The following is a 224,265-nucleotide window of genomic DNA, read 5'->3' as shown; positions in this document are numbered from 1 at the left end:
GCAGCAAGCAGGCCAACAATCTCCCTTTCCTCAGGGGCCAGGCTGAGGGTGACACCCGTCAGAGGCTGAGGGCCAGGTCACCAGCGTTATGAGGAGCTCTAGGTGGCCTCTCTCAGGCCCAAGAGCTGGGCCTTGATCCCACCCGGCGGAAAGCATAAATATGTTGCCACCTCCTGAGTCTGCCCTGGGGGAGCGGGCTGGGGGAGGGGAGCCCACAGAGCATTGTTGGGGTTTGTGAGGTGGAAGCCGAGGCTGTGTGAACCTCAGCTGCGCGGAGGAAAGGGGGAGACAGGAAATGGGTGGGGGGAAGAGGAAGCCTGAGCTGGAAACTCAGACAAAGAGGGTAACGCAGAAACAAAAGCCGAGAAATACAAAAAACAAAACAACAAAAACCTACCGAATGACACAGAGCCCAGGGTCCCAGCTGCGGGCCCCAGCTCCTCTTGCTGTGAACCTGAGCACTTCACAGTTCGTCTCTGGGCCTCAGCACAACAGCAAGAACACCACTGGGGCTGGTAATAATACATAATAATGCACATTTATTGAGGGCTTACAGTGCATTATCTCACTTCAGATGTATCCAACTACTTGTGGAGTGAGAATTAGCATTTCCATTTTAAAGATAAAGAAACAGATGCAGGGGTTAAGGGACCTCCTCAGAGTCTAATATCAATAGAAATCAGTGGTGGAGCTGGCAATGAACCCAGGTCTACCAGATCCTGCGTTCTTCAGCTGCCCATTTACCTAAGTCACCTTCCATGGGGGTGATTTAGAATTTTAAGTTCTTTTCCAGTTCTGATCTTGATAAGATAGAGCAACAGAAGTGGAGCTGTGGGGAAGACGGGGATCCATATGTCCATCTCCACCCCCAAGGCCAGCCTTCTCTCCGGCAATAGAATCCCTGGTCCCAGCAACAAGTGACATACAGCCACCTTGGGACTGAATAAATGACTGCAGAGACCTTGATGGGAAGCAGAGGTTTATTGAGGAGCCTGGGAGTCTGTGAACTCCTCCCCTTCCTCCACACCGTCCCCCCTCCCCCATCTGGGGCAGCAGGGGCAACAGGATGCAGGGGCTTTAAGCTCCCGGAGCTCTGAGCATCTCCCGGACTCTCTCCCCACCGCTCTCCAGGTGCTGGCTCCTCTGGGGCACCCCTCCTTTCCTTCTTCCCAGCTGGGCTGGGGAATGGGTAGCGGGTGGCGAGGCAGGCACGCGGGTGCCCCTCAGCAGAGGGTGAAGCGCCGGGCGCTGATGTTCATGCGCGTGAGGCCCAGGTGCCGCAGTGGCGGGGCCAGGGCCAGGCCGGCTCCCGGCTCCAGCTCCAGCTCCATCTCGGCCTCGTTCAGCAGCTCTTGGTGCAGGTGACAGACTTGGTCCACCTTCAGCCGGTGCAGCTGGGCCCGCAGCCGAAGCAGCTGCCCTGCCAGCTGCCGGTCCTGTGCCTGCATCTCCCGCTGCGGCCGAGAGGGGGCGTGAGCCTGCTGAACCTCCCATTTTTCCCTCCTGGTCAACACCCTGGGTCTCTGCACTGGCTATGTCCTCCCCACACCCTCACACCCCAGCTCTATCCATCCCATCTCATAGATCTTGCTCTAAAACCAAGCTAAACAAATACAGGTACCTGGGGCCCAATCCTAGATCAACTGAATGGAATCTCCAATTTGGAGGCTGGACATTTTTATATTTGCACATATTGGATTGAACCACCTATTCAACACTGGCCTCTTGTACAGCGTCGTCAGTACCTCCTTTGTATCTTTGGGGTATAGCAATTCCCAGAGTATGGGAGGCCATGCCTTCCCCAGCTATAACGGGTTGTCCCACAAGGGCAGACTCTGTCCCCTGAGCCACAGGACCACAAGGTCAGTAGATTGGATGGACTCCTTCTTCAGCAAGGCTCCCTGAATAAAACACTGGACAAGTCCATTCCTGGCTCCTCAGCCCTGGGACAAAGCCACAGGAGTGGGCATTTGCTAGAGGCAGGGTCATTCTCATCCCCTCCCCATACCCAGTGTCTTGGGCCCTAAGGACTGCCCTCAAGGCCCTCTGCAAGGCTGCCCTCCCCACCAGACTCACCAGCTCCCGTCGGAGCCACTCAAGGGCAGAGTCCATTGAGTCGAAGCCGCAAATGGTCCCAGGTCCCCCGGGCTCGGGTCTGGCTTGGGCCCTGCGCCAGGCCTGGCTCTGGACCTGGGCTGTCCACTCCACATATGAGGGCCGCCGTGTCTGCAGCTGCAGCTTGGCCGTCAGCGCCTTTACAGAGTCCAGGCTCTCTTCTTCTTCATCCTCCTCATCTTCTTCACCCACTGCCTGGAATTTCAGTGGCTCCAGGGACATGGTTGGGGATGAGGGACAGGGCAAGTCTGCAGCTCTGGGATTAGGGAGAGGCTGGCAATATTACCCAGGAAGAGGTGGCAGAAGCTGAGGGTGAAAGAAATGTGCAGGGAGTGTGCGCTGGTGAATGTTCAAGGTGGGCCAGGGAGGCTTGAGTGTGTCAGAGTGGGTAGGTAGGTGAGTGTGGGAGGCTGAGTGTGCAAGGGCTGGGATTTTCCTGCACTGCTAACCCGAGAGCCACGTGATGCCTGTTCGGGTGGGGGCAGGAGAAGCCCTGCTCCTCTGGCCCCTTGGATAAAATTTATTGTCTTTGCCCAGAAGGAGACACCCAGTTCCCAGAAAGGAAGTTGCTCCAGGATAAGAAAAGCATCATCCACACCAGAGTCTTGGCCCTCTTCCCAAGACCCAAGTTAAGGGATTGGGGAGGGGATAGGAGGCTGACAAGCTGCCCCCTGTCCTCACTCGAGACGCTGGCCCTTCAGCAAAGGAATAGGGTCCAGATCCCTGGCTCAGGAGTCAGGAGAACTGGGTTCTGGTGCTAGATCTGTGGGACCTTGGACAAGTCACTGACTCTCTGTTGGGACAGATCAATGATTTCGAGATATATTCTAAGGAACTTTTGGTTCCCTTGGAAATCCCTCAAGGACTATGTGCAGGGTAAGGGCACAGCTGTGGATGGGCTGCTAGACCTTCCTCTCCCTGCCCCGCCCAGGGCTTCAACCAGAACAGTTCCCTTTTTAAAACTTTGTATTGAAATATAACACACACAGAAAAATTTACATGTCGTAAATACATGGCTTGATGAATTCTCCCAAACTGAACACACTTATGTAAGTGGTACCTAGATCAAGCAAAGGAGTATTACTATCATCCAGGAAGCCTCTTTTGTGCTCCTGGCCTATCACAACTCTCCTAAGGGTAATGTAACCAAGCATAGGGCTCGCCCATGTGCCTGCAGTGCAAAAAGCCAAGCTCTGACAGGGTGTTTGCAGCAAAGTAAGGGTTTATTGCAGGGAGCCAAGCAGGGGAGTAAGAGCCAAGCCTCAGCTCCACTCCAACTTGGTCTTTGAATGTTGGGGTTTTTTTTAAAAAAGGGGAAGACAAAAAAATTTTAAATAAATAAAAAATAAAGTAAAAAAATAAAAAAGGGGAAGAACCGGACTTCCCTGGTGGTCCAGTGGTTAAGACTCCACATTTCCACTGCAGCAGGCACAGGTTCAATCCCTGGTGGGGGAAGTTCTGCATGCTGTGTGGTGTGACCAAAAAAAAAAAACCAAAAACAAAAAAAAAAAAACCAGGGGAAGAACAAAGAGGCTGAGATTAACCATCATCTTGTGACGTTTCTGTGACATTTCATAATCGTTTCTGTGACATTTCTTAATCATAGTTTCAGGAGTCAGAATGTCTCTGGTTTATGATTATCTGGCCAGGTGGTCCACAGCTAGGGGCTGATGAGCTGTTACCTCATCTTGTCTTAGAGAAACAACTTGAATTTGTATGTTAATGATGATATCTAGAATGGCAGTTTCAGTACATTAATGATGTTATTGACAGCAGCAATTTTAGACTTCTGACTCTGTGTTTGTTTGCTTTTGTCTTTTTGGCCATGCCACAAGGCATGTGGGATTTTAGTTCCCTACCAGTGATGGAACCCGTGCTTCCTACAGTGGAAGTGCGGAGTCTTTTTTCTTTTATTCTATTGATTTTATTTTCGGCTGTGTTGGGTCTTCGTTGCTGCGCACGCGGGCTTTCTCTAGTTGTTGTGGTGTGCAGGCTTCTCATTGCAGTGGCTTCTCTTTGTTGTGGAGCATGGACACTAGGCACGCGGGCTTCAGTAGTTGTGGCTAGCGGGCTCTAGAGTGCAGGCTCAGCAGTTGTGGCGCACAGGCTTAGTTGCTCTGCAGCATGTGGGATCTTCCCAGACCAGGGCTCGAACCCGTGTCCCCTGAATTGGCAGGCAGATTCTTAACCACTGCGCCACCAGGGAAACCTGGAAGCACAGAGTCTTAACCACTGGACCTCCAGGGAAGTCCCTGATTCTGGTTGATTAGTGTTCATTTAGCACAGGATTGAGGTCAGAGGGGACATAAAAGAGAGTAAAGTTTTGGACAGAGAGATTAATCATAAACTCAGTAAGGAATCTTGGTTTTAGGGGGACTTGGTTTCAGTAATACTACCCTAATTTGACAGCATAGATTAGTTTTGCCTTTTTGTATACTTTCTAGTGGTTCTCAATCTTTAGCATGGATCAGAATCATCTGGAAAACTTGTTAAAATAGATTGCCTCGTTCCCAGAGCTTCAGATTCAGTATGTTTGGGGTAGGGCCCAATAATTTGCATTTCTAACGAATTCCCATCCCAGCTGACGCTGTTGGACTGGAATTTTATAATTTATACTCTTTTATGTCTGGTTCCTTTCATAGAGCAGTTCCAACTTTATGTTATATTATCGGGGGGGCACCCATGATTTCATTATTTGATGGAAGGCTTTTGCACACACATAGAAGCCTGGAACCTAGTAGACCAGAAGGCTCTTTAAAGGCAGGAGTACATCTTATTTTTCTTAGTAATCAGCACTTAACACAGTGTAGGCATCAGTGTTTAAGAAATAAAAGAATACTTGGATGGATGGGTCCTCCAGCAAATAGACTTAAACTCTAGTAATTTACCAGCTTAAGTGTGTCTCTTGCCAGACTGAAAACCCTGTGAACAGAACCTTCCTCAGCCATTCTTGGGTCCCAACACCCAGTGGAGGGCCCAGCTCAGTGTACAGCAATTCATGTTTGGGCAAAGGATGGAGTGATGAGGGATGGAGCTCCTGAGGGCAGCACTATACCAGAAGTGGCCCCCATAGAGGGCGCCCTCAGGCAGGGACTTCCAGCTGTGGTGGGGGAGGGGTGCCTGCTACACAGCTGCTTGCATTTAAGGTGGACCAAGGGATTTCCCCCACCCAGCCTCCGATGTAGGGGAGGATGCAGACAGTTCCCAGTTTCACACCCACCCTTTCCACCCCTTCCACCAGGGTACAGGAGAAGAGACGGTATTTTTCTTTATTTTTTTTAATCGGTGAGAGTGCCAGCACCCCACAGTTAAAAAAAACCAAAAATGTGAGTGCCTCCTGCGACCCAGGCAGGAGGTAAAGGGCTTTAACAAGAATATTCTCCCCATTTCACAGATGATGAAATTGAGGTTTCCTTAACAGGTTCTAGCCCCGGGGTCTTCACTAAGAAGTGCTGGCAATAGGAGGGGGAAATTCCTGTGAAACTGTGCGATCCCTTCCTCCAAGGGGCCTCCTTAACAGCTGTCCTGCCGGTGTCGCCAGCTGCCCAGACAGTTCCTGTCCCTTTCGGAGCCCGCGCTCACCCCGCCTGACGCTCCTAGAGTCTGTCCTTCTGCCGGGCCCCAGGCCCAGCGCTGGAGGAATGGAGTTCTCGGAGCTGATCCGTACGGGCCAGGCCCAAGCCGAGCTCCTGCGGGGCCCGGAGATGCCCCCGCTGCGCGGCACGCTTTGCGTCACCGGCCACCACCTGCTGCTGTCGCCAGGGCCCCAGGCGACTCCAGACCTGTGGCTGCTGCTGTTGCGTAGTGTCGACTCCATCGAGAAGCGGTGAGACGTGGCGGGGACATCCCCGTAGTCTGGGAGCGCGTGGCTCCGCAGGGAGAGGGGGAAGGGCAAGCGCAGTTGGAGCTAGTGCCCCCCCTGCATAACGTACAATCCTAAGAAACTCCTTTCTCCTCCCCTCTGGTAGAGGTCAGGGGACATTAAGCCTAAGTTTATCCATCCCCAGGGTCGCGGGTGACGCCGGCACCATCACGCTGCGCTGTAAGGACCTGCGAGTGCTGCAGCTGGACATAGAGGGCGTGGAAGCGACGCTGGACATCGCCCGCTCCATTGAGGTACGCCAGGGGTGCACCAGGGGCACTTAAGCTACCCTATCCCGTAACAAGGGGACTCAGCATCCAGTGTTATCCCGGAGCATAGCTAATGGCAAGGGGATGCAGGGTGGTCTAGAGTGCGTGGAGAGGCGGGAGCTGCGGAGTGGAGGGCTGGATTCCGACCTTTCCCAGATCCCTTGCCTTCGTTCCCCAGGCGCTGTCCTCCCTGGAATCGGTCATCACCTCCTTTCCGTTCTTCTACCGTCCCAAGGGCTTGAGATTGGGCGAATCCTGGCACTTCCACCCACCCGAACGCTACTACAAGCGAGTAGCTCGCGAGGTCGGCGCGGTCGTGGGGGCCTGGGGATGTGGGAGAGCCGGGTCTGGAAGGGGCGCGGGGACAGGGCACTCATTGGCCCCTCCCTGTGCCGCAGACCAGAGCGTGGCGGCTGAGCGAGGCGAACGAGGACTTCAGCTTGTGCCCCAGTTACCCCCGCGCGGTGATCGTGCCTCGCACCGTGGACGACGATGCCCTGGCGCGCAGCGCCCGCTTCCGCCAGGGAGGCCGCTTCCCTGTGCTCAGCTACTACCACGCTCCCAGCGGAACCGTGAGCCCCACCCCTCCCCAGAGCCCGCCGCTAGGACCCTCTGCGTCTCTTCTTGGCTCTTCTCTGCACTGGCCGGCCTGTTGGTTGCCGGGATGCGGCCCGGGCTCCGGCCCTATTCTGGCCTCGCCCACTCGGCTCAACCCTGCCTTCATCGATTCTGACCCCGCCCCTCTCCCTGGTTTCCGAGTCTCGCCAATCTCTGGCCCCACCTCCGGCTGGTCTGGGCCCCCTGAAGCCCTGTCCCTCTTTTATCAACCCATGACCCGCCCACGTTCTACCCAGCGGGTCCCTCCCCCCTCTGTCCACAACCCACCCAGACCCGGTCCGACGCCCCCAGGGCTCCTGAGCTACCCCCCCCCCTCACCCCGCCCCAGACAACTCTAGACCCGCTCCAGTGTGTAAACCCGGCCTAGGGATCCCCTGAGCGAAGTCCCTGAACCGGGGCCGGGTGGGTACAGTTTCCGAGCTGAGTCCCTGTCCGCAGGTGCTGCTACGTTCCAGCCAGCCCCTGACCGGGCCCCAGAAGCGGCGTTGCGCTGAGGACGAGGAGCTGCTGCAAGCTGTGCTGGCGGGGGCTCGCCCGGGGGCCCGGGGCTTCATCGTGGACACGCGCTCGGCCCAGGCCGCCAAACAGGCCCGCATGACTGGCGGCGGCACCGAGGCCAAGTCCGCCTACCCGGGCTGGAAACGGCTGCACCGGCCCCTGGAGAGGTAAGGGGTCTTCCCATCCTCTCCTAGGTTCTTTCGTGCAGGACTCTTCATGGATGGGGGCAGGGGGAGGGCTGTCTTCTAGGAACGTCCAGGACTGTTAGGTCTTTCCTGGTAGCCATCCTGCCAGGTGGGCATGCCCCCACTGACAGAGCTCATTCCTCTCTAGGCACCCCAACTCTGCCTGGGTAGAAAAAGCACTTCTTTACATTGAACTGAAATTTCTCTTCCAGGAACAACCTCACCACACACACACACACACACACACACACACACACACACACACACACACACACACACACACACACTGCACTGGTCCCAGCCCTGCCCTTGAGGGCTGTACCCGCACAGTCGTTATCTGCTCCCTCTGTCTCCAGGTGCTGGTAGAACCAAGAGAAAGTCCTGAGGGACTTTTGTGCTTTGAGAGTGGACTGCTCCCCTATCCAGAATACAAAACTCTGTTTATTCATTGATTCGGCCAACACTGACCCAGCACAGAGGCTGAGACGGTGGCCAGCCCAGACACGGTTGGAAGATCAGCAGTAAATGGGCAATTAGAATTCAGTGTGATAAGTAGCAGCACAGAAGAGGCGCGCCCCTCTCTTAGAATAGGTCATCCTAAGAAAGCTTCCCTGAGAACAGGATGCTTTAGCTGAGACCTGAAAGAGAGGAGGAGTAAGTCAGAGGATGAGAAGACATTCCAGGTGAAGGCACTGCAGGTGTGCAGGAGCAGGGAGCCTAGTCACTTGTTGTTTTGGAACTGCAAGCATTTCAGTGAGGTGGGAGTGAGGAGTGTGAGGTGGAGGCAGGGAAAGAGAGATGGAGGTAGAGAGGCTAAAGGGGTGACAGGGGCCAGAGCAAAGGTCTTGAATGCCATGATTATGAGCTCAGAGCTTATCCTAAAGGCAGTGAGGAGCCACTGAAGGCTTTTAAACAAGCCTGGAAAAGTCTCAGTTAGATTTTCTGGCAGGAGGTTACTGGTGATCTAGAGCAGAACAGTTCCTGGGAAGTAGGAGCAGATACCAGAATCTCAGAGGCTTGTCAGACTGGTTCTCCCCAGGGGGTACTGTGTTGCTCCCATCAGACTAGGGTACATCAAGGGTACTGTGACACCTTCATCAAATTGGGGTTTCCCAGGGCATTCTGTTTCTCCAGGGGGCTATGTGACCCCTCCCCAGGCATTGCTATGCTTCCCCAACAGACTAGGTCTCCCCAGAGGGTCTCGGGTCTCCTCCACCAGATTGGGGAATCCTCAAGATTGGGGAGACATTTCCATCAGATTAGGTGGGCTCTCCGAAGGGCCCTGTGTCCCTCTTGTCAGATGGGCTCCTCTGAGGGCTCTATGTCTCCCTCACTGGTCTGGAGCATTTGTTCCTAGGCTATGCTCACCAGAGCTTGGGCTGGAGAAGGTATGACCAGACTCCCACTTGTGCAGGGGGCGGCCCCTGCAGGAGAGCTTCGTGCACCTGGTGGAAGCCTGTGGGGACCTGGAGCAGAGCATGGACCGCTGGCTTAGTCGACTAGATGGCTGCCACTGGCTGTCACATGTGAAGGCGGCACTAAGCACAGCCTGCCTAGCAGCCCAGGGCATGGAGTGGTAAGGCCCCCCCCACACCCTACAAGACAGAGAAGAGAGCAGGGTGGGCAGGGCTCTCAATGTCTGGGCACGAAACCACATCTCAGTAAGCAAATACAGGTTTCAAATGGGCCCTTTCTATTCCTGGCCTGGCCACCCCAGGCAGGGAAGGACAGGCCACTGTTGATAAGCCCTGGGCCCACAGGGAAGGGGCCTGCATCCTGGTGCATGGAGCTGAAGGCACGGACAGCACCCTGCTAGTGACTTCACTGGCCCAACTCATCCTAGACCCCTTGAGCCGAACCATGGCTGGATTCCAGGAACTGATAGAGCGAGAGTGGATCCAGGTAAGTGGCTGCCCAGCCCAGCCCTAGCCCTCCATCCAGAATCCCCACTTCCTTGTGCCCATCGCTCTGCCCCCTTCCCAGGCCGGCCACCCCTTCCAGCTGCGCTGTGCTCACTCGGCCTTCTCCCACACCCGCCCCAAGCACGAGGCACCCATCTTTCTCCTCTTCCTGGACTGCGTGTGGCAGCTGGGCCGCCAGTTCCCGCTGTCGCTGGAGTTTGGGGAGGGGATGCTGTTGGCGCTGTTTGATCACTCCTATGCCTCCCCTTTCGGCACCTTCCTCTGCAACAGTGAAAAGGAGAGGTGAGCTAAGGGGGTGTCAAGGTGGGTCAGAGGGCAGGCACAGGACAGGGGCGGGTACCTGCTGCATTGGCAGCCTACTTTCTTAGAAGACATCTTCGGGAATTTGCTGGTGGACCGTGGTTAGGACTCAGCGCTTTCACTGCTGGGGCCCGGTTTGATCCCTGGTCGGGGAACTAAGATCCCGCAAGCCGCAAGGCGCAGCCAAAAAAAAAAAAAAAAAGACATCTTTCCCTTTCAAACGAGTTTCTCTCTTAGAAAAACTCGGAGTGTCCTCTCCTCTCCTACCTCCAGAGCTCACACTTCCCCCTAACTTCTGCAAAGCCAGAAATAAATGGGTCCATGGCCAATCCTTTAGACCTACCCCCACTCTGTCCATAGCCAAGAACAAGTGCTCTCCTAGCTTAAAAACAAGGACTGAAGGGGAAAGTTGCTGCCAAAATCGTTTCTGGGGCTCTCTACCACTTTGCAGGGCTGATTCTAGTGAAGCAATAGAGTAGAGGTTGAATGCTGAGTCAAATTGTTTGGGCTCAAGTTCTGGCTTCACCACTCACCTGCTGGGTGATCAAAAGCAACCCTGAATATGTTTCATCAGTAGCAAGCAAAGGATCATAATAGTCACCATAGCCTAGAGGTGAGGTGGGGGCATGTGTGAGGATTAGCTGAGTTAAAGCATAGAAAGTGCTTAGCACAGTGACTGGCACACAGTGGGCACACGAGTGGTAGTTATTTTTATTATTTGGTTGGCTTGTTGCATATGCCTCCAATGAGCTCCCATTAGCCATCTTTCTCTCATCAGACTGAGATGAGGGGAGGGAGGGTTCACTCCTAAGAAGGTAGAGCTCATATTTAGTTATCTTTTGTTGCCCAGTGGCCTCCTCTCCACCATGTTGTTTTCACTAACTCTGCTTATCATCCAGGTTAGAAACTTATTTTTACCCCCCTCTCCCCCATCCTTCATATTTAGCTTTCCTTCTAAGAATTAATTTTTAAAAAATATTTATTTATTTGGTTGTGCCAGGTCTTAGTTGCGGCTCACCGGCTCCTTAGTTGTGGCATGCAAACCCTTAGTTGTAGCATGTATGTGGGATCTAGTTCCCTGACCAGGGATCAAACCTGGGCCCCCTGCATTGAGAGCACGGAGTCCTAACCATTGTGCCACCAGGGAAGTCCCTCTACTAAGAATTTCTTAGCTTAGTCCTTTCCTGTCCAAGGCCCCTCCTACTACCCTAATCCAGACTTTCCTTTCCATGTGGACCACTGGAACAGCTTCCTCACTGCTCTTATTATCTCCACTTTCATCTTTTTTTTTTTTTTTAACCCATCAGTCTAGACCTATCAATATTCACCTTGGGCTCTTTCCCACTTTCTTGCTTTTGCTCCTGCAGTTCCCCCTCCTAAGTATTTCCATGTTTTTGCACACCTGAACTTCTGATGCTAGACCCAGCTCAAATGGCACACTCTTAATTAGCCTTCCCTGATCCTTTCAAAGCAAAGCTAAGCAGAACTCCTTAAGAACTAGGACTTTGTCTTGTTCCTGCTTTATTGTAGTGCCCAGTTCAGGATCTGACTCGCAGTAACATCTGCGGGAGAGGGTATCACTGCCCTGGGGGAGCTGTCACCCTACTAACCAGGGCCCTCACGCGGAGTCCCAGAGGGCATAGCTGAGCCTGGAAGCTCACTCTCTCACCCCCTCCAGATGCCTGTGTGAAGTGAGGACGCGAACACACTCCTTGTGGTCTGGGCTCAATCAGCCAAAAGAGCAACGAAAACTCCGGAACCCGCTCTACGCCCCCAATCCCTTGGCCATCTGGCCCTCTGTGGAGCCCCAGAGCCTGCGACTGTGGCAAGGTGACCCCCTCTCCCTCCTCCTCCCTGGGGGAGTTCTCCCCTCTGCTCAGCTTCCTTAGCTGTCCTCCTCCTCTTCCTCAGGCCTGTTTCTGCGCTGGACCCATCCACCTGAGCCTTCAGAGGTAGCATGGGAGAAGGTGTGGCAAATAGCAACAGATCAGGAGAAGACAGAAGGCTCTCAGCCAACAGATTCAGCCTCTGAGCCCCAACCCTAAGTACTGGTCCTTGGATGGTGGTTGAGATGTTCCTGAAACTTCTCCAGGCCCCTCAGCACCGCTGGACCTTGAATGACAGTGCCTGCAACCCAGCCTAGCCCATAATACTGAAGTTCCAGGTTTGAAGTGTCCAAAGTGTAGGGAGAAGGTCCAAATAATAAAGGTATCCATGATTGGTATGAGCTTGCTGGGGCATCACTGAGAAGGGAAAGTAATGAAACTGATGAAATTTCTGACCAGAAACCATTTATTTCCAAACTAATTTATTTCTCAGAGTCCAAAGCCTTCTGTGAACCTGGCCCATATGGAGATCCGGCTTCTTTTTGTGGTGTGTGTGTGTGTGTGCGTGTGTCCACGCCGTGTGGCATGTGGGATCTTACTTCCCCAACCAGGGATGGAACCCATGCCCCCTGCAGTGGAAGCTCGGAGTCCTAATCACTGGATAGCCAGGGAATTCCCAGAGATCCGGCTTCTTAAGCCTCAAACTCAAATTCAAAGTACTGCGGGTCGAAGTAGTGGATGCGGACATAACCATCTTCTCCGCCGCTGCTGTAGCTGGAAAGAGACAGGCAGGGCCCAGTCAGAGGCCTGCCCTGGGGGAGGCAGGCCTAGGGGGCAGGGCACGGGAAAGGGGCAGAGGCGGGCACACCAGGGCTGAGCTCAGCTCCCTTCACTGGGCCCTACCTCTTGCCATCAGGATGGAAGGCAACACTGTTGATAGGTCCAAAGTGACCCTTGACTCTTCCAAACTCTTCTTCAATGGCCAAGTGGAAGAACCTGGAGGAGAGAGCGGGGTGGGAAGTGACAGTTCATTCATTTTCCATCTCCTTCCAAAACATGTCGAGAGGTACCACTCCCCAAACACAAACTGTAAAGTGGGGAAACTGGGAAAAGGGGAAATGAATGTGAACAGAACAAGACAAAGCGGGGGGAAGATTGGACCCAAACGTCTTCCTTACTGTGTGCTGCGCAGTGCTCTAAGAGCTTAACAACTATTAAGTCATTTATTTAATCTGCACAGTTTTATGAGGTAAGTATATTACCATTGTCCTCATTATACAGTCAAGGGCAATTGGGCACAGAGAACTACAGTGATGTGTAGAGCTTCAGAGCGAGCCCAAGAGTTCATGCCCTTGACTGCTGTATTATACACTTGTCACAGGAGGGCCACAGATCTGGCTGCACTTCCTAGCAGCCAATGAATTAAGGGAAATCTCTTCAGTTATATGGTTTGTGTCCATCATGAAAGACATTTCATGAAGTTTCAGTTTGGAAGAGCTCCTTCCCCCTTTACCTGGCCTCAAACTTGCCAATCCTGGTGGAAGTGGTGGTTACATCCATTGCTTCCTGACCACCGCCCAGCACCACCTGAAGGGAAGAAGAAATTCTAGACAGGCCCAAAGGGCGGGCAAATCCATTTTCTGTTTTTTCCCCCCACCCCATAAGCCTTTAGTTATCTCCCACGTCAGACTAGGAATATATTAAGGGTAAGGAACAAACATCCTTCAGCCACCGCCTACCCTGTCCCCTGGGGCTTCCCAATCATTCAGCCTTGTTGCTGCTCTGAGAATCTCCTCTCTGCCTGACACCATTTTCCCCCAGAGATCTTTTCTTAATTGCTAGACAAACAACTAGATCCTGGAAACATTCTGAGGCTTTAGCAAGAAGCTCGGGTGGGGTCCCTTACATGGTCATAGTTGGGAGAGAGGGCAGCTGAGTTGACGGGACGTTCTGTCCGGAAAGTCTTCTGGTGTTCAAGGGTTGTGGAGTCAAAGAGCTAGAGAGAGAAGGCAGGGGAGAAATCGTAAAAGGAGCCTTCTTGAGGGGAAATCGAGAGCCAGGCTGGAGGGTGGGATCAGCCCCACCAGACCCCTTGCCCGGGCTCACCTTGGCTGTGTTGTCCTTGGATGCAGTGACAAACATGGTCATGTCCCTGGATAACTGGATGTCATTGATCTGCCGGGAGTGCTCCTTAACAGTCACCAATACCTCCCCAGACTGCAAAAGGAAGAAGAGTGAGGCTCTGACCAACCCGATCCTCACTACCCCGCTGCTCAGCCAGCGTTCTGGACTGTTTCTTGTCCCATGAAGGGGAGGGGTCTGGGTTGGGCCTGCCTCAGTGTCCCCTGAATCAACATTTACTCCCACTCCCAAGCCCAACCCGGCCCAAGTGTGCAGGTTTCATAAACACTGCTAGCCTACCTAGGAAAACACACACTTATGGTGACAAATCTACAGACCTATTAATTAATCATCATGTAACAGTAGAGAAGTTTCCGTTTAATCCTTCCAACAAATATTTATTGAATGGCTACTATTTGCCAAGCATTGTGCTAAGCACTTAACAACACCTATTTCCTTTAATCCTCACAACAATCCTATGAAGTAGGTATTTTAACAGAAATTTTAAAAGGAAGAAACTAAGGTTCAGAGAGGTGGTGTGACTGGAGATCCTAAAATCAGTAAGAGGCAGAATCCGCTCCCATCTCCTTCCCTCGTAGGGTCTTGGTCACAGGTCATGAGGATCACTGCTCGTCCATCCTTTTCTTAGGTCTTTTCAAAAGGCCGTCTCATCTCCTGATTTCCCTTCCCACTAAAAGAACCTGCTAGACTATGTAGTACAGAGTTTTAGAGTCTGCCCTTAAAAGTACCTCTCTGTGGGAGTTCCCTGGCAGTCCAGTGGTTAGGATTCTGCGCTTTCACTGCCAAGGGCCCGGGTTCAATCCCTGGGCAGGGAACTAAGATCCTGCAAGCCAAGCAGCATGGCCAAAAACAAACAAACAAAACTTCTCTGTGCCTCAATTTCTCTATCTAGAAAACAAGATTATTAAAAGCCCTGAGGGGGGACTTCCCTGGTGGCCCAGTGGTTAAGAATCTGCCTGCCAATGCAGGGGACACGGGTTCAAGCCCTAGTCCAGGAAGATCCCACATGCCGTGGAACAACTAAGCCCGTGCACCACAACTACTGAGCCTGCGCTGTAGAGCCCGTGAGCCACAACTAATGAGCCCACGTGCCACAACTACTGAAGCCCAAGCGCCTAGAGCCTCTGCTCCACAACAAAGAGAAGCCACCGCAACAAGAAGCCCGCGCACCACAACGAAGAGGAGCCCCCGCTCTCCACAGCTAGAGAAAGCCCATGTGCAGCAACGAAGACCCGACGCAGCCAAAAATAAATAAATAAAATAAATTAATCTTAAAAAAAAGCCCCCAGGGGTAATTCCCTGGCGGTCCAGTGGTTAGGACTTGGCCTCTCACTGGCATTCTCACTGCAGATCCCTGGTCCGGGAACTAAGATTCCACAAGCTGCATGGCGTGGCCAAAAAAAAAAAAGCCCTCAGGGTCACTGTAAGGATACTGGGACTGGGTCTTACTTGACTTTGAATGACAGGCACCTGGCCTGTGCTCTGTAAACATTTGTTAGATGACTAAAAGGCCTCAAGCATTGGGCCTCAAACAGAGACCCTCAGAAGACTGTCATTTCCTTTCCTGAGTTACTTTCACCTATTCTGAGGGAAGAATGTATTTCTGTCTCCTCCATTAACTTGGACACATGGTAGGGATGTATCTGGCTCTTACATTTCAGGGAACAAGTACCAGCTTTCCAGTCAGGCCTACCTGGGGGCACAGATCAGCTCACTGTTTGCTATCATCAAGCGTTATTTACGTCTTTGCCCTTGGTTCCCATTCCCTTCCTGCAGGTAGGCCTGGTACTTTAGTGGACCATAGTCAGTGCTTGTTGAGTGACTGACTAACCTTTATGGTATTATAGTCCAGTATTCTTCAGAAACCCAGGCACCCACATCTGAAATCTGAGACAGCCTGGACTTTACCCTTTTCCTAACCCTCCATCTCATCAGTCACCTCTGAATGTCTCCTGACTGTCAGGTAGTCCACATCCCCATGACTACTGCCTAGTTTATGTCCATTCTCCAAACTAGCCTGCAAGAGTTTTCTAAAGAGAAAACCTGATCATCCATAACCATTTGAAGATTCCCTCCTGCCTAAGGGAAAATTACAACTCCTTTGTCTCCTGACCCGAAAACTATCTAGTCCTGGTCCACCTCCCCCAACACCACACTCCAATGATAAGAAACTCTCTTCCTGAAGAATCTGCCTATTCCCTTAACTCTGTGCCTTTGCACACGCTGCTCCATTTGTCTGTGGAACGTCCCTCTCTTCCGGCTTGAAGCTCCATTTATTCTTCACAGATTAATGTACATGCCACCTCCTCTGCGACAGAGGGCACTTTCTGTACTTGGCTGAGACCTCTGTGGTGGCAAAACTCACAATCTGACCCATGTGCTAGCTGTTTGCCAGTCTGTCTCCCCCGGGGCAGGGCCCATGTCTGATTCACTTCTTTGTCCTCAGAGGCTAGCAGGGGGCCTGGCACTCAGTAGTGGCAGGAGAATGCTTAATTGTGATCATTAGTAACATATCCTGAGTACTCTATGACAAGTTTTTCAAACACCTGATGTCATCTGATCCTTGAAACATCTTACAGATAAATAGGCTCCGTGAAGTTATGTAATACGCCCAAGATCACATAATGAGAAAGGGGTGAAATCTGTATGTGAATCCAGCCCTCTTAACCACTGGGCTTATCCTGCCTCTCATAGAGAATCATTCTGATGGGCTTAGGCCTCACCCACCCCCTTACCTTGGCGCTATACTGGTTGAGCTCTCCACCCTCGTGGCCTGCAATGATGCACTCGCCAAGGGGTCCCCAAACAGCACTGGTGATCTTGGAGTCGTTGCAAGGGATCTTCATGTAGGGCTCGTTGTTGTCTGTGTGGGGCAGCAGATGTCAGGCCCTGGGCTCTGGAGTCGAGCCCTTCACCTCAACCCTAGCCCTGAGCCCCAGCACCGGCTCACCAATCTGGCTCGGATCCCGCAGGTCGAAGAAGCTCACGAAGCACTGGTAGCCCATCTGCTTGTCCGTGGAGAACATGATGATGTTGCCCCCGAAGTCAAAGCCACAGGTCCGGACTGCTGAATTGGTGTTGAGTAGGGCCAGCTGCTTCCCTGGAGACAGGCAGAGTGTGGGCTAGCCCTTGCCCACTGCAAGGAGGACTCTCTCTACACTTGCCTATTGGGACTTCCCTCATGGCACAGTGGATAAGACTCCGCGCTCCCAATGCAGGGGGCCCGGGTTCGATCCCTGGTCTGGGAACTAGATCCCACATGCATGCTGCAACTAAGAGTTCGTATGCCACAACTAAGGAGCCCGTGTGCTGCAACTAAGGAGCTGGTGCAACCAAATAAATAAATAAATATTTTTAAAAAGCAAAACAAACAAACAAAAAAATACACTTGCCTATCATCACGTTGCACTGTTTCTCCTGCACTACTGACTCTAGTGCCCTCCCCCCCCCTTTTTCCTCACTGCTGTGCTTTGGCTCAAGTCTTTTAACTTCTCCCCACAGTCCCTCCTCAGACACCTGCCACTGTGGCATTCACAGTGGACTGCATTCTATCTGTCTCTGCCTCAGAATGCACTCTTCCACAGCAAAGTCCTGCTCTAATTTCTCTGTGTGTCCCCAGTACCCAGCAAAGACCTGGGAGAGATCTGGATTACCAGTAAGTATTTACTAAATGGAGCAGCTTAATAGGATCCCCTGTCTTCTGTCTGTTCCTCCAGTGCTCCCCACTGCTATCTGGGCTTGCTAAAGCTAAACACGCTCTTCCCTGCTCAGGGACCTCCACGGCATGCCAAATCCTACAGAACAAAGCCATGCTCCTGAGTTTGCATTCAAGGCCTGTTCTGGCCCTAGCCTGCCTCAGCTTCCCCACTGCTGTCTATTTCATCTCCCAAGAAGCAGGAACTCCCGCCAGATCAGATGGCTTGGATATGATACTCGTCCTGCTTTCATTCCTGCATGTTCCAGAGCGACGACCTCTTTCTCATCCTTCAAGCCCCAGCTCATATGACATTTACTTTGGGAAACCTTCCCAGGCTGTTCCCACCCCCATTCCAGGCATTCAGTTGCCCCCCTCTGGCCTTCCACAGTGCTCTTTGCTTCCTCTAACATGGCTTAGGTCTCACTGTATGCCTCTTTTCTCCTCTGTCTTCTTTATTTTCTTGTCTGTCTCTTTTTCCCTAGACTAAGAACCATCTCTGGATTTATCTCTATTTCCCCAGAGCCTGTTCACCTCAACAAGGTGAACAGGTTCTGGGGAAACCTGTAGGTCCTCACTGTTTGCTGTAAAAGTGAAGGATCCAGGCTTACCTGTTTCACAGTCCCAGAGACGACAGCTGTTGTCAGCTGAGCCGGTGAGGACATGCTTGGTGTCCCCTGAAGAAGGTGTTAAGAAGCATGACAGAGTTCACCTGAGCCCTTGTCCTCTTGGAAGTCCAACTGAATCACCTCCCTGTTCAGCACCAGAGAGCCTTCCTTCTTCTCTCATCCTAACCTCCTCATCCAGAACTGGAACTTGTCCTAAATGCTCCCCCAACCAATGAACAGACCAAGGAGGTAGGTAGCATCATTCTCTAGACCCACATGCGCATCCCAAACTCCCAACTCCAAGTCAGCAGCTTCTCCATTGCTGGCAGACCCTGGGAGCACAGACTCAGAGCAAAGACAAGGATACAGTCAGCGTCCACACACCACACAGCTCCGGTATGGCCCATATAGGTGCCCAGCCTCTCACCATTCACCGAGTACCATACATTGACAATCTGGAGGAGTCAATGACAATATGACAGGATGATAGGCATCTCAGGCAGAGCAATGGCCTCCTATTTTGCCCCAGGAGCCCCCAGCAGCTTCTACCCAGGCCAGATTCTGCCCTCTCCTGCTCATCTCTTGGGAAACAGCAGGTTGCTGGTAAAAAGACCAACTCCTGGATTCTCCTCCTTCCAGCAGGTAAGCAGTAAGGGAGTCAGGAGGCTTGCAAAAAGTCTCCATTTGCCACTATACCGGCCCTTTCCCAGACTCCTAAACCCTCAGAAAAATAAAAGGTCAAGTCGGGTGCCAGCCTAGCAAAACAGCAGCTTTGGTGTTCTGTCCAAATGGGAGCAGTTGGTAGTAGGGAAGCCTGGGTTCCCATCCCTGCTCTGCTACTATCTCACTGTATTATCCCAAAATTAGTGCTTCTCCCCTCTGAACTTCAGTTCTCCCATCTGTAAAATGGTCAAGACAGTAACGCCTTCTTCAAAGGGTAGCTCCAATAAAATACTGTCTAAGGAATTTAAAATATAAGTGACTAACATTAATTAGGCACTCACACACACTAAGCTCCTTACTTGAATAATCTCATTAATCTTAAAGACAACCCCAGAAAGAAGCACTATTACTACCCATATTTTGTAAAAAGGGACACTTTAAGTTTATAAAGGTTAAACGACATGCTCAAAGTCACACTGCTAGTGAACGCAGCACTCAGGATTCAAATCAGGTCTGTTTGGTTTCAGAGCCCTCACTTTTAGCCACTCGAGTTAACTTCCTCCATATGGAGGTGCCTCAAAAGGCAGTACTGTGAGGGGCTGTTTGCAGTCAGTGAGCGGCAGGAAAGGGCTGACTGAAATGATACCAGGGACATCTTCATTAAGGCCTCTGTGTCCCTCGCCACCCAAGGCTCAACTTTCCCTTTCTTCAGGTAGTCTGTTCCCCTATCCTTGTAGAATAGTTTTGTTCTTCCCCAGAATGGTCTCCTCTCCGCTCCCTGAGCAAGCTGACCCTCGTCCCCCTTCCCCTTCCACAAGCTCCCTTGCTTTTCTTCTCCCCGGCTAGTCCTTTCTTCTACCAACAACTGAGTCCTTTCCCACCTCTCCAGGTTTAATGTTCTCGCCCTCCTAATCCCGGGATGGTCTCTCCCTACTTCTCAGAATGGGGCGCTCTTTGGGTTTTCTCTCGCGGCAAAACTGGCCTGTCCACCCTTCGCCCCGGCAGAATGAACTCGCCCCCTCCCGGGCCCCCTCCGCACTGTCCCGGCGGCCCGCCCTCCGGCCGACGCTCACAGGGTCCTTGGCCACCGTGAAGAGGAGGTCTCCCTCGCGGTTGTACTTAATCTGCGTAATGGACCGCTCATGGCCCTGCAGCAGGATCGGCTTCTGTGGGGACAGGACGGGAGTGTCAGCGCCCAGAATCGGCCCCGGCCCGGACGCCCAGGGCAACAACTCTAACTCAGCGGAACTCACCATGCCGGCTGTGATGCGAGGAAAACGCGAGCAGAACCGGAAGAGGCTTTGGCACCACTTCCGGATTACGGGTATCCGCCCCTTCGTTCCCGGAAGTGGAGAGGAGCGGCGTTGCCATGGCGGTGACCCTGGGTAGGCGGGCCCCGCCCATCCCCGGGCTTCCAGACTCCCACCCGGAATTCGTTTCTACTCCACCTCCACCACCTAACCCCATCACTGCTGCAACCCCGAACCTGGGCTCCTGGATCCACCTCCCCGGCCTCCCGGGGTCTGTCCTACCCGCCAATCACACCCGGGGCGTTGGAGAGCAAAGAAGGGCTGTGGGGGCGGCGGGCTGGGGATGGGAGGCCGGAGGAGGGCTGGGGCCGTGCGGTGGGGCGGCGGGGGGCGGGGGGGAGGCGTCACTCGCATCTCCATCCAGGGCAGGTGCTGGCTCTAGTGCTGGTGGCCGCTCTGTGGGGTGGCACACAGCCGCTGCTGAAGCGGGCCTCCTCGCACCTGCAGCAGGTTCATGAGCGGACCTGGGCCCGGCAGTTGCTGCAGGAGACAAAGACCCTCTTCTTGAATACTGAGGTGCGTCGGTGAATGACCCCTTTCTCGGGGGTAGCCGCTAAGAATTTGGTCTCTGGAGTCAAACAGGTCAGGGTCAGAATCTGCGCTCCACCACTTACTCGCTAGAAGCTCTTGGATGAGTCCCTTGTCTGCCTTGAGCCTCAGTTTCCTCATCTATAAAATGGGAATAATGTAACCATCTCATGGGGCAGTTGTGAGGATTAAGTGAGGTGAGGCACATAAAGCACTTAGCATTGGGCCTAGTACATAATTAGGGCTCAAATCTATGCTGTTTTGAGCTGCTATTATTAATATTTTATTATGGTGATCCCTCCAACAAACCTTTCCGGAGGGAGGGCTTAGGGCTCAAATTGGCCCTGGGGAGGCAGGATATGGAGAACTACCTGTGACCCCAACGCTGCCAGTCTAGGCTAGTGGGAAAGACAAGACATAGACACAACCGCCTCTTAGGGCTAAGGGCTTTGAGAGAGGTACAGATAAGTGCTGCGTGAGTTCACAGGAGGGAGGCTGGAGCTAGGGGACTGGGGGAAGGCTTCTTGGAGAGAGTAACACTGGCATTCAGGGACTTGCAGGATGGGGAGGATAGGAACCAGCAGGGCTGAGGGGGAGGGCATTCAGGGCAAAGGCATGGAATTCAGTCAGTGACGTTCCCTCTGCCCCGGAAGGGTTCTTTTCAGAGGGCTTAGGCCCTAGGCCCTTATAGCTACCCCTCCCTCCGAGGAAAGGCATATCTCAAAGCTCAAAGAAGGCAGCACTGCTCAGTTAAGCAATCACACTGACTGCAGTTTTCTTCTGTTTCCAGTACCTGATGCCCTTTTCCCTCAACCAGTGTGGCTCCCTTCTCTACTACCTCACCTTGGCATCAACAGGTGGGTCTCTGGGTTAGAACTGCTATGCTTAGTGGTGGAGGCCACCCGGAGAGTCACTGTGGGGAGGGTGTCTAAAACACCTTGTTGCCATGAGTGAGGGAGAGCCCACTGTCTCTGGTTCCTGAGTTGCACCCTCTTCTCTGGGCAGTAGGGCATGGTGGGCTGGTTATGAGTATGCTGCCAGGCACGAGAGTTGGTTTGAAGCCTAGCAGTCTCATGCAGTGGCAGAGGAAGAAAGAAGGTTCATTTTGCTGTGCCAAGGGCTGGCTTTGACACTCTTGCTTCCACTGCTTGCTACCTGCCTAACCTTGAGCAAGTCCCTTATTTGAACCTTGATTTTTTACAACTGGCTTCATAGCACTGAGAGCATTAAATTCAGTGTATGAAAAGCATTTGGCAGAGTACCTGGTGCACACTGTACCAGGAGGAGCTCAATAAATATAAATTGCCTTTCCCCCACTATTGTTAACTGCCCTCTACTGTGTCAGATACTGTTCTAGTTCTACACATTTTAAAAAATTCTCATCTCGATCCTATGAAGTAAGCATGATTGTCTCCACCTAGGAGATGAAGTTACAGAACTTTGGGCAACTTATTGCATCTCTCTTTAAGTCCCATTGCATGTCCATGCAGAAGGATTTGAAGCCATATATTACTAAAGTTTATGCTCTTGAACTTTGCTATGAGAATTTCACCTTTCCTGGAGTCTCACCTAGACACCCCAGGGACTTGACGGGAGTTTGGGTCCCACATAGCCCTGGGAAACCCCTCAGAGGCCATAGGAGGGTGAGCGGATAGGCCGACCTCCAGACCTGCCACGTCAGCTTCAGCTAGAGTCACTCCGCTTTCATCTGTCCTACATTTTGGGCTTCTCATAAGACTTCATTTAAAAGAAAGTTTGAAAGCCTCTGGCACTCCCTGCTGCCCAGAATGCTGAGCCCTCTGGTCAGCTGACTGCAGTTAGCCATCTACCAAGTTTTGAGCAAATTGGAATTTTAGGATCCTATTATCTCACCACCTACTCTGTATCCTTTAACGCCCACCCATTCTAATAATCAGAACAGTGGTCTCTATTTATTAAGGATATATTCAGCCAAGGATATACACACGTTATCATATTTCATCTTACAACCCTGTTGTAAGGTGATGTTGTTATCTTGCGATCACGGTTTTTCATGTAGGGCACAGGCTCAGAGTGTTTGAATGACCTAACCAAGGTGACATAGGGAAACCTGGGTCAGCCTCACTCCAGTGCCCTCGCTCTTCCCTTGTACCATGCTGCTTCCCTCCCCAATCTACTGTTGCAAACCAGACTTCAGCAGCCACTGCACTCTACGTAAAGTGTGAAAGCTTAAGGAAGGAGCTCTGAGTAGGTAGCAGTTGTGTCAGTTTCTTGGATGGCTAATGCCAGCCTTGGTGGGGCCTCGCAGGGGATGAGGAGCTGCACAGTTCTCTCCTCCGCCACCTGAAGCAGGTGAGGCCTGGGAGGGCTGGGAAGGAGTATGCTGAGAAGCCAACATGCACGGTCTGCCTGGCAGTTACGAGTCTTGTAAACTAGTAACTCAGCTTCCGATTTCGTTTTTTGTTTTGTTTTTTTGTATGTGTTTAAGAACACTTAACGTAAAATCTATCTTCTTAAAAAGCTTTAGGTGTACAAAATTTAAGTGTAATAAATTTTAAGTTAACGGTGTTCTTAACTCCATTAGTCTTTTTGAAGCTTGTTTCTTGCAAGTCAGTCCCTTGGGGCTTCAAAACTAAGGAACAGGCTTCCCTGGTGGCGCAGTGGTTGAGAATCTGCCTGCCAATGCAGGGGACACGGGTTTGAGCCCCGGTCTGGGAAGATCCCACATGCCGTGGAGCAACTAGGCCCGTGAGCCACAATTACTGAGCCTGCACGTCTGGAGCCTGTGCTCCACAACAAAGAGAGGCCACGATAGTGAGAGGTCCGTGCTTGCCGCAACTAGAGAAAGCCCTCGCACAGAAACGAAGACCCAACACAGCCAAAAATAAATAAATAAATAAATTTTAAAAACAAAACAAAACAAAAAAAACGTGTTCTTAAAAAAAAACAAAAACCAAAAAACTAAGGAACAGACCCTGGACTGTGGTGACCTCTACTTAAGGCCCAGCCTTGTGGGGCCTGTCCTGTACCTGGCTTCCTATCGCTGACATTTTTTCTCTTCTGTAATTCCGTAAGGCCCAAGTCTGAGCTGAAACAGAAACAAAATGTGCTTCACCTGCAGTTTTGGTTTGTCCTTATCCATCTAAATAGATTCAATAAGGGCACAGGCTTTGGAGTCAGGCAGTCCTTGGTTTAAATCCTCAATTTGCCTCAATTTATGTGATGTCTTTGAGCCTTAGATTCTTTTATTTATGCAGAATGATGCTAATGCTCTTCCTGCAGTGTTTTTGTGAAGATTAATGAGATGTGTGCACAAAGCACCCGGCACATAATGTATACTTGATAAATGTGTTTGGTGTTAATAGCTACTGCATCCTTTGGGTTTCGGGTACTTGTCTGTCCAGATGTCCTTGAGATCTCAGAAGTTCTCCTTGAGAGCAAAGATCTCATCCTTACCAGCAAACCAAGGTGGTCCCAGACCTTGTAGTTCAGGTCTTCATGCTGGAATCCTGAGGGAGCACTGAATTTAGAGTCAGGAGACCTGAGTTTGAATCCTGAGCTTTGCTGTGACTTCATCTGGAAAACGGGGTCATGAGATACCCTTTTTAAAAGACTGTCTTGATGATGTAATGAAAGTGTTTTGTGCCTAGAAAGACATTTTTTTTTTTGCATCTCAGAGATTCTTTTCATTCTGATCACTCAGATCTGACCCTAGCTGTGCCCATCAGTAACTCTCTGGCCATCATCTTTACACTGATTGTTGGGAAGGTCCTTGGAGAAGATATTGGTGGAAAACGTAAGTCTGGCCACTGCAAGTTTGGGGAGCCACTACTTGGGCTTTGACACCCCTGGGTTAGTTTTTTCCAGAGCCATCTCCCTTGGCCCGGTGAGGAGAGGATCTTCCCCGATCCTGCCCCTTTCCTCTGCAGCTCCACTGCTTCCTTGTGGCCATCAGAGTTTCCTTCCCCTGGGTAGTCTGGGGACAGACCCTGTCTGAGCCCTTCCCTCAGCCCTGCAGCAGCTCCTCCTGGCATGGCTGGTCTCAGAGCCTCTCAATTTTTGCCCATTATCCCAGGAGCATTCGCAGGCATGGTGCTCACCGTGGCAGGAATTACACTCTGCATCACAAGCTCAGTGACCAAGACCCAGGGGCAACCATCTACGCCTTGAGTGGACCAAGGCCACCCTCCGGCTCTGCTGTCTCCAGGAAGCCCCTGGGCCATGAGGTAGAGGCAGTGAGCATGCGGACTTAGCCCTCCCACCCCCCTCCACCCCCCAGCCTCAGCTTCCTCATCTCTTGGGATAATAGCTACCTCATGGATCGTAGTAAGAGAACAAAAGTGAAAGGGTTTTGTAACTTCCACGTGCTGTTCACCTGCTCAGATTTAGCACAAGAGACTTCACACTCACCCTCACCCTCAGCAACCTTTCTGCCCCAGCAGCACTCTTTCTGCTGTCATGTCAGGCCCCAGGCCCCCAGGCCTGCCACTGTTCCTGTGCCTGACCCAGAGTATCCCAGCAGCTGGTTGGTGGACCGCAGAACTCCAGCTGCAAGAAGAGAGCCAGCTACAGTCTTTGAGCCAGAAATGCAAACAGGAGGGCTCCAGGGCTCAGCCTTGGCTGGCTGAGGAGGGAACTGAGGGGAAGGTGCATAAGAACAGCAGACGTTAGGGAGAGGAGTTTGCTGTTAGCCTTGCCTGTCCCTCCTGTGAGGTGGGTGCCGGCCCCTCTCAAACAGATCGACATCTATGGGCCCCCGCACTGCCAGACCCCAACGTATGGAGCAATGCCAGGCGAGCAGTAGTCTGTAATAAATGTGTAGTAAACAGATGGAGGTTAGTAAGTATTCTTTTATTGGGATGACCCGCTCCCCAGTTTGTGTTCTTTCCCTGAAGCTCCGTTGGCTACTCATCTCTCTGGCCGGAGAACCTCATAAGGAAATGGCCTCTGTGGCTGGGCTGCTCTGCTCGGAGCGGAAAGGAGGCTGGGCTGTGGGTTTAGGGGCAGAAGAGGGACTGAGGGGCTGCAGCGCACCCTGTGAGCCCAGGGGAGGCCCTGGCTCCTCCAGAACCGGCCGCTGGAGGCTGAGGATAAATGGTGGCCGCAGAGTGGCGGTCCCCAGTTCCTGGCTGCAGCTACTGGCTCTCAAGATGGCGGAGCAGGGGCCGAGGCCGAGGCCGAGAGAGCTGCCCCAGCTCCGGCCGGCTTTCCAGGATCAGGGCCTCTTCCACTACCTGTGCTGCCCTCTGGAGGAGGCAGAAGGCCACACAGAACAGAGCCATTAGCACCCCATGTCCAGCCTCCAGTCCTTAGCCTGGGGTTTGCCCACCCGAGGAAAGGAAGAGACCAGAAATTAGCATCTGCCCTCTCATTCAACAAGGTAGGAAGTCGGGCTCTGAGAGGTTAGGAGATTTGCTCACAGTCACAAGGGAGAAGAACCGTTTCTGGGACCCAGAGCTGCCCGTTTCCAGCTCAGAACTCCTATCCCTAACAAAAATAAACAAATGGGACCTAATGAAACTTCAAAGCTTTTGCACAGCAAAGGAAACCATAAACAAGACCAAAAGACAACCCTCAGAATGGGAGAAAATATTTGCAAATGAAACAACTGACAAAGGATTAATCTCCAAAATTTACAAGCAGCTCATGCAGCTCAACAACAACAAAAAACCCAATCCAAAAATGGGCAGAAGACCTAAATAGACATTTCTCCAAAGAAGATATACAGATTGCCAACAAACACATGAAAGAATGCTCAACATCATTAATCATTAGAGAAATGCAAATCAAAACTACACTGAGATATCATCTCACACCGGTCAGAATGGCCATCATCAAAAAATCTAGAAACAATAAATGCTGGAGAGGGTGTGGAGAAAAGGGAACACTCTTGCACTGTTGGTGGGAATGTAAATTGATACAGCCACTATGGAGAACAGTATGGAGGTTCCTTAAAAAACTAAAAATAGAACTACCATACGACCCAGCAATCCCACTACTGGGCATATACCCTGAGAAATCAAAAAGAGTCATGTACCAAAATGTTCATTGCAGCTCTATTTACAATAGCCAGGACATGGAAGCAACCTAAGTGTCCATCATCGGATGAATGGATAAAGAAGATGTGGCACATATATACATGGAATATTACTCAGCCATAAAAAGAAAAGAAATGGAGTTATTTGTAGTGAGGTGGATGGAGCTAGAGTCTGTCATACAGAGTGAAGTAAGTCAGAAAGAGAAAAACAAATATAGTATGCTAACACATATATATGGAATCTAAGGAAAAAAAAAAAAAAGGTCATTTAGAACCTAGTGGCAAGACGGGAATAAAGACACAGACCTACTAGAGAATGGACTTGAGGATATGGGGAGGGGGAAGGGTAAGCTGTGACAAAGTGAGAGAGTGGCATGGACATATATACACTACCAAACGTAAAGTAGATAGCTAGTGGGAAGCAACCGCATAGCACAGGGAGATTAGCTCGGTGCTTTGTGACCACCTAGAGGGGTTGGATAGGGAGGGTGGGAGGGAGGGAGATGCAAGAGGGAAGAGATATGGGAACATATGTATATGTATAACTGATTCACTTTGTTATAAAGTAGAAACTAACACACCATTGTAAAGCAATTATACTCCAATAAAGATGTTAAAAAAAAAAAAAGAACTCCTGTCCCAACATATGGCTTCCGGCCCCAGCCCACCTGATCCAGGGGCTCCTCTGTCCAGGTGGCTTCATCATGTGCTACTCCCTGGGCCCCTGCTGTCTCCGTCCTTGCATGGGGAGCCCCATACACTCCCTTGACTCCTGATGTGGGAAGTAACAGGCCGATGCCCAGGCTGAGGAGCCCTCACATTCTTTCCCTTGACCCTCTCTACCAGCCCCCTCCCCTCCCCTCCCCCTCCCCCTCGCCCAGGACCTCAGAGGATGGCAGGTTAGCTCAGAGGCAGGCCTTTGGCCCCACCCCCACCCCTTCCAAATGCCACCCCTGAAATGTCATGGCTTTGAGTTTCCATGTGCTTCTTTTCATAAACCAGGTCCCTGTGAAGAGGCAGGGACTGGCCGTGCACATGGGGGAGTAGGAGACAGTTGTGCTGAAGTCAGGACCAGCTCTGAACCTGGGCATTCTGCCCCCATGGAACTCCCTCAGCCTAGCAGGCACCATCCTATGTCACTGTTAGAGGCTGGCAGAGAAGGCCTTGGATTCTTGGATCCCCTCAAGAGAGTGGGGAGCATGCTGAAAAGCTTGCTGGGGGCTGGCATAAAAAGCAGGTGGCTCAATTTGCCTGGCTTCCTTTGGAGAGGACTGGGTTGCCTGCGCTCTGCGGCCATGGCCTGCGGAGGGAACACTGGGCTTGAGCCGTGGGTGCAGGCTGTCCTTACCTTCTCCACTCCCAGTCCAGGTTTGAATGCTTCTGGTGGGAGCTTGGAAGAGGAGATGCCGTCCATCTTCATAGCCTGCCTCCTCCCTCCCTGCTCCCTCTTCCATCAGGCTGCCTTATCCAGGGACACGGCAGATGGTGCCTGGTATTCTAGATGCCCAGTGAAACCAGGCCGCATCCCCCTACCCCCACTCGATGCCCACTGGCTCATCTCTTGGGAGGGCTCAGGCTTGGGATAAGATGGGGAGCTGATAAGCATCTTTGGACCCTGTTATGCCAGATATGCTGATTCCCTCTCCCAGCATCCAACCTGGCATTAGGTCCAGCGACTCAGAGTCCTGAAGATCTTCACAGAGCCCAGATAAGCTGGCTTTCAGACCCGTTTCTGGTCTGGCCCCTGTCAATAACTGTGTTACCCTGAACGAGTCACTTCACTCCTCTGAACTTCAGCTTCTCCTCTGGAAAACGGGAATAATAATCTCTGTTTCACAAGATTATTGAGAGGATGCAGTGAGATAAGTTCAGAGGCTGAGCTGGAAGAGGACTCAGCTTGTCACCCCTTTTCTTTCCCACCCCCCATGACCCCCTGCCTCACCTACCTCCGGCTTGTGGAGCCTGGACTTTGGGTCTGGGGGTTGCCTGCAGCGAGAAAAGAGAAGGCTTGTAGGAGGCAGAGCAGGACATGGCGTCAGGGCGGCTTCCTCTGCTCTAACCTGCTACCCCTCCACCTCACACACACATACCAGCAGCCCCTGGGCAGTGAGGGGCGAGGCACCGGATAGGGGAGGGCCTTGAACCATCCTCTCCAACAGCCACATAGTAATGGCCGCTCACCAGAGCCTCCCTTGCTGACAGTGGGAGCCCATCCAGGGTGCAGAGTCTGGGAGAGAGAGGTGAGTACATAAGGGCCGGTGAACAAGATGGATCTTCATATTCAGCAGACTACAAGGGGGTGGGTACAGCTATTTCAAGGTGCCCTTTGGCTGCTGGCCCTCTGGGCACCAGGGCCAGTCACCCAGACTCTGCCCTGGCTCCGAGGGCTGGGCTGGAGGGGCCTCTCCCTGAGGCACAGAAAGAAGTCCCATTTGGGGAAACATGCTTTCCTTTTGCCTTTTCATCCTCAAGGGCAGCGAAAAGCAGTAGGGAGGCTCCCTTTGGGGACATTCAGGTCTCCGCAGTCCCCAAACTCACTTGCGCGCAGCCCTGGTCTGTAATTTCACCTTCTCAGTCAGGAGTTTCAACACTGCTTCCCAGTCCTTGCTGGCAGCCTGGGACAGCTTCAGGCTAAATGGGGGGCTTAACAGATCCCCATTCCTGAACACACTGGGACAAAGAGCAGCCTGGTAAGGGGAAGGGTCCCCAGAACTACCTACGTGTGAGAGGAAGAAGGATGGCACAGTGGCCAGAAGATGGTCCAAGAACCAGTGCGTTGGTTTTCACCCATTAAGCATGTTGGACTTTTTATATCTCAGTCACCAGGGGCTCCTGGAACAAATCCACCCACTTTTCCTTGGTCTCACTGAAACAAAAATCTCTGCCCCTGCTCCCCAACAAGGGCACTCACTGGATATAGCAGGGGGAACCTGCAGGTAGCCGCTGTCCAAGGGCCCCATCACGTGGCTGCTGAATCACAGGAGGGCCCTGAAACCCATCAGGCCCCCAGATCAGGAGCGAGTTGAGGCCTTTTGTCAGGGATAGGTCAGGCCAAAGTGGGTAGGGTGAGGGAAAGAAACCAGACTGGGGCAGAAGAGGGGGCAAGGAGGGATGGGACTGGTCACACCTTTTACCAAAGGGTACTTCTACCTCCCCTAGGTCACATTCTTAACCCCCTCCCATCTCTCTGTTTTATAGCTTCCTCTTTCCTCTGAGGACCATAGCCTGGAGCTAAAGTAAAGTAAAAGTTTGGGAACGGTGCAAGGAACAGTGTCTTGAAATCCTGCACCCCGGGAAGGCTAGCAGCCGGCTCCAGGGTAGGTGTGGAGAGTGGCAGATCCTGCTGCTTCCAGGGCTCCGGACTTCCCAGACCAAGTTGGGGGCAGCCCCAGGGGGATGGGAGAACAGAGGGCTGGGGGCTGGTCGGCCCCAGGACTTACTGGTAGGCTGCTGCTCTTCCCACCTGGATCCTCCCCTCTGGGGTGTAAAGAGCTGAAAGGACAGATAGGTCACTGGTCATCTTGGGGAGCCTGGGTCCTCAACAGCCCGGCAGCTGCCAGAGTGTGGGGCTGGGGCCCAGTTCACCAAGTCTTCCTTCCCACTGGAATAGCCTCAGTCATCTCGGTCCGGAAACAGATGCTGACACTTGAACCTGCCTTAGGTTATGTATCAGGCTGAACATCCAGTCTGGGGTCTCAGACACAAACCACAAGATTAAAGGTTGAGATCCTCCTGTATCTCAGAAATTTTCTCATTCATGAGGTGTGCGGTTTCATCTCATTTTGTATGAGACTGAGGGCAAGTTAAGTGACTCACCTAAGCAACATGGAAGTGACAGAGCCCAGACTCTAAGTCTGTCTAGCTCCCAACTCCTGGCTCCTTAATGTTACAGCGAGCAACCTCAGCTGAGAGCGGAGGAGGACCTGGAAGCCAGATCTGAGCTGGAAGCTCAGACACTCAAACTATTTATTCTCCCATCTTGGAAAGCATAGCCCCACCCTGTAAAGGATAATCCCAGCCTAATGGAGAGCACGGGATGCCTAAACACAGCAGGGAGGAAGTGATGGATGGATTTAGAGTGTTTAGTGGTGGTGGTGATGGTCATGGTGGTGGTAAGGACCCAATCAGGAAGAGCCTTTGGAAAAAGGGGCTCAACCAGCAGGAGAATGTTCTTCTTCCCACTGGTTGGTCCTGGCTGGATGGGCATGAACATCAGTGTGAGACTTTGACTTGAACTGTGGCTCCACTTGTGTTATTTATGTACTCTTAGGCAGGTTATTTCACTATCTTGATTTCCCCTTCCAAAGAATGGGGATAAGACCACCCCCTTCATAGGATTGCTGTATTCCGTGAGATACATAGGAAGTACTGAACACATGCTGTTGCTATTGCTATTACCTCCCTCCCCAGGCTCTTTGACCAGCCCCAGCCCACTCACGGGAGCTTGCAGAATCGTTCAAAGCCAGCAGCCACATACTGCCCTCCGTTCTGCAGGTCTGCCAGGTCGGTGACAGGGTGGCCATGACAAGACATGGAGAGAGCATGCACGGCCAATGGGGCCTGCACAGCCGATGTCACCTCACAGAGGAAGGTCTCCAGGGTGGGGAAGCAGCGTTGAGTCACCACCAGCTGGTGGCCTGGGGAGAAAGGGTCCCCATTCCGGTACACCACTACCCTCTTGGCTTTTGGACTGCCACCTGCCATAGCGTGTCCCCGGCTAGAGACGCAGAGCTGTTGCCAGGCAACTAAGGCAGGGCTGGGAGCAGTGCCAATCAGAGGTGGAGTCCTGCCCTCTCACCCAGAAAGGCAGGGAGAGCCTCCATAGGAGCATCTGTCTGCATTCAGGGTCTCACCCAATCTGCTCTTGGTGGGGCCTCACAAGAGTACGGTGGGTCTGATCACTATATATGAAGAAAGAGCCTGGGGCTCAGTGAGAGAGGCAGTGGCAGAGATCACACTGAAACACAGATGTTCCAGTACTGGGTGGAGGGAGGGATTCTCAGCCTCCTTGCCACTCTGCAGCCCAAGGGCTGAGCTTAAAGGAAGATCAGCTTTGGGGGCTGTTCCCCAAGGACGGCTAGTCTGCTCCTGGGCTGTGGCTCCCAGCCAGCTCTGGGGAAGATGCCCCATGTCAGCAGGAAGTGAACAGGAGGTCCCAGAGTCTGTCCTGACCAGAGGCAGAAGACAAATACAACCAGGCTCAGAATCTAAGGAAAACCTTTATTCTCCATCAGCCCCCCAACTTTACTCACCCCAGGTGGCGCCCTATCCCAAAATTTGGGTTGAGCCACAGGCAGAGGATGAAAGTATCCTCCTGCCTCTACTGGTGCCAGCTCTGTGCTCCAGCTTCTCTTGGCCTCATTAGCCACCAGTACCCACGGGCAGGGGCAGGAGGTAGAGCTGGTACCAGGGAGCTACAATGAGGTCCTGTCTCCCTCATTGCCCTTTCATAGAATCCCCCTTTGGAACCTGGTCTTCCCTGGTTCCCCAGGGTCTAGCCCGGTGGTCCTGTTTTCCACAGTCACCCCCTCCAGTGATCCTCTCCTGTGTGGTCTGACCCTGTGGAAGACAGTTTCTCAGGTGGCCTTGATCTCCATGGTACAGTCCTCTGGTTTTTCCATCCTTCATGGCTAGATTCATTGGAGGTTCTACCTGTGGAGCTTTTATCAATGGGAGTCTGGCCCTTGGGTGGTTTAGTCTTCCGGAGATCCAGGCCACCATGCTCTGCCAAAGTCCCATCACAGATGACATGGTCCTCCGAGAGGCCCAACTCTCGTGGCCCAGCTCTTTGGCAATCAGGATCTTTTTGGCCTGGCCCTCTGGGAGAGTTGTCTTCAATGTCTGGGTCCTCACGGAGTGTGCGCAGCTGTGTCCTGGCCTTTCCAGAACAGTAGCCCCTAGATTTGAGGCCTTTGTGGGTCTCGTCCTCTAGTAGTTTTGTCAGCTGCAGGCAGGTCCCTCCAAAGGTCTGTTCTCCACACTCTGGCTCTTTGGTGAGCCTTTTCCCTATGGCCTCATTATCCGATGGTGTGGGCAGCTGTGGTCCTGCCTGTCTGTAGCATAGGTCCCTGTACTTAGCCCCAGCAGTGGTTTTGTCTGTAGTGGCCAGTATTTCTGGGGTTTTATGGGGTTGTGACCTGAGTCTCCAGCAGGAGTCATCCACGTGGTCTGGCTCTCTAGTAGTTCTGTAGGACTGGTCTTCCAGTGGTGGGCCTGGTCGTGACCCAGCTTTCTCACAGCCCTGTCCCCCATGGTCTGGGCACAAGCTGGGCTCGTCTCTGGCCTGGTTCGCCTCTGGGGATCTCAGTGTTTGTTTGAGAATTAGGTACTGTTGGAGAAGAGAACACTGTACCAGACAGGCCTGCTTGGGCATGGCAGGAGGCTTTTCCCTAACCCCCACCCTTGGCCCTAAATGTGCAGAGAGGGCTCCAAATTAGTGCCTACCTCCTTACGGCTATTGATGGCCTGTTGTAGCCACAGCAGCTCCATAGCCAAGTGGCTGCGGTGGTACTGGAGCTCCTGGAGCTCAGTCTGGCTGTGGGGCAGTCCTGGACCTGCAGCTTCTGTGAAGGAGGGAAGAACGAAGGGAGAAAGCCTTGAGGGGGCAGACAGTGGGCACTGGCCTAGCATTAGACCCTGGCACCCTCCCCCTACCCACCCATGAGTTGCCCCCAACCAAGCAGAGGGAAGAAGGAAAGGGATGCAGCTTATCTAGCAGAAGCCTTTCACTTTTCAGATGGGAAAGCTGACGCCCAGAGAGGGTCAGGGGCTTGCCCTGATCTAGGCAGAGAGGTACCTGGGTTCTCCATCTTTGACATGTCTCTGGTCACCGCTTGGCTCGGTTTCCTGGTCCTCCTGCTCTGCTCATCCTGAAGCCATAGGCTATCGTCTCTGCAGGGAAGACTGCCTGAGTTTGCTGAGCTCTCTCCTGACTTCTTCAGTATCATCTCCTCCCAGATGGCCTCTTTCTCAGGCTCTTTACATGGGAAGCAGCTCCATAGTTCCTGCTCTGGATTTGGTACCCTCTCTCCGGCTTTCCAGGTCTGATGGGATTTTGCCTTCTGAGAAATCAGTCAGAAAGGTATGAGAGCCCCAAGTCTAAACCCTCCAAGTGTCTGGGTGCCATGATTTAGCATACAAGTTGATAAGGATTAAGGACTGGGGTGTGAGGAGGTTGAGTCTGCTGCCTTTTCCAATGAGAATAGCTTGTCAGCATGAAGGGTGGAATCCCTTGCCCAGGTCCCTCTTCCCCCTCTCTTCTACCTCTAGGGTGTGTAGTACCTTTGGGAGAAATCGGGGCCTGGGAATCCAGCCCTCAGTCCACTGAAGCGTGCCCAGATCACCCTCGATCTCTCGTACAATAGCCTCATATTCAGCTCGAAGACTCTGGAACTGGCGTCGGACCAAGAAGCCCCGGACGCAGGCCTGGTGTGGAGAACGACGGGAAAGAAAACCCTTATCACTGCAACATGGGGGCATCTTGGGGGATTCTCCTGGAGAGGTCTGCAAGAGAGGACTCTGCCCCGGGGAGAGGACAGGTGACGCTGTGTGTTGGCGCTCTGGGGGTTCGAGGGAGCGTGCTGGACTGGATCCACCTCTTCGATTGAAGGCCCTTCCCTTCATTTCCCTGATCCCGTAGGAGTGTGTGGTGGGAGTGGGGGGCGCGTGAGGGTCCGTGGGGTCCCCGCATTCTTCAGGCCAGTGAGGCTGGGTCGGTAGGTTCAGAGGTGGGCACGCGGGCAGGTTACTAGACGTGACAGCCTCATCTTGTCCAAAGGTCCCAGTCCGAGATCCCGTGGGGGGGAGGAATCATGCGCACCCCCGCCCGCCCCGCACCACACCTGCAGCGCCGTCACCTTCCGATCCAACCGTTCCCGCTCCATCCGGGCGCAAACTGACCCGCCCGGCGCCTGCGCAGTGCGTTACCAGTCTGCGCCGCGCTGGCCTGCTCAGGCCCCGCCCCGCAGTCTCCACGGCAACCTTTCGGCTCCTGCCCGGGGCTGGGGGCGAACTGGCACCTGTCCCCAGCTCCCACTCCCAGAGCAGCACAGGGGAATCCAGCCCCCCGAGCGGGACCTCCCAAACCAGAAGTTTGTTGCAAAGGGGCGTCCCCGCGAGAGCTGGGGCCCGGGCGCCCCTGCCGAGTAAAGGCGCGAGGAGGGGAGGGAGGACACAGAGCCGCTTTCTTTCATTATGGTTTAATTCCATCCAATGCCCCCCTCCCCCATAGCACCTGGGGGGGCCGCGGAACACCCAATCGAGTCCGTAAAAAGTCACAGTTTGAAGGGAATGAGAAGGGGCAGTCTGAGCCTGGGTCCGACACCTACACAGCTGACGGCTCCTCAGGCTCGGCGTTCTCAGCCAGGTGCAGCTTCTGTCTGTGCCGGTCAAGGATTGTGATGCTCTGGACCCGGGTCCTTGCAGCCCTATTTTCCCAACCTGCACAGGCTCAGTTTCCCCGACTGCGCAAAGGGGTGGGGGCCAGGGACTCTGGAGTGCTCCGTGATCTGGGGTTGCAGTCCTCGCCTGCCCTTCTTGCTAGGTGCCTTACCCCCTTCGCTTTCGGTTTAGATCATGCAGGAGCGTGCACCCGCACTACTTCTGATAGAACTAGATGCGGAGATAATTTAAGTCAGTAAAAAGAATTGTTCAGTGCTGAAAGAATAGGAAGACATCAGACAAGCTTTGCCATGGATTGGTGTCAGCTAAAGTACTTGCAAAGATTTTGATAAGCAAGTAAAACATATTCCCTGCAACCACCTTTCTTTCTCCTAATATTTGGGGAATTCTTTCTGCACCCTCTACCTGGGTAGGGGGAGTTCGTGGCTAATTCTGTAGGACTGAGAGGGGTGAGGATGTTGGTTATCTGTAAAGATTCCTGCAGGGTGGTGGGGAGGCCGAAGCTGATTTTATCTCTGGGAGGCGTGCACACACTCACACACTGTCAAGTCCCCTAGAAAGGATACATAGAATTACTAAGATCTTCCAGCTGTCAACAGAGAGAGAAAGGGAAGTTTTTGTAAGGAGGGGCACCAGGTCAAACTCCAGATGCTCTGGGGCTCATCTTCTGGTGGGGGGTTGAGAGGCCCAGAGCTTTTGGCTCCATGCACCCCCAGCTTTTCACCCAGGGGCCAGGAATGGTCTTAGAAGCATGTACCCCTCCACACACCCTCTGGTGCCCCCAGGAACTGAAGCACCCAGCCCTGACCCACATTGCTGAGCAGCTGGTCCAGGTTGCGGTCAGCCATCGTCTTCTTCTGCTCCTCAGGTAGCCCCTCAGTGACCCCGTCCTCCTCCTCCTCCTCCTCCTCCTCCTCCTCTCCACACACGTCCAGGCTGAAGTGCAGCCGGGCCAGCTTCTCCTGCATCTCCCGCACGTGTTCCAACTGCTCAAAGGAGCATTCTTTCCCTGGACAGCACCTGTCAGCTCTGGGAGCAAGCTTGGGACCCTGGTCCCAGCCACGCCCCAGAGACCCAGCCATGCCCCAGAGACCCAGCCCTCCAGTCCCACCTACATGCCCTCTAAGCCCCGCCCCCTGGACTCACCGAAGGCCTGCAGCCGGCCTGAGTGGAAATCATTGAGCAGGTTCAGCAGCCCGCCTTCCATCTCATAGACGTCGGTCACCTCCGTCAGGAACGAGTGCTGCAGGGGGGTGCCTGCAGAGCCACCCCCACCTCCTGCCAGCACTGGGCGGCATTTCTCCTTGCCGACCCTGGGTGGGGGGGCATGGCCATGGTCACAGGGTGAGTGGCAGCCAGGTAACCCTGGGTCTTCTGTGCCATTTGTCTATGCACTAATTCACCCTTCTATCCACCCACCAACGTAAATGGATGTTTCGCCCTGTTCTGGGCACCGGGATGGGTAAAGGGAAGGGAGTGGATGAAGAAGGGTGAGGGTGAGAGGTCAAAAGAAGTCTTTTTCTGCCAGTGATACATCCAGAACCATGCCTGGAATGGGGCTCCTGGGTTCCAGTCTGAGCACCTCACTAATTCTTCCTGTGACCCCGGGTGAATCACTTGTCCTCAGCGGTCCTCAGTGAACTCAGGGACAGTTACTCCCTTATTACCATGAAAGCCATCTTACCTCTTCCAAAAATATCTTTCTGCCCCTCTTGTTTGTAAAAACCTTTTTTTTGAATTTTCCATTGCCCTCGGGATAACACTGAATGATCTTTCCAGCTTGGCCCCCCTGCCTCTCCAGTTGCGTCTCCTACTATCCCTGCCCCAGCCCTGAGCTTCAGCTACCCCCACTTGGCCATCTCCAAACATGCCTCTCAGGCAGGTGGTGCCAAAGGCACAGGGAAACACAGTAATCAGAGAAAGAGCGCATGGGTAGTGGAAACAAACACAGACACTATAGGGTAGGAGGCAAATTTTCAATCATTAAAAAAATTAACCGGAGAATTCAAATTGCTCACCCGAGTATCCCCTCACCATTTCCTACCCCATGACACTCCAGGACCACCAAATCACCTGTGGTTCCTGGAACCTTCCAGGCAATATTTTTCTACCATACTTCTGCCAGGCAAGCCCCTCAGCTTAGAACATTCTCCCTCTCCAGTGTGCCCAACAGCCTTCTCTGACTCACTTCCTGGAAGTTTGCTCACTCCCTGCTCTGAGGTGCATCATCACACTGTGTGATCCCAGTGACCCACCTGGCCTTTTCCCAACACGCTTGAGAGTAGGAACTGGGTCTGAGTTCTCAGGGGCCAGTGGGGGTGGGAGGAGCCCCAGAGAAGGCATGGATTACAGCTTAGTAACTGTAGGCTAAGGCCCCCTTTACCTTCCTACCCACAGGGCTCAGCCCAGAGTTAGGGTCCCTCCCTCCTTGCCCTGCTTCCCTTCTGTACCCACCTCTTGAACTTGGCCCGCTGCTTAGGGGATGGCAGATGAGGGAGTCCCAGGGCCAAGGAGCCGCTGTGGCTGGTGGGCACTGGGACCCTGCGTAGTGTGCCTGGGGGCTGGGCTGGCTGGGTCAGGCAGGGCTTGGGACTCCTTTTCTTCTTCTTGTCCTCCATTGGATGCTGGCTAGGCCTCAGGCCCTGAGAGGGAGGCAGTCCCACTGAGATAGTGAGGGGCAAAGCCATCCCTCCACCCAGCCATCCCTGAGAGCTGCAAAGGATGGCCCCCAGACCTTCCTAACTCTCCCCTCAGCTTGCCCAGTATGGGCAAGGCCAGGTGCCAGCACCTACTGCTGGGGTCATAGATGTGTATTTGAAGGACCTTCTGTGGCCCACCCCAGGTCCTCCTTGCCTTCCAGTTTTAGCCTGAAAACCTAGGCCCTGCCTCAAAGGGCTGGACCAGACACTCTTTTCCTGCTGCTGCTGCTCCTGGGGTTTCCTGTCCCTGTAGCTGAGGGGGCGGAGCTGGCAGAGGAAATGCAGGGGGAGACAGGGTGGATGTGAGTTGGCAGGGGCCCGGCTGAGGATTACGAGTGTCTTAACTAGGCTCCGTTCTGTTTATCAACTGCCTGGACAGACGCTGACAAACCTCAGCATGGAAGGTGACAGAGATGTGGATGGCATCACCTGGGAAGACCCCAGTGTCAGGCAGTAACCCCCTGAGGATGGGCAACAATGGCAGAAGCCGTGGCACGCTGGCAGGGCTCAGTGTGGTTTCCCCGCACTGGCATCCCTCCTCTTCCACCCCACCCCCAATGGCAAACACCAGGAGACTCCCAGAAGTTCCCTGGGACAGACTTCCAGCCGCTTCACCCTCCCCAGTCAGGAAGTTCCCGCTTGGCTTCAGCTGCAGCCAGAGAGGGCCGGGTGGTCGGGCACGTAGCAGGCAGCCTGGGCCTCCAACAAAGGCTGCGCCCGAGGCTGGCACCGCTGGATCTCCCGCCCGGCCCCACCCCTTCAGCCCCAGGTCCGCGGAGGCCCCCCCAGATGGAGGTCTGAAGGCCCTTTACGGGGTTTCCTCAAGCTCCTTACTCCCAGCTTCCACCACCAAGCCCGACTCCGCACTCTGGGATGGCGGTGGCGCTGGGGGCATAAGCATTTAAGTTGGTACCGGGCTGGCTGGCACTGGTGTGGGAGGGCGGTGGTGGAGGGGAGACAGGAGCGCGTCAAATGCCTGGCCCAGCAGCGGCTTGGTTCAATTAGGGACTCGATAGAAAAACTGCAGCGGGAGCCCCGGCTCCCCAGGAATGGCTGGGGGCGACCTGGGATCTATTTCCCACAATCTCCAAAGCCGTGTGCCAAATGGATCGCTCAGCTCGGGAGCCAGGGTCCGAAATGGAGCATCAGACCCGCGTCACTGCGCCTCTGCACCCACCCCCGAAGTGGGTAACTGACCTGGAGGTTTGGGGTCTGGAGTGATGCTTCCGTGGGGGGTTCCCTCCGCCCTCCGCAGCACTCTTCCAACTCGGGAACGGAAAGGGTGGAAGCTGAGCTCGCAGGAGGTAATTTGCATTTAAAGAGAAAGTGACCTTTTTTAGAGTGTGATGGAGTAAGATGGGAGGAACATCCCCACATTTATTAAGCTGTCCCTTTCACTCGACTTTACCTCCCCAGCTGAGCTAAGGTGATGACATTGGGTGTGATGGCAATCTAAAAAAAACCCTTTCACTTTCCTATCAGTTTTGGAGAGAAGTTACAGTCCCTTACCAAATGGTGGCAGCTTTGTCAGAAATGGAGGGGAGGAGGAGGTGAGGGGTAGAGAATGAATGAATATATATATATATATATATATATATATATATATGGCATATAAGAAGCACAAGAAGCAGCAGCAGCAGGAAGAAACTGCAAGAGAAGACAACCATCTTTCAAGTGAGTCCCAGTCCCCTATTAAGCATTTTACGTACATTTAATCCTCATAAACAACCCTGAAGGAAGGTAGTCGTTTTACTGAAAGTCAACAATAGTCTTTTTTAAAAAAATATTTATTTATTTATTTATTTGGCTGCACCCGGTCTTCATTGCGACATGCGGGATCTTCAGTTGCGGTATGCAAACTCTAGTTGTGTCATGTGGGATCTAGTTCCCTGATTACAGATCAAACCCGGGACCCCCCTGCGCTGGGAGCCGCTGAACCACCACGGAAGTCCCAACAGTAGTCTTCTAACACCATTGCCCCACAGCACCCAGACACTCTTTGCTGGTCGGTGGTGAGGGCTGTATTCAGTCACTCATGAAATGACAAGACCAAACCGACCCTCTCCCCACACCCAGGCCTAGGGGACACGTGTGGGGAGCATCAGGTCAGAGCAAAACCAGTGTGATTACCCAGCACTTGACACCGACCCCCAGGAGGGAAACTTGCGTGCCTAATGGGAGGCTGACCCAGCGCTGCTGGTGCCGCCCCAGGAGGCCAGACCAATGGGGCAGCTAACAAAAGACCTGGCAGAGGCTCCCAGCTCAGGTCCCCAGAGAAGCATCTGATGCAACAGGAGGCTGCCCTGCAGTCTCAGATGACTGCCCCGGGGGCCAGCACACAGTGACCCTACCTACCTTCCCCTCCCACTGGGCAGGAGCAGAGCTTCCCTGGGCCTGGGCCTCCCCGAGTTCCAGAGGGCTGGGCACTCTTTCCAAAGGCACCTGAACAGGGCTCTTTCCCAGATGCTTCCAACACCTAGACTGCTCCAGAAGGGGAGACATTACTTTGCGACTTCCACAACCAGGGGTCTGAGGGAGGGGTCTGCATAGGTAGGCAGAGGGGACAGCTGGGAAGTCCCTCTCCTCCCCTACCAGGGCTGCTAGAGAGTGGCACAAAGGCTCCTCCAGGAAAGTGGCAGAGAGTCCAGGAGCACCTCTAGGGTGAAGTTATTCTCAGAGCTGCTTTCATCTGGAGCTCCAAGAATTGTGGCAGTCTCCCCGGACCTCCTCCAAAGGATATTTAACTGGAACCAACCCATGTGGCCGGCACAGAAACATATCAACCCATTAGGATCCTGGCCTGAAGGGGCAGAGGTTTTGTGGGGATTGTCACAGCCAGCGTGGACATATCTGCCTGTGGAGGCCTGGAGGGAAAGGCAGTTTGTCTCTGCCATTTGGGGGTCATTCATATATAATCCTTTGTGCCAGATCAGCCCAGGGAGGACAGAGAACAGGGTGCTGGGTGAGGCCACCAGTAGGATGTCTCCCTTAAAGGAGTCTCAACTTTTACACCTAGCCTTGGGGTGGGTGAGCAGGAGTTAGAAACAGCCCATTCTTAAGGACTACGTGCAGTTTGGGTCTTGTCATGGAATGACAAGGAAAGGAATCAAAGGAACCTGGAGGTTCCTGTGTATTCCCTTGGGTGGGCCAGTGCCAAAAGGATGCTATGCATGGCAGACAGCCCCCAGTGGCAGTGATGACAGTGTCCCCTCATCTTAATTTGGGCCCCCATTGGCCTATGCCCAACTCTCTGGTCTCCTTGCTTTTTGCCTTCCTCATGGACTCGACCGATTTCCTATTTAAACAACTTATGCGGTTCCCCGTGTCCCCTGATCTAGCCTGAATTCTTAACCTGGCACACAGGCTCGTGGTGATTTGGCCCCTGCCTCATCTCCCACCACCCTCCTGTGTACCTGCATTAAGTCAACCACTTCCTCACTAAATGTCAAACTTCCACTTGCCCTTTGGGTCCTAAGGCCCTTCCAGGATCCAATTCTATCCCCTTGCTGAAGGGAACAGGACCTCTCCCATGCTCCCATAGCACAACCAACCTTTCTGTATCTAAAAGCACCTTTCCCCCTCACTAGCCTGTAAACCCTCAGGGAACAAGGACAATTTTTTGTTTTTGACAGGGAACTTTCGATTGAGAAAAATCATATATATATGATGAGCATCACACCAACTTTGCCAAAGGCTCCACTCAGGCAGCTGAAGTGGATTTGCTAGTGTCCTGAGCCTGCGGTGACTGCTGGAAGGCAGAGCCAGAGACTTCGCAGCAGATGTAGACACATCAGTGTGGCTGGACGGATCCAGAAGCAGCAAATGACCACAAAGTTCAGGAGAGAAAAAAGTTAAGGCAACAGACTCTTTATTTAATGTGGTTTTAAAATACATCAAAATCAAGTCCCTGGCTGTTGTGAATACCAAACGGAGACAAAAAAAGCTGTCAGCACAGCTTCAAACAAATCTGGACAGCCAGGTTGGGCCATAAGGGAAGCAGTTGCAGGGACAGAAGGCAGCACCCTTCCCCCAGGCGGGTGCCTGGATGTCCCTAGGATGACCTCCTCTGTGCTGTGCAAGGTGGGAGGGCTGGAGCAGCAGCTGGAGAAACAACTCAGCAGGCCTCGGCCCTCCCCCACAGACACCAGGGCAGCTCCACTGGCCTTTTGGTCAGCCCTCCGAAGGGCCACCAGGGTGGGGGTGGAGGAGGGGAAATAACCATTTTTACAGACATAACATTCTCTTATAGAAAGTGCCTGAGCGCAGCCCATGGTCCAAAAACCTCACGGAAAACAAAATTTTTTAAAAGTGCTGCTGACACCTCTCAGAATCTGGTGTACATGAAGCTCTCAGCTGGACAAGACCCTGAGCACAAATTACTGTCAGCAGAGCCTCACCTGCTGTGGTCCCCTGGAGGAAAAGCTAGCAATCTAAGAAACCAACACAGCTCTTGGTCCTAAAACTGAGGTCATGGGCATGAGACCTGCTCCAGGGAGGAAGGAACTGGTCTTCACTCATGGATAGGCCACCTCTTCATCTGGCCCAGGACCCTGGCCGGTGTGGGCAGCACCAAGGAACCTGGGCTGACTTTGGAAAGCAGAGCAAGCAAAGCAGCTGTAGTGATCGGTTAAGATTTGGTCAACAGACAGGAAGAAGAATGGGATCCCCAGTTATAGCCTAGCCTGGATGCCTAGAGACAGGCAGCTGGAGGTGAGAGCAGAGGTTCTACCCTGCACAGCTGGGGCCACCTTGCTCACTGTAGATCCTCAGCAGCTAGACTTGGTTTCTGAGGGCTATAATTTCCCACACCACACTGGGCTCCAACAGTCCCCTCCCCACCAACACTGTGGGCTTCACGAGGTAGCTGAAGGGGGGCAGGCAATCATGTGGGTCACTGCAGGCCTTCCTGCTCATTTTGAAGGGGGCAGGCAGAAACTTCCATCTCTTCCCTGTACTTCCTTAGCCCAGCAAACCCCGTATGGGGTTGGCAGCTCTTATGTTCCTCAGCATAGCATCTCAGCCAGGTATGGCAAATAGGTCTCAACACTTATACTGGTTGCTGGGGGAATCTTGAGAAATGAGGATATACCAGGGATTTAGCAGGAAATACTCCAAAGCAGATTAGTGGTACCTACCATGGGGGGAAGAGGGGAAATGCTGTGCCATTCATTTGCCATCTCTGGTCTAAGTCCTAACATAATTCAGGAGTACTTAACACTCTTCATGAACCTAATTATCCGAGGGATTTAAGTTAAGGGCTGAAAAGAGCGGGCTATTTGTGGAAGATGAAGGGACTTATAAGATAATGAATTAACTTCAAGGAAATACAGCAAGAAGCAAAAACTCAACCCTCCGATCCATCTTGGTCTGTGGCTCCCTCAGCTACACTGAAGCTGAGGCCCAGCTGGAGATGGGGTTATAGGACCCCAAACGCAGCATAGCCCTGCTTCCTGACCCAAGACTCATTCTGCTGTTCCAGAACATTGTTCTGTACAAAGACTAATACACTGGCAAGTCTGCCACCAGCAGGACTTTCAGAGTATAGAGTAGCATGTATGAGGAGTGGGAGTGGGGGTAGAGAAGAAAACAGAGACAACTATCTGCAGCCATTCTGTGGACTTCTGGGGCTCAGTCAATGGCTGAGTCTCATTCTTATCCATTAGCTGTCAGACAAGAGCTGGGGGCTCCCACACAGGAAGAAGTGGGATGCCAAGGGGGACATATCACAGCTCTTACTACTTGGGCAACAAAATCACGGCAAACCTCAAAAGAATGCACATTGGTGGTGTGGGTGCAGGAAGCAGAAACAGACTCATGAAGCCAAAGGGACAGTTGGACCCGGGGCCCAGCAACTGCTGCATGGAGACAGTGGTGGTGGCATCAGCAGTGGCCTCCCAGGATTGTAAGCTTGTGACAAAGCCATCAGAAGCCCTTTCCTTTCTCTTACTATAAACAAACAATCTGACTTCATCAAGCAGGAAACCTGAGCACCAACATGGCAAAGGTGCCAGGTGGGGTGGTGGGGCACTGGAGGCCAGGGACCCAGGCACCACCACCATAGCACCCCTTCTTCCTCAGAAGATCCTCAAAACAAACACTGTCATGTGCAAAACCAAAACAAAAACAAAGGAAACAGAACAAGACCCAAAAACCTTCAGAAAGAATCCTTTTGGTGATCTCTTGTCAATCATTTGTGCAGGCTAGAGAGGCACCTGTGAATGATAAGGCTACTGCGAAGCATCATTGGCCTGGTCCTGGCACTACCGGAGCGCAGGGGAAGCTGAGGGGCTCCCTACCAGCACATCATCCCGCACAGAACATGCTCCAGGTCCCTTGTCCTAGGTAGGGAAGCAGTCTGATCGCTGGCTCTGAGTGCCTTGTCAATGCTCTGCCTGGCGACCCCTCTTCCAGGTTAAGAGAAGCAAAGGAGTTTCCAGGAGAGCTAGGAGAGCCACAGCTGCCCAAGTCCCGCTAACAGGAGAACACAGTCATGGCCTGGGCGTGTCACCTGTCATGAGCCCTGAAGGTAACAGGGAGGGAGGGGCTGAGCCTCAAATTGGGCAGGGAAACGCTCAAATCACTTCTCCTGCCAGCTTACTGTGACGGCAGCCACAGACGACAACTCCGCTTTAAGACTCTTCAGCTCACAGAAGAGCCACTGACTTCATCTGTACACACCCCCACCTCCGATGCAAGCCCGTTTTACACTTACAGATATAAATGTATGAGGCCCTGCACATATGCCATATGTACGTAAAACTGACCCACAAAATCCAAAACTGCAAAGAGTCAGATGCCAGCCAGGTCACAGCACCCTGGGCCTCAGTGGCGGGAGCCTCACGTGGGCCAGGCCTGGCTGTGCTGCTCGCTCCCTTCCCAGCTCCCTAGGCAGTGATGGAGGCGGGTTCCTGGGGCCCCGTTTGGCCTGATGCTTCCATGCTCGGTGCTCCGGGGCAGCAAGGAGCTTCTGTGACCCTTGGGGAGCTAGGTGCTTGGACCCTGGGCCCCTCGCCACCCTGTTCCTTGGAGGTATTGGCAGCCTCTGGCCTTCGCTCAGGGCCGCTGTCAGTGAGGGGAGCCTGGCCTCCAGCACTTAGGTCCTGCACCCTCTTGTTCAGGTCATTGCGCTCTGACTGCAGTGCCCGACACAGCTTCTCCAGCCGCTGTATTTTCACCTGCAGGCCCTCCAGCTCTTTGTCCCTGAGTGTTTTCTAGGGAGAGAAATAGGGCCTTCAGTTCCATGTCATCAACGCCCCACCCAACACTCCCACTTGGTAGAAAACATTCACACTTTAACAACGCTGGGCACCGACCAGAGTAAAAAAGCTGGCCCCTTTCAAGTAAACAGCCCTGGTTTATGCTGAGACTTGGCTGTCGGTTGGGGGCAGTGTGGTGTAGAGAAGGGGCATGGCTTGGAGACAATGGATTTCTCTGTTTATCCACCAGATGGCCTTAGCAAAGTACTTGGCTTTTGAGCCTACTGCCTTATCTGTTAAACTGGACTACTAATGTCACCCTCACAGATCTCAAGAGAGCTCAATGAACTGGCACATCTAAACACTCAGCAGGGTCTGGCACACAGCAGCCTCTCCATCAATTAGTTATTTTCTCCTCCTACATCTCAAGCCACAAAATCAAATTATCTGGGCGGCTCTGCATCTGCATGCAAGCTATGCGCATCACTGGCACCCCTTGTTTTTTCTGCTCCTTTCCTCCTTTCTTCCATCTGCTCTCTTTGCTTCCCCTACAGACCTATCACTAAGCTCACCACCTCCCTTGGGGAGACAGCCGACAGTGCCTTTGGACTTGGATGGACGTGTACGTGAATCCCAGCTCCACCTCATGGCAGCTGCATCACTTCTCAGTAGAACGTACAGGAGAGGGCCCAGTACTCAACAGCCGCACACCCCCACCCCAGATGCAGGTCACACTCAGCGCACCTCCTCGGCCATCTCAAGCAAGGCCTTGTTGCTGCTCTCCCACCGGGACCGGTACATGGTGGTTTCTTTTTCCAGCTTCTTGATCTTCTTAGTCATCTGGGTTACGTGACACATAAAAGGAAATGGTCAGGGGGCCAGGCTGTCTGTGCATCTGTGTCTCCAAAGTGGGGAACGATCCCAAGGGGGCAAGGTATTACTGGGCGTGGTCAGTGCCTTCTGTGCCACCCCAGGGTGTCTCCAGTTAAATACAGCCCACCCAGACCCTACTTATGGTCTCAATCATACTATTACTGTAAACAGCACCCCGTGAAGCACTCCAGGGAGGGGGCTTCCTGAAGGCAGGCCCAGTGTTCAACTCTGAATGAAGCTGCTTATGCCCCTGCAGCCACACCCAGTCTGGACCACTGTTACCTTTTCCATCTCCTGTTTGAATGTGGTGAACACCTCACTGCTTTTGGAAAGAGTGTTCTGGAACTCTTCAAACTTCTCCGTGTACAGGGCAAGCTGGGTGAGAAAGAAGCCCACAAGTAAGATTGGGTTTCTCTGGAGGGCACTTCTGGTCAACACACTCACACTCACCTTTGGCCCTTTGACCCAACTCTGCTGAGATACCAGTTTTCTTTAAAACAAAACAAAAACCATATATTTGGAAGGATATAATCTAAGATGTTAAGACTAAAAAGTAGGATTTGGGGGTGACTTGTATTTCCTTTTATGTTTGTTTTCAAACTTTTCTTCCAGAATGAAGTCTAACTTATGTAATTGAAATCACCCATTCATTCCCCACCTCCTCAAAAGCATCACAACAATTCTGACTAGGAGCCGAGTACTTCGAGCTCACCTAGCCACCTGGTCACCACCACACAGGTGCTGGGCGGGTCCAGAGAGAACAAAGGCTTAGGAAGGTCACACAGGAGTCAAGGTGGTCCTAGAATGAGGGTTCCATCTCCCTCCCCACAGGATGGGGCTCAGCGTGGGGATCACGAAGGCACAGGGGGAGGCTACACAGTCTCACCTGCTGTTTCAGGTGGGTCTCCTGCTGCTTCATCAGCTCGCACATCCTCTGGGACTCCACAGCCTCTTTGAGGAGCTAGTTCCGAGACAGGACCCCAGATCCCATCAGAAGCCCCCAGAGGCTACATCTGGATTTTCTTCGCCACACGCACCATAACCCATCGAGGCTTCCTGCTCTCAGACTGGTGTCTGAGGAAGCAGTGCCCTGGTCTGACCAGACCGCAACCTCTCCCGTACAAACTTGACTATAAGCTGAGCCAGAACCCAACCTGCCTCCTCCCAGCCCCCCACCCCTGGGGCCTGAGCCTCACAAAATCCTTCTCCCGCTGGTGCCTCTCCTCTGCCTCCTTCAGCATCTCCTGGGCCTGCTGGAGCTTGGCGTCCACCAGCTGCTGCTGTAGGTCCTTGTGTTTGAAGACTTTGTCAATGTGCTGCAGGAAAGCATCATGGGAGGGGTCCATCTGTCAGGAGCTCCCTTTCTCAGGGAGGCCCAGTGGCTGCAGGGATGCCCCATGTGCAGAGACCAGGGCACTGCCAGCCTGCCACCTGAGTCTGACATGCTGGACTCCCACGTGTCCCATAGGATGTGGGCCCCAAGTCCCTGGAAGGTCTACTGCCCAACCTCACCTTGTGTCTTTCCCATTGAGTCAGTCTAGAGTGAGCACAGGGGTTTAAGGATGAGATCAGCTCCCAGGAAGCCAAGTAATAAATACACTCAAATCTCTAGCCTTAAGAAAGATTACGTACTCCATTGGACTGAGAACCCTTACTTCTGGAGCCCAACTCCCTTGTAAATGAGAAGAAAGGGCAAACACGACATCTCTACCAACGTAACAGCTTAGTTCAGTTGGCAGAAATCTGCTGTATCTGTAGGTGAAGATTAGATGTGTGGATCCCGAGGAATGGCTGTCCTGACTGCTGGAGGAGCCCCGGGAACTGAGACCAGGTGACAAAACAGTGACGGAGAGAAGGTGATGAACGTGAGTGCTACTTCAAAGGTCAAAGCAATTGAAAACAGGGAGGTGGAGAATGGGATGTATTTTTTGGATGGGGGAAGAGAAGGTGGCTTCGAGACACGTCTAGTTTGAGACACGATGAATTTCAGTCACCTGTGATCTACGGTCAGGAGGCTTGTGGGGCAGGATGGGAGTGCCTGAATCTGACTGGGGACGGGGTGCACCTCCAGTCCCACAGGGAGAACCAGGGGGAAAGGAGAGGGAAGAGGAAGAGGGGCCTCAGCTTCTTGAAGTAGGTGCCTCACTCTGGTGGCTCAGGAAGCCTCCATGTCTCTCAGCGCTGAGGGACAAGAACCAAACCAACTCCTCTCAAACCAGCCTTCATCCCAGAGGATGAAGCACAGGAGAAGAGGTGGGTTGGGGAAGGCCCCTCCAGGCCCTGCACACAGGATCACTACACTGGACGGTGAGCCCAAGAGGGCAGCGTCTTGCCCATCCCACCCACCACCACACCCCAGGGTCTAGGAAGGGTCCTGGTCCAGCCCTGTAAGGTAGCTGCCAATCTCCCTGTTCACAACAAAGAAACAGAAGCCCAGAACATCAAGTGACTGGTGTGTGGGGACCCAAAGAGAGGGATCTGAGCGCCTGGGGCAGCAACCAACACCAGCCAAGGGAGTGATATCCTGCCCTTTCAGGTGGCAGGGGCAGCAGAGCAGCAAGTAACCAGAGGACACAGCCCCTAGAGTCGATCACTGAACACAGTTCCAGCTCCTCAAATTCTAAAATACTCTGAAAACTGAAATTGCCCTAAGCAAGCAGATAAACTTGTAAGGCTAATAAGCATTGTAAGGTTAATTATAAACCTAGGCGAGAATACTCAGAAGTTTAATTGCATAAGCATTAACGTGTCTGATTTGGGGGTGCTGCCACAAGGCCCTGCTGGGGGCGCTACGTAATACCCAGTCCATGAACATAACGCTAGTCTAAAACGTGGACAGTTCTAATTCCAAAAGACACCTGGCCCTACCGTTTAGGACGAGGCGCTGTGGACCCACGATTGTGTGGCCACAGGCGAGTCTCTTCTCAACACCTCAGCCCTCATCTACATGAGGATGTACAACATCACTCCCCTCCCGAGGAAAGGAGGGAGAATGGGTGAAGGGATGAAGCCTAGAAAGCGCTGCCTGGCACTGGCACCCACCCAGAACCCACAGTCCCCTGGCGACCCCTCACCTCCTCCCGTAGCTCATACTGCTCAATCAGCTTCTTGAGCCTCTCAGCCAGCTCCACATTCTCCTGGCGCAGCTTGGAATTGCGCTCATTGTGCTGTTCCATCTGCAGCTGGATGTCATTCAGAGTCACCTGGAAGTGCGAGGTCACCTCCTTGCGTTTCTCCTCCTCCTCCCGGGCCCGCTGCACGCCTTCTTCCTGGGCAGAGAAGTCAGCCCCAGCTCCATCATCCACTGTCCCCTGGCCAGACTCACAAGGCTCCCCCACCAGTTCAGGGATGTTCTCTCCCAGTAGCCCTCCCTGCTCTCCAAGTGAGGAGTAGCCAGGATCCAAGATGTCATGCAATGGGGGCTCCTAATGGACCCCTCTGTATATCAGGTGACATCGAGCCAGAGACTCCCTAGAAAAATGCAGGCATACATGTAAGTGCCTTTCTAAAGAAATCAGGATTTCCTGAGGCCTACTCTTCCAGGCCTCAGAATAGGACTTGGAAGACCTATTAGTCTCAGTTTAATGTGCTTCTATCTCTGACCCACACCCCCTCCCCGACCAAGTAGTTAAAATTCAGTAATTCCCACGGTTGGCAGGGTTGCGCAGAATTAGGCACTCAGACACTGTTGGTGGGAAGGCGATCTGGCAACATCTATTTTTTTTTTTTTTTTAATTTTATTTATTTGTTTATTTATTTATGGCTGTGTTGGGTCTTCGTTTCTGTGCAAGGGCTTTCTCTAGTTGCGGCAAGTGGGGGCCACTCTTCATCGCGGTGCGCGGGCCTCTCACTGTCGCGGCCTCTCTTGTTGCGGAGCACAAGCTCCAGACGCGCAGGCTCAGTAGTTGTGGCTCACGGGCCTAGTTGCTCCGCGGCATGTGGGATCTTCCCAGACCAGGGCTCGAACCCGTGTCCCCTGCATCGGCAGGCAGACTCTCAACCACTGCGCCACCAGGGAAGCCCTGGCAACATCTATTAAAATTTGCATATTCTTCGACCCAGACATTTCACTTCTAAGATTTATCCTATGGATAAATTCCATGTAATTAGCCAGGGATATATATAACAAGAATTTTCGGGCTTCCCTGGTGGCACAGTGGTTAAGAATCCGCCTGCCAATGCATGGGACACGGGTTCGAGCCCTGGTCCAGGAAGATCCCACATGCCACAGAGCAACTAAGCCCGTGCGCCACAACTACTGAGCCTGCGCTCTAGAGCCCGTGCGCCACAACTACTGAGCCCACGTGCCACAACTAATGAAGCCCGCGTGCCTAGAGCCCGGGCTCCGCAGCAAGAGAAGCCACCGCAATGAGAGGCCTGCGCACCGCAAGGAAGAGTAGCCCCCGCTCGCCGCAACTAGAGAAAGCCCGCACACAGCAATGAAGACCCAACGCAGCCAAAAATAAATAAATTAATTAATTAAAAAAAAAAAAAAAGAATTTTCACTGTAGCTCTCTATACATGTAACAGTGAAAAATTGGAAACGACACAAAACACATTAACTAGGGTACTGATCAGATGCAGTATATCCATACAATGACGCTGTTAAAAAGAATAAGATAGGCTTATATAAACTGACAGAGAAAGATAAGGCATTGTGTAAAGTTAGAAAATGGAATAGGCTATGAAACAATACATGTATAATAATTTCATTAAAAAAACTTTATGTAAGCTTTTATATGTAGACAGGAAAGTTAGAAGGCTGCACTTAAACTTACATATAAGTAGGTTTACTTCCCATTAGTTTCTGCTGTGACCGGGGTAAGGAGGGTGGGCAACAATTACCTTTGATTTGTTAGACTTTTGTCACCTCTGTATCTCTTACATCACATTTATATTAAATTTATAATGTTTAAAAAAATAAAATACAATTGAGCAAAACAAGTTGCAAAATATCTTATATTTACTGATGCAAATTTTTAAAGAAATATAAAGGATATGTATACAAAAGCTATCTGGAGATCACAGTAATGACCAGGCCTTAACCAGACTGACCCCACCCTAGGAGAAGCAGAGGTCGGAGAAAGGCCCCGGCACTCCTGACTGATGGGCCCCCGCCCTCCAGCTGCTCACCTGGGACTGCTATGGGATGGAGAAACCTGAAGCCTTGCATCCAGGTTCCTTCAGCACCTTAGCCTTTACCTCATCTAATACAAGTGCATGTCAAGTGGTTACAAGTAGCTCTCTAAAGTACAGCATCATTGGGGAAATCTCTTTCTATGCTGAAAGCCTGTGCTGGTTTTAGGGGGAAAGCCACCAAAGACAAGTGAGGTCAGGGAAAGCGGCTGGCCCACCTTGAGGGAGCGGTTGTGGCGCTGCAGCTCTCGGCACAGGCTCTCGAGCTTGCTGCGGGCCAGGACAGCCTTGCTGTGCTCGCCACGCAGGTGGTCCTTCTCCTGCACCAGCTGGCTCTGCTTCTTCTGCAGGAGCTTCATCTGCTTCTGGGAGTTCCGGTGCTCCTCCAGCTGGGGATGGGGATGGGGATGGCAGGTAAGAGCGCCGTGGGGACCCAGGGTCTCCTGAGCTGACCCGACTCTAGCCACCACAGCTCAGGCTGGACACTATGAGGGTGCTTCACACACTGCCCCCAATAACCCCAAGGGCCCCAGCTCAAGGATATAGAAATGGACGCTAAGGGCAAGCAAAGGTGCACAGCCAGCAGATGCCAGTTTCTCTCTGAGCTTTGACTCCAGATTCAAAGCTCGCTAGACTCTCAGACCATGACATTCCCCGAACTCTCGGGACACCCATGCCCTCAGATGAGCCCACCTGCTACCCCCCTCCTTATACTCAGCAACAGACCCTCGTTCACCATTTCTCTCAACATGATTCCTAGAATCAAGCTGGCCTTTTCATTATCGACAGATAATCCTTCTGGCTCCCTGGCCTCACAGACCCTCACCTCTTCCTCAGACCCTGTCCTCTCCCAGCTCAGGTCCCCTCCCATGAGCCTATTCAGCACTGTACAGGAGAAATACAATGTGACTCAGAGTAATTAAAAATGTGCTGGGCCTCCCTGGTGGCGCAGTGGTTAAGAATCCGCCTGCCAATGCAGGGGACACGGGTTCAAGCCCTGGGCCAGGAAGATCCCACATGCCACGGAGCAACTAAGCCCGTGTGCCACAACTACTGAGCCTGCGAGCCACAACTACTGAGCCCGTGTGCCACAACTACTGAAGCCCGCACACCTACAGCCCAAGCTCCGCAACAAGAGAAGCCACTGCAATGAGAAGCCTGCGCACCGCAATGAAGAGTAGCCCCCGCTCGCTGCAACTAGAGAAAGCCGCACGCAGCAACAAAGACCCAATGCAGCCAAAAATAAATAATAAATAAATAAATAAATAAATTTATTAAAAAAAAAAAAATGTGCTGACCTCCCAGGGCAGGGAGGGTACGAGGAGAAGGGGGAGAACTGACCAGCTCAGCATACTTCTTGCACAGAGCCGCGAGCTTCTCCTCTGGGGTACTCAGTGTGTTCAACGTCTGCATCAGTAACGTGATCTCCTTTCCTGCAAAGCACAGGGAGCAAAGGCATGTACCCCCTTCTCTGGGGGCCCCCCTTCAGGTCTGGGCCCACTCTTCTGCCTTGAGGTAGCCCTCCCCTATTCTCCAGTACCCATCACAGAGGACATGCTCAATAAATACTAATTAAATGAATGACTGAGTCTCTGTCAAATCCCCGTGGTGAGCACCACGAGTGGGAGAAAGAAAACTGCCTACTCTACCTACAGGTGAAAGAAAGGTGTTCCACCTGCGAAGTCAGTGCTGTTTCAATGCAAGGAAGGCCCTTCTGAAAGAGGAAGGATGCAAAAGAAACAGGTCTCCTTAAGAACACTGCACTCCAGTCAACAGAGGCAGCCAAGAGTGCACTTTAAAATGACTATCCTCCCCAATTAATAAATATACCTTTCAATATTTGATCCTAAGATTAAAATAACTAAAAAACAACCCCTTTAAATTAGGACAACAGGTAGAGGGTGGGAGAGTAGCGACTAAGACGTGGGGATAATACCACCTTTGATTCTCTGACACACACTAACCCTCCATCCCCACCCAAGTGACTCCCCCATGCCTGTGCCTGAGTCAAAGAGAGGGCCACCATACATAGCACTGTGCCAGGCTCCTTAAGTGTCAACCCTGGGAGGCTGTGAGAGATCAATGCAGAGAATGCAAATCATGGGCACACAGGCCAAATCCAACCCACAGATGGGTTCTGTTTGGCTCCTATCGTATTAGTTGCCAACTATTAAAATCTAGAGATTTCACATAGTAACTCTAGATTTCTGGCTAAAAAAAAAAAAAAAAAAAAAAAAAGGCAGCTACAGTTTTTACATGCTATCAACTCACTGGGACCAGGTGGCAGTCAAGCTTTTGGATAAAGGAGGCATTCTCTTGGTCTCATGGGGCCCTCTGGCTAGCTTGGCTTATTTGAATTTTCAACCCCAGTCTAGTCCAATTCTCTTACTGTGCAGAGGAGTGAAAACTAAGGACCAGAGAGGAGAAAGGTCTTGCCCAAGGTCACACAGCAAATTAGAAATGGTGCTGGCCGGCACAGGACTGCCTACTCAAGACTCCTGCTTTCCATCTCTCAAAGAGAGCAGGTTGGACTTCGGTTCCTGCTTGCTCCCAAGGCCAGAAACCCTTGTGCAGTGAACAACCTGTACACCTCTATCTATGGCACCACTGTCCCGGCTTTGATTAAACGACGTAGTTTGACAGTTCTGGAAGTAGGGTTTCCTCTGAATCCTGGCAGAGCAGGCTAGCCCATGATGTCAGGTCCAAACTCCCTCCCCTCACCAGCCTCACAAGTAGCTGCCCTCTGCTCACCCAGACCCTTGGCTTTCTTCTTCTCCTGTGGCCTTCGGTGGTCTCGGTCTACGACCTCGTCACTTGCCCGGCTCTCGTCTGTGCCCGGCTCCCCCTTGGAAGTCTCTTTCTCACCATTGACTACTGGGGTCTCTGGCTCGGGCTCCCCATTCCTCGAGGCGTAGGTCCGGGACTTCTCTGCATCTTCGGGTTCAGCAGGCTCACCCTGTGCCCCATCCTCGCCTGGGCCCCCCTGATTGTTGTCAACACAGTATGTACTGAGGATGTCTTCCAACTGGCGGCTCAGCTCCTCAGAGACATCCCGGAGGGCCCCAGACTGAGCAGTTTTGGCTTGTGCTCCTTCAGCAGGAGAGGATGAGGGGCAGAGAGAGAAATAAGATGTTATGCCACTGGTTGGGAGTTTTCAGACCCAAACGTACTGGTTTGGGTTGTCTAACTTCTCTAAGCCTCAGTTTATTTCCCTGTAAAACGATGTAACTATTTCTCACTACTGCCCAACCACGCTTGTTGTGAGTATAAAAGAAATCAAGTAAGTAGACCATCCAACACACAGGGGTGGCACCATGTAGCAGGAACTCTACATCCAGTCCATCCCCTTCTCCTCCCAGCCAATGTCACCTCTTGCCATTAAAAAAGTTTCAGGGAATTCCCTGGCGGTCCAGTGGTTAGGACTCCATGCTTCCATTGCAGGAGGCATGAGTTCCTGGTTGGGGAACTAGGATCCCGCAAGCTGCTGGTGCCGCCAAAAAAAAAAAAAAAAGTTCCAGAGGAGACACTGCTTTGGGAAAGCAAGCGTTCTCCTTACTTGCTGCAAGTAATAAATCCTTCCTTCTCTGGTGGGGGGAAAAAAACGTCCCAGAAATGCCTCAAATATAAACAGCAGTTACCCACTGGTGAACGACGTGTTTGTAACCTGGATTTGCTGGTTGGGTGTCTCATTTGACTGCCAACCTGACTTGATCCTGTCAGAGCCTTCTCTCAAGAGAGTTCTGTCCCTGTGCTTAGAGTGGGAGCCTCTATCAACTCCCCAGCAGCCGGTGGGGACTGCACAGACTCAGCGCTGTCCTCCTCTCATTCTACATTTCCTCCTTGCTGGGTAAACAGTGGCCTTGGCCTCTAACTCCAGAAGCTGGACCGGCGCACCACAAACTCCTCCCCCTGCCCGCTGGAAAAGCAGAGCTGGCACACACCCTCAGCCTTCCCTGGAGCCTGGATGGTGGAACCTTCAGCTTCTGTTGCAGGAGCCGACTGGCTGGGCCGCCCCTGGGCTCCCTCGGGTCCAGCTTCCGGTTGCCCCGGGGTGTTTTTTGGGTTGGAAGTGTTGCCTGATTGCTTGGCAGACCCATTCTTTTTGTCTTGGTTCTTCATTGTGGTTTGCAATGTTAGGTTAGGAGCAGATCCTATAGAAGCAAACACACTTGCTATTTTCCAGACTTTAAAATTCTTCGCAGCCTGGATCAGAAATCCCAACACCGGGCGCGCAAAGCTTCTTGAAACAAACCGGCCGGCCTTCCACGGAGGGAGCCAGCGGTTCTCCCAGTTTCTGGTCGGTCACGGGCGCCTGGTGTGCCCAGGAGCGAGGGAGGAGAGGCCTCCTTTTTCCTGAAGCCACTTCCCGGCACAACACGACCCTCTCACCACAGGCCGCGCGCGGGATAGGTTCAGGGCCCGGGACTGACGTGGCGGGACGCTGGATTCCCGGTCCCTCCCCGCCCCCCATGCCCCACGTGCCGCTCCCCCCCCCACCCCGCGCGCAGCCTCCCACGCCTCGCGCGCCCTCCAGCCGCGCGCGCACCCCCCGCGCATGCGCACAGGCCTCAGCCCTGCCCCCCGGCCCGAGCCCTAACACGGAATCCGCGCGATTCCTCGCACCGGCCAGAAGCGTCTGGGACCACAGACCCTCTGCTCGCTTCGTACCCCTAGCCGATGCAGTACGCACCTCACCGCCGACGCCCCAACGGCTTCGCCCGCTCTGCCCTCGTACCGGAAACCCTGGATAACTGCTGCCGGCAGAGCCTCCTGCTAGCGCCGCAGCCAATCAATAGCCGGCGCTCGCGCGGGGCTTGCTGGGAAAGATGAAGCGAAGGCGGCCTCCGAGGCGGGTGAGTTGGGAAGGCAGGGGAGGGAAAGGACTACGCTTCCCTCCATGCACCGGGGCTGACCCCAACTCCCAAGATGCAGTAGGGTTTTAGTCCTCGGAGCCGCAGACCCAGGAGGTCCGAAAGGAGCTAGTCATTCTGCACAAATACTCACGTCAGCCTCGTTTCTGTCTCGAAGGAGCTATGATTCAGCTCCCAGAGCCTTGCGCCTGGCTGCTTTTTCCGGTACGCCTCCACCACCCCTTCCCTCCTGCTGTGAACATCTATGACTATCTAGGAACCCTGAGGACGAGGGAGAGAATACACTGGGCTGGGCATCAGCCCTGTATTCCAGTCCCAACTTCATCACTAATTTGCTATGTGACGGCCTTCTTTTCCCTCCCAGGGCTTCAATTTCCGTATGCAAATAGAAGGTTTTAATAGTAGTTTCTTGAACACTAGCTTTCCCGGTATCCTCGTAAATACTGGACTATTTGTTATTCCCAATTTACAGCTGTGGACTGTAAGACAAAGGTTAGGTAACTTGTCCAAGGTCACATCGCTGTTGACTGATTAGAGCAGGTTCAAAGCTAGGAAGTCTGGCACCCATCTTAACTACTGGACTACCCTGTCTCTTACTCAGAAGAAACAACCACCACCGTAGGCTTTCCTTGAGGATGAATCAAAATAACTTGGGAAAGTATTTTTCCATCTTCATTACCAGCTTGAGCCCCTCTTTGGAAGGTGCTGAGGGGGCCCTGCAAGGGGGACTTTGGCCTCAACAGATTCCTGAGCCTTTTCTGACTGGCCCACCCTCTACAAAGTCCCAATTGCACTGGGGCTAAAGGGGAAAAAAAGCCAAGCTTTTCTCCAGATGTAAGATCACAATTCTTTATCTATTTGTCTATAGATAATGGAATAAAACCCAGCAAACCATGTGCCCGGAATTTAATGCCTAAATGGTTTGTTTGGCTTCTGTTTCCAGCCAATCCTGCCCAACCCCTCTGCCTTTTTTGTTACATCTCTACTTTTACTATCTCCAGGACTTCCCAGGTGTTTGCAGGTGCTTTTCTACCTTCCAAAATTCCCTTCTTGGTAAAACAATCTTTTGAGGCCCACTGAGCTCAAAGTTCACTTCAGAACCTTTTCAGTACTCTGCAGTCTGTCCTAGCTCCCTGGGTCTAGACAGAGTTCTATTACAGCATTAGCGATGAGGTGTTGAAATTATTTACTTACAACTCACTGAACGTTCAAGAACTGTTGGCTAGGGCTTCCCTGGTGGCGCAGTGGTTGAGAATCCGCCTGCCAATGCAGGGGACACGGGTTCGAGCCCTGGTCTGGGAAGATCCCACATGCCACGGAGCGACTAGACCCGTGAGCCACAACTACTGAGCCTGCGCGTCTGGAGCCTGTGCTCCGCAACAAGAGAGGCCGCGACAGTGAGAGGCCCGTGCACCGCGATGAAGAGTGGCCCCCACTTGCCACAACTAGAGAAAGCCCTCGCACAGAAATTAAGACCCAACACAGCGATAAATAAATAAATTAAAAAAAAAAAAAAAACAACTCTCTCTAAAAAAAAAAAAAAAAAAAAAAAAAAAGAACTGTTGGCTAAATACTCTAGTCCTAAAGCCTAGCAACAGTCTGGGGGCTGAGAAGGCAGAGAATGTTTTAAATTGTTGTGCAAATTGGGCATCGTTTTAGGGCTCGTAAGATGTTAAATATTTCCCCTAGTTGAAGAGACTTCAGCGCAGTGCTCTTTCCCGCCACTTAGGCCGTGTCTACCAGGTGACACTGAGAGGCAATATTGGTGTAACAGTATAAAGGTGGAACTCAAGCTCAGAAAGCATTGGAGTTCAAGTCTCTCAAAACCAAGGCCCTCATTATTTCCAGAAAAGCATGTGGGAAATCTCTTGAGGAGGTAACATATGAATCAGGCCTTGATGGATTTCCATAGGAAGAGGGTGTTCTAGGCAGAGATAAAGAACATAATATAACAAGGTACACATGGGGTGAGAGGTGGAGTGGTGCACCAGGAAGGGTCAACGGTGGTCTCCAGGGGCCAGCTGGGTAATGAGAAGAACAGACAGGCAAGGAATAAGAAAATTTGATAGAAACATGGGTTAAAAAAGTTACTTACTTCTTTGCTGTAAGAGAAAATGGCAACAATATTAGTGCCTGCCAGAGTCAGTTAGGGAGCCCTCTGGGAGTGGTGGTTGGGAATGGTGGTGATGGTGACCGGTAATAGAGCTCTTGCAGATTGTTTTCATGCAGAAACTCAGGCCCAGGAGTGCCAGATATTTTTAAAATATAGACACATCTTTTAATGTTGGCAACGAATTAAAACTTAAAACGTACTCTGTCAGCCAACCAAAACTCTCCTTTTGGGTTGTATCAACTTTTTGGCTGCTAGTCTGTAATCGCCGCTTTAGGAATTGATCTAAACCAAAGTGAGGAGTTTGTGAACTACTTTGGGCTCAAAGGGCTGTGGAGTGGTGATGAAATGTGAAAATCTTACAGAAACTCTAGAAAATGCAAATTAAACCATAGTGAGAGACAGAGCTTCCATCAGTGGTTGCTGGGGGTTAGGCAGAAAGGAGGGATTCCCAAGGGGCATGTGGAAACTTCTAGAGGTGATGGACATGTTCATTTTCTTGACTGTGGTAATGGTTTCATGGATGCAAATATGTCAACACTTAACAAGTTGTTCATTTTAAATATGTGCCATTTACTGTACGTCAATTATATTTCAATAAAGCTGATTTCAAAAATTCTTCATAGCAGAAGCAGGCTGTAACAATTCTTAATTCCACTGTTAGGTCAAAAGTTTAAACACCCTCACTTCATTGACTTCCAAAAAATCCAGTCTAGGATCACTCCAAAGAACACGATTTAGAACTTTGCAACAGGTTTTTATTTTTGCTTTATATCTATTACAGTGTTTGAAACCTAAAGAAATACATTTTCTCTTCAAATTTGGATGTGTATATAAATATCATTTGTCTGGACTCAGCACACTCAATGCCATGGTTTCTTGGCCTGTATCTGCTCTGAAATCATCAAGCTTTGTCTGTCTACCCAGGGGCCCTGAGAACATGGAAAACAATAGCCAGAGTTTATAGTTCTTAAAAGCAAATAAATTTGGAAAGAAAAACTAGTGAGGGAAAAGGTCTGATTCACCTTCCTAAGGTCTATAGCTGGGAACCCAAGCTGTTTTTGAGGGACATCTGGTCTGTCTTGGGTAACTGGGACCTCATACCCCTTTGCTTCTTTAGTGGTTCAATCAAAGACAATTCCCACAAATCTGGCTAAAAGAGCCAATACCCAACTCCAGGGCCTGAGGATTGTCGCCATGGCAGAGTTTTCTCTTCCCAAACCCAGAGGCCGAACATCTGACCTACATAGGGGAGCAGGGCTAGAGTTTAGCGGAGGGGTTCAGGTATGTGCTAATGTGGACATCAGCAGTCAGGCTGGCCCAGAAGTAGTGAGGTGCGCCCAAATGCACTGCAGACCTTTATGACACACTACACAAACCTTTCTCCTGGGGTGTTCTGGGCCCCAAATTTAATGGTGCCTCTTCTAACTCACAGCCAGGTTTGATTCTGCATGTAGCCCAGGCCTGATGCAAAATGCCCTCGCAGAGGAAAACTAACAGCTTTAATTAACAGACTTACTTGGTTTGTACTGACCTCAAAATTCTTCCCTTACCATGGTCTTCATCTGGGGGTGGGGCTAGGGAACAGCCAATGGGATGACTGAATCCTTTATGAAGGCCTTGGCCAAAGAGCAGCTATTGCCTACCACATGGATCCCCGCAGGGCCAAATTCTCAGCTTGTTGGCTTAACAAAAAATACAAAAGTTAAGACAGAAAAAACACTGGACAAGATTGGTCTAAAATGTGCAATCCTAAAACAGCTATGGAAAAAACCTACTCTGAGCAATTTCTCAGTCTCACATGCACTTATTTCTAGGATAGTCCTACCTGGAAGATGTTGCTACTGGTTGTGAGGCTTTCCTATGGTTCAGTGCACCGAGCCTTGCACCCTTCCTCAGCCTGCCAGGGAGGCAGACAGGCACACACAATCCTGAGGTCCCCAGCCAGCCTCTTCTCCCTATGGGTCCCTGTAGTGCCTGCAAGGACCTGGAGAATCTGGCTCCTTGCCTTCAACTGAGAATCCAGAAGCCAAGCCCACAAGATGAATCTACTGAGGAATATTCAAGATGATGGCTATCAAGCTGAGTGAGTCTTGGAGAGAAGAGACATGGCCTGAACAAATAAGCTGAGGCCTTCAAAGAAGGGCATGTGGGAGAAGGAGGGAAGTATTGCTAGGCGTTCATCTCCTTCCCTTCTATTTTGCTGGAAACGGGTAATTGTACAGTGTAGGGGGAGGGTAGGCAGACATGAGAAAATGGAAATCTAGTTCATTCTGCTAGAGTTTTCATATTAAACTGGTTTGGCTTAAGAGAAAATGAAGGTCAGTGCCTGAAAGCCTTCTTTCGCTCTTCCTTAAGTGTGGTAGCAGCTATAATCTGTGCAGTTCAGCTCTAAATAGGGCTCTTGGAAAGAGGCTTCCCGGGAAAAGAAAACAGGAGTAGATCTAAAGGTTCTAGGTAAGGAGGAACACAAAGGGTCCCTGAAAGCTGAAGTCATCAACACCTGTTACTTGGAAGGGTCTTTTGTACCCACTGCCTCAAGTAACTAGGCTAGCCAGGTAAGGGTGGAACCTATGTGGTTCTAACAAGGTTGCAGCCAATACCATGGCCAGTCAGTCACTGGGGATAGCTCAGACCTGAAGGCAGGCTTCTAAGACCAGAGAGCCTGTTAATACTAGAGAAGAAGACATGGGTGTGGGATGCCCAGAAGGGCTGGCAATAAAGAATAGCTGACATGGTTCAAAACAGTATTTGAACACTTTAGCTAAGAAAAAGGCTCCTTGTCCCCTTAATCCACACCTAAGTATCTCCAACCCACCAGAGATCTTAAAATGGACATAGCTATGTGCCAAAGTATTAAGATTGCAAACACAAGTCTTCTCAGGCTACTCCCTACAGCAGGTTGGGGAGCCCCTCCATCCCTGTAACATCCATTCAGAAATCTGTCAGAAAGCTCTGACTTCACCTAGGCCAGGGTCTGGAGTCCAGATAGGGACTGCCCACGAAGAGTGGCTGTCAAGCCTGGGCTAAAAAGAAATAGTATTTTGCTTCCCAAGATGGCCAGAGGAGAGAAGGAGACACAAAAGATGATGTTACTGCCTCTGTGGGCTGGAAGAACTTCACCTGTTGACTGAAGAGGGGGTCAGAGGAATACAATGGGAAAGCACGGTCTGAGGAAGACACTAACAAAGGAAAGCTCCTAGAGGCCATGTTTATCTGAAGAGAAATTTGTCCTCATGTGCCCTGGGAGACTTCAGCCTTTGGAGTCCTTGTAGAAAACAGGCTTCGAGCAGTAGCCGACGATCAATAGAGTCTTCTCTTTGGTGCATGGCCCAGGATCTGAAGCAAAAGTAGATTTGGGAGGAACAGCTGGGGAAGGCAGGATGTGTATGTCTCACAATAAGAATTTGGCCCCAGTGTCAGGGACTTAATTATTGCTAGAGATGTACAAAGTAGATCTTACTAAAATAAAATGCTCTGCCCTTTGGACAAGGACAAGGGGTGGGGGGTGGCTTTCTTTTCATCTGTAGGAAAATGGTTTTGTAATGGAGTCGGCAGGCCAAGTGAAGAGGGTCCTGCGCCTTGCCTACCTGGGGGAGTGGGGTTGGTAGTTACCATACCTAACCTGCAGAGCAGCATCTGACTCACTTAGGCAGTACAGCACTGGTGTCACTTTTCAGTGATAGCCACCAGCCCCAACCACCTTTCTCAGAAAATGCCTCTGGAGTTGGATCTCAACACTGGAAACAGAGGGCAAATTCAAGACCAGTGGCCAAAAACAACTGAACGTTTTATCTGTAAGCAGAGTGGCATGGATTTCACCTGAGCCAGAGGGGGATGTGTAGGAATGGGAGCAAGAATGGCATTGTTTCTGGGGAAGGGAAAATACAGTTTGGAGTAGGGCACCTCTGCCCAACCTCTGTGAGGAAGCAGGGACAGGGCAGATTGTGCCTTCAGCTCCACCACTGGCCTACACTTAGCCAACAACTTCCTCCACCCCACCCCCAACACCTGGGCTTTACTACCACATGTAATCCATTGAAGCACACAGGCAAGCCATTGAGGCACTGCAGTAGCTCTACTCAAAGGGGAAAGAAAAGCCATTAGGATTATATTTGTCACAGGAAGGGTAAAATCCAAACCATGTACAAGGATCCCGATCAGGGAAGACATCAATCACTCAAAAAAAGTCCTGAGGCTGCTAAATTTCTCGGATAGGAGACACGGCAGCCATCTGTGATAACTTATGTGGACAAGGGCGTTTGAGACTGAATCTGAGGAGGCAGACTGCTTTCTGGGTTTCCTGATGTAAGCAGGATGCTCAGTGGTAAGGACTAGAGTGGTAGACTTCACCGGGCCCTGGGGCCATCCTTGCTCCATTCAGGTACTAGGACAATCAGACCAGGCTGCCCTGCTATATAAAGGTTCCAGAGCTAAGGGTTGGCCCCTGGTGGTGGCCCGGAACCCAAGCAGAGAGGAGAAGGATCAAGGTCAGGCTTCCTGAGCAAAAGAGCTTCCACATCTCTTTTTGGTCTTCCTCACAGTATCCTACTCACAGAAATTACAGAGACAGTTCTTCCTCTTGAGACCAATTAAGGTTGACCTACGTAATATATAGAATATAAAAAAATACAGAACTTTTTGACATTCTCTCCTTTGGAAGTAAAATATACATGATCCAACTACGGAAGAGGAAGAATAAGAAGAAAGGCCAAAGGCAGGGATCCACTGGCTATCCCAATACATGACACTCTCACTCCAAGCTCCTCTGCAACTTATGGGTCACCAGAGCAAGGACTTTCTCCTCAGGAGAAAGGAAGGACCACAGCCCTCTGTCACGTGCTTAGGAGAAAATACAGCTACCCCAGAGGTTCAACTCAACTCTGAGGGGAATTTTCAAGTAAACAAATGAAGTTGGGTCGCACCATTGGAAGGTGGGTAGGAAACATGGGATCAGTAGCGACACATGGGAAGCCCCGTCTGAAGGCCTGTGTTCCTCTCCCCTCACTCCCACTGGTGTACATGCCCCAAGAGAGTGAAGGGGATCTCCCAAACTTAAGAGGTCTGGGCAAGGGGTTAAAGGGAGGGAGGGGCCTTTGTCTCATGGTGACCTCCCCCTCAGCCTCTAGTCCCAGACAATGGTGGCAGCTGGGATTCCTAAAACCAGGAACTCATGGCTCTGGGAAAGCGCAATCGTAATACAAGAAAAATGTGCAAAAGAAAAAAAAATTAAATAACGCAATCCAAGCATACAAGATTAATATTCTGTCAGAGCAAGAACACTTTGTTTTGGATTTCTCCCCTCCCCTCCCACCCCCGACCTGTGGAATATTCCATCTGCTCAAGTACCCAAGATAAGAGTTACAGAGATCAGGGCAGAGGACTGGGAAGGATGAAGGAAGATAAAAGGGAAGGAAGTCACCACTAAAGAAAAAAAATAAAAAATAAAAAAGGTGCAAAATTGATTACCTCAGTCCTCCTTTGTCTACCCCTGGGCTCCTGGGTTAAAGACATATGTGCAGCCAAAATCTAGTGTAAGGAAGAAAAACCCAACACGTCCCCTTCTTGTCACAAAACCCAAATGTGAGCCTCAGATGGTTCTGTCTGTCCAGAGGGTGCTCCCTCCAGGGAAGGGGGCGGAACAGGTCAAGAGCACAGTTTCCAGGGCAGCAGAGGTGTGTGGTGGCTGATGGTGGGGGGGCTGGCTTCCCGCCCACCAGAGGGCTGCTTTTCCGCTGGTTGGTGGTGCTTCCCATCCCCTCCCCTCCCCGGAGGCAGACATTATAGCTGGAAGCCCTCCATGGGGGCCTCAGGCTGCTGGAAGATAAACTGCTGTTGCGTTTCATCCACTTGGGGAGCCAGGCTGCTATCATCATCTTCTACGCCAAAGTAGTGCTCAATGAGGTCAAAGGCCTTCTGGTAGATCTCCTGGTTCTCATGGCTCTGGAGAAACTCAATTTTATCCAAGCCTATGGTGGCAAGAAGAAAGGAGGGAGAAGAGTAAACTTTGAGTGCTTTTCTATGGGTCCATGAAACAATCTATTTTTTCCTTCCCTGAGTTATGTTAGCATTTATAAACACAAGTAATATGATCAGATCTCTCTTTGATCTGAAAGAGGAGAGCCGAGATCTTTACCTAAAATGACATAACCCCAAAGGAAAAAGACCAAAATGTCAGTTATAAACCGGACAGTCTAGTCCCGATTCTGCTTTTAACCTCGGCAAACCGTTAACTGTTCCGAATCTCTTGGAGATGAGTGGTGAGTCAATCCAGCACTAACAGACCTTGCTAAGGAAACCATAAACAAAACGAAAAGACAATCTGCAAAATGGGAGAAAATGTTTGCAACCGATGAGACCGATGAGGGCTTAATTTCCAAAATATACAAACAGCTTGTATAGGTCAATAACAAAAAAACAAACAACCCAATAAAAAAATGGGCAGAAGGGACTTCTCTGGTGGTCCAGTGGGTGAGACTCCGTGCTCCCAATGCAGGGGGCCAGGGTTCGACTCCTGGTCAGGGAACTAGTTCCTGCATATATGCCACAACTAAGAGTCTGCATGCCGCAACTAAGACCCGGCGCAGCCAAAAATAAATAATAATAAATAAATAAATATTTTTAAAAAATGTGTGTGTTGTAGGTGTACAGAATCTTAAAAAAAGGGCAGAAAACTAAATAGACATTTCTCTAAAGAAGACATATAGATGGCCAATAGGCATGTGAAAAGATGCTCAACATCACTAATTATTAGAGAAATGCAAATCAAAACTACAATGAGGTATCACCTTATACCAGTCAGAATGGCCATCATCAAAAAGTCTACAAGGGAATTCCCTGGTGGTCCAGTGGTTAGGACTCAGCGTTCTCACTACCGGGGCCCTGGGTTCGATCCCTGGTCAGGGAACTAAGATCCTGCAAGCCATGCGGTGCAGCCAAAAAAATAAAAAAGTCTACAAATAATAAATGCTGGAGAGGGTGTGGAGAAAAGGGAACCCTCCTATACTGTTGGTGGGAATGTAAACTGGTGCAGCCACTATGGAGATTTCTTAAAAAACTAAAAATAGAGATACCATATGATCCAGCGAGCCTACTCCTGGGCATATATCTGGAGAAGACTGTAATTCGAAAAGATACATACACCCCAGTGTTCATAGCAGCACTATTTACAATAGCCAAGACACGGAAGCAACTGGAGTATCCATCAACAGATGAATGGATAAAGATGTGGTGCATATATATAATGGAATATTACTCAGCCATAAGTAAGAATAAAATAATGCCATTTGCAGCAACATGGATGGACCTAGACATTATCATACTAAGCGAAGTAAGTCAGACAGAGAAAGACAAGTATCATATGATATCACTTACGTGGAATCTAAAAAATGATACAAATGAACTTATTTACAAAACAAAAAAAAGACTCACAGACATAGAAAACAAACTTATGGTTACCAAAGGCAAAAGGGTGGGGAGGGATAAATTAGGAGTTTAGGATTAGCAGATACAAACTACTATTAACAAAACAGATAAACAACAAGGACCTCCTGTATGGCACAGGGAACTATATTTAATATCTTGTAATAAACTGTAATGGGAAAACAAAACAAAAGAAAGGAAAGAACTTGCTGCTAGAAACTCAGCTGAAAACATGCCTTCCAGCTCCTGATTCTATTATCAATTCTGGAGCTTTATTTTTGCATCTGTACCATAACCTACTTACTAGGTAGAGCCTATCAGAAACAGAACTCATCTACTGCTCCTCAGAGGAAATGGAACTGGTGGGATAAAACCTTGCATTCAATGATGACCCCCTCAAAACACACACCCTCACATATGTATACTATTTCAGAGTTTCTCTCTACTTACAGCAGACATGAGGTTGGGGAGAGGGCACCTACCATAGGCTTCCTCGATGAGGCCACAGTAGGGATTGACCCCTGAGCCACTGCGCTTGCCCTCTTGCTCTCCGAGCCGAAGGATGTTCTCCAGTCCATTGAGGGCGACTTGCACAATCTTTGAATCCATCACAGTCAGCAAGTCGCACAGGGGTTTGATGCAGCCCAGGGAGACCAGGTACCTGAGGGGCAGAGACCAGGTAAGTTCTAAATTAAGACAAGGCAAGGGAGGTGCCAGGCAGGTGCTACGGGGTCTCTGGGTCTCCCTCACACACATCAATGCTCTCAGCAATTCACTCTGACTGAGCTTTCATAACCACCCATCCTTTATCTCAATCTCATCACCCTCCCAATGCTACTGGTTTAGTTCATTTCCATGTAGAAGGCTGCCATGGATTCCTCCTCCTTGTCTCTAATGTCTCCTTGCTGCAGTATTACCTACTCTGAGCACATCATTTCCCTGCCTAAAATTTCTGTAGTCCCAGCTCTACAGTCATAACAATACAATCTGGCTCCTAACCTTTTCTAGCTTCCCCTCTCATTATTCCCTTCCGAGAATATCACATTCCAGTCAAACAGTAAAGGTCTCCAGGTTTCTGATTTTTGTACCTTTACTTACTTATGCTTTTTCCTGTCCAAAATGCCATTTACAACTCTGTATCCTCAAAAGCTTCACTCAGTGGCTATCCTTTTCTCCTAAGGTTTTATTTATACTGAATATATTCCCCTTCCTAAGCTACAAGCTGAAGGCAAGGCACTTCTCCAGTTCCCACCACTCCTACTCAAGTTGATAATGGAACCCAGAATCAAAGAGCATCCTCACACAAAATAGCTTTCCTATTTGCTTCTCCCAAGTATCACTGCCAAAAATGATTTCCCAAAGAAGCTGCTCTGAAAGAGCCATAGCATGGTTCTCTTTCATTTGTATGGATAATTGAGAATTACATAGATTTAAATTCTCTTGAGGGTAGAAAGAGGCAGAGGAGAGAGATGTCTGTGTCATAAGTTTCCATTCTCCAGGAGGGAAAAGAGGTACATGGTTTATAGGAATCTACTTCAGATTCCCATGCTACACTCTAGCAGCTTACCAGTTAAACACTACTGGACAGGGGCAGACCTATCCCAGAAAAGGCAGTTTAGAGGTCACATGTAAACTGTGAGCCAAGAGGTAGAGTACACATAGCACTCAAGACAATGGGAAAGGACTGTGATACCTGATTTGTTCAGGGGTTCCTCCTGATGTGGCATTGGTGATGGCCCAGGCTGCCTCTTTCCTTGTACGGAACTCTGCTTTCTGAAGGATTTCAATCAACACAGGGAAGATATTTGCATCTATGACAGCCTGAGAAGAATTGGGGGGTGGAGGGTGGGGTGCGGGGGAGGAAAGAAAGTCACTTCAAGAAGAATAAGCAAATCCAGACCCCAAATCAGCTAAAAGATTAAGACATCTTCCCCTTCCTGAAAGTTCTTTTCACATAGGTAAGACGCTACAGAGGAACCTGGCTTCTGTTACACAGAATCTTTGACTGATAGCATCCATTGACCCCAATTTCAAAAGGGAAATAAATTTTTTCTTCTAGAGGGCAATATCCCACAATGTCTCATGTTCCCAGGCCTTTCTACCTGCTGCCCACCCCAACTTCCCTCCTGCTTGTTCTACCTGTATCTGAGCCCTGTTGCCAGCAGTGATATTTGAAATGGTCCAACAAGCTTCCTTTCGGATTGACTCCTTGGAGCTGCTCAGCAAGTGGAGGAGGCAAGGGAGGGCTGAACAGTTAAGAATGACCTAGAACACCAAAAGCACAGGCAACAAAAGAAAAATTAGATAAACTGGACTTAATCAAAATTTAAAACTTTTGGGTACCAAAAGACACCATCAACATAGTGAATTACACAAATCACAGAATGGGAGAAAGTATATACATATCGTATATCTGATAAGGATTAATATCCAGAATATACAAAAAAAAATTTTTTTAAATGCAGGTGGCCAATAGGCACATGAAAAGATGCCAAACATCACTAATCATTAGGGAAATGCAAATCAAAACCTCAGTGAGATACAACTTCACGCTTATTAGAATAGTTATCCTTAAAAAATCCAGGCAATGCAAGTGTTGGTAAAGATGCGGAGAAATGGGAACCCGGTACACTTCTGGTGAGAATGTAAAATGGCACAGCCATTGCACTGTTTTGTGTGCAAAACAGTATGGTGGTTCCTCAAAATCGTAAACATAAAATTACCATATGATCCAATAATTCCACCTCTGGATATATACCCAGAAGAACTGAAAGCAGGGACTCAAACAGATACTTGTATGCCAATACTCAATGCAGCATTATTCATACTAGCCAAAAGGTGGAAGCAACCCAAGTGTCTACCAATAGATGAATAAATAAACCAAATGTGGCACATGCACACTTGGAATATTATCCAGCCACAGAAAGGAATGAAGGTGTGACGTGCTAAAATATGGATGAACCTTGAAAACATTATGCTAAGTGAAATAAGCTGAAACAAAAGGACAAATATATATGGTTCGGCTTATACGAGGTACCTAGAGTAGTCAAACTCCTAAGAGACAGAAAATAGTATGGTGGTTACCAAAGGATGAGGGGAGGGGGAAATGGGAAGTTATTATTTAAAGGGTACAGAGTTTCAGTTTGGAATGATGCAAAAGTGGTGGAGATGGATGGCGGTGATGGTTGAATAACAATATGAATGTACTTAATGCCAGTGAACTATACTTAAAAATTGTAAAAACAGAAAAAGTTATGAATATCTGTACACAGGCACACGCGTGCACACACACACACACAAAGAATGACCGAATGACCTAGAAAATGAGTGTGGGCTTGAGTGAGACTGCTCACCTGTAAGAAATTTGTGAAGAATCCCACAGAATTATGCAAACTACTCAAGACGCAAAGAATACTCAGATCTCTAGCCTTTGAACAGAGAAACACTGTATACTGTGCTCTCAGTGGGAGTGTTACTAACAGGAGACTAACACGAGACATGGGATCCTAAAGGTCTAGGAAGTAGGGGTGAGGTTCCATAGCTTTTAGTATTTCAAAGGTACCGTAACTCAAAATCTGTTAACAATTACTTTACAATGTCCCAGGTAGTGAGTCAGGTTATTCCATTTAGTTTTTCTTCAATAGCACCCAATGGATGATGACTTGCTTCCAATTTATAGAAAAAAATGAAGGCAACCAAGTTGCCCCCAAATAATATAGAAAGTGGCAGAGCTGGAATTTTTCACTCAAGCCTATGCTTTCTCTCCTAGATCATGTTGCCTTCTACCAGGACCAAAGTCTGTGGCAGAGAAGGATTTTGTCCATAGACAGCCCTCCTCCTCCTCCTTACCTGGGTCTGGATGTCATCCCCGGTGACGATGTTACCCACAGCTCTCAGAGCAGGAGAAGCCACTTTGTTATCGTTGTGCCTACAGAGGAGGGCGATCTGATCAGTAGAGGGCCAGCACATGGCATTCAACTCGGCTGACCACCAAGGCCAGCAGCACTCATGGCTCCAGACCTTTGGATAGGGCAGCAGACTGCTGACTGCAGTTCTGAGCTTGGAGAAGCTTAGGGAATCTGTACCCTTTCTAACTGAGATCACTCACATTAGAAGCTCGACCAATCTCCGGCAGACTCCAGAGTCTATGACTGCCTGGATCTTCTCGTTGGGGCCATCAGACAGATAAGAAAGGGCCCAGCAAGCATCTGCCAGCAAGTCTGAGTCGCTGCTGAAGAGTAGGCGAGACAGCACAGGCAAACAGGGGGAGACCTGTTGGAAGCAGAGAGAGAGGGACTCAGGCGGACACGGTTACATCATCTCTACCACTAACCCTGACATCGCTGAGCCCTCCTCTACTAAGTCAGTCTAAAACCTGGAGATTTCTACTACATTAAACCATCAGGCCCACATTTTCACTTTACCATCCAGGCATATGAGATCACCTACTTCATTGACGACTGCCTTTTTCAGTTTCCCAAGGATGAGACTCTGAGGGTTCCCCAAAGACTTGAAAACTCCCATATCAAAATTCCTCCATATTGGGGCTTCCCTGGTGGCGCAGTGGTTGAGAATCTGCCTGCCAATGCAGGGGACACGGGTTCGAGCCCTGGTCTGGGAAGATCCCATATGCCATGGAGCAACTGGGCCCGTGAGCCACAACTACTGAGCCTGCGCGTCTGGAGCCTGTGCTCCGCAACAAGAGAGGCCGCGATAGTGAGAGGCCCGCGCACCGCGATGAAGAGTGGCCCCCGCTTGCCACAACTAGAGAAAGCCCTCGCACAGAAATGAAGACCCAACACAGCCATAAATAAATAAATTTAAAAAAAAAAAAAAATTAAAAAAAAAAAAAAAATTCCTCCATATGAAGGAACCTGCTTTCACTCAGGAATTGGTAAGAAGCTCTCTTGGGACTTCCCTGGTGGCGCAGTGAATAAGACTCCATGCTCCCAATGCAGGGGGGCCAGGTTCAATCCCTGGTCAGGGCACTAGATCCCACATGCATGCCACAACTAAGGAGCCCACCTGCCGCAACTAAGACCCAGTGCAACCAGATAAATAAATAAATAAGTATTAAAAAAAAAAAAAAAGAGAAGCTGTCTTACCTTTGCAAACTCTGGGGGTGGGTTCTTGCCTCGGCACAGGTTTGACAGGGCCCAGACTGCATTCCGTGTCATTGTCAGTCGTGTGGACTTGGTAAGCAGCCTGAAGGGGACAGCAAAGCCAGATCCTGAGCAATGATGCTCTTTGCATAGAGCTGTTGCCTACGACCCCCAGGAGCAAATCCAATCAGACCCCTAAGACTCTAGCAGCCTGTTTCGTCCTACCCATAGATTTAAGTTAAGTGAGCCTGTTTGGCCCAGGAGGCCGACCTACATCTTCACAGAGGATTAGGACCAGCTGTGGCTTATTAAGACCATAGCTAATAAGGACAAACAGAGGGCTGGACCGTGAGTAAGCATGCTAAACGTTTAAGATAGGACATACTGTGCCCCTAACTGTGGCCACAAGTTCTAAACAAGAGTATTGTTGTGTTTGGAAATAAAAGCTGAAGGTTTAGTGTGAGGGCTTTAGCCATGCAGTATGGAATGATTTTCTGTGACAGGCCCAAGGAGGAGTTATAATAGTAGCCTATGAGATTGTGGCCTCTCAAGAAAAGCTCCTCCCTCTGTTTTGGTTTAGATGTAGCTCTACTATAAGGGTACAGAGGAAGGGATGGGAGCATCCAGATGACTCTGCATGGGGTCTTAGATCTGTGGCTTACAACAGAGCTCTCCAATGTACTAGGCATAAACCCATAGCAAATTAATGCATTCCGTAGAGAAGGTTAGATTCTTCCAGATGGGCTAGTCCTTCCTCTCTCCTCTGGCTCAACAATGACAGGTATGACCAACATGAGATTCTACAGTGCTACAAAGTGAGGAAGCACAAGACACAGACCAGTGACACAATCTTCTTACTCTCAAAAGATACTATCTTTTACTCTGGCAATGAGAATGCACTTTTATCATTTTTGTATTCACTCATCGTCTTAAGGTAAACTGCTCCCCAAAGATCTGCCACATGGCTGCCGGAAAGATACCCCAGGTGCAGATGATAATAATTACTCACGTTAGCAAAGGATTAAGAATGGAACAGTTCAAGACGTAATCTCGGCAAACGGAGCTGTCTCCAGCTATGTTTCCCAGTGCCCAGACTGCCTAAAAAAGGGATGATGGAACTGTCACCCACAGAGCCTAGCGGCTTCTGTGAGTACTTTATACTCACAACTACAGAGTGACACCCACCAGTAACCAGGACAAACACCCCATCAAGACCTGAAACACACTAAATAAGCTCAGGTACGCTCCTTGTTAACATCCTTATTGAGCACTTGCTCTATGAGGACTTTTCCTCTGAGAGTTCCTGGTTCATTGGGGAAGGCAGGCTGACATTGTACTGCAGCCAGAGAAGCCAAACCAAGACCTTCTTATCCCCCCCAGAAAAGGAGAAAATGATGGGAAAACTGCATTCTTGTAGCCTCACAGGACCAACCCTATATGTAGTAATATAGGAAAAAACCCTAGTACCACTCTCCACTTCTATCCAACCAGTGGAAGAAATGGAAGTTGGGTTTTTATGATCTGTAGGTGCTGAGAAATGGGTATTGTGGTGTCTTTTTTCCAGCACCACCTCCGATGCCCAATGTGTGGAGTTTTTTCTACACCAACAACCAATTCTCTGATACCAACTGTGTCAATTCAGTTAAATTCTGACACTAACTCGGAGTTAGGGCAGATCCCACAGGCTAGGGGCTCAGTCCCACAAGACTGCCCTCAATTTAGATACTAGCTGCAATTCCCAGGCGCTACCCATACTTCTTACCAACTGGCTATAAATTCAGGAGTTCCACAATCTCCTCCTCAGGTTCAATAATTCACTAGAATGATTCACAGAACTCAGAACACTTTACTTACGTTTACCAGTTTACCGTAATACATACAACTCAGGAAGAGCTAAATGGAAGAGATGCACAGGGCAAGGTGGGGGTTGAGGAGTGGGGTTGCACAGAACTTCCAAGCCCTCTCCAGGCACATCACCTTCCCAGCACACTGAGTGTTAACCAACCCAGAAGCTCTCTGAATCTCACTGTTCAAGCCTTTTTATAACCCAATCCCTAGCCCCTCTAACCTCCCTGGGGAGGGTGGGGTGGAGGGGTGGGAAGAGTGGGGGTGGGGTGGGGCTGAGGGTTCCTATCCTCTAATCCTAAATTTGGTCTTTCTGATGACTAGACCTCCCTTCCTGAAGCTATCTATCTCGGTCACCGCATTAGCACAGACTCAGGTGTGTCCCAAAGGGGCTCTTTAGGAATAACAAAAGACACTTCTATCACTAAGAAAATCCCAATGTTTTCAGGAGCTCTTTGCTCTTAACCTCTTAACTGGGGATAAGTACCACTGGTACCATCAAGAATTAAGTCAAATTTGGGCATTACCTGTTCCTGTACATCCTCAAAGTCCGAGTTAAGCAGCTCTATAAAAATGGGGACAGCCCCTGCTTCAATGACAATTTTGGTCTGCTGAGAGGTTCCAGAGGCAATGTTCGTTAGAGCCCAGGCAGCTTCAAACTGAAAGTGAGATTAAAGCCATGAGTGAGAGGTCATTCCAGTTGAGCAGCCGTGCCTACTAGCTGGCTCAGAGCAATAAGCCTCCTGCCCCTGACTTAAAAACAAAAACGAAAACCACACAAGCCTTTCCCTCTCCACCTTTAAATGATAGGAAGAGGTGCTGGCAGTGATATAACATAATGGGAAGACAGAATTGGGCTTCCATGGTCCCAGGTCTAGTCCTGCACTACCACAGCACCCACGAGTCCTTTGGCAAGTCACATTTTTATTTCCCAAGCTTCACTTTATTCATCTCTGAAACCAGGATAAGAGTGAGATGGGTCTCTAAAAGTCCCTTTCAGCCAAGTTTCTAATAAGTTCTAATGGATTACTCATTACCCATTTGTGAGAAGAGAGACCCAGAGAAGCAAAATGGTTCATCTCAGGGTTAGAAGTGGACTAGAACCTCTAGAGTTGGCCAAAAAGTTCGTTCGGGGGCTTCCCTGGTGGCGCAGTGGTTAAGAATCCGCCTGCCAATGCAGGGGACACGGGTTCAAGCCCTGGTCCGGGAAGATCCCACATGCCGCGGAGCAACTAAGCCCATGCGCCACAACTCCTGAGACTGTGCTCTAGAGCCCACGAGCCACAACTACTGAGCCCGCGTGCCACAACTACTGAAGCTCGTGTGCCTAGAGCCCGTGCTCCACAACGAGAGAAGCCACCGCAATGAGAAGCCCGCGCACCGCAACGAAGAGTAGCCCCCTCTCGCCACAACTAGAAAAAGCCCGCGCGCAGCAACGGAGACCCAATACAGCCAAAAATATATAAATAAAATAAATAAATTTATAAAAAAAAAAGAAAAAAAAAACCAAAAAGTTCGTTCGGGATTTTCTGTAACATCTTACAGAAAAACCCGAACGAACTTTTTGGCTAACCCAATATATTTATATTTATAATTTATAATATAACCTCTGAATAATCAGTCTGTCATATTCTGGTATCTTTCCTTTGAGATTGTTTTAGGGAAGAGTTTGTGGGCCTCTTATTTGATTGAGGTCAAGACCTCTGAGGTAACAGCATCTCTTAAACATTCCCTCAATATCTTGTCTATATCCTAAGAGATGTGTCTGTAGAAACATGCCACTACAATTTCTTGGCAAAAGGGCTTTCATCTGGTAACTCTCCACCCCAGGCCTCACCTGTAATGTACAATTCTCATTCCTCTTCAGAAACTCCACAAACCGATCCACCACTCCTGGAGTATTGATAACTTCATCTATTGGAGGACTAGGTTCTGGAAGAGGGAGAGGAAAAGTCAGGAGAGGCTTTGGCTAATGCTTTAATGGGGGTAAGTCCACCATCCTTCCTAGATACTCCTGACAATCCTTCTAAACATTCCCAAACTCCCTTTTGGTGAGGTAGTTTTAACAATAGCTGGTCATGGGGCTTCCCTGGTGGCGCAGTGGTTGAGAATCCGCCTGCCAATGCAGGGGACACGGGTTCCATCCCTGGTCCGGGAAGATCCCACATGCCGTGGAGCAACTAAGCCCCTGCGCCACAACTACTGAGCCCGCGTGCTGCAACTACTGAAGCCTGCGCACCGCAACTACTGAAGCCTGCGCACCTAGAGCCTGTGCTCCACGAGAGATGCCACCGCAATGAGAAGCCCGCGCACCGCAACGAAGAGCAGCCCCTGCTCACTGCAACTAGAGAAAGCCCACATGCAGCAACGAAGACCCAACACAGCCAAAAATAAATAAATAAATAAATATATATATATATATATATATATATATATATATTAAAAAAAACAATAGCTGGTCATTTTTGAACTGTATAAAATAGCTGAGATGCCAAAGAGTAAAGCCAATCCTAACTTAACTATGCTCACCTTTGGCTTCCTAAACCTAAGCAAGTAACTAACCTTACTTACCTAAGCAAGTAAAGAATTAAGGGAGAGAAGACCAAGGGAGGAGCAACCCTTGTCTAAACACTTCCCTTCCAAGACCAGCATTCTTTTCTTGGGAGGAAGAAAAGTCAGGGAATATTTTTCCCATCATACATCAAATTTTTACTAGGCACAAACTATGTGCCAGACATGTTTCTGGGTACTGAGGATACAGTAGTGAACAAAACCAAAAGTTTCTGCCCTCGTAGAGCTTATATCCTCGTGATGAGAAATATCCTGTTATGTTAGAAGGCAGTAAGTGTAATAGGAAAAAAAAAGAATAGGTAGGGTGGGGTAAGGAGACTAAAAATGCTGCAGGGGTGGGGGGAACTGCAATTTCTGATAGCGTGTCAGGGTAGGCTTTACTGAGAAGGTAGGATCTGATCATAGAAATGCAGCAGCTGTCACACAGTTATCTGCAAGTAAAGGATATCAGGCAGAGGAAATAGACAGTGCAAAGGTACGAATGTGCCTGGCTTGTCCAAGGACACCAAAGCCAGTAGGGCTACAGCAGAATGAGTGAAAGGGAGTAGTTGATGAGGTCAGTGAGAAGAAACAAGATGCTAAAGTCATGCAGGGCCCCCTGGGGAAGACTAGGCTTTGTACCTTTGGAGAGCAGTTTCCGGAATTTCTGTGTGGTTGCTAACTGCAGGTCAGAATCGTCAGAAAAGAGCATCTCTACCATCTCTCTTGTGATCACGCTCTCCTAGAACATAAAACAGGTTCACGACTTTGCAAACCAATACTAGAGCCAGATATGAGCCCATAATCCTGTTTGGAATCCTGCTTTCTAAAGACTTCAGGGCAAGAGGAAGGCGTAACAGCAGGCTCAGAAGGTGTTTAATCCACAGCTGCTTCAAGTTGGAACATTTGGAAGTGATTCTTAACCTCTGAGGCAACTGACAGCTTCCCTTAAATGTTTCCTCTGGTGTTTCCATCAGAGATGAATCCTTATTGACTCCTTAAGCTGACCAGCTACAAAAGGGACCATGGAATAAAGAGCTTAGCATGGTTGTTGGTAAAGCTAACTAGATGATGTGAACTGACCAATTTCTGTTCTGCAGAAGCAGGTACTTCCCAAGCTTGCCTGGGAAGCTTGCAAGGGTCTTACCCCAGTGGTAGAGCTCACATAGGAGTCCATGAGGAGACTATCGAACATGGCGGCTTCTTCATTAATCAGCTCCACATTTCTCCGTTTAAAAAGCTGAAAGTAAAGAGAAGAGATGGTGGTAAGACTTCTTACCGAAACAAAGAAAACAAAGTATGACCCAATATTAAATTATGGCATAACTGTCAAGGAAATGCTACTGTATGAGGAAATGCCAAGCTTAATATACTGATATGGAAAGATATTCAAGGGCTTTACTTTCTATGTTATAGATTGTTTACATTTTTGGAGAACATTTTTATAAGCAAAAAAAATCTTTTAAAATTCCTGTGCCCTTTGTATAAAAGGTGATGCATATAAAAGGCTGTGAAGGAAAGAAATAATGGTAAAGCAAAAGGGTGGGCAAAAGCAGGTTAGCATCTAGACCTGGGCAAGGAACCAATTTGGTGGTGGCGTGTGGTGCATGGTGCATGGCAGAGTGTAGACGATGAGGCATTAATACAGTCTCAGTTCTAGGGAGACTTACAAAGAATGGACTCAAGAAATAGAAGTAAGGCAGCCCAGATGGCTGACAAAATTCTTAAAGGGCCAGGCTTGGGGCTGGGCCTTGACGGCCAGTCCTAACAGTGACTACTGGGTAAAAACAAGGGGTTAGCACTAGAATGTTATATTGAAGACATAAATGATGTCCAAGTTGTTCTAAATTATGGAAAAGGAATAAGGGACAGTTCTTTCTCAAAGCTTCCAAAATTTCTTTACAACAAAGGAAGCTGGATGAGCGGCCCACAGAGATAAGCTACTTTCCCAAGAGGAAAGTGAGAGTGCAAGGTGGAGGTCACCCGTGGTGGCTGGCCTGCCTCCCTGAAGAGCACGTTTGAGAATACTTGGGCTAACCCACTTGTTGCTCCCGTTTCTGCTTCCGGAGCTGAATGCCCTCCTCCTCTCTTCTTCGCCTCATTTCCTCAGGGTTTAGGGCATTGTTCTTATAGCTCTTCATTCGATAATTGTCTTTCCCTGGGCTCGCCATGGTCTCTGGAAGAAGGGAAGATACAAACATACTGGCAAAGGCTCTTAGGAGGACAGCATTTCCTTCTCAATGGCTTCTTTCCCTACCCACCCTCCCCTTCTCAGGGGGACTCACAGGTTCCCAAGGAGGCCTAATAATCTCAGTAACTGCACCTGACATCTCTAGTACCACCCCCACACAAACAACACAGTCTCCTTTAATCATAACAAACTTATTAAGTAAGTGCTTTTATAGCAATTGATATAAGCAGAGGAGTTAAAAGGTGTAGGCCCTGGAGGCAGATTGTGTGGGTTCATATACCGGCTCTTCTACTTGTTAGCTGTGCAACTTTCAACAAGTTGCTTTAACCTCTATGCCTCAGGAGCTCATCTTTAAAACAGGGATATAATAATTCCTATTTCATAGAGCTGTTAGAAGGATTATATAGCTTAATACATGAGCACGGAGTTGTTAGAAGGACTATATAGCTTAATACATGCAAAGTACTATTTAGAACAACAGGCATATGGTAAATGCTCACAAGCTATGATCACTTCTATGACAAGACAGAAAAGTTATATGACTTGCCCAATAAACTCAAATATATTTAACCTACCCAGGTGATATACGTTATAGTGTACCCAATTCAGTGGAATACCATGTATTTTTTTTTAATAACTCATGTGGCCACCCATCTATATTTTAAATTAAAGAAATTTAAAATTTTATTCTGTAATATTTGATACATACAAAAAGATGAAACATAATGTAAAGTTACCAAGCAAAATAATACAATGAGCATCTGTCAACTCACCACTAAACCTAAGAACTAGATTATTAATATGCCTGAATCTAGTAGTAGGGTCTTTCCCTATCCCAGGCCCCTCCATCCCCACTCCAATTCCAGCCAAAAGAAAACTGCTATGATGAATTGTCATTATCTTCGTTTTTGTTTTTATTAATCACATATATGTTTACTCCTAAATATTGTATCATACTATGTTTAGCCTACTGAGAATTGTCGCCCCTCCACTGGGTTTTTAAGATTCACCCATGTTTGGGCTTCCCTGGTGGCGCAGTGGTTGAGAATCTGCCTGCTAATGCAGGGGACACGGGTTCGAGCCCTGGTCTGGGAGGATCCCACATGCCGCGGAGCAATTAGGCCCGTGAGCCACAAATACTGAGCCTGCGCGTCTGGAGCCTGTGCTCCGCAACAAGAGAGGCCACGATAGTGAGAGGCCCGCGCACCGCGATGAAGAGTGGCCCCCGCTTGCCGTAACTAGAGGAAGCCCTCGCACAGAAACGAAGACCCAACACAGCCAAAAAATAAATAAATAAATAAATAATAATTAAAGGTGCTAATAATTAAAAAAAAAAAAAAGATTCACCCATGTTTTTGCATGGAGCTGTATTTCTTTAATTTTTCCTATGTCATATTATTTTACTGTATAAACACATCATAACTTATTTGCATTTCCCTGATGATTAGTGATGTTGAGCATCTTTTTCATGAACCTGTTGGCCATTTATACGTTTGCTTTGTAAAAGTGTCTATTCAGGTTCTTTGCCTATTTTTAAATGCATTATTTGGTTTTTTTTTTGCTGTTGAATTGTGTGAGTTCCTTACATATTTTGGATATTAATCCCTTATCAGATATATGGTTAGCAAATATTTTCTCCCATAGGCTGCCTTTTCATTTTGTCGACCATTTCTTTTGCTGTGCAGAAGCTTTTAAGTTTTCTAGTTCAAGCTTTCTCGTTTATGTGATCCCACTTATTTATTTTTGCTTTTGTTGCTTGTGCTTTTGGTGTCATATCCAAAAAAATCATTGCCAAGACTAAGGTCTTTTTTCCTGTGTTTTCTTCTAGGAGTTTTAACAGTTTCAGGTCTTACAATTAAGTCTTTAATCTATTTTGAGTTGGCAAATAACATCTTAGTCTTCACTTCCCAGACCCTCTGAAATAGTCTGCAGATCACACTTTGAGAACCCCTGCTCTAAGGAATGAATTGCTGGGTTTAGGCAAGTAAATGTTAAACTTCACCAGATACCACGTTGCCTTCCAATGGGATGCCAATTCACATTAGCTCAGCAATATGTACCAGGTTCCCACTGATGTATATCCTATTACTCAGAATTATCACTTCTGCCAATCTACTGAGTATGAGGTACTTCACTGGGGTAATGATTTGCATTACTAATAGGGTTAGATTTTATGTTTATTAGCCATGTTTCCCTTTCTGTGAAAAATGTCTGTTTACTGTACTTCGAATATTTTTCTATTGAATTACTTGTCCTTTTCTTATGGATTTATAGTTCTTTAGATATTCTAGTTATTAACCATTTGTTAGTTATTTGTACTACAAATATCTTTTAGGAGTTTGTATCTTTTCATTTTTTGCAATTTTCACTTTATGGAGTTCTTTAACAAGTTCTTAATTATAATGTAGTTAAATTTTTCTTTAATACTTAGCTTTTTCTGTGTGTCTTGTTTAATAAATCCTTTCACGCTCCCAAGGTCAGAAAGAGACCCTCTCATGTTTTCTGAAAGTTTTAAAGCTTGCCCTTTACATGCCAGTGTTTCATATACCTGAAATTTAATTATTTGTGTATAAGCTTTAGGAAGTTAACACAAAGTCTGAACATTAATGACTTAGGTACACAGGTTAGGAAAAAAAAAGACAGGAGAGAGAAATCATACAGCAGAGAGAATCAACAAGGCAAAACTTGGAACTTTCAAAAGATGAAAAATAGTCAAGTCTCTGGTGAGATTTCTCAAGAACAAAAGAGGACACAAATAATGTTAGGTAACTAAAGAGATTGAAAAGCAAATATGAACAACTTTATGCTAGCTAACATGTTTGAAAAGACAAATTCCTAGAATAATATAACTTGCCAAAAGTGACTCAAACAGAATGTGACTAGCCTTACAACCATTAAATATACTGAATCAGCACTAAAGAATATTCCCACAAAGAAAATGCCAGGTTTAAATGGTTTTACAAATGAGGTTTTTTTTTTGTTTGTTTTGTTTTGTTTTTGCCAGAGAAAGACAAAGTGAATATTTAATGGAAAAGGGGTTATTTAAGTAACAATGTTGGTAAAATTCCCTGATTCTCAGTGTCTTAACAGAAAATATATGACTCCACAAAGCATCCATGGGAATGGATTGGCCCCTAGACATCAACTCCCTGACCTGAAGAGAAGAACTTCCAGAGAAGATCTTATTTGGAATATTTAGCTAAAACCCTTGTCAGTGCTACTAGAAGTCCCCAGAGGGATCAACACTGCAATTTCTGTTTTTAAGTTCAATTTTAAGTTTTAATTTTAAAGAAAACTTTGAAACATGAGAGAAATCTGAACATAACTTTTATAACTCTTATTCCTCTTATTGAAACAATTTCTGGATAGGCGTTGATATTTCACTAGTCCCTTTAGTGAACTCAATGTTTAAATGCATCTTATTCTTTGATTACTTTCTTTTTTTTTTTTTTTATAAATTTATTTATTTATTTATTTATTTACTTATTTTTGGCTGTGTTGGGTCTTCGTTTCTGTGCGAGGGCTTTCTCTAGTTGCGGCGAGCGGGGGCCACTCTTCATTGCAGTGCGCGGGCCTCTCACTGTCGCGGCCTCTCTTGTTGTGAAGCACAGGCTTCAGACGCGCAGGCTCAGTAGTTGTGGCTCATGGGCCCAGTTGCTCCGCGGCATGTGGGATCTTCCCAGACCAGGGCTCAAACCCGTGTCCCCTGCATTGGCAGGCAGATTCTCAACCACTGCGCCACCAGGGAAGCCCTCTTTGATTACTTTCTAATTCATGATTTGATTTTGTTTGATTATTGTGATAATAAAATAATGGTAATAATGATAGACTCACCTGGAGTTTTAAAAATAGTAGTGGTCTCATGTATCACAATGATAATATTCTACATAATTACAGTGCAATATCAAAACAAAGAAATCGACATTGGTACAATCTACAGACCTCATTCAGATTTCACATGTTCTCATTTGTGTATGTGTTCTTCTGCGTGTACTCACTTGAGTGTTTGTGCATACGTGTGTAATTCCATGCAATTTTACCACGTCTGTGGATTTGTGAACCCACCACAACTATAAGATACAAAACTTTTCCTTCATCACAAAGAACTCCCTCCAGCTGCTACCTGTTCATAGTTGCATTCATAGTTGTTTTTTAAAAATAAAAATAAAAAAAAAATGAATAAATTTATTTATTTATTTTTGGCTGCACTGGGTCTTCGTTGCTGTGTGCGGGCGTTCTCTAGTTGCGGCGAGAGGGGGCTACTCTTCATCGCGGTGCGCGGGCTTCTCATTGCAGTGGCTTCTCTTGTTGCGCAGCACGGGCTGTAGGCGCGTGGGCTTTAGTAGTTGTGGCTCGCAGGCTCTAGAGCTCAGGCTCAGTAGTTGTGGTGCATGGGCTTAGGTGCTCCGTGGCATGTGGGATCTTCCCGGACCAGGGACCAGGGCTGAAACCTGTGTCCCCTGCATTGGCAGGCAGATTATTTTTTTTTAATTAATTAATTAATTAATCAATTAATTTTTGGCAGTGTTGGGTCTTCGTTGCTGCACATGGGCTTTCCCTAGTTGTGGTGAATGGGGGCTACTCTTTGTTGCGGTGTGCAGGCTTCTCATTGCACTGGCTTCTCTTGTTGCGGAGCATGGGCTCTAGGTGCGCGGGCTTCAGTGGTTGTAGCACGTGGGCTCAGTAGTTGTGGCTCACACGCTCTAGAGCGCAGGCTCAGTAGTTGTGGCACACAGGCTTAGTTGCTCCGCGGCATGTGGGATCTTCCTGGATCAGGGATCGAACCTGTATCCCCTGCACTGGCAGGCATATTCTTAACCACTGTGCCACCAGGGAAGTACTGGAAGGGACATTCTTTTGATAACAATACCAAAGAAGGATAATATGAGAAGGTCCTATACTTTTCCTGTATCACTTATGAACAAGGATACAAAAATTCTAGATAATATTAGAGGGAGGTAGGGGAGAGATAAATGAGGAGTTTGGGATTAACATATACATACTACTATATATAAAGTAGGTACACAACAAAGACCTGTAGTTCACTGTATAGCGCAGTGAACTACACTCAGTACTTTGTAGTAACCTATAATGGAAAACAATCTGAGAAAAAATATACATATATATATATGTATAACTGAATCACTTTGCTGTACACTTGAAACTAACACAACATTGTAAATTAACTATACTTCAATAAAAAATAAAATAAAATTTAAAAAGATAATGAAATAACATCATTAACTGTACTGAAAAAAACTGCCAAACTAGAACTCTATGCCCAGTGAAAACACTTTCAAAAATGAAAGTGAAATAGACTTTTTCAGACAAAAGCTGAGACTCTGTCTCTAGCAGACCTGCACTAAAGAAATGCTAAAGTTGTTCAAGCAGAAAGGAAATGATACCAGAAGGTAACTCAGATCTTCACAAAAGGAAGAATACTAGAAATGGTAAGAAGTAGGTACATATACAATAACTTTCCCATTTAAAAAATTTCCTTAAACCTAAGAAGATAAAATGAGAATCATAAAAAATAATCCAAAAGAAAGCAGGTAAAGAGGGAAAAAAGAACCAAGAACATACGACAAATAGAAAACAAACTGATTTCCAGAGTTACAACATTATAATATTCAAATGTCCAGTTTTTAATTTTTAAAAAATTACAAGGCATACAAGGAAAGAAGGAAGTATGGTCCATTCAAAGGCACAAAATAAATGGACAGAAACTTTTCCTGAGGAAGCCCAGACACTGGACAAACTAAGACAAAGACTTTCAAACAACTGTCTTAAATACACTCCAAGAGCTAAGGGGAAAATTTGGACAAACAACTAAAGGAAATCAGGAAAACAATGCTGAACAAAATGAGAATATCAACAAATAGAAAAGGAACCAAAGAGAAGTTCTAGAGTTGAAAAGTATAATAACTGAAATGAAGAATTCACTAGAGGGGTTCAACAGCAGATCTGAGCAGGCAACAGACAGAAGTAGCAGGCTGGAAGACAAGAAAATTGAAATTATGCAGTCTGAGCAGAAAGGGAAAAAGAATGAAGAAAAGTGAACAGAACCTAGGGATCCATGGAACTCCAACAAGCAAATCACAGTATATACATTTAGGGAGTCAAAGAAATGGGAGGGAAAGGGAAAAAGAATTCTGAAGAAATAATGGCAGAAAATTTCCCAAATTTAATGTAAGACATGAATGTACACATAAAGATACCCAATTAATCATAAGGAGAAAAATTCAGACCCACATCTAGATACATAATCAAACTGTTGAGAGCCAAAGACAAAAAGAAAATCTTGAAAGCAGTAAGGAAGAAGTGACTCATCACATACAAGCCAACTTCTCATCAGAAACCATGAAGTCCAGAAGGCACTGAGATTTTTAAAGTGCTAAAAGAAAAAACTGTCAAAGAATCCTGTATCTGACAAAACTGTCCTTCAAAAACAAGGGAGGAACTAAGACATTCTCAGATGAAAGCTGAGGGAGTTTGTTAACCACTAGACTTGCTCTATAAGAAATGCTAAAAGGGAGTCCTTCAAGTTGAAAATGAAAGGAAATGAAAGGACACTACACAGTAACTTGAAGCCAGTAAAGGTTAACTACATGGGGAAATACGAAAGCCAGTATTATAGGATTTTTGGTTTGTAATGCCACTTTTTATTTCCTACATGATTTAAAAGAAAAACATATAAAATAATTATAAACAAATGCTATTGGGCATACAATATATAAAGATACAATCTGTGACAGCAACAACATAAAGAGGGGATTGGAGCTGTACAGGAACAAAGTTTTTGTATGCTACTGAAGTTAAGTTGGTATCAATCCAAACTACATTGTTATAAATTTGGGATGTTAAATGTTATCTCCATGGTAACCACAATCTCTCTATACATATACATATACACACACAAAATAAAAATTAAAAACATTAGGAAATGTTTAGGAAAATGTTTAGGAATTAGGAAAAATTAAAAACAAAGGAAATGAGAAGGGAATGAAAACAATTCACTACAAGAAACCAACTAAATACAAAAGGCAGTAATAGAGGAAGAAAGGGACTAAAAAAGCATAAGACATATAGAAAAAAAGAACAAAATGGCAGAAGTCCTTCCTTACCAGTAATTACATTATACTTTTTTTTTTTGGCTGCGCCACACGGTTCAGGAGTCTTAGTTCCTCGACCAGGAATCAAACCTGGGCCCCCAGCAGTGGAAGTACAGAGTCCTAACCCACCAGGGAATTCCCGAGTAATTACATTATACTTAAATGGATTAAACTCTCCAGTCAAAAGGCAGAGATTGGCAGAGGATTAAAAAAACATGATCCAACTATATGCTGCCTGCAAAGACTTACTGTATATCCCAACATGCAAACAAGTTGAAAGTAAATGGATGAAAACAGATATTTATGCAAATGGTAACCAAAAGAGAGCTGGGATGGCTATACTAATACCAGATAAAAAATTTTAAGTCAAAAACTGTTACAAGAGTCAAAGGAGGACATTACATACTGATAAAAGTGTCAATTCATCAAGAAGATATAACAATTATAAATGCACCAACTAGAGCCCCAAAATATATAAAGCAAACACTGACAGAAGTGAAGGGAAAAATAGTTCTACAGTAACATTTGGAGACTTCAGTACACCACTTTCAATAATGAATAGAACCTAGACAGAAGATTAATAAGGAAATAGAGGACTTTAACATTATAAATCAGGTAGACCCAAAAGACATATAGAACACTCCCACCCAACAACAGTAGAAAACGTCTTCTCAAGTGTGCATGGAACGTTCTCCAAGACAGACCACGTTAAGCCATAAAGAGTCTCAACAGATTCTAAAAGATTGAAATCAGACAAATTATCTTCCTTCACCACATGGAATGAAGCTAGAAATAAATAACAGAAGGAAACTAGAAAATTCACAAGTATGTGGAAACTACAGATTCTTAAATAATAAAGTTGGAGAACTCACACTTCCTGATTTCATAACTCACTACAAAGCTACAGTAATCAAAACAGTGTGGTACTGGCATAAGGATAAACATATAGATCAATGGAATAGAACTGATAGAAAAGAAAAAAAAAAAAAAAAAAAAAGAACTGACAGAACAGAACAGAGTCCAGAAATAAACTCACACATCCACAGCCAGCCAACTGATCTTTGACAAGTTGTCAAGTCCATTCAATGGAGTAAGAACAGTCTCTTCAACAAAAGGTGCTGGGACAACTAAATGTTCAGATCCAAAAGAATGAAGTTGGATCCCTAGCTTACACCATACATAAAACTCAAAATAGGTCAACAACCTAAATATACAAGCTAAGACCGTAAAACTCTTAGAATAAAACATAGGGGTGGGACTTCCCTGGTGGCGCAGTGGTTAAGAATCCACCTGCCAATGCAGGGAACACAGATTCAAGCTCTGGTCCGGGAAGATCTCACATGCCACGGAGCAACTGGGCCCGTGAGCCACAACTACTGAGCCTGCGCTCTAGAGCTCGCGAGCCACAACCACTGAGCCTGCGTGCCACAGCTACTGAAGCCTGCATGCCTAGAGTCCGTGCTCCACAACGAGAGAAGCCACAGCAATGAGAAGCCTACACACCGCAAGGAAGAGTAGCCCCTGCTCACCACAACTAGAGAAAGGCCGTGCACAGCAACGAAGACCCAATGCAGCCAAAAATAAATAAATAAATAAATTTATATATATATAAAAAATATAATAATAATAATGGTCAAAATGGTGAATTATATTTTACCACAAAAAATTTTTTAATTGCAGCATATCTCCTCCATTTAAATCTAACATACAATCCCAGTTTTAACTTTAAAAATTTTTTTTAACATTCTGTATTTGTTTATTTGCATCCATTCATCTCAGGGCCAATTATATTAACTATATTTTCTTATTTCTGCGTTCCTGATGTTCTGGCACTTGGGGGCCTTACAAACCCAGGAGAGACTGCCACTCCCATGGCTAGCTAATTCCCACAGATAACAATCGTGCCTAAGAGCATGCCTTTGCAAAGGAACCAATCCAGAGCCATATCTACTTTATCTTGCCTGTACACCCAGGAGGCAATATTCCTGTGCTTCAACCATCCCAGGGCCCAAAAAGTAGTAGGCAACTAGAGACTACTCTCATAGCCCAAAGCCCTCCAGAATTATTCAAATTAACGAATCCTAAACTGTTTACTCTGCCCTGCCTTCACTTTCCCTCTGAAACTCCAGGCTCTGGCCAAAACCTTCTGCTTGCTCCTGCCCCTTCTGCCTCCTGACCACCCTGGTGTCTTCCTCTGTGACCCTGTGTGGCCAGTGGTGACCCACTTCCCACCCCCTGACCACCCCGCCCCAGCCAGACCTGTGAGTATAATAAACTTCTTCCTTACAAACCTCATTCTTGTTTCCTCCTGTGGCCTCAGTGACTTTATCATACCTTACTCAATATTTACATTTTAAAAACAATCTCATTATTTTAAAAAACTGATAAAAGTGAAGGTGATAATGTTGAAGTATGAGTAGAGGAAGCATTACCAACTTGTTTCTTTCTCCCTTTATAGGCATTTCTCATCCTCTAAATTTCTCATCTGAAACAGTTAATAAAAGTATTGCAAAAGGGATGAAAAATAAGTTTTATAGGCACACAGAAAGGGATAATTAACTCTAATATTGCCTCTTTTCTGGAGTGGTTGGGGTGATCATGATGAAGAGTTTAAAAAGAAAGCTCCCAAAGGCAAGATTAGGGCTGGTTCTTTAAGCAGGAGATCACCTTGAGGACACAAATGGAATAAGAAAGTACATAAATGTGAGGGGGAAAAGTAGTCTATTAAGAGAATCTGAGTGAAGAAGAGATATAGAATGGAAGTTGAGGAGACAGCTGAAATAAGGAAATGAAACTTCAGAGTAGGTGCCTCTGTTCATTCTGGAAAGTAGCTAGGCAAACCAATAGTAGCAGCAGAGTCTTACAAGGTGCAAGTCTCCACATCCACTTGGCAAAGTCCAAGTCCATTTACTGTTAAAAGTTCTAGGGGGTTGCAGTGGCCTCTCTCTGGGGTCCCTGATTACCCCTATGCCTGGAAACTAATAGGCACAGGACAAATTTCTAAAGGCAGCACTGTGGACTGCTCTCCCCCATTACCTGACACATGGTTTTTCATAACTCTGAGCCTGGGCTCTCCCAGAGGGCTCTCTTCCTTCAAGCAGAGCTGACAGTGAAGCTGGAAGGAGAACCAGGCTGTACTTTTTTAGTCACCATGGTGACAAGAAACTATCACAAATATTTGCTTATGACTTCACTGGAGAAGCCAAGCAGGAGGTTAGACTGGAAGGAGAAACATTTGCAGAAGCACATCTGGAATCAGCAACCAAAGGAATGCTGGACTCTCATTCAGGGACTATCAGGCAGAGGGGCTTTTTTCATCATGTTCTCCCTTACTTGCTGAGCCCAGATCAAGAAATCCACAATACAAATATATCAATACCTTTTCAAGCATCTGACTGTCTCAGGTAGCATTTGAGTTTTCTTAGTCAAGGAACTCTCTCAAAGTGAATAGGTCCCTGAAGTTGTACCTCTCATTTCTAGGAAATAACTGGCTAATGTTGCCATGCATTTTCTAAGCTTTGAGAACCAAGGGACTAGCAATAAAAATACAAAATAAGTACGGACGCTGTTATGGCCTGAATTGTACTCCATCCCCCACCGATTCATATGTTGAAGTCTTAAACCCTAATACCCCAAAATGTGACTGTATTTGGAGATAGCGTCTTTAAAAAGATGATTACAGTTAAATGAGGATACTGGAGTAAGGTGTAATCCAATATGACGAGTGCCCATATGAGAGAAGATTAAGATACAGATGCACTTAGAGGGAGAACACCATGTGAACGTGAAAACAGCCATTTGTAAACCAAAGAGAGAGGTCTCAGAAGAAGCCAACCCTGCTAAAATCTTGATCTTGGATTTCTAGCCTCCAGAACTATGAGAGAATAAATTTTTGTTGTTTAAGCCACCCAGTCAGTGGTACCTTGTTATGCAGTCTTAGCAAATTAATACAGGCCCTGATCGATAGATGAATAACCTGAGTCTCAAGTCACACACTAAGGGAATAGCCAGATTATTGCAGTATTCCATTTAATCAATGGTATGTTTAAAATTTTAAGATTCATAAAATCTTAAAAATTATGCACATTTTCTTAGAAAAAGGCATACTACATATAGCCAGCTTTCCTATGTATGGGGATGGGAATGATATTACGACAGCTGCTGGCTCTAGGACTTTGCAAACCAAAGTCTTACATTCATGGTCTGTATTTAACACTATGAAGCAGTCAGTCAGCCTTTTAAAATTATTTCTCAGGGGAATCCCCTGGCAGTCCACTGGTTAGGACTCCATGCTTTCACTGCCAAGGGCCCAGGTTCAATCTCTGGTCCGGGAACTAAGATCCCACAAGCCGCACGATGTGGCAAATAAATAAACAAACAAACAAACAAACAAACAAATTCTCTTGTCCTGGTGCTAAACTGAGTGGGGGCTCCTCTTTGCAGACGGCAAGTTTCTAATAAAATGTACCTTCCCAGGCACAGAAAATGAGCTAAACTTAATGCCTCTTCCTTCAGGAATGTAAGAAACCTGATTCCTCCCAGAGTGAAATGGCTTTTTTCAGCCGGCCTCTCTTGCTTCTCACTAAGAATTCTCTACCAAATATGCATCAGTGTAAGATTCCTGAGTTAAAACACTGGCCACATGCCAGTTAATTAAAAAGGAAGAGCTAAGAGTATACTGGGATATAGAGCTTATAGCCTTAGTAAGCTAGTAAGGTTTGATAATGTGCCATACTCTGTGTAGATATAATCTCCAGTCTTCACAACAATCCTGAGAATCCATTTTACAGACGAGAAGAAAGAGACTCAGGGGTTAAGTGACAAACCAGAAGCTAATAAGTCAACCCTGATCTAGTTGGTCCCAAACTCCAGGTTCTTTTCATTTCCTGAAAAGGGAAGCAATTGGTAACAGCAAATCCATCAATATATGTGCTGCCAAAGGGAGCACAACAGCAAATCCATCAGAATTCTGGGTTGGGGCCTGCTCTGTTACCAATAAACAAATCTGCTCCCATTCCAGAATTTCAGTTAACCACAAACTCAAAATGCCTTAAAAGGTAAAGAGGTTAAAAAAAAAAAAGGTAAAGAGGTTAATGTTTTTTTTTTGTTTTGGCTGTGCTTCACTGCTTGTGAGATCCTAGTTCCCCAACCAGGGATTGAACCCGGGCCACGGGAATGAAAGCGCTGGGTCCTAACCACTGGACCGCCAGGGAATTCCCAAGAAGTTAATGATTTTTTTTTTTTTAAGATTTATTATTTATTTATTTAATTTATTTTGGGCTGCATCGGGTCTTAGCTGCAGCACGTGGGATCTTCATTGTGGTGCGCGGGCTTCCTCTTCTCTAGTTGTGGCGCGCAGGCTCCAGGGCACGCGGGCTCTCTAGTTGAGGTGCTCGAGCTCAGTAGTTGTGGCGTGCAGGCTTAGTTGCCCTGCAGCACGTGGAATCTTAGTTCCCTGACCAGGGATTGAACCCGTGTCCCCTGCATTGTAACGTGGATTCTTTACCACTGGACCACCAGGGAAGTCCTGAAGTTAATGATTTTTAATGGGACAGTTATAATAGGACAACAGGGATTGCGCTCACACTCAATTTTCATAACATTGCGCCAGCCAAACAAAATTTAATTTTAACAAGGGCTAGGGTGAAATCAGCTGTTAAACAGCCCTTGGTTTGAGGACAATTAAATAATTACATAAACCCCAGCACCATGCCTCTCTTTTTAAAAAATGTATTCATACACAAGATCTAGCTGACCTCTACAACAACCAATGAGAAAGATTAGTCAATTAGGAGCATATCCACTTAACAGCTAGGGAACCAGGTTCAGAGGTGCTGTGACTTGCACAAGATCATTTAGCTATCAAGTTGTGAAGCTGGGACTGAGATCTAGACCCTGTAATTCCACAGGCCTTCTCTTTTCATCCAACCTTGGAGAACTACTTCTTTTCATCCTCTGATAAGACACATAATTCTATTCAATTTGGCTCCTGCCCTCAGACTAGGTTCTATCCATCTTGATCTATTTACTCACGGTCATTTTAACTTAAGAATTACTGACCACTGACTAATTTTCATTAAATTTTTATCTTGTTAAAAAAAATGAAATAGGGGCTTCCCTGGTGGCGCAGTGGTTGAGAGTCTGCCTGCCAATGCAGGGGATACGGGTTCGAGCCCTGGTCTGGGAAGATCCCACATGCTGCGGAGCAACTAGGCCCGTGAGCCACAACTACTGAGCCTGCGCGTCTGGAGCCTGTGCTCCGCAACAAGAGAGGCCGCGATAGTGAGAGGCCCGCGCACCGCGATGAAGAGTGGCCCCCGCTTGCCACAACTAGAGAAAGCCCTCGCACAGAAACGAAGACCCAACACAGCCAAAAATAATAAATAAATAAATAAATAAATTAAAAAAAAAAAAAAAAAAAAAAATGAAATAACATAAAAAAACCAAACAGTTACTGGCAATCAATTTTCTAATTAGTGCATAAGAACTGGGAGCAACTGAAAACTAGTACTGGGACTTCCCTGGTGGTCCAGCGGTAAAGAATCCGCCTTGCAATGCAAGGGACTTGGGTTCGATCCCTGGTCAGGGAACTACGATCCCACATACCGCGGGGCAACTAAGCCCGCGCGTCACACCACTGAGCTCGTGCGCCTCAACTAGAGCCCGCGTGCTGCAAACTACAGAGCCCAGGCCCTCCGGAGCCTGCGTACCACAACTAGAGAGAGAAAACCCGCATGCCACTACTAGAGAGAAGCCCGTGCACCACAACGAAGAGCCCATGAGCCGCAATGAAAGATCCCGCATGCCTCAACGAAGATCCCGCATGCCACAACTAAGACCTGACGCAGCCAAAAATCAATAAAATCAATAAATCAATAAATAATAAATAAATCTTAAAAAAAACCAAAAACTAGTACCAAAGACGTTTGCCTAAGAGATTTCCCCCTCCACCCACCATATCTGACTTTTTAGGAATTCAACCTCATAATACAGGTTTTTCTTTTGCAGTGAGTTCTCTCCCTAGACCACAAATCCAACCAACCACAAAACTGAAGTATATCTGACCCTCTGTGAACACCTATACCATCAGAATTAATTAAATCAAAATTCCTCCAAAGTGGACGAAACCAGCTATGACGCTCGGATTGGAAGGGTAGGAAGATAACACACAATATACAAGTGACAGATACAGAGACTAATAAATGCAATCATTTTCAATGATGTTCTTCTAAAACTTACATGGCCGAGTTTCTTATCAAAGATGACAACAAAGACTGGCTTAAATTTTGCCTGTCTTCTTGCTGGTCTACCTGGTAGATAACTACTGTGAATGCATACAAAGTTGATGGCAAAATTTTGGTACATTTTAAAATTTTTTAAATTGAGTTATAGTTGATATACAATATTATAAAAGTTTCAGGTATACAACAGATTTGACACTATTGATTTATAACTTTGTTAGCTAAAATCAGCACTGTAGGACTAGTTCCAGGAATCTCACCACCTACCAATTCTTCGTACTGAGAATCAGCCAGACACTGAATCTTTTCACTGACTACCTGCCCTCCCAAGCTACTGCCCTATTTTTCTGTTCTAATGAATAGGAAAACTATTTTTTCAGCAGAAAAATAGTTTTTTTTATTAAAGTGGACTACCTACCCTCTTTATTATGAATTATTTAAACACTTAAAGTTGCAAATGTCATGACTTGGCACTGCACCCTAATTACTTTAGTAATTGTCTCATAAGGACCTTCTTATATAACTACAATACCATTTCAAACCTAAGAAAATTAACAAAACATCTATTATCTAGTCCATATGCAAATTTCCTTACTTCAAAATGGCTTTTATAGCTAGTTTTTTCGCCCAAATCAGAATCTAGTCAAGTTTCACCCACTGTATTTAACCTTCTATTTAACATTTTATTATGAAAAATGTCAAATATATACAAAAGTAGACAGAATAGTAAATAAAATGAAACTCAATGCAACAATCATTCAGATTCAATGATCAACTAGCTGCCATTCATCTATGCTTCCACAGACCCTGTATTATTTAAGCAAATTCCTGGCATATCATTCCAACAACATATATTTTTCAGTATGTAACTCCAAACAATAAAAACGTTTTTTAAAATTACATCATTATTCCAACATTTGGTCACTTTTAATCTACAATGTCCTTGTCCTCCTTTCCCCCAACCCTGTTACTTACTTGTGATATTGACTCTCTGAAGAATGCCTTAATGTCTTAAAGAATGCCCCACGTTCTAGTTTTGTGCCGTTAATTTATACCCCTATCCTGTGTGTTTCCTGCAAAACGGAAGTTGGGTCTAGAGACTAGAACAGATTCAGGTTAAAAATACACTTTTGGCAAGAATACATATAGGTGATGTTCTGTGCTTCATACTACATCACATCAGGAGGCATCTAATGGCAGGCTGCCCAGATGATACTAAATCTGATGGTAATCAGATCTCTCTTCTTGAAAGTCATCTATGTACCCTAAGTCTCCATTCACATAAAGTTAATGTGACATGTTTCTTGACTATTACACATTTTATGTGTAAGATATAATAACATAATGAAATAACCAACTTTAAAAAATAGGCATTGCTAATATTGTTGAATCTCTGTGTGCTCTGTTTCACTCTAACTCTTCAAATCTGACTTCCATTCCTTCTACTCCAAAGAAACTGCTTTTATCAAGGTCACCGATAACCTCCACATTGCCTTATCTAATGGATAGAAATTTCTGTCCTCTTTCTTAACCCCTCGATAGTAGTTACTAATCCCTTCTCTCGAAACACTCAGTTTTCTTGGCACCACTGCCAACCTCATCCAGTCTTCTCAGTCTCTCTTGATGGCTCCTCCTCCCTATATCTACATACTGGTTTCTATCTTCACTCTCTCGAGGTGATTTCATCCATTCCCATAACTCCCAAATTTATGTCCCCAGCCCAGTCCTTTCTCTTGAGTTCCAAACTCATATATTCAACTACCTATGGAAATCTTCACTTTCTTATCCAAAACTAACTTAATTTCTTACACCCTCCCCCCGCCCCCCACCCCAGCAATACCAAGAGCAACAGCATTTACAAGTTACTTAATCCAAATCCTAGGTTAAAAAAAAAATCATCCTTTGACATGATACTATACATAGAGAATCCTAAAACTGCCACCAGAAAACTGCTAGAGCTAATTAATGAATATGCTAAAGTTGCAGGATACAAAATTAATGCACAGAAATCTCTTGCATTCCTATACACTAATGATGAAAAATCTGAAAGAGAAATTATGGAAACACTCCCATTTACCATTGCAACAAAAAGAATAAAATACCTAGGAATAAACCTACCTAGGGAGACAAAACACCTGTATGCAGAAAATTATAAGACACTGATGAAAGAAATTAAAGATGATACCAACAGATGGAGAGATATACCATGTTCTTGGATTGGAAGAATCAACATTGTGAAAATGAGTATACTACCCAAAGCAATCTACAGATTCAATGCAATACCTATCAAATTACCAATGGCATTTTTTACGGAACTAGAACAAATCATCTTAAAATTTGTATGGAGACAAAAAAGACCCCGAATAGCCAAAGCAGTCTTGAGGCAAAAAAATGGAGCTGGAGGAATCAGACTCCCTGACTTCAGACTCTACTACAAAGCTACAGTAATCAAGACAATATGGTACTGGCACAAAAACAGAAACATAGATCAATGGAACAAGATAGAAAGCCCAGAGATTAACCCACGCACCTATGGTCAACTAATCTATGACAAAGGAGGCAAGGATATACAATGGAGAAAAGACAGTCTCTTCAATAAGTGGTGCTGGGAAAAATGGACAGCTACATGTAAAAGAATGAAATTAGAATACTCCCTAACACCATACACAAAAATAAACTCAAAATGGATTAGAGACCTAAATATAAGACTGGACACTATAAAACTCTTAGAGGAAAACATAGGAAGAACACTCTTTGACATAAATCACAGCAAGATCTTTTTTGATCCACCTCCTAGAGTAATGGAAATAAAAACAAAAATAAACAAATGGGACCTAATGAAACTTCAAAGCTTTTGCACAGCAAAGGAAACCATAAACAAGACGAAAAGACAACCCTCAGAATGGGAGAAAATATTTGCAAACGAATCAACGGACAAAGGATTAATCTCCAAAATATATAAACAGCTCATTCAGCTCAATATTAAAGAAACAAACACCCCAATCCAAAAATGGGCAGAAGACCTAAATAGACATTTCTCCAAAGAAGACATACAGACGGCCACGAAGCACATGAAAAGATGCTCAACATCACTAATTATTAGAGAAAAGCAAATCAAAACTACAATGAGGTATCTCCTCACTCCTGTTAGAATGGGCATCATCAGAAAATCTACAAACAACAAATGCTGGAGAGGGTGTGGAGAAAAGGGAACCCTCTTGCACTGTTGGTGGGAATGTAAATTGATACAGCCACTATGGAGAACAATATGGAGGTTCCTTAAAAAACTAAAAATAGAATTACCATATGACCCAGCAATCCCACTACTGGGCATATACCCAGAGAAAACCGTAATTCAAAAAGACACATGCACCCCAATGTTCATTGCAGCACTATTTACAATAGCCAGGTCATGGAAGCAACCTAAATGCCCATCAACAGATGAATGGATAAAGAAGATGTGGTACATATATACAATGGAATATTACTCAGCCATAAAAAGGAACGAAATTGAGTCATTTGTTGAGACGTGGATGGATCTAGAGACTGTCATACAGAGTGAAGTAAGTCAGAAAGAGAAAAACAAATATCGTATATTAATGCATGTATGTGGAACCTAGAAAAATGGTACAGATGAGCCGGTTTGCAGGGCAGAAGTTGAGACACAGATGTAGAGAATGGACATATGGACACCAAGGGGGGAAAACTGCGGTGGGGTGGGGATGGTGGTGTGCTGAATTGGGCAATTGGGATTGACATGTATACACTGATGTGTATAAAATTGATGCCTAATAAGAACCGGCAGTATAAAAAAACAAACAAACAAAACAACTAATACTAAACTTTCATTGGGTCGTTTGTATGGAAATATGTTAATATAAATGTTTCAGACATTACATGAAATTTCTAAAAATCTTATATTTGTATTTGTATGGAAATATGTATGGAAATATGTTAATATAAATGTTTCAGACATTATATGAAAAAAAAAAAATCATCCTTGACTCCTTCCCTACTCACACCTTTTTAATCTAACCTACTGACAAATCCGGAATGTATCTTGAATGTATTTACCTCTCTCTCACCCCATCCAAGTCACTATCACCTCTTGCCTGGTTACTACGACAACTCACCCCCAATCCATCACCACACAACAAAATCAGAGCATAGCACTGCTTCCATGTAGAAGTAAAATCTTCTTCACAATTTAAGGCGCTGCCTATATCTTCATCTCACCTCATTCAACTTTTTACCCTCAGTCATCATATGCTCCTGTCACAATGGCTCTCTCAGTATTTGGAAACTATCAAGCTGTTTCCGGATACAGTCTTCACATTTCCTGTTTTCTTTCTGTCCACAATGCTCTTCCCTAGCTCTTAGAATTGCTAGGTCCTTCCTCTGTCACACTAACCCAAAGTAAGCTACTCCATTTTTGTCAGAACACCCGTTTTATTTCCTTCGTTACACTATTTACAGTCTGTATCTGTTCTCCTCCTGTGTAAGTTCTACAAAAACTTTTGTTGTGGGAAGAGATATGGGAACATATGTATATGTATAACTGATTCACTTTGTTATAAAGCAGAAACTAACACACCATTGTAAAGCAATTATACTACAATAAAGATGTTAAAAAAAACAAACAAAAAAACTTTTGTTGTATCCCCAGCATCTATGATATATACAAATATTTGTTGACTGAATCACTGTTCAAATATCTAGTCAATACTTACTGAGCACCTACACTGTCCCAGACACAAGGTGTAGCTGTAAAAGTTGCTTAACAAGTGTTTGCCAGTAAGTGTAGGGTAAGGGAAGAAATGTACAGCAAAGGAATCTTCCTTGTGACTGGAGTGGAGCAGAACTTCCAAAAGCAGATTTTAGAAAGATTTCTTCCTAGAAACCCAGAAAGCACAGGTTTCCTCCAGAATTGGTATGAAAACTGAATAGACGCTCTGTTGTGAGGACACACACACACAAATAAAAAACTTAAAAAAAAAAAAGACTGCAGGACACAAATGGCTCAGAAAAAGACATTTTAGACAGCTAAATCCAGTGACCTTGTCAGTATTCATTCTATTTGACTTTCTAATTTGCCACTGATGATCACTTTTGCCTTCTTGAAACTCTACCCATGATTCTGAAGGCACCACCCTCTCCCAGTTCTCTCACCTTTCTAACCACTCCTTCTCAGGTTTCATACTGTGTTCCTCTCCCAACGCCAATCTCTCAATGTCAGTGTGTATCAAAATTCTACCTTTCTGGTCCTCAGCAGAAGCAGCCCCCTTTCCCAAGTGACCTCCCTTAGCTTCAACCTCCACTTTTACACTAAGTACCAAATCTCTGTTGTCACAACCTCTGCCTGTGTGTTTTTCCAAATGCATACTGGCTATCTCCACCTCACTTTCTCTCTCCTTAAACCAGTTTCTTCTCCTAGGTTCCCTAGTTAGGAGTTAATGCCATTACCATTCACCTGGTCTTAGAGTAAGCCATGAACTTTCTATTCCCCAAAGACAACAGGTTGGCAAACTGATCTTCACCTATACCAAAGATTCTCTCCTTAACCAAACTCTATCCAGGCTCCTCTGAGCCCTTTCTCAACTAGGTTCAACCTTGGCCTATCAAGATTTGAACAAAGAACACTAACATAGTTTCTAACAGCTCAAGGTCACATCACTAGATGACCCTAGCCCCCCTTAAAGTGCCTGACTGAGAAAATCTCAAGGCTGCCAAGTGAATTTACTGTTTCAGCCAACACCTGAATATAGGGTTCCTGTTTCCCAGGATCTGTGGGAGGGTAGGAGACTACCTTCAATAAGCCCCAGTAGCAAACCCAGTTGGGTTTCATGTGGCCCACCTCCTCCTTCCTTGCATTTTGTAATTTTTCATTTCCCTGACTTTACTGAGCTCTCTCTCACCCCCACCTCCATTCCCTCATCCTTCCTTTAAAACACCCAGTTACCTCTGCACAAAGTTGAAATCAGTTCACACTTTTCCCTATTGCAATAGTATATTACTGATTAAAATCTGTCCTTACCACTTTGGTGTCCAACTTTATCTGTGTTTATCTTTGTTTACCTGTTACTACAAACTGGTTCCCACTGACAACCTCCAATGGCCCTGTTTTAGTTCACAACTCATCACCTCACTTCTAGATCATTAACTCTTTGAGAGCAAGAATGTGTAGCACAGTGCACAGCACATACATACCCTCAAATGTACTATTCAACATTTTTAAACTTCAGTTTTCCAAAAGATCTGAAGTGGCTTACAATAAATTCAACAAAATAAAAAATATCAAACCCAAAAATCTGGAAAAGGAATATACACATTTGTATAGAAAATGGGGAAAGATGAATGCAGATCAGCAGAACCCAAGAGTCATTTAATTATTGAAACTGACTTGCATTTTGACATGTCAGCTACCTGTCAGCCAAAATAAAGCAATATGAGTGAGCTCTTACATAATTCTCAATATCCACGATGGTGTCCTTTGAAGCACAAAAGTTTTAAATTTTCACTAAGTCCAATTTATCTCTTTTTGGGGTGTGGGAGGCTGCTTGTGCTTTTGGTGTCATATCTAAGAAACTGTTGTCTAATCCAAGGTCATGAAGATTTACTCCTATGTTTTCTTAAAAGAATTTTATAGGGGCTTCCCTAGTGGCACAGTGGTTAAGAATCCTCCTGCCAATGCAGGGGACAAGGGTTCGAGCCCTGGTCTGGGAAGATCCCACATGCCGCGGAGCAACTAAGCCCGTGCGCCACAGCTACTGAGCCTGTGCTCTAGAGCCTGCGAGCCACAACTACTGAGCCCACGTGCCACAGCAACTGAAGCCCACGCGCCTAGAGCCCGTGCTCCGCAGAGGGAGAGGACACCGCAATGAGAAGCCCGCACACCGCAACGAAGACCCAACACAGCCAAAAATAAATAAATAAATAAATTTATTAAAAAAAAAAAAAGTTTTATAGTTTTAGCTCCTTACATTTAAGTTTTTGATCTAAGTTAATTTTTTTAATTTTATTTTTACTGTTTTATTTTATTTATTTTTTGGTTGTACCGCGCGGCATGCAGAACTTCCCCAACCAGGGATCGAACCTGCACCCCCTGCAGTGGAAGCAAGGAGTCTTAACCACTGGACCACCAGGGAAGTCCCTAAGTTAATTTTTATATATGATGTAAGACAGGAGTCCAACTTCATTCTTCTGCATATGCATACTTATTCTTTTTAGGCAATATATATATCAATAGCACATTAGGATAATCAAAATAAACCAGTGATTCACACAAGTCCTTTCTTAATGAATTTAGCATTAATTGAGATGACTTCAAAGTTTTTATGATAGAACCAATCTACTAAACTAACAAACTCTTGTGGTATATAAGTTCCTTTCCTGTGTCAAGTTACTTATTTCCATGTCCTGCTAGGAGACCTCCGTCAGGCACCAAGGCAGGCAAGGATCATGATGCTCCTGCCAAAAAAATCACACATCTGTGTCCTTGCCGCTAGATGTGAAAAGAAGCAGTCTTCTCAAGTCCAGTCCAGAATGCTTTCCAAAGTCTCTGGCCGTGGTGGAAAGTTTTTATCTACTAAAAGCCTTTTGAAAGCTCTTTCAAAAATGCCAGTCAGGGTCTTCCCTGGTGGTCCAGTGGTTAAGACTCCACACTCCCAAAGCAGGGGCATGGGTTTAATCCCTGGTTGGGGAACTAAGATCCCGAATGCCACAGGGTGCGGCCTAAAAAAACAAAACAAACAAAAAATGCCAAAGTCAATCTCTAATCTCTGCAGAGGGTATGTTCCCAGGGAAAATTCAAATTTGATTGGTAATGATTTAGAAACAATTTGCTTAGCTTTTAAGTCTAAGCTCATACAGAACCCCCATTTTATTTATTTTTTAAAATTCTTTTTTGTAAATATTTATTTGTTTGTTTATGGCTGCATTGGGTCTTTGTTGCCGTGCGCGGGCTTTCTCTAGTTGCGGCGAGTGGGGGCTACTCTTCATTGCAGTGCACGGACTTCTCACTGCGGTGGTTTCTCTTTGTTGCGGAGCACAGGCTCTAGGCACACGGGCTCAGTAGTTGTGGAGCACGGGCTTAATCACTCTGCAGCATGGGGGATCTTCCCGGACCAGGACTGGAACCCGTGTCCCCTGCACTGGCAGGCGGATTCTTAACCACCGCACCACCAGGGAAGTCCCTAGAACCCCCATTTTAGAGGTGAGAAAATTGAGGCATAACTTGCAGAAGGACCCAGCTAATAAGTGGAAGACTCTAATCCAGATCTTTGAAGACTCTAATCCAGATCCTTCTGACTAAAGCCAAAGCTCTCTCTATTACATATACTCTACTCAACAGCATACTAGCCGCAGGGGACTCCTTTGTTATTTCTTGGAAGAAGTGTGTCAATGTTTCTTCTTGGATTCTACCACCCTAACCATTGCCTGACTCAATCTGTCAATGACATGTGGTCCAGTTCTTGCCAAGAATAGGGAATACAAATATCAGAAGATACCAACACAGGAACTTCCCTGGTGGTACAGTGGGTAAGACTCTGCACTCCCAATGCAGGGGGCCTGGGTTCAATCCCTGGTCGGGGAACTAGATCCCGCATGCTGCAACTAAGATCCCGCGTGCCGCAACTATGACCCGGCAGAGCCTAAATGAATGAATGAATGAATGAATAAAAGAAGGTATCAACACAAATATGAATGGAAGTAGAATTCTGTAGGGACTGGCAGTAGTTAGGTAGTCATTTGAAGGCTATTTGCCACTTCAAAGGAAAAACAAAAACAACCATTTGAGTTAATCCTCCCTGTTCTGGTGTAGGGTTTGAAAATCTTTTTAAAAAGTTTAACACTGGGACTTCCCTGGGGGTGCAGTGGTTAAGAATTCGCCTGCCAATGCAGGGGACACGGGTTCAATCCCACATGTCGCGGAGCAACTAAGCCCGTGCGCCAAGACTCCTGAGCCTGCGCTCTAGAGCCCGCGAGCCACAACTACTGAGCCCGTGTGCCACAACTACTGAAGCCCGTGCGCCTAGAGTCCGTGCTCCGCAACAAGAGAAGCCAGCGCTATGAAGAGTAGCCCCTGCTCGCCACAACTAGAGGAAGCCTGCGCGCAACAACAAAGACCTAACACAGCCAGAAATAAATAAATTAATTAATTTTTTAAAAAAAGGAAATACTTAGGCTGAGCGAAGGCACTGTGCTGGATAGAATATCAACAGGCACACTGGAATAGTGTGGTATCAGTGAAAGGAGCTACAAAGCCAGACAATCTGATTTCTGGTCTGCTACTTAACAAGTGTACAGCCTTGGGTGTCACTTATCTGTATCTCAATTTTCCTACCCTTGCCCTGTCTACCTCAGAGTTACAGTGAAGATCAAATGAGAATACACATGAAAGCACTTTGTAAATAGTAAAATGCTGTGCTAGTAAGGTAGGATTCGGTTTGGTAATAGTTTTTCAAACTTCTGGAATTTCTCTCAGAGCTTTTTATGACCAAGAAATACTGCAAACAAGGAAACAATATGAAACAGTTCTGACGGCATGAGGTTCTCAGGGTGTTATTTGTAAGCCTGTCAGAACTGTCAATAACCAAGACAATGGGAGAGACCTCTCTATGGACAACTGGATTAGTCCATAATGGGGCCATAATAAGGCTGCTCATATTCTGGCAGATCCTCACAGGACTGGGCTGAAGAATGATCACTCCAGGAAACAAAGCTGAATCTATAAATCAGGAGGTCTGGCTAAAAGATCATGTGGGAAAAACAATCTTCTGTACACACAACTATATATTCAAAGCTCAAGGCCTAAGTGAAGCATGGCACACTGAGGTACTGCATCAACCAGATAGCTGATAGTCCAAGTTCTCTAATCCTAATTCTCTCCTAGGATTTACTAGTCCTTTTGGCCCTTGAATCTATATATAAATGCAATGCTCAGACCTAGGAATGGGGAAGTAAGGGGTGGTGAGAGACATAGGAGAGGCCCAGGATAGCTACAGTCCAATTTCTCCAAAAGAAAAATTCCAAATATCCCTTGTAGACTGTGCAGAATCTGGAGGCTCTTACCTTCCTAGGGACACCCCATTGCCACTACCACTAGGTGCTACCAGGAACTAAAATGAATCACTTAAAGTAGGAAAACCAAAGCGCTTACCTTCCACTTCAGTCAATGCAAAAACATTCACTGAATATCTCCCAAGCACTCACACTGCTCAAGGAATCAAGGGGAAAAGAAAAATCCAAATTGTTATCTCCAAACTGACTCAAATAGACAAGTGATTTATTATTCATTTAATAAAATGTATGTGCCAGGCACTGTGCAGAAGCTTCTGCCTTCAGGAAGCTTTACAACCTAGTTTAGTCTCGCAGCATCAAGAACAAAAAAGGTAATGAATCTAAGTGTGCAGTGATGTCAGAGAGTGGAAGTGAGAACTATTTTTACTGTGTGGTGAGCTCTGGAGTGGTCTTTGAAGGCTAGATGGTTAATATTTCTAAAGGTAATGGTGTAAGGAGGGACAGCAGTTTACCAGGAGCAAAGATTAGAGTCAGAAAGCCCAAGGTTGGTTTGAGGAACAAGATCAGTTTGGTTAGAGAGGTATAAATACAAAGGCCCACAAGCAAAATGTCTCTGAGATGTAACAGTGAACTGCTGGCCCCTACTGTGCAGCACTATGCCCCTCAATCCCCAGTCTTCGGGCAAGGAGGGTTCTGCATGGCCTGTAGGCGAATTACACAAATCTCTCTGACTGGCTCTTCATTTCAACCTTTGGTAATAGGAGAAAGGGTTTTTCTAACAGCCCTTGTGACAAATTAAAAGCAGGATTTCTCTAACCTGTACATATTAATTCAAAAAGAAGGAGCTAGATTTGGGATGCAATCTTCTGAGGAGCCCAGGACAATATGGGGAAGAAGAGCCAGACTGAGAGGCCACACAAAGGGAACCCTCTCTGTCCTCATTAGACATGCTATGGACAGACACTCAATGTTGCCCCTCAAACCTTGTCAGCTCCTTCCAATATGATGTAGTGAGAAAGAGCACTGATTTGGGAGTCAGGTGAGTTGGTTCCAATCCCAACTGAATAACCATGGGCAAATTACCCACTATTTTGAGTCTCTGCTTCCATTACCTATAAAATGAGAATAATAAACTTTATAGCCCAGTATGATTGATGAGGTAACGTGAAAGTGTCTAGGGTCTAAATGCTGAATCAATGGTATTTCCTTGTTCTTCTCAGCACCTACTTTGAAAGGCTTCAGTTCCCCATGAGGGCAATTTCCCAGAAGTCAGAGTCAAAGAGGATGACTATATTTCCTTGCTCTCCATTAGCAGGTGGTTTTTCCTCTTCCTTCCTCCTAACACTGTAGCTCCTTTCTCTTAACCTTTATCCTTCTATTCCATCTTCATTCCCTCCAAAGCTAGGCTGTAAGAACCAATAAGCCAGAGTTTTTTGTTTTGTTTTTTTTTTTAGGCCACACCGTGTGGCATGCAGGATATTAGTTCCCCAAACAGGGATCAAACCTGTGCCCCCTGCAGTGGAAACATGGAGTCTTAACCACTGGACCGCCAGGGAAGTCCCAAGCCAGAGTTTTAAGAAAGGACCTGTTCTCTACCATTTACCTCACCCCAAGATAAGCAATTCTAACCACGTCTCATTACAATTATTGCTTCTTTGGAAGATTTAAAAGCTGATGACTTTCACATCTACATCTGCAGTGCATATCTAATACTCAAGGGGTTCCTTCTATCTATGTTCCATAAGCACCTCAAATGGTTAAAAAAAAAATTTTTTTTAAGTCATCATCTCCATAAACCTGCTCCTCATACATTCCTTACACATTTCATTATCCACAAACCCATATCTGGAATTCTGAAATCAAAAGAGCTCTGAAAATAAGAAGGTTTTTAGTATTTACAACACAAAATACATTTAGCAACAAAACCTGAACAAAATTAACATGAGACTCTTTATAGCCCTTATTAATCCCACTCAATTAATATTCAAATGATTTGCCGGAAAATATTAGTATTATTTGACTATACAGGGCTCTATCCCAGACCCTGCTGGAGGTGTTATGCACTCAAAAGGGTGAAACTGGTTCATGGGGGAGGGGGAGAACTTAGATATTACAATGGTATGTGGCCCTCCAAAGCTCAACCTTATCAATAAAGACTTATTCCCTAGTATCTAATTTTTCTTGCTGGATTTTCTTGAGTATTACATGAGCAGCATTGACACTGACTTCATAAAAGGCAGACAAAAAGTATGCAAGAACTGTACTACAAAGCTATGGCAAATAGACAGCTATGACTGGGGGACTTTCTCTTGACTGATGGCTGAATCTTGAAGTCATATGACAAGAGGTGGCCTGAGCATGCCTGTTTTGCCCTGTGGATGTTATTTATGTTTGATCCTCAGTGCTTTTGTGTGTGACATGGGTTTTGATAAATTTAAAATTTACATTTTATTATTTAATTCTACAAATTAAAATGTGTCCCAATTAATTATGCCAAGTGCTAAAAGAAAAATGTTAACAATATCTGAACAGCTATCTAGCAGCTAAAGTTATTTTCTAGTATCAGGCAAAAGTTAAAAAGTTTACTAAAAATAATTTTAAGAAACTGATTTTTTTCTATTGTTTTGTTTTTGCTGGAAAATGAACAACTTTAAATGATTTTTAAAAATCTGATTACACTGTTTCTGTATTTATAAATACTAATTTGCATATGCAATTTGATACATTACAATTTATATAAGTAAATAAAAGTTACTCAGCAAATACAGCTATAAAACTTAGTTAAATGTAAATAGCTTTTTAATTTAACTTTTAACCTAAAAATCTTGTTTAGTCACTCTTAATCTTGCACTGAATAAAAAGCAAGCTTTATGCTTACTCATTTTATGTATAAAGCACAGACATACTTACTGTACATAAAAAGATATAGAGTATATCTGCATGTTAAAATTTCATGGGAGGGATGCATTAGGGAAAAAAGATGTCTAAAAAGGTTTCTTAGGAAGGTGATAATGAATGGAAAGGTTGAGGAAACAACGATATAAGGGATTAGGGCTCTGTACAAGTCAGAAACTTGGGCGTCACCCTTGACAATTCCTTTCCCCTTATCCCCATATCCAATCACTAGTAATGGTCAGCTTTATTTCCTATTTCTGGACTGTCTCTGTCTCTTCTTCTCCATTCCTACTGCCATTACCCTAACTCAGATCTTCATGATCTCTTGCCTAGACTTTATAAGAGCCTCATTAACCTGTTCCTTTTCTCTTTATTCCAAACTTCTTGAAACAGTTTGTCTCGCCTCTCTTATTTCTTAGCCCACTCCAATCTGCTTCCATGCTATCAAAACTGTTTTTGTAAGACACTGATCAAGTGCAAGATGCTAAATTCAATAGACCTTTTCAGTCCTTATTTTGCTGGTCCTCTTGGCAGCACTCAATCCTGACAGCCATGTCCTTCTTCTTGAAATACTCTTTTCCGTTGCTTTATGAGACATCAATCACTCCTTGTTTTCTTCAAATTGTGGCTGCTGATCCCCTTCTTCCTGCACATTAAAGCTAATGAAACTTGAGGTTCTCTTTTCAGCCCATCTCCCATGATATACATTTTTCACAGGCACTATCAGTGATTCCCAAGGTCTTAGTTACCATATATAAACAGATGATCAATTCTCTATCTCCATCCCCAGACCCCACGCTTGAGCCCCAGACTTCTCTATCCAGTTGTTTTTTGGACACCTTCCCTTGGAGGTCACAGAGATACCTCAAAATGTCCAAATTTAAACTCAACTCAGTTAAAAGCATCACTATCCACTCTGCTGCTCAAGGCAAGAAGAGGCCTAGGAGTCATGCTTAATTCCACCCTGCCCCAACCACTTTCAGCCTCCAGATGAAACCAATAACCAAGCCCTGCTAATTCAAATTCCTAACTCTTATTCCCCACTGTTACTACCTCAATCTCCATCAACATCTCTTGCTAGGACTACCACACTACTTAAGAACCAACTACTTCAAGAACCTCCTGGTTGGGACTTCCCTGGTGGCGCAGTGGTTAAGAATCCGCCTGCCAATGCAGGGGACATGGGTTCAAGCCCTGGTCTGGGAAGATCCCACATGCTGCAGGGCAACTAAGCCCGTGCACCACAACTACTGAGCCTGTGCTCTAGAGCCCGCGAGCCACAACTAATGAGCCCACGTGCCACAACTACTGAAGCCCGTGCGCCTAGGGCCCGTGTTCTGCAACAAGTGAAACCACTGCAACGAGAAGCCCGCGCACCACAACGAAGAGTAGCCCCCACTCGCTGCAACTAGAGAAACCCGCGCACAGCAACAAAGACCCAACACAGCAAAAAAAAAAAAAATAAATAATAAAAAAAATAAATAAAAAAAAAAAAAAAGAACTTCCTGGTTGGAATGTTATCGCAGTCTAATTCATTCTCCCCAGAGCAGTCAAGTAATATAAATAAATAAATTTGATCATGTCACTTCTGAGATTAAAACCTTTCAATGACATTTCACTGTTATCAGGATAAGGTCCAAATATCATTCCCCCCATGCTACCAACCCACCTAGCCTACCAATCTTTTGCTTGTGAAATAATCATTTCACCCTGCCACTGACAACTATCCATAGATCAGCTCTCATTAGCTTAAAGGCCTTCCCTGATGCCCCTACGCTGGGGTGGACCCCCTTATTATATAAATCCATAGTACTGCGGACTGCCCCACTCAAAATATTTATCATTTTATAATGGTCTCCGAAGTATGCGGTACAAAATCAACTGGGACATAGGAAGAAAAACATATACATATGTTGTAACTAACACACATATATATGTATATAAATAACACATACAAACGTTACATATATATATAAATAATACATACGAATGTTACATATATATATAAGTAAGGTTTACCTTTATTATGCATTAGCCTATTAATACTGGCAACTTTTATCTGTTGGTCAGGTGGCCAAGTTTTCCTGAAGGAAGACTGGGAGTTATACCAATCAGGTGAAGACATTAGTTCATTCACATTTATCATACTGCACAACACTGTAGTTTGTGTGCCTAGTTAAGTGGATTTACAAGACAGCTAGTTTTAACTAAATTAACATTCACAAAATAAATAAACAGCTTAGAGTCCTATCAAGAAACTGAATGGAAGATAATGTTAATAATGCAGGAAGAGGAACAAAGAAACAGCAGAGCTGATGTCTCTGGAAGTAAAAGCTCCTAAGTACCAGAATTTCACCTGCCACATCACAATAAAACAAAACAAAATAACATAATGACCAGCTAATCAGATCTAAGTCAGCCAAAGATTTAAAATTATCTAGAAGATTATTTAAATTATGGACTTACACTCTCTCATGCACCTTACTCTGAATGTATAGTATGCTTAAAAATAATACTTACTGAATACACAAGGCTATCATGATCAGCAAGACATTTAAAAACACTTGTCTTCATCCTTTTACAATATATACGGTGTATATATTTTTTGGCCTTGCCTCACGGCTTGTGGGATCTTAGTTCCCCAACCAGGGATCGCACCCGTGCCCCCTGCAATGGAAGCACAGAGTCCTAACCACTGGACTGCCAAGGAATTCCCAAAATGTGTTTAGATTTTAAAAGTTAACTTGTAACATCTAAAAATTTTTAATCTGTTATGAAATCATATGAAAATTCAGATTTCCAACCTCAAGGGGGAGAGGGATTGTGGAAAGGGATGCGAAATTATGCAGTAAGGCAACACTAGACCTACATTCTGTCCTGGCAACAACTGGCTGGACCTCATCAGATTGCATGGGACTCTAGTTGGCCCGCCAGTCTCCATTTGGTTGATTTTACTCGATTACCCATTAGAATTTAAGCTCTAGGATTTCACTAAAAAAAAAAATATTTTTGTCTGTTTTGTTCACTGCTGTATTTTCAGGGCCTAGAACAGCAGCTGGCACACAGTAGGCATTCAATAAACAGTTGCTGAAATTAACAAATAACAGTTGCCTGCCTAATCCCTAAAAATGTTTCTGACAAGTATTCATAATATGTTTCTGCCTTCCCCTAAAAGACAAATTGATTTATCTTTTATATTTAGCACAGGGCCTGACACATACTAAGTACTTTATTTGCTCACCGTATGACTAATAGCAATTAGTTATCACTTACTGAGTACTCACTGTGTGCTAAACACCATGCTAAATCGCTTTACAAGCATTAGCTCATTTAATCACCTTAACACTCCTATGAGGCAGATGCTATCACCCCTGTCTTAAGAGATAAGGAGGGGCTTCCCTAGTGGCGCAGTGGTTGAGAGTCTGCCTGCCAATGCAGGGGACACGGGTTCGAGCCCTGGTCTGGGAAGATCCCACATGCCGCGGAGCGACTAGGCCCATGAGCCACAACTACTGAGCCTGCGCGTCTGGAGCTTGTGCTCCGCAACAAGAGAGGCCGCGATAGTGAGAGGCCCGCGCACCGTGATGAAGAGTGGCCCCCGCTTGCTGCAACTAGAGAAAGCCCTCGCACAGAAACGAAGACCCAACACAGCCCAAAAAAAAAAAAAAAAAAAAAAAAGATTAAAAAAAGTATTAAAAAAAAAAAGAGATAAGGAAAATGAATCTCTGGAGATTAAGCAATTGGTCAAAGCTCTAATTGTATTACAGAATGAAATAACTGTAACACAAGATAAAATATGAAAAGAGCTATATGAAAGGCAAGAACAAAGTGCTACAGAATTCAGAAGGACAGTTCACTTCCAGTTTGGAAGGCATAACATACATATTTGGGAAAGGTCCCTGAGGGAGGTAGCATTTAAACTAAATCTTGTAAAAGAGGCAAGATTTTCATAGGAAAAGACGGGTGGGGAAGGGATTGCTTTTGTCACTTTCTCTACCAGGAAAGGTGAAGTACATACCAAGGAGGTAGTCTGAGTGGAATGCAGGATATATGGATAAATATTAAATCGAATAAGACTAGTAAAGTCAACAGGAAGGCCTTGAATACCATACCCTATGGGTTATGATTTTATCCTGTAGACAATAAGGAGTCCATGAAGGTTCCTAAACTAAGGAGAAGAGTGACAAGACCAGAAGGGTGTTTTAGCAACATTGCTGCAGCAGAATTGGTCGTGGTAAGGAGGCTATAGAACAGATTTAGAAGGCTCCTGAAATAACAACACCTTTACAATTTACAATATTTTCTGACATCTAGTACTTCACTGACACTTCACTAACAACATTAATAAATAGTATTATCATATTTTCACATCAAGGAGCCTGAGACTCAGCAAGTTTAAAGACCACACAATTAACAGTCTTTGTGGGACTATGCTGTGAGAAAAACATACACAAAACAATTTAGGGAAGACATCAGTAACAGGATCACAGTATCCAACAACTGCCAATATAGGAAGGGAAGAAAAGAGTAAGGAACCAAAGATAGGTAAGATTTCTATCTTATGCCCTAGTGTCTGGGCCAATGGTCCCACCATTAACAAAAATGTAGGAAAGGTACACCAGGAAGGGGGAGTGAGTTTGATGCTTGTGGGACACTTAGTTTAGTAGTTCTCTAAGTTGCTGTTATGAACTGTGGGGTGGGTGGGCAAGGCTGGAGGGAAACTAAGAAATGGGCTAAATTACTTCCTGACCTGGAGGCATTATCAGAAAGGTTTTGTTGCTTGCAGCAAACCAGAAGCAGCTTTTAGTATCCTAGAGCCCAGTGACAGGACAGTTCCAAAAACATCATGAAGAGATCAGATTCTTTCCGTCTTCTCGACCCTCACCCTTAGAACTGCCTGCTCTTATTTATAAATTCTGCCTCATGATCCCAGCATTGCTAATGGCAATTTCAGAGTCAGAAAAGGGATCTTTCCTTTCCAGAGGCAGAACACTGCCCTTAATAGCCCATATTTTGGTTAGAACCATACTACCTGAGTATTTCCTCTATTTACTAGCTCTGACCTTGCTTAAGTTACTGAACCTCTCTGTGCTTCAGTTTTCTCAACTAGAATGTGAGAATCTGAGAAATAAACGAATTAGTATTACAGTACTTACTGCCTAGCACATAGCAAGTTCTATATAAGTGTTCGCTATTATTATAGCTTTCCCATCTCTCTTTTTTTGAAGCTCTCACACTTTGGTGATACCTGGGTTAAAATATAAACCGGCAAAAAACAACAGAATAAAACTTGGCAAATAAGGAAGGCTTTTTCAGAAGTCCTCCAGGCTTCCCTTCACATTCATTAGCCAAAATCTGCATCACATGCCCATACCTAAATCAATCACTGCCTAGGGAGATAGAATTACAATGATTGGTTTAGTTTATATCAATCAAGATGCCCCCTGGGGCTGGGAAGGTGCTGCCAGATTCCTGGTTAGCAGGATGGCAGGAACAGTGATAAAAACAACCGATGTCTGCCAAGACTTAGTCTTGAGAGGCTGTGGTCTCTGCTAGGGAGGGTTAGAAAAAGTAAGTTCCAGAGCTGCAAGCCTCACCCCCACAGGGTTCCTAAGAGCAATGAAATCACTGCAAAGGTCTGTTAAGGCTAGTGAAGTCTGGCACAGGAGAAATAGTATAGGATATAGGCCAGAGCTCGACGAGCGTACTCTTGAGAGGCAGTGAAACACAGCAGGTTCTAGATTCACGGAGGTGTGATGCAGGCCATGTTAGTGTCCCCAGCCCTAGGGCCTAGATCACCAGCCTTGGACTTAATCACCTAATCTTCTCAAAGCCTGTTTACTCATTTATAAATGGGGATAACCCAAATTATCTCGGATTTGATGTTAGGATTAAATGTAAGGATACATTTCACCCCTGTAGTATAAGGATCAGAGAAAAAAACAAAAAATAACCAACCCACACACAAAACCCCCACAGAACAAAAACCCCAATGGCCGAGGGTTCAGAAAGACAAGGTGCAAGGTGGGATGGGGGTGGCGGGGAGGTACCTGAAATGGAGTTGCAGAGAAGAGGGGAGGCTGCCTGACTCTAGACTAAAACTCCCCTTCAGGACCCTGGTCAGGTTCTGTTGCTCTATTGAAGTACTTTCATTTCAAAGTTTACCAGAAAAGGACTAAATTTAATCACATCTGAAGTCTTCTTAGAGGTTTATGTGCAGCAAAATGGGTAAGAATCTGACTTCTGGCTTTGCTGTAACTAACTGTGTTATATTCTCTGAGGCAGCTTCCCCATCTGTAAAAACTGAGTAAATCGCTGCCAAATTTATTTCACTGGGCTTAATAAACTAAATATTAGCCCCTTCCCTTTGAGGCAGCAGTGTTCCTGAAATTGAAGGCCAATACAAAATCTATAACATAAAAGCCCCTAAAATTTTTAATTGATACATAAAGTTGCAGCTACAAAGACAAACCTACCAGTCTTAATGGAGGATTCTGGAAACCAGAGTGCTTAAAGGAAAGGAACAAACATTACTGAAAACACTATTGAAGGTGGAAAAGAATCTGTTCTGATATTTATAGAGCTCTTACTAGTCTCCAAACACTGTGGTATCTTATTTAATTCTCAAACACCTCGATAACTCTGCCCCATCCCCTCTTTCTAGAGATGAGGAAAGGAAGGCTCAGAAAGGAAGGAAAATAACATTTATCGTGGACTGTGCTGGATGTTTTCCATATGCATCACTGCATCTGACATTTAAGTGACTTCTCTGGATGAGAGCTAGGAAGTAGCAGGCAGGATTATAATACCAGATCTGATTCTAAAGTCATTGCCGTGCAGCTCAAAGGAGTAATTTATGTTTCCTCAGGATCAGGTTTCTTACAAAACTCAGTCCCAGAATCTCAATCCCCACCCCCAACACACCCACAATAGTTGGGGTTAGCAATTCACTTTGGAGTTTTCCAGTTTCTTTCAGATTAAAGATTTCAAAGTGGGCCCACGAGCAAAAATACAAAACACCTTTACAACTCTGCCTAGGATTAAAAGCTTTCTTTCCCCCTTTTCCAGCCCAATCACTTGGGGCCAGGCCATAAAGAACAACAGCTATAAACTAGGGCTCTGGAGCGATCAACCTGGTTTAAGTCACTGACTGTGCGACCTTGGGTAAGTTACTTTACCTCCCTAAGCTTCAGTTTCCTTATCTGTAAAATAGGGATAACAGCAGTATCTATCTCAATAAATAGGTTGTGCATATTAAATAAAACGTGACATGTAAAGCAATCAGAGCGATGCCTGCACACAGGAAGAGCTTAGCAAATTTAATAGTTCTCATTGCTGGAGAAGAAGTACCACTGATGGTTCTGTCCCTAAGTCCAAAGACTTCGCCATCGTATTCTCTCTGAGCACAGGCCTTGCTACCTGGAGTCCCTTTAGAAAGAGCAACAGGTCGCTCCTTTTCTCCTAACCAGGGCCAGGCCCAGAAACCTAAAGCCCCCGACCTATATATGACTACGAGATCTTGGCACTGGTTTTCTACCACTGCGAAGGCTGTCACTCTGAACCCAACCGAACCACCCCATTTCCGCCGCGGCTCGGGAAGTTCTCCCGGCCTTCAGCGGCCCAGGCTGCCTTCGGCATGGCTGCCCCTGGTTACAGGCCTGGAGCTGGCTCGCCAGGCGTCCCTTCGCCAGAGAACTCTCTCTGCGACGTAGGGAGGATTTCCCTGAGTTCAGGGGAACCAGTGAATCCAGTTAAGAGGCGCGTCGGTCAGACACACGCCTGGAGAGGGTTGCCTTAAACGCCTCCCGGGCCTGCCACTGGGAGCCCGGCCCCCGGGCCTGCCCCCGGGAGCCCGGCCCAGACCGGAGGGTCAGCCCCTTTCTAACCTCCGGGAACGCGTGCGATCCGGCCCAGGGCCACCACGTGGGGGCTCCAGAAGTGGCAAGGTGTTCCCGGAACCAGCCCCCAAAGACTGCTCCCCGCTTGGGCCCTAACCTGGCCCCAAACTGGCCTGAGCGGCGCTCCCGGCCTGGCTTCTCCCCTCAAACCTATCTGGAGGCGATTCAGACATCCTCTGCAGACTGCAGACAGGCTCTCGCCAGACTCCAAGCCCCGAGACTGCCCAGCCCGAGTCCCCAGTTGCCTGGTTTCCTTACTCACCCATCGCGGCTCCGCTCGCTCCTACTTGGCGGCGGCAGCGGCGGCAGCTTCGGCGGCAGCTTCAGCAGACAATATGGCGGATCTGCAGGACGGCAGCCCGAAACGGACAAACAACTTAACATTCAATCCCGGGAAGAAACGCGCTTTCGGCCCCACCGCCTAGTTCACAGCGACGACCGCATTTAAAGAGACCGCAGCTACTAAAGGCGGGGAATAGGGATGGAATATGAAAGGAGTGGGTGGAGAAAAACTGGGAGGGATACCTACTAAAGAAAGTTAAGTGTGCTTAGGATTTCTCAGCTTTTTCTGCTATTTCCTTTTTGTAGTGAGGTCTCCTCCCCTAGAAACTTTTTCTTCCAGAAAGGTATTCCTTCCTTTTGTAGTTAAAGCCACCCATAGACCCTGAGCTGGATATGAATAAGGAGTCATCTGGAAAGGTGAAGTGACTTGCTCAAGGATATAGCGATAAGGAAATGAAGAAGTCTAGAGTAAACCCGATTACAATCTTATTGGGAGATAAAAAGTAGAAAAATAATGAGACCGGTGCAGTGCTTTATAGTTGACAGAGCTATTTCATTTATCCTTACTGCAAGCTCTCTGAGGGCACAAGTCGGTTCTATAGTGTTCATCACTGATCTCCAGCACCTAGCACAGCATCTGGCACGTGGTATGTGCTCCATGAATAATTGTTGAATGAATAAACAAACGAATGAACAGATCTGTGAGTTACACAAAAAAAGGGATATGATCTCCCTTTTTGGAGATGAGGAAATTGAGGCTCTGAGGTTCATGCGTCTTTTTTTTTTTTTTTAATATTTATTTATTTTGGCTGTGCCAGGTCCTTAATTGCGGCACGCGGGATCTTTAGTTGGGGCATGTGGGTTTCTTAGTTGCAGCATGTGGACTTCTTAGTTGCGGCATGCAAGATCTAGTTCCCCAACCAGGGATCGAACCCACGTCCCCTGCATTGGAAGGCGGATTCTTAACTATTGGACCACCAGGGAAGTCCCGTCATGTGTCTTTTGAATCATGGAACTTATGGCTGGTACACATTAGACCTCCCTTTTTGCATAATAGGATTCCGATCCTACTGTCCCCCACCTCAACACACAGAGGAAGGCTATGTCTTCAAGTCACTGGTCCCAAGAGGGAGCTATCTTTTGGAAGCCCAGGTCCTGTCATAACAAATTGCCACCTCTAGTTGTGTACCTGGCCCACTGAGGGAAACAACTCAAAAAGCCAATTCTAGGACTCAGGGTCAGGAAACGGAGTGTTATCTTTCTCTTCCTACTGCCGCTGCTCAAGGTCAGACCTCTTCATTCTCCGTTGGTCTATTTTACCTGCCTCCTCACTGGTGTGCCTCCAGGTTCTCCCACTTGCACCCATTATCTCTTTAAAAGCAGAGACCTTATCATGTCCCTCCTCTGCTTAGTGATTTCCTACTAACGGCCTTAGGTAATGACCAAACATTTCAATCTGACAGTTAGGCTGGTCCTTACTGGCTTCTTGGGCTACTCCCTACCAGGCAACCCAGGCTCCATCCATATTTGGGGAACCACATTCCCCCAAATATGCTCCTATCTTCTTTCGTGCCTTTGCATATGCTCTTTCCTCTGCTTGGAATGCAATGCCCTCCCTTCCCCCTTGACTAGAAGTGAACTACTCACTTTCGAGACCGAATGCAATTTTCACCTTCTTGAAAAAGCCTGTCTTTCCAGACAGAGTCAGACTATCTGTCCTCTCTGCTCCCCAGTGCCCTGGACACACATTTTCCTCAGCACTTGGCAATCTAAGTTGTTCACAAGGTGTCTCTCTCTCCTGGTTGTCTATGAAGGGACAGTATCTTCCTCATCTTTCTGTCCCAGTGCCTGGCACAATGCCTGCCTCAGCAGAGGTACCACAAACATTTGCTGCAGTGTCTGCCTCCTGTACACCACCATTGGAGCATCTGCATAACTTGTAGCCAAACAAGGGCTCAGGGGACACGGGCAGACTAGATGAATGGCTATGACCATGTCTCCTCTCCTGCCAGCCCCTGAGCCCTCCATCCTATGCTCCACAGGAGCCAGGTGGCCTTCCAAGCGGCTTTGTTTCCATTCAAGCCCTTGGCCTTGCTCACACACCCTCTCTAGCCTAGAGCCATGGGTCCTCCCTGATCCAGTCCCTGCAGACCTTTCCAGATCCAGCCCATCTCCCCCCAACTTTCCTTATCTTTCTTGCTCTAGGAACCACTTTCTGCTTACCTTCCCCAAATACCCCAGAATGCTACTGCTCGGCTTGAAGCGCCTTTACCCCCTCTTGTCCACCTAGGAAGTGGCCGATACATCTCAGACTATCCCCTCCTCCAAGAAGTCCAGAGAGCATTAAATGTTCTCTCCCCTGTGCTATTCTGTACCTTGTAACTGTTATACCCCTCCCAGTGTAGTGACTTGTTTGTTTCTGTGTCTTGGCATCTTCACCATCTACCACGGCATCTGACACAGAGCAGGGTCTCAGTGACTGCGTGCTGGGAATCAGTACATCACATTCTGCTGGGATAGTAGTGTCATCTTTCAGAGGGTTTTGGGACCCAGCGCTACCACTTCCTAGCTGTGTTACCTTGGGCAAGTCATGATAGATAGCTCCCTGAGCTCCTGTTTTCATCTATAGGAGTGACAGCACCTACCTCCTAGGGTTGTCATAAAAACTGGATTAAGACAAGGCCTGTAATACACGTAGAGCAGCCTCTGGCACACAGCGAGCATTCAGCCAGCAGCAGCTACCATGCTCCGGTGACCTCGGGGGTCTCATCTTTTCTCCACCGGAGAAGGCAGAGCTCACAGGGGCCCCAGAAGCCACGCATGGGGTGTCCTGGCCAAGAATCCCACACCTCTGCTCTCTGCCTGACAGGCAAGAAAAGGAGAAAGAAATACAGGACACAGGCTTATTGGGAGTATAAAAATAGGACTTTTTTTTTCTCCTCATAATCACATCAATTATCAAAGAAAGAAACAGTATGTAACAAAAATACAAAGCTCTGGTGGATTTTTTTTTGTCTGTTTTTGTTTTTTTTTTGCCCCTCACCCATCCCTCTCCCACAGCCGCTTCCCAGGGAGCCCCTGGCTGAAGCCTGGATGCTGTCCCTGGGTCGCCCTGGGGCTCAGGAGAACCGGTGGTCTAGGTCCCTCTGGGGGTTGACCGAGTACGAGTAGGCCTTGCCCAATACCAGGCGGTCTCGCAGCAGCTTGAAGAAGGCGTAGTAGTTGCTGAAGAGGATGAGTGCCAGTGAGATGGTCTGGTGCCACTTATCAGAGGACATTAAGGAGTAGAGCTGGTAGACGATGACAGCGCCCTCCAGCAGCAAAAGGATGTTGAGGATCCGCAGGGGTTTGCTGAAAAAGAACTGCCCAGGAAAGAGTAGGCATGGACTGGAAAGTGGGCTCCAGAAACCTGCCTCTTGGAAGGGGGTTCTGGGTAGGCCAGTGAAGGGGTCAAGCTCTTGGGCCCCATGCAGACTTGGGTGGGGAGGAAGACTTTGTAGGGTTGGGCGTGGACCTTGCCATCTCTCTGCCTTTGTTTGTGGTGTTCCTTCTGTCAAGACTACTGCTTCCCACAGAAGCTGTTTAAGATCCGGATCAAAAAAAAAAAAAAAAAAGATCCGGATCAACTTCCACCTCCTCCCAGAAGCTTTTCTTGAGAGGTCCTGCTTGTTCTCTCAAACTTTTGCTGGTCGAAAACCAACACCTTATTATATGTGACTTCCTGGGTACTGTCAGGCCTGAACAAAGTAGAATCTTATGACAGAGGCATGGAAAGTTATTATAGACTCTACAGCCTGAGTCATTTACTACTTCATGTGTAGCATCCCCTGCTAGGCCGGAAGCTTCCAGGGGACACGGAGACACATCACTCTTACCTGGTGTCTACAGGGCAAGGTAGAGTGTAGAGACTAAGAAAAATTTTCTGGTCAGTTTAAAAGAATGATCGATGTCCAGGGATCTTGATTCTGCAGGGGCCAAAGTACCTAAACCTCAAGAGCTGATTGTAGGATGGCAGGACAAGTGCCAGGAAACAGGAGTCCGAGAGACCAGCACACCAGGCTCAGCTCTGCACCTGACAGGCTGCAGGACCTTGGGCAAGTCCCTTCCCTGTCTGAACCTCAGGTTTCTCTACTGGGAAAAGAAGAGGTTAGCCCAGATCAGTGATTTCTCAAACTGTGCTCCTCAGAGCCCCAGGTTCCAGGAGGTCTTTTAGGGGCTACCGTAGTGGTAAGCAGGAAGTGAGGGGAGTTCCAACCCTTTCAAACAGACCAGCGCCATGAGGTCCTATATACTGAACTTTAGTTTGACTGAGTTGGAAAAAAGGATTTTGACAGTAAAATAAGTAAATAAAATGGAGACCACCAGCCCAGATGATTTTGAGCAGCCCTTTCCGTAGTACTGAGTCCATGAGCCATTACCATTAGTTCCCAAGTTTCCCAGTAAGGCACCCTTGGAACAAGTTAAACTCTCTAAGCTGATTTCAGTACCTGAAAACCAGGACAGCCCTGGTATTGCTTTCATACACAAGGTTCTGGTGAAGACTGAATGGGAGGGTGCATGGGAAGTGTTTACCACAGTGCCTGGCACACAATAAGGAATGACGAGTGTAATTATTTTCACCACCAAGAACCCCTCCTTCTGTTGTATCATCTTTTCTACCTCCACCCAATGTTTTCAAAGATCTGGTACCAAGTGAGCTACAGTTATGAAGGGATCATTTGTATGGCTGTCCTTGGGCTGCACATGTGCATTGTCTTCTTTTGGATTTGGGAAACATTGAAAATAGCCGCCTCTTGCTATGACATCACCTTCCTGCCCAGCTGATCCTCCTGCCCTCTAGATCAGGCCCCACCCCTCCTTCCCAGGGGAGGAGACTCACGTGGAACCGGAAGTGGGAGACGTCGGAGGGGATGGCCACATTGTAGTGGCCCACTGCTTTGTAGACGTTCTTGCTGTGCTTCACCAGCACACCCTGTGGCCACATGCATTCTTCAGTCCACCTGGAGGCACAGCCCGACAGAACCCCCTTATGCCCAGCTCACCCACACAAGGGGATGCGAGAAGACTGGGCATGGGGTGACCACCAGGGCTCTACTCCCATTTCTATCACTTAGACACAGTGACTTTCCTTTTCTGGGTCTTAGTTGCCTTTTGTGTAAAATGGGTAAGAACTGTAAGAAATTCACTGCACTGGGAGTCGGAAGGTTTAGGGCTGACATTCATGTCTCTGAGGGATTTGGAGAAAACCCTTTTCCCTCCCAGGGGGTCATTTTCTTCATCTGGGCTCCCATCAGTCTCACCTCTAGCCTCCCAGCAGTCCACCACACAGCTGCCCGAGTGGTCTTTGTAAAACACCAAGCCGAGCCTGACTAGTCTCTCCTCAAAACCCTTTGAAGGCTTTCCGGTGCCCCTGGAGTCAAGTCCCCAACGATGTGTTACGGCCTCCGAGTCCCAGTGTGGCCTTCCATGACCCCCACCGCACAGCGCCTGCCCAAGCCACCCAGAACTGCCTCTAGTTCCTCCAGCACACCTGACTGCTCCTGTCTCTGCATAAGATGCTCGCTCCAGCTGGACTGCTCTTCCAGATGCCTTATCCCACAGAGTTCGGCATCTTTTAAATGCTCCCTGAATCTCCTGCTACTGGTCCACTTTCCCCAATGTGTTGTCACTTATTTATTTCCCTGTATCCCTCACTAGTCTGGGAGCACTGAAGGGGAAGGGATGGTGTCCAGTTCATTTCTGTGTCCTCGGAGCATGCCACAAGGCCTGGCACAGAGACGCCCCAGAGAGCACGTGAATAAGGTTGTGGGACCAGTGAATTTTCTCCCATTGTTCTCTGAGATCTCCCAGGAACTCTAAGGGTCCTGGGCCAGAGGACTGAGAATCACTGTCCGCAAGAAGCTCAATCTCATGCTCCTGTCCTGTTGATTCCTTCATTTAAGAAACAGTTACCATGTCATATGCAACAACATGGATGAACCTCACAAACAATATGCTGAATGAAAGAAGCTGGACCCAAGAAGAATGTCTACTGTATGATTTAATTTACATGAAGCTGTAGAATAGGCAAAACTAACCTATGGTGAAATGAAATGAAAAGATGGTTGCCAGGGGGAGGGGGTCACTGGGAAGGGCCATAAGGAAATTTTCTGAGGGGCTGGAAATGTTCTGTATCTTGATGGGGGAAGATCTGTTAATTTCACTGTATGGAAATTTCAAGATCTGTTAATTTCACCGTATGGAAATTTTACCTTAAAAAAAGCTTACATACAAAAAACACAAAAAATTTGCTGTTGGACCCATCACAAGCCAGGCATTTTGCCAGGAGTGAGGAGATGGCCGAGTGCTCGACAGACAAGGACCCTGACCTCCAGGAGCTTTAGTCTTGGAATGACAGGCAAGTAACTAAGCAAACACAGCAGAGGGGGAGTACAGGCAGGGCAGGGACACTGAACCTATCCTGGGTGGTCAGGAAAGTGTTCCTGGAGGACGCAAAGTGCTAAAGGATGAATAGGAATTAAACAGGAAAAGAAAGTTGGAAAGGTCATTCCATGCAAAACATGCATCATAGGCAAAAACCTAGATACAGAAGTACATACAGGGACGTCCTGGTGGCGCAGTGGTTAAGAATCCGCCTGTCAATGCAGGGGACTCGGGTTCAATCCCTGGGCAGGGAAGATCCCACATGCCGCGGAGCAGCTAAGCCCGTGCGCCACGACTACTGAGCCCATGCGCCACAACTACTGAGCCTGCGCTCTAGAGCCCGCGAGCCACAACTACTGAAGCCCGTGCGCTTAAAGCCTATGCTCCGCAACAAGAGAAACCACTGTAATGGGAAGCCCACGCACCGCAACAAAGAGCAGCCCCCACTCGCCACAACTAGAGAAAGCCCGTGCACAGCAACGAAGACCCAATGCAGCCAAAAAAAAAAAAGAACATACAGAATTGGAGGATCCGAAGAGGCTGGGTCTGGCTAGAGCAGAGAATGAGTTGGGGCATGGGAAGAGACGGAGCAGAAAGGCTGGTAGGAGCCAGTTCATCATGGGAAGCCACGTGAAGGAGCCTGGATCTTACCTGCGGACCATGGTGAGCCATGGGCAGGTTTATCCTCATATTCAGCCATGTACTCTCTTTCTACTCCCCCCTCCCCTCAGAGCCTTAGGCTAAGCCAAGCCCCACTTCAGCCCATTTGGCAATATCCATCCCCTCTCTGGACCACCTGGACAGAGCCTGAGAGGGACCCTGACTGGCATGGAGGGCCAACATCAGGAGGCTTGGCCTCTGCGGCCTCCCTTTGCATCTCTGTGGGCCTACCTCTACAAACCTGTCCTAGGGGCCTCTTCTCGGCTGGGCCTTGTGCTGGGCCCAACACTCAGATGTGATTCAGAGATGGTCCCAGCCTTGAGGAGCTTCCAGTCTAATGGGGGAATACAGGCAGGAAATTAGCATAACCGGGGTAAAAAGACGGTGATGAAGGGCTGTAGAAATGCTAGGCACCAAGAAGGATGGGTCAGGCTGAGGGGAGGACAGCCCAGTCCCTCAGGGCTCCTGAGCAGGGTGACTTCTGCCTCTGCTCTGAGTGCAGTGCCATCCTGCAGCTGGGCCTCTTTCACCCCACTCATCCTAACTCTTTGTGTACGTGGCTATCACCCGCACCGGACTGTGAACTCCTCAAGGGGTCTCGTCTTAGCCATTTCCTCCCTGTGGCTTTTCTTCCCTGGCCAGGGTATGTTATCAACTAACACAGTACCATACCCTGTTACCAGACTGATGTTTCTAAGGCACACCTTGGAATGGATCCCTCCACTGTTCAAAACCCTCCATAGCTCCCCTCTGCCTATAGGTCAAAGTCCAAGCTCCTTTGTCCAATACACAGCACCAGGCCTGGGACAGCTTAGGTAGAAGTAAATGCTTTCTGAAAGAGCAGATGAGCCAATGACTGGATGGATGAGTGAGTGGAAGGAGGGAAGCAATGAGTGAATGCATGAGCAAATCAGCCAATGAGCAAGTAACTAAGTCAGTGAATGAGAAAGTCAATGAGTCTATGAATTTACCACTTGCCTTCCTCCCATCTTCAAGACACTGCAAGTTACCCAAGGACAGGAGACATGTCCTTCCTGGGCCCTGCCATATCCCACTCTGGCCACAAGGCCTAGCATATAAGACATTGCTCAATAACTATTTGCTGACTGAATGAATGAGTTGATGAGCAGGGAGGTGAGTGACTCCAGACACTGACCGGGGGGGGCTGGGGTCGAGCAGAGAAGGGCAGACTCACGGGTGCTGCAGTACGTTGGAGCACAGTGCTGGGTCCACCTTCTGCCAGCAGCCCAGGTGGGCAGCGGCCTTATGCAGCAGGTCGCAGTAGCTGGCAGGCAGCAGGTGCTGCATGAGGATCACCGAGGTGCTGATGGACACCAGCAGGAAGAGCTCGCAGGACCAGCGCTTGTCATAGTAATGTGTGTTCTGGGGGCAGCGGGAGGTGGGTGAGACCTTGGACACCCACAATGGCCTCACTCCCTCCCCCATCCCTAATCCCACCTGTCTCGGAGATCAAGACAGCCCTAGAGAGACCTCGGGGTGGCCTGAGATGAAGGACTGAACACCTAACAAAGGTGGCTTAACCATGGGCTTAAACCCTATACCCACTACTCAGTTTTCTACAAAGAAAAATTGTTCCCACTCTGAGCCAGAGAACAGGCTCTGGGGTTCAACGGAAATGAGTTCAAATCTTGGCTCTGCTGCTTAGTCACTATGTGACCTCGGGCAAGTCATTTCACTTCTCTGGGCTAGCTTCCTCATCTGTTAAATGAGGATAAGAGTAACCACCTCTGAGAGGCATGAGGAGGATTATAATACTCATCAAAGCTCTAGCAGGTTGTAGGTGCCCAACGGACATGAAGTCCTCTCAACCCCCAATCATTCAGTGCAGCCCATCCTCAGAGAAATGTGTCAAGCCAGCTGGGGAGGTACCCTCCCACATGGCCATACAAGCCAAAGAAAGAGCACAGGCCTTTGGAGTCACTCAGATCTGGATGAGTCCTGCCTTTCGAACTTAATGACAAAGCAGGACATTGTGACGTGCCTGTGCCAAAACCACCACACTGAAACACCAAGTCACTGCCTTCCGTTACCGAGTATTACAAACAACAACGCCAGTCCCCCTTGCTGGCTGGGTGACCTCGTGCAGGCCACATCCATTCAGTGAGCCTTGTTTTTTCCACTCTAAAATGAAGGCAGTAGTCACTCTGGCCCTCAAGAGCACATATGGGAATCTCATCAAGAGCAGCAGAGTTATTTATGCGAGCAAGAGGGCTCCTGGGGGGCAGGCAGCAGGGTGAGGCCCCTTCCCTCCCTGGGTCAAGCTACGCACCTTCACGAACCAAACAGGCACAAAGGCCACGTAATAGGCGCTCAGCATGGAGCTGACCAGCACCTCCTTCATGCGCCAGTTGAAGTCCATCTTGAGGAACTCCACCTCACTGCGGATGAGGCTGGGCGACAGGCAGCAGGCGTGGGTGGGCATGGCGTCCGGGCCGTACAGCTGCCGCGTGTGCTGCTTCCACGTCTCCCGCAGTGTCAGCAGGTAGTCCCGGCTCCGTGCCAGGCCACTGACCGCCTCCCGGGGACCCATGGAGGCCATGTGGCTGAAGAGGTTTGTCTTGCGGAGGTCACAGTTCAGCTGCAGGAACGGAATGTACATCCCAAACCTGCTGGGGAAGACAGTGGTGAGGGCAGGCCTGCCCAAGGGCCAGGATCCCAACTCTTAACCACCAAGGGAATCTTCTTTCCTCCTGGGCTTTAGCTCTCCTGGCTGTTCAGAGGGGAGACTCTACCGGTCCCTCTAGCCATCCAGCCTCCCAGCCAATGATCAGTCATTTAAACCATGTATTAGCACTAAGTGCATGCCAAGCATTGTGCTGAGCGGCAGGTATACAGTAGGAAGCAAGACACGAGTCCCGGCCCTCACAGACTATTGCTGCCCAGCAGTAATCATAACAGTCCACATTCACTGGGCACAACCTGTGCTCCAGATACTGTACTAAGTGCTTTACATGCCTTCTCTTCTTTTGTTTCTCCTAACTCTGTGTTAGGTAGTTAGTTTGTGCCCTTTTCAGCTGAGGAAGCTTTGACTCACACAGGTGGAGTGGATTCCGAAAGGTCACACAACTAGTAAGGAGGTAATAGAGCTGGGATTAAAATCCAGAACTGTCTAGTACCGGTGATCACGACAGATACTCCACAAATACTACAAGTAATTCATTAATTGAAAATATACATGGTACCACAAAGGAGAGGTAGACATTGTCATGGGTGCACACGGAGGCAGCTCTTTAGCTTGCAGAGGAGGACAGTTCAGGAACAATATTTCTTGTGTGTCTATTATGTGCCAGGCACTGAAATGGGCCCTTGAACAGTACAAACCACTTCCCCTGAGGAGTACCCCTAGGTCAGGGCTAGAGCTAATTAGTTAAGAGATGGAGTGTGTGGCTGATATCATTTAAGGAGAAAACTAGACAGACCCATAGCCCAGAAGAGTAGATCATTAAAGTGGGTAAGTGGGCTTCCCTGGTGGCGCAGTGGTTGAGAATCTGCCTGCCAATGCAGGGGACACGGGTTCGAGCCCTGGTCTGGGAGGATCCCACGGATCCTAGTTGCCGTGGAGCAACTAGGCCCGTGAGCCACAACTACTGAGCCTGCGCGACTGAAGCCTGTGCTCCGCAACAAGAGAGGCTGCGACAGTGAGAGGCCCGCGCACCGCGATGAAGAGTGGCCCCCGCTTGCCGCAACTAGAGAAAGCCCTCGCACAGAAGCGAAGACCCAACACAGCCAAAAATAAATAAATAAATTAATTAATTAAAAAAAAAAAACACAAAACCTTCTAAAGTGGGTAAGTGCCAAGCACAGTACACGGAACGTCATGATAGGTGCTCTTGACAGGCATTCCTTGTTTAGCTTAGGGCCTCTCAATTTCCCCAGGCCCTCAGACATAACTGCAGAAGAGTCCCTGGGCTGCTGCCAGGAGCCAGAGCCAGTGAGAATGCTACATTTTCTTATCTATAGTAATGTTCTCTTTCTTTATTCTGAACTTCCAGGAAGGGATATATGAGTGTTCTTGGGCACTCATATAATTAGCCTCTTTGGGTTTTTGCTTTCTGGCCTATAAAATGGGAATGCTTCCACTTCTCCTAGGGTAAGGTTCAAGTAAGATAACTTAGAGAATTCTGGTCAAGAGCATAAACTTTGGGGTCAAAGAGGCTAGGATTAAAATCCCAGCTCTGCCACTTACTAATGCTGTGATTTAGGGCAAGTTATATAATCTCTAAGAGCCTCAGTTTCCTTAATTTGCCTTAAGTTACCTAGCTTGTACTGATTCTCTATGCTCAGTCAGGCATTATGCTAGTGTTTTTATAAATACTCTCTTTTAATCTTTGCAACAATGCCCAGCATGGTGTCTGGCCCAAAGTAGAAGATCAATACAATTTTGTTTAGAAAGGAAAGAGGTCAATGATTCTGTGGGACAGAAAAGAACACTGAAATGGGATTCCCAAAACACTCTTCAGGGCACTCGGTGGGAATGAGGGCGTGGGGCACCTACATGAACATACAAGGGCTTCAGACTCAACCTTAAGGACAAGTACTCAAGAATCTTCTTGGCTTTGCCACTAAGAAGGACTGCCGATACAATTAAATTATTTGGTAACAGTAAGTAGCTGCTCTGACAGGTCATCAGTTAGAAACAACTTCACATGGAAGATGGCAGATCCTCTTTCATCCTCTCCATCCTAGATGTGACAGTATCAATGTAGAAAGTAAATAAATAAAAGTAGAAAATAAATCCATATCAGCAAAGAGAATGGGAGTGGGGGTTATCAGTACATAAGTGATTCTGACAAATTTAGATAGCAGATGGAAACATGTTGACAGATGAGGAGGTCATCATCTAGAGCAGCGCTAATAGAAAGATGAGAGTCACACAGGTAATTTAAAATTTTCTGGTAGCCGCATTAAAAAAAAGAAAAAATTAATTTTAATACTCTATTTTACTTAACCCAATATAAGCACAATATTATCGTTTCAATATATAATCATTATTTATGAATGAGATATTTTACTTTCTTTTTTTGTACTAAGTCTTTAGAATCCAGTGTACGTTTTACACTAACAGCACATTTCAGTTAAAACTAGCCTATTTCAAATGTTCAATAACAATAGGCAGCTAGAAGTTACTAAACTGTATAGCGTAGGTCTACAATGTGCCATGAGAGGGTTACAATGCGGGTAGGAGCTTATCTGCCCAGACTGACCCAAGAGAGACTGGCTTGAAGTGGGCACATTTGATAGAGGGTAGAAGTGAGAAGCAGGGCTGAACAAATGGGATTAAACACAGATCTGTATTCATTTATGAGTCACTCCCTTTATTCTCCTACAAACCTGACACAATCTGCCCTGAAAGATTCTTCTCTAAAGAAACTGAATAAACTGAGGAGAACTGAGGTCTCTAATGGGGGCACCCTAGAGTAATACCCCCCTCCCCTTTCTGGTCTATGGGTGCCCACAGCCTGACAATTAGCACCTCACTCACTCTTCCTAAAGCAAAGTCTACCAGTCAGTGTGCCCTGCCCACATACTTAGACTTCCCAGTCAAAACTCCCATTCACGTATACAATGGCAGAGGGAGAGAAAATGCATTACAAGCCACTCAGTCCTCCACTCTTAAATGTAAACAGACAACCAAAGAAACTAACTACACTTAGAAAACTAGCAGCATGAAACAGAAAAACTGACCCGGTGGAAAGACAACACTGAGGGAACATAAGAGATTTTTAAAACAAGAACAGAATGCTATGAGAAAAGAACAATCAGAAATCAAGAAAGAGGACTTAGAGATGAAAAATATGATTGCTGAAAAAAATCTCAATAAAAAAGCTGGAAGATGAAGTTGAGAAAATCCCCCTAAAGACAAAGTAAAAAGAAAGAGAGAGAAAAAGAGAGAGAAAGAGAGAGACAGAGTCAGAGAGAGAAAGAAAGAGGGGAGGGAGGGAGGGAGGGAGGGATGGAGAGGAAGAAAGGGAGAAAGATGAAAAGTATGAGGAAAAATATAAGAGAAACAGAAGACCAATCTATGAGGTCTACCATCCGATGCAGAGAAGTCCCAGAGAGAACAGAAAAAATGAAAGGGAAGATATTATCAAAGAAATAATAGAAGAAAATTGCCCTGACCTGAAGAAATACACAAATCTCCAGGTTAAAAAAGTCCTAGAGTACTGATAAGATGAATGACAAAAGTTCCATATCAGACACATTCTTGTGAAATTTCAAATAATCAAAAGATAAACAGAATACTCCCAAAAGCTTTCAGAAAGGAAAGAACAAGTCATCTACAAAGTAACTGGAATCAAACTAGCATCAGACTTCTCATTAGAAACATTGGATGCTAGAGACAATGGAGCAACATCTTCAAAATTCTGAGAGAATATGAACTTGAACTTAGAAATCGACATTTGGCCAAACCATCAATCAAGTATGAGGGCAGAATAAAGACATTTTCAGACACGCAAGGACTAAGACTGTATATACCTCCCACATACCCCTTGTTAAGAAAGTTACCTCATAATGCACTCCAGCAAAATAGGGAAGAAAACCAAGAAAGAGGAAGACATGGGATCCAAGAAACAGTGGATCCAACCCAGGAGGGCAGTGAAAGGAAGCCCCAGGCTGAGAGCTGTATAGCAGGCTTAAAGAGCAACCACTCCAGACTGGAGCAGGAGGATGGAGGGCTCCAGGAGGGATGTCTTTGGGGGGAAACTGGACTCCAGGCAACAGGTAGTATGATTGACAGGCTGGATAAACTTGAGGATATGTTGAAGGCCCATCATTCTTTTGTCAACAAGAAAAAAGAAAGGCAATTAGAAACTCCAAGAAAAATAAAAAGCTATATAAGAAAGTTACAATCTAAATATGAAGCAAACTAAAATGTGGCATGGTTTTAAGCAACTGATGGAATATAAGAAAAGAGAAACCATTTGACCTTGACACTAGGAACATTCTTTTTTTAAGAGGCCCAAGATTATAATTCGGTAAATATAGAGAAGGAATATCATCTATGCACACTACTCAGTCCTGCAGTGAATAATATTTTCACACTCATAATAATATCAAGGCCACTTATGGGTTTTTAATTTTTAGAATTAGCCTTTGACAAAGAATGGAAGACTTAAATGTGGCTATATAGGAGAATGTGAATGTCAAGCATGACAATATAAGAGTACAGCTGCCAGGAAGTGATAGGAGGAAGAGGGGAGGAAAAGCCGATGGATAGGGCTCCTAATATTATGTTCTTACATAAAAGGGATTAAGACACTGACTATTGCTGATGCAAAAAAAAAACATAGGCATACTCATATTATTGAAAAAGAGGCCCAACAGAAAACTAAAAATAATAACAATTATCAAATACTAGGAACAGTACAGGTGGAAGGTGAAGTAAATCTTCATCTGTCAATGCAGGGAATCAATGTACATGTGCATGTGTGCATGTGTGCGTGTGTGCGTGTGTGTGTGTGGTATGCTTGTATATGCACAGAACATTCATTTCCAGGATATACAAGAAACCAGAAACATGGTGGTTACCTCTTGTGGTGGTTAGGTTCCCTTCCTTCTAAGAGTGGAAGGGAAACTGGGTAGCTGGGAGACAGGAGTCAAGGGAAGAATTTTTCATTCTACATTCTTTTATCTGTTTTTCAGTTTTAACGATGTGAACCTATTACCCAATTATAAAATCAATAAATAAATGTGTAAAGAAATAAACAAAAGCATAAGGATATTAGAATTATGGAGGTAACTCAGAGAACACTTAAAACCAGAAACAGTAAAAGAGGTTGCTTTTGAGAAGTGGCACTAAAAATCTGGAGGGTGGGGTTAAAGGCTGTTTCTCATCATAAGCTTTTTTTTTTTTCTTTTGGCCACACCACACCTTGTGGGATCTTAGATCCCTGACTAGGGCTCGAACCTGCACCCTCAGCAGTGAAAGCACGGAGTCCTAACCATTGGACCACCAGAGAATTCCCATCATCAAGTTTTTTAGCACTATTGAATTTGATTTTTTTATGATATACTTGTCTTATATTAATAAAAATTTAAAGATTAAATAATATAAAATAAAGCAAAATATGAACATTGAGTGATGTCTGAGTAGTAACCAGAAAGTGTCAAATTAAGGCAACTGCTGACATTTCTAATCAGTACAATCTTGGAGGGCCATTTGTTAATATCTATCAAAAATGTAAAACATACCTTTTGGTGCAATAATTCTACTTCTGGGAATCTGTTGTACAGAAATATTGGACAAGTGTGCAAAGATGTATGCAAAAGAATGTTCCCTGCCTCATTGTTTCCGATAGGGAAAAGCTAGAAACAACTCAAAAGTCCACCAACAGAAGACAAACAAAACAAATTGTGAAAAGTCTATTCAATGGAATACTATGAGGCCATTTAAACAACTGAGGCAGACCCATATATACTGCCATGGGAAAATATCCAAGTTATATGACTATGTGAACATGTAATAAATTATACATTGTCATGCATAGAGATTAACCCTATTTCTGTTGGTTTTTTTTTTAAATTTATTTATTTATTTATTTTTGGCTGTGTTGGGTCTTCGTTTCTGTGCGAGGGCTTTCTCTAATTGTGGCAAGCGGGGGCCACTCTTCGTTGTGGTGCGCGGGCATCTCACTATCCTCTCTTGTTACGGAGCACAGGCTCCAGACACGCAGGCTCAGTAGTTGTGGCTCATGGGCCCAGTTGCTCCACGGCATGTGGGATCTTCCCAGACCTGGGCTCGAACCCGTGTCCCCCGCATTAGCAGGCAGATTCTCAACCACTGCGCCACCAGGGAAGCCCCCCTATTTCTGTTTTTAAAAAATGTATATGTGTGGGTACTTGCACAGAAAAAATTTAGAAGGACATGCTGCAAGATAATGGTTTTCTGGAGAACTGAGATTATGTGGGACTTCCATTTTCTATGTTAAAAGCTTCTGTAAAGTTTAATATCGTTACATGACACATGTATCACTCTTATAATTAAAAACTAGTTATAACTAAAGCAAGTGTGATTGGGATCCTACCATGACAGCGACCTTTTGATCACACAGGGGAGAGACGAGTGCCCAGCTCTGAAGCTTCCCAGGGAACAGATGTGACCCAGACTGAGGAAGTTCATGACTCAGAAAGCCCAGGGGTTGGGAAATGACTGTTAATGCCCAGGCAGCCAGCAGCCTGCCCCAGAAACAGCCAGAGTGGACATCTTGCCAAAGCTCTCCCCAATTCTAGTCCAGAAAGGGGCAGGCCTGTGCTCCTCCCAGACACTGTCTTTCCATCCTCAACAATCTGGGTTCTGGCAAGATGGAGGATGTGAGTGAGCAAAGCAGACACACAGACAGACATACAGATATGCATGTGAAGATACACACACACACACACACACACACACACACACACATACGCTTCATGCACAGACACCACACAGAAACATGCACGCACCCAGGTGCTTGCAAGCATACAGACCTGGGGGAGGCACCGAGAGACTACATAAACACTAAGATATACAAAGAGACAGAGAAAGAGAAAGAACCAGAGATAGAGGAAAGGAAGAGAGAGGAAGACGAAGCCCGTGCATCCCCCCTCAGGAGCTGTGGGATATACACTCAGATCTGAGTCCCCTTCTGACCTCCCCCTTGATGGCACCTTGGGGAAATTATGCCTGCCGTCTCAGTTTCTGCTCCTGCAAAAGAAAGCTAATCGTCCTGATCTCAGGACGATATTGTCAGACAATGTGAGAGGGTACTGTTGCTGCCTGCCTGTGAGTCTACTGGGTAGGGGGGGCCCGGTGCCCAGCCACACTCCAGGGCAGAGGGGTCAGGAAACAGGTGCTGGGCAGTGAGGGGGTGGAGTGAGGGGTACTCACGGATAGCAGAGAACAGGAGGTTCAGGAAGGAGTAGGTCCTGAAGAGGTGGATGAGGGGAGCGGCACAGACTCCAGCCTGTTGCCGTGAGAACGGTGAAGCGGGTGAGGAACAGCATGATGGAGCGAAAGAGGGAGACCTTCCCCCTCTGAGAAGCCTGGGTCAGGGCGAGATACGACAGGATGGGGCCTTGGATGGAGGTCATGGGGGCTGTGCCCAAATCCCACCCAGCATGGCCCGTGATCCCGCCCGGGGAAACGTGGGGCAGCAGGCTGGGCAGAACCTGGCAAGGCGAATCCTTTCCCTCGACGCCCAGGAAACTCCAAGAGCCGATGGGATGTAATACTCTTCAACCAAGTTCAAAGGGAGCCCCAAGGAAATGCCTCAGGGTTGAAGGGCTGGGTACACCTCCTTGGTACCCCCATGGGTAAAGGGGAGTCCCAGAGTTCCCCGGCCAGCCTCTGGGACCCAATCACCTCCTTCACGATGGACCCAATGAAGCGGCGGCCCAGAACAATGGTGGTCACCATCAGCAAGTTGAAGTCGATCAGGTGGAAATTCTGGCAGGGGGCAGAGGCTGGGGGTCACGTGGGCCCCCTGCCCATGTACGGGCTTTTCGCATACCCACCTCCCCCTTCCAGTCCTTTTCCATCAGGACTGTCCCCACTCTCTGACCTTCATAGGCCTCCAGCTTGAGTCAGACCAGGAAAATACCTAGAGGAGTAGAACAGGACCCAGAGGAGGAAAGTGGGACAGTCCTGGAGACAAGAGAGTGGTGTGTGAGCCCTCTTGCTCTGATCACCCATGCCCCTGCCCCTGCACCTCTCCTTCTGCACAGAGCTCTTCCTCTCCTTGAAATAGCCATGTATGCCTGTGGCTCACCTCCCCCACAGGACTTAAGACTCTGCTCCTTTTAGACAAAAATCTGAGTCAGATTCATCTCTGCTACCATTACACTGTGTAGTGCGGTGCTGAGCACACTAGGGTGAGCGTTCAGGAATCATCAGTTTCCTGTTCTTTTTATACCTCCCATGCCCAGCAATGAGGCCAAAACACACAGGGTTCTGGGTAAGCTATGCTAACTAAAACCAAATATGTCACTCACACACACACACACACACACACACACACACACACAGCAGGTCCTAGCTGGGCACCTACCAGGGAGGTGTGGGAGGGCGGGTGGGAGGGCGGATACCACCACACTGTCTTGTAGATGTTGATGTAGTGGACGAAGAGGGCTATGAGCTGGCAGAAGAAGAGCTGCAACTCAAACAGAATGCTGGCCTGGACGGGCAGCTCGGGGATCTTGCAGTGCTGCAGGGGCACGACCGTCTGGGTGGCCAGTGGGGGGCTGGAGAGGCCCGTCCCAGAACTGCTCCTGGGGGTGGGAGGGAACACATCAGGAGCTGACCTGAGAACCCTACCAAAGAAGCGCTTCTGGGGCACAGGATTGCGGAGCAGGACCAGAAAAGCAGCTCAGGGCAAGGATGGAGTCCTCCTAATCCGGCCTGTCACACAAAGGAGCTGACAGAGCCTCTTCCTATTCATAAGTTTATTCAGGCTTTCCAACATTCCCCAGGAGGAAAGAAATTGTTAGGTCCATTTTACAGATGAGAAAAGGAGGCCAGAGAGGGGAGACAACTTGTCCAAGCCACCAGCAAATCAGAAGCAGAACTGTAACTGGAATCCAGGCCTTCGGTTTATTACACTATGTCCCACTGCATCTGTCCCACTGCCCACCCTCTGGGACTTTTCTGCCACTCCCCACCCTTTAAGCCCCCATCTGGCATCTGGGGTATCACACCCTAGAGCCCAGTCAGGGAGAGCTTTGTCCAGATTGCTCCTGAGAGCCCACAGTGAGGCACAAGAGACAGAAAGTAGTTTACCTGGTGCGGGAACGGACACTGGTGACTGATGCGCTGGAAGTGTGGCCCCCACCTGAGCCCCCAGAGGATCCTGGCTCACAGAGTGGATTTCGACAGTAGGATGTCCTGTTGGGACCTCTTCGTCCTCCTGCAGGGCTCGACACAAGGTAGATCCTCAAGCCAGAGGGCATATATCAAGGATAACAGCAATGATACTGGCTACCAGTTCTCACTTTGTCACTCAGTTACAGAGACCCATAATCTGGCCCCTGCCCACCTCTTCCAACTTATCTCCTACCATTCTCTGCCTCGCCCCCATGCTTCAGCCAGCCTGGCCTTTCTCTCTTTGAGCAAACCAAGCTTATTGCTACCTTCTGCACTTGCTGTACTCTCTGGAGAGCCATTCCCTGCCATTTTGTGAGTATCTGCCCCCATAACTCTCTATCTTATTTCTATTTTTTTTCACAATTCACTCTTCATCTTACTCATTTGTTAACATATTTACTATCTATCTTTCCCACTGGAATGGAAGGCCAGTGAGGTCACTCTCCTGATATGTCCTTTTCACTGTTGTATCCCCTCCTCCTACCACAGTGCCCAGCATGAAGTAAGTGCTCAATAACTGTTGATGAGGTAATGAATCCGGACAGGTTCCACAGATTGGTAAACTCAGTTTACATTGTGTCACAGGTAGTCTGGGGGTCTGGGTCCTGCGCTCTTAGCGCTGGTGTACACTGCTCCTTTCAGATACTACAACTCCCTGTAGGTTTACAATTATGGGCACCCGTGAAGTTTTTTCTCCAGGACCCAAGATCCAGCTCAGTGGGCATCCTGGACTCTCACAGTCAGGACCCAGGGCCTGAGCACCGTGTCAAGGGAGAATGGTGTGGTTGTGAACCCAAAACTTGGACCTGCAACCTCTTTTTCTAGGCTTAGCAGTCTAGCCCAAGCTCCCAGGCACCACCTTGCACAAAAGTCCTGCAACAAAGCTCCAAGGCACCACCCCAGTCCCAGTCAAAGTTATAGCCTTGTTCATACCTCCTCATGGCAGCAGAGCAGCCTCCACACACACACACACACACCCCTTGCCCTAGCTTCTCAGCCTGGAAGCTTTTCCCACACGTCTCGGAAAAGTTCTTGTCCGGGAGCTCTGCCCCAAACAGCTCCCAGCCCCAAAGCTCTGTTCATGCACTACTGTACCTGGCTTAAAAAACCCCACACAGGCACCCTCAGTCCAGATGCTCTGCCCACACCCACTCTCCTCTGTTTAGAAGCTCTGCACCCACATAAAGCCCCTCAGCCCAGAAGCCCCGCCTACACACAATTGTCAGCTCATAAAACCCGCCCACAAGCCAATAAAAGCTCTCTCTGCCCAGAAGCCCGGCTCCAGAGTGGGCTCCCTTCGTCTGGAGGGTCTCCTTCCCGGCCCACCTCGCCAGTACAAAGCCCCTACTGCCCAGAAAGTTTGCCCCTGCACCGGGGCCTACAGATCAGGAGCTCGGCCCTTAGCGCTAAGGCCACGCCCGCCGCTAAGCCTCGGCCCACTCTAGCCCAGAAGAGTGGGTCCTCACCAAAGCCCCCAGGAGCCACCGCATTTGGAAGCCCCTCCCACCGCTCCGATGTCCCGCCCCCACAACAGAAGCCCCACCCGCAAAACGACAGGAGGGGGCGGGGTCCCTCTACGCCCACATCCCCTCCCCCTCCCCTCGCCGGGATCCTGTCCGCGTGGGGGAGCAATTAGCAGCTTGGCCGTCCTAACCCCCGAGCCCGCCCGTTCCCGGGCCGAGCTGGACCCGCGCCGCTCACCCATCTCCTCCCCCCGGCGCTCTCCGCTTCGCCGCCGCAGCTCCAGCGGGCAATATGTCGGAGGCGACGGCGGCCGGGAGAGGACTAACCGCCGCAGCCCAGTCCCCTGGTATCAGCTGCGCGCTCCCGCCTCGCCGCCAAATTTGCATACAAGGCGGGCTAGAAGCTGGGGGCGCGCTTCTTAAAGGGGCCGCTCGGACCAAAGCAGTCCCGCGCGCTCTTTGTCTCGCGGTCCCCCACGCCTTTCCTGCAGCTGCTGCTGAAAAACCCGAGAGGGAAGAGAACCCACCTTCTGCTCTTACCTTGCGTGCCTTCTCACAGCACCTCTTCAGGGCCGAGGGAGGGGGCCGGAATAGCCTCTCGGTTCCTGCATCCATGAGTGGTCTTCTGGCGCCTCAACCTCAGCGCGTCCCAAGTTGGGCTTTCATCTTTTCTCTTTGGCCTTATTGCTCTTAGGTCCACTCCAATCAAAACCTGGGAGTTATTTCCCCATTTCCTTCTACCCCCACATCCAATCTTCCACCTAGTATTGCTGACCCTAAGTCCTAATTATTTATCACATCTGACCCGATCCTTCTTCCACCACCTTAGTTCAATTTCTGATTCTGCCAGTTCCAAGACTTGAAATCCTGTTTCTTGCTCTTTACTGGTAATATTCACCTTATAGGCCTTGGTGGCCTATAAGGTGAAATAATGCATGTAGAACAGAGTCTGTTTTTGTTTTTTTCAGAGTCTGTTTTAATTAATGTTCGCTGTCATTACTATTATGATATATGGCAAGCACTTAACACAGAGGAAGCACTCGATAAATGAACTGCTACTAGTAACCGTTACGATTTCTTCCCTCATAAGACCTATAAGATGTCTCAATCATCTGGTACCTCCGTTACTTAGCACAGTCTTTGGCACATAATAGACAACAGTAGTCGGTTAATTAAATGATTTAGTAGATATTTAATTAATAGATACAGAGCTTACAGTTAAATGGGAGGAGATGGATGAAAAAAAAATAGTAAATTCTGCAGTGTTAGAAGGGAATGATTACTGTGGAGGAAAACAGGAAAGGGGGATGGGAGGTTGCAATTTTAAACAGGGTAGTCAGTAGGCTTCATTGAGAAGGTGACTTTTGAACAAACACTTGAAGGAAATGAGTGAGTCAGTCATGCAGATATCTGGAGAAAGGGGGCAGTCCAGGCAGAGGGGAAAAGTCATTGGAAGGGCCCTCAGGTACAAGCATGCCTGGTGTGTTTAAGAAACAGCAAGGAGGCCAGTGTGGCTTGGAATGGAACAGACATGAGAAGGAATGGACCTGTGGCTTTTACTCTGAATGAGGTGGGAGCTACTGGAGGGTTTGTACGTCCATTTTTTAAAATAATTAATTAATTAATTAATTATTGGCTGCATTGGGTCTTCATTGCTGTGTGCGGGCTTCTCATTGCGGTGGCTTCTCTTGTCGTGGAGCACAGGCTCTAGGCGCACAGGCTTAGTTGCTCCGTGGCATGTGGGAACTTCCCGGTCCAGGGCTCGAACCAGTGTCTTCTGCATTGGCAGGCGGATTCTTAACCACTATACCACCAGGAAAGCCACCTGAACTTCCATTTTTAAAGAATCACTCCAGCTGCCCTGTGAGAATAGACTGTAGTGGCACAAGGGTGGAATCAGGGAGACCAGGACGCTATGGCAGTGATCTCAGCAAGAGATATTGATGGTTTGTACCAGACTGGGTGAGGTGATGAGACATGGTTGAGTCTGGATTTGAAGATAAAGTCAACAAGATTTGTTGACAAATTTGCATAGGTGTGTGGAAGAAAGAGAAGATCAGGATTACTCCAAGGTTTTTAGCCTAGGCAAATGGAAATATGGAGTTTAATTTAACACATATACATCTATTATAGATTTTATACCAAGTCAGGCCTTTCTTTCTGGGGAAAAAGAGGCCCAGGGAGGGAGAATGACTGGGTCACAAAGCAGGTCACAAAGCCTGCTTTTTCTTTTTCCAGCCAAGGAAATTCTGGTTAGAAGAGCTGGTTCTGACCGCTTTGGAGTACTGAATTTGAAGTGTATCTTGTTAATTACTGAATCCCCAAAGCCTAACACCACCTGGCACGAGATAGGCATTCACCTAGGATTAGTTCAGTTGAATTGAAGTAGTGGCAAACTGGCTCTTGAAAAGGCCAGTTGGGAAGGGAAGCTAAAGGGTTTCAGGAATATTCCATAGAAGACTGAGGCTGGGCCATTCCTGGGAACTCATTTTAACTCAGGTCAGTAAACATTTCTGAGCACCTATTATATCTTGGGCACTGGGGGATACAGAGATGCCACTCATCAGTGGGAGAGACAGAGAGGAGAATCAATAAATTATGACAGTGTGATAACAATAGCAGTATATACCAAGTTCAGAGGTGGACGGAAGACGACTAACCCTGACAGGGGAGGTAGTCAAGAGAAGGCTTCATGGGAGATGACATCAGAGCTGGTTTCTGAGAGACGAATAGGAGTTTGCCTGTTATACTCCTCAGGGAGAAAGCAGTAGCTTGAGTCTGGTAATTGCCTTACTGGGGCTGGTGGCAGGGGACTGTCTAGCTGTGTGCATCTATTATATGGAAGGTACTGGACCTTGTACATGGCAAATACTCAGGAGACGTTTGCTGAATTGATTTGAGGGCATTCGTACAACCCAGGGTAAGAGGGTAAGGCCACTCAAATGGACCACCATGCATGTAACCCATGACCCGTGGCTCCTGCCCACCTTCTACAGGTTGACTACTGATTTTACCTGCCCAGCATCCATTCCTCTTTCTTCTGGTAAGAATACCAATTTTCCCTTGGGAATCTACCCTTCCTCCCACTCTCTCAGGCCATGTGGTTTAGTGTGGCTGCCTTACTCTGCAGTTTCAGTGTATGCAGATAACCCTGGCCTGACAAATCAAAGCATTCCATCCCTGCCACGTCAGGCTACACTGACTGGTTGGGGTGAGGATGGAGGTGTGTTAGTGACCCAAATTAGGCCAAATGAGATGCAATCCTAGGATCTTTGCTAGAACTATTGGGAAATAAATATTCCCCCCTCTGGGATGGCTAAGGAAATAAAATATAAACTTGAAGTTCTTGGTGGTTATCTTGCCACCTTTTGGGGGGAACTAGCTGACAATGAAAGAAACACAGAAAAGTCAAGAAGTCAGGAGACAATTTCTTGATGGCATCATTTGATCCAGTTATACCTGAAGCCTTTATGGACTTTTCTGTTAACAAAAAGCCAGTTTGTGTTTAGTGTCTGACAACTGCTACTGCAAGAATCTAGAACAATATACACTTCTCAGTATCTATCAGAAACGTCTAGGGCCTTAATCCTTTTACATCTGCCGCCTACAGGCTCCCTGGGAAAATAATCATAAGATGGCAGGATGTTGGTTAGGTTCTCGTCCTCCAGATCTGTGGCCACACATCTCAGCTGTTTTGTGACCTTGAAGCCCTCACTTCCCTCCTGTATGTCTTCATTTCCTGATTAACTTGCTCTCTATTGGCTCTTCCAGGAGTCTTGAGTTTTTGAGGAAATGCCACTGGCTCTAGGCCAGTCATGTGTCATTGGATATCAGGAATTGGGATCTCTTCCTTGGTCCTGTCATTCTGGGGCCAAGGCTGGCAAGTCTGATCAGTTTTCACCCTGGATTATGCAGACCTCTGGTGGTACACAGTGGGGGTCCTGAAACCGCAGGATAAAACACAATACTGCTTCCTGGAGTGTCAGTTTTATTCATGGCAATGTTAGGCAATATTTTCAATATTAAAGTGTAGTTATCCAGAGCACCTTCTCTGAGCCAGACTTATATGGAATCAAATCCCGGCTTTACCACTTACTGGGTGCACGACCTTAGGAAATTACTTAGCCTCTCTATGCCTCAGTTTCCTCAGTGTAAAGTGAGGATAGTATAGCTCACAGGTGTAGAGAACAAGCTAGTGGTTACCAGTGGGGAGAGGGAAGAGGAGAGTGGCAAGATAGGGGTAGGGGATTAAGAGGTACAAACTACTATGTATAAAATAAACAAGCTACAAGAATATATTGTACAGAACGGGGAATATAGCCAATATAAAGTTATAATAACTTTAAATGGAGTATAGTCTATAAAAATTTCGAACCACTATGCTGTACACCTGAAACTAATATTGTAAACCAACTATACCTCAATTGAAAAAAAACCAGTGAGGGTAGTATTAGTACCTATCTTATGAGATTATGGTGAAGATTAAGTTAGCCTGTGTACTTAGAACATACCCGGTGCCTGGGAAGTGCTATTTAAGTATCACCTGTTATTGTTATTAAAACATGGATATATTATGAAGTAACAAGGAAACTAACGTGAATTTAAGATTGGTGACTTTTGAAGAAATGTCACCTGAATCTCTGCCTCAGCTTCCCAGAGATTTGCTCTTTTGCCAGCAAGAATACTTACATCGAATTTTCACTACAAGAACCTACCAGAGAATCCAGATGTCTTCATGTTCTTTTAATTTCCTGGGCAATTCTCACTTCCATGTACATGTTAGTCTCCCCATCCAACCTTCCACATCTCAGGGACACTCACCCACCTGTTTTCTCATCCAGACATTTGTTCTCATCCATGTCTTATAATATTTGGTTATTACAAAGATAATATATGCAAGCTTGAGAAAATGCTGCATTTCTTTAGTTTTTCAAAAATGTATGGATTTTGGTATGTAATGTACTGGGTGGGGGTGGGGGCAATGAAGATAGAGAAAACAGCATGAGTAAAGGTCCAGAGGCAAGCTATGTTCCAGAAGAGTAAGTCATTTTGGCTTGGGAAAATGGAATATGGGGCTGGAAAAACAGGTTAAGTTCCTATCACTTGAGGATCTTGAATGCTACAGGCTACATAGAGTGAAGAGTTTGGATTTGATTTCACCTCTCTAATCCTGTTTCATCTGTAAAATTAGGGTAATTCTCATGTCATTGAATTGTTGTGAGGATTAATGACCTAGAGAAGCAAACATATGGCAGCGTTATCCTATATAGGAAATGGAATGGCTGTCATCAGGAGTTGGGGTCGAGGATTTTTCTTGGTATAGAGCAAACAATCCCATCCCTCAGGGCGGCCTGCAATTTAGTCTCGCTTGAGGTATTATTTTGTGCAATGCACAACTATGCCACCAGAGGGAGCTCGACACAAAGGAAGCACAGCTCCCAGCTCCACAGGAAAACTGGTGGGCAGGGCTAGGCAGGGGATGTGGAATTCTGGACCCAATCCAGAGCTTCTCGATGGTAGGGGTAGGGAATGGATCCAGGCGCCCCCTCTCTGGCCCTCTTTTGTTTCTTAGACCCATCCCAAGGAGAGGAGTGGGCATGCTGCTGCAAGCTAGAGTTCAGCAGCTATTCAGATTGAAGAGCTCTAGGATGGGGGGGGTAGAAGAGAGTGAGGGCCAGATCCAGTTTGGGGGCCTGAGTTTCTGTATCTTAATCAAAAAAGGCTTTCATCAACTCTACTCATAAGGGCCAAACTCCTTAGAACACCCTGGGCCAGGCCAGGTCGTCTAGCCAGGACTGGGAACTTCAGAAAAGGAGCTGGGGTTACAGCATGAGGAATGGGGGGCGGGGAGAATGGGAGGCAGTGCCATATCTGACTATGAGCCTTTAGAGTGGCATCTACATTGCCCTGGGACCCCAGCATGCAGGTCTATCAGAAAGGGCTGTGGGACCTAGCTTCTCCAATCATGACTTACTAACCAAACTTGTTTCATCGGATTTTTACAAAACCTCCTTTACCTTACCTTCCCCACTTACAGTGATTTAAACAGGGACTTTTCTGTTACAGATGTTAAAATCAAGGCCCAGAGATATTTAGCAATTAACCCAAGATCAAGTGGCACTCAAGGGTAGAGCTGGGCCTGGAAAGCAGTAAGAACGGCTCTGAGAGGCCCAGGAAAGGGATGGCAGGCAGACAGAGCAACAGCCTTCAGAATTGCTGCGGCAAGCGCTGGCTCTTGGCCAGACTTCAAACCCGCCCCTCAAGGGCCAGCTCTGCTTCTAGGCCCCAGGCTGCCGAGCCCCGCCTCCACACTCCCACCCCAGTCCCCTGAGAGTCCATCACCCTGGCAACAGCCAGAGAAAGGCCCAGCTAAAATATTTATGGCTCAAAACAGTCCAGAGGCTTTGGATGGGGGAGGGGGGAAAGGTGACGTCATCCCTTCTCCACTTGCAGGCGAGGTGACTGACTTGCAGGGCAGCTGGGTGGGTGGGCCAGGCCCACTAGGTCAGGGGTCTCAAAGGAAAATCCCTAGGGCTGCAAGTGGTAATGGGAGGAGGGAGTATGTGATAGACTTGACAGGTGACAGGGCTGGGTAAGAAACACAAGCCGGAAAAGAGGAGGAAGGACACCTAAGTATTGAGCAGTATTATGCATAGACTGTGTGTGAAGTATTTCACACACATTTCAGTTGCTTCTCAGATCCCATTCAGTGGATTGGGATGATTATCCTACTTTTACAGAGTAAACAGGCCCAGAAAAATACACATAAGTGAGGAGCTAGGATTTGAATCTAGATGTTTAGCTTTGGCCCTTGTGGACTTTGCTGTAATTCCATGGATCCCAAGTAGATATCCTGCATCTGGGGGTTGAAGGTAAGGCTGCCTAGAATCTAGCGCTGGCTTCTCAAATAGTGACCCAGGTTCTGCACCTCCATTTTTCCATGACCAGGATGCCATCTGATTCCCTAACTGCCCCCCACCCTAAATTCCTCTCCTGCCTGCTGGACTGAAGCAGGTCCTCAAATGCTAAAGAAACTGGCCACAAGATGAGGCGTAGGTGACTAAGAAGTCAGGGAAAATGAAGCCTCAGTGGCCAACTCTGGACTGAGAGTCTCAGTGCAAACACAGACTGACAAACTCATCTCAGTTTGCCTGGGACTTATCCTGGTTTTAGGACTGAAGTTCAATATCTCAGGAATCTTCTCAGTCATGTAAAACCTGGATGGTTTGTCACCCTAAATAAATCTCTCAAACACAATGCTTTACTGTTTCAAAGTACTTGTGGCTGTAAGAGGTACAAACAGGTCAAAAGCAGGGGCTATGGAGTCTGATAGCACCTTTCTTTAACCTTAGGCAAGTTATTTATCCTCTTTGAGCCTCTGTTTCCTCATCTGTAAAATGAGTATAGTGGATTGGAGGATTAAGTCAAATAGTACATATAAATGCTTGACACAGTGCCTGGTACAACTAAGCATTCAATAAATTATTAGCTATTATATATTTTAATCAATAATGAAGATAAAAATGGGCTTAGAGGTTAAACAACTTGCCCAAACAACAACTGATTTCAAGGTCCCTTTACTACTAAGAACAGAATCCAAAGCTCATTAGAATGCCTCAGGCACAGTCTGGATAGGTCTCTCCAAACTCAGCCCTTCCCCTGGTTCCCTTGTTAGGATAAATAACCAGGAGGCATTGAAGGAAGAGTGTAGTACTTGAGAGGTCCCTAACCTCTCTGGGTGCTCAGTGTAAAACCAGCCTATGGCATTGGCCACAGGAAACCAGAAGTCTAGGAAACGCTGACTTTCCAATCCTTTAAGAGAAAATGTTAGGATAAATGGCTAGCCCAATATAGCTGGATAGACAGTGGGAGTTAGACAGGGGACCTCCTTTGGCTCTCTCCCAAAGCTGATAAAAGCTACCGGAGTGGGACTCTTCATCACTTGACTGAACCTTTACTGAGCTCCTCAGTGCCAGATGTTTGCTGGGGAAGGGACATAGTCCAGAGGTGAAGTGGGAAAAGCCCTACCCTATCCTTCAGGAGATTTTTGGACGTTAGTAATCAACAATGAAGAGAAAAACAGGCTCCGAGGTTAAATAACTTGCCTAAAGTACCCGAACCTTCTCACTTGGCTTTCCTCAGCCTGTTACAGAGTTGGTGACCAGCCACTCTCTGGGAGCCCTCTGCAAGAGTTCAAGGCTGGCATCCACAACGCATGTGTGGCAGGTGGGAAACAGGAGGTGGTGGTAGGGTGTTCCAGCCAGTGCTGCTGGAGACTAAGGGGAAGCAGGCAAACTGGGAATGACACAGTAAGAGTTGCCAGTTTATTCACATCTAGGAGGCCATGCTGAGGATACTGTTAATCCCCTTCAATTCTTTGAAGTCCTGAGCAGGTTTAACTGTTGGCATCACAGCCCCCTGTAGCCCTAAGGACTCCATTCTGGGCCTAGGGACTCTTAGGGGATTCTGGGTGGCTTTCTGTGGGTAAATCAGACAGATCAAGAGGTGGGTGGGAAAAGACTGTTGATCTCCTCTCCTGGGTCTCTCTGTGCTCAGCAAATGCCCTCAGGCCAGCCTTGACACAGCAGGCGGTTCTCCTGGTTTCCGGGAGTCCTCTGATGCTGCAAAGACATAGGCAGAAAATTAAGAAGCGTGAAGTTGCTGTATCGGGGGCTTCCCAGCCTCCCATTTGGCTGGTTTGCCTCCCTCACAACCTCCCCACCCCACAGCACAACCCCCGTTGCTGCATTCAGGACAAGGTTTTTAGGTACACAGGTGGGTAGAAAACAGAAGTCCACAGCCTATGAGCTCTCTTTTTGCTATCAGTCAGGCAATGAAAATGGAGACTCACACCTCACACCTCCCATCCTTGGCCATGCCTGAGCTGAGTGATCCGGGGCAGAATCAACTAGATCTTCGGGGCCTTTAACTATACAAGCTTTGGGGCCTCCAGCTATATAAAGGGGAAAATCATCTCTGCTCTCTCAGAGATGTGAAAAAGATAACGATTAACAAAGAGCTTTAAATCTTTTGGAAGAAAGGGAATGGGGAACAGGAATCTTCTCGTAGCTATTATTAGTACCTCAATCCTAGGCTCAGGGGTCCACTTCTTCTGGCCTTATGAGGGGTTCTTCCTAGCCCCCAATTCTCAGCGTTATCCACAGGAGAGACACATCCTAAGCCTGGGGCACAGGTCAGAGCCCTAATCTTATGCCAACGCCTGTAGCTGTGCTCTTCATCTTAAAAAAAAAAATGCCCCAGTTTTTCAAGCCGGTAACTTGGGGGCCCTCATTAGTACGTCCCTCTTCTCCCACATCTAATCAATCATTCTATCTCTGAAGTTCTTGAATCCATTCATTTCTCCAGTGTAGGTCTTTCTCATGTCTTTCCTCATAGGTCCCCATAACCCATTCTCCACTCAGGAGCAAGTGAAGCTTAAAAAGCAGAAATCTAATTGCGTCACCCCTCACTACTGGAATTCAGTGGTCTTCAGTGATGACCACAGCGTAAGGCCCAGATTTCCACCTCACCTTAAACCTGCCTCAGTCCTACACTCTGCCTAGAATGTGTTTTCATGCCTTTCCCCAAACCATCTCCCAAACTCTCTGCTTAGTTAACTCTGCCTTTAGATGTCAGCTTAAACATCATTTCTTCAAGGAAAACCCCAGAGCTAGGTTACCTCCTGTTGTATACCCTCATAGCACCCGTTCCTTTCTTTCACAGCATGTATCACAACTGAGATGATTTATGCTATTTATGAGATTAATACGTTTAGTGTCTGTGTCCCCAAATACACTATAAGCTCCACGAGGTCAGGGACCAATTTTACCTTGTTCACTTGCCACTGACTCTCCATTGCCTAGCACATAGATGTTCCAATTTATAATAGTGAATGTATTTTAAAAAAAACGGAATGAAAGGGGTCATTCATACTGCTCTCTGGAGAGAAGCTTATGAAGAATCATATCAGAGCACAAGGTATTTCTATTTCTCAAAGGCAGATGCAGAGCTTGTTTCCTACATTCCAACCCTGGAAAGCCTGAGAGATGGGGAGCACCCAATTTTATACCTAAATCTGGGCCGTAAGTAGGAAGCACGAAGGCTGCAGGAGCCAGAGGAAAGTAGAGAAAAATTAGCTCTGTATCTAAACCCAAACTCTTCCATCTCAAATTCCTTATGTGCCTGGTGAAGAGACTGGCTATCCTGAGGTGGGCCAAGGTAGGCTCCCAAGGTTGACAAGGGAATAGCTAATTCAGGCATCTTAATGCAGTATTAAGAACGTAGACAGTCCCCAATTTTCCAGCAATGTGTTCTACTTCGGTGATTAATCTGGGCTGACAGCCTGGCTGTACCTCACTCTCTGCCTGGAAACACGTCAAACGCGCTGTCTTTCTTCAGGAGTCCCCACAACCTCTCCCAATCTGACCTGGAAATGACAAGGCCTCCTTGAAGCAAAAAGTTCCCTGGTCTAGTGGGGGGAAGCACTGTGACAGCTTGTGTACCTGTCTGAGAACTCCTACCTGCCCACTGCTGCCTGAGATGCAGCCAAAGACAACCAGCACAGCTTAGGCTAGGAGAGAGAAGTACACCTACTGCTGAGAAGCTGCTGGATTTGTAGTCAAGGCATGTCAAGAAACTAACCTCCAGCAGCACGGTTATGAAATTCAAATCCCTTTCAGATACAAGGCTCCCTCCTTTTGGAAGAGAGAGCTAGTGTTCTCTTCCACATCCTCAGCCCCAGAGCCATAACAGGCTATTGAGCAGAAGACCTCCAGCCTGGGGGTTAGAAAATTGATTTTTAGAGGTCAGTGAACATATCTGCTCATTACCTCAAACAAAAGGGTTTGGTCTACTGCTTGAATGCAGCCTCATTGGGAGCCCAGGGGAGCTATCAGGCCACAATAGGGCTAGGGTGCAGTGCCCACCAAACGTCTTTGCTCCCAAGGGCTTAGGCCAGGGAACAAAAGAATGCACAGTTAGGCAGTGCACTGTGCTCCCTCCCCTTCCCCCCAGCAGCTGCTGTCTCAGACAACTGTATGCAGCCTGTCTGCTCAAGGCTATTAAATATTCATCAGATACTTGCTAGCTTTAAACATGCAATGACAATTAATCCAGAGAGCAAGAGGTACATGAGGGTCCAGAGAGAGAGAAAAAGGGAGGGCAAAGAAGGATCCACTTCTTTTAACTTCAGGAATCTGGAAACCAAGCTAGGGGCACCACGCATCCTGTATATCAAAGCCGGGAACTACTTTCAGTGTAAGCTAATCTTCTGGTGGCCACTGTAGGTACAGAGGAAAGACCAGGAGGCAGCCAAGTAGTAGCAGAAAGACTAGGGTCTGAACTCTAGTTCTTGGACCCTGTGGTCATCCTAACCTGTGCATGTCAGTTTCCCAGGATAATCCTCACTTCACAGAGTTGTGAGAATTCCACGGGATGCTGCAATATGATACTCCCCGGAGAGTTAGTACAGAATTAAGAGCTAAAATGGAGGCAGAGACTTCATTCATTCAAGACTTAAAAGTGGTGAAGCAAAGCCTTGCTTAATAATTCCTTAAGAGTGAAGTTTCCATCAGTGGAGACTCACAGAGTTTTGCTCTCTAATTCATAGGGTGGGTGAAAGGGATAGGATACAGGATGATGCCCTCAACATATGGTGAAGGCCTAACATCCCACCCTCAAAGAGCCCAAATATCTGAGAGGAGAGAAGGTTATTCTTTCTGAAAAAGGTAAGAACCAAAAGGCTTTTAGGTAAGAGGGAGCAGAAGTCAGGCATGGGGAGGGGAGAACACCTCCTTTGCTCTCCCACAAAGGAGTGGTGCACTTTATGGAAGATGATTCCCTTCTGCTTCCCTTACTTCCCCAACTCGCCAGCACAAGGGCAAACACGAGTGTGTTCAAGTCACTCCCCTACTTAAGGCCTTAAAATAGCTCCCTAAGCTTTAGAATAGTGTCCAAATCCCTTGACTAAAATTTAGCTTTTCAAAATCGGCACTAACTTACTCTCCTAGCCTCTGTTTATAGCTAACATGTACTGACTGGGTGCTTATTACATGTCATGTTGAATGTTTTACATGCATTAATTCACCCAATCTTCACAACGTTATAAAATAAATGATATTATCCTCCAATTTTATAGACGATGAAACTGAGACTTGGAGGGGAAAACCCATCTAAGGTTCCAAAGCTAGTTACACTATGTAAAAATGTGTGTTAAACTGTGTAAAAGTGGGATAATAATAGCTACTTTACAGGTGGAGAAGATAGTGCATGGTACACAGTAAAGAATAAATGTTAGAATTGACAAAAACGCAATAGTAGCTAAGTAACCTTTTATCAGATTTTAACATTTCTGAAATCAGGACGCATGTTACACTTATATGAAAACAAACCACTGTGTCAGTTTAACTGGCAGTATTTTTTATTTCTTTGCAGTATTTAATGATGCATCTTATAATACATGGCCTCATTGTCAATGAAATATGGTGTTCATCTTATAGAAGCAGCATGCTTTCAGCATAAAGAATGGGCTTTGGTACACAAAAATGCTGATGTGGACCTCCTCCACAACTTGCAATGCAACTGTGGTAAATTACTTCACCTCTCCTAGTAACAGCTGGTTCATTTACAAAAACAGAGACACAGTAGACATTCAAATTAAATTTTCTTCTCCCTTAGCCAGGTAAAGCTGCCTATTTTCTCTACATCACTTTCTCCTTTTCCCTGGTGGCGCAGCTGTTGAGAATCCGCCTGCCAATGCAGGGGACAAGGGTTCGAGCCCTGGTCTGGGAAGATCCCACATGCCGCGGAGCAACTAGGCCCGTGAGCCACAACTGCTGAGCCTGCGCGTCTGGAGCTTGTGCTCCGCAACAAGAGAGCCCGCGATAGTGAAGAGGCCCGCGCACCGCGATGAAGAGTGGCCCCCGCTTGCCGCAACTGGAGAAGGCCCTCGCACAGAAACGAAGACCCAACACAGCCAAAAATAAATATAAATAAATAAATAAATAAATGAGGTCAAGACCAATTAATGGGAATAGACAGAAAAGTAATAAAATGAGGGAAAATTAAAATGACTACTTAATAGTAACTCTGCCAGCTAACAGCAGCCTGTATAGGCTAACACAAAGCACGAGAACATATCAAGAAAAAGGGAGCCCACATGCTGCCTTATGCATTCTAACTCAAATGATCTTTGGGCGACATACAGCCTCAGAGGTTCGAAGCCAGGGAGGGATTAGTTAAGCTTCAAATATCTGAGCAAAATATCCACCATCACTACCTTTATCCCCTTAGTTCACTTGGTTCGGAAGCACTCTGCACGTGTGTAGGCAAGAAGCCTTATGGGTCCTAACTCTCAGGCTGCTGTTCCTGAAACAAAACACAGTCTGAGTCTGCTTCATCCTTGGTGGCCAGAAAGCCCTAGCAGTTGCTGATGCATCTTCACCTACATTCTTAGCCTGGGACAGGAGGTGGGAAGTGGTGGGAGAGAAAGCAAGAGTGGACAAACCCTAAGGCTATCTGAATACTGTCATATCCCTAGGTAAGGAAGGGTGAGAGAGTTCCCTTAGCAGCAAGTGTCATCTATAAGAGTACCCTGGAAACCCTGGAGGGAGATGGGGGGAGGAGCAAGGGAGGCTGATGGTGGGGGAAGGGCATGTGGGGCCTCAGCCTCTGAGCCTCTGGAGAATTACATATGGCCAGGCATGGCAGCTAGAACAGCCTCATTTCCACTTTAGCAGCCTGCAGTATTACAGACATGATTTGGGGTCACCCATACCTGGGATCAAATCCTAGCCCCACCACTTACTAGCTCTTAATGATGCCAAAATAGTCCAATCAGCTATTATTTATTATTGAGTAGCTACTATATGCCAAAAATTATATTAATCACTTTAAGTAATACTTCAAAGGGGAATAGACCTATACCTCTATGGTCAATTGATTTCCAACCAGGATGCCAAGATCATTCAATGGGGAAAGAGCAGTCTTTTCAATAAATGGTGCTGAGACAACTGGATATCCACATGCAAACGAATATGAACCCCCTACCTCTCATTCCATATACAAAAATTAACGCAAAATGAATGGATCATAGACCTAAATGTAAGAATTAAAACTATAAAACTCTTGGAAGGAAAAAGGTATAAAATTTCAGGACCATGAATTAGACAATGGCTTCTTACCTACGACACCAAAAGCACAAGCAATGAAAGAAAATAACAGATAAATTGGACTTCATCAAAATGAAAAACTTCTGTGTTTCAAAGAAAATAAAAAGAGAACTCACAGAATAGGAGAAAATACTTGCAAATCTCATATATGATAAGGGTCCATCATCCAACTATATAATGAACTTACAATTCAATAATAAAAAGACAAATCGTCCAATTTAAAAATCGACAGAAGATTTAAATAAACATTTCTCTAAAGAAGATAAACAAAATGGTGGATAAGTACATGAAAAGATGCTCAACGACATTATTCGTCAGGGAAATGCAAATCAAAACCACAATGAGATACCAATTCACACCCAGCAGGATAGCTGTAATAAACAAAAAGAAAATAGCAAGTGTTGGTAAGGATGTGGAGAAATTAGAAACCTCACACATTGCTGGTAGGAATGGTGCAGTCTCTGTATAAAACAGATGGGCAGCTCCTCAAAAAGTTAAACAAAGAGTTACCATATGACCTAGCAATTCCTCTCCTAGGTATACATCCAAGAAATTGAAAACATATGTCCACACAAAAACCTGTACATGAATGTTCATAGGAGCATTATTCATATTAGCCAAAAAGTGGTAAATGGATAAATAAAATGTGGTATATACATATAATAAAATAGTATTTGACAATAAAAGGAAGTACTGACAACATGCTACAACATGGATGAGGCTTGAAAACGTTATGCTAAGTGAAAGAAACCAGTCATAAAAGATTATATGTTGTATAATTCCACTTTATGAAGTGTCCAGAATAGACAAGTTGATAGAGACAGAAAGTGGATTAATGGTTGCTTAGAGCTAGAAAGGATAAGCTGATTGTGGGGAAATGGCTTAATGGGCACGGGATTTCTTTTTTGGGGTGAGAAAGACGTTCTAAAATTGATTGTGTTGATGACTGTACAACTCTTGTATATACTGAAAACCACCGAAATGTACACTTTAAATGAGTGAATAGTTTGGTATATGAATTATATCTCAATAATCCTAATATGCCTTTTAATCTGTATTAACAGAAGCTAACCAGAAGCTGCAACTGGCAGGTGATGGGCAGAACTTGGCTTGCAGCATATGTTTTACAGGGACTGACACAAATCTAAGCAAACATTAAACAACCGGCAGTATATAAAATCTAAATTTCTAGTTTTTCTTGAAAATCAGATCTAACAAGTCTTAACAAATAACTTTTAGAGCTGGGAAAGAAACATGAGTGAAAATGATCTTCAAATACATGATAGGAATCCCTTCAGAAGTCCAAAATAGAATCAGTATAAGCTACTAGAGTGACTCATTCAAAATGAGGGAAAACTTCTAATACTTGGAGCTGTCTTAAATGAAATGGGCTGCTTTGGGAAGTAATATTGTTTCCTATCACTATATGAAGTACTGATATGTACTATAACATGCATGAACCTTGAAAACATTATGCAAAGTCAAAGAAGCCAATCACAAAAAGCACATATAATATGATTCCATTTATATGAAATGTCCAGAATAGGGAAATCCATAGAAACAGAAAGTAGCTTAGTGGGAGAGAGGGGAAATTAGGAGTGACTGCTAACACGTGTGAGATTCTTTTGGGGTAATGGAAATTTTCTGGAATTAAATAGTGATAATGCTCATACAGCACTGTGAATATTCTAATAACCACTGAACTGTGCATTTTAAAATGATTAAAATGGTAAATTTTATGTTATGTGAATTTTATCTCAATTAAAAAAGAAAAAGGTAGAGAGGACCAAATGAGATAGTTTTTTATTAACTGCTTAGGATATTATGATGCACATAGTGATACATGTTAGCTATTATTATCAACTCCATTTAATGATAAAGAAATGAGACACAGACCTGCTATATATAAAAAAAAAATAATAACTAAAATAAAATTCAAATCAAAAAAAGAAATAAGACACAGGGAATTCCCTGGTGGTCCAGTGGTTGGGACTCGGTGCTTTCACAGCCGTGGCCCAGGTTCAATCCCTGGTTGGGGAACTAGGATCCTGCAAGTCGTGTGACACAGCGAAAAAAAAAAAAATGTTCACTATGCTTAAGAAAAAAAAAAAAAGAAATGAGACAGGGGGTAAGGGTTTTTTTTTTGGTTGTTAAAACAAAGACAAGGGCTATGATGAGGCAGAGCCAGGACAGGTCCCCAGTCTTCCCTGGCTCTAAAACTTACAGATGTAATAAAGTTCACAGGTAGTGATAAAAAACACTGGAACTGAAACTGCATACCCAGAATAGGCAGACCACTGGCAGGCCTGGGTCTGCCAACAATGGAACCTGCCTTTCCAAGCACAAATTACAGGCCAAATGAAGAAAGAAGTTTCCCCAAAATTCTGCTCTTAAGACTACCTTAGGAAGAGTTGAGACTAAATTCTCTGCATTCAGGGACTTTCCCCTAAAATGTCCTAACCATTCATGTGACCAGTATCAAACTTAGGACTTCTGGATGCACAGAACCATGCTCAGTACACATGGCCCTCCTTAAAGCCTCCGTATCGCAGAGGCTCCTGGTTGAGAGGCGGGTTTGGAAGAAATGATCTCCAAGAAGGCAAATTTCACTGTCAAAGGACACAATATCTTTGGCCTACCTAGTTGGATCCTTTCTCCTCAGTGCCCTCATAACCCTAACAACTTACTCAGGGGCAGAGGAAAATTCAATAGGAAGGCTCACTCAGTTGTCAGAGCCCCCAGCTACCCAACCAGGGAGTTAAACTTTTTTAGGGAAAGAACACTAATATTTACTATGTATAGGGCACGGAATTGGTTGGCCTTTTATATATTTGAACTCCTTCAGTTTGCCAACCACTGTAAAGTGTACATTATCCCTGTCTTCCTTCTCAGGTGTGGAAATAAGTGATGTGTTTTAGGTCACCAAACAAAAGAGAGCTCATAGATTCAACTCCAGGTTTCTCAGGTTCCACGTCCTTTCTACTCCACCACAATGTCTCTAACCAGGGGTCTCTTCTGTGTGAGAAATACCCCTTTCTTAGATTGAAAGTGGTATAGTATGAGAGGTAAGATGTTAGGTTCTGGCAACACATAAACTTGGGCTTGATTACTACCCACACTAATTATGTGACCCTGGGAAGTCACTTACCCTCATTAAGTCTCAGTTACTTCTGTAAAATACGGTTATTACTGAATAACTGTCGTTTGGCTGCTCAGTATCTATTTCTCTTTCCTAATAACACCCTGACTTCCTTTTGAGGAATTAGTTTTTTCTTACTGCATACTGGTAAAGTATGGGCATGTGACTCAAGCTAATCCAGTCTGACACTTTGCCTCCCTAGAACTTGAACCTTGAAACCAAACATGGCTAAGAGTGTACTTATTCCAGCAGTAGTGTCCAAGGAGCTAATCCCAGCTTTAGAACCACTCCTGTGGTCTACCACTGCTGTCCCAGTTCGCTGTAGCCACTCTGGTTCCCAAGCCAGATTTTCTAGCCTTCACATTAAATCTGTGGACCCCTAATATCCTTCCAATAAATCCAATAAATGTAAATTCATTTACATGAGCCAGTCACTTTGTTGCTTATAACCAATGAACTCCAAATGAAACACCACCTTATCAGGTTATTGACAAAATATAGTGGGAGTCAAAAGATGTAAGCTGACAGTCTGGTCATTACAAGTAAATTCAACATGGACTGTAAACCAATGTAAAAGCATGGTCATGTTGTAAATATGGTACAAATTACATACAAGCAAGATTTGCCCACTGATTACCTCCCAGGCTACCACCTGGCAAAACTGTTTTAGTTAGGATAAAAGTCCAATATCCTTAATAGAAAGCCACCTTAACATACCTGACATGGGTCTTCACTACCCATTCTACTCCAAGAAATGCCTCAGGAGTTTTCAATCACCTGAAAATGGAGAAGTAAAAGATAAGTCTTTTAAAGAGGAAGTTCTAAAGACATACAAAATAAAAGATAGAGATCCTGCATGCAGTTTACACATTACAGGAGAGAAACATGCAACTTTAAAGAAATTTTAACTAACGTTTCATTGTGAATATCAATACGGGGACCTATAGGGGCTTCCACATCCTTGTACATTTTAAAATAGCTGAGCAGAAAGCTTTACTTTGGGGAGCAGCAGGTCTAAACTACAGTCATTGAAATTTTACAATGTGTCATTTAAGATGTCAGACTTTGTGCCCAGGTTACATTACAGTTCACTTGTGATGGGCAGGATTATTAAGAGTTATGGCTAATTTATGCGGCAGCATATGGTTTTTCTTTTTACAGCTATTTTTATTAAACAAGTTTTGCAAAGTTTTAACATTAAAATTAACAGCTAAAGAATTGTTTATGCAAGTTGCTGTCACAGTTTATGTAAAAGAGAAATATGTGCTATTAAAATCAGACATTTAGGTTACCTTTGGTTTTTTGCGATGCATGTTAGCTTTACACATCCTGATTCTCTTGCGATAATTTTCCTTTAAAAAGGGGGGTATAGAGTGATCTCTTTTCATCAAAACAAGACATAATGCCCTGAAAGCTGACTTCAAACCATGGTTGAAAATTCAGTTATTTACACTTTATCACAATCTACAAATACATTTTTTTGTTGGTGTGTTTTAAAAAGAAAAAAAAATGTCCATCATGCACTGCTGCAGGCAGCTTGGCACTTCATACAAGAGGATTTTTCACCCCCGAGCAGTTTAGGTGGCTCCCTTAGGGAAGGCATGAAGAACCCCTGAGAATTAATGTAGAGGAGTGGAAACAGGGTCAAACCAATTCCATCATTTCCTCCTTGGTCTCTCAGGAGGGAGGGTTCAGAGCCAGGCTATCATGCCAGATCCTGCCCCAGCCCAGTTGATTTTATTAACAGCATTTCTGGGATTGGAAGGGAAAACCCCTTAAGGGCAACCCAGGGTTTGCTGAATTGTCATTATCTAAAGGCAAGTGCTATCCCTTTCCAAGCTCACAGAGATTATTTGGTGTCACTCTTAGGGCCACCTACGGGCTCTACAGAAGGTGCAAAACTAGGATGGCTGGAAACTTTAAGTACTGAGGCCTATGTATGGAAACCAATCCAAGTTTCAACTTAGTTGGATTTTTCTCTCCAAAAAATTAGAGCTTGTGATAAGGATTGGGTAAAACTGCTTTCAACAACTTCCAGGGGGTGAAAAAGCTTGGTTATTTTTAACTAAAACTTAACAACTCATAAACTTTTTTTTGGTAAACTTAAAATAAAATCCCCCCCCACCACTTTTAAGAATGTCTCCAACTTTTAACAAGCCCATTAACTTTAGAGTTAATTTAAGTTTATTTGAAAGAGAAAACTATTTTATTGTCCACCCAAAAAAATGACAATTCATCACATTTACTTTGATTAAAAAAGGACTAAACTTTATTGACAAACTGCTGCAGACATTTTGACATAAGTTTAAGCTACCTATTTAGGCAGACTTACACATGTAGCATTTAATCTTCCAAGAACAAAATGGGAGGACGGTACAAATCCAATTAGGACTTTAACTTATGTACAAAGTGGATTTTGATTCCTTTTTCATTCAGCTGCAGTGTCCCTTTTTATATCATGCTAGTGTTGAGACATACTTGACTAACTACCTTGGTAACAGTTCAATATTGACAACCGTCAACTTAAGAAAATCATCAGCTTTTGGCCCCAGTGTCCAAGTGAGCTTTTCATGGAGTGCAGAATCTCAGATGGACAAAACACTTTGCTTTTTAAAATACTGAAATGTTAATTATTAGTACTATTACTGAAAGGTTGTTCGTGACTAAAAAGCTCTGCATCAAATTCAAGTGGCCAGCCCCTCTCCCCAAATCAACCTCTTCGAAACCTACTTCCCACTAAGTATCTCTCAACACTGTATGTCTGGGGCTAGATTTCAAAACCCACATAATGAAAAAGTCAGTTTTACGAACCTAATTTTGTTGTTGTTGTTTTTAAATCAATTAACGTTAAAAATTGCATCAACTATTTAATTCATGAGGATCTTTCGTATTAAAATTTAACCTTAAGATTCAACCGCCATGTGCTTTTAAAGGAAACGTTTTTAGAGACGTCTGAGCTCACTTTTACATGGTGGCACCTACTGCCGTTAACGTTTGTGATTTTAAATCTTAAACAGCCCTGAATTTTGAAATGTAGCCTAGTTTGGGATTCTGCAACTACAACTTTACGGGATGCCTCAAGTCAAAACTAAGAGAAAGTTAACAAGCCTTAACTTCAGAACCTTTAAGCAAGCAATGTCACTTTTGAAACTAACAGGTTTGTGGTTTTTTTTTTTTTACTCAACTTCTGTTTTATTAGAAAAGGTACATTTCTGTTTATATTTAAACAACAAAGAAAAAAAGCATCTACACACTTAAAAAATTAATTCGATATTCCTAAATCTATTTTAACTCATTTTAAAATACTACATACAGAAGCCAGAATGCAGAGTTAAGAATGGAGTAAGGTGGGGGAGAAGAAGGGGACCACGAAGAAAAACACTTAGACAATTACTTGTCTGTTGTGGGTAAAGCAACAGGAATCCTGGGAGATACAAGAAATCAGTAACAACTTTGCTCATAACTGATATTTTCCCCTCATGTTTGTTTTTAATAACGTCCATATGGGTGCTCTCTGTATGCTCCCTTCACCGGCCTAGCTGGAGGGGCCTTCAGCGATGGCCTGGTCCCATTCCAGTCATCTTGGCCTGTGGGGAAAAAGCAAGAACAGTTTATAACCCATGTGCCAATGGCATTTCCAGATAGGCAGGCGTAGGTCACCTGGTAAAGATCACCAAAAACACTGCTTTGCTTCCAATGTCTTGCCACCTCCTGGGTGGTCCTTACTTTTATACTCTGCTTGGCCCTCCTGAGCAGCTTAGGCAATTTTCCAACTGTAGGACAATTTTGAGTGGACGGACAGAGGAAACAGTTCAGGAAGGACTTGGAGTGACATCCAGGAAAGCAGCTGACCATAGGCAACATAATCTATACTCCAGCCCCCAAACCTGAATAAACCCAACACCTTGCTTGGGACAATGAGGAAATCGACCTCAGTGGATCTGCAATGCTCTTTCCTGTTTCCAAAGCAATTTGGCACAGAGCCACAGGTAAGGTGACAATTTCTGGAAGTCTTTCAGATTGGAAGCAGCAGGTAGCTCCCTTTCCATGCAACAGCAAGTCTGATTTCCCCGTGGAGAAATGTCCTCTGGCTCCCTGGGAAGAGCAAGCAATGGCCACGTTTCAAGAGCCCTCCACCAGCAGAGCTGGTCCACTGCTCTGGCAGTGGGAAGTACAATCAAATGTGTTAACAGCACTCATTAGGAGAATTCATTATCTCCTTTTTTGTGCCAGTAGTCCAGAGAAGCCAGACAGCATGACTGACATCCTCAAATGGTTTTCCTTTGTGACAGGGAAAAGCCTATAGGAGAGATGATCACTTACTAGAGCTGATCTCTTATGAACACGAATTGTGTTTATAAGCTTATTCTTCTCACTCACCCCCAGATGTTACCCAGGCCTGTTATTTCTCTAGCTGCTTGCATTCACAAACATCTGCTTCCATCACTACAGGTCTACAACTCCTTTATGGATGTTGCACAAAGTCCTACGCTATCTAAGCCTGTTTATACCTTTAGTAAAACAGATATGTCCATCATTTTCCAAGTGGCTTCTGGGTACCAACAAGACAGTTTATTTTTCTAACTCTGCTTATAAAGGCAGAAATCAGAACAGATTAACGGTGGCAACATCATACCAGGAGAACAAGGAGCAGCCTGCCTATTTTAGTGCAGTCTTTTCTCCAGCAAAACAGAAATGTAATTTAGTCAAACACATACAGAGGCCCCATTGTGCTGCCTCACCGATGAAGGGAAATACCCTGGAGCAATCATACCACCCTTCTAAATACTGGCATATGAGCAGAGAGCAGTGCAGTGTTACGGATGGCAGCTGTCCAGTACCATTTAGCTAGAACTGGTAAAAAACTGTTTCCCTGGGCAAGCAGCTGACTGGTTACTACATACTGTGCTGAGGAGTTGAGGAGTTTGTCTGTGGGAACCCTAAGAGGCTCTCTCTTTTCAGTTAGGGGTAAGGGAGACTGTCAACTAGTAACTTAAATGGTCAACTGCTGACCCCCTTGCCAAAGTCTCTGGACTTCCCTTGGGTATGCCGGAAACACCTCACATTTAAAAGGCTGCTCTCTCTGCATCTACTGCCACATGGTACTCCCTCTGGGACCCATTAATACGGGGCCATGACTGGCTCTTGAGGATACTCTTGAGCAATGTGTTTTCAACCAAGCCTCAGGAAAGGCAGTTTGGTCCTGCTGCCATTCCAGCATCTATAGCTCTCTTAGGATTATAGGACTGAACTGAGATGTCTCCAAGACAGTAAGGAGCTTGGTGCCAGTACTGCCCTGAATTGGCTTCAGCCCCCAGTTTCTAATCTAACGGGCACTGTTCTTGTCCCCAACCTGCTCTTGCTGTTTAGGTTTCTTTCAGCTAGCATTTCCTCTACACTGAGATTCTTTATGATGAGATCCAAAATTGTTTTTAAGAATGAGGTGGGGCAGAAGAATTGGATATGATTAAATTCTTATTATCCACCACTGTGGCCTAGGTATCAGCAGCAAAGGCCCAGCAACATAACCCAGGCCTAGCCATCTCCCAGCCTAAAGTAGAAAAAGAATCAACATCAGCTGAAAAGCCTGCTGCTCCAACCAGGCCAACCTAGACCTGAGCCCTAGTTTAGGACATCTGCTTAGCCGTCCAAGAGTAATAGCACACCTATCTCATTTCAGTAAGTCCTTCTTTCTACCGCACACCACACAATTTAAGAGCACGACTCCTACTGCCACATCTATCAACATGTTGGCCTTCTATTACAGATTTCTCCTTAGATGCATGACTGATCCCCAATAATCTGGTCACCAGCATTCTCCAGTGCACTTACTTGCACATTTTGTCCCACCAAAGAAATAAAGACATACCATATGCTTCATAAGAATCTTGAACCTCCCCATGTCCATAGTCATAATATTCTGAGTCCCTGAAAGCCAAAGACAGAGTGTTAGAGCTATATAGTAACCATGTTTCAGTTTTACCTTTCTCCCAAATATTTCCATATTTCAGTCATTTTACTGTGGGTATAAAACAAAAAGATGCTCATTTTACCCCATCTCCAAACCACAAAATATTTCCAAAGCATGTATACACTAGGTACTCATTTAAAAACTGTGACAACTATAGCAAAGAAAAATGAATAGCAACAATTTAAAGTGAAAAAGCTCAATCTTAACCAGTGTACACACACATGTATTCACAGGGCTAACTGGAAGAGATTAAAGAAACATGAAAAGAACTGTTCTGTCCCCATTATAGAATTATGAGAGACCTTTTCAATCACAGTTAAGATACATATATACACATACACAAAAAATGTTTTTTAAAAAAAGAGCAGAAAAGAACCTGAGTTACAATAGTGGGATTCTAGTATCCTTTTAAACTTTATGCAACTTGAATGTGGCTGTGACATTTTTTAATAATAAATCAAACTAATTTTAAGGCCTTTTCCCTTTGTTTCCATGTAGTCACAGCTCAGGAATTTTTCATCTGCTAACCCCAGATTCTACACTATAATTTAAGATTCACAGTTATCCAAATTTGCAGATCCAAGTGTGTGCCTTACAGATGTCAAAAGCAGAGAAGACACCCTGAAGAGAGGTGAGCCACCCTGCTCCTTAGATTTGTGCTGCCTAAATCTCTCAGTTCCTCCAACTCCCTCTTATCCATCCCGAGGACATGAAACAGCACTTCTACTGCCTGACTCACCCTTGGCTTTGGCTGTAATAGCCTTCGTAGCCTTCATAACTCTGTTCTGCATATGTATCATCATATCCCTAGAACAAATAAAATGAAACAGAAAGTCAGAATCACAGAAAGTAGGTAAGGTAATTATATCCCATGGGAGTATGGCGGGCTTCTGGATTAACAAAACATGGAATTTCCCTCCAAAATGTTAACAACTGTTGTGGAATAGTCAAGAAAGAAAGGATTAAAGAAAAAAAAAAAAGAAACAAAACAATCAACCAAATTTATAAAACCCTTCCAGTGTGGGCAGGAAATAAGGTACAAGGTTGAACTTCAGCATTATCAGCAGTAGTAGTGTGAGTTCCTTTAGTAACACACTAAACATCAAGGGACAGCTTATTTCCTGTTTAATCTACATACATACAGTAAACCATGCTTAAAAATGGAAAACTCTTCTCATAGTTTAACATTCACTGCAAGAGAAGAGGGCAGATTCCATATCTTACAGGCAGTCCCTGCCACCTACATCAAGGGCCAAGGCCCTGTCATTCAACTTCCTTTGGCAACCTGTTAGGTATTAGGAAATGGCATTGTCCGAATGTCTTACATATTCTTCATAAGTTTCTGGTGCAGGTGGTGGAGGCAAAGGTATTCTCTGGATGCCTGCTGTCCGTGCTCTTGGTGCTGGAGCACCCCTCACAGTAGGTGGGGGTGGCACTCCTCGAGTCACAGTGGCACCTCTGGTGATGGCTCCTCTCACTGGTGTACCACGCACTAAAGCCCCCCGAGGTGGTCCAACACCACGGCCCCTGCAAAAAAGAAAGTTTATTTCAAATGGAGATTTTTATAAATAGGCTACGTTCATGTTCAGATTTGTTTGCAAATTCTGGAGCTAGATAGGAGATTTTACAATGCCTTAAATAGACTATTATCAAAACACAGAGGAATGGGGAGTTCCCTGGTGGTCCAGTGCTTAGGACTTGGCGATTTCACTGCCGTGGCAAGGGTTCAATCCCTGGTCAGGGAACTAAGATCCCACAAGCCACGCAGCGCAGCCAAAACAAAACAACACAGATGAATGTGTAGGTGGGTAAAGGACCCATATTGGAAGGCTCCCCAGGTCCCATGGTGGACCTGTTAATGTCTCATTAGTGGAGCGTCTGCCTTGGAGAGTCTGAACAGTCCATAAAGGTCAATCACCAAAGGTAAAATTCTAAAGTCAAAGACCATTTAAAAATGCTAAAACGGTCCAAAAGTTAAAAAAGCTTTTTTAAAAAGCTTTAGTCCTGAAGTCCTAAAGCTTCAGGACTGCTGTACCTGACTATGGTCAAAGTGACCAAGATCTAGAACTCCACTCTTTTTTTTTTTTTTTTGGCTGTGCCATGCAGCTTGCAGGATCTCAGTTTCCTGACCAAGTATTGAACCCGGACCACAGCACTGAAAGCGCCGAATCCTAACCACTAGACCACCAAGGAACTCCCTAGAACTCCACTCCTGATGCAACATACAAATCCTGAGACCCCTTCTAAGCTGGAGATACGAGCACCAGTAAAACAGAGATGGTACCAGCAGTCAAATTCACATCCCATTTCTAGTTGTCTCCATTATTTATACCTGGGAACAGGTGGAGGAGGAGGTGCAGCTCCCCGGCCTCTCACTGGCACCCCACGTCCACGAGAGGGCTCTGGTACTCCATTCAAGTAGGAGAGCTCTAGGAACTGCTCCTGGCAGATATCATCCATCATATCCTGTGGATAAAAGATAATGAGTGTTATTCTCTACCTTCTGCTGAGAAGGCATCTAGCCCATAGGAGCCTTGGATGCTAAGAACAACTTTGAAAGTCCAGATGAAGTCTCAGGTCATTCATTCTCTGAAGTCAAATGGCACTCTACCTGTCACCTCTTTGAGGAAAGTCTTGACGGTAGACCCCTCATTATTCAGATGAAGTTCTTCATGATGTGGTCCCTGCCTAGCTCTCCAGATCACTTCCATCCTCTCTCCATGTATAACTTCCTTTCAAGCCATGCTGAACAACTTGCAGTTCAGAACATGGCATACACTTACACATCCATTCTTGCAAATAGTTTCCTCTTTCTAGAATAATAAAAGCCGCTACCATTAATGAAGTTCTATGGCTGGGTACCATATAATAAGCTTTACATAGGATTTTCAGTTTAATCTTCAAATTAACCCTGAAGTAGGCAGATCTTCCCATTTTACATCTGGGAAAACAGATTCGGGAAGTATAAAGCAATCAATCTAAGGACATAGAGCTAGTTAAGTGGCAGATTCTACATGTAAATTCAGAATTACCTGTCTCCAAAATCTAGGCTTTGAATCATCAGACTATATTATTGCCTTTTTTTGTCCACCTGAGGGACTCTCTTACAAGATTTAATCTAAAATATTACCTCACTTCTTTTGAAAAACTTTCTCTTGATGCCAACCCTTCACTCCCTCCTCTTTTCCCACAGCACCATGTAATTTTCTCTAAGCACTTACCACATCATTTTAGAATTGTTTGTATGTCTTTCTCACTAGGTTGTGAGCTCTTCAAGAGCCATTTTTGTAACTTCAGACCCAAGCACAGTATTAGGCACCTACCAGATACTTAACAAATGTTTGGGATGAACAAGGAACCTGAGGCTCAGAAAAGTGATATAATAACTTGTCCAAGATGATGCAGATAAAGCTCCCAGTCCAGTGCTCTTCCTACTGTACCAGGTTCTAAGGGGAAAACGGAGGGCTCTGGTCATGGACGCAAAAATAGGCTCACTTTTTTTCTTCACGGGGAAGAACTGAGCCAAATGCCATTTGCAAATCTTTTCACGTATTTCCTGATGAGAATCATTCAGTCTTAATACTTCATGCATTTTTATATATCCCAGGTGTATACAGCTTCTAGAAGATTCTAGTCACCACAGAGATGCCCCCCCACTCAACTCTTCACCTCCTCCTACCGTACACATTTCTGCTGCTTGAGACTCACACTGGAGAATCAAGTGACCAATGATGGGCCATTTGCTCATATTCCTCTAACTGCCACAGCAACACTGAGGAAACCCAGATCTCCCTGGCAGGCTTCTCTTTTGAAGATCCACTTACATGGAAGCCTTGTAAACCTAGCCCTTTTGAGAAATATGCTGAGACTAATGATAAAGAGGAGATGGGCATTCCCCTGCAGTCCTTCAGGAAACGGATGGCTCAGGATGCTTCAACATATACCTCAAAGAGTAAAAAGCATATCCTCAAGGGAAAATTTACGAGCTCTGAGTTTTTCCTAGGATATTTTAAATTGGCTGTTTCATGTTGAACACTCTAATGATGACGAGATACTTAGAAGCAAAGCAGCTGCTGAGACATTTGAGACAGTGTTGGAATCCTTGGAGCTCAGCATTACAGGTACACACACCCTATAAATTTTTGCTCTACCAATTCTCACATGCTCTGATACAGTTCCAACTCCCTCATTTTACATATACAAGAAAACCAAGAACTATATATCACCTCCTCTCAGTGATGAAACTATGATGCTTACTCAATTCTACCTGAATAGTACTCCAAATGCTTCTTAAGGTTCCAGATTCATACTTGGTTATTAAATATTCAACAGTAAGTAGTTTTCAGAGTAACTCTGAAAACTAACAGGTCTTACCAAATGGCAAAAATTCATCATTTTCTACTTACTCAAAGAATGAAATCTCTGACCAGGTAATAATAAGCAACACAGGTAACCTGGTTTGTCCCAATTCTTCCAGGGCCTTAGTTACATTCTGAAAGGAGCTGTACACCAATCTGTCTAATATCATCAACAGTTAAGCCTACAACCATCATGCCTCTTTCAAATCAACTCTACTTGAGTAAACTCCTCCAGGAGAGAAAGCCCTGAATGCACTCAGGTCGGAATTCAATCCATTAACACTGGAGGCTAGAGGCTTCTTGCTGTTATCATCTAGACTCTCTAGAGTCTAGAATAAAACCCCCCTAAGTGCAGGGGATTATGACCACCTTAGTCATTTTCCTATCATAACCTTCTGGTTCCACTCTAGCACCAAAATACACAATTTAGTGAAGACCTCGTTAAATCTCTGTTAACCAGATGTTAAAATGCCAGACACACTGTGGATCCAAAATATTGACAAAAGATACTGGTATACAACTAAAACCACATTAGACATGGAGTGGGAGAGTGGCCGTGGGGCACACTAGTTTGAAAACCAGATACAAATAATGGACAACCTCAGAAAAATGAACATAAATGCAGAATTTGGTATATAATTTCAGGTTATGCAGAGACCCTGGATAAGAAACCCTGCCTTAGCAATAAGCACAAGATCCCAGTTTTCTCTTGCTCAAAAGATACAGGATATAGATTTCCTTACTGGTACTAGAAACTTCTTGACTTCCTCCATAGCATGGGCCATAAGAGCATAAGCCTCACACGGGGGTCCAAAGACTTCAATGAAGACGTGCAGATCCATATTCAAGTGGGCATATTTGGGGTCTCCACCTTTGCGCAGCTCTTCCTCCTGGGGAAAGATGCACAAAAACATCGCATCACTTGGACTAGGGAGAAAATGACACCTTTACCTCTAGGCCAAAGAGACACTGAGAAATGACCCCAACACCTAAAAAAATAGAAAAGTGTAAGAAAAAAGCAAAACAAATTCTGGAGAATAATAATTTACACAGTCTGCTAAACCTGCAATTAGTCTGCTGCTCTACTGTTTTGAATCATTGGTGTATTCATTGGAGCTCTTATTAGAAGGTATACAAGAGACAAACTTATTTCCAGCTTCCATTCAGATAACAGCTGTTTGCCAAGCATTCATCCATTCATTCATTTATTGCCAAGCATTTGCTTTTAAATCCCAGGTAGAGCTCTTAATCACCAGCTCTTCTTATCTGCTTATATGGTCTGGGAAGTTCTAGGGAAGGAAAAAAGTCAGGACAGAGAGAAGAAAATCTCATGTAAATCTCATTAGCTAGAATAACATACTTCAGCCCTAACTGTATTCATCTAGTGAGAAATGTGAGTGGACAAAAGAGGGTCTGAGAAAACATGTTTGTCAATTAGGCTGCATAAAAGGAGGCCTGAAAGAGTAAGTTCTTAGGCTGTGGCAGGTATGTCTCATCTAAAAAGCTGACCCTAGAAGGCTAAGACTATTCTGTTTCAGTGGTAAGTTTCTCCACACTTACAAAGAGCATGAAGAGTATGGGGCTATGGCATGGAAAAAAAAAAAAAAGCATTAGGTTCTGTTGTCAGGATTACTCATGGTTCCTTTTGTAATATCTTCTTTTTGAGGGCCTCACATTCCAGCTGGCTATGAAACAAACCAGCCAACTAATCCTCTGACTCACTTGCACTCACAACACTAGTGCTCTCACTTTTCCACATTACTGGAAAGGGAATGTGCTGTTCACATTTTAGTGTCTTTAGTCTCAGTAAGTTTCAGTACATCCAGCTCCCCTTCCAAGTTTTCATAGATAAGCTTACTAATGCCAAAGTTGCTACTGCTGTTTCCATTACTATGCAGTCAAAGTCAGAAAGAAAACAATTACCAGGGCACACCTATGTTCTTCCAGCGTTGTCAGAGAAGTGAATTAACTGCTCTATAATCTCTTACATCCAATGCAAATTTAAGGGAATCACATTCTGTACATATGCAAGTGCTAGCTTCCATAAGGAATCTATACTGGACTCTGGGCTACTGGAAGGCATTAGGGTGTCTTCTTGCCTCATTAATGTGAGCTTACCTTGGCCTTGTCTCTCATTGAGCCCTTTCCCAACACAGAAATCTTTGCACCAGTCTCTTCTTGCAGTCTTTTGATTGTATTCCCTTGTGGTCCAAGGATCTTCCCCACAAAATTGAACTGACAGAAAATAAAGACAGATTTCTAAACACATATGTTCCTATAAAATATTTCCACACGTATTATTTATCTTCAATAATCCTGTAAAATAGGTAGAGTATTATCACTCCCATTTTACTGAAGGATATACTGAGGCTGTACGGATAAAGTGATTAGCCTATGGTTATACAACTGGAAAGTGGCAGTTCTTAGACTTGAATTTCCTGATGTAGTTTGGCACTCTTTCCATAATATCACACTGCAACCCTTCGTACTTTTACATAAACATTTTAAAGCCAGTTACTTCAGAACAGAACAGACATATGGTACCCTTTGGCAGTACTGGTTTGATAAACTAAATATAACTAGTTGCCTTCCAAAAAAGAAACTTTGAGAAAAAAAAATTTTTTTTTTTGATAATAAAAAGATGATTATATTTCCATCCTGGCTATAGCTATGCTATTAGTGACGGACCTGTATGTTTCAACTGCCAGATACATATATGAGACAGAACCTTCACCAGCTTAAGTTTCTGACACATCACAATCTCTGTAAGTCTTCTGCTACAGCCCATGTTACAAGACATACTACATACTCTCATACTACAAAGACAACTCAAAGTGAGGCACTCTTTCCCTTACCTTGGGATACTGCTTGACAGGTATCAGAACCCTCTCCTTCAGCTTCATGTTCTTGTGAGAAAATAAATCCAAGTAATTCTCCTCATCGTCCTTTTTTGAATCCCCTTTCTGAATCTTCTCAATTTCTGAATAGGATAAACAGAATTTAATTTAGTTTTTTCTTTTAAATAAAGGCAAAATTCTGAGTCTGCTTAGCTTAAAGCAATAACACAAAGTACTGTGTAATGAGAAAGTGCTAATTTCAAATGGAGACTGGGTGAAAGCACCAAAGCTAGATGAAGGTGACTAGGAAACCCAAAGCCTGCTTCTAATAAGAGCAGTTTGCTCTTCCACTTCTAGTGGAAACCTCTACAGAGACATTCAAATGTTCTTAACACAAAATGGATTTAGCAGTGAATTGGGGAAAAGGGGATAAACGAACTAAAAAAATTAAAATCTGCATCAAGAAAAAAGTACAAAGTCATATCTTAATGAAGAGACAAAGTCAGGGCTTCCCTGGTGGCGCAGTGGTTGAGAGTCTGCCTGCCAATGCAGGGGACGCGGGTTCGAGCCCTGGTCTGGGAAGATCCCACATGCCACGGAGCAACTGGGCCCGTGAGCCACAACTACTGAGCCTGCGCGTCTGGAGCCTGTGCTCCACAACAAGAGAGGCCGCGATAATGGGAGGCCCGCGCACCGCGATGAAGAGTGGCCCCCGCTTGCCACAACTGGAGAAAGCCCTCGCACAGAAACGAAGACCCAACACAGCCAAAAATAAAATAATAAAATAAAAAAAAAGAGACAAAGTCAATAATTTAAATACACAACCGAGAGTCCCATTAAAATTCTGTAACAGTAGTGCTTTGGACAGTAGTAGTCCTTAAGAGTCTGAAAGACCTGGTTTTTACTCTGCCGCTCACCAGTTGTGTGAACTCTGAAAAGTTTTTTAATTGCTCTGAATTTTGGTTTCCTCATTGTAAAATGGAGGCAATATCTACCTCATGAGGTTGCTATAAAAACAGAATAAAATAACATATGTAAACATGCTAATTAAAGCCCATTTCTTTCTTTCTTTTTTTTCTTTTTGGCAGGTGGGATCTTAGTTCCCTGACCAGCAATCAAATCCGAGCCCCCTGCAGTGGAAGCGTGGAGTCTTAACCATGGGACCACCAGGGAAGTCTCAAAAGCCCATTTCTCAGGAAGTGTGTTTTTTTTTTTTTTAAACTTTTTTTAACCTAGTACATAACTAGTGCAAATAGAACTTTTTTTTTTTTTTTTTTTTATTATTTATGACTGTGTTGGGTCTTTGTTTCTGTGCGAGGGCTTTCTCCAGTTGTGGCAAGTGGGGACCACTCTTCATCGCGGTGCGCAGGCCTCTCACCATCGCGGCCTCTCTTGTTGCGGAGCACAGGCCCCAGACTTGCAGGCTCAGCAGTTGTGGCTCACGGGCCCAGTTGCTCCGCGGCATGTGGGATCCTCCCAGACCAGGGCTCGAACCCGTGTCCCCTGCACCGGCAGGCAGACTCTCAACCACTGCGCCACCAGGGAAGCCCTCAGGAAGTGTTTTAATATATACTCAACACTATCTAGCCCAAATTCTCTCAGTGTCCTAATGGAAAAAATGCACCAAGGTAATTTCAATTCACGGGTTAAGACAGTTTCATCAGCTAGAACCTTAGCAACCAAAAAGATTTCCTATCATCAGGGAACTTCATTCACCCATCCATCCATTCATTCAGTGACTGCAAGTGTTTGAGTGCTTCCTATGGAGAGGCACATGAAGGGACAGATACAGGTATGATCACTAACCACTATGGAAGACTTACTAAGAGCCAGGCACCTTGTCCTGTAAAGTATATGAGAATCAACAGAACAAGTCAAACATGGTCCCAATCTCCACTATGTCTATATACTAGAGTTCCCAGTCTATGAAGTCAGCAATGAAGTATAGTTAAATGCTACAACAGGAGTACTAACAGAGATGGGGGCCGAGTATGGAGGCAATGAACAGCAGCAACTAAAAGGTTATACTATGATCCACTGAGAACAACAACAACCAAAAAAATTATACTCCCTAAAACTAGTGGAACATTCTAACTAACACAGAATGTTCTCCTTATATAACATTTCCACAGTGTTTCTTCTATAATTTTAAGGCAAGGGTTCTCAAACTTCATCGCAGCAGAATCACCTGGAGGGTTTGTTAAACTAGATTGCTGGGCTCCAATCCCAGTCTGGGATTGTGTCAGGAATTTGCATTTGTAACAAGTTAGCAGGTGATGCTGATATTGCTGCTCTAGGGATCACACTTTGAAAACCACCGGTTCTGTATAAAGACATACGACTTCAAACACATACTGCAAATCTAAACCTTTAACAATTAAAAAAAAAAAACAACTGTTTAGACTAAGTCCAGCTGTAAAGTACACGGATGAAGGAAAGTTACTGAGACTGACAGACTACACAGAGTTCAGAATTTCAAACTGAAGGCTTCTGTTTATTAAAAAGCCTAATTTCAAATGTTACACTCTTATAAGAACGGTAAATGACAGTGCTCTTTGCACTCCTATTTTTCATTGCTTGGAATAGAAAACAAATTTGACCTTACAATCAACAGACTAAATGCTTCCTTCATTCAACACCCTATTTGTTTACTGTTTCACTGGTAGTGTATCCTGACCCCACCCCTTCCCACTTACTGCTAATATTAACTTTTTGTAGTCTCTAGTTTTGAGCCTACCACCTCTGAACACACCTCTTGAGTTTCTGGGCTGGGAAACTGGGCACTCAATCTTCCAAAGTCCACAGGAACAAAGATGCCACATTTCTAATCTGAAAACATCACTGAGGAGCTTCTAAATATGTGGAACAAATTATAAACTTCATCTTACCGATGTCTCTCCGTGTGTCCTAATTGCTGCCATCTAGTTAGGCCCTTCAGCTGTACTTTATACCACTTTCCAGAAACTTTAATTGGTTAGAACAAGAAGATAAGACTCAAAGTCTGTTAATCTGTACTTCCATAGGAAGCAGGGATGCAAAAATTGAACCCAGTAGAAAGGTTTGTTTAATATCAATGTAATGTGCCCTGTGAATTTAAGACCTTTCTATAACATGGATCCTTCTGCTATATTTTGAGCTAGGCAGATCTTAATTAGGATCCCCTTGTCCACTTACCTCACAATTTAAAAAATGTTAAAGCATTTTTAGAGAATTCAGAGAACAATGATTTAAGTAAAACAGAACTAAAAAGATAAAACAATCAGGGGGTTAGCCTAGAAAGCAAAAGAATAAGAAGCACCTTGAGCCTTCAAGAAGGGTAGTCTTCCATGTTTGGAAGGGGAAGGACCAAATATTTATTAAATGCCTACAATGTATCAAACTCTATACAAATATTACCTCATTTATCCTAAAAAATAACTCAGTGAAGTAGCTGGTACTATCCCCATTTTATAACTGAGGAAACAAAATCAGAGAAGTTAAATCTCTAAGTCACAAAGCTGTTAAAGCAGTAAGAAAGTAAGGATTAAAACCCAGGCTTTCTCTAACTTCAAACCTCATGCTTTTATTATTGCCTTTCAGTGGGGAGTTGTGGGGAGCACTTTAAGCAAAAAAGAGCTGATTTTGTAAAGTTTTGGGAAGTACTGCTTATACCCCCAGACACTGTCATGCAGCTAAAGACAACAAGAGGGCTCTGCATGTGCCTCAGATGTTCAGCTGCCTGATCTTTCTTTTCTTTTTCAATTCTTTTTTTTCTTTTTCAATTTCTCTTCTTGGCCTCACTTCTTGTGGAGGGCTAAGGAGCAGGCTGTAATGGGAAGAAAAAAAAATCAAAGAGTAGCTTCCTAAAAATGCCTCACCCTTCGAGCCCTGGTCTGGGAAGATCCCACATGCCGCGGAGCAACTAGGCCCGTGAGCCACAATTACTGAGCTTGCGCGTCTGGAGCCCGTGCTCCGCAACAAGAGAGGCCACGATAGTGAGAGGCCCGCGCACCGCGATGAAGGGTGGCCCCCGCTTGCCGCAACTGGAGAAAGCCCTCGCACAGAAACGAAGACCCAACACAGCCATAAATAAATAAATTTAAAAAAAAAAAAAAGCCTCACCCTCAGGCAAAAGTACTTTCTAGACAATCTTTCTGAAACTGACGCCTTTAAAAGATCTTTGCTCGGGCCTCCGGAGACCCTGGACATCCCAAGAGTCAAAGAAAAGCTAAGGTGTAAACAACACAGAGAGGTGACCCATTTGCTTCAAAGTCAGATGCTGACAATAATCATATCTTACCGAATGCCTTTTATGTGTCAGGAATTTTGTATTTATTGTTTCCCTTCATCTTTATAACCAGAATTATCCCCACTTAACTAGTGAATAAATCTTGTCCAAGATCACAAAATTAGTGACAGAGCAGGTATTTAAACCCAGGTTATTCCTTACGTTGGTCAGAGCAAATTCAACAAATCTCGTGGCTTTTCTTCTACTCTTTTACTATAACTTAATCCTTCCTTTTTTTGGTAGGTGTTATCACAACCAGACTGGTAGCTCCAAAGGATGAGAACTGTTTCTTAAATGTATGACTCAGAGGAAAGAACCTGAGTTTTGAAGCTAAACAGAATTGGGTTTGACTCCCAGCTCTGCTACATGCTTGCTGTGTGACCTTGGGCAAGTCATTAAACCTCATTTAGTCTTCCTTCTTACTTTTAAAAAGGATTTTTTTTTTAATGGAAGATTTTAGGAACACAAAACTGTTAATACAAGAGGAGTTTGAAAAAAATTATATACAGATTTTATCAACTGGACTGGCTTAACTAAAAAAGGCTATCGTGTATATTCCATTAACTGAACATGTGATAGGAGCAAGACAAGCAAGATTTTCTGACTAAGGCATCCAGAGATAGTACTTCTAGGAGGGCAAGATTCATAGGATATCTGCTCCAAAAGGTCAGCTGTCATGCCCTCCTCCAGACTATCAATGTATTTGGTTCATACATCTAACGACAGCACACCTTCCCCTGCTATGAACAATTTCTGGACCCTTGCCATTACTAAACTATCTGCCATTTATAGTACAGTGTCTAATAGACAACAGGCATCTATAAACATTTACCAAATTAAAGAAATGTACCATTAACACCCCCTAACTTCCCTTAACAACTCATATAACTTCATCATTCCCAAATTTATAGTTCTTTGCCCTGTATCTTTTCTGTTGGTAAATCCTTTTGGAATCACAAATCCAGTAAGTTCATTAATTTTGTATAAAACCACTCCATTCTTTTCATTTTTCAAATTATTTATTATTTAAAGCAAGAGCACCGAGCTATAGGTTCTTAATCTGGTTTGGGGTCATGAGCCCCTACAGACTAGCTCCCCAGAAAAAGATACCAACACAGTATTTCACATACAATGTTGACTAAGGGTGGGTACTGGCTCAAAAAAATCCCTCAAAGCCTCAGTTAAGAGCCCTCTAAGGGGCTCAATTCCCACATTCCAGGATAGCGGCAAACTCTATTATAGCATATTGACCATAGTCTCCCAAATCTCTTTCTTAGGGCACAACTTAAGAGTTTAAGGCTTTTTTTCTCTTAAAAACAAAACAACAAACCATTTTATTTTGAGATAATTGTAGATTTATATGCAGTTGTCAGAAATATGAGATCTCGTATATCCTTCACCCACTATTCTCCATAACATTTTGCATATCTGTAATATCATAACCAGAAAATTCACATTAATACAATCTTACTGACTTTACTCAGATCTCACCAGTTTTGCATGTACTTATGGGTGTGCGTGTATGTCTGCTTAGTTCTATGCAATTTAATCATGTGACCACCACACTGTTCTGTTCTCAGTACAGAACAGTTCCACCGCAAAGATCCCTCATGCTACCCTTTTATAGCCACAGTCACCTCCTTTCCTCTCTCCCCAACTTTGGCAACCACTAATGTTCTCCATATTATTATTTTATCTTTTCAAGAATGTTAAACTAATGGAATTGTACAGTGTGTAACCTTTTGAGATTGGGTTTTTCATTCAGCATAATTCTCTTGAGGGAGTTCCCTGGTGGTCCAGTGGTTAGGATCTGGCACTTTCACTGCCAGGGCCCGGGTTCAATCCCTGGCCAGGGAACTAAGACCCTGCAAGCCGTGCGGCCTGACTGAAAAAAAAAAAAAAAAAAAAAAAATCCCTTGAGATCCATCCAAATTGCTGCATTTATCAACAGTTCATTTCTTTTTCTTGTTGAGTAGTATTCCATGGTATAGATGTACCACAGCTAAACTATTTATCAATTGGAGGCATATGGGTTATTTCCAGTTTTTTGGCTATTATGAATAAAGCTGCTATGAACATTCACGTACAGGTTTCATATGAACATAAGCTTTAATTTTTCTGGGATAAATGCCCAAGAGTACAACCGCTGAGTCATATGGTAAACACATGTTTAGTTTTGTTAAAAACTGCTTTATCACAGACCTATACATGCTAACAATATTTTACTTAATTTTGTTAGTATTATGCTCCATAAAAAGAGTATTGTAGGGTTTCCCTGCTGGCACAGTGGTTAAGAATCCGCCTGGAATGCAGGGGACACGGGTTCAAGCCCTGGTCCAGGAAGATCCCACATGCCGCGGAGCAACTAAGCCCGTGTGCCACAACTACTGAGCCTGCGCTGTAGAGCCCACATGCCACAACTACGGAAGCCCACAAGCTGCAACTACTGAGCCTGCGTGCTGCAACTACCGAAGCCTGCGTGCCTAGAGCCCATGCTCCACAACAAGAGAAGCCACCACAATGAGAAGCCTGCGCACTGCAATTAAGAGGGGCTCCCGCTCGCCGCAACTAGAGAAAGCCCACGTGCAGCCACAAAGACCCAACACAGCCAAAAATAAAAAATAAATTAAAAAAAAAAACACAACAGTATTGTACCATATGTATGTAGCCTTATGGGATTGACTTTTTCACCTAACATTAGATTTCCAAGATTTCTCCATGTTGTGGCATTCAGCTATAGTTTTCATTTTCACTACTGTATTAAGTATTTCATTTTGAAAATCTCACAGTATCCAATCAATGGCGAAACAAGGTGCACTATTTTATGAGTGAGACATTCACGGGCAAAAGTTTCTTTGAGTATATTCCTGGGAATAATCTTGCTCAATTTAAAGAATTTGAATGTTCAGCTTTCAAAGGAAATGCCAAACTGTTATCCAAAGTGGTTGTACCAATTCACACTTCTACCAGCACTGTTCCTTCTAATCCACATCCCCTCAAGCACTAAGTCTTGTTTGACTTCATTTCTGTCAATGTAACAGGTTTTCATTATTTTCCTGTCTCCAAAAATTTTTTTTCTCATTTATCTTCATTTACTCTTTTAGCTACTTAAAAAATTTTATTGAAGTATAGTACATTTACAAAGTTGTGTTTCATTTCTGCTGTATAGCAAAGTGACTCAGTTATACACATGTATATATTCTTTTCCATTATGGCTTATCACAGGATATTGAATATAGTTCCCAGTGCTATACAGTACAACCCCTTGTTGTCTCTCTCTTTTAGCTACTTTATATTCAACATGTCAAGTTGAAAAAAATAAATCCAGTTTGGAATTAGTTTGAAAAATGCAAAAAACCAACATGTTAATTTAAAAGTTGTCATCTTTATAAGACTAGTTCCTCCTCCCACCAGGACATGGCAAATATTTTTTTTTTAAATAATCTTAATTACTGTAGCTTTTTTTAAAAAAATTAATTAATTTATTTATTTTTATTTTTGGCTGTATTGGGTCTTTGTTTCTGCGCGAGGGCTTTCTCTAGTTGCGGCGAGCGGGGGGCCACTCTTCATCGCGGTGCGCAGGCCTCTCACTGTCGCGGCCTCTCTTGTTGCGGAGCACAGGCCCCAGACGTGCAGGCTCAGTAGTTGTGGCTCACGGGCCCAGCTGCTCCGCGGCACATGGGATCTTCCCAGACCAGGGCTTGAACCCACGTCCCCTGCATTGGCAGGCAGATTCTCAACCACTGCGCCACCAGGGAAGCCTGGCATATTTCTTTTTATTCACATCTTTGTTTACCACTTTCAATAAAATTTTAAGTCGACAATATGTGATCACAATATTCCTCATCTGTAATATTGAGATAAAAATTCTTCCTGCCTCACAGAATGGCCATGAAGATGGAATTAATGAGTACCACAGGTCATGGCACATGTTATATGCTCTACAAAGGTTAAATATTGTTATTGTTTGTTATGAATATTCACATACATTTTGAATTGATTTTTATTGCCTATCCCAAAGTTTTTGCTATTCTAAAAAATGAGATCATTTTGTCAATTCTTTTCTAATTGGCTACTGCTTCTACATCAGAAAAGTACTGACTTATACATCTTTACCTTGTAATCAGCCACATCACTCACCATTTTCCTAGGTAAACCACCATGAAGTTGTTGCAAATAATGATAAATTCTGCCTCTTTCTTTCCTAATATTTATACTTATACCTACACAGTCATCCCGTGGTGTCCCAGGACCAAACTCCCATACCAAAATCCGAGGCTGTTCAAGTCCCTTATATAAAATGACACAGTACTTGCATATAACCTACGCACATCCTCTTGTATACTTTAAATCATCTCTAGATTACTTATAATGTCTAATACAATGTAAATGCTATGTAAACAGTTGTAAATACAATGTAAACCAGCGCAAAGCCAATTCAAGTTTTGCTTTTAGGAAATTTTGGAATCCCTCCCACCCCCGAGTATTTCTGATTCATTGTTGGTTGAATCCACATATATGGAGAACCCGTGGATATGAAGAGCCATACTTGGTCTATAGTTCCTTTGCAATTCCACTTTCTGGTTTTAATAGGTCTTGCTAGCTCTGTAGAATGAAATGGGGACATCTAAGTGTATTTCCATAGTATACTGTAAATAAAATAAAGAAATGTACTATTTTGAAATTTCAATAGATTTTTGTCTGGAAATATTCTGCACTGAGGGTTTTTTTTTTTGGCTGCTCCACCGCATGCGGGATCTTAGCCTTGACCAGGGATTGAACCCATGCCCCCTGCAGTGGAAACGTGGAGTCTTAACCACTGGACTGCCAGGGAAGTCCCTGCACTGAATGCTTTTGGAAGATGAATTTCTGCGTATCTTTTCAAGATCATCTGGGGATTGTTAATCTACTGAAAATGTTTACTTATTCCTGAGTCATTTACACTAACTTGTATTTTCCTAGTTATAAAAAGTAGAAAAAGAACACTGATATATGTAAAAACATCTTATGTTTATTATGTAAATATTTAACACAAATAATATGATAAATTATTTTGGTTTCAGAAAACAAGCATGGGTACCCTGAGAGTCTTTGTATGTCTGCAAATGCATTTAATTGTCATCGTGGTTGAAGATCAATTCGGCTAATATAGAAATCTATATTCAAAATCGAAATCCCTCAGAATTGCGTTATTTTTCCATCATGCAATGAGGATGAATATTCATTTATCAAATATTTAGTAAGAGGCCACTCTGTGCAGCACTCTTAAAGGAAAAGAAGATACAGCCATGAACAAAGCAGACAAAAGATCCCTGCCCTGGTAGAGCTGACATTCTAGTCATAAAGAAGGGGCAGCCAACAAGCAAACACATTAACTACAACATATGGTGCATCAGATGCTGCTAAGTGCAAAATAAGTTAAAGCTGGGAAAAGGTACAGGGAGGGCTATGTGGCTGGTAAAGAAGAGTGGTCTGGGTCTTGTAGCACCTCCTGGGAAACAGGCAGAGTTACCTGGAGGAGTCACAGTCCTAAGTGCTAGGCTCTGCTCTCTGGTTTCCTCCTCCTTCTTTGTCTTGCCTTGTGATCTTCACTGCCCTGTTGGCTAGGACTTTGATGTGTTCAGAAAATCTGATGAAACAGATTTTCTTTTAATATTTTAGCAGAAATTTTATTTTTATTTTTTTGAGTACAATTTGTTGCAGGTACTATAGTGGGGGATGGGGGGGGGCAAAGAGGGTTAGGTGTGAGGATCCAGACTCAGACTGACTTCAAATCCTCCATATGCTGCTTACTAATTTTGTTACCTTAGGCAAATGATTTAATCTGTTTGCCTTGGTTTCCTCATGTGTAGAAGTAAAAATAATAAGAGTAACTTCCTCATAGTATTGTTATGAAAACTAAACATTTGATGTAAAGTGCTCAGGCCAGTGTCCAGCATCCAGTATAGTGTTAGCTGTATTTTTCTTACCTGTATCCTTATCAGAGCTTAAATACTACTATTCCGTCTTCCCAATCTCACTTTCTCACAATTGGTTGACTTTACTACAACCACTTTTCCAAATCATTCAAAAATATCTTAAAATAAGTCAACTGTATTTCAATTAAAAAAAAAATCTTCAAAGCCAGGTCCAACATATATCAAGACTTATCCATGCTAAGAAATATTCACATATCCCAAGTTAGTTTTCTCAATGAGCCAGCATTACCTCAATCCCGTTTCTCCAATTAAAATTCAATTTGGTTAAAGGAAAAAGACATCAAAAAAGCCCAAGTTTAGAAGATGTGGCACATATATACAATGGAATATTACTCAGCCATAAAAAGAAATGAAATTGAGTTGTATGTAGTGAGGTGGATGGACCTAGAATCTGTCGTACAGAGTGAAGTAAGTCAGAAAAACAAATACCGTATGCTAACACATATACATGGAATCTAAATTAAAAAAACTGGTCCTGAAGAACCTAGGGGTAGGACAGGAATAAAGACGCAGACGTAGACAGTGGACTTAAGGACACGGGGAGGGGGAAGGGTAAGCTGGGACAACGTGAGAGGATGGCACTGACATATACACACTACCAAATGTGAAACAGATAGCTACTGGGAAGCAGCCGAATAGCACAGGGAGATCAGCTCGGTGCTTTGTGACCACCTAGAGGGGTGGGATAGGGAGGGTGGGAGGCAGATGCAAGAGGGAGCGGACATGGGGATATAGGTATATGTACAGCTGATTCACTTTGTTATACAGCAGCAACTAACACAACAATGTAAAGCAATTATACTCCAATAAAGATGTTAAAAATAATAATAAAATAAAAGGTGCGAAGAGTGGGAGAAAAAAAAGCGCCCAAGTTTAAAAAATGAAAGAAGGGTGAAAATCGGAAGTAACTTTTAAGGATCAGTAGTTTTTGATGGCTATCCTAAGAAACCATCTTTTACTAAAAAGACGAGCACCATACTGGACACTTGATGTGCTCAGAAAGGCAAAAAAAGCTTGCATTTTCATACCTTACTCAGTACCACGAATTTACAACTAGGAGAAAACTGGTGACATGTTATTATCTAATGATTACAAGTCAAAGGGAACTGTGCTGGTGCTTTTTACACAACATTTAATCCTCACAACTCACCATCCCACTTTACAGATGAGGTTACTGAGGTTCAGAAAGTTTCCCGAGAGTAGGTGACTAGTCAAGAGTTAGAATTTCAAACCGAAGCCAACACCTTAAAGTTCTAAAGTTTGTTATTTTATTCTCATTTAATATGGACTGATTAAAGACACGAGGAAATAAAAGTAAGACCCAGTCAACCTTTACCATTTAGTCTGACGTTCCTGAATCTGCATGTACTTGCTTTCAAACACCTGGTGTTTGCTATATACAAGACAATATGAAAAATATAAAGATTAAAAAGCATTCCTTGCCCTCAAAGAGCTTGACAGAAGAACACAATGAACAGTAATGTTTCAAACAATCTGACTGTGTTATAGAACAGCAAAGCACAGAATTGAAAATGTAAGCAGTTTATCTAAATGTTCTTATTCTTGACCGCCTCAGGCTTTGTTTACTGTGTTTAAAAGTAAGGACCTCTAACCAACGGTGGGAGACAGAGAACAAAGGGAGGGAAATGATATTTTCATAACGGACGTGTCCATTATATCAACCCTGCCAAAGAGTCCAACTACTCATTCAGTGTTGGAATGCTGTGAATTTTTATTTGCTTAATAAAATTTAGGTATCATAAGATACACGTATTAAAATGTTTTAACTAGAAGAGAGAGCAAAACAGACGGCTTTAGGGAGAAATCAAGGCGACTAGGTGATGGCCAGTTTTGAGCAAAAAAGGAGCGCTAGTCTACACACAGAGAACAAAGACTACTATTCCTAATCTATTTCAGGACTGAAGCAAAAAAGGGAGGGGGGAGACCATGCAACTTCTTTCAATTTTTTCCCATCTTATTGGGAATGTCATGCAAACCATCCTTAATCTCCCTGTATCACCCCCTTTCACTGTCTCTAGATTTGTTTTTCCCTTCTCCAACGACGAACACGCGTTGTAAAATAAAGGGGTCCCACCGTCTGGCTCTGCAGCAATGACCATCTTATCGGCCGAAGTCGGAAATCTGATTCGGAAAACCTCAAGCTCCGATTCCCACAGGTTGCTCCTGCCTCCGAGCAACTCAAGCTCCAGTTACCGCGAAGTCCGACCCGGCCCCGGCTGCCGCGGCGCGCTGGACAGGACACCCCAGCCTCACCCCATCTCACCTCGGCCCTCCCTCCCTCCCTCCCTCCCGGCTCAGGCTGACTTCACCTCCTACACCCTCAGTTGAGGCGCCGACCGCCACCCGCGATCAAAAAAGCTTCCCCTTTTGGGGAAGCGGGAGATGAAGGTTCATTTCTGGAAGAATCTGAGCACTCGGAGCGCGGGGCAGCTGCAAGAGGTGGGAGGGGGAAGGGTCGGCAAGGGGGCGGGGAGCGCGGCACTATCCATCAAAATCTTTGCGCTAAGAGATCGCCAAGTCCCCTTCAGGCCTCCACTGCAGCCTAGAAATTCTCCCTCGCACCCTGGGCCGGGATGGGAATTATAGAATCTAGGGTCCCGACGACGAGGACGAGAGAAGGGGAGTCCACGACTGCCTGGGTCCCCAGGGGGCGGTAAGGGAGAGGAACAAAGCCGCTACCACCCATGCCCCCGGGTGGCCGGGCGACCCACAGGGACCCCGGAGGCCCCCTTACCTGCCGTCAGCAACTGCATGGCGTGAGTGAAGGACGGGTCGAGCGAGTCCTTCTCGGCCATGAGTTCGGGCAGGTACTTGTTCTCCGGCTCCATCTTGACCGAGGCAGTGGCTGAGGGGGGCAGCAGCGGGGTCGGCGCTGGACCGCCCACAGTCGCGTCGGGACCCGTGGCCGAGGGCGGCAGCAGCGGCGGCGGCTGCGTGGCGGGCGAGGCCCGGGCGCCCCCCCGGGACCCCCCTCCGCCTCCCCGGGACCGGTGAGGCAGCGGCGGCTGCCGAGACGGCGCCTGACGCACCGAGGGGTGGGCACCTGAGGGGTCCATGGAGCCGCTGCGGCCCGAGGACCGGCTCATGCGCGCGGCGGGGTCGTCCCGGCGCTGCATTGGGGAGGATGTGCGATCGAGGGATCGAGGAAGCGACGCGGCAGCGGCAGAGGCCCGAGCAACGGTTGGCGAACGTGGGAGAGCGGGAGCGACGGCGACCGAAGCCGACCCGAGCGACCCAGCGAAAGAGAGCACCGGAAATGAGGCGGCGCGCGTGCGCAGCTAGTACCGGCACCGCCCTTGGGTTTCTCCGCGGAGAACAAAGTCCCCGGTCAGGCCACGGCGCCTGCGCACCGCCGCGGAGCCCGAAGAAGTCGCCTCCCCGCTCCCCTTTTTCCTCCGAGCCCGCCAGGCCGGAGCCTTGTGCGCGTGCGCGGGTGCCCGCGGGCCCCGTTCGTTTCTTTTCCACGTGACTCGGCGCTAGAGGGACACGTGTCTCCTCCCACTTCTGGCCGAGAGCGCGGAGGGGGCGGGGGCTGTGGAATGTCTTTGTCTGCGCGCGGGCCCGCGGCTTGTGGGGCGGGAGCCCTGATGCTCGCGGGGCCACGCCTCCTCCAACGGCTGAGCTGTGGAACTCAATGGGGTGGGGGAGGGGGAGGGGTCACTGAAGTATGGAAATGAAAGGAGACCCGCCTGGGGGACGCGGGAGGGGAAAGAGAGAGAATTGGGGCTGTCTGGGCAGAAAGAGAGGAGGGAGAGATTAGCGTGAAGAAGGGACGACTAAGGGAGAGTCTGACTCAGAGTTGAGGGGTGGAGAAGGGAAGCTTGGAGGGGGACATTGAGGAAGGACGGGTCAATGGAAAGACTGAAGGCTATTGGTGGAGTTAAACTAAGAGGGAGGGTTCAGATCGGAGACCTGATATCTAGCCAGGAAAAGGGCCCCAGACAAAGCAGGGAATCCAAGAAGTACGTATCCCATGGTTTCCAATATAGTAGGTTCTTAAACGTTAGCCGTTGTTGATCAGAGAAGTCGTCTTAAAAGGCGAAGCATTTTAGTTCTCTACATATAGTACTGCTTTCTGCAGACGTGTTTCTTCCACAAAAACATGGGGTAGAGGCCAGCTGCGTAATCATTAGGGTGGCGCCTTATACGGATGTGAGTGCTAATCCTCCTGCCCTTCACGATGAATAAATCATTCCACACTTGCTCAAAGAGACAGGCCCTTACCACTGCTCTCAAGGCCAAGGTATAGTGGACAGTCTCCCACAGCGTCCTCCTCATCCTGGGGTGCTATATGCAAATGAAAGCTAGGTCTTTACTTTCCCGTAAACTCTCAAACACCTGGTACCTTTTCTAACCCTTTCCTTCCCTCCACAGATTTTTGCTTCCCCCATTGAAAGCACTCGCTCCCATCCCTTCTCCTTCTGGATCAGTTCTTCTAATAAGCCCACACTTTTCAAAAGCATTTCTGGAAATTGTCTTCTGGGTGCCTGGAAACTGCTGATATTTAGATATGAAACTTAGAAGCCTTCAGCTAGGGAACATTAGGGCCTGGCTACCTTCTTGGGGGTAGGGAGACAAATCACCAGCAGAAATGAGAACAAAACACAATCTCTCCGTAAATTATCACATATATGTTATACATATTTATCTCCAGTGTCTAGGGCAGTACTTTACTTTGAGGTCACATAGGTAGTTTATAGTCAAGTAGGAGGGGGAAAAAAAGAATGGTTTTGAATAATTGTAATGAAGAATGTAAGGTGACAGGTGCCCAAAGATAAATTAGGTGGGATTGGAGTTCAAAGTGGAAGATAGATTTCGGCCAGGAGAGAATGAGTTCCAGGCAAAGGGAAGTGTGAATAAATGAGCAGAGATGAGAATGTCACAGATAGTTTAAGAAATGGGAGTAATCCAGTTGTGGACTGTGAAGAAATAGGTGAATTGAGAGAGCAAATGCATGGAGGAGGGGAAAGGGGATGAGGAGGATTTATAGCTCCCTTGCAACACATTTCTGCTGCTGTCCTTGAAACCCCTGCTTGGGTGGTGGTGTTACAAATGGCTGAAGTGTCCTTGCTCTGTAATGAGATGCCTAGATGGAGGTACCTTGAGCTGAGGCTAATAAAACTTTGATAAAGAAGTGTCTGAAAAGGCAGTGGGTAGTGGTATGTGTGGGTTTCTAGCCTAGACTCAACATTCTTTCCAGGAGGCTGCCAAATCTTTACGTACTTTGTCTAAAGGTGGGGTTGAGGCGAAGTTTGAGCTCTTCTTCCTAGTGAGAGACACAAAAGATAATCTCTGAGGTGGTAGGTTGTGAGGCTGCAGTGTAGTTACCAAGAAGGTGAAGCAACAGCCTTCTGTTTGGGGACGGGGGCCTTCCCTGGGGTCAGGGAAGAGTAATTCCTGTCCTGAAAGCCTAGAGGTCTGGATTTCATTTTGTGTTGACCACGATATGCTGCCTCAGGTTCACCTGAAGCTATTAACAGCATGGCCTTGTGAAAAAACTGATTTTGGAGTGAGGCAGACAAATTCATAAGCCAGTGACGCCTTGTCCTCACTGTGTGTCATTAGGAGAACTACAACCTGTCTGAGCCTTCGTTCCCTCCTATATAAAGTGGAGATGATGACATCTACCTTGCAGAACTGTTGTGAACATTAACAAATACCAGTGTAAACCTCCTGGACTTATAAGCAGAATAATAATAATTATTATTCCATTTAGTGCCTAATGAAGATTTTTGGATGTTTCATGTTAGCTGTGGATCTGAAAGGCCTGTTCTCTAATCTGTCTCGTTTTCACTGACTATAGCTAGACTTTGTTTTGGGGTGGAGGAGGGAGAAGTTCCTTCTACCCTATTTTCTCCCTTAATTGAATTACTGTGGTGTAGGATGCAGGAGCAATTGAGAGCATTGTGATTCAGATGGAGTTAGGTCCAAATCGGGCTCTTCCTCTTACCTGCTGGATGATTGAGCACATTACTTAAACTTGCTCAGCCTCTGCTTTCTCCTGCTTGATAAAAAAGGGGTCATAACAATCCTACCTTGGGGCTGTTAGGATTAAAAGTGATAGTATTTGTAAAGCACTCAGCACAGGAGCTGACAGTTAGTAGGTGCTTGATAAGTGATAGCGGCCATTGTTATTACTACACACTTTATTGAGTACCTTATTGCATACTTTCACTTTCATGTGAGTCCCTAACTGAGGGGCTGGAAGGATTTTTTTTTTTTTTTTTTTTGCCTGTAGCTGCTTGACCCGTGCTTGACCCAGCAATGGAGGATCTGTAGCCCTGTCTGCCTCCGCTGCTTCAAAGACAGTTTCCAGGAGAAGAAGGGCTCCAGCCCTGGGCAGTTTCTCTTCTTGGAAGAAAGTGCCAAATATGTGGAGGGTGTGGAAGGAGAAAGCAAGACTGAGAATATTTAATTTTTTTATTAAGATTTTTTTAAATTATAAAAATATACGCTTTGATTATTTGACATCTCTATGCTTCATTTCTTCTTCTCTAAAATAGGGATAAACTACTACCTGGGAATTCCCTGGTGGTCCAGTGGTTAGGACTCTGCACTTCCACTGTAGAGTGCACGGATTTGATCCCTGGTCGGGGAACTAAGATCCCGCATGCCGCAGGTTGCAGCCAGAAACAGAAAACAAACAAAAAACTACTACCTACTTCATAGGGCTCTTATGCGGGCTCAAAGAGTGCATTTATATAAAGTAATTAGAGTAATGCCCAGCAGATTATAAATATCAAATAGTACATTTTATTATAAAAGATACATGCTTCTAGTTTTAAGAAAAATCTAACTATAAAAAAGGCATAAAGTGAAAAGTAAAATTCCCCTTAAATCCTGACCCATTCACTTGACTGCCCTTCTCTAAAGACACTATTCAATGGTTGCTTGTGTAGCCTTCCAGACATTTTTATTGCATCTATTGTATATGCAAGTCTATCTTTTTTTGTTTTAAACACAAACTGCAGCATACTCTACAAACAGGTTTTGACTTTTTTAAAAAAATTTATTTATTTTGGCTGCGTCAGGTCTTAGTTGCGGCACGCGGGATCTTCGTTGAGGCATGCGGGGCTTCTCTCTAGCTGTGGCACGTGGGCTCAGTAGTTGCCAGGCGCGGACTTAGTTGACCCGAGGCATGTGGGATCTTAGTTCCCCGACCAGGGATTGAAACCGCGTCCTCTTCATTGGAAGGCGGATTCTTAACCACTGGATCACCAGTTTTTTGGGTTTATTTATTTATTTATTTATTTATTTATTTTTGGCTGCATTGGGTCTTTGTTGCTGCTTGCGGGCTTTCTCTAGTTGCGGCGAGCAGGGGCTACTCTTCGTTGTGGTGCGCGGGCTTCTCACTGCGTTGGCTTCTCTTGTTGCAGAGCATGGGTTCTAGGTGTGCAGGCTTCAGTAGCTGTGGCACATGGGCTCTAGAGCGCAGGCTCAGTAGTTGCGGCGCACGGGCTTAGTTGCTCCATGGCATGTGGGATCTTCCCGAACCAGGGCTTGAACCTGTGTCCCCTGCATTGGCAGGCGGATTCTTAACCACTGCGCCACCAGGGAAGCCCCGGATCACCAGTTTTTAAATGAAATATTCTGGTGACCTTCCCTTGTCGTTATTTATAAATCCACTACATTAAAATATGTATATATATTTTCGGGCTTCCCTGGTGGCGCAGTGGTTAGGAATCCGCCTGCTAATGCAGGGGACACGGGTTCGAGCCCTGGTCTGGGAAGATCCCACATGCCGCGGAGCAACTAAGCCCATGCGCCACAACTACTGAGCCTGCGCTCTAGAGCCTGTGCTCTGCAACAAGAGAAGCCACCGCAATGAGAAGCCGGCCATGGCAACAGAGTAGCCCCTGCTCACTGCAACTAGAGAAAGACCCCGCGCAACAACGAAGACCCAATGCAACCAAAAATAAATAACATTAAAAAAAATAAGTCAAATAGAGACATGGAAAATATGTTTTTAAATTTATTTATTTAATTTATTTACTTTTGGCTGCGTTGGGTCTCCATTGCTGGGAGCAGGCTTTCTCTAGTTGTGGAGAGCAGGGGCTACTCTTCGTTGCGGTGCGCGGGCTTCTCATTGTGGTGCCTTCTCTTGTTGCGGAGCACGGGTTCTTGGCGCACGGGCTTCAGTAGTTGTGGCACGTGGGCTCAGTAGTTATGGCTCGCAAGCTCTAGAGCGCAGGCTCAGTAGTTGAGGCGCATGGGCTTAGTTGCTCCGCGACATGTGGGCTCTTCCCCGACCAGGGGTCGAACCCATGTTCCCTGCATTGGCAGGGGGATCCTTAACCACTGTGCCACCAGGGAAGTCCTCTCTACTTCATTTTTCATGGTAGCATATTATTCCACCAAGTACTTCTCAATCCGTTCCCTTCCGATAGAAATATAGGTTGATTCCAGCTTTTCAGTATTGCAAATGATGCTGCAATGAGCCTCACCCTACAGGACATCTTTGTGCATTAATATCAATATATCTATGGGATAAATTCCTAGAAATGACACAGAAAGACTGTGCCAAGCAGCAGGATAAGCAGCATCCTCTTCTCGTACCTCCTCAATCAATTCTGGGTACTCTCTTCCCATAGTTTTTTTTTTTTAACCTGATTTTATTTTATTTTTTCATGGAAAGGCATTTTATTTTAAATACAGCAGTGTGTGCATTTGAATCCCAAACTCCCAGTCTATCCCTTCCCCATACCTCCCTTCCCCCCAAACCCCCTCCCACCCCCCCCATCCCCCCCCCCCGTAACTGGTAACCAAAATTCGTTCTCTAAGTCTGTTGAGTCTGTTTCTGTTTTGTAAATAAGTTCATTTGTATCATTCCATTGTGTACGTGTACCACATCTTCTTTATTCCCTGCCCATAGTTTTAGTCTTTGCCAGTGTGGTAGATGAAAATGGCATGAGGGTCAACATTGAATAAGAGAGTCCATGCCCTCACGGAGCTCACTGTAGAGTGAAGGGAACAAATATATAAATCAAGAGTTAGTAGTGTGAAAAGTGTTATCACAGGGGACTGTACAAAGAGCTGAAGGAATGCACCAGAAGGAGTGACTGGTCAACTGCCAACATAAATGAGGGAAGTTGGATTTTGGGGGAAGATGCCAGGTGGAGTGGGGGCAGGGCATTTAAATGTTGGGAGTTCAACAGAGCTAGGTCCCGTGCCTGTTCTCCCTCCTCCATGATCTGGAATGTAGATCTCTAACCCAAACTTCTGAGTTCCAAATCCAGATAGCCAATTGCAGCCCTGTTACATCCCCATTTCAATGTCTCAGAGACCCATCAAACTCAACATGTCCCCAGTAGAACTCCAACTTCTGCCACGAGCAGTGCTGCTTCAGGGCTCAGATGACTTGAGAAATTAAATCCTTCAGTTAGACCCAGTCCTGCTCCAGCACCTCGAGACCATCAGGGCCAGCAACACTTAAGGAGGCATCCACTTTCAGGGCCATCTCCTTGCTTGCCTCACTCTAGTCCAGGGGTGTTCTTAGCGTTCCCACAGAAGGCACCCTCGGTAGGGGCAGTGGGCAGAGACAAAGGGGGTCAGAGCAGCGCTGATGTGCCCAATGACTTGGCCCCACTGCTTAGTCACACAGTCACATGTGAAAAGTCTCTAGAAATGTCCCAAAAATACTTGAAGGGAAATTTGCAGGGGCAACAACAGGAACTTGGGATGATTAGTGCTCATGTGGCTTTGTTTGAGTCCACAGGGTTATGAGGCCTGCATGGTATTTGGATTATAATAACTTTTTTTCTTCCTGACCTGCCAACCAGGGCAGCTTGTGTGCCGGAACCACTTCTGTCTTTATATAGACAGAGGCTGGCACAAAGCAGGCATTTGATAAATGTGTGTTGACCAAGTAAATACCTGCTAAATAATTAAACTCTCATTCTCCCCGTTGCCTTCACCACCGACCTGCTTCTCCTCCACTGTTCCCTGTTTTAGGGAACAACACCCCCAACTTACCACACAGCCAGAAATCTGGGAGTCATCCTTAACCTCTTTCTGCTGCCTCACCGCTCTATGCCTACCCTATACAATCCATGCCTGAATCCTATTGTTGTTTACTTCATAAATGGTGTCCATCGGTGTTTCTCTGTCTCCACTACCTGTGCCTCCATCTGAGGTGCCATAATGCCTCACCTGAACTTCTGCAACCTCTGAAGTGGTCCCCAACTTCTTCTCCTGCTCCTGCCCCTCTTCTCTATTCTCCACCCAGAAGCCAGCATAATGTTTTCAAAATGCAAATCTGATCATGTCTGTGTGTCTGTCTCTCTCTCTCACTGCACACATACCCTTAAACCTCTTCAGTGGCTTCATATTGCTCTTAGGATAAAAACCAAAACCCTTACCATGTCTGACCCAGCCCTGCCCGCATGGAGAGCCCTGCGTGGCTTTCCTGCTTCATCTCATGCCATTCTCCTCAGTTCTTTTGCTTGGCAACCCTGGCCTTTTTCATTTCCTCAAACAAGCGAGACTCCTGCCTCCCCCGGACTGCACGCTGTCTGGTTTCTTCTCCTAAAACTCCAATCATGGCTCCCCTCCCCCCACTCCAGTCCCTCCCTGCTCCACCTCTTTTCCATAGATGCTGTAATTCCTACACATCCTTCAGACTTCTAAAAATGACATTTCTTCAGGGAAGGCTTCCCAGATCCCCAGGGCAAGTCAGCTTAGCTCTCATTGTGATATGTTCTCAGGGCTCATTCCTAACACTTACCACATTTGAAGTTTACTTCTTCACGTGATTATTCGAGTAACATCTACCTCTGCCACTTGAATGTAAGCCCCATGAGGGCAGGAACTTGGCCTGCGGTGCTGATGGTTATGTCCCCAGCAACCAGCACATATTAGATTGGCTGGATTGGCTGATCAACAAAGAGTTGTTGGCTCAGTGAATAGAAATAGGAACAACATATGCAGAGACATGAAAGCATTACAAAGCTTGGCATGGTGCCCTGGAATGGCAAGTCACATGCTATGATCTAGACTGGGGGTGGAGGGAGGTGCATGGAAAATGGCAGGAGATTTTTCAGGCCCCAAAGGTAGTCCATGTCTTGATGGTCGAGTAAGGAGATAGAATGCCCAGGGGGAGCATCAAGATCACAGGGTCAGAGATGTAGAGCAGAGAAGGAAACCAGTGGCTCACAGCCCATATCTGGCCTGTGCATATGTTTTAATTGGCTTGCCTAATTAAAAAAAAATTGAAAGAGTTGCCAGTACTTATACATTGGGAGATTTCACATATTTTTTTTAAATTCTGCATTTCTAGTTTTTCTCAAAACATCAGCTGTTCTAGAACACTGGGTTTGTACTCCTGCAAACAATAATTAGCTTCCACCTTTAGAAGGCACTGCCTCTAACTTCCCAGGCATTTTTTTCTACCAGCCTGACTCTCTAAGCATTTGAGTTAGTGACCCAGCTCTAGAGGGATCATTCTGGTGGGGGGAATGGAAGAAGAGATTGGAGAGGGTTGAGCGGGTGGGGGAAGGGCAATGGCAGTGGGAGGAACTCAGGGAACAAAGGGAGTTCATATTCAACTTGGAGACACCTAGGCCCAAGGGACCCTACATCTGGACTCAGTCAGCTGAGCTCAGGCTTGGGGTGGGGGAGGGGAATAAGCTTCAGATCCTAGGGCCCTTCTTCCACCATCAGAAACTTTGTTTGGACCAAAGAGAAGATAAAAACAAAACAGGAAATCCACTGTGATCCTGGCTGGTCTGAGAGTAAATGAATGGAAACTTTAGAGGTTTAGCAAGATAAAAGCTACCTTCTTCTGGGCCCGCCCTTGTCCTCTCCATGTCTCAGAGAGATATAAAATAGATAAGACCATGGTCCTTAGTACAGAGGAAATTGACAGTCTTGTGGAGGAAGACATTTAAATAACTAAATAGTGCTATATAATAGAAAGCATTCATTGATTCAGCAAATATATTTTGAGCCCCTACCATGTGCCAGATAACGTGCTAGGTGCTCGGAATATAGTCATGAAGAAAACAGACACGGCCTCTGCCCTCATACAGTTTACACCTAGGTGGTTTGGGAGATCAGTGGATGATGGAATTAATTCTGAAGGATGGGAGCTCTTAAGGGAAACATTTGGGCTGGGCCTGGAAGGAATAATAAAATTTTGCTTGGACTTGGGGGTTGGAGCATAGAAAGTCCATTCTAGTCAGAAGGAAGAACAGGAAGAACTGGTGAGAATGCATGAGATGTGTGAGGAATAGAGAAGTGTTGGGTCGAAATGATTTTTATAGAAGAGAAGAGAGCAAACTGTTTAGACCCCTAAGTTTTTTTTTTGTTTTTTTTTAAATTTATTTATTTTATCTTTGGCTGTGTTGGGTCTTTGTTGCTGTGCGCGGGCCTTCTCTAGTTGCAGTGAGCGGGGGCTACTCTTCATTGCTGGGCGTGGGCTTCTCATTGCGGTGGCTTCTCTGGTTGCGGAGCACCGGCTCTAGGCGCGCGGGCTTCAGTAGTTGTGGCTCGCAGGCTCTAGAGCGCAGGCTCAGTAGTTTTGGTGCACCGGCTTAGTTACTCCGCAGCATGTGGGATCTTCCTAGACCAGGGCTTGAACCCGTGTCCCCTGCACTGGCAGGCAGATTCTTAACCACTGCGCCACCAGGGAAGCCCCCCCAAGTTGTTTTTTAATCTAAATACCATTGGGTTGTTGTCTAGAAATTGAATTCTTTAAAAATGGAACTATTTCAAAATAACTAAAACAAGAAACAAATCCAGAGCTGAAAACACCATTGTACCACTGTATGAGGTTTCACCATAAAATAAGGTAATCATTTTAAATCAGCATAACACTCCAGAAATTACATGTTGAAATCAGAGGTTCTGCTTTTCAAGCTGCTTTCAGAGCCTAAAGCCCATTCTTCTGACTATTATCAAAGCTGACAATTTGTTGTCGTTGTGTTCCTGAATTTATAGTTGACTCTTTGAATTAACACATATGCAATTTATGCAGTAGCATGAATAGCATTTAACATTAAAGCTGACAAGTTTTTATTTTTTATTTTTGAACTTTAAAAAAAATTATTTATTTATTTGGCTGTGTCGGGTCTTAGCTGCAGCATGAGGGATCTTCATTGCAGCATGTGGGATCTTTCACTGCGGTGTGTGGGCTCTTCGTTGCGGCACGAGGGCTTCTCTCTAGTTGTGGCGCGCAGGCTCCAGAGTGTGCGAGCTCAGTAGTTGCAGCGCACAGGCTTAGTTGCCCCGCAGCCTGCGGGATCTTAGTTCCTTGACCAGGGATCGAACCCGTGTCCCCTGCATTGGAAGGCGGATTCTTAAGCACTGGACCACCAGGGAAGTCCCCAAATTTTTATTCTTGAGGGTGAATTTAATTTGGGGAAACAGGTAATTCAGAGCCAAAGTTAGTAAATAAGGTAGTAATCAAATTGGGAGAAAAATTTCAAGTAAAGAATTGAGTGTGACTACAGAGTAGTGAATCTGATTTATTTGTGTAACTTTTAAAGTGATCCTCAAATACTTTTGACGGATGATGGCACTGTCAGAACACACCCACCCAAAGCATCTACTTCAAGAACAGCACTTGTCTTATTCACGCATGCATGCATTCATTCAATAAGTATTCATTAAATACCTACTTAACAGATGCCAAGTGTTGTTCTGAGTGTCGAGGTAAGTGGTGAGCAAGATAGACAGGGTCCCCACTTTTGTGCCGTTTTCGAAATACGGGAGATGAATAATCACCAAGCAAACTAACAGGGTTGAAAGAAGTTTCAGAAAGACAGTAAAGCAAGATACTGTGATAGAGTGACTGGGGGTTGTATACTTTAGGTGGGATAGTCCCGGAAGGTCTCTCTGTGGGAGTCCTGATGAGGGAGAAGGAGCCAGTCATGGCCCATGCTGAAGGAAACTTGCTCTGGAAAAAAAGGAACAGCAAGTGCAGGGGCCCTGAGGCAGGAACTGGTTGAGTGAATTCTAGGAATAGAACAAGGGCCAAATCGTTGGAGAATAAGTGAGCACAGGGGGTAGCTATAGGAGTGAAGTGGGTGGGGTAGGGAGGATCAGAATCCAGTATGGCCATGTAGGTTGCAGTAAGGAGTTTTCTCTGGCTTCTGTTCTCTGGAAGAACAGAAGCACAAAGACCAATGAAAAGGCTATTACAGTAAATACTCAACAAATATTTGTTTATTTAGTACAGAAATTAACCTGTGTTTTATTGTTGTTACTTTTTCTTCCAGTTTTATTGAGACAAAATTGACATATGGCACTGTATAAGTTTAAGGTATATAACATAATGATTTGACTTATATACATCAGGAAGTGATTATCACAGAAGTTTAGTGAACATCATCTCATATAGATACAAAATTAAAGAAATAGAAAAAAATTTTTCCTTGTGATGAGAACTTCTAGGATTTACTCTCTTAAGAACTTTCATATGTAACATACAGCAGTGTTAATTATATTTATCATGTTGTACATTACATCCCTAGTACTTCTTTATCTTATAACTGGAAGTTTGTACCTTTTGACTGCCATCGTTCAATTCCCTCTGCCCCCACTCCCCACCTCTGGTAACCACAAATCTGATCTCTTTTTCTATGAGTTTGTTTGCTTTTGAAGTATAATTGACCTACAACACTATGTCAGTTCCTGTTACACAACATAGTGATTTGAGTTTTTCTTTTTGGCTGCACCATGTGGCTTGCAGGATCCTAGTTCCCCAACCAGGCATTGAACCCAGGCCATGTCAGTGAATACGCTGAGTCCTAACCACTGGACCGCCAGGGAACTCCCCTGATATTTCTATACACTTCAAAATGATCACCATAAGTCTAGTTATGATATGTCACCATATAAAGATATTATATAGTTATTGACTATATTCCCCACACTATACATTTCATAACCATGACTCATTTATTTTGCAACTGGAAGTTTGTACCTCTTAATCTCCCTCACCTATTTCTTTCCTCCCTCTATCCCCCTTCCCCTCTGGCAACCACCCATTTGTACTCTGTGTCTCTTACTCTGTTTCTGTTTTGTTATGTTTGTTCATTTGTTTTGTTTTTTAGATTCCACATATATGTGAAATCATACAGTATTTGTCTTTCTCTGTCTGACTTATTTCACTTAGCATAATATCCTCTAGGTCCATCCATGTTGTTGAAGTGGCAAGACTTCATTCTCTTTTATGGCTGAGTAATATTCCATTATATATATATATATATATATATATATATATATATATATGGCACATCTTCTTTATCCATTCATTTATCCATTCACCTATTGATGGGCACCTAGGCTGCTTCCATATCTTGGCTATTGTAAAGAATGCTGCAATGAACATAGGGGTGCATATTTCTCTTCTAATTAGTGTTTTTGTATTCATCAGATAAATACCCAGGAGTGCAATTGCTGGATTATATGGTCGTTCTATTTTTAATTTTTTTGAGGAATCTCCAAACTGTTTCCATAGTGGCTGCACCAATTTACATTCCTACCAACAGTGCATGAGCGTTCCCTTTTTTTCACATCCTCGCCAACACTTATTATGTGTTGTCTTTTTTTTTTTGGCTGCGCCGTGAGGCTTACTGGATCTTAGTTCCCCGACCAGCGATTGAACCTGGGCCCTGGCAGTGAAAGTGCCGAGTCCTAACCACTGGACAGCCAGGGAATTCCCTATATGTTGTCTTTTGGGTAATAGCCATTGTGACAGGTGTGAGGTGATATCTCATTACGGTTTTGATTTGCATTTCCCTGATGATTAGTGATGTTGAGCATCTTTTCATATGCTTGTTGACCATCTGTATGTTTTCTTTGGAAACAGGTCTTCTGACCATTTTTAAATTGGGTTATTTGTTTCTTTGATGTTGAGTTGTATGAATTATTTGTATATTTTGGATATTAACCCCTTATCAGATACATCATTTGCAAATATCTTTTCCCATTCAGTAGGTGGCCTTTTCATTTTGTTGATAGTTTCCTTTGCTGTGCAAAAGCCTTTCAGTTTGATGTAGTCCCATTTGTTTATTTTTGCTGTTGTTTTCCTTGCCTGAGGAGACATATCCAAAAAAATATTACTAAGACTGATGTCAAACAACTTACTGCCTATGTTCTCTTCCAGAAGTTTTATGGTTTCATGTCTTACATTTAAGTCTTTAATCCATTTTGAATTTATTTTTGTGTATGGTATGAGAGAGTAGACCACTTTGATTCTTTTGCATATAGCTGTCCAGTTCTCCCAACACCACTTATTGAAGAGGCTATCTTTTCCCCATTGTATATTCTTGCTTCCTTTCTCATAAATTAATTGCCCATATAAGTGTGGGTTCATTTCTTGACTCTCTATTCTGTTCCACTGATCTATGTGTCTGTTTTTGTGCCAGTACCATACTGTTTTGATTACTGTAGCTTTGTAGTATTGTTTGAAGTCAGGGTCAATGAATAATTCTTGACCATCTCCTATGTGCCAGGAATTGTGCATGTTGCTAGGGATATAATAGTGAATAAGATGTGGGTTCCTGTTCTTGGGTTGCTGACAACAGTGGGAGATACAGACAAGTAAACTGGCAGTTGCTTATCGGTATAGTAAATGTTAGAATAGGAGTAAGGTACAAGGTGCTGTGAAAGTACAGAGGAGGGTCACCAATCTGAGGGCTTAAAAAATGCTTCCTGGAGGAGGTGCCATTTATGCTGAACTTGAAGGGCCTCAGGAATTGGTCATGGGAAGGGCTGGAGAAGAGCATCCCAGGCCTTAAGGGGGCTTAGAGGGGAGCAAGAACTTGGTGAAATTGAGGACCCACAAGGAGTTCAGCATGGCTGGGTCTTAGAGGTATACATCCTGTAAAAAAAGAAATCAGCCTTAAGTTTTGTGTTTTTTAAAATGTAAACCTTTTGAGTTTGCATAGGAAAGACTTTCAAAGGTTTTCCAGCAGCAGAATGACATGGTTCAGGGGACTGTCCAACCCTCAATTGCTTCTCTTCCTGATATCATCAGTCTTAATAATAATCTGTTGAGCTGTAACTTTGAACCTGATATACTCAGTGTTGAAAAACACAAAGCATTCTTGTTGAACACCACTGGTTATCCCTAACTAGATGAAAAGGAACAGAGGAGGGAAAAATCATTACTCTCTGAGTAATGGAAAAGACCTAGCCAGGAAACTGCCTGAGACCACTTAAATCCTATCATCTGTGAGGCCGTAGCCTTGGGGTGTGCAGTGTGGCAAAGAGACTTAGGGCCTGCTTAAAGCTTTTTACAGGACACTTGACAAATCCAGCTTATCAAAGGATGGGACCAGTCAGTTGATTCTGTGCTCCAATAAACTGACTCATTAGGTTTGTCCCTAACCTCTAGGGTAGTTGTGCATAAAATGATTCCTTATTGGCACAGTTGGTCTGCATTTCTTGGGATAATGGTTCACTGCCTGTATAATCAGACTTTTTTTCTGAGACAAGCTCACTAGGGCACTTTCAGATACCTTTTTTGATAGAACGGGCTGTTCTTTACTAGGACCTAGGAACTTGGAATCACAGAAATAATAATAGCCAACATCTACATGTGTTCAGTTTATTTCTCACAATAGTCCTATGACACTGGTACTGTCATTCCTATTTTGTTGTTGAAAGAATAAAAGTGCAGGGAAGTTAAGTCACTTGCTCAAGGTCACCAGGGATTTGAACCCAGGCAGTCTGACTCGAGAGCCCAAATTCTTTTAAAATGAATTAATCTGGGCTTCCTGGGTGGCGCAGTGGTTGGGAATCTGCCTGCCAATGCAGGAGACACGGGTTTGTGGTCCGGGAGGATCTCACATGCCGCGGAGCAACTAAGCCACATGTGCCACAACTACTGAGCCTGCACTCTAGAGACCGTGAGTCACAACTACTGAGCCCACGCACCACAACTACTGAAACCCACGGGCCTAGAGCCCGTGCTCTGCAACAAGAGAAGCGACCGCGCTGAGAAGCCTGTGCACCACAGCAAAGAGTAGCCCCTGCTCACCACAACTAGAGAAAGCCCACGCGCAGCAACAAAGACCCAACGCAACCAAAGATAAATAAATAAATTTATTTATTTTTAAAAATAAATTTATTTTTAAAAAGAATTAAAAAATAAAATTAATTAATCTATTTTTTATTGAAGTATAGTTGCTGTACAATATTATATGTTACAAGTGTACAATATAGTGATTCACAATTTTTATTTTTAATTAATTAATTATTTATTTATTTTGGCCATGCTGTACGGCTTGTGGGATCTTAGTTCTCTGACCAGGAATTGAAGCCATGCCCTCGGCAGTGAAAGTGTGGAGTCCTAACCACTGGACCACCAGGGAATTCCCTACAATTTTTCTTTTTCTTTTGTTCTCTTTTTTCTTTTTGGCCGCGCAGAGCAGCTTGGACAATTTTTAAATGTTATACTCCATTTATAGTTATTATAGAATGTTGGCTAAATTCCTTGTGTTGAACAATATATCCTTGTAGCTTATATTTTTTCTTAACATCTTTATTGGAGTATAATTGCTTTACAATGTTGTGTTAGTTTCTGCTGTATAACAAAGTGAACCAGCTATATGTATACATATATCCCCATATCACTTACCTCTTGCGTCTCCCTCCCTCCCTCCCTATCCCACCCCTCTAGGTGGTCACAAAGGCCCGAGCTGATCTCCCTGTGCTATGCAGCTGCTTCCCACTAGCTATCTATTTTGCATTTGGTAGTGTATATATGTCAATGCTACTTTCTCACTTTGTCCCAACTTACCCTTCCCCTCCCTATGTCCTCAAGTCCAGTCTCTTATCCTTGTAGCTTATTTATTTTATACATAACAGTTTGTACATCTTAATCCCCTACCCCTATCTTGCCCCTCCTCCTTTTCCTCTTCCCACTGGTAACCACTAGTTTATTCTCTACATCTGTGAGTCTGTTTCTGTTTTGTTATATTCATTTGTTTGTTTTATTTTTAAATCCACATATGAGTGAAACATACAGTATTTGTCTTTCTCTGTCTGACTTATTTTACTAAGTATACTACCCTCGAGGTCCACCCATGTGGTTGAAATTGGCAAGATTTTACTTTTTTATGGCAGAGTAATATTCTGTATATCTATATCTATATATCTTCTTTATCCATTCATCTGTTGATGGACACTTAGATTACTTCCATATCTTGGCAATTGTAAATAATGCTGCTATGAACAGTGGGGTACATATATCTTTTTGAGTTAGTGTTTTTGTTTTTTACAGATATATACCCAGGAGTGGAATTCCTGGGTCATATGGTAGTTCTATTTTTAGTTTTTTGAGAAACCTCCATACTGTTTTCCACAGTGGCTACACCAATTTACATTCCTACCAACAGTGTGTGAGGGTTCCCTTTCTCCAAATCCTCGCCAACATTTTATTTGTAGGCTTTTTGATGATAGGCCATTCTGACAGGTGTGAGGTGACATCTCATTGTGGTTTTGATTTACTTTTCCTTGATGATTAGCCATGTTAAGCATTTTTTCATGTGCCTGTTGGCCATCTGTATTTCATCTTTGAAATAATGGCTATTCAGGTCTTCTGCCTATTTTTTTTTTTTTTTTTTTTTTTTTAAAGAAAGCTGCGTTTTATAGCTACTTTATTTATTTATTTATTTATTTATTTATTTTTGGCTGTGTTGGGTCTTCGGTTCGTGCGAGGGCTTTCTCCAGTTGCGGCAAGCGGGGGCCACTCTTCATCGCGGTGCGGGGACCGCTCTTCATCGCGGTGCGCGGGCCTTTCACTATCGCGGCCCCTCCCGTTGCGGGGCACAGGCTCCAGACGCGCAGGCTCAGTAGTTGTGGCTCACGGGCCCAGCCACTCCGTGGCATGTGGGATCTTCCCAGACCAGGGCTCGAACCCGTGTCCCCTGCATTAGCAGGCAGATTCTCAACCACTGCGCCACTGGGGAAGCCCTCTGCCTATTTTTTAATCAGGTTGGTTTTTTTTTTTGATGTTGACTTATGTGAGCTGTTTATATATGTTGGATATTAACCACTTATCAGTCATATCATTTGCAAATATTTTCTCCCATTTAGTAGGTTGTCTTTTAGTTTTGTTGATGATCTCCTTTGCTACGCAAAAGCTTTTCACTTTAATTAGGTCCTATTTGTTTATTTTTGCTTTTATTTCCTTTGCTTTTAGGAGATAGATCAAAAAAATATTGCTATGATTTATGTCAAAGAGAGTTCTGCCTATGTTTTCCTCTAGGAGTTTTACGGTTTCCAGTCTTATATTTAGGTCTTTAATCCATTTTGAGTTTATTTTTATATATGGTGTTAGAGAATGTTCTAATTTCATTCTTTTCATGTAGCTCTCCAGTTTTCCCAGCACCACTTATTGAAGAGACTGTCTTTTCTCCATTGTATATTCTTGCCTCCTTTGTCATAGATTAATTGACCATAAGTGCGTGGGTTTATTTCTGGGCTCTTTATTCTGTTCCACTGATCTATGTGTCTGTTTTTGTGCCAGTACCATACTGTTTTGATTACTGTAGATTTGTAGTATACTCTCAAGCTAGGGAGTGTGATTCCTCCAGTTCTGTTCTTTTGAGAGCCCAAGTTTTTAAGCACTACACCATAGATGTGACCAATTTAGGAATTTAAAGAAAATGATACAACCATAAACTCCTAAAATTATGTAAATTGGTAAATTTTGGCCTCTAGTTCTATAAAACTAAGTGTAATTATACTGAATTTGGTGATTCTACAATGGCGTCAATACAATGCCTACCAAAAAACATTTACAACACATAAAAACAGAATTTCTTTGTACCATTAAGTTGACCTAAACGAATTAATTTGTTCTCAAACTATTATAATATTAAGTTGCTATGATAAAGCTCATGTTAAGCAATTGCGTTTTCTTTCTTAAAGTTTTAAAAATATTTATTTATCTATCTATCTATTTTGGCTGCGCTGGGTCTTAGTTGTGGCACGCAGATCTTCCTTGCAGCATGCGAACTCTTAGTTGTGGCCTGCATGTGGGATCTAGCTCCCTGACCAGGGATCGAACCTGGGTCCCCTGCATTGGGAGCACAGAGTCTTACCCACTGGACCACCAGGGAAGTCCCTAAGTCATTCTTTACTAAACATTTATTGAGTACTTACTATGTGCAAATTAGGTGTTGGGAATGTAAAAAAAATTTTTTTTAATAAATTTATTTATTTTTGGCTGTGTTGGGTCTTCATCGCTGCGTGCTGGCTTTCTCAGTTGCGGCGAGCGGGGGCTACTCTTCGTTGCGGTGCGCGGGCTTCTCATCGTGGTGGCTTCTCTTGTTGTGGAGCACCAGCTCTAGGTGTGCGGGCTCAGTAGTTGTGGCACACAGGCTTTGTTGCACCGCGGCATGTGGGATCTTCCCGGACCAGGGCTCGAACCTGTGTCCCCTGCACTGGCAGGCGGATTCTTAACCACTGTACCACCAGGGAAGTCCAGGGAATATCAAAATTAATGTCAGTTGCTGCTCTAGTATACAAGCTAGCTGGGAGGCAGAGGTGTTCACAAACTACAGTGTGATAGGTACTCTCTAAGAGAGGTGTCAAAGTGCTATGGAACAGATTTGAAGTTTACTCATTTATTTCACAACTTGGATTTATTTTAATCTCCCTCCCCCTGGCCTAGAAAATGGCCATTTGGGGGCATGTAAAATCTCAGAGAAATAAAATTATTTTTAAAATTTTATTTTGCATTCTGTCATAGTATAGGGTATCAATTCCCAATACAACAGAAAAAGATCTGGAGGGATACCCACCAATTTCCAATTGTTACCTTTGAGAAGTGGAACAAAGAGAAAAAAACTTCATCATCACTTTACACCTTTCTATATCGTTTTCAGGTTTTTATTTTTTTTCTGGCCACGCCGCGTGGCTTGCAGGATCTTTGTTCCCTGACCATGGATTGAGCTTGGGCCATGGCAGTGAAAGCGCCGAGTCCTAACCACTGGACTGCCAGGGAACTCCAGTGTTTTCAATTTTTAATTTAAAAATTGGTTAAAACTCTATGCAATTAAATAAGTATTATAAGTGAAAGAAAGAAAGGAAATAATGTTTATGGCCAATCTCAGCAAGGAGGATATTGATTTGGGCTTAAAGAATGAGTAGGAGGAATTCATGGAGTAGAGAACGGGGAGAGGATAAAATATAATTACAAAATATCTGATCCTTGTTTCAGATTGGCGTAGTACCTCCTTCACACCTGCCCCTGTAAATTAATTTGTTATAGCATCTTGTCAGAAAACAAATATATATTGAGTTCCTGCTCTATGCCAGTGTAATAGGTACCAAGGCAGTATAAGTCAGAGTTCCTGCTCTCAAAGCATTTACAGTCCCACTGGGGAATTAAGACAGTCTCAGAGCAGTTAGCGACAGCCCATGGTTAAGTGCCAACGGGTTTGGCCCATGAAAGAGTAGGAAAAGCCGAGTACACTGCCAAGGTTTGAGCCTGGGAGCATTGGAACAGTGGTGCCATTTATAAAAATGGAAAGTTGGAAAAGAGAGCTATTTTGAAAGCAGATATACCTATAGTAAAATATCACAGTCTATGTAAATGACTATTTGACTATGCAAATGAGCAGGGATGCATAACTAATGCTTAGGCTGAAGGGTGCCAGGAACTATAATAATCTCTACCTTTTGAATTAGACTCGGTGCCAGGCACTGTGCAGGGTTATTTGCATACATTATCATTTAATCTTCACAACAAATCTATGAGGCCATTATGACTGCTGTTATTCAGATGAGGAAGTGAGACTGGGAGAGGTTGGTCTTGCAACCAGTGGGAAAGTGACGTGTTAGGATTTGAACACGCCTGTCCAACTCCAAATCACTATGACACTATGCTGTGCCATCCAGGAGGATGTTCGAGATACCAACTCTGCCCTCCGGTGTAAGTTGAAGGCATAGACAGGTGTCTCAGCAGGCATCGACCAACTCCTCAGACAGGTAGCTCTCCGTCACCACCACCACACCAACATCAGAGGAAACTCTGAGAAAATGATAACTGCGGAGAATGTGGAGACGAAAGGTCAGAAGAATAAGGAGTAAGCCAAAGAGGTTAAAGAGCCTGGGAAGAAGGAGAGAGAGGGAGAGAGAAAGAGAGAGGGATCAGGGGATCAGAGTCAAGAAAACCATGGGGGACAGGGAGGCGGTCTCAAAAAATTCAGAAGTGATCACCAGGGTCAAATAGTATAGAGATGGCTAGAAGAATCAACAGGGGATTTCCCTGGTGGCGCAGTGCTTGGGAATCCACCTGACAATGCAGGGGACATGGGTTCGATCCCTGGTCCGGGAGGATCCCACATGCCACGGAGCAACTAAGCCTGTGCGCCACAACTACTGAGCCTGCGATCTAGAGCCTGCGTGCCACAACTACTGAAACCTGAGTGCCTAGAGCCTGTGCTCTGCAATAAGAGAAGCCACCGCAACGAGAACCCCGTGCACCGCAATGAAGAGTAGCCTCTGCTCACCGCAACTAGAGAAAGCCCACGCACAGCAACGAAGACCCAACGCAGCCAAAAAAAAAAAAAGAATCAACAGGAAAGAGACCACTGGCTTTGATAAAATCAATATGCTGCCACAAAGTAAATCACTTCGAGCAGGCTTTTGTCTCTCAGTAAAAACTACCAAACAGACTATGTGGAGGATGCTGGAAAGAGGGTGATGATTCTTCTGTACCCATGCAGCTAACATTCCCTAAGCACCTTCTAGGTGCTCAGGCTCAGGTGATGGCTGGGCTCTATCCATCCCATTGACAAGGTCGGTATTATTAATGTTTTCTTAGAGAGGGAGAGTGAAGTTCAAAGAAGTGAATTAACTCTCTCAAGGCCACACAATAGAAGTAATGGAACTAGGATCTCAAACCAGGTCTGCATGGTCCTAAAGGCGTCCCCACTTTCCACCTCACCAATGTCTGTGCTGGAGTGTGCACTGATGGCTCCACGACAATAATGTGAACATCTACCATTTAGTGAGCACTTTTTGGGCACTAAATACTGTGCTAGATAGTTTATGTATATTATTTTGTGACACCCTTTGAAGTAGGTGTTATTAATTCTATTTTACAGGTGGGGAAATTGAAACTCAGAGAGGTTAAGTGGCATGACCAAAGTCACACAGCTAGAAAGCGGTTGAAGTGGCCTATATATGAAGCTGTGGGCTTCTATTGCCTCTCAAGAATTTCTTTTTTTTTTAAAGTTATTTATTTATTTATTTTTGGCTGTATCGGGTCTTCGTCACTGGGTCTTTGTTGCTGCGCGCAGGCTTTCTCTAGTTGCAGCGAGCTGGGGCTACTCTTCCCTTGTGGTGTGTGGGCTTCTCATTGCGGTGGCTTCTCTTGTTGCGGAGCAGGGACTCTAGGCGTGTGGGCTTCAGTAGTTGTGGCACGCGGGCTCTAGAGCGCAGGCTCAGTAGTTGTGGTGCACGGGCTTAGTTGCTCTGCAGCATGTGGGATCTTCCCGGACCAGGGCTCAAACCCGTGTCCCCTGCATTGGCAGGCGGATTCCTAACCACTGCGCCACCAGGGAAGTCCTCAAGAATTTCTTAAAGGAAATTTCTACTCGGGACCCAATAGGTGACCAGCTAGTTCGCTTAAGTTTTATGTCATTAATCGTATCACATACAGTATCACATACTTCCTGGGTGATTTTCAGTGGCTCGAATGCTGAACTTCTGGTGGCAGTTTCCCTGTATAGCATCAGTATAACTTCAAGACTGCTCTACTGAGTTGCAGTGCTTTCTCTTTATCACATTCCTTGCTTCAACCCAGGGGTTGAGGACAGTGTGTGGCTTTTGAATTTGCCTTTCATCAGGGATGGAGAAAGCCTTGAGAGTTCATCCTTTGCTTTAATTGTTAGAAGTGTTCCAGCAGAATCAGGCATTTGTGGCTGGCCAGTGCCACTCCCTGGCTGTTGCAGCAGCCGACATCACTTTTCCTGTCTGAACTTGGTGGGAAGAGGCTGGCTGGGTCGATAGAGGCGTCCGCTCGGCAGTCAGGGCCTGTGAGACAGCTAAATTCTCTCCCAGAACCTTCGCTCTGGCCTGGGCAAAACCTAGTGAAGGCACCAACTTAGTGACAGCAGCCTGCGGTGCGAGGAGGCAGGCATGGAGATTTCCCTGTGGGGTTCTGGGCAGAAAGAAAGCTGGAGATGGGCTGACGTGATTGGTGGACCCGAGCAAGGAGGAAGCAGTAGGCCCAGTACATACATCTCTTCCCCTTAGTCATTAGTGAGGGCCTCAGGGAAAATGTCAGCCTTCCTGATCTGACATCATCTCTAGCCCCTGCTGTATAACTTGAGCGATTCTCTCTGTGCACATGGTCAGCAGCAGATTTTTCTCAAGGTGAAAGCAATTAGGCCTTCGTCTCCTCCTCCCCCTGCTGCTGGAAAGAAAAGGAAGATGCAAGGGAAGCCGTCTCTGCTCCTGCCGAGGTCAGCCAGGCTGCCCTGGTTCGTTCTGGTAATTGGCTCCCCCACCTGCTCACACCTCTCACAGGTTGTCCTGGTCTCAGGCATTTCGGTGTCCCTCAGGGCTGACGCACTGAAGAGGGCAGAGCTGCTGCCTTTACGCTTCTCTCCAGAACAAGAAAGAGGGCATCTCACCCCGCCCGGGGCAGAGAATTGGCTGGAACACTGTGAGCCGGGCCTGAGCAGCACACACAGGTGGGGCTGCCTCTCTCTGGAAGATTCAAAGCCAGGCAGGAGAAAACTCTTTGGAAGGTGGAAGAATTTATTCATTTGGTTAACAGCTATGCCAAGCACTCTGCTAGGAGTTCCTGGTCCCTGTCATCTTGGAGCTGAGGAGAGCACTGTGGGTACAGGAGGTAGAGGGGTGGGAGAGGTAGGGAGCAGGAATTACAAAGGTCTGAATGTCGCAACAGAGGAGGGCAGGATACCACGGGGACCTGATCTACCATAGACATCAGGGAGGGCTGCTTGGAGGAAGAGACTTTTGAAAAAGGGATAAAATCTCATGATAAAATATTTAAAGGTAAAAAGGGGAAAAATTGAAAATAGAAGCTTCTGATTATCCGCCCCTCCGCTCCCTAGTAGTAACAGCTGTTAATACAGTACTTTTTCAGGAATTTTGCTTATGTAGCCAGGTGTAAATACATATATATGGCACTCCTTTTAAAAAATGGGATTCTATTAAGCACCTACTCTGCTGCTTACTTTTCCTTACTTCACAATGTATGCTGTGCCTTTTTCCACGTCAGGACAAGCTTTGCCTCATTCCTTTTGAAGGCTGTGTGTGGTACGAGGAAGTGATTTTTGAAAAGGCAAAACCTGAAGAACGAGTGACGTTAGGAAGGCAAAGGGGGTGGTGCTCTAAGGAACAGAATGTCGGAAAACAAAAACAACATAGATCTCCCGAACCACACCTCCTAACGTCTCCCCTCCTCAGGTTTTCAGACCTCCCTCCCTCTCCCTAGGGCCACACTTCCCAACTCTAATTTGCAAAGCGATTCAGCTCTTTTGTCTTGCCTAGCCCTGGGGAGCTTCATTCTTCATTCCAAAGCAGCTTATTAAGTATTTTCCTAAACAAAGATCCCTATACCCAGAGAAAAATTATGCCACTCCCCTAACAGACAAAAGTATCTGCAGGCAGTTGTGGTTTTAAATAGCAGTTAAGGGGAAAAAATCTGTTACATAAAGCACCTGGCAGTTTTTAAATGGTGGCTGTTTGTTACTATTATTATTTTACATGTGCTGATGGATGAGTTTGCTGCTGCAAGAACCCTTCCTTCATCCTGGAGCACCGACCTCTTGGTTGGCAGCTTTTAAGTGCAGGGATGGTGTTTTATTTGTCTTCATACTCCTAGCTCTCAGCACAGGGCCTGGCACAGAGCAGACATGCCAGAAATAAGTGCTGAGTTGAACACTCAGAGGCTGGAGTGTGCTGCTCTGAGCAGACGCTGAGTCCTGAATGCTGTGGGCCTGCTGAGATCTGAACCCCAATATAGATGCTTTGGAACAATAGAGATCAGAATCAAAAAAAGACTTCTGGCCCTGGGGGACTTCACCATCAAGCTGGGCCCGGGGAACTGTCATCTCATATCACAGACTGTAAAATATTGTTAGTCCCTGGGTCAGCGCTATCATAATTTCTTTTGTCTTTTGGAGGAGGGGCTAAGCTTCCCTCCTGGATTTTAGGTATAAAATAGATACAGTAATGTGCACAAATCTTTTTTTTAACTCTTCTAAGTACTTTATTTTTATTGAACTATAGTTGCTGTACAATATTATGTAAGTTACAAGTGTACAATATAGTGATTCACAATTTTTAAAGGTTATACTCCATTTATAGTTATTATAAAATATTGGCTATGTTCCCCATGTTGTACAAATGCACAAATCTTAAATGAACAGCTGGATAAATTTTTATACTGTAAGCACCTTTATAATCACCATCCAGATCAAGATACAAAACATTTTCAGCACCCTGGCAAGCCTCCTGTGGCTCCCTTTCAGGTGCATCCCCTCCCACAATAGAAACTACTGTTTCTGGCCTCTATCACCATCAACTAGTTATACCTGTTTTTGAGCTTTTTATAAATGAAATCACAGTCTGGCTTCCTTCATTCAACATTGTAACTGTTAAGATTCATCCATGTCAGTACTTAGTTCTTTTTTTTTTTTTTTTAATGTGCACTTCTCTGATGTCTAGTGAATTTGAATATTTCTAGAATCTGGGCTCCTAACGGTTAATTTGCTTCTTTTTTTAAAAAATTATTTGCTTTATTTTTATTTTATTTATTTTTTAAATTTTATTTATTTATTTATTTATTTATGGCTGTGTTGGGTCTTCGTTTCTGTGCGAGGGCTTTCTCTAGTTGTGGCAAGCGGGGGCCACTCTTCATGGCGGTGCGCGGGCCTCTCACTATCGCGGCCTCTCTTGTTGCGGAGCACAGGCTCCAGACGCGCAGGCTCAGCAATTGTGGCTCACGGGCCTAGTCGCTCCGCGGCATGTGGGATCCTCCCAGACCAGGACTCGAACCCGTGTCCCCTGCATTGGCAGGCAGATTCTCAACCACTGCGCCACCAGGGAAGCCCAGTACTTAGTTCTTTTTTAATGTGTATGGTGTAGTATTGTATTGAATGAACAGATAACAAAGGACATTTGGTTTGTTTGCAGCTTTTGGCTCTTCTTTTTTTTAAAATTTATTTATTTTATTTATTTTTGGCTGCGTTGGGTCTTCGTTGCTGCACACGGGCTCTCTCTAGTTGCAGCGAGCAGGGGCTACTCTTCGGTGCAGTGCGCGGGCTTCTCATTGTGGTGGCTTCTCTTGTGGAGCACGGGCTCTAGGCGCACGGGCTTCAGTAGCTGTGGCACGCGGACTCAGTAGTTGTGGCTCGTGGGCTCTAGAGCGCAGGCTCAGTAGTTGTGGTGCACAGGCTTAGTTGCTCCGTGGCATGTGGGATCTTCCTGGACCAGGGCTTGAACCTGTGTCCCCTGCATTGGCAGGCGGATTCTCAACCATTGCGCCACCAGGGAAGCCCCTTGGCTCTTCTGAATAATGCTGTTATGAACATTCTTTTACGCATCTTTTGGCGGACTTAAGCACTTATTTCTCTTGGCTATATATATATGTGAGTAGAATTGCTAGGTCATAGTGGATACATATGTTTTGCTTTAATAAATAACGCCATTTTCCCAAAGTGGTTATGCCAATTTACACTCCTATTAGTAGTGTATGGGAGTTCTGTTTGTTCGGCATCCTTGCTAATACCCGATATTTTCATTCCTTTTAATTTCAGCCATTCTGGTAGATGTGTAGTGGTACCTCATTGTTTTCATGTGTTTTCCCTAATGAGTAATGATGTTGTTTTCATATGCTTATTATTGGCCATTTGGTTGTTCTTTTCAAAGAGTCTGATCAACCTTGATCCTCTCACCCAGAAGTGTCTCACCCACACTTCAATGACCATCCTTGTGCTGCCTCCAGAGGTTCTGCTCCTAAACTCTCCACCCACATATCCAGCTGGCTCTTTGATATCTCTAACAGGATGACCCTCTTGCTCCTCAAAAACAACATCCCAAATTGAAATCTTTTTTTTTTTTTTTACATATATCCACTCTTTTTTTTTAGATTCTTTTCCCATATAGGCCATTACAGAGTATTAAGTAGAATTCCCTGTGCTTATCAATTATCCATTTTATATATAGTAGTGTGTATATGTCAATCCCAGTCTCCCAGTTTATCCCTCCCCCCCCATCCCCTGGTAACCATAAGTTTGTTTTCTACATCCGCAACTCTACTTCCAAACTGAAATCTTCATCTCCTCTTAACTCCAAATCCGTTTTCCTTCCCTTCTGCTCAGGCGCAGTTCATAATCTGGCCCATCATCTTCATTCTCACTGTTCCTCTTAACGTTCAGGCCACAATCTCACATATCTCAAGAAACTTGCATGACCTGTTTTCTCCTTTCTCCTTTCATGCCCCTCCTTGTCCTGAGACCTCCTCAAGTCTCAGTTTACAGTCACTTCCTCTGGGTTAGGTGCTGCCTATGCACTCCCCCAGCCACTTCCTTCCCACCATGTCATTTATCACACTGTGTTGTAATTACCAGGATCATTGCCTGAATCCCTGGATCAACCGTCTGTTGTTTTTGCCTACTCAGCATTCATTCCCCTCTTCTTAGTTAGTACTGCAATTTTCCCTGGGAACAATCCCTCCACCCTCAATCTGTGTGGTCTAGGTAGAGCTGCACAGAAGGGTGTGCCTATCACTCAGGCCTGGCTAGTCAGCATATTCCATCCTTAAGCCCCATAACTGGGTCAGTGTTAAGCGTGGAATCAAGGTAATTGATCAGAGCCAATCTTGCGATTTTTACTGGAACAACTGGGAAAGAAACAGTCTTTTTCAGGGGCGGGGGTGGAGGGATGGTACTGACAGGCTAAGAAGAAAACCTGGAGCGAGGGGCAGCCATCCTGCCACCACAAGGAGAAAAGCTGCCTGAGAATGGAGGAAACCCAGAGGAGAGCAGAGTCAAGGTAGGAAGAGACTGAATCCCACTGACATTTTTGAGCCCCTGGATCAACCAGCCTGAAGCCCATCCTACCAACTGACTTTTCAATTAAGTGAGCCAATAAATTCCCCTTTGTTGAATCCAGTTTGAATTGGTTTCTGTCACTTGCAACAAAAAATGTGCTGATACACTCCCCCACTAGACTGTAAACTCCGTGAAGGCTGCAGTGCCTGGCATAGGATAGGAATTCAGCAAACAGGGGTTTAAGGAAGGAAAAGAAGGGGGTCCTCTTCTTCACTTCGCTAGGTCCTTCCTCTCGACTTCCCCTGCCAGCTGATGCTCCAGCACCATCCTCAAGTTTACCCTTGCTGGTCTGAGGGTTGCTCACTCATTCTCGGCCATGGATCTCTGTTCCCTGATTCCTCTTTAAGCTTACCTGCCTGTCCCACTAGACACTCTGATGGCTGTTCCTCAGCTCTCTGTTCTCCAGATTTTCTTTGCTGGTCAATCCAACCAGCCACACATTCTAGGTGGGAGATCTCTCCTCTGCATTACTGGAGCACATGGATTCTACAGAAAAAGCACTCCTCCAGAGCATGTTTTTCATTTTTAGTGCTTTGATGGGTTTTCACATAATCTCACTTAGCCTTATTGTCAAACTACAGAGTAGCAGTTGTTAAATGCATAAGTTCAGGAGGCTGACTCAAAGGGTCAAATCCCAGCACTGTCACTTACCAACTGTGTGACTTTGAGGAAGTTACTTAACCTCTCTGTGCCTCAGATGCCTCATCTATATAAAATGGAGATGATAACAGTGCTTACTTTATAGTGTTTTTGTGAGAATTAAATGAACTGATTACTGTAAAAAGACTTGTTTACACTGCGGGAAAAATACCACATGAAACATTTCACAAAGGAAGTGAAAACAAGGCCAATTTTCCAAGTGGCTAAAGACGGTTTGTTGGCAGTGGGAAATGGGGCAGGCTAATAGCCTGAGTGTCTTACCAGTAACTCCTAGTCGGTTCCTTTGCTTTCTCTATTCTGTCCTTAATGTGTTCTGACATCACTAATGAAATTTTCTTCAAGTGTTTGGCATCTCATTAGGATTTGAGAGCCAGAGTGGTGACCAAGTGGATTTAACCACAAAGGGACGGTGGTGATGTCTGCTGCAAAAACTTGGGAGATAACGTTACTTACAGCGTACAGAGTATGTGCATAATAAGTTAGGTTCCTCGACTGTGATGCCAGCACATGTATATCCATGTCAGAGAGAAGATTCAGGAACTCCTCCAGCCGCTACCTAACTCTGGGACTGCACATAGCTGGGCTGTAGTAAAACATTTCGGTTTTAGGAGCTTGGGCTTCATAGCTGGTCATTCCTGGGTTTAGGTCTCATCTCCTCCTGTTGCTTGCTTGTGTGAACTTAAACTAGTAATTTAATCCTCTCTGAGCCTCAGTTTTCTCCTCTGTAGAAACGGATAAAGTAATTGCTTCTAAGGTGCCAATCTGAAGGGTGCCAATGACAACATATTCTATATATCGATAGCACCTACTTTACAAGGTGGTCATGAGGATTAAATGAGATGGTTTCTACAAGGCAGTTAGCTCAGTGGTGTGCGCATAGGAAGCACTCAGTAAATATGAGTTGCTATTATTAGTTATTTTACATGCAGAAGTACTTCTGGTAATAATCACCATAATAGCAGGAGAGTGTAGGTCAGGCAAGTTAATGAGGAAGGTTTCTGAGGAGATCCTAAGGCTTAAACTGGATTTGCAAGGTAGGGAAGAAACTATTTTGGCAAAAAAAAGATTAGGGTGAGTTGTTTTGTAAAGGAAGAAGAGGGAACAGGTGTCTGTGTGGCCAAAATGAGACACTTGGATGCCGCTCAGCCCTGTCCTTAGGGCCCTGTTGGGCCCTTGCCAGTAGTGGGGAATCCCAGAAGCTTCTCTGGCTTGGCTGCAGAAGGAAAGAGACATCTCCTATGGAGAGAAAGGGAAGTCACAGAGCTGCTGCCTCGTGGTGCCCGAGACTGGGGCCAAACTGGCCGGCGGACAGATTTCTGTGGAGGCAAGGGAGCTGGCGGGGTGAGGGCCTCAGGGTCAGTCCAGGACTCTCTGGCCATGTGGGCAGCTGGCCTGGCGGCTTCTTTCTCCCTGCAAGGTTAGCATCTTCTTCCCACATGCTCAGAATCCCTATTTCCTGTGGGCCAACCTGGGGCTCTTCTCTAGGGAAGGAGGGCGAGCACTGTACAAGGAAGACCAAAGGGAACTATGAGAGTTTTAAAACTCTGCTCTGAGCTTCCAAAAAGTCTTCATGGGACTGTGGGAGAGACAGCCAGACCAGGCTGTGGGGCTAGTTCCTGCCTACCCCTCCAGACCCACCCCTCATCCTGTTCTGGGTCTGACTTGTTTCGCTATACCCGCAGGCTCCTTTGCCTTCTGGCTTCTTGCTGGGCATGTTCAAGGGGGAGTCTGTGGATGAGAGGCAAGAGGAGAGAGAGGTATTAGTGCCCCTGGCTCCCTCCACGGCTGGCGGTGTGCTGTGATTGACAGTCACTGCTCTTCTTAAGGAGGCCTCTTCTCCCAAACTCCCTCCCTCTGGGTTCAGGTGACTATCTCTCCTCTTTCCCTTCAGGCCTAGGGGTGGTGACAACTCCTCAGCTGTTACTAGCCCTAGGTTACCACACTACCCCTTGTGGTTCTCTTACACCGTCTGTACCGTAGTAAACAAACCCTCTTCAAATAATTCTAATTTCAATGTGCCATCTGCTTTCAGTTGGGACCCTGACTGATGCCTTTGCCAAATAAGGATTCTTTTGGTTGTCTTAAGGGAGAAAGAGAGAATGTGAATTCTTGTCTTGTTATTGCCTCATGTACCTGAAGCTTGAGGTACAGACTTTAGATGTATCTGCTCAAGTGTTTAGGCAAGAGCTCAAAGTCTGCAGGCTTGAGTCTTTTTCCATCCTTCAGCTCTATTTCCTTTGGATTTGCTTGGCACTCAGGCAACCCCCAGCGAATCCAAGCTTATATCCTCCCAATGTCAAGTCCACAACCAGGTTCATCTCTTTCCCAATGGATTCAACAAAGGTCCAGCATTCTCATTGACTCCGCATGGGTCACAAGTCCACTCTCAAATCAATTACTGTGACCAGGGAGATGGAATAAGCAATTGGCCAGACGTGGGTCACATGCTCTCCCCTGGAGCTTGAAATAGAGGTGTCAGCTCCACCCAAATCACGAGGCCTAAGAGTGGGGGAGGGTGGTTCCCCAAAGAGAGTGATGGTACTTTAACCAAAAGAGGAGTGTGCCTGCTGAGCAGGGCAAAATCACAAGAGTCTATTCTACCTGGCTGTGTGAATTTAGAAAAGTAACCTAACCTCTGGAACTTTTATGTCCTCTTCTCCAAGAGTACTAAGAATAGCTAGTGATTATTGAGCAGTTAATGTGTGCCAGGCCCTACACTAAGGGTTTTAGATGAATCTTTGTTTAGTAGGGACCATTTTTCCTCCTCTCTACAGAAAGGTAAAACAGCTTTCCCAGAGTCACAAAAGCCTAGATGTGGCAAAGATGGAATTTGAGCCCAGGTTTGTCTGACACAAGAGCATACACCGCTATACCAAACTGCCTGTTAGTTTAGAGCCCAGCTTGTAGGGTTGTTGTGAGGATTAAAAGAGATAAAAATACAGCCAACGTTTATTGTGCTCTTACTATGTGCCAGGCCCTGGGCCCAATGCTCTAACATGGATTCATATTGAATTCTTGGAACAACTCTCTCAGCCCTGAAAACACCTAGCACAGCCCCTGGCCCAGTAGGAATTCAATGATACCTTTCCTCCTCTTATGCTCCTGATTTTCCCCTTCGTGTTGGTTCTAGCATCTATCTCCCCTGTGTTCTAGGTTCTTCAAAGTTGCACGGGATCTCTGAGCTATTTACCCTTCTGCCTAGAAGCTGAGAAAAACCAGGCTCAGGACCCACAGAAGTTTGGAGAAGTCCTCATGGGGAGACAGGGCTCAATCAGAAGAGAGCAGGTGGGAAAATAGGCATGAGGGAAGTGATGTGACTGGCATCACAGCATCTGTGTTTTTCCCCTGAGCAACTTTGGTCACTTTTAAACATCTCGAGGGATTGGGGTTTACCCGTTAGGGAAGTGAGAGAAGTAGGTGTGAGGACCAGATATAAGTTCTGGTTTTCCCTCCAATCCCCCGGCCTGCTTTCATCCTGAGGCTACTTGTCCATTATCTTTGACTCTTCCTTTCTTCTCTTTGTCCTATTAGGTGCCAGGACCCGATGATTCTCCCAGATGATTGTTGTTACCTGAAAGATTGTTTGTTGAAAGCTTTGACAAAGTTTTCTCCATCGGGATTGTGGGCAGGGACTGTATCTTTCATTGTTTGTGCTTCCAGCAACTAGATGCATGTTTAATTGAACTTAATATTAGTGATAATTTGTTCAGAGCCTCCTGTGAACCAGTTATTTTACTGATCATCACATTTTATCCTCACAACAACCTTGTGTTATAGCTACTGTTTTTATCCCTATTTTACAGAAGAGGAAAGTGTAGCTCTGAGAAGATAGGTGACTTGTCTAAGGTCATGAGGCTAGCAAATGGCTAAACGGTAAGCCAATGAGTAGCTTGGACCTCTCTTTTGAACTCCAGACTCGCATGTCCAACTGCTTATTTAACGTATCCTCTTGAATGTCCAATGGGATCTGAAAATTAACATGTCCAGGATTGAGTTCCTGGTGTCCACTCTCCCCAGCCCCCGATCAGTTAATTGCAACTGCATCTTTTAGTTGCTCAGGACAGAAACCTTGAGTTATCCTTAACTTCTCTCTCTCATACACACTAGCTCCAGGCTATCAGCACACTTGGTCAGCTCTACCTTCAAAATACCTCCAGATTTGACCCTTTCTCGCTCTCTCTACTGCTCCCTTTCTTTCTTTTCTTTTCTTTTTTTTTTTTTTTTGGTGCCACAGGGATCAGGATCAAACCCGGGGCCCTGCAGTGGAAGCGCGGGGTCCTAACCACTGGACCGGCAGGGAATTCCCCTCTACTGCTCCCTTTCTGGTCTAAGCCATCATCATCAGTCACCTGGATTATTGTAATAGCCTCCTTGCTGGTTTTCTTGCTTCTGCCTTTGCCCTCTTTAATCTATTCTCAACAGATTCAGATGTCACCCCTCTGCTCGAAAGCTTCAACGGGTAAATGGATGAGTAAAAGCTAAAGTCCTGACTCTAAGCTACAAGGCGTTATCTGAGCTGCCTTCCTGAGACTTCTCTGACCTCATGTTCTAGTTTCCTCCTCCCTACCACTTCAGAGCCTTTGCATATGCTGTTTACTCTGCCTGGAAATCTCTTCCCCCAGATACACACATGACTTGCTTCTGGATCTCTTTCAGGTCTTTGTTCCAGTGCCATCTTCTCATGAGGCTTTTCCTGGACATTCTACCCCAAATTTGACACCCTCCACTGATATTTCCTATTCTCCTTCCCTGTGCTATCTTTTTCTCTTTAGGACTTAGCACCATCTAAGATAATATATACTCTGGTTTACTACCAGTCTTCTCACTAAAATGTATGCTCCTTTATAGCAGGGGTTTGGTCAGTTTTCTTCAAAGCTGACTCTCCAACTCCTTTAGCAATGCCTGGCACATACTAGGTGCTTGCTAAATATTTGTTGAATAAACTTATGAATGAATGAATTTAGAAGGAGAAATGAGGTCTGTTGACTCATCCCATTGCTTCATGCTACCTCTCCAAACTCAATGTCTCTGTGATACACAAGTAGCTATTTGATGGTGCTCACAACAGGCCCGCAGTGCTGCTGGGGTTCTTGGGGATTAGTCAGTAAATAGCACCCTCCCTGCTTGAAAAAGTTCTGAACGATTTAATAAATAAGATGAAGAAATAAGATATATGGAGACTAAAATAGCAGCCTTATTATTGATAAAACTGATGTTGGAGGGAGTAGCTTATGTCTGTGGCTAGGTGTGCTTCCTAATATTGACCCCCAGAATTAGACCAGCTAACCACCCTTCACTGGCAGTGCCTGATGCTGTAGAGAAATAGACATAGAGAAATAGGCAGAACGCCACCTCCAGGAGGAAACGAGTGTGCAGAACTGCACATACAGTTCTTTATCCCAAACTCAGATAGATTAAGTCATTTCTCTCCTTTAGGAGAGGAATGAGTTGGAGGCAGAGAGGAGCCAGGATTATTACGTCAATGGATGCCTTTCCCATGGAAGGGAAAGATCAGGAAGAAGTTATGAGTGTTTCCCATTTAACGATCACCAACTCTTTTTTTTTTTAAGCAACAGCTTTTTTGACATATAATTCACATACAATAAAACTCACTTTTCAGTATAAAACTCAGTGATTTTTAGTATATTTACAGAGTTGTGCAATCATCACCACACTCTAATTCCAGAAGATTTTCATTGCTCCAATGTCCTTTGAAGCACAAAAGATTTTTAATGTTTACAAAGCCCAATTTATCTATTTTTTCCTTCTGTTGCTTGTCCTTTTGGTGTCATATCCAAGAAACTATTGCGTAATCCAATGTCATAAAGATTTGCTCCTATATCTTCTTCTAAGAGTTTTGTGGTTTTAGCTTTTACATTTAGGTCTATAATATATTTTGAATTAAATTGTTTATATGGTGTGAGTAGGGATCCAACTTTGTTCTCTTGCCTGTGGATATCCAGTTGTTTCCTTTGCATTCTTGTCTAAAATTAATTGAACAGGGACTTGCCTGGTGGTCCAGTGGTAAAGAATCTGCCTTCCAATGCAGGGGACACCAGTTCGATCCCTGGTCAGGGCACTAAGATCTCACATGCCCGCGGGGCAACTAAGCCCACACGCCACAACCACTGAGCTCGCACGCCTCAACTAGAGCCCGTGTGCCACAAACTACAGAGCCTATGTGCTCTGGAACCCGTGCTCCACACCACAGAGAGAAAACCCGCATGCCACAACTAGAGAGAAGACTGTGCCACAACAAAAGAGCCCGCGTGCCGCAACTAAGACCCGACGCAGCCAAAAATAAGTAAAATAAATAAATGATAAATAAATCTTTAAAAAATAAAATACAATTAATTGAACATACATGTAAAGGTTTACTTCTAGACTCTCATTTCTATTTCATTAACCTTATTTTTATTCATATGCCAGTACCACACACTGGTTATTTTAGCTATGTAAGAAGCTTGAAATCCCTCCCTGCCCCGATTGTTTTGGCTATTCTGTGTCATTTGCATTTCCATATAAATTTTAGGATCAGCTTGTCAATTTCTGCACAAAAGCCAGCTGAGATTTTGATAGGCATTGCATTGAAACTGTAGATCAGTTTGGGGACCATTGCCATCTTACTCCCCAGAACGCCATCTGTTCATTCCAATCCATGAACAGATTTCTTTCCATTTAGGTCTTAGATATGTTTTGGGTCTTCTTTTAATTTCTTCTTTTATTTTTTTCAACAGCGTTTTGTAGTATTCAGTGCATGTCTTATACTCCTTTTGTTAAATTTGTTCCTAAGTGTACTATTCTTCTTGATGCCATTGTAAAGAAAATTATTTTCTCAGTTTTGTTTTCAGATTGTTCATTGCTAGTTATTATGGACTGAATGTTTGTGTCCCCACAAAGTTCATTCGTTGAAATCTTAATCTCCAATGTGATGGTATTAGGAGGTGGGGCCTTTGGGAAATGATATGGTCATGAGGGTGAGCCCAGTGAATGGGATTAGAGCCCTTATAAAAGGGACCCCAGAGAAAACAGCTGTCTGCAACTGGAAGAGGGTCCTCACCAGAACCTGACCATGCTGACACCCTGGTCTCAGACTTCCAGCTTCCAGAACTGTGAAAAATAAATTTCTGTTGTTTTAAAGTCACCCAATCTGTGGTATTCTATGATAGCAGCCTGAATGGACTAAGACACTAGTGTATAGAAATTCAATTGATTTTTGTGTATTGATCTTATATCCTGCAACCTCGCCGAACTCATTTACCAGTTCTAATAGTCTTTTTTTTGTGTGTGGATTCCTTAGGATGTCCTATATCATGTCATCTGCGAATGGAAATGGACTTCTTACTTTCCAATCTAGATGCCACAATCCCCAACTCTTATCCTGTCTTTCATTCTTCTCACACATAGCCTTTAGGCCAATCTGCCTAGTGTTTTGCTTTCAGCTTAGAGTAGGAGTTGGAGACCCATGTTCCAGCCAAGTTTTGCTGCTGATCTATTTCTGTTTCTTCAGGTATAAAATTCTTTTGAAGAAATGACAAATTATAATGAGAAAATATATATGAAAATTGTAAATGTTTTTCCCTGCATCTATTATGTACCGGGCCCTGTATTCAACAGGACCATCACAACGTTCATCCCCAGAGGGTGCCAATAATATAGAAAACAATGTAAATAATGCCATATGGAAGTGTGCAATAAGATTTTCCTGATTCCAAATGCTTGTCTTCAATCCTCACAATAACGCGATGAGATTGATGTTACTAATTCCCTTTTAGAAATGAGAAAATCAGGGTTCAGAGTAGTTAAGTGACTTACTTAAGGTCATGCAATTGGTTAAGTCTCAGAGTCTGGATTTGAACCCAAGTCTTTCTGATTCTATTATATCAAACTGTCTTTTGAAAAATATTATTTTAAAAAGTTAAACAAATTTTATCTTAAAAAGTAATACATACACATGGTAAATAACAGTACAAAAGGATATACAGTGAGAGTAGGTCTCTTTCTTATTGCTATCTCCAGAGACAGTCATTATTATTAATTTCTGGTATTTCCTTCCAATGTATTCTATACATATCTAAATAGATATGTATACAGTTATACAGATCCTTATTTAAGACACACACACTCACATTTATTGATGGTTACGCATCTTGCTTGTTTTTTTTTGTTTTTTTGTTTTTGTTTTTTTTTAACTTAACAATGAATCTTGGAGATCATTCCACAGCAGCACATGAAGATCTACCTCATTCTTTTAAACAGCTGCATACTATACCATTTTGTCCAAATGCTCCCATATTGAGGGATATTTAGATTATTTCCAGTTTTTTGCTGTTACCAACAATTCTTCAGCAATCATCCTTGTATGAATTTATTTGTACATGTCAAGCTGCCTTGGCAAATACTTGAAAAGTAATTAGAACCATACAAGAACAAGAGCTTTTATAATTAGGATGATTGCATTTATCTTCTTGCAACCCTGCCTCTACTTTCTCAAACCTCAGGTCCAGACCATCAGTGCTCTCTAGTGGGCAGGAAAGGTCCCCATCACTGGCTCAGCACCCCACCCTCAAACAGGCCATGACCTGGGCTTAGCCAGGCTGAGTCTAATGACTGCAAGCCCATCTGGACAGTGCTGTCCACACCAAGCCAGAGACCCCCAGGAAACATTCTATTCCAACTGCTAGAGCAAGTGGTGGTGTGCAGCACACTGATGACCGCAGGGGTAGCCAGAAGTCACGACTCTGGGATGACCTTGGCCAGTCAGGATGCACTTGGTGTGCTGTTTAGCTAGATAAGGCTCTGACCTGTTCTGACCAGGAGAGGGAAGTAGTGAGCTGCCTAGCGTTTCTGCCAGGCTCATGGAAGGCTCTTCTCCCTGAACAAGGAGCTTCTGTCTGGAGCAGCTCCACAGAACAGGGCAGCCAGGTAAATCTCCCTGTGCTTGAAGAAGGAAGGTATGTTAGAGGTAACCTGGTAGAACATGTGTTGAGGACAATATAGGAGAAAATAAAATCAAAGTAGCTCCCTCCCCTTATGAAAATAGTTTTATTTTTTCTCATAAATATAATGTACATGCATTATACAAATTTCAAACAATATGTGAAAGTACAAAGAAGGAAAAAAAAATGCCTGAAATCCCATGTTCTGAGATAACCATTGTTCACATTTTCGGCAATATTTTTGTAACCTGCTTTTTTTTTTAAACTCGAAAAATGTTGTGAACATCCATCCTTGTCAATACCTTTAATGTTAGAGGCCTCAGGACTTGTACTTACATAAATGCTTCTTCAGTTTTTCCATCCAAGTTACCCCAAAGGCAGAGAAGATGAATGCATTGCTGGGTGAGTGGTGTGTGAGACAGTGTGTGTGGTGCTGGAATGTAAGGGAGTGGGAGAAACTTCTTTGAAATATCGAGCTTTTACCTTAAAATTTCAGACAAATTTTGCATTATACTCTATAATATTTTGCATGCTACTCCATGTTTATTTTTATTTGAAAATATTGTGTCTTTTGTTCTCCTAATCTTTATAATACTCTATTGTATGTTTGTACTATCATCTATTAACCAAAACAGTGTTGAACATTTAAGTCATTTCCAATTTTTTTCCAGTATAAACACTACTGCAATGAGCATTCTTATGCATATGTATTTTCTCTTGTCTGATTATATCATTAGAATAGAGTTCCAGAATGGGGATTTTTAAAAATAAAGATATTCTTTCCCTCCTCAATGCTTTTGAAAATTCGGTACAAATGATGAAAAGGGTGCTGATGGGGAGAGGGATTGTCCCTTTAAGCTTCCTTTTGTAGTCCTGGCTGGCACCTACTAGTGGCCTGGCTCTAGGCTTGGACCCAACCCCTCTTCTGCATTCAGCACAAAATGATTACATGGCTTCTTGGTGTCCAGCACTGTGCTAAGCTCTTATTTCTACCTTATCTCTTTCAGTCTTAACAACAACCTGGTAGGGTAGGCATTATTATTCTTATTTTACAGAGGAGGAAGCCAGTTCAGTGAATCCATGTATTTTGGCCAAGGTTACACAGCTAATAATTGAATGTGTGGGTGTCTTGATTAGGAAGCCAGGGTCTTTGTCAGCCTAATAAACAGCCTTGGCTGTAGACTTGTTCCTAGGATGGTTGTCTAAAAATATTTTAGTTACAAGAAAAAACAAAACCAAACCCCCCAAAACACTAAAGCTATTGTAAATTTTAGAAAAGGCAGGGAGGGTAATGGTGGAGGAGAGAATTATACGAACACAGAGAAATCTCTTGGAACCCAAAAGGAGAAGTAATTAGTCTCATGAGAGATCAGGAAGCAACTCTCTCTTTTCCTGTCTCTCTCTTCTGTTCTCTCTCTCTCTCTCTCTCCCCCTGAGAGGTCACGGCCTCTGCTTCCATGTGTGAGTCAACCTAATTCTTCTTCAGCAGATCAGTTTCTCTGCTCCCCCACGAATGTGACCTTCTCCCAGCTGCCAATTTACATCTCCTCAGTTTAAGCATGCAGCTCAGACTGAACTAGGATCTCTCTGTCCTAAACCCAAATCCCCAGGAGAGAGAATCTGATCTGATTATGCTGCAATACACGTCTACTTCTGGTCCAACCAGTTGTGTAGTTGGGGGACAGGGTTCAGTACTAACATGGCTGTTAGTCTAGTCTGTGGGTAGGGGCCAGTTCTTAGAGAGAGGAGATCGCTGTGGGATGGGCAGATTCCTATAAAGGTGTATGTTTATGTCTGCTATGACTCCCTATCTATAGAATCCAAATATTAATCTGCTCTCTTTTGGATATGTGACAGGAACTCAACTCAAGATGACTTAAACAAAAAAAGAGAATTTACTGTCTCTAACAGAACAGTCAAGGGCTTGGATTTAGGCACAGCTAGATCTATTTGCTCAAAAAATACCATTAAGAACCTACCTCTTTCGGAGATTGGTTCAAGATGGCGGAGTAGAAGGACGTGCGCTCACTCCCTCTTTCGAGAGCACCGGAATCACAACTAACTGCTGAACAATCATTGACAGGAAGACACTGGAACTCACCAAAAAAGATACCCCACATCTAAAGACAAAGGAGAAGCCGCAATGAGATGGTAGGAGGGGTGCAATCACAATAAAATCATATCCCATAACTGCTGGGTGGGTGACTCACAAACTGGAGAACACATACCACAGAAGTCCACCCACTGGAGTGGAGGTTTTTAGCCCCATGTCAGGCTTTCCAACCTGGGGGTCCGGCAACGAGAGGAGGAATTCCTAGAGAATCAGGCTTTGAAGGCTAGCGGGATTTGATTGCAGGACTTCAACAGGACTGGGGGAAACAGAGACTCCACTCTTGGAGGGCACACACAAAGTAGTGTGCACATCAGGACCCAGGGGGAGGGAGCAGTGACCCCATAGGAGACTGAAACAGACCTACCTGCTAGTGTTGGAGGGTCTCCTGCAGAGGCTGGGGGGTGGCTGTGGCTCACCGTGGGGACAAGGACACTGGCAGCAGAAGTTCTGGGAAGTACTCCTTGGTGTGAGCCCTCCCAGAGTCTGCCATTAGCCCAACCAAAGAGCTGGGTAGGCTCCAGTGCTGGGTTGCCTCAGGCCAAACAACCAACAGGGAGGGAACCCAGCCCCACCCATCAACAGTCAAGTGGATTAAAGTTTTATTGAGCTCTTCCCACCAGAGCAACACCCAGCTCTACCCAACACCAGTCCCTCCCATCAGGAAGCTTACAAAAGCCTCATAGATAGCCTCAGCCACCAGAGGGCAGAGAGCAGAAGCAAGAACTACAATTCTGCAGCCTGTGGAAGAAAAACCACATTCACAGAAAGATAGACAAAATGAAAAGGCAGAGGACTTTGTACCAGATGAAAGAACAAGATAAAACCCCAGAGAAACAACTAAATGAGGTGGAGATAGGCAACCTTCCAGAAAAAGAATTCAGAATAATGATAGTGAAGATGATCCAGGACCTCGGAAAAAGAATGGAGGCAAAGATCGAGAAGATGCAAGAAATGTTTAACAAAGACCTAGAAGAATTAAAGAACAAACACCTAGAATAATGAAAGAACAAACAAACAGACATGAGCAATACAATAACTGAAATGAAAAATATACTAGAAGGAATCAGTAGCAGAATAACTGAGGCAGAAGAATGGATAAGTGACCTGGAAGACAGAATGGTGGAATTCACTGCCACAGAACAGAATAAAGAAAAAAGAATGAAAAGAAATGAAGACAGCCTAAGAGACCTCTAGGACAACATTAAACGCAACAACATTCGCATTATAGGGGTCCCAGAAGGAGAAGAGAGAGAGAAAGTACCCGAAAAAATATTTGAAGAGACTATAGTCGAAAACTTCCCTAACATGGGAAAGGAAATAGCCACCCAAGTCCAGGAATGCAGAGAGTCCCAGGCAGGATAAACCCAAGGAGAAACATGCCAAGACACATAGTAATCAAATTGACAAAAATTAAAGGCAAAGAAAAATTATTGAAAGCAACAAGGGAAAAATGACAAATAACATATGAAGGAACTCCCATAAGGTTAACAGCTGACTTCTCAGCAGAAACTCTACAAGCCAGAAGGGAGTGGCATGACATATTTAAAGTGATGAAAGGGAAGAACCTACAACCAAGATTACTCTACCTGGCAAGGATCTCATTCAGATTCAATGGAGAAATCAAATCTTTACAGACAAGCAAAAGTTAAGAGAATTCAGCACCACCAAACCAGCTCTACAACAAATGCTTAAGGAACTTCTCTAAGTGGGAAACACAAGAGAAGAAAAGGACCTACACAAACAAACCCATAACAATTAAGAAAATGGCCATAGGAACATACATATCGATAATTACCTTAAACGTGAATGGATTAAATGCTCCAACCAAAAGACACAGGCTCGCTGAATGGATACAAAAACAAGACCCATATATATGCTGTCTACAAGAGACCCACTTCAGACCTAGGGACACATACAGACTGAAAGTGAGGGGATGCAAAAAGATATTCCATACAAATGGAAATCAAAAGAAAGCTGGAGTAGAAATACTCATATCAGATAAAATAGACTTTAAAATAAAGAATGTTACAAGAGACAAGGAAGGACACCACATAATAATCAAGGGATCAATCCAAGAAGAAGATATAACAATTATAAATGTATATGCATCCAACATAGGAGCACCTCAATATATAAGGCAACTGCTAACAGCTCTAAAAGAGGAAATCGACAGTAACACAATAATAGTGGGGGACTTTAACATCTCACTTACACCAGTGGACAGATCATCCAGACAGAAAATCAATAAGGAAACACAAGCTTTCAATGACACAATAGACCAGATACATTTAATTGATATTTATAGGACATTCCATCCAAAAACAGCAGATTACACTTTCTTCTCAAGTGTGCATGGAACATTCTCCAGGATAGATCACATCTTGGGGTCACAAATCAAGCCTCAGTAAATTTAAGAAAATTGAAATCATATCAAGCATCTTTTCTGGCCACAACACTATGAGATTAGAAATCAATTACAGGGGAAAAAACGTAAAAAACACAAGCACGTGAGGCTAAACAGTACATTACTAAATAACCAAGAGATCACTGAATAAATCAGAGGAAATCAAAAAATACCTAGACACAAATTACAACGAAAACACAACGATCCAAAACCTATGGGATGCAGCAAAAACAGTTCTAAGAGGGAAGTTTATAGCAGTACAAGCCTACCTCAAGAAACAAGAAAAATCTCAAATAAACAATCTAACCTTACACCTAAAGGAACTAGAGAAAGAAGAACAAACAAAACCCAAAGTTAGTGGGAATGTAAATTGATACAGCCACTATGGAGAACAGTATGGAGGTTCCTTAAAAAACTACAAATAGAACTACCATACGACCCAGCAATCCCACTACTGGGCATATACCCTGAGAAAACCATAATTCAAAAACAGTCATGTACCAAAATGTTCATTGCAGCTCTATTTACAATAGCCAGGACATGGAAGCAACCTAAGTGTCCATCATTGGATGAATGGATAAAGAAGATGTGGCACATATATACAATGGAATATTACTCAGCCATAAAAAGAAACGAAATGGAGGTATTTGTAGTGAGGTGGATGGAGTTAGAGTCTGTCATACAGAGTGAAGTAAGTCAGAAAGAGAAAAACAAATACAGTATGCTAACACATATATATGGAATCTAAGGAAAAAAAAAAAAAGGTCGTGAAGAACCTAGTGGCAAGACAAGAGTAAAGACACAGACCTACTAGAGAATGGACTTGAGGATATGGTGAGGGGAAGGGGTAAGATGTGACAGGGTGAGAGAGTGGCATGGACATATATACATTACCAAATGTAAAATAGATAGCTAGTGGGAAGCAGCTGCATAGCACAGGGAGATTAGCTCAGTGCTTTGTGACCACCTAGAGGGGTGGGATAGGGAGGGTGGGAGGGAGGGAGACGCAAGAGGGAAGAGATATGGGAACATATGTATATGTATAACTGATTCACTTTGTTATAAAGCAGAAACTAACACACCATTGTAAAGCAATTATACTCTAATAAAGATGTTAAAAACAAACAAACAAACAAACAACAACCCCAAAGTTAGTAGATGGAAAGAAATCATAAGGATCAGAGCAGAAATAAATGAAATAGAAACAAAGAAAACAATAGCAAAGATCAATAAAACTAGAAGCTGGTTCCTTGAGAAGATAAACAAAATTGATAAACCTTTAGCCAGACTCATAGAGAAGAAGAGGAAGAGGACTCAAATCAATAAAATTAGAAATGAAAAAGGAGAAGTTACAACAGACACTGCAGAAATACAAAGCATCCTAAGAGACTACTACAAGCAACTCTAAGCCAATAAAATGGACAAATTCTTAGAAAGGTATAACCTTCCAAGACTGAACCAGGAAGAAATAGAAAATATGAACAGACCAATCACAAGTAATGAAATTGAAACTGTGATTAAAAATCTTCTAACAAACAAAAGTTCAGGACCAGATGGCTTCACAAGTGAATTCTATCAAACATTTAGAGAAGAGCTAACACCCATCCTTCTCAAACTCTTCCAAAAAATTGCAGAGGAAGGAACATCCCCAAACTCATTCTATGAGGCCACCATCACCCTGATACCAAAACCAGACAAAGATACTACAAAAAAAGAAAATTACAGACCAATATCACTGATGAATACTGATGCAAAAATCCTCAACAAAATACTAGCAAACAGAATCCAACAACACGTTAAAAGGATCATACACCACGATCAAGTGGGATTTATCCCAGGGATGCAAGGATTCTTCAATATATGCAAATCAATCAATGTGATACACCATATTAACAAATTGAAGCAGAAAAACCATATGATTATCTCAATAGATGCAGAAAAAGCTTTTGACAAAATTCAACACCCATTTATGATAAAAACTCTCCAGAAAGTGGGCATAGAGGGAACCTTCCTCAACATAATAAAGGCCATGTACAACAAACCCACAGCAAACATCATTCTCAATGGTGAAAAACTGAAAGCATTTCCTCTAAGAACAGGAACAAGACAAGGATGTCCACTCTCACCACTATTATTCAACATAGTTTTGGAAGTCCTAGCCACGGCAATCAAAGAAGAAATAGAAATAAAAGGAATACAAATTGGAAAAGAAGAAGTAAAACTGTCACTGTTTGCAGATGACATGATACTATACATAGAGAATCCTCAAGATGCCACCAGAAAACTACTAGAGCTAATCAATGAATTTGATAAAGTTGCAGGATACAAAATTAATGCACAAATGTTGGAGAGGATGTGGAGAAAAGGGAACCCTCTTGCACTGTTAGTGGGAATGTAAACTGATACAGCCACTATGGAGAACAGTATGGAGGTTCCTTTAAAAACTAAAAATAGAACTACCATACCACCCAGCAATCCCACTACTGGGTATATACCCAGAGAAAACCATAATTCAAAAAGACACGTGCACCCCAATGTTCATTGCAGCACTATTTACAATAGCCAGGTCATGGAAGCAACCTAAATGCCCATCGACAGACGAATGGATAAAGAAGATGTGGTACATATATATACAATGGAATATTACTCAACCATAAAAAGGAACAAAATTGGGTCATTTGTAGAGGTGTGGATGGATCTAGAGACTGTCATACAGAGTGAAGTAAGTCAGAAAGAGAAAAATATCGTATATTAACGCATATATGTGGAACCTAGAAAAATGGTACAGATGAACCGGTTTGCAGGGCAGAAATAGAGACACAGATGTAGAGAACAAACGTATGGACCACAAGGGGGGAAAGTGGGGGTGGTGGTGGTGGTGGGATGAATTGGGAGATTGGGATTGACATGTATACACTAATATGTATAAAATAGATAACTAATAAGAACCTTCTGTGTAAAAAAATAAATAAAATAAAATTTAAATGATAAAAAAAAGAACCTATCTCTTTCAATTTCTCAGACCTTTTTCTGTGTTTGCTTCCTTCCTAGGTAAGCTTTCTCCTCTTGGTGGCAATATGGCCACTAGCAGCTCTAGGCCTGTATTCTCATGACTTAGCTTCCTCTGAGGAAAGCAAATTTCTCCTTTCCAATCCTTTCAACTCTTATTGGCTTTGATTGAGTTATAAGCCCATCTTGAACCAATCACTGTGGCCAGGGGTTAGTTTCCCCTAATTGGCTAGCCCTGGGTCACATGACCATTCCTAGCACTCAGGTGGGGCAGCCACATTGTGTGGGGGAAGGACAGTTTCCCTAAGGAAAAATGGGGAGCTCTTAACAGAGATTCCAGAACCTACTATTTTAAAACAGTGAATTAGATTTGCACCAATAACCTCCTACATATGTTAAAGAATCCTGGTGGAGGGACATCCTGGTGGTTAAGAATCTGCCTGCCAGTGCAGGGGACATGGGTTCGAGCCCTGGTCTGGGAAGATCCTACATGCCGTGGAGTAACTAAGCCCATGAGCCACAGCTACTGAGCCTGCGCTCTAGAGCCTGCGAGCCACAATTACTGAGCCCGTATGCCACTACTGAAGCCCGCGCGCCTAGAGCCCGTGCTCCGTAACAAGAGAAGCCACCGCAGTGAGACGCCCGCGCACCACAACGAAAAGTAGTCCCTGCTCGCCGCAACTAGGGAAAGCCTGCGTGCAGGAAGGAAGACCCAATGCAGCCTAAATAAATAAATAAAATTTATATATTAAAAAAAGAATCCTGGTGGAGGATGAGGAGATGCCGTTCAGTTTTTTATTCAGTATATGTTTATTGAGGGTTTTATATGTGTGCAACAGTGTACTAGGCTCAGGGGATAAAATAGTGAATGAGATGGACAAGTCCTTGCTGTCATGGAGCTTAAATTCCAGTAGTGTACCAACAAATAAATGTTTCTTGAGCACTTACTATGTACAAAACACTGTGTTCCAACTCTACTTCTTTCCCCTCCCTTCCGTATAAAGAGAGAGAAAATGTGGCCTTTCCCTCTAGCAGTCTACAATATACCAAGGCAGATAAAATAGTGATAAGTAATAAGAACAAATGGTAAGTGCCCAGAGTTATACAAACAAGAAAATGCTCTGAGACAGGGCTGTGCTGAGGAGGAATACTACTGCTACTAATGGCAATAATAATAATAATGGCTAACACTCATTCAATGCTTACTGGGTACCAGGCACTGTGCTAAGAGCTTTCTGACCAATATCTCCTTTAACCCCAATAACAACCCTATGAAGAAAGTACCCCATTTTACAGAGGAACGAACCAGGGCTCAGAAAGGTGAAGTCAATTGCCCGAGAGCACACAGCCAGGGGTCAGAGTCAGCGTTTGAACCCAGGTCTCTTTGACTTCAGAGTCCATAAGTTTAACTCTCACATAGTTCTGGGCCTGGAAAGAGGGGCAGGAGGTTTGGGGCCAGGACAGGTGGGCCTATAGTGTACCTGGGGTGGGGATGGGGGCGCAGAGGGCAAGGAGCCGGGAGGAACAGCCTTTGTTCTTCTGTCTACACAGAGGGCTTTCTCTGCTTCTCCATACACATGGCAGAAAGTGGCCGTCCCCAGCTTTGGGTCCAGTTCCTAACCCTCACTCCCTGGTGCCAATTACAAACTGGCAGCCCTGTAGGTCAAATATGATGCACAAGATATTCTTAGCCTGTGGCATTAAAAAAATGAATTAGTGCCCAATATTTGAAAATTTGGAAATTTCACATAAAAATATGGAAAATCAGAATATCTGACAAGTCTGGGCCTATATTCCCATGGCAACCATCTGCCAGAGCAGAGTAGCAGCTGCTGTCATGAGACAAGGGCCGAACTCTCCATTTGCCACCATCGCCTGTTCCCCATTGTCTCTCCTTGGGCTTTTCCACTCATTGTCATTACTGATGTGACCCTGGGGGGCATTTGGACTACAGTCACTACGTCCCAATTTCAGAGTCCCAGAATACAGAGTTCAGCTCAGCTTGGGTCAAATGTACACCTCTGGTTCAAACACTGTGATGATCACAAGGCAGCCTTTGGTGAGGTCAACATGAGTCTAAGGGCACCTCTTCAGTGAGGTCTGTAGGCAACAGTGGGTCTCAGGAAAAGGACTGCAGTTGGATAGACACACCCAGACAAGTCTAGTACAAAGGGGGAAGAAATTAAGGCTGAGAGCCTACTTATAAGACATGTAATAATCTAGGCTTCAGGTCATGATGAAGGTCTGAACTGAACCAGAAACGGTGGGAATGGAGGAGAAAGGAGGAGATTTATAAGATGCCAAGAGCATGGTGATTTGTGGGCAGGGCAGGGAGATGGCAAAGAAGACGTTTGAGCCTCTGGGTAACAGGGTAACAGGGTAAAAGGTGGTGTCATTCATCAAGATGGGGAACCCAGGGGGAGGAGCAGGTTTGGGAGGAAGTAAAGAGTTGGGTTTGGGGCATGTTGAGCTTGCTGTGCCTGGGGTCATGCAAATAGAGCTGCTGCTTAGTGGCATTTGGGGGAAGATCTGTGCTGGAGATATGGTCTGGAAAGTGACCAGCAAAGAGGTGCAAGTTAAAGACCTGGGCACAGATTAAACCTGGGAAGGGGCGAGAAGATAGGAAGGGAAGAGAGCTAAAAGCAGAACCACAAGGAGCAACGCCGAGCAGGGAGAGCAGCTAGCAACCGGAGTGCTGGTCACAGAGGGAGGAGGAGAACCAGCGGGCTGTGGCCTCAGAGAAGGCCAGGAGGGAGAGTTTCAAGAAGGGAGTGGTCAGAGTGTTTAGAGAGGGCAAGAAGGAAAGGTCCGGAGACAGTCTTTTGGATTTGGCAACTAAGAGGCCATTGATGAGTGTGATGGGAGTGGAGTGGTTGGGCCGAAGGCAAGGCGCAGGGGCTGAGAAATGATTGGGCATGGAGGACGGGAGGCAGGGTGTCGACTCTGCCTAGGACCGGGGTGCAGCGGGAAGGAGAGAGTTTGTCCACGGGCAAAGAGTTTGTGTCAAACAAGATTCCATGGGAAGGCCTGGCTGCAGGCTAGAGACCCAGGTGTAGCTGATGTCTTATTCTGGGTACAGGAGGGCCTGGGAAGGACTCAGGTGCCGGGTGCTGTCGTGTTTGTGGAGCCTGAATGAAAGCTCATCCTAGGGGCCAGGAGAGGGAAATTGCCCTGAGAGTAGGCCCAGGCTTTGTGGCTGGGTTTTGCTGGGTTTTCCCCACTCTGCATCTAGTTTCCTTGATCCACTGATTATCTCAGGCTGGCTTTGCTGAATGACTCAGGAGCTTAAGCAAGCTCTGCTTACTCGGTTTCACAGCTCTGGGGGAGGGTCAGTCGGATGCTTTCCTGATAACTGGGAAACAGTCATTAGATACTGAAAGAAGGACAATTAGGCCTCAGCTTCAGGAAAATAAGAGAGAGATGGGGGAGGGAGGGAGAGGGAGAGAGGTAAAGGGAGAGGGAAAAGAAGACAGGAAAAAAAAAAAAAGAAGGCTCTCTAAGCAGGAAAGAATTTTAGTGGCTGGATCTGGAGGCAAACAGCTGATG

General features: G+C 45.6%; 11 protein-coding genes and 1 non-coding gene across 23 annotated transcripts; 3 read left to right on the top strand and 9 right to left on the bottom strand.

Moving 5' to 3' along the window:
- Nucleotides 1-966: 966 nt before the first annotated feature.
- Nucleotides 967-2,558, bottom strand: FAM167B (family with sequence similarity 167 member B). The gene is made up of 2 exons (XM_036872780.1): nt 2,077-2,558; nt 967-1,454 (listed from the first exon to the last, which is right to left on the bottom strand). The coding sequence occupies exons 1-2, from the start codon at nt 2,335-2,337 to the stop codon at nt 1,224-1,226; spliced, it is 492 nt and encodes a 163-aa protein (XP_036728675.1). The 5' UTR covers nt 2,338-2,558; the 3' UTR covers nt 967-1,223.
- Nucleotides 2,559-5,522: 2,964 nt separating this feature from the next.
- Nucleotides 5,523-11,993, top strand: LOC118895167 (myotubularin-related protein 9-like). Of its 4 annotated transcripts, none has more exons than XM_036851987.1 (10): nt 5,529-5,941; nt 6,123-6,231; nt 6,425-6,550; nt 6,645-6,818; nt 7,303-7,529; nt 8,962-9,123; nt 9,308-9,449; nt 9,591-9,751; nt 11,448-11,599; nt 11,681-11,979. In XM_036851987.1, exons 1-10 carry the CDS (start codon nt 5,757-5,759, stop codon nt 11,812-11,814), a joined length of 1,572 nt encoding a protein of 523 aa, XP_036707882.1. In that variant the 5' UTR covers nt 5,529-5,756; the 3' UTR covers nt 11,815-11,979. The 4 variants fall into 4 exon arrangements, with proteins under 4 accessions (XP_036707903.1, XP_036707893.1, XP_036707882.1 ...); XM_036851977.1 differs by having other exon boundaries at nt 5,530-5,941; nt 9,531-9,751; nt 11,681-11,993; XM_036852008.1 differs by lacking the exon at nt 11,448-11,599 and having other exon boundaries at nt 5,523-5,941; nt 9,531-9,751; nt 11,681-11,982.
- Nucleotides 11,994-12,049: 56 nt separating this feature from the next.
- Nucleotides 12,050-20,031, bottom strand: EIF3I (eukaryotic translation initiation factor 3 subunit I). The gene is made up of 11 exons (XM_036852042.1): nt 19,956-20,031; nt 19,776-19,868; nt 18,407-18,494; nt 18,043-18,108; nt 16,688-16,837; nt 16,473-16,600; nt 13,702-13,812; nt 13,502-13,591; nt 13,109-13,182; nt 12,499-12,591; nt 12,050-12,369 (listed from the first exon to the last, which is right to left on the bottom strand). The coding sequence occupies exons 1-11, from the start codon at nt 19,956-19,958 to the stop codon at nt 12,288-12,290; spliced, it is 978 nt and encodes a 325-aa protein (XP_036707937.1). The 5' UTR covers nt 19,959-20,031; the 3' UTR covers nt 12,050-12,287.
- On the top strand, nt 19,985-25,324 carry TMEM234 (transmembrane protein 234). Its single transcript, XM_036852091.1, has 5 exons — nt 19,985-20,087; nt 20,377-20,528; nt 21,331-21,397; nt 24,223-24,315; nt 24,595-25,324. Exons 1-5 carry the CDS (start codon nt 20,072-20,074, stop codon nt 24,687-24,689), a joined length of 423 nt encoding a protein of 140 aa, XP_036707986.1. The 5' UTR covers nt 19,985-20,071; the 3' UTR covers nt 24,690-25,324.
- A 151-nt stretch (nt 25,325-25,475) lies between these two features.
- On the bottom strand, nt 25,476-31,260 carry DCDC2B (doublecortin domain containing 2B). The gene is given in 11 exon segments (XM_036852054.1): nt 25,476-25,717; nt 25,720-25,765; nt 27,225-27,345; nt 27,745-27,856; nt 28,499-28,542; nt 28,647-28,701; nt 28,704-28,783; nt 29,095-29,226; nt 29,468-29,544; nt 29,997-30,048; nt 30,995-31,260. Coding segments are annotated over 11 exon segments (1,038 nt in total). The 3' UTR covers nt 25,476-25,664.
- A 496-nt stretch (nt 31,261-31,756) lies between these two features.
- IQCC (IQ motif containing C) lies at nt 31,757-34,470 on the bottom strand. 3 transcript variants are annotated; one of them, XM_036852026.1, is made up of 5 exons: nt 34,398-34,470; nt 33,838-33,981; nt 33,353-33,617; nt 33,001-33,119; nt 31,757-32,884 (listed from the first exon to the last, which is right to left on the bottom strand). In XM_036852026.1, exons 1-5 carry the CDS (start codon nt 34,437-34,439, stop codon nt 32,078-32,080), a joined length of 1,377 nt encoding a protein of 458 aa, XP_036707921.1. In that variant the 5' UTR covers nt 34,440-34,470; the 3' UTR covers nt 31,757-32,077. The 3 variants fall into 3 exon arrangements, with proteins under 3 accessions (XP_036707921.1, XP_036707917.1, XP_036707929.1); XM_036852022.1 differs by having other exon boundaries at nt 31,763-32,902; nt 33,838-34,438; XM_036852034.1 differs by having other exon boundaries at nt 31,763-32,902; nt 33,353-33,447; nt 33,838-34,438.
- A 269-nt stretch (nt 34,471-34,739) lies between these two features.
- Nucleotides 34,740-38,932, bottom strand: CCDC28B (coiled-coil domain containing 28B). Of its 3 annotated transcripts, none has more exons than XM_036852071.1 (6): nt 38,853-38,932; nt 37,411-37,598; nt 36,103-36,269; nt 35,769-35,965; nt 35,523-35,545; nt 34,740-34,934 (listed from the first exon to the last, which is right to left on the bottom strand). In XM_036852071.1, the coding sequence occupies exons 2-6, from the start codon at nt 37,572-37,574 to the stop codon at nt 34,880-34,882; spliced, it is 606 nt and encodes a 201-aa protein (XP_036707966.1). In that variant the 5' UTR covers nt 37,575-37,598; nt 38,853-38,932; the 3' UTR covers nt 34,740-34,879. The 3 variants fall into 3 exon arrangements, with proteins under 3 accessions (XP_036707966.1, XP_036707961.1, XP_036707975.1); XM_036852066.1 differs by lacking the exon at nt 38,853-38,932 and adding an exon at nt 37,749-38,181 and having other exon boundaries at nt 34,748-34,934; XM_036852080.1 differs by lacking the exons at nt 34,740-34,934; nt 35,523-35,545; nt 38,853-38,932 and adding exons at nt 34,945-35,509; nt 37,749-38,193.
- Nucleotides 38,933-41,506: 2,574 nt separating this feature from the next.
- On the bottom strand, nt 41,507-55,782 carry TXLNA (taxilin alpha). The gene is made up of 11 exons (XM_036842333.1): nt 55,551-55,782; nt 54,802-55,011; nt 53,612-53,950; nt 52,202-52,293; nt 51,079-51,249; nt 48,799-48,993; nt 46,921-47,040; nt 46,611-46,685; nt 46,007-46,099; nt 45,596-45,691; nt 41,507-44,866 (listed from the first exon to the last, which is right to left on the bottom strand). The coding sequence occupies exons 2-11, from the start codon at nt 54,977-54,979 to the stop codon at nt 44,540-44,542; spliced, it is 1,686 nt and encodes a 561-aa protein (XP_036698228.1). The 5' UTR covers nt 54,980-55,011; nt 55,551-55,782; the 3' UTR covers nt 41,507-44,539.
- A 2,801-nt stretch (nt 55,783-58,583) lies between these two features.
- Nucleotides 58,584-112,505, bottom strand: KPNA6 (karyopherin subunit alpha 6). Of its 2 annotated transcripts, XM_036842354.1 has the most exons (15): nt 112,380-112,505; nt 104,719-104,865; nt 76,803-76,936; nt 75,908-76,000; nt 75,403-75,502; nt 74,048-74,142; nt 72,738-72,869; nt 71,375-71,463; nt 70,369-70,468; nt 69,372-69,535; nt 69,113-69,191; nt 67,403-67,528; nt 66,957-67,084; nt 65,746-65,924; nt 58,584-63,810 (listed from the first exon to the last, which is right to left on the bottom strand). In XM_036842354.1, exons 3-15 carry the CDS (start codon nt 76,929-76,931, stop codon nt 63,623-63,625), a joined length of 1,602 nt encoding a protein of 533 aa, XP_036698249.1. In that variant the 5' UTR covers nt 76,932-76,936; nt 104,719-104,865; nt 112,380-112,505; the 3' UTR covers nt 58,584-63,622. The 2 variants fall into 2 exon arrangements, with proteins under 2 accessions (XP_036698249.1, XP_036698240.1); XM_036842345.1 differs by lacking the exon at nt 104,719-104,865 and having other exon boundaries at nt 112,380-112,491.
- A 2,783-nt stretch (nt 112,506-115,288) lies between these two features.
- Nucleotides 115,289-133,179, bottom strand: TMEM39B (transmembrane protein 39B). Of its 3 annotated transcripts, XM_036832377.1 has the most exons (9): nt 133,041-133,179; nt 131,256-131,382; nt 130,528-130,747; nt 129,843-129,926; nt 129,369-129,523; nt 121,773-122,109; nt 120,678-120,865; nt 117,279-117,399; nt 115,289-115,761 (listed from the first exon to the last, which is right to left on the bottom strand). In XM_036832377.1, the coding sequence occupies exons 1-9, from the start codon at nt 133,042-133,044 to the stop codon at nt 115,519-115,521; spliced, it is 1,479 nt and encodes a 492-aa protein (XP_036688272.1). In that variant the 5' UTR covers nt 133,045-133,179; the 3' UTR covers nt 115,289-115,518. The 3 variants fall into 3 exon arrangements, with proteins under 3 accessions (XP_036688272.1, XP_036688280.1, XP_036688287.1); XM_036832385.1 differs by lacking the exons at nt 130,528-130,747; nt 131,256-131,382; nt 133,041-133,179 and adding an exon at nt 130,042-130,124 and having other exon boundaries at nt 115,373-115,761; XM_036832392.1 differs by lacking the exons at nt 129,843-129,926; nt 130,528-130,747; nt 131,256-131,382; nt 133,041-133,179 and adding an exon at nt 129,650-129,807 and having other exon boundaries at nt 115,373-115,761.
- A 7,933-nt stretch (nt 133,180-141,112) lies between these two features.
- On the bottom strand, nt 141,113-176,863 carry KHDRBS1 (KH RNA binding domain containing, signal transduction associated 1). Of its 2 annotated transcripts, XR_005019452.1 has the most exons (11): nt 176,276-176,863; nt 163,294-163,418; nt 162,557-162,673; nt 161,182-161,328; nt 158,413-158,546; nt 157,406-157,607; nt 156,820-156,887; nt 155,979-156,037; nt 153,504-153,696; nt 150,827-150,886; nt 141,113-141,423 (listed from the first exon to the last, which is right to left on the bottom strand). XR_005019452.1 is itself a non-coding variant. In XM_036848735.1 (9 exons), the coding sequence occupies exons 1-9, from the start codon at nt 176,655-176,657 to the stop codon at nt 153,599-153,601; spliced, it is 1,332 nt and encodes a 443-aa protein (XP_036704630.1). In that variant the 5' UTR covers nt 176,658-176,863; the 3' UTR covers nt 152,351-153,598. The 2 variants fall into 2 exon arrangements, 1 of the variants encoding a protein (XP_036704630.1); XM_036848735.1 differs by lacking the exons at nt 141,113-141,423; nt 150,827-150,886 and having other exon boundaries at nt 152,351-153,696.
- TRNAE-UUC lies at nt 169,328-169,399 on the top strand. The gene has a single exon. It is a non-coding gene; the product is annotated as a tRNA-Glu (tRNA).
- Nucleotides 176,864-224,265: the final 47,402 nt, after the last annotated feature.

The sequence above is a fragment of the Balaenoptera musculus genome, chromosome 1 (assembly GCF_009873245.2).
Source record: "Balaenoptera musculus isolate JJ_BM4_2016_0621 chromosome 1, mBalMus1.pri.v3, whole genome shotgun sequence".
NCBI classification, from domain to species: domain Eukaryota; kingdom Metazoa; phylum Chordata; class Mammalia; order Artiodactyla; family Balaenopteridae; genus Balaenoptera; species Balaenoptera musculus.
The sequence above is the reverse complement of the archived record's forward strand: the minus strand, read 5'-3'. Positions and strand labels throughout refer to the sequence as shown.

Excerpts from the sequence above, each read along its gene's own strand:
- IQCC (XM_036852022.1), bottom strand. The coding sequence starts at position 34,179 with ATGAAGGGAAGGGCCTTCAATCGAAGAGGTGGATCCAGTCCAGCACGC. Across the intron at positions 33,618-33,837 it reads GGCCCCGATTTCTCCCAAAG|AAGGCAAAATCCCATCAGAC; the intron begins GTACTACACACC and ends CTGATTTCTCAG. Across the intron at positions 32,903-33,000 it reads CCATCAATAGCCGTAAGGAG|TGTTCTCTTCTCCAACAGTA; the intron begins GTAGGCACTAAT and ends TGTCTGGTACAG.
- CCDC28B (XM_036852066.1), bottom strand. Across the intron at positions 36,270-37,410 it reads CAGCGGGCCAAGTTCAAGAG|GGTCGGCAAGGAGAAATGCC; the intron begins GTGGGTACAGAA and ends CCCCCCACCCAG. Across the intron at positions 35,966-36,102 it reads AGGCCGGCTGCAGGCCTTCG|GGAAAGAATGCTCCTTTGAG; the intron begins GTGAGTCCAGGG and ends GGTGCTGTCCAG.
- KHDRBS1 (XM_036848735.1), bottom strand. The coding sequence starts at position 176,657 with ATGCAGCGCCGGGACGACCCCGCCGCGCGCATGAGCCGGTCCTCGGGC. Across the intron at positions 162,674-163,293 it reads CTGTCAAGCAGTATCCCAAG|TTCAATTTTGTGGGGAAGAT; the intron begins GTAAGGGAAAGA and ends ATTTTCTGTCAG. Across the intron at positions 156,038-156,819 it reads TATTACAGCCAAAGCCAAGG|GGACTCAGAATATTATGACT; the intron begins GTGAGTCAGGCA and ends TTTGGCTTTCAG.
- TMEM234 (XM_036852091.1), top strand. Across the intron at positions 20,529-21,330 it reads CCCTCTTCTTGAATACTGAG|TACCTGATGCCCTTTTCCCT; the intron begins GTGCGTCGGTGA and ends TTCTGTTTCCAG. Across the intron at positions 24,316-24,594 it reads AGAAGATATTGGTGGAAAAC|GAGCATTCGCAGGCATGGTG; the intron begins GTAAGTCTGGCC and ends CCATTATCCCAG.
- FAM167B (XM_036872780.1), bottom strand. The coding sequence starts at position 2,337 with ATGTCCCTGGAGCCACTGAAATTCCAGGCAGTGGGTGAAGAAGATGAG. Across the intron at positions 1,455-2,076 it reads AGTGGCTCCGACGGGAGCTG|CGGGAGATGCAGGCACAGGA; the intron begins GTGAGTCTGGTG and ends TCTCGGCCGCAG.
- LOC118895167 (XM_036851977.1), top strand. The coding sequence starts at position 5,757 with ATGGAGTTCTCGGAGCTGATCCGTACGGGCCAGGCCCAAGCCGAGCTC. Across the intron at positions 5,942-6,122 it reads GTCGACTCCATCGAGAAGCG|GGTCGCGGGTGACGCCGGCA; the intron begins GTGAGACGTGGC and ends ATCCATCCCCAG. Across the intron at positions 9,124-9,307 it reads GCAGCCCAGGGCATGGAGTG|GGAAGGGGCCTGCATCCTGG; the intron begins GTAAGGCCCCCC and ends CTGGGCCCACAG.
- TMEM39B (XM_036832377.1), bottom strand. Across the intron at positions 122,110-129,368 it reads CCTCCTGTTCTCTGCTATCC|GTTTGGGATGTACATTCCGT; the intron begins GTGAGTACCCCT and ends CTTCCCCAGCAG. Across the intron at positions 117,400-120,677 it reads TCCAACGTACTGCAGCACCC|GTGGACTGAAGAATGCATGT; the intron begins GTGAGTCTGCCC and ends CTGTGCCTCCAG.
- TXLNA (XM_036842333.1), bottom strand. The coding sequence starts at position 54,979 with ATGAAGAACCAAGACAAAAAGAATGGGTCTGCCAAGCAATCAGGCAAC. Across the intron at positions 47,041-48,798 it reads AGTATGAGCTACGGGAGGAG|CACATTGACAAAGTCTTCAA; the intron begins GTGAGGGGTCGC and ends GCTTTCCTGCAG. Across the intron at positions 44,867-45,595 it reads TGCTTGAGATGGCCGAGGAG|AAAACACTCAGGGACAAAGA; the intron begins GTGCGCTGAGTG and ends TTCTCTCCCTAG.
- KPNA6 (XM_036842345.1), bottom strand. Across the intron at positions 76,001-76,802 it reads AGCAGAAACGGGAGCAACAA|CTTTTTAAACGGAGAAATGT; the intron begins GTGGGTTAGCCC and ends CTTTACTTTCAG. Across the intron at positions 72,870-74,047 it reads ATGAGAATTGTACATTACAG|TTTGAAGCTGCCTGGGCTCT; the intron begins GTGAGGCCTGGG and ends TCTCACTTTCAG.
- EIF3I (XM_036852042.1), bottom strand. Across the intron at positions 16,838-18,042 it reads TCTCTGGGACTGTGAAACAG|GGAAGCAGCTGGCCCTACTC; the intron begins GTAAGCCTGGAT and ends GCCTGTCTCCAG. Across the intron at positions 13,183-13,501 it reads TCTCTCCCAACTATGACCAT|GTGGTGCTGGGCGGTGGTCA; the intron begins GTAAGGGACCCC and ends TCTTCCCTTCAG.